We start from the raw sequence: 288,358 nt of genomic DNA, 5'->3' as shown, positions 1-288,358 counted from the left end.
CTGTTGTTCCTTTACTATTTTCTATTCATGCACTCTTAGAAATATCCAGATACTTCTTTACAAATTGATTATTAATATAATTATCAATTATTTAATCCAATTAATTTTATATGTTTTATAATAAAATAATCTATTAATATGCTTTTCCTCTTATGTTTATTCCACCACAACAAAGCAAAATTAATATTATAATAGTGCTTCAGGCATCACTTAGATCACTTAGAAATTAGAACCCTGCAGCATCATGTGCTGCAGAAAAGCAGGAACAGTGCTGATCCTGGAGTAGTTAGAGACAGCAAAGTGAAAATGAAGAGCAAAACTAAATAGTGAGAAAAATATGGCAATTTAACAGGAAATACAGCAAACACTTTCTGTGCTTACAATTTCCTGTGTCAGTCACAGGGGAAGTACCAGGGCAAGAAAAATTAACTGGTTTGACTGAGAAGTACCCAGAACCTGTTCCCAGCTGAGAGAAATGAGGCCAAGAGAGATGATCAGAGACAGAGAAATCTGCCAGAACAGTAAATGCAGTAGAATAACTACCTTAAACAAATTTTTTTGGTAATAAGATCCAATTTCATTCAATGCAAATGTCGAGGTAGAAATGATAGGAGAAGAAACTATTCCTGTTGAATGACCATCTAAAATACCTAAAACATAAGATTACCATCTTCTACCATTTCTCCTCTGAGTGAAGGATTAAGAAGTTATAATACATAATTCATCTTTATTCATAACATAAAAATCTATAACATAATAAAATATTTTGAAATTCAATGTCTGGGTATGGATGAAATATCCATAGTAGCATATTAGAAAATATGTGATAATAATAACATTATCAATTTTCTTTTCACATAATAAAGCACTGGAATTTGTTTTCCCCCTTTTTTTTTTGGCAAGATGTATTTCTTATAAAAGTTTTTGTACTATGTAACTCCATTAAGCTTTGTGAAAGGACTTTTTTTTTCTTGCACTGTTATTTTTTAGTTTTATAACTTCATTAAATTATCTTTTATATTGACCTTAATATTTCCCCAATTTCAGGCCTCACTAGGAGGGCACTCACAGCCTTTCATATCCACCACTAATTATGTTTAATTAATGACGGAAATAAATACAACAGTAACTTTATATAAATAAAATCATCACTGTTATCTGTTTTTAAAAGCCCAAAATGAAACATTGTAGAATAGACCAGAAAATTATAGTATCCCTGACTGAATAATAAATCCATTTCTATTCCTTCTTTTTTCCTATTTGGAATTTCTATGAGCTTTTAAAACTAAAGTGTCCTTCCACAGCTGGACTCCTAAAAGCTTGTACACCCCAGGAACTCTGAAGTGATGCTGCCAAACCCAAGTAAATCAAATTAAATAAGTGGCAGTCTATCATCTATTTTGCATTTTTACTGCTGTATATCAGGAGGATCAAACACCCTTTTCTCCACTTTGTCAAAGCAAATGCAGCCAGTATTTCCTGTGTCTCCAAAGCAAAGATTTCATTCTCAGGGTTTCTACATGCTCTGTGTACTGCACCTGCACAGGAGAGACTGCCTAATCTGCCTCTCCCTTCTGGAATTTATAGTTTATCTTTAAATATCTGTTACTTTTCCCTGTATGCTTAACTAGAATTTTGAAATTAGTCTGATTGGCTGAGCTAAATGATTTTTTACAAAGACACTGGAATTCATTCCCTGCACTAATTAAGCTGGAGCTGGACACTCAGGGTTCTCTTCTTGCTCTGCCTCTCTCTACAGAGAGCAGTACAAAGAGTGGAGGATGTGTCTGGGGGGTTTTACTCTTTGCACTGAGTTTAGAAAGAGGATTAAAGGCAGCAGCAGCATCACTGATGCAATTTTTTGTCCATCAAGGACAAGATCAGTCCACTCCCAGGGACCCACAACACTGCCTCAACCAGCCAGCCTGCCCCATGTGTCACAAAAAAGCTCATCAAGGCTTCTGGCAGCTGCAAGGTTAAAAAAACAAGCAAGGATCAAAATCCAGAAGTGTAGAAAGAGCAGGGAAAATCAAACAGAGTCAGGTGTTGCCTCTGCTATAATCACATTAAATTAAAGACTATATAAATAAAATAGAGATAAATTAGTATGTAGTAGGCTAAGCACTCCAAGGGAAAAAGCAGAAATACAAAGCCAGATTCTATTCCTTCCACACAGGATTAATAAGCAGTGTGGGGTACAGCACAGTGTAAATATTTCCCAAGGGGTGCACCTCTGAGAAGCACAAACTCTGCATCTCAACAAGTCACTGCAAAACAGCTTGAGCAGTTTATTTCCCACAAATATTGGCTTTGTGTTTTCTTGTCTCTATTACAGCCAAAAGACCCTCTGAAACTTTAAAAAAATTCAATTTTCTTACTAACATTTCTGGTAAAGGGAAAGATAGAAAGTGTGAAATTGCAAGAATCTTTAAGCTCAGCTCCCCACACTGAGTATGCACAATTTTAGCTTCATTTTTTTATTAAATTATAACTTTATTTAATAGTTTTTAAATACTTAAAATGTTGTGTAATATACAGAGCATAGCCATCACAAAATATGTTCTCTAATGCCTCTCGACTTTTAATTTAAATTAACTGTAGTGACACCAGACATGTTCTGTTACCTTGAACTGGTTCTACCACGTTTTTTACAGCTCAGATAAAAGCACCTTCACATCCCTGCCTAAAGAAATGAGTCTCCTTCCCAATGCCATGCTCCTCATGGTGTTTCTGCACCAGTGATAATGAAGTTATTTGATGATTCAGGCATTAAAGTTGATGTAACAACTTAGAAGTTGGAGAGCTACTGTCTGAATAACTTGGGATATATTTGGGATATTTTGATAAATCATATTTCTTGCTAAAACGACAGACACCCAGCAGAACAATTGTGTGCATCTCTGTTTAATTATAGAACTCATCATAGGTGTTTGAAGACCAGTGTGCCTTTATTATTTTACCCTGCTCTTAACAGCAGGTAGAGAGCAATAAAGGTAATATCCTAAAGTGGAAGAAAAATTTGTGAATTAGAGATCCCAAAGGTACAAGAAAATTAAAATTAAAATTAAATTTAACATTAAAATAAAATTAAATTAAAATTAAAATTAACATTAACATTAAAATTAACATTAAAATTAAATTAAAATTAAGAATTAAAATTAAAATTAAAATTATCATTAAAATTTGATATTAAAATTAAAATTAAAATTAAAATTAAAATTAAAAGTAAAATTAAAAGTAAAAATAAATTTAAAATTAAAATTAAAATTAAAATTAAAATTAAAATTAAAATTAAAATTAAAATTAAAATTAAAATTAAAATTAAAATTTATTCAGGGAATGTGCTTGAAAGTATAAGCATGTAAAATATTGATTTGTTTTGTTTTGTTCAGTGCAAATACAAAAACTAAAGACTGCTTTTTTCACAAATGGAGCTCCTGAACAGACTGTAATAAAACCCAGTTCTCACACAGAAAGTTCCAATTACTTGTCAGAAGAAACTATCAGACAAATCAAGTCAGATCCTAATTTTTCTGCAAGAAAAGGAAAGACATTCAGTAAAGGGTCTGCACTTCTGGTCTATAAAAATGCAGATCTTGTTACTGTGAATTAGAAAATGGGCACACTGTCTCTTTTTTATAAAATTTATATAATTTATATTATGTTATTTTTATTTTTTATATTTCTATTTACGTGCTGCTCATTCAGCTGGACTTCCTAATCTCAGGTGCAAAGATTGTACTCACACAGGACACACAGGAATTGATCAGTTTTCACAAAGAAATATCACCCTAATAAAAAACTAAAAACCTGCAACACTGACATCTCTGTGCTGTTCACTGGAGTTAAAACCAAACATTCCACAGTCAGCTGGAATGGAAAAAAAAACATTCTTTAGGTCAAGATCTGCAGAAGATTGGTTTTATCAGCTGAAAAATCAGATTTCCAGACAGTAATTCATGATAGGTCCAGTGAACCTTTGCAATCAGGAAATTCTGCTGCTGAATGGAAACGAGAGCTCCAGGGACACAGCTGACACCAGCATGATTTTACTGAGCAAGAACTCAAATCTCAGCTCTGACATGTGGGCCATAGGTCACCTCATACTCTGGACAGTTCCAACAATTAAAACAAAGTGCATTAATATAACAGGATTATTTAGAATGAATCAGTGAAATGCTGTTCCCCTGATTAATCTGTGTTCATGCTTGCTGGGTATTCTCCTCCCTTGTAGCTCCAAAATTCCCAGCAGGACAGCAATCAGTCTAGTTAGATCTCACAGGTGTACAGATTAATAATTATGCAGATGGTGGTAAATATTGTGTAGTTCTATTTGAAAGAAACATATAATTTTAAATAGTTAAATGGATATAATTTTCTTTGCTAAATTAAATAGCTTAAATTTTTAAAAAACTGACACAGCACTTCATGACAGGTTTTTAGAACCCATACAATGATGTGTTTTAAAAATTCTCAACCTAACTTTAGTAGTTTACTGTGCTTTAGAGCATACCCTTCAGAATTAATATTTTATTTTTTTTTAACTTGGGAGCTCTCTGACCCAGTTCTTCAAGGAGAGCTACAACAGCTCTATATCAATTTGTGCCCAATGTAGATAAAATGTGTTCTATTCTCCTTTTAATCTTCATGTTTATGTTGGGTCAGTTCCTCTTTGTCTCAATAGTCACCATCAGCCTCCCCAGTCAGTTTTTCACCTCTGAGCACCTGCATGTCCTGCAAAAGTGAAAATTTCTCCATCTCCTAAAGAAAATCTTGTCAAGGAATCTGTCAATTTACTCTGTTTCACCCTTACCACTGTTCCCTAAATCTCAAAGGCTCATTCAGTCCTTCATTCTTCCATGAAGACTGCCCCCAGCTGTAGCACCTAATATTTTATTCTAAATCCTCACACTTTCTTAACAAGACAACCAACTTCATCAGCTTCATCTTACAGAGGTCTTATTCTCACCTCTGTAAAGCTATCCCAGGCAGCTGCACAGATATTAAACACCACTGAAAAATCTCTCCACAATCTGGGGTTAAATCTGGGACTGGTTACAAGCCCTGAAAATCCACCCAGCATCTGGACCTGCACAAAGTCTACCCAGAAGAATGTCTGATTTATTATTGTTTTAATACAGTTATGCATTTACATAAGTGATTTACATTAAATCACAAAAAGGCATTTGAATTCACAGACCTGTTTTGCAATGAATTTATATCTCTTTTACCAGAGTTTTGAAATATGGTGAAGAGTGAGCTCAAATGTAGGTCAGTGTAATAAAGAAGAAAGAATTTTAATAGGTTTTGTCAAAAGTTCTAGGATTTTTCTTTATAGCAAAGCATACTAAGTAGGTTTGGTAAAGAAAAGGTATCAAATTTGCACATTTGCCTTTTATGAGAGCTGCATTTGAAATGTCTCATAGAATGATAGCTTGCCATAAAAACAAAAATTGCTTGCTCAAAGTGGTCATATTTACCAGTTACACCTCTGGACTAAACCCTCAGTCTTTTACATTTATAGAACTGTAATAAAACTAGATATAATAAAACCAGCTGCAGGCAGCAGAAAAAATTAGAATTACATACTCCATTTTAAATCCCACAAATGCTCTCAATAACCCTTAGAAAACTGAATACTCATCAAGAACCCAAAGTTTACAAATTGCAATATAACCCAGAAAGAGATTGAAAAACAATTAGGTTTTATTTTGAAGAGGCTTTAATATTAAGGAACATTTTCTGGAAAAAAATGCACAAAGAATCCATGTCCAGATGACAGTAGCAGAGCTGAAATAATAAACCCCCACCCAGGTTTCCCTGACTGAAAAAAAAACCCCAAAAAATTGTCCTAGATCTAAATATTGTGGTTGATTTTACTGTAAAGGGAGTGAGAACTCCCTCTAAACAAGTACCTGAAGGATTATTATTCTTCTAATGACAGTTAAAACTCTAAACCTAAACCCAGCTCCTAACATAAACCATGAGCCCTAGCTGTAACTCTAATCCTAATCCTAACCTCAAAATCGAACTCCAACCCAAAGCCTAACCCTCACCCTTAACCTAACCCCTACCCAAAGCCTAAACCTAACCCCAAAGCCTAACCCTAACCCCAACCCTAACCCCAAACCCAACCCAAAGCCTAGTCCTAACCCCAACCCAAAGCCTGAACCTATCCCTAACCCAAACCCAAAACCTAATCCTAACCCCAACCCAAAGCCTAACCATAATCCATACCCCAACCCAAGCCTAACCCTAACCTAAACCCAAAGCCTGAACCTAACCCTAACCCCAACCCCAAGCCTAACCCTAACCCAAACCCAAACCCAAAGCCTAAGCCTAACCCAAACCCAAAGCCTAACCTTAACCCAAACCCAAAGCCTAACTCTAACCCTAACCCTAAACCCAGCCCAATCCTAGCCTTACACTTGACCTGTAAGCCTGGCCTACCCCAGGTAGTTTAAAGTGCAGGTTATAGTCTGTCCTATGAGAAATGAAGGCCAGCAAGACTTTTCTCTCTTGGCACCTTCTCTGTGAGCATCAGGCTGTTGTAGCAATCCCTGGACATATCCATTTTGGAGGTGATACCCTCATTTCCAGCATGGCTTCCTGAAAAACTAGAAAAAGACATTTTTTTTTCCATAGGAAGGAAAGTGCTCAGGGTTAGGTGTTTGAGGCAGAGATCTTAGGCTGCCCATGGGAGGGAGGTAAAGGTGGGCAGCAGATTTATGGCTCGTAACATTTAGTGTGATAACAATCTTGGACATATTCACCACCAAGTTTTGGTGGTGGGGCTCTTAAGAGTGTTTGGAAAGTCTTTCCAGTGGGAAGGGCAGCAGCTGTGCCCAAACATTTCAGTGGCAGTGGAGAGGCTGCCCAGAGGAGGTGAATGCCAAGAAGAGCTTTCTCTCCTGGTACTTTCAGTGTTGGAGCAATCTCCAATATTTGATATTGGAGCTCAGCTGGTGGTGGCAGAACTGGGGTCCTGAATGGGGATCATCACTGTGATGGAATTAAAGTGAGAGACAAAGGCACAGCCTTTTTCTTGGTGCACAGTTTGTCTGGCATCTTCTGGAGCACCAGAGAGAAAACACAGTTAACTTGTTGCTCTAATGGTTTTAGATTACTGGTTTTAAATTACTGGTAGCAAGCAAGTAATATGTTCATTTATCTAGACATTATCTAGACATTGGAACACCTCTGTTTAATTTAATGTTCTTTCCAAGATCATACTTCCCACAGGAATTACAGTGGGGAAAAAAGTATTTGTGCTCTACTGTGTCCAGATCAATTATTGGAGGATTGGAAGAAAAATGACAATGAGAATGATCTTAAATTGAACTCAAAATTCACTAATATTTAATAAATACCCTTTTAATTCACCCTTATGATTTGGTGCATTAAAGTTTGATTGCAATACATTTTCAGTCCTGTAGCTCTCAACAGCTCTCAGAAAAAAATCTTATTAAAAAATAGAGAGTATAAAATGCTGAGATCATGTGCCATGAAATGACAGGAACAAAACATGTCCACAGCTCCACGTAATTGTAATTTAAATATGAGATTATCTCTTGTGTTTATCTGTTTAGACTGAACAAAACTGAAATGAAGGACTCCCTGGAGTAAAATAAAACTCTGACAAACAGCAGGTAGGAAGATCATCATCCTGCTGTTCAGCTCTACATTATCTCCCTAGAGAAATCAGAATTATACCAATGGGCTTGTTAAATATCTTTCTAGGCTCAAACTCAAATGGCAATTGAGCAACCACTTTCATTTATACATCTCCCCACTACTACATTCCAGGTTATATTTTTTTTTTCCCTTTAAAATTTTCTATCAGAGAAACTCTTCTACTATTCCAATATGTTTTCCTTTTTATTTTTCTACAAATCTGGATGAATATTTGGGCAGCAAAATCCACATGGTGCATGAAAATTCTGTAATCAATTCAATGTGTTCACTCACCACTTCAATGAGATTGATTTTCTGCAGTGAGTTTTTCAAATAGTTAAGTATATAAATGTATATATATATATATAAACCTGTTATTGTTAAGTACTCTGCTGGTGTTTCTAATAATAACCAGTGAAAATTTCAACTGTATATCAAAACTCTCTCTGCTGGCAGTGAAAAGATTGGCAAGGGTGAGGAGAAACTTGCAGCACTAAGAAATGTCTCCAGGGTTTGAAGAGGTGTTGGTGCCATGACCTGCCCAGAGAAAAGCATTAGGGAGAAAGCAGAGAGCAAGGCTTCAGCTTGACTTATACATCTGTGTATAAATTTGGGCAAACTCATGCACTTCTGGGTAAAAGCAATTATCATTAGACAGAAAATCACCCAGTGTTTCTGTAGCTGCTTCTGCAACTGCTCATTCTTGCTCATAAAATGTAACTGCACGAACAGCCTAGGACAGAAATCTTCAAGTTTTATTAACTAGTGGCTGCTGTTCCACATGTCCTGTTTCCATTTTAACTAGTGTTCACTCTTTTTTTGTGTGTGTTTTAGTTATTAATATTTCTGCTGTTACTATTTGTTTTCTTTCCTCATTTCTGTTTGCAGTAAAGTTTTCTTATCTCGAGATCTTTCCCTTTTGAATTCTCCTCTTTGGCCACCTGTGGGTGGAAGGGAGAGGGGAAAGGGAAAAAACTGAGCAGCTTTTGGTTCTGGAGTCTCAGGGAGGGTGCTACCAATAATTAGTAAAAGAAATAACTCTTTAACCCTAATTTAGGGTATTATTATTTTACTATACATTGGGAATCAGATCCAAAATTTGGGACATTTTTTTTGCCACTAGCATCACTTCAATTCATGGTTTCAATACTACATTTTTAGTGGAGTAGGCATGAAATCCTAGAGAGCAACGTTATTGACTGGGATTTATTTGGATTGCAGAATAATTGTTGGTGATGCAACAGTTTTAACATTTTATTTCCAGTTTCATGTGCATCCCCTACAGGAATGGAAAGGGAAAGGAAAGCACAAGAGATAAATAGGTGTTGACACTTACAGTCATGGCAAACAATTATGCTTTCATTGATAATAAATTGGATTTTGGGGAGTAAAACAAGATATCAAAGTGCACAATGTTTAAGTGTTAATCCCACACACTTTATTGTGCTCTTCTAGTACAGCTGGAAAACTTCTGTATAAAGCAAATTCAAACAACAAATAAAAGCTAAACTTTCCCAACCCCTCTAGGAATGCATGCAGAGAGGAAACACAGCTGTATTTCAGCTAAAAAAAATTAATGCCTGGTCAATTTTATATCTTTGTTGCCTGTAACTCATCTGAAAATTCAAGACTTTTCTATGCTTGTTGGAAGTAGGAATATGTTCAAATAAATACATAGGAGGTAAAGAAGTAAATGAAAATTTTAAGTGGGATATTTTTCCTGAATGTTTTAAAATCCAACTTTAATTTTACCTGAGAATACCTGGAAGTAAATCTGATTTTCAGCTGAGAAATGGAAATCTTATTAAAGGCTATTAAAATAACATTACCTACACTATCTAATCACTGTAGATGATATATATATTATACAAATAATATAATGTTCAAACTCAAAATCAACATAATTGATAATAGTTCTCTTCATCAACAGTAATATTCCACCTGACATTTCATAAAAATTAAGTTCATCTCATTGATGATCATTGATATTCTCTATTGTTTGAACATTTTACTATTTGAATTCTTTCATATGAACTACTCTGACTCTGTCTGGTTTAATTGAAAAATGACATATGATCATAAAGACAAAAAATATTTAGTGATTATTGTTACAGCACCATTTTTTCAGCTGCTGGGAAAATATATTGAATGGCAAGGCCAAGAAGGAATTGTTTGTCTGGAAACAAAGACATTTATTAAAGGATTTGGGATGCTAGCCAGGTCCTTTTCAAATGATTCATGCTTAATTCCTTCAGCAGATAATGATACACAGTATTATTAATATTGCTATTTTGCAGCCAGCTCTAGGGAAAAATTTACTTTTATTTAGCTTGAATATAAAAACAAATTCAGGTAGGGTGGGTAGGTGAGAAATACTATAGAGTAATTTCAAGTTCTAAAGAGTTACATTCTGCTGTGTTTACACATTTCAAGAAATACTCCATACATTCTTTCATTGATTCCCATGACTGCTTTTGTAGATGAAAGCAACAAAGTCAGCAGAAATAGGCCATAATCTTTCATCACATTCTGCTCCCCTTTCAATGATATAAAGCAATTCAACAGGCTTACAATAACATTACTGAGAACAGAATTATTTGGGCTGTTTGCCAACTGCATTTCAAGCTAAATACCAAAGGGTATGTGTTCATATGAAATATAAAATATGAAATATGAATTTCATTCATACCTGAAACAAACCTATTTTACTACTGGGCAAAATATCTCCAATGAAGAGCACGTGGCTGATTTTCATTCAGCATAATGACAGTGATTTTCTGTATCTGTGGATCATATTTGTGGTTAGTATACAAGCACTGCTGTCAAGTTTATTTTTAAATTTAATTAAATCAGTCGTTAATTATCAATTTTTACCCATTTTATATGACTTATAATATATTGCTATACATTTGTTTATAAATATTTATGTTTATATTTATATTTATATTTATATTTATATTTATATTTATATTTATATTTATATTTATATTTATATATATATTTATATTTATATTTGTGTTAAAATCTATATATTTATATAAAATGTATATTCATATCTATATTTATATAAATTTATATTTATATAAAGTTTATATTTATAAAAATATATTTATATAGAAATATATTTATATAGAATTTTATTTATATTTATATTTATGCTTATGTTTATATTTATATTTATATTTATATCTATATTTATATTTATATTTATATTTATATTTATATTTATATTTATATTTATAATTATAATTATAATTATATTTATATAAAATTTGTATTTATAAAAAATATTTATATAGAAATATATTTATATAGAATTTTATTTATATTTATACAAGTATTTATATTTATATTGATATAAGCATTTATATTTATAGAAAATTATATTTATTATATATTATATATTGAAATAATTATATATTATAATGCTTTTATATAAAAAATGGTACTTCTACCTCAGTTTTATTCATGGGAATTCAAGATCTCATTGAGGGATTTTAATTCCTGCAGGGTAATTCACAGATACATACATTCACTGGTAATGAAAATGTTCCATTGATCCTTCATAAATATGGAAGGAGCTATAAATAGCTCATGCTATTGTGGGCATATGTTGTGCCTCCAGGAGAATCTGATTAGATGAGATACTTGGAATAATTCCATGAAACAACAAATTGAGATAATGAGTGCACTGAATAACTAAAGCCTTGCAGACATTTATGGACATTCTAAACTTCATGCACACCACTAATCCCATTTAAATCAAAATGTGCCTTTGCAGAGACAACACGGAGATGCATGCTAAACCAGATATTTTTAGTGTGAATCAACAGTGTGTATCTCTGATCTGAGATGGAAGTGCACTCAAACAGAACACACTCTGTTCAAGTCTGTGCCTGAACCACATCATGAACTCAAATCTCACAAAACCCATTAAGCTGCTCTATATTTTAGATTATCCTTGCTAAATTAGACCTCTCAACGTATTCTAAATTCATAAACAAAGGGATGTTAATTTGTAGATTTTTCAGATTTTGCTAAAACATTCCCAGTCATGGAATTGTAGAAGACATATTCCTAATGTGCTGAATTTCATCTTTTCAATTTCACAGTATTTTTCTTTTATATTTATTTTTTCACTGTTATCTAGTTATCAAATTAAGGTTTCTGTGCTGTGTGTGGAGACAAGAGGGGCAGCCTGCTACCTGAAGCAACAACTTTTCATTTCCTTAGAAATAAAAAGCGAAACAATTGCAGTTCTAAACCTCAAGACACGTGTTTTCCATGCCTACACAGGAATTTAGTGACTGGAAGGTTTATTCTGTTTAGAGAATCAGAAGTATTGCAAGCTGTGTAGAAAACTGAAAATAAAGAGAATACTCTTTTATTCTTATCTATATATAACTGTATTGTATCATATTATATTATATTAATTATATTATATTATATTATATTATATTATATTATATTATATTATATTATATTATATTATATTATATTATATTATATTATATTATATTATATTATATTATATTACATTTTTATATAAATTATAAATTATATATAAATAAATAATTAATTATATAATATTATATATTATATTATTATAATTATATAATATATATAATTGTATTACATCATATATTATAATATATATAATTATAGTATTATATAAATTATAAATTAAATATAAATATATAATTATAATAATTATAATATTATATATAATTATAATTATAATCTAATATCATAAATCTAATATCATAAATATAATATCATAAATATAATATAGCATAGCATATCATAACATAACATATCATAACATAACATAACATAATATAACATAATATAATATAACATAATATAATATAACATATCATAATATAACATAATATAATATAACATAATATAATATAACATAATATAACATAATATAACATAATATAACATAATATAACATAATATAACATAATATAACATAATAATATAATATAATATAATATAATATAATATAATACAATACAATATAATATAATATAATATAATATAATACAATACAATATAATATAATATAATATAATATAATATAATATAATATAATATAATATAATATAATATAATATAATATAATATAATATAATATAATATAATATAATATAATATAAAAGAAAGAAAGTCTTGTCCGTTTTCCTTGTCCCCTAAGGGATAAGGGACTAAAAAGTCCTTTTCCATATCTCTCTCCCTTCAGACACTGGAAGGCCACAATTAAGTCACCCCAAAGCCTTCTCTTTTCCGCACTGAGCAATCCAAATTCCCCCAGCCTTTCCTTGTACACGAGGTGCTCCATCCCTGTAATCACCTTGGTGGATTCCTCTGGACCCTCTCCAGAAGGTCCCTGTCCTTCCCAGGGCTGGATGCAGAGCTCCAGGTGGGATCTCAGCAGAGCAGAGGGGCAGGATCCCCTCCCTCATCCTCATGGTCACTCAGCTTTGGGTGCAGCCCAAAGGAAACAACTGGCTTTGATTTAAAACACGATTTACTCTGGTTTTTGGTACCTTGAAATGATCCTAGCAATGATCCACTATAAAGCCATACCTTGAATCTTTCAGGAAGTTCTCTGCCAGCTCTTTACAAACTGCAAGAAGCTGCTCCTCATCCCCTCTCTCAGAGGGGGCCTGTCTGAAAAAGCACAAATCAATGGCACAAATGGACAGGAGAATGTTTTTACAGGCATCACTCAGTGAAAGTACAGGGTTTTTTCCCTATAAATGATTCAGATGAATGACCTTCTGCAACTAAAATTCTCTGTCAATAACATTTACATCAATTCAATGCCTTAACCTCCAAGTCAATATCTTCTATGTCAAGATATTGAAGGATTCCTGAAAGCAATTTAAAATAAAACCTCTCACTGTTAATGTAAAACATTATATTTTTGAAGACAAGAATAAATAAATAATAATATTTTTATTACATCAATGGAAACTTAGCTACTGTGATTGGAAGGAATTTTCTGACTAAAGGAATATTTTTTCATACAGGTCTAAAAGTGTAGCCATTAATTGTCTTTCATGTTTTCAGAGAATACCAATCAAAATGATCAAAAGGAGGCATAAAATAAACAGATCAAGATAAATGGTTTAGAGAAAGCAAAATTAGGGTCTGAGGGTTTTTAATAACAGAAGAAAAAGTAGAAAACATCAAAATAAACTGATTTTGTTTTAGTTGTTGCAGAGGTCAATAATTTGACAAAATTCAAGCTGAAACTGCACAGTTGTGTAAATATCCACGAATTTGATGACAACATTGCAGTAAATTGTTAAGATTCACATTTTAACATTTAGACTCAAAGTAATTTTAATCTTATTAGAGATTTAGTGTGACCTAATCACATTATCCTCTTGCCTGCAGAAGCAACCTTACAATTTCATTTGAAGCACCTAGTTCCAGATACTACCAACAAGCAGAAAACTGATAAACTATATAAAATAATTCTAAAAACACTTTCAAAATTTTTGTAGCTCCACAGGGCAGATAAAAATTTCATAGAACTATGGTTTTGCACAAGTACTAAATATTTTTTTCAAGTATTCCACTTAGTTGAAATATGTAATTGAAGCTGAAAAAAAATAACTGGAGTGTATAGCAAATGTACAAAACAGAAGAGTTTTGTTACTGTGGAAAATTACTTCTCTTGCAAGGGAATGACATCATCATACAAAGTGACATAGAAATTAGAAGTGGCCCTCTAGTTTCATGATGTGCTCCCATTTCTTCAGCAAGTTGTAAAAGACTAGACATGCATAAATTTATATTACTGGATCCTTCTCTTTAGGATTCAGAATAGGAAAATATTTGAGATATAATGGTACAGTTCAAAATACATTTCTCTCTTTTGTGATTTGGTGTTCTCTAAGTCTTTCTCAAAGCTCTAAACACATTTTAAAGATGGACTAAAAAATGAGTCAGCCTGGAAGAAAAAACTGAGAGTTTTGCCTTGAGTTAACCAGCAGAAGTGATGCACATTCAACAACAGCTCTCAAAAGAGTTACCTGAAATATTTACCTCAAAAGCTTGATGAACCTTTCCAGCATTCTTAGAAATAGAGATAAGGATGAGTTTGTTACAAACATTTCCTTGATTTCTTCCAGTGAGCAACAGAACAGGGGATCTTTGAATCTACAACCTCACTAAAGACTGATCTTTAAAATAATGTTATTTAAAGCAGTTGATGATTTTAATTAACTGCACTATTGCAAACATCTCAGGTTTGATGCTGTATACACAATGATTAAGTCTCCAATAAATCAGCATCTGCAGAGAACACCTCACTATGAAAAATGGTGCAGGACTTAGTTATGGAGGTCTATTTATTTTAATCAGTATCAGCTTTGTCAAAGTGTGACATTTTCTTCAGGCTCTGCAACAGAAATCGAATGAATTATGGGAAAACACAATTCAGTGACTGAATCAGAGCTCAGTTTCAGTGTCATTGCACAAAACTACCAAATAATTTTAGAAATATCACCTTCACCACTAAAGTACACTGAATTTAGTAGCAGGCTGCAAACTGTTGTTGACCTTGCAGGAAACCTGTTGTGCCACACCCAGATGTTTAATTCAGAGAGGAGCTGTGACTCTCCATGTCTTTCCAGAAAAAGCTGTCATCTCCAGGAAGGCACATCATTATTATGAACAGTGCTGTTACCACCACACCCAGCATTTCTGGTTCAAGTAACACAAATGTTTCACTCAAGCTCCAGAGCCACTTCTAACAGCGACTTATTTCACCTGGAGTAATTCACTAGGGGGTTCTGCTTTAGTGAACTGATACAGACTTGTGGCAATGTTAACAGCACTGCTGAGAAAGCACTGCCTGAAAATGGAATTTTTGTCACCTCCACAGGAGCTATATGAAATTGCAGTCATTTCAAAATGGCACAAATTATATATATGTATATATATATATATATATGAGTACTAAGGTAGTGGACAGGTAGTGCTACAGGGTTTACATGTGGTTTATGTCATGGCATTCATCACAGGACTTGAAATGTATCAGCCTTCATTCTTGAAATACTGATTCTTTCTTGATTTCTTCATTCTTGATTTGTGGTATCAACCACAAATCCCCAAATTTTTCAGGTGGCAGTAGGAATTTTTCTAATTTATTTTATAGATTATCTTTGTTCAATAGAACTCTTTTCTGGAAGAGATTTGTATTGAGGGTTTCAGAAGAGCCTCTGTAGCCTTCATTTATTTGGTTTTATGCTTGCTTTAACCTCTTACACATGAAAAGGTGGCAGAGTTGAAGACAGCAATTACAGCTGAACAAATATAATAAATTAAATACAAGTTGAAGCTCTTGTTCAACTAGTAAATTTCAGTCTAATATTTGGAAACTTAAACAAATTAAAGGTCAGTGACTATTCAGCTAGGCTAGAAAATCCCTAGGGAACCACACATTCTATTCCAGCAGAGACAACCACCAAACCTTTCATATCATCTGACCACTATTGTGGCTGCATAAACCACAAGATATAAAAATTAATATAAAAAAATTTAAAAAATAAATAAAAAAATAAATAAAAAAATCATAAAAAATTGCTCTTTTCTCTTACAAAAGGTATTTCTTAACTTACTGGGTATTGAAATAATCAATCATATCCACATTGCCACTGATTAAAAAGCCACTTGAATTTTGCTGGTCCTCTGTGATATTTTTGTAGATTAGGGATTTTTCATGATGATAAAGGATGTTAATTCTGAAGTGGTGGGCAACAGCTTTAATATTTGTTATAGAAAAATGTGACTCAGTATTTTATGCAAGGATGGGTCCTGTGATTTCTTGAAAGTTTTCCATTGTTTGGCATCTGGAAATTTTTATAAAACTTTGCTAAATACAGTTTGCTGTGGAGTTGTTTTTTTTGTGTGTTTTTTTGGTTTTTGGTTTGATTTTAATGCTGACTGATTCTTTTCCTTCCAAAGCAGCAGTAGTAGTAGAAGTCTGATTCTATTGTAATGACACTACTACTATAATCAAGATCAGAAGGGTTCCTCTTCAAGTTTTGCTTCTTATTTGCCTTTCACAGCGCTGCAGATATTTTCTAATAATATAAATTTTTTCCAGCTTAATATTTTCCAAAGTAATCATGCTATAAGTAACATCATTGCTCCTAGTCTGATATATTTTATGCTTGTTTTCTTTTTTTTTCAGATTGTTACAAAGCCAGAAAACACTTTATATATTATTTTTTTCTTTACTTCTCTTTATTTTATTCTTCCCCAAGAATATCTAGTCTGGATTTTTCTAAAAATATTCAGGAAGCTTGAAAAATATTCCTGAAGCTTGAAATACCCAGGAAGCTTTAAAGATGTCAAAACTGATTGAAAAAGAATATATATTATTAAATCTAAAGTGCTTTTCTAACATATTTGATTATATTTTCTGTTTAAAAAAATTGATAAACATAGGAAATATATTGAAAAGAAATTTAAAAAACCCTTTCTGTTCTGACCAGTGTTGACAAGTTATTCTCTTCAAACAAACATTCTCTGTGAGAGCTGATGAAAGAGAAAATGGAAAGACAAGGCATTTATGGTAATTTCCCTTTCAACTTTGAACCACAGATGGATAAAACTAAGTCTAAATTTCATCCCAGAATAAACCTTAAATAAAAATGCACTTGCAATTTGGATACAAATTCTGAAATACTTTCTCATCACCAATTTAATCTCACAGCTTGATAGATTGTCCTGTTTTGTACACAGATAATGAATGATCACTGCTGGAGAGAGCTGGAAATTTGCCAGCACCCAAATAAATAATAATAAATAGGTCAGGAAAAGGTAGGAGGGGACAGAGCAGTGATGGTGATGCACAATCATTGGTGTTTTAAATAGTGATAATGGGAATAGACACATCAGTGAGATGAAGGGAAAGGCCTGTGTCCTTCCTCTTGGGTACATCATAAACTGTCAGCAATCTTCTCTGTTTCCCTTTCACAACTAAATTTTCATGCTCTAATTGCTGGTTAAGTTACAAATGTATTCAGAAAAATCTTGTCATGATTTTTACTTCAAAATTGATATCATATTCAATTTACATCTATTTCACCAGTGCAAAAGGTACTTAATGTTTGTGAAATGATTAATTTATTTCAGCTTTTACATGTTTCTTTTATTAGTTGTCCTTTGCTATCTAAATCGTCATTCTTTAGGGACTGATTTCTATCTTGCCAGAGAATTTCCACTGACATCTCTGAGAGAGAGAGATCTGAGAATTTATGGCAGAATAGTCTTAGCATGAAGATTGCTCATTTGGGATGCAGTTGGCTTTATATTTCAGTATTCTTGGCCCGTGGAAGGAGATTTTCATCAATCAGTAATGCCAGCCTATTAATTTTACTATTTACCATGGCAGGAGGGTTTACAACTGAAATGATTCCATGGTTATAAGATTGTAGGTGTTTCATCCTTAAAAGCTGAATAAGTTGTCATTTTAGTGTGGTGATGAAGAAACAGAAAAAGAAAAGTCAATCTCTTCCTCAATCCACAGACCTTAAGGCCAATTTCCTCCAGGTAATGATCCCATATTTTCAGCTTGCAATACTTCTGATTCTCTAAACAGAATAAACCTTCCAGTCACTAAATTCCTGTGTAGGCATGGAAAAAGCAAGTGTCTTGAGGTTTGGAACTGCAATTGTTTTGCTTTTTATTTCTAAGGAAAATGAAAAGTACTTGCCTCAGATAACAGGCTACCCCTCTTGTCTCCACATAAAACACAGAGACCTTCATTTGCTAATTGGATAAGATTGAAAAAAGTAAATTTTTTAAAAAATATAAAACATTGTGAAATTGAAGAGATGAAATTCAGGACATTGGGATTTCATCTTGGGTAGAAACTGCATGGTTGAAGATGAAGATGCAAGCCAAGGTTAACACTCAGCTGTCACCTTTTGGGTTATTGGTATCAAATATTTCTCATTACCAGTCTCAGTAGTTCCACTGTTAAATCTCACTTCTGGTGTCATGATTTTTTTTTTTGCTTCCAGGAGGTACAATTCATAAAACAGTGAATCACATTTCAACAAAGTTTCCCTTATTAATTCTTATGTTTACTGTCTTCCTCAAAATCTACAGAAATAGCTGTTTTCTCTCTTTCTCTTAAATGGGAAAAGAGGTTTTACCAGATTAGTCCTTTTATGCAAACACACAATCCAAGAGGCACATAGTAAATGAAAAAGAAAACTCATCACTTTATCAGTGGCAGTTTGCATCCCTGATTCTCCAAAGTTCCACCTACAGATCAAAAGAGCAGGAGAAAATTTTAAATGGTAGAGAGAAGTGTTGAGAGCTCAGTTCACCATTCCCTCTCATATTCTGCTCCTCCAAGAGAGGTTAAACAGAAAGGATGAAGAAAGAACCTGTGAGCTGCTTCTGCTCTGCTTTTCTGTTTTCTCAGGAAAAAAAATATACAACAAAAATACATAAAACTTTTCTGAGAAACCATCCCAACCTTAACTCAGAAAGAAAAAAATCAGAATAGATATATTTGTGTATATATATATAAATATATATTTTATATATATATATATAAATATATATATTTATATATATATAAATATATATAAATATATATATAAATATATATAAAAATATATATTATATATTTATATATATATTTTATATATATATATAAATATATACTTATATATATATATATAGATATATATGTGTATATATATATAAAATGAATCACTTGAACATATGTGAATATAATTCTTTCTCTCTCTCCACATCTTTTTATATATATCCTTGGACATTCAGGCACACAGAAACACAGACACACTTCAGGAGAGTTAACAATCTGATTTCACTGTTGGTGTTCTCTGACCAACAATAAAGCTGTACAGTTGTTTCCCAAATCCTTCATTAAAATTAAGCACCAGTCTGGCTTATTCAAACTGTTCTTATATTTCAGGAGTTTTCAAAAACCATGACCATGTTGAACAATGAATTGTCTTGGTTTCTAATATTTCCTCTATATTCAGGTGAGGGAAAAAAGACCCAGTTGAGAATTATGTAATTCTAAATCAGTCCTGTCTTTTAATTTGTCAGCCCAGTGAAGATTTTAGAGTCATTCTCAAATAATTTGGTTCTCTGATGATTTACTGAATCCTGAGTTTCTTGGTCAAATACCAATAGATACCTGTTTAAAACCACCAATTAACACCTATTAGTATAACAATACCACATGTCCAAAATATTTAATTACAGCAGATTTGTGAAATATTCCTTGGCAAATAGTACAAAGACAATCTTATTCATTACTTTTCACTGCAGAAATTAGAAAATATGATTTAGGATATGGGTACACTATTTAACCAGATGGCTTTTTCTATTCATTTTTTAACTTGAAATGAATCCTGATCTTATTCTTGCAAGAACCTGGCTGTAAGTAGCCAGGAACCTTTCTATTGCTCATCAGTGCTTTTAAAAACCAGATGGGTTCATTGAAAATGTTCTCCCCTGTGAAAAAGCTGAGTAGCTACTCCCAACACCCAACAACATTCTCCTCATACTTCTGTGCCTCTCGTGCACACAATCTCTCCCCAGGCCAGACTACACAGACCTTTCACCACCCCTTTTATTTTGCCATGCAAATGTCACTCCCAGCTATTTTTAATCGGGAGGCACATTAAATAAACACATTAAATATTTGTGACTATTTTAGATAGTAAGTAGGGCGAGTTATTTTCTGCAGAAATAGTATTTACTGTGCATGTGGGTGGTTGTTTTCATTCCTTGATTTATTGCACAGATAAGACATGTTGGGTCTTTCAGCCTGTGAAATGTGGCACAGGAATTTCCATCCCAGAGCTGACAGCGGCTGCCAAGCACGGTGATCCTGAGCTGACAGCTGACAGAGGTCACTCAAGGGTTAAAGATGCATAAAAGGTTCTAAACCACGAATTTGGGAACAGTTTTATGGAGTGAGGCTTGTTGGAAAATGAGACATCCCATTTTGCAAAATTGCAAGCTGATGGGGTAATACTCAAAACAATTTACTAAAAGAAAAACAATTGCAGAAATTCAAGGTAGGAACAAAACAATCTGGTGTCTAAAGCTAAGGGAAAGCTGTTTCCATACAAGCTGCAATTTTAAATTAGTCAGATTTGATGGATTGTTACCAGCACAAACTGAAGGAAAAGAAAGAAAAAAAAAATAATAATAAAAAAAAAAGAATACCCAAAACCTTACCAAAACCAGATCAGTTATTTCAGATATTTTTCTCAGTATTTCTGCATATTCACCAGATTGACTGGCCAAGCAGAATCACCCAGAGGGACTCAGTTATGCTTGACAGATCAGAGATGATATGGCTTTGCTTATATACTCCTGAAGCATGAACTCACTCTCATATTTACACTCTTGTTTGCTGGGTTTCATTTTTGGATTAGCTTTTCAAATGTGGAATAATATTAATGTTCATTGAACTCAAAAATACCCCTATAATCAACACTTTCATTATCCCAAAAAAATTATAGCAGAGACTAATATAAAGGGAATTGGAACAATGAGGCTTTGGAAGAAAAACATGTTATGACTGACTAAATCAGTGTAAAAAATATCAGGGAAATTATTTCCCTTCAATGTACAGTTTTGGCCTTCTACTCTATGAGTTTAATTTTGACAAATTAGCATCACAATTGCACTTCAAGGAAAAGTCTACAAAGGTTTACATGGATAATGAAAAACCTGGCAATGAATTCTGAAACCTCCTATATACACTTCTGATTCTACTGAAATACTACCATAAGGTAAAAAAAAATACTTCTAATGAAAGAAGAAAGTAACACAGGCTTCTTATGCTGAAAATATTCTTAATATTCAACCTTTTTGCAAAGAACCTAAAGACTGCTCAAAAAATAATACATATATATATATGTATTATATAATTATTATATTATTATATATATTATATATTATATAAGGCACTGAATTTTTGTTGGTGTGGAGGTAAGAGAATTGTTGATTAAAAAGACTGAACTACTTCCTGGGATGTGCTGTAATATACCAGGCTATAAGTACCTGGCTAAGGCTGCAGCTCAAAAGTAAAATTTAAAAAAAAAATATATATACAATAAAATATTTCTGATTTCAGCAGGGAGACTTTAACGAAGCTCAACTTTCCTGTTAATCCAAAAGTCACTGAGCAAAGTTCAATCTATGATTAGGAACCATATTTTCCACAGCTCTCAGGTTTTTCACATCTCTTTCCTGTATCTTTTGTAATGCTTTGCTGTAATTTTTGATGTCTGGAACTAGAGATGGAATTCCAATAACATTCCTGTCAAAGCAGGGATAATACAGATGAAGTATTTTCCCCCCACTTCTAAAGGATATTCCTCTAATAATTTAAGGATTACAGCTGCTGGTTTTAATATAACTCTGCAAAACATATTGACAGCTCCTGACAGTTTCATTCTGTGTTTTGTTTCCACGAATGCAGGATATCCAAAACCAAATTATGCATCATAAAAAGTACATTATAATTTTTTTTTTCCAGATATTACAAATACCCAAACAAGGCTTCAGATTCCAATGCATTCACTCCCTAAATGAGTTTTTCCTAGTGCATAATAGCAAAATAAATAATTCTTTTCTGCTTTTGTGAAAAAGAAAAGGAAAATGGGACAAATTCAAGGCCATAAAACCTGCTCCCAGGAAGGACTAATGCAAGTCAGACATCCTGACTGGCCTCTCCATCTCCATAATGAATAAACCAAAGAATTCTGAAAGAACCAATTTGGCCTTGACAATTTCAAGTGACAAGTTCCAGTCTTTGTGATAAGTTCAGTCATCAGTCACACTTCACTCCTGAAAATATGTCCCAGACCAAGCCTTGATTGTCGCTGTGTCTTTCTCATCCACTGCTTAAAATCAGAAATGTCCTTCAAGTTTCCCCTCTCCATCATGGTTATTCATGCACCATAACAGATACATATGACAAATTTCTATTGTAGCAAATTTTGTCTGGAGAATGTCCTCCAGGTTTGGTCTGAATTCTGGAGATTGATGAGTTTGCACAGGATAAAGGGCAAACCAAGCATGGATTGTTTTGATGAGCATGAGGGTCCAGATCCCTTCTGAAAACCTGTTCAGCACCAATCTGTATCAAGCTGGATTTAGGAAACATCTGAGAGACAGCAAAATTATATGGAAAATTCACTTGGTGGGTTTCTACATAATTTGTTCTTGGCTTGCAGGCTTCCCAAATCAGGAAATACCTCGAGATGTTTAAAGCAGAGGCATCTTGGAGACCCATTCCCAGTTTTTCATAGTGTTTAAAAGGAGATAACAATGGCAGTGGCTTTCTACATTTTTACAATAAAACCAGGAAGCCAAAATCCTTGTATTTTCAATTAGAATCCCAGCTTTGGGATTTCAGACAGCCAACAGCAACAATAACGCTAATAGCTTCAATTTCTTTCCTCTGTTCCAGAGGCCTTGAGAGAATATTTATTTAAGAAATAACATATATTTGGTTTCCATAACAACATTTTCTGCATGGCAATAAGTATAAAAACAAATTAACCCTGCCATTCCTAGTGTTCTCCAGCAGCCAGTTCTCTCTTCAGACAGCATTTTTAATTAGCATTTAAAGAATAAGCGGATTTTTCATATGTTACACAATGGAGGTTTGGGGGCTTTTTTAATCTTCAGAGTATGGTTTTTCTGGATTTATTTATTTTTTTTCTTTTCTTTTTTCTTCTCTTTTTTTTCTTTTTTTTTTTTTTTTTCCCCATAGAGATCAGACTTATAAGTTCAATACATCTCCCTTATCTACATCCTGCTGGGTAATTCAAAATACCTTACCATACATAACAAGCAACTTGCTACATTTCCTCTGTTACTGGTGTACCTTAAGGGTCATATCATTCATCCCAGTGTTACATTTAGGAAGGTCTGGCACAGCATCCAGGATGCCAAATGGTTCCAATGAGATCCTGAGTTCATTTTCAGAATATTAAATGTATCGCATTTTCTGCAAGTACCAGACAGAATTCCTAGTTCAGATATTTCTTACTAAAATAGAACTGGGTTAACAGAAGGTACCGTGCAGTTGGTGTCAAAAGAATGATGTGTTCAGAAAAAAAAAAAAAAAGAAAGAAATAAAAAAAAGAAGAAAAAGTAATGACTTTTCCTAGTCTAGCCTTGTTTTAAAGAGAGACAAAAGTGTTTCTTTCTTCTAGGAAGTGCACAGCCATATCCTGTATATAACATCTAAGATCTGGGGTCTGTTGTTGCAAAAGTTCCACACACAGTCGTGGCAAGGACACTGATTTATACTTTTAAAAGTCTGATCCAATTTCCCAGATATTTCATAACCACAAAGGGTTATGAAACCTTGGCAGCCTCCTGCAATAGGATCCTCTCTCTTTTTACCTATTGATTTCCAAATCTTTCCCAACAGGGGAAAGATAGATGCTAAAATATATCATTACTCTTATGCTATACTGATTTTTGTAGGGGAAAGTAAGCAAAAAAGCCAGAAACCCATGCTTAGTTTCAATTTTCTAGTCAATAAAGACTCACAGAAACTGATAATAATAGAGAATCAGCTCCTCAGTTTAGTTTATTAGAAATACCACATGGTGCTGGTTTTACAGGGAGTTGTTGCAGATGTTTACCTTGTTTTGAATTAGTGCCCTGTTTAATGTCTGCCAAATGGAAGTTTATTTCTGCACTTACAAACCTGTTCATGTCCTTCCCAAGGAAGCTTTTACAGAATATGTTCAGCTACAAGGCCTCCCACGAGTGAAGCACTTTAAGATCCTGCCACCTATGGATTCTATTCTCAGTTGTGAAAGTTCTGCCACATGAGAGAGGTTTGCACATGTAAAGGAGGGATAGAAAAAAAAAAAAGAAATTCCTGTTCACAGAAATTGAAACCTTCAAAACAAAATCTATATCCACTTATAAAGGGGTCAAATGCATAAAATGTACACTAAAAACACAACTTATACTCTCAAGGAGAAATAAGGTTGAGATCCTGGTTTTAATGATTGCCCCTTCAAAAAGTAAGAATTTACCTTGTTAGTCAAGAAGGATGTTAAATTACATAAGAATTGCAATTTAACTGGTGAACAATTTTAAAGGCTGCAGAGACTGAATAGAGTAAAAACCAGAGGAGCTTCAAATCTCTTGATTATTCTGTATTAAACCAGTTAACAACCCAATTCACTGCTGAAAACACCTCAACTCAAGCTCTTTGGAAATCTGAACTGAAACTATTCCCTTTTTTCAAGTGAATATTTCCATTAACTTTCCTGGGGTCTTCCTTAGCATTTAATTTTCCTATTGGGTTAGTGTCTATTTATAGCCTATTTAATACTTATAATGGAAATTTCACTTTTCACAAGTGCTGTGGTATGCAGTTGCAGTAGCTGAGACAAGTATCAAAATATATATATATATAATTTTTTTTTAATATATATGTATATATATGTGTGTGTGTGTACAGACACATACTGCTTTTATGGAAAAATTGCTAAACTTCTGCTGCTTTAAACCAGAAGGGGCAAAAATACAAAGCAATTCCCTAAAGTGACCAGTGAATGCCATTATCCACACAGGGCAGTGTAGCAATTATAGAAAAAAGTTAAAAAAAAAAAAAAGAAAAAAGGATCAAGCAGAAAAAAATATTCATTTTGTACTTTAGAAAGCATAAAAGCATGTGTTCAGCCCCTGCTCCTCAGAGCACACCTGCCACTTTTGTATCCTATTTCTAGCAATAGTTCAGAACCACGTGCGTAGAAAAAAAAAAATTCAGGGGGTATGGTGCACATAAAGCATTTGTATTTTTGAAACTTTTACTTCAGCACCTGCCTGTGTGCAAAACAGAAGTGACCAAAGCCATTTCTTCAGGGGGCAGGTTTCTACAGGTGTTCATTTTGCACAAACCAGGTTAAAAGCTGTACCACTACACACCTCAGTCACCTCAAAGAGTGGAAATTAACTGGAGGAGGGAGAACAACCTCAGGGTAAAAGCTCTTTATTGTGGTACAACTGTTGGCATGAGGTTTTCAAGGTTTGTCTTTGTAAAATGTAATGCCATTTGTAAATAATTTAAATTATCTGTAGAAAATGTCCCCTGTATGGTATGTGCATGAGGATTATTTCCAGTCAAAATCACTGTATGGTTTCCTGGAATGCTAAAAATAAGGCAGATTTCACAGAGCACAGCTTTCCTCTTTGCTTTTTCTTATTAAAACAGCTGTTCATCATACAACCCTAGGAGCTACTAACACTTTGAAGGCAAACAAAGATAAATCCACTCTTCAATGCTTCTGCAAACGAGCTGCAATAAGCCCTTCATCTCATAATCTATTAGGCATAATTGGCTCCATGCATGCAGATGGATGAAGCATCACCTGGTAGTTGTCCTACATAGTATTCACATCAAGCATTCATTATTCCATTCAAATCAGCAACAGAAACCAGAAGAGATGATTTTGCTGCGAAGCACGTGATGTAAAATAAGTTTACCTCCATGACCCAGGTCTGGGCAAAAAAAAAAATCATGAATGAATTTCTGTGTTTTGTTGTTCTTAATTACGTGAAGGACCACAGCACTTTAGTGGGAAGCAATCCATTTTTTCCTGCTGCCTCCTTCTCTTTCAAAACAGTTTGTGCAACACCAAAAGAGCAGGGGAAAGAGAGCAGATGGTGAAAGATGCACCCTTTTGTACAGCAGCCCAAAGTCTCAATTTAAACACTCCAGAGAAGGCCAGGTGCTTCAGCAGCTGCTGGTGATCATAGGAGCCCTGTTAGAGGTTGAAATAATCCAAGGATCTCAGCACAAAAGGCTTCTGATACCTGCAGCTCAACAAGATTGACAGATGTTTAATGTCTTTTACTTCTGGGTTAAGAATTCTCCATCCTTTACACTCTGTTAAAAATACTGCTTGACTGAAGTCAAATAAAAATTCCGTACAGTACCCATAAATATAGGTACTTTGTGCAAGATGCAACAGAAAATTCTTATTTTAGAAGTATACATACACATTTAAATATCTTAAACCCATTTAAGACACTGTGCTGTCCTTCCCAGACAGAACTTTTTCAGATTTCTCTGCAATTCTTTCCAGTCTCAGTTTCAAAGACTACTGTTCATATAGGAAAATTCAGAGCATTTCTATTCAAATAAAGCTGAGCATTAGCATATGCAGTCCTCAGCCTGAAAATGAGGTTGCCAGGGGATTACAGTGTGCTATTCCAAGAGAAAAATAAAATGGTAATTCTACATAAGTTTCTAGCTAGAATCAATTGTAACTATAAAGATCTAGTCACAAAAATGTCTTTTCTTAATGAAAAAGTGAGATTTTTTTTTCTTATGTTCTAACAGCAGGTATTACTAACTCCAGAACACAGATGTTGCTTTTAAAAGGCATGAGGCACAGTATTTCTATAAAAATCCTTTGACAGGTGATTACAGATAATTATACATTTTATATAAATGTAGTTATATAAAATTTTTTATTTTTATTTTTTTTTTAATATTTATTTTGATACTGGGTGCACCAGTGCCATTCTCAGGCACCTGACCACAGCCATGGGTAGATCAGAGATTGAATCAGTTCTCCTGCCCACTCACTTCTGCTTGCTGCCTTCACCTGCTGCACTTCTGCCCATTTTATTTTCTGTTCTTGCAGCTGGATGTGCACTGGAGATCTAGAGCCACAGAGAATCCCACAGGGGTTATTTCTGTGAATAAATTCTTCCACAGTTTGTTCCAGAGCATTGCATCCATTCATCACTGAGCAGCTGAAACTTTGAATACATAAGAAAAGTATAATCTCCTCCATCCCTCCACTGGATTAACACCATTCTTAAAAAAAAAAAAAAAAAAGAGATTGAAAACAACTCTGACATCTGATGAAATGAAAGGATTATTATATTTCTAGTGATGAGAATTTTTCCCTTTTCTTAAAATTAGTCTCTTAATGGGACATGACAATTTTCCTCTGAATATGTCTGGGAGTCATCCTTAAAGCATCCTAGAAAGAAGAACATACCAAAAGAGAGGGCAAAACCTCAGCCAATTCTAAACCAGATTTTTTAGCAGCTATTCCCTTGGTTTAATTACAGAATGACTCATGTTTAACTATTCTTCTAGGTTACAAATGGAGAGTTCCTAAAATTTTATTCTATGTATGTTAATAACATATGGGGATATCTAAAACTCTTACAAATACATTTTTATTTCAATATAAAGCTGCTGATAAGGCACATGGTCACAAAATGAGAACAATGTTTGTTTGGATTCCTGAGACAAAGGAGATATGTTATTACTATGCAATGTGTTTTACCTCTCAGAATAAAAATACAAATCAGATTATTTCAGACAACACAATGTAACTGAAGAGAATTTGTATTATTGTATTAAAACCTGAAATGAAATAATCTCAAAGAATCATTTGAAACCATCTGATATGAAGAAAATGTAGTCAGTGGATTTCAGTTTGCAGCCTTTCTTTCCAGGGGTCTATGGATTATTTAAAGAAGGGATCCACAAAAAAAAAAATCTAGTCATGAAGAACAGTGTAGTGTAAGGACAAAATATTTGGGTTTATTGTCATTAAGATCTGGCAAAGGAAGAAACACTTAAATAATTCTCTTCCCTCAGATGAAACAACTTTTACACACACAGGCTTAAGAAATTACTAAAAAAAAAATAAATTAAAATGCAGTTTCCTTCCTCTCTATAGAAAACCAAGGGTTTACTTCATAACCAGGAGATTATGAATTGCATGGAGACTGATAGTGGGAGGCAGAGTCCTTCATTTCTTTAAGCTGGGTTTTAGAAAATTAAACCCAGACCTTTTTGCAATGCTTGAAGGTGATGCTTTCCTGCTCTGAAACAGGGAAGTCACTAAAATAAAATGACTGCAAAGTTCCAACCCAATGGCCCAGGCACCAGCAGCCCAGAAGGGAGCATTATGCAGAGAGCAGAGAGGAGAAAAGCTGCCTATATTTGTGAATTGAGCTATAATTTGTCTACCTCTGATATTTTAAACTTTGATACTTGTAGATATTATGTAAGTAAATGAATTTATGCCCTCGATTTACACCAATAAAATGCACACACCTTCTATTGTTTAGACATAAAAGTGAAACATATTATTTATGAGATTTAAAGTCATTCCTCTCTCACAAGAGCATTCTGTTTGCAGTGTGATAGGAAATGCAGATGGGTTAGTTCTCATCCTGCAGTAGAGTGAAAGTGAGTCCCTAATGAACATTTTTCTACCTCTTTCTCCCCAAACAGCCACAGAATATTTTCTGCACCCAACACAACTCTCTGAGTTCCAGTAATTGTTTATTTGAATGGGACCATGGGAAATACCATAAAGGCTTCTGCATGTGTACCAGACCATATATGTTTCCTGGCAGAGCCAAGATTAATGAGTTACATTTTTAGAAGCAGTATTACTCATTTGGGCTTTTCGGCTTTCATTTTTTAATGAGGTAACGTTCTATCTTTGTACCTTCATTTCCATCCTATGAATCAATCCTAAAGTGGTAGCCACACAAATTCTCTCAGTGTTTTTCTAGTTTAGATACAATTTCAATGTTCATTATTATATACAGTTATCAAGAAATCATTTCTGCATCATGGCTGTATTCTGCCTACAAAAGTGAGCAAGAACCCTATCAAAGACAACTACAGAAGTCTAGAAACAATATGAATTGTGTTGATTTCTTCATAAGCCAAAAAAGAATGAGAGGCTGAGTGTTTTAATAACCTGCTAATGCCACAAACAGATTTAATTTTGACAGGGAAACCACCTTGGTCTTGTGTTACTTGTATGAGGCTCCATTTTCCCTGCAGTAACTTCCCAGCAGTTTCTGCAGCACTCTGGTAACACAATGTTCCTACAGGTGCTGAGTAGGAAGATTACAGTGGGGGATGTGAAGGATCACTTTCTGTGGAAGCACAAAGATCTGTGTGTCTGTCTGACAGCCCTGGAGTCTTATGATCACCTCCAGAAGGAATTGTGCACTTCAGTCCTGCTGCTGCTGCTGCTTCTCCAAGGTAGCAGAGGCTGCCACGTGTCACTGTGGCTGTCCCAGGGACTGACCCCAAACCCAGTGAACTCAGGAACTCTTCCAAATGCAGCAAATGCAGTTTTTCAGCAGCTTCTGTTAAAACAGCAGCTTCAGTCACAGAAAGTTCTTTTATTCTGCAGTTAGCAAATCTCCTTCAGAAAAATGTAGGAAAATTAAAACCAGGCACTCTGGTTAAATAAAAAGAAAGCACATTCCTTTTTCACAGTTGGATGCTTAATACAAAGTGAAGGTCTGAAAACAAATTAAATGAGAATGAATTTTTAAAGATTGTAATTTTTTGCCTAGATGGTTATTCAAATCAGGTTCCTTTGCCTAATGATTACGTTTTTATTTTCATACTTCTACTCTCACATGCACTTACAATGTGCAGAAAACCTACCATGACAATTTACTGCCTGCAGTTTCAAGTTATTTGTCAGAAAAGATGACTGTCAAACTCGATGCACTGGTTTGTTCCTGCTTTATTCCCTTGTACAACCAAGATAAAACGTGCTCTGTGCACCCTTTCAAGCGCCAAGAAGTAATCACGCTATTTATCAACTCACCTACAAGTGACACATTTTAGAGGGTTTTAAGATGATAAAGGCAGTACTGCCCTAATGTGGGGATTTTTTATGAAGTGGCAGATCCATTTCTGAATGTGCCAAATTTTCCAGCAGCCAGAAAGGCCAGACAGTCTGTAACACACCTGAAAGAAGCAGTGATGCTGTGAGCACAGGTGTGCTGCCACGGGGACAGGGAGAAATACAAACCCCAAGGTGGGTGGTTTACACCACAAAATAATGAAATGGCCTGGAGCAACCGTCTAGTTATGACACCTTATGATTATGTCATTAAATCATGTTTAATGATTTACATATTAACATTAAATATATTCTTCCTGCCAGTTACATCTGTATGTTTAATGATACATCAGGCAGGAAAGGGTAGCTTCTACACAACCCAAACTTCACTCATTGAATCTACTTAACTCATCAGCCTAGAAAACCAGACAAGAAAATTTAGTTTAATAAGACAAAACTGATGTAGAATGAGAGAAATCTTTATCTGCATTTGGCACTGAACCTGCAGAAGACAGCTGAGTTTTTTTATCTTCTGGTTTGGCTCTCCCCCATAAAGCCATAGTTAATTCCCATGTTTGCAGAGAACCTTGATCAGTATAAGGCACTTGGAAGTCCTTGGATGAAAGGCTTCATATAAATGTTATTTAACAGAACTTGAATTGTTGGTAAATTAGTATTCAGGAGTCATAAAATAGAGACTTGGTTGCTGTCAGTTCCAGTTAATCTGCTAGGAAAAAGAAAAGTTCATTTAAAGAGAGGAAAAAAAAACCTCAGGAAAAACATTAAGAAAAATACTGATTTTTAAAACTGAGCATTAAATCTTTTATTACAAAACTTACAGATGAAAATATTATCTGACTTTATTAACTGATAATTGCTGAAGACAGATCATTTGTGAGACATTCCTCTTGAGTAATTTTTATTATCATGAAAAGTACTGTTATTATTCCTACTGACTTCTCTCAGATGTATCTGCAAAGAGATCAAAGAATGATCTGACAAAATGACTATAGCCAACACTTGGACTCCTCCTTGTCATTTTAGGAAAGATGGATGAGAAAACTCAATGCATTCTGTGTGAATGGAGTAAAAAGTGCTGTTTGTCTAACAGAAAAAAATAGTTAGAAACAAAAACCTAAAGATGAGGTTAACTAATTATTTGTGTGTAAGTGTCATAGTGATGAGGCATCAGAAATATCCCTTATCTTTGTACTGACTGCCTTTGTCAACATTGTCATAGAGGAGGATTTCACATTCTGATTTTTCTTTTAGCACAGAGTGAACACATATGCATAGAACTTACAGATGTGTGCAGAGAAGAATGAAAATATTTCAATCTTAGAGTAGTTTCTCTTACCACACTGTATTTTTCCTGTTGAAAGTAGCAAAGCTAAGACGTCACGAGACTCAGAGAGACTGGGGACAGGGAAGAGAGACAGACTTCTGCTTTACATTCATAAGTTCCTTGTTCTTAAAGAACTGCAAGTAGCATAAATTAATATAATTTAGTGTTCATTAACACAGGGTAATAGGATATGTTGCACACAAATTATGATCGAAAAACCAAATGAGCATTAAGAGGTTAGGCATCCACATGTCAGAAAGATTTATGCCTAGCATCTTACATTCTGAAGTTTTAGAGATAAAACCCAATACTCTGTGGGCTGTTATTGCAGAATAGAGTGGTGAAGCATTCTAAGTCAGCATCATGCTTTCCATTTGGTTTTCCTTCTTCCTCAGTAGCTCAGTCCCTGTTGTGATGTCTAAATAGTAGCAACCAGATCTTGGAAGTCAGATTCCAAGTCCATGGTAAAACAAGACAAGTTATGTATCAAAACTCCTTCTTTCCCTGATTTCTGTAGTCCATGAAAGGAAGAAATCCAAGCCCTGAAAGACTGTCATGATTGGGGAACTGTAGGCAAACCATAAAATTTGTGTGGAGCCTGAAGGCTGCAAAAGGTACAAACAGCTTTGGAAGCACCACTTTCAGTATTATCCACACACATTTGGGTCCCCTTTTCTAGAACAACTGCAAAATTCCTGCTGAGTGAACATCCCACTAAAGTAAAAGGGAGTTAGAGCAGGAGGATTGTGACCCAGGCATTTCTGGAGTGCTGGAATTATCAGGCTTCCACCTGCTCTGCCCCTGTACCTGCCACAGAAAATCCAGCTGCTGAATGCTGTAAACACAAAGAGTCTCAGGAGAGGAGACAGATGAGAATCCTCATCTGCACATCATGCTGCAGGGATGTGGGGCCTTTTTCTGGTCATGCTCTGCAGTTTTCACTACATAAGGCAATGAAGTGGTTCAGGGTATTCATTTCCATGAACTGAAAATCAACTGTTGGCTCTGACTTCTGACTCCACCTGATGAATTATCTTGTCTGCAGTGCACGAGCTATAAATAAACACAACATCTGTTGGAATGCTAGGTCTGAAAGTCTGGCTGAATAAATCACTCTCCAGAAATTCCCAAAGCTATGAACACTCTTTTCACTGCTTCTGTCCTTTTCCCTCCTCTGCCATCCATCTTCTCTCACATCCAGTGGGAGTAATTTTTGTCTTCTTGCTTTCTCTTTTTCAATTTCTCAAAGGCATACCTTCAAGAATAAATAGGAAGACCCTCACAATTTAAGAAGAAAATGGTTGGGTTTCCACAGAGGCTGAAGTTTGTGTCTTGCAAGTTCATATTCTCCTCTGTAAGATATGAGACTTAATGAGATTAAATATCTGTGTTTAAAGAGGAAAGAGTTGAAATCAGAAAGTGCTTGATCTCAGATGTTAACTTTCATCAAGGAACACAACATCATCTTTTGACAGAAATACATCTGGTTTAAGATCTTCATTCAAATCACAGGTCTACTACAAACAGCAAAACAAGTTTTATGAAATAAAATTGTTTGATAGTGAAGAGAAAAAAACCAAACTGACCACCCCTAAAGTTGGCATCAGGATCACAAATGGTTTTCATGTTAACCTGAAAATTTGATGGGGACACCATCCATGCAGATGCAAACATCAGATGGTCATTTTTATAATCTGTCATAGAGCAGAGGCTTTGATAAGAAATTGCTTCAGCTAAAGATTCAGGGTAAGAAGTTCTGCAGTTTCCTGTCTCCTGGCCTTGATGCTATGTTGAACAAGTGCAGACTTAAAGTGCAGCCCAACTACTCGGGTAGCAAAAATTCAATCCTTCTCTTTCTTTCTGAAAGAACAGAAAATACATTTCAAATATTTGGGGTAATAACTGATGCAATTTAACATCCCTTTGCACACATGAACCTTTTGCTTTCAAAAGCTCGTTTTTAAATATTTTTTCCCCAGCACATTCTTTCTCTTACTTTCAATAATAGGTTCAGAATGTAGATTAAAATATTGAAAAATGTTTTAAAATGATAATATTATCCAGGTTTCAAAGTAGAGAATTCAAGAACTCGTTGCCTCATTAGGAATTTTAAATTGCCTGTGCATTTTTCATTCTTCACTGAAGAACTTCATATGCAACTTTGAAACACATTCCATAGACACATTCCAGCTATTAAACCTTTGAAATACATTCCATAGACCCATTCCAACTATTAAACTTTAAAATAGCTAATGAGGGAAGAATTATTTATAACTTAGCCTTTGGCAGTAGGAATTCTAAACAATTTTTGAATCAAGCTCTATAACTTTAGAAGGAAAAAAAATGGAAAAAAAAAAAAAAAAAAAAAGAAAGAAATCTCTGAAGCCAAAAGGGATAAAAAAGGAAAGTGGAGATACTTTTTTCTATGGAAGTGCTGGCATTTATGTTCCTACTGGTGGCCTTTGTAATTTTAACAGCAGCTCTTGTACATTACACTGAAGGCCTTTGATGCACTTTGCCAACCATAATGAATACATCTTAATATTTCTCTAAAGCAGCAAGGTAGTGTCCTCAACCTTAGGATGAGAAAATGACACAAATACACAGAAAGGATTTCTGACCCATTTGTTGGATGTATTGAGCCACTGAATCAGGCAGTGTTCAAATTTTAGATCACCTAAAAGCAAGTTGTCAGGCCAGCTCAGTGACCACAATTAGAACAGAGAGAAAAGCCACCCCAGGAACCTGGGAAGATTTCTATTCTAGTGAGCACTGCCATAATGAAAGGAGCTACTGCCCCATTTAGGAACATTATTCCACATCTTTACCTTCTGGAAAATATCTTTTATGCAAATATGCATTTTATACATCTGTATAAAATATTATCATTCTACCTATTTATTGTAAATCAGTAAGTTCCATGGCAAACTGGAGGAAAAAAATGATGTTATTCCCACCATGCTCATATGGCAGAATATAGGACTATGAGGTAGGAAATAGAATGCAAAAAAGATAAAGAAATTTTTGCATTTATTTACCTTTATTTAAAGCATTTTAGGTTTTCACTGTGTGGTGTGACAAAGAGGTGCATAGGAAAGTACACCCAACTAAACTTTCCTTCATTTCCACCAGCTGAATGATACAAATGAGGTACTGGCCCCAGTACTTAAAGAACTTGGGGACATGCTGTTAATTAACCTGTTCCAGGCACTAAAAATTCTCTGTGCATGAAAATGAGTGAATTTTCACTTCTAATGATTTAATTGAAATATGAACAGGAATTAAATGCAGTAAAATTCAGTTTCTGACTGAATTTTCAGCCAGTTTTTCCCCTGTGTTGCAAAAAGGCAGTGTGTTTATCACTGTGAAGATTACAACAGGGTAGGTGGTAATCCCTGATGGGCAGCCTGGTTCTAAAATAGCAAAGCATCTTTTTATTTCATGCTACTTATGTTGCACTGGTTTAGCCTATTCATGGCTTAAGCACTAAGTTTAATCCTCAGAATTCTCAAAACAAACAGTCCATAATACTCACATGAAATGCTGATTTTATTTTATTTTTTTCCAAGTGCAACTGAAGAGATTATTCCAGCCCCCATCCAATCCCCACAATGCTCTGCACAAGTCAGACAATACCTTCAGATGCTAAAAAGATTAAACTCTGAAAACATCAAGGTGTGATTTCAAGAGGATCATCCTTGCACGTTCCTTCAAGGAAAGAGAAAAGGAAGGGAATACCAATTCCCTTTGGTATTGGAACAATACCAAAAGGTGACAAATCCATGTAAAACTGAAAATCTTGTGCCAGCTCTCTGAACCATTGGTATTTCCATGCAGGAGGACCCCACAGTGGAGCAGCCTGGGGCTGTGGAGAGGAAGCACCATTGAAGGACCGCCTTGTCTGGACAAAATTCACACAGGAATTGCAGAGGATGTAGGGGCTCTCTCATGCCAGTAGAAGCTGTTTATTCCACACATTCAGAAGCTGGCTCTGAAGTTATAGGCAGCAATTCATTCCACAGTTTCATCAATGGAGAGCATTTGACTGATGTAAGCGTGTGAAATTGGCTTCAGCTGGCAGCCACATCAACCACTTGGCAAACAAGAATTTAGAGACTTTACTGCCATTTTCTTCCTAGAAATCTGTCTGTGTTCCATCAAACCTTGGCTGCATGACACCCAGATATAATTAACCAGTCTTGTGAGTACCCATAACTGTTCAGCACCGTGTTCTGGGCTCCCAAACCTGTCTGGGATACTGGGAGAAATGTTTAGGGTCACATTCTTACAGCCAGCACTGCACAGAGTTGGGCATCAAACCCCATAGGTCTAGTCACATCTTTGACTCATACAACACAACTATGCCTAAAAAAGAATGTTGCTAGAAGGTGAGTAATATTTTCAGGGTTTTAGCTGTAAAGCCAAGCTCAGGGTTGGTGATGTGTGGTATCAAAACATCTGAAGAAGTTGTGCCCCTGCTCCTCAGGGCACAGCAATTTTATCCACAGAAATCAGAATTAAGAAAAAAAACCTCATCAATCACACTATCAAAATATCCAGTCCCAAATGACTTTTTTTTTTCTATTTATGACTTTCCATTGCATCTTAGCAAATTTATTTGCATTGGACAAACTTATTCTTCTTTGTTGGACAAAGGCAGTAATTAGGGTGAAAGATCTAAATAGTCCTGCTGAAAGGAAAAGTGATAAATAGCTATGGTACATATTGAAATATTTACCTCCTTTTATATGATTTATTTCTGGTCTTAATGGTACTGCAGAGTGTCCCAGGTCAGTGCTTGGGCCACAGGGCCCACCTTTAGTGAAAATATTATCTACTACTACAAATTCACTGGAAAATCTGAAAGCTGGATGGATTTTCCACCCTCACAGACAAAATTATATTAATAATAAAGCTCATTGCTTCATCATAATGTCTCAGCACTCATATACAAAATAGAGTTCATTTATACTCTTCTCAATTTTCCCTCCAAATTAATTTGCCTGCTTTAAGTTCATGTATCATCCACATTCTTTAATTTATATTACTGGAAAAAGTAGCGACCAAATTCACCATCAGAACTTATTTCCTTCCAGAACTTTCATTTGTTCCCTTGTCTGCTTATTTGAGCTCAAGCTTAGGGGAATGCATTTTTAAATAATATATGTTGAACTTACAGAAAAGTGAAAATCCTTCAAACTACAGGTAATTAAGAGACTTAATTTTTCCTTAAAGTTTAGGCTGGTTACAAGCCACACTTAATCAATTCCTAGCCACATTATTGCAGACTTTATCAACCCCTCATTTTACCTGCAGGGCCAGAGCTGGAGAATAACCCAGCCTCTCCTGCTCAGCATCTTTGTCATCGCCTGCAGACACAGCTGGGCCACTTCAATCTAAATTCAGTGTCTGCCAGCTAGGGAGCAATCAGAAACTGGGCACAAGCATTAGTTAAAACTCTCTGCCAACCAGACAATATTGAGCTCTGTAATAAATACAATTTTCTTCAAGAGACAGACACGTCTTCTGAACAAATCTCCCTCTAAATATTCACAAAAATATTTAAAATTAAAAATTCAACAAAAGTGATCTCTTTGTACTTCTGCAGTGCAGTTCTGAAATTCCTCTATTACCACTTCCTACCCCTCTAGGAAAAACAGTTTTCTCTTTCACAGAAAAGGTCACTTTGAACTTGCAAAACAAGCTGCAATCTCAGCCAGTGGTCGTCATAGTTCTACATTTAGTTACATCTGTGCATAGACCATTTTTATCCCATTCTCTGGCTCTAAACTAAATATGAGTAATGCTGGTGATAATCCATCAGGTGTTTGGGTTCTGCTTCCATTGTTACCTCTCTTGGCTTTTTCCTCCATCAATCTTTAATAGGTGATCAATCTATAATAGGTGATCAATCTATAATATGTGATCAATCTATAATAGGTGATCAACCTATAATATGTTATCTATCTATAATAGGTGATCATTGGTGACTCCTCAGGATTTCCAGGTCACACAGCATTCCTCTGCTAGAGGACTCTCAGAGTTACAACTCAGCCCCAGCATTTCCTCCCTGCATAAACCTTACATTTCCAATGTTCTGTGTCTTTGTGGTATCAAATACACGTTTTGTAACACGGCTGGTGATGCACAATTTAACAGTCTTGCATTACAAAACACCTCACATCACCTGCACTGCCTGGAAACTCAAGTTTCCAATTCCTTTTCTTACAGGATTACAAATGCAGAACAAAGGAGAGCTAGAGGTGAGTTCACACTCGAGGATGGCCTGTCTTCTGCCAGCACACAGCAATATTTTAACTTGTTTACTCATTTTGTGCTTCCAGATTTAAGGATTTTTTATGCCACATATCACCTACATGCATGGCAGGAGGAAAGTCAAATCTTGTCATCCAGTTGCTGGGATATGTACAGCTCCTTGTGGTTTAACTGGACACACACAAATATTAAAATTTAGGAAGTCAATTACTGTCCTTAATGCAAGTGCCAATAGCAAACTGTGATAAAATCTGTAAAAGTGAAAGGTGCTTTGCCCCTTTGAACAGAGTATTAATGTCAGAATTTAATCTCTAGTTCAAGAAATCAGCATTTACTTGGTGCAAGCCCAAAGAATGGTTTGTAGCTAATAGTCTGAATAAAAAACTTGTCAGTGTCCCAAATTACAAAAAACACCATTTGAATCTGTATTTCAAATATCCAAGTACAGCAACGAAAAATAATGGATATCAGGCCATTATGGAATATATTATCAGTGATAGAGGAAAAAATTCCATTTAGTTCTGTGGAATCCATCCACCAGGAAGACTTAAACCAGAATTTTCTTAGCAAAAGCTTCAGTGGATTAATTAATTAGCTTTTTCATGACTGACACATTGGAGTTCTTTCAAATCATTACAGCACACAAAGTACAGGCAACATTGTCCATAGCTCTTATCTATCCAAAAACCTTTTATGAAAACCCTTCATCAGAAGGAGTAAGGTGATGAAAGTAGTCAGAGAGGTTAAGCAAACTAAAGAGGAGGAAAGCAGTTTATAAAACAGGAGATCCCAAGAATCAATTTGGAAATTCATCCACAATACCCAGAAAAATAATTTTGCTGTCTCTGTGAAATGGGAAGCAGAGAGGAATAAATGGTGATATTCTTTCAAAGTCTGCAGATAATTTTAACATTGCACATTTGTGTCACTTTACTCGTGTCTCCAGGAAATAAATACCTTAGGGCCTGAACTGCAGCTCCCTCTTACTTGGTCAAGCACAAAAAGGCACTTCACTCATGTTTTGCTTTTCAGATTGTAGATGTCACTTAATTTCTAAATACTCTAATCCCTGAACTCTTTTAATACTGAAATGGAGGATGTTGACTGCCCCAGAGCCAGTGGGGGTCAATCTGAACTCCAGATGGGTGATTCAGAGTCAAAATGCTTCTTTAACTTCTTAATGAATACACATAAAACCTTCCCTGAGTGCTGGGTCCTCAGACAGGATCAGTGGAAAGAGAAAATGCAAATCATAGGAGAATCTAAACAAGCAATTTTGCCTAAGAAGGAAGTAAATGATTGTACATAAAAGGCTGAGACATGAATAAAGTATTTTTATTTTAAAGCAAAACCAAATGTATTTTTAATTTAACTAATGCTTGTTCTAAAAGTGCATTTTTGTAACTAATTATATCAGTGTGGAAAAAATGCATAGCCCGTACAATCTCTGTAATTGAAAGTTTGTCTCCTTAAAACTATAAAAACAGGACAAAAGTTCACCTAAAACCAAAACATGGTGACCATGAGTTCATAGCATGATTGTAAGAGGCTGTAAGAGATTGTAAGAGTCCAATGCATAAAATTTCTCAGAAAATTCAGTTTTCCTTAATTCCTTATTTTAAACAAGTAATCAAGCATATCTCATATCTTATATCAAGTCTCATACTGAGGAGAACATGAATTTTCAAGTTTAGGCCCTTATGAGACATAAATAAGTGTTCTGGTTAGTCACAGTAATAGAGGTAGAAAGAGAATATCTCACAGTAAAGTGGTACAGATTTGGTATCTTATTTTTCTTCTCCTACTTCAATGTTTAGAAAGTACTGTAGCAATATACTAAGGCCTTAGATTTTTAGAAGATTCTGCTACCAAACCATTTTCTTAAGCAGGGGCTAAATGCATTGATACATAAAAATAAATTGAACTTGTTTAAATATGATCTTAGGAAAGTGTTTCCATAGCAATGAAACTTTCAGCAATGACTAGGCAAAACCTGCTGATGTTGTCACTACTCCCTATCCTAAGATTGTAACAGAGGTGTCAACTTCATCTTAGCCATCTCAAAAATTATTTATCCAGAACAAATCTGTTTCTTTCTGCATAACACCTCCAAGCTCAACCTTTCCTCTTAATTCATATTGCTGAAGTTGAAACCCAGATCACCATATTTTCATATATGCAGCACCTTAGTCTCTCATTGTGACATGGCCTGACCATTTTCAATGTAGCTGCTTTACTTACAGCTAAATTAATCTCCTTGGCTGTGCCACCAAAAGATTGCTCTCTTTTTCAGTCTGTCACAAATGCCTGATCCAAAGAGTTTTTAGAATGTACTTTGCAGTTTATAGCACAGCATAGCCTGTGGTCTGAACATGGGCTCTTGAGTCATTTCCATCTCTGTTTAAGCCAGCTGTCATCATCTATCTGCTCAGCTTTCTTTCAGATTGTCTCTCACTTTCCACTGCCTTATAAACGTGGGATGAATTCCCTACAATTCCTTGTCAAATTCATCTTCTGATGGCACCTTTCTACTGGTGCCCATCGAGCCTGAGAGCTTCCAGCTTTAGGCCAGGCCTCTGGGAGCCAGGCTTTGTGCTTCCAGGTGAAATGGGGTTTGTTCAGGGTTGTTCTCATCACCTGTTGCCCACTGCAGCTGCCTGCTGCACAAAAGAGAATTTCTCCTCCCCTGCTCTCTCTCACTTCTCTGCTGCACCCACCTCTCACTGTGTATTTTCTCCCTGTAGGGTGAATGCACTTTGATTTTCAAACTTTAAACCTCTCATTTCCCACAGTAGGTTGAAAAGTACCAAAAGGAAGAATCTCAAGGTTTTTCTTGTGCTGTGAAGTATAATTAACAATCTAGAATGTTTTTCTAAACTATAATACGTAACCATATATAATTTTTTCTTATTTTCTTCCTATAACATGTAATCACATAACTGCTTTCAAATTTCCTTAAATACACAAATTTTGATGTGGAGGTTAGACACACATCAAATTGCAAATTGATATTGTTTGAATAAAGAGAGCAAAAATGTATATATATATATATATATATATGTGTATATATATATATATATATCCATGTATCCTAGCGCTCTCTGCACTTTACAGTCATTTCAAAACATCAGGAAAAGGTTCTGGGCTTCATGCCAGCTGAAAGTATTGGCATGAAATCTCATAAAGTGATGTGCACACCTTCAGCTTTTGAAGCATTTATTCACTGCTGACAGTGGAACTGCAAAGAAACCAAACCCCAAACAACAGATTACTCAATTTTCCCCCTGCTTCACATAATCACACTGGCAATTTTGGAAGTTTGCTTCATGATCACCTTTCAGGTGAAAATTATTCATGAGCTGGCCCACTTGACAGGTAAAATTTTATTTATCTGTCAAATATTTCACTAGACAAGGAAAACAACCATGAGCAGAGAGTAAATAACTTCAGTTAGGTGAAGAAAAAAAAAACTCGCTGTTCTAGTATGGAGAAAATATCATCAAAGAATTATTGGTGATTTTCAATAAAAGTAGATTGATATTGCAAAGCTGAGTAACATTTACATGAAGGTCATCTGCACACTTAGCAAGATTCCCCAATATATCTGCATTATTTTCTTTTTTCTGGAGGAGGCACATGTGTGATCCTGAGGTGGGGAGTGAAGGGAACTTGCAGCCTTGCTCTCAATGAAAACACAGAGAATCTCCAGGCCATTATCACTCATGCTACAGAATTTATCACTTATTCTGCTGTAACAAGACTGTATCATATGCAAAGTTTTCAGCAGATTTTGATGGTGACTGTCTGGACTGAATGCCACAAATGTTTGAGCAACATAGTAAGATGGACAAAAACAACCCTTTCCTAACAACCTTAATGAAAATAAATACTTCCAAGCCAGGTTATTTATCCAGAACAAATCTGTTTCTTTCTGCATAACACCTCCAGGCTCAGCCTTTCCTCTTAATTCATATTGCTGAAATTGAAACCCAGATCACCATATTTTTATGTATGCAGCACCTTAGTCTCTCATCATGACATGGCCTGACCATTTTCAATGAAGCTGCTTACTTTGCTTACCTGCTTTTTATCACAAAAGCTGCTATGATTTACCACAAAATTTTGTTACTTAGGTAAAATACTTGCAGTCTAAAATCCTGCTTTGGATTCCAGTAATGTAAACCTTGTAAGAGCAGACACAGCATTCCTTGGACATGGGGCTGGATTTCATTTCACAAAAGTTCAGGGATATGTGGTTTAACTCTGCCTCACTGTGACTTTGTCTAGTGCTGCTATATCTCATTTATAGACAGTTACTACGGACACAAAAACCTTTTCTTTGCTTGAAAGTAAAGAATCCTTTTTTCCACAAGAAACCTGAAATAGAGATAGCCTGGAGAGAACTAGCTGATACCTGTCTTCAACCCCCACAGCTGGCTTGGGTAGGACCAAAATCCCTCTTAAATGTGAAAGATTAACCAGTATTTGAAATACTATGCTGTGAAACATTGGGTTGAGGTTAAAAATTGTTAATCAAAAATTGCTGATCCAGACTGAAACCACTCTGAAAGGAGGAGCACAGTCTATTTGTTCTCTCCCTCCCCCTACAAAAAAGAAAAAATAGAAAATAGTTAAACTAAGTCATTAGAATAATTATACAAAAGAAATAGAATGGCTGATGAGCAGCATGTATCATCAGTCTTTTAAAATTATTTTCAATTCTCTTATACATTTTGACTCTTAAAAAATGATCCAGTTTTATTTTCAGCCACAACCAACAGTCCCTGTGCTGTCTTGTGTAATTTATTAATTCTTACTTCAATAAATAAAATGTCCATAATTCTAGAATTTCTACATGCCATCTTTCATAATTTTTTACCTTTTTTTTAGTAAAATATTCCATCTACTTTTAGTCAACAAACTTTAATCTCCAACATATTTGTTCATTTAATATTTTTCTTTTCCTATTAGCATCACTTACCCTACTTTAATATATTTTAATTAAATTCTATCCCCATCTGTAAAGTCACATATAATACAACAAAGTTCTGCCCTGAGGACATAAATTAAGTGAATAACAAGGAGTCAGAGGAAAGTTTTTTTCTCAGAGTTGTCTGAAGATCTGGACCCAGGCCTTGAGTTAATTTCAGTAAGAGATGTGTGCCTTGTTAGCTGTTTATAGGAAAAATGATGCCTGGTAACACTTCTTCTCAATGGTAGAACATCTCTAGTGACTTGAATCTTGGCTAAAATGTGAGCTGAAATCTCCTGCTACTGCCTGAGATTTGACCCAGTGGCCTCATTCAGAATTTCTGAGGTTTACCTTTTGCTTTGGAAAAGGGATGCTGATAATAAGTGCAAACTGCCTGAACCACTAAGAGTCCCCCAATGCAAACAGTGACACTCTGGAGACCTGTGGGTATTGCCAATTGGTTTCAGAGGGATTTCTAGCACACACAAGGCTGTCTGCAAGCTTAATGCCAGTGGTTTGCAGAATCGGTGACTAATTCACGCTAATTAAAATGTGACACAGATCTACGGTATCTAGGTCAAATTAAAAAATTGCTGTCTGAAGGTTACCCATCGACATGCAGCGTCATGGGATGTGATATGGGTGCCTCTGGCAGGAGCAGAAGCCACAGAACACCTGAGGGGGTCTGGTCTGAGCTTTAGACAGAGCTTTTGGTGGGCTTGGCATGATAGATAAAGCCGTGATTAAATCCTGGAGATGGAAACAAAGATCCTTCTGGGAATCACTGCCTATCACAGAGACCAAAAACTGATCAAAAGCATCTCCTGGCAGCCCTTGCTCACTGCTCCTACTGAGCTCTAAATTCAGCAAAAGCTTTCCAGATTCTCAGAAACAAAGTCCTCCCACTGTGATATAATAACAAGTCATCTAGGTACTGAGATATTTTAAGAATATCTCTGGTTTTGGCTAGCACAGCAACAAATAGGCCTGTCCTTGTTAATGATGAAATAAATTTGTAAAAGTGACTTATCTTCATTGAAAAGCCATGTACAAATATAAGTATGTATGCTCCAAGGGAAAAATGGTCATCATTCACTCACCTAAATTTCAGAACCACAAAGTGGACAAAGTTCTTGTTCACAAACAGGTGTTTCAGAGGAAAATGGGTTATAAACAAGAAGTTGAAGGAAACACCTTGGCAATACCATGATGTAGGCAGTGTAGCCTTTTCTGTAAAAAAGTAGATATAATTTACAATTAACTATCATTATTCCTTTGAAACTTTCTTCTCTAAAAGGTACAGAGAAAACTGTAGTCATTAGAGTTGTATCACTTGGTCCAGCTCTGTCCCTTCAGAAAATATTCATGCTGAGCCATTTCAGTGGACTCAAATGGCCAAGAACTCCTGGTGTGCACGATGAAAAGTTCAATTCCTACATCCTTGGCAGAGGCTTTACTTTGTTAATTAAACTGATTTAACACAAATATATATGTAAGAACACTTTCTAAGCACTTCCTGGCAATGGTCTCACAAAAGGGTTTAATTTCATTAACTGGACTGTTGGTCTTAAAAAAATACATTGTACAGTGTCCAGGCAGCATAAAGTCTGGGAATTCTGAATAATAGTTTTGAAAATAGGTTGACTGCTTGTGTGTCCTTATATCCTGGAGCTGGCCTCGGACTGGCTTAGTAAGAAATACAGTTCAGCTGTTGGAGTTTGCATCAATTCTGCAATATTTCTGTCCAATTTATAGCTAATTATGCAGTAATAAAATTCTAATGATTATGAACACTTTAGAAAAGACACATGTCATAATTTAAAAACACAAAAAAAATCGTGCTTTCATTTTTTTATCGTTCTTGGCTTAATTCCTTATACTTTGCAGTTTCGTATACACTTTTATAACTGCTATAGAGTTTATTGTGGTTTTAAATAAAAATGTAAATATTTAAATAATGAAATATTTAAATATTCAAATATTCAAATATTTATTTACATGTTTGAATATAAATATAGTGGTTTAACCTCTTGCACACAGTCACTTGCACACAGCTTCTCCCTTCAGTGGGATTGGGAGGGGAATCAGAAGAAAAAGGAAAACTCATCAGTTGAGATGACAACCATTTCACAAATTAAATAAAGCATTATAAGATCATTATTGTTATAATTATTGTTATTGTTGTAATGAAAATGTGAGAAAGGGGTAAAATGCAAGAGGAACAAATGATACAGGATTCCACTGCTCACCAGGCACTGACCAGTGCCCACCCCATCCCCAGGCAGTGACTTTCCCCCTGGCCAACTGCCCCTGATGCCTTGAGAAGGCTGACCTGGAACAGAGACTAGACAGAGCTACAGGAATAAAGTAGGCATTTATTAAAAGGCCTTAAAGGACACACCTTGGGTGGTACAAGAGCATGGGCAGGGCTGGAGCGTGGCCAAGATGGACCCAAAGTGGTCACAAAATGGGCAACCAGTCATGAGGTTTCACACTTTTATGAGTTCTGGTCCATTTGCACATTGGGGTCAATTGTCCAGCTACAGTTTCAGGTTATGAAATCCCATCCTCCTGCTTTGCATTCTTCAGTTCTCCATTGTTTATGCTTTTTGGGCCTGAAACTTGTAGCAATTGTCCTTGGTCTGAAGCTGGAAAAGGATTGTTTTGTCTTGTCTTGAAGAGAACTTACTGACACTTAATACAAAGCTCAAAACTACACACCCAGGCAGCAGAGAATCTGAAAAATACAAAAGCTAAAACTTAAGGCATCACCCCCAGTTTCTATACTGGACACAACCTTCTATGGATGGAAATCCCTTTGGCCAGTTTGGATCACCTGTCCCAGCCATGCTCCATCCCATCCTCTTGTGCAGCTGCTCACTGGCAGGGCAGGGGACACTGAAAATCCTGGATTTAGGGTAAACCTCATTTAACAACAACCAAAACATCATTGTGGAATCAATGTGGAATTCTCACACTGAATCCAAAACACAGCACTTTACCAGCTACTGGGAAGAAAATGAGCTCTGTACCAACCAAACCCAGGATAATAAGGTGGATATATACTAAAAAGCTCAAAAGGCCACCTCTGCAACATATTAAAGGAAAAAAATAAAAAAGAAATATGAATATGTTAATTTGCAGTGATCATCACTTTCTTTTACATGACTATCAGACCAAGTCCCCTTCCCCAGCTCATCTTGTATGAAACAATGATTTCTATGGAGGATGGACAAAATCTGAAACTGGACAAAATCTATCATCCTTGTCTCATTGCTTTTTTTCTACTAGGAATCCTTAAATAGTTATATGTCCCCAGGATGCTTTCAATGTTGATATTAAAGCAATGAAAAAGGCACCACTTCCTAGTGGAAAATTAAGTTTTATTTTCATCTGTCCTTGCCGAACACCATATGTCTAAAGAAAAAAATACAATGCATTGGAAGGGTTTTTGCTGTTAATATTTATGATCACTTCAGCCTTCTTTTTCCATTTATAAATGATTTGTTAGAGGATCACAATTTCTCCAGATATATACATTATTAAACATCACAAGGAATTCTCAGGCCCAGGGCAGAATTGATTTCAAGCAGCTCCCTATTTTCCTACTGTTGGGATGTCATTCATCATCAAAATTGCATGAAATTGTGCTGTTCCATGGGATGACAACAATTTAAATTAGAAGAAAATGAAAATTAATAGCAGAGTGATTTCTGATAGACATTTATGTTTGGATTAATAATTCCTAATAAAAAATGTATGAAACTTCATTATCTGCCAAGAAGCTAAAGTTAATTGCAAACTCTGTCACTGGTTCCCATTTTATGCAGACAGTTACTCCTTCTGGGCCTCATCCTTAGGGATTTTGGTTAGGATCTTCATATTGTATCACCAGTTATCTGTAAATATCAGCTTGGGAATCAGCATTCTTAATCCTTCCAATCTGGTATGATTGTAGTGCTATATTTCTCTTATATATATATATATATATATATATTTATATATTTATTTCTGTTTATATTTATATTTATATTTATATTTATATTTATATTTATATTTATATTTATATTCGTATTCATATTTATATTTATATTCATGTTCATATTCATATTCATATTCATATTCATATTTACATTCATATGTACATTCATATGAACATTTATATTTATATTTATATTTATATTTATATTTATATTTATATTCATATTCATATTCATATTCATATTCATATTCATATTTATATATATTCATTTGACTGCAAGTACTGTAGAAATGGGCATACCATTTACACAGAATACAAGTGTATGCAAGACATGAATGAAGAGACATCTACTTGAAATATTACAGCTTGATATAATTAAACAACCAAGAAATAGAATTAACATTTCTTTTACTCTCATGTGATCAAAAGGTGAATCTTTAGATACTCAGCTTTAAAATAAAATGAGAATCAGCTATTATTTTACCTAAAAGACTTGATTTTTTGTTCTGTCTTATAAAGGAGGAATGATTTTACATTGGTCTCATGTCTTCTCAGAAGGAACTCAGAAACCTGCTGTTCTCTTGAAAGTGACTTTCATTTATGATTACAATATTTATTAGGGATTAATACTATGTGTCAGGTCTAAAATATTCAACTACTTGGAAATAAAATGAATAATATTGAAAAATCTCTTGGCAGGTATGTGAACCATACATTTGTTAAAGTTGCCTTGCAGGGTTTGTTGGCCTAAAACCAGATGGCTGTTGGCACCTGGTGGAATACAAAAGGATTTTTACTTCCCAGCTATTTCTCAGAAGTTCAGTGTTCTGAACATATCACTGGCATAGGAGCCAAATCATGTGTACTCTCCCATTTTCTCATTATTTACACTTCACTAATTGACTCTGAACACTCAGGTTGGACTGTGAAAAACATCTACAAATCAAGGCATATATATATTCTCACTTGATTTTGACTTGGGATTTTGAGTAATTTTCAGCCCATATTGTAAAAACTTCCACATCTGATTTTAACTATCCAGAGGTGTCACTTTTTTTTTATATTTCAAATTATACCAAATCTACTTCTCTATCAATAATTGTTTTTCAAAAGTGATAATCTTTACACAAGTATAAGAAACTTTAATTATAAAAACCAGAAAGTTTTATGAAAAGGAGTATGTAAGATTCAGTAACAATGGTCCTCTAAACCATCTTCTGCAGGGGCATTTTTCCTCAAGTAATTTAGACATCAAACAACACTGAAAAAATTCAAGTCCCTGAAAGATCTGGGCTCTCCTGAAAATATTCACAGATTCCATTCACTAAGTCCTTCTGTAACACAGAACACACTTGCAGTTCAAAGTATAAACTATTTCAACATATTCTTTGCTAATTTTGTCAAAGCCACTTATTACAGTAGAACTCTTAAGCATATGGAAGGAAATAATATGAAGTAACCTGCAACTTGGAAAGTGTGAAAAATTTATTGCATTCATAGCATAAAAGATTATTATATTTAAAAAAATATGAATAAGGAAACCAAGTATTGAAATAGCTCTTTAAGCTGGTCACTGCATGGTCAGAGCTTTGAATGAATTAGCTGTCAAAATTCCTGCTGCAGAACCAACATTCACCTGCTCTTCACAGGAGGTTTCTGGTGTTGCCCACAACTATAAACTCACCACAGGAACCATGAAGGAGCTGATATAAAGAGACAGGCTATTTAAAATCACTACCAAGAGATTTATTTTATTTTTTTTTATAATTAACTATATGTTGAGGAAAGTCACGAAATGGGATGGGACAATGCAACTACGTGTAAAATTGTACAGCAGTGAAAGCTATTCCAGCAGTGGCAGGGTTAAAAGGATATATTGGGATGTCTAAACCCCAGCCTGGGGAAAGCAAGCCTAGTTCTGGTGGATGCAAACCTCATTTTGTGTACCTAAGTCATGATTTCTGAACACAATAATAGACTTTTACCGGCCAGCAAGACAATGCTCTTCTCTGCCATTGTGCTGACTCTGGTCTCATGGAAAACTGTTCCTGACAGGAAGAAACACCTTGTGAGGGAGACCTGCTGCCCAGTTTCTACTCCATCCAGCTGACCTTTAGGGGGTAAAATAGTCCTTTGGAGTCACTGGCACCTACTGAGGTGCACAGCACACAGACTGGAGGAATACACTGGGATATTGATGCTCTCCCCCAGCACCACATCAGGAGCACATGAGTCTGTAACCCAGCATCATTTGGAGCCCATTGTTAAACTGCAGCAAGGGCATTTTAGATGGTTATATGAGATTATGGAGGATATGAGGAATGGACCCCAATTCTGGGTGCAAGAGCCCTCCCAGCCCTCAAGCTTGGCCTCAGAACTAAGGTCACAAGAGAATGGGCAAAAGTCACATCTTCCTTCTCCCTCCAACCTCTGCACTGAACACAGGTGAGTTACCCCTGCCTGTCAGCCCATGGACTTCATCCTTTCACCACTGAACTACACTTTTGTGGGAGTACCTGTGTCCATCCAGAGAAGAAATCTGAGACATGGGTACTTCTGAATCATCAGACATGCATGTAAATAAAGAAAGAAAATCACAGACTATGCTATGGCTGGGATGGTCTGAGAAAACAAGTAGGATAAAATTTATATAAAGATACCCAAGAAATTTTTTACCCAGGAAAATCACCATTCAGTCCAGAGAACAGCTCTGCAAGTTCACTGCTATTCACTCATTCTCAAGTTATTCAATGTCATGAATTTAATTTTCACTTCTTGTGGAATTTTCACATCTTGCACAACTTCTGGAAACTACATTACAATGAACAACAGGGAAATAATAATGTAGTTTCATACACACTGAAGCTGGAAATGGAAGGGTACAACCAGCACAAGGTTCTGTGATTCCAAAGAGCATTGTTTGCTCCTCGTTATGCACTGTGATGAAAAAAAGATGCAGTTATTCTTTCCATGGACCAAAATGAGTCTCAAATCAGACTCAGAATATGCCTGCTCATGTACCATTAATGCCTCAGAGAAAAGCACACATTTAGAGGGGATCTTTCAGATTGGCTACTTTCTCTTTCACAAGACATTTTAGACATATATATACACACACACACACACACACACAAATATATATATATATACCTAGAAATTAGACTAATGGTCACACAAAAGATGAAAACAAAGCTTACATAGCTTTTTCTGTGACATGGTTTTTGTTTACTGTTTAGTAAAAATGAGAAGTATTACTGAGTTAGAATGCCAACTAACACATCACACTGCAGCTCTTTACCTGTTTAAAATAAAATATACACATTTCTCTTTTTAGGCCTTCCTGATGGAAATGTTCTCTGCATTTACTGGGATGGACAGACAGCTGTAGCCTGCAGACAACTCTGTAACCAGCAACTGGGACACCTGCAAAGCTGTCAGAACAGAAACCAGAAAAAAAAATTACTAAAAAGCAGCAAAAACATCCTAAATAGTCACCTACAGGTTCATTTCAGCAAACTTGTAGCCTCATTTTAAACAGATTATAAATGCTTTCAAAAGTATCACAAATGTTATGCAAGGGTTATCTCAAATTAAAAAGAAAAAAATACTGAAAGTAGTAACAGATAGAAGAGTCAAAGATCTTTGAGTGTGCCTTGCAGGAGTTCACAGGATAAGGAGGATACAAAATCAACAACATGTAGTTGCAATGTTGAAGGAAATCAGGTTGTGAGTCCAGTTTGCCATGAGGCTCAGGATGGAAACTAGTAGGGAATACTTGATTAATAAAATATATGAATGAAGAGAGAAGAAGGGAGAGGATATTCAAGTAACTATGGTAGAAAGCTGAGCTGTGCCACGGAGAAATGAAGACTATCTTGTTGTCCAATGCTATGTGATAACTGAAAATTATAGATTCAGAAAGAGATAAAGCTAACTCTCCTATGCAAAAAAAAAAAGTAAATAAAAATATGTATTTTGTGTGTGTGTGTGCAGTAGAGTCATTAGTCAATCATTATATTCCACCAGGTTTTCTACTGACATTCTTGTGCAGAAAGATAAATGTCAGAGATGAATACAACCTGCTTCTGAGGTACAAAAACTGCCTGATATGACAGCAGAGAAAAAAAATGTAAGAAATAACTTGCAAATTTCAGATCTTGGTATTTATCATTTTAATTCTTGTGTTCAGTGCCTGATATAAGTGGGCATCTCTGTTCGCTTTCATCACCTGGAGCTTCTGTCTTTCCCATTCTCCTGCAAAATCAGTGCTACTGTTCCACAGCACACATTATACTCTGCCATTTCTACAGGTGACCTTCCTCAGTGCAGCTCAGACATAACCTGCTTGCTATTTGAAACTCATATATTACCATCTCCTTAGCATCTTATCCCACTTCTCTTTTCCCAGTCTTAATCACTGTAATGTGATTTTGCTAGTGCTGAAGGACCAAGGAACTGGTCTCATTAACCATTTTTGGTTTCCTCTTTTTCCCAAAGACAAGCATGCTTTGATTAACTACTTGCCTTAGCTATTCCCAAAACAACAGACAGGTCCAGGCAGCCTGAGTGAAATTTAAGAGTGAGATCTGAGCAAAATGGCAACAGCAGTCATTGCCATCCTATGCCCAGACAGCATAAAAAGCTCTTCTGGTCATATTAGGTGTTTTTAGTGTCATACATTTATGCTGTTCCTTCTGCCTCTCATTTTGGCCAACAGAAAAATTCAAAAGGATCTTTATCCCAGAAAGGTTTGTGGAGTCCTGATCCCTGGGGGTGTTCAAGACAGGCTGGATGGGCACCTGAGTAACCTGGTCTCATGGAACATTCCCTGCCTGTGTCAGGAGGGTTGGAACAAAAAAGGAGAATTTGAGTCCCCTTTCAACCCAAACCCTTCTGTGATTCTGTGATTCTGACTTGAGTTGCTATGAGAAGGTTTCTGAGGGTTGGTTCTTCTCAGAGAGGGTTCCTCTCAAAGAGATTCCATCATTGGAATTCTATCTCATCCTAGGCAAACACTCTCAAGCCTTTCTGCACAGGAGTGTGGAACTGAGGACGGGGGTGTGGTTGGAGGTGTTTAGTACCAAAAAAATCCCACAGAGTCCTTTTACTTGTATTCAGGCCCAGTTGATCATTAGAACAAGAGATAAATGGATTTGCACTAAGTGAAGCCCTCTCTGAATGGAGATCCAAAATTCTCACTGAATACTGCCAGAGGTTAACAACTATCCTTGCCTGCAGCAAAGCAGGTTTGGTTAAAGAGTCAATATCAAGTGATATGAAAGAAGGGCAAATGACTGAAACCAAACTGGTTTTCCTCCTGAAATTTGTGCTGCAGCTGGTGTCAGAATACTCATGCCAGAGAGGTACAGTGTGGAAATATGGATTGGGAATTACAAGTACTCACTTTAAGACTTATTTCCTAGATCAAAAAATGAGATGCCAAATCCGACAGAGTTACATTTTTTCCATCCACAGAGAAGGGAATTACATCAGGTGAAGCCAGAATCCTAAAAGAACTCCCTAAATAAGACTATTATGGTCTCTGTAACTCTAAATTTTATGTGGCTTGGGACAAGAGCTATCTGTCAATGACACCTTTGATTTATGTTCTAGCAGTGAAAAAGCTGGTGCTATGTTTTTATTTGGTTTACACTTATTACTATTATTTTTATTGTAGTTATATTATTATTATTATTTCCTTCCTTCCTTCCTTCCTTCCTTCCTTCCTTCCTTCCTTCCTTCCTTCCTTCCTTCCTTCCTTCCTTCCTTCCTTCCTTCCTTCCTTCCTTCCTTCCTTCCTTCCTTCCTTCCTTCCTTCCTTCCTTCCTTCCTTCCTTCCTTCCTTCCTTCCTTCCTTCCTTCCTTCCTTCCTTCCTTCCTTCCTTCCTTCCTTCCTTCCTTCCTTCCTTCCTTCCTTCCTTCCTTCCTTCCTTCCTTCCTTCCTTCCTTCCTTCCTTCCTTCCTTCCTTCCTTCCTTCCTTCCTTCCTTCCTTCCTTCCTTCCTTCCTTCCTTCCTTCCTTCCTTCCTTCCTTCCTTCCTTCCTTCCTTCCTTCCTTCCTTCCTTCCTTCCTTCCTTCCTTCCTTCCCTCCCTCCCTCCCTCCCTCCCTCCCTCCCTCCCTCCCTCCCTTCCAAAGTTCAGGAAGATTTCACAAGAAGAGGAAAAAAAGAAGCAAAAGAAATGGTTTTCTTCCTTTTCATAATAAAAGTTTTAAACTTCTCTGCCAGAAGAAAGGTGTTTTAATATTTCAGCTTCAGACTTCCAAAAGGGTCATACAAATTGTTGCAGGAAGGTAAAATAATCTCATATACACCTACCACAGTTTCATTACACCTTCTGCTGAAATCCCTTTTGAATAATACAACAGAAAGTGTCTTAATCTGGTGAAGAATTGTATTCTTAGAAGCATTTTCATGGTTATAAACCAATGCTAAGATTGGCAGATGATATAGACTGGAAAGTATTAAACATTTTTTTCTCAGTTTTCTTATGAAAATGGAACCAGTAAGAAAAGAAGGGAAAACTGTCAAAACATGACAGCAATATTTATTTAGTCCATCCTAGCAGTAGTTTTTCTGTCACTCAAGAATGTTTCATGCAGAAGGTTTAGTTTAAATGTCACTGTTGCAGATCTTGCTAAGAGTCATGTTTACCACAACATTATTTCTTGTCTTTCTGTGTGGACTTGCTCATCTCCTGAGATGAGAAAAAAATTAAAATCAAAGTACTTTTCTTTTATCCTAATTTCTGCTGAGAACTCAGCACATGGGAAGTTATTTGTTCTGTAACTTTGATAATTTTATCAAATATACAGCAGACTTTTGACAACTCTAAAACAATCTCTGAAAAGTCTCTCCTAATTCCTTTTTTCTTTCTTCATTGACAGCAAAGATCTCTTGAACATCTCTAAGAAGTTCAGCAGAGAATTGTCCTACCAAAAAATTACATTTGCATTATTTCTTTCCCACAAGAATTGTCTTATTACCTGTGTTTAAGAATGTTTGTTGCTGATTTGGATGTCCTTGAGCACCTCTAAGTTCTCAGGTGTTTTTCACTCACAAGGATATTTAGTAAAATGCTACTTTTACTTACCAGTAGGCAAAGCAAGTTCTCCTGTGGCATAACAGCCATTTTGACATTTTATTATTGTCTTCTCTTATGCAAAGAAGTTAGGTGTCAGCAGGATTGATTATACCACCACATAAATGTTTTCACAAACAAAGGAGGAAGAAATTTTTGATTAAAGCTGCTATGGGATACCAGACATGCAAAGGAACTTGTGATTTTTATTTTTCTTTAAATTGCTCCTTGGGGAAAATATCAAGTTTGAATTACTTGATCTTCAATTATGCACAGTCTTTCAGTGTCAGTCTGACTGTAAATCAATAGTCCTATGCAATTTGTGACTTTCAGTGTCCAAAGTCTACCAATAGATTAATAAAATAAATCAGTGTTACAGAGTTTTATTGGGACCATTCACACTGAGTATTCTGATAACTATCCCCCTCAATCAAAAATGCCTATGGACTTCAGTAATAAGGAAAATTTTCTTGCAAGTAAACATCTGCTCATTCCTTCAAGTATATTATTGTACAATAAATGATTTAGTGTCACATGTCAGCAGCCCTTTAACTTTTTACTGTGTAATATAATTGTTCCTTAATTCATCTACTAAATACAAAAAAACCACCCCATTTTTATGTGTTTCATGTTTGAAAGCAGTTATCAAGGGGGATACTGTACAGACCTGCAATCTATTAAAGCTCATTCAAATATTTTCTTTTTATAGTTTTATCCTCAGATAACCTTGCCAGAAGAGATCAGCAATGTTTGCATGAATTGCCACGAAATTGCCATTCATTCCAGTGGATTCTTTCAGCAGTCTGGCCAGTACCATTCACTGTAAAATAACACACATAATTCAGCAGATATCTGCCTTGATGATGGGTACTTTATTTCACTGAATGGCAATTTTCACTCTTGGGGACATATTTCTATATATATGTCACAGTCAAAAGTCGTGACCACTCTCTGCACAAAAATCAGACAGCTCTAGTAACCTCCATCACTTATTTGTCTTTGTTTATTTAATATCTTAGTACATTTGTTTATTTAATATGTGCTGCTTAGGCATTTCAGGTCATTAAAAGGTCTTGAAATTAAGATGCCTCTTCTCTTTACAATCATTTCTAGAGATATTTGGGCAGAGACAGCCAGAGAACCAAAAGGATATTTTAAGAACAGACTTTTTTTCTCTCTAGCATTAGCTACAGTGTAAAACCATCAACTTTAAGGCCCTGAGGAAAGCCAGGGGAATTGAATAGCAAGACAGCTGACAAGAATATATATAGTGAGGCTGGATATCTTCAGAGGGAGGCAAAAAACACTCCTAAAGGAGGTTTGATTAGTCTTTGCTTTCATCCACTGTTTGTTTTAGAAAAATATTATACATAACTTTGTTTGGGTTTTAAAATTCCAGCTTACTCCCTGCTATTAATTGCCCCACTTGCTTATTTTATCTTCTTGGTAAGATAATTGTAGAGAATTGAAATCAGAATTGTGCCTATTTGAGTATTTTTACAGCATTTACCATAAGTGGTACTGTTGCTCTGCTAGGATTTCACACTAATGAATTAGTGTACTAATTGTATTTTAACTAAATTTACTTTAGATGCAACATGTTTTCTGAAAAATACATACGTAAGTTCAAAAAAGAAAATGCAAAATACTGCATACATACCAGGGAGGGTGGAGAGAAGAGAGAAATCTCTTTCCTTACAAGATTTGAAGAACACCTGGTTCAGCACAAATGAAATTTAAATGCAGTTCTGAAAGAGTGACAGTTCCATAAAACAATTCCAAAGGAAAATGGGTGCTGCATCTGTCAAAACTATTTCAGGACATGCATTAGATTTCACTTTCATTAGTTTTCACTATTTATTGCTTCCCTTTGCAGGGTCTTATTAATTTATAAATGTGTGGTAGACCAATGTTTGTATCTATTAATACAATTTAAAAATTCATGAGGTTAAATGCTTTCTTTTTAAACACTAAAGATGTAAAGCCGTTATAGCCAATATCTACATACTTTCTAAAGCTTGGTCTCTTGCACAAGAGGGAAAATACCAAGAAAATACCAAGAAAATACCTTCCAGAAAGAGGAAGGTCAAAGTCAGATCTGTCAGAGTCCCATGAGCAGGTTATAGACAGAGTTTATGCGCTAACATATTGATTTTACACCTTGTTTCTAACAAGGATATAAAGTTTGAGAGCACACCAACTTCTGACATTTGTATTACTTAGAACAGCTAACATTACTCTTCCTTCATGGCTCAGAGTTAACTAAATCTCAACAAGGTTGATCACCTTAGATTATATCTCATTCTCAAATTTAATTGGTAGTGTTCAGCATCTAAAAGAACCTGGCTGCAGGGACTCCTGAGTGCCCATGACAAAAATAAACTCCTATATTTGCCTGTGCTTGTGTGAAATACCTGAGGCAACCTAAGATATTACCTTTTTCCTTTGTTTCATTTATTTCTATACAGCTTTGAAACAACTCCTACATTTCCAGCTTCCCAGAATAGCTGTGACTTCATCAAACATCAACAAAATCAGGTGCTTTTGAATTACTTCTTTCTGCTTTACACTTGTACTTCTACAAATATAAGCATGTGTCTGTCTGTGTATACATACATATATTTATTTTTTTTCTTTTATAATGCACAAAAAAGACACATTTTTAAAATTCATATATTCCTAAAGAACCTCAGATCTACTTTAATAAGCCTTTTGTTCCCTGTTCTTCAGTTGCCAGTTCTTTCTGTTCAAAATATCTAACATTTGCTGAAATCTATTTAGAAGAACTGAGATTTCTAAATAACATAGAGATCACCTTCAAACAGCTTAAAATGCACTGCCTGGAGTCTGTGGAACCAGACTGTTCTTTTGCCTTTCCTAACTGTATTCCTCTTACAAATGTTAAAATCTATTTCTGTCTTGAAAACATGCACACAAATATTTGTTAGCAGAGGCTTTTTGGTTCCTAATCTGTGGTTTTATGATCTTCAGATGAGCAGGTGTGCCAATTGTGTTACACCCTGTGCCCTGTAAAAGTGTCCACTCAGCAAACAAAACTAAATTTTGGAGTCTGTGCAACCAGATGTTTACCATTTTGTAATTTAAAATGCAGTTTGCAAAGGCTGGTCAAAGATGCCTGAAGCAGCTCTTTGTATTTCAGAGAACTGTTAGTTTCTGACTTGTCAAAGAGATAGCATCTAAATGCATTTTTACCACAACCTATACTAGTTAAGATTGCATTCCTATCATGGCTGAGTTGATTTGAAAATGATATTGAAGTTAATTAATAGGTATCATATAACATAGTGATATAAAATATTTCAATAAATATTGAATTAATACATGTACTTCTGTTCACATGATATCATATCAGGGTTGGAGTGAGGGCAAAGACCTGACACTCCCCTGAGGCACTGGCAGGTTTGGAGCCATCCCCCTCCTTCAGGAAGAGCTAACACTGCACAGCTGTGGGAAATGGGAAAAATAGAAACTTCCAGAGATGCTGAAGGGTTCAATCTGCAGCCTTGGGAAGAGCTTGGGTTGATGGGGTGATAAAGGGACACAGACATTTAGTAGAAAAATTGTAAACTTATGTTCCTATAGTTATAAGTATGAATATGTCCTGAGTAAATAAGAAATTATATTAAGTAAAACAGAGTTTCAAACTGTAGTAATGAGACTTACAGGGTAGGCTGGGGATCTAGAAGCTCTATCAGGGGTGTGTGTATGAATACATGGCCAGTCAGCTCATTGGCTAAGAGACAGACACAGTGCAGCAAAATTAGGCAAAGGTTATAGGTTATTAAGTTTTGTGTCCATTGTCTATTGGACCAAAATGTTCTATATTGCTGTGTGAAGAAGAAACCTGTGACTACCTTGTGCTGTGGCTGACTTGTTGCTCCTCTCCAAACCTCACACCTTCAGACTGACATCTTACCTGGCTGGCTTGAGCCATAAATCATAAATACCACGGTGGTCCCATCCCTTGTTTTTCATCTCAACACACACCCACAGCCATGACCCACTAAAAGAGCTGCTAAAAACACCTTCAAAACATTCACTAGTCATTTGGAGTTGGCCAGGGCTAAAGATTGATTCAAAGTCTGAAGCAGAAGTGCCAACCAACCCACGTGAGAGAAGAGCCACCCAGCCCACCCTCCCCACGAGAGAAAACCTTTCTGAGCCCAGGTCCCTTCCAGCCAGAGTGGATGACTTGGGGTTAAAGTGCCTGACCACAACTGCTCTGACCCCGTGTCAGCCTTGGCAACCCCTCATGGACCTCTAAGGGGTGCTGAGGTACAGGAAAGTGGCGTTTGGAACCTCCCAAAGTAGGAGCAAAACACGTGAAAAAGGAATATTTCAATGAGAGGAGGAGTCAAGACATGAGGAAGGCAAACCTCAGCAACCAGCCCAACCTAAGCTTTACATTTGTTAAAAACATTTAAAGAAATTTAAAGAAATTAATGTTTCTGTCTTCTCTGAAGGTGTTTCATAAATGAAAATAAATCTAAGAGACATTTTTAGGTATCTTTATTCTGTTCAGATAGAATTTTGTTTTCCACTGAATCAAAACCTGAACATTTCCCTCCACAGCCACAGATATAGGGAATTATGTGGAACTTTCCTTCTGTTTTACCTTCCATCCCACCCTCTCTTGCCCTTACAGGGTTTTGCAAACCCACAGGTGGGAAAACTGCTTTCCCTCCTGGGGTTTTCATTTTAGCTCATCCCACCTTCAGTCAAAGAAATTTTTATCCAACAGGTGGGACGTGACATGTCTGTCATTGTCATTGCCACCCCAAAAAAAACCATCTTTGTCTGCTATTTTATACACCTACATCTTGATGTTTTTGTGTGGTGTGGACACACCATAAACCATGGTGTTTATGTTACTAACAGTAACAGAGTTTGGCTTTAAAGTGAGCTTAAGTGTGGCTTAGACTGGAAAAAAACAAGCAATGTCTCAGCAGAACAGCAGAGGGAAACAGAGACACAGGTCTAAGTGTAGTTCTAAACACTAATAATTGGTAGTGACAAGGAGATTTGGTGGGTCATGTGAACTGCTAAGTTCAAACTCATCATATTTACACTAAAAACGGTTGAAAGGTTGAGTAAATAGACTGACAGGCAGAAAGGGAGTTATGCACATGAGAACTGTAATTTATTAGAATGAAGAAACCATTAGGTTACAGCATGCCTTTGCATGATTCTTCTTCATGACTCAACATCAGTATTCTGAGAATATGAATGTGGGAGATTTACTTGCACTATTAGATATTGAAAGTGTGGAAGAAGTTGTCTTCTACAAAACTTGGCTTTCTGGAGCTTGTACATTTTTAAAATTTCAAAGCCATGTGATTCCATTAATCTCTGAAAGTAGACAAAACACAGAAAATATCACAGAAAATATTTCCTAAAATTTTGCCAGAGCAAATTAGCTGAAGGTTATTTTTACTCCAGTTTTCCCCTAAACATTTGTCCCAAGACAGTACTATCCATCTTAAAGCCATATATATGAGAATATACATATAATGAGAATACACAGCAGAGAAAGAGGTCTTCCATACTAAAGCTTTCTATGAGAAGAGTAATTTTAGGACTTGAAACCTGAAAGACATCTTTTCCCACTACAATTTTCTATAGACTTCAGTTTGCTTATTTAATAAAATTTAGGGAATACATAATTGCAGTAATTTCTTTTTTTCCTAAAATTTTTTTAGGAAATGCCTTGATTTTGGGGGTTTTTTGTCCCATAGAAGACAAATGCTGTTTTTATCTCTAAAGACAAATGTGTTTTCTAAGCCATGCTCATGTCCAAGTCTTTCATTAATAGAACTTGACATCTTTACAACTGACATAAAGGTCCCTTCAGGTCTGAGTATGATATAACAAGGTAATGAAAATTTCTCTTGTGAAAAATATGAAGGTCTTAAGTGTATCTGGGTATATTTGTATATATGTACATTTATATGTGTGTGCCTATGGGCATAGAAGATTATATATTTATACACTTGTAAAAGATAATGCATATTTTCCACAATAAAGAGAGGGTGCTGGCAAGCCTAAATAAAATTATAATAATACATTGGTGTGAAAGAAAATGAGAAATTATTTCTGAACTAGATATAAATATGGTAATTAGTACTGCTGGGTTTGTGAAATTATTGAATTCCTCTTGTAAATGTAAATAAACTTTATCTTCACTGAAGATTATATAGCTCTCAGACTTTTCTCAGCTAATTTATATGGTTTCACCACTTGCATATCTTCACTACTGGGCAGAATATTTCTCTCCACAGTCCTTGATCTCTGCATTTCTCACTCCACTGTCAATTCAGCATGGATTTCAACCCTGATCCCATTCTCAATTTGGGTCATGCTCCTGTAGTCTATTCTGTCATATTCCAGTCACCATGACTGAGGGCACACTGAATGATGCTTGTACAACACAGATGCCATAGAAGTGTCCTAACCAAAAATTCAGGACAGTTGTATTCCAAGCTCATTAAATCAATACTCAATTAACTAAATCCATCCTAATCACTACAGAATGCCCAGTCTTTTTGAATAGGTTAAGTGCTCTGTGTGTGCATGTATGCATGTAACACTCCAGTCAGAATCCATTATAATAAAATCTGCTAGGATGGAAAATGATGAACAATCCCCATTTCAAATGTTATCCACAAAAATTCATACATGGCATATTAATGGTACCTATTCCTTTTCTGTATTTGAAATGTTTCTCTAGACTTCATGACCTAAAACTGTCTTTCTAAATTTAGCTGAAAGAGCTACACAAGTAAATGATAATGTATGTGTCATAATATAAAATACAGGCATCCTTTTAAATGCAAATTTTTGGTTGGTGTGCATTCAAACAATAAAAAATATGAAAACAAATAACTATGCTCTGATAGACTCCATCTTTCTATCTGAACAGGGTATGAGATTTTTCTATATTGTACAAGTCCTGTCTGCAATTAGAGGAGACTAACTGGAGCAGGACAATTTCAAGCAGATCTGACAGCTTGTGCTGACCTCTAGGAATTGCTCTGCTGTTAAACAGCCGTGCAGTCACAGTTTCTAAAACACTCCTGAGAGCTGCAAATCATTTACTTTCCCTTGCAGTCTCACACTGGCTTTGTGGTAAAAGCCAAACTTCTTACACTGAAGAAGGTAAAGGTGCTTTAAATCCACCAATTAAGTGTCACTTAGATTCTAAAAAAATTGCCTTTTGAAAGGCACCTTAAATATGTAAAAGTCACTGTGTCCTCATGCCATAGCACTGGAAATAGAGCCCCAGAAAAGTTTTCTCAGAGGATGCAACCACTGCAGGATCCCTGTCCTGTGGGTGTCATTCAGATGTGTCAGACACAGGAGGCCTACAGAAAAAAAGTGAGCAGAAATGGAATATATTCTGACACTTGTGTTCGTCACCCAAGTCTCATCAGGTCAGCAAGGATCTCAGTTTCTGCTGAAGGAAAACAATCTCTTTTAAAAACATAGGCTATCTGCAGGCTCTTCTACACTTTTCCCAAAATTTGGAATAGATAACTAAATTCCATAAGAAAATTCCTGAAACTTTTTCCTGGAACTCATTCTGAGCAGATGAAACTACTTTTTGAAGTCACCCAATGCTGATGTCTCAGAATATCACCAAGAACCAAAGTTTGAATCTGAAACATGTGAGAGCTACAGATGTTTCCAGCCTCACCTCTAGAGATGCTTCTAGGATCACTTCTAGGATCATCCAGCACATGGCAGCATAATCCTGCCAGGACTGTTATGTTTTGCCAAAACATTGGTAAAAATTAATATTGTTCTCAAATCCCTGAAGGAAAAATAATCACAAGAGAAGACAGAGATACTCACTCCCATCAGACCTTAAGAAAATCAGAATCAGCAGCAGAATTTCTTTAAATTATATTTCTTTTTCTCACAGCCTTCAGCAGTGGTTCTTTGTGTGTTCAAACCTGAGAACTGGCCTGAATACTCTGGTCTTCCTAAAACCCCAGAGCACTAAGAATTCAATCAGGGTGGCTAAATTCTTGTCAGATTAAATAAATACTCTTCTGGAAAAGAAAGCATAATTTTAGATCATGATGGGAGGTAAGGACAGGCAAAACATTGTAATTGGGAATATTTGCCTGTGGTCAGGAGTTCTGCAGAACTCTAACTGTTTATTTATGTGTCAGTACATGTTTTTAAGAGCCCAGTTCACTGAAGGACAGTGTGAAATTGTAAACTGCCAGCATTATGGCTTTGGACAGTAAAGCAAAGACATTGATACAGCCAAGAAACACGTTCACTATTGCACTTTGAACTCCAGAAAAACTTGAATTTTAAGCACCTCTTGATCATGTAAAGCATTCCAGGTTCAAACTGTGAATTCTAAAGGCTCCATTCAGGTCTCCACGTCATGTTTATTATAAATGTTATTTATTTAAATTACTTGTATTTCAAGCAAGTTTTCAAATGTTTGAATATTTTATTTTGATCAAACTCTAGTTAGAAACATCAGAACTTCCTAGGCACCCATATTTTTGTTTATGGAGCATTACTTATGTACCCAGCTTGATAGGACCAAAGGATGTGGACACTTTTCCATGTGAAAATTTACTTTGGGATTAGAAAAAACAAGTTTTCATTTACCTGTCTCACCTGCAAGGCTCTTCACAACAGATGTTCTCAGAGTTTATCTATGGTATCAGGCTCCACAGAAGAAAACAAAACAAAAGCCAGCTGCACTCAGCTTTTTATGCCAAAGGGTGAGCAGCCAGAATATTCACTGGGAAAATTGCCTGAAATAAAACCTTGGATACTAACACAACTGGTCATGAAAACCCATACCTGGAATGCATTGAATTTAACCAGACAGAAGTGTGCCAAGCACTAAAATGCAATTTCACCAAAAATCCTATTGTTTATGCTCCCTGCTATACAGGCAGACAAGATACTTAATAGTATTTCACCCACATAAACAGTTGGAAAAATATCAAAATATTTTTAATTTTACTTTCCTTTTCCCTTCTCTCTCCAAGAGAAACATTTGTATTTCACTTACTTATGTTTGTAGTTGTTTCTGTGAGCAGCCTCACCTCATTTGTCTTGATTGTAGAAAAAGTGAGGTTGTCTCAAAGCACCAAAGTAAAACATTTGCCAGCACATTGAACTTGCTTTGCTTACACAAGTATATCTGTCCCTTCTCATCCCAGCACTCTCTGGTGAGCCTACTGCTAACATAGACATGCCTGCTCAATTAATTTGTAATGCATGCCTCTGCACAGAGAAATAAAGCAATATTTCAAAATGAGGGTGTCTCCATCAGGGCAAACAGCTTTTGGTGATGGTTCCTACTGGATGCCTTGGAGGAACATGCTGGATCTCCTGGCAGTGCAAAGTTACTGTGCTGCCAGGGACAGGATTTCAAACCTCTTGCTTTCATTCTCTGGAAACATATGAAGAACTCAGACCACTTAATTCAGGTACATTTCTGTTATATTTAATTTTTCTTTATTCTTGTCCCAGGAAAAATGGAATCTCTCACACACACATATACTTACAAAATAGAGAAAAATTTCAAAAAATTTTGATTTCAAAAAGGTTATGTCTGATTCATCTTCTGTTTGGAGCACAGTTAGAAGTAAATTCATGCCTTTAATCTCTCTATCCTAAATATCTTCCTTATCTAACATATTTTGTCACTGAAGCTGCATAATGAATGTGGACACTACAGTCATGAACAATCACTGAGTATGAAATGACTAGTGGTCTGGTCTGAAACACTGACAAAAACATTACAAAAACATTTTACAAATGTTTTCATTGAAAATGTTGACTGAATTCTTACGTATAATGTCATCTATTTGAAGCAGGTGGTAACAGATGTGAGCTGACATTAAATTGATGGGGTTTTTTCCACCTCAAAGCATTTAGCAGGTGACTTCTTTGAGCTGTGCCCTGTGACCCTTCCCTCAAAATGTTTTAGTAAACTTTAATTTTTTTTAGCAGAGGCCAAATCCATTCTACACCATGGCATTCAGGAAGCAAACAATGAAAAGAGAGAAATTTTAAACATTCCAAGACCACCTTGTCCTAATCAGAGTTTCATAAAGAAGAGACCAACTCAAGTAATCAAGGCTACCCTGAATAAGAAAAGTCAATGAAAAAAAAGCAGAGGGCCTTAAATTTGGCTGTAATCAATTTGAGATCTGTATCAACTGCAGACAAAACTAATTAGGACTGCACAGAAAATATCCCTTAAAATAGTGCTCCTGTGCCAGCAAGGATTGTGACTGGCTTTCAATACCTTTGTGATGTAAGTGGACTGCAACCGAGCTGAGATTCAAATGAAATGTTAAAATTAAGGGGGTGAACTGAAGAAAAAATACCAACCACTTCAAAAGCTGAATTGTCTAGTTTTAACTACACCACCCATAAAATGGCAGAATTCCATAAGCAAAAGAAGGTTTGTCTAACCATGACGACATAATGATGATGTTTAATCATGATGAATCAGACAAAATATGAGTTGATTTTTGATCATTTTGATTTTGGATGGTTTTATTTTGATAATTGCTTTGATTTCCAAATAGCCTGGCACAGTTCTCATAGCTTTCAAGAGTGAGAAGCATTAAGGTTTCACAGTTTACCCAGCTCTATTTTTCAGAAGACAAATGAGATATATTTCAATGTCTTTAAAAGTCATCCTAAGTAGGAGAAATAGTAAGTGAAGCAGCCCATGGAATATCAGAATATCTTGGTATGAAGTTAAAATCACAGAAAATTCACTTGTAGTAAGAAATGTACTTTGTGGAAAGAAGAAATAAATGTTAAAAAAAAAAAGAAATGAATAAAAGAATCATGTTAGTAGCTCAAAACTGGGCCACCTGGAGCTGAGTGCTGCCTTGTCCTCCCAACCATTTGCTCAAGGCTTATAAACATCATAATCATAAAAGCATGCTTCTAGAGGGAATAGAAACTGCCCCAGGTAACCATGCCTCTGCTAAACCAAGATGATTTAGACCTCAAAAGTAAATAGGCCACAGCTATTACAAGCTAAGGAAATTAGGATAAGATAAGGTAACACCAGAATGATAACAACTTCAACAATTTGCAAATGAAGAGCAAGGCTTGCACTCCTCTGAAGATTTTCAAGGACACAGAAAGAAATTTGCAACCTGCAACAAAATTCTTCTTCTGTTTGTGTTGTTGCTGGTACCATATTGCAGAACTGTCAGCAATATGTTATTTCTCTTTCCTTTATGAAAAATATAACCATCAGATTTTTGGGGTTTTTTTTTGTTTTTTTGGGGTTTTTTTGCCCCTGGAATTAAGCCTCCATTAAGCAGTTTCTTACTGCAAACAGTGAAAATAATCTTAGGGATTCCTAGGGATGGCAAACACACAGGAGAAATATTCCAGTTACAACAAGGCAGGTGGGTAACCTATTTCCCTACAGGCTAGTACATTTTGTCAGCTTCTCCTCTCAAAATCTCACCCCAGGTGTCATCTGCTACTCACTAATTTATCTTGCTTAGTCCCATGTGTTCCCCTTCCCAAAGTCTGAGTTTACTGCTTCTCTCTTTTTGCTATTTTAGTATAGAGTGAGGATACTTTTGTGCACTGAAAGATGGCAAGATTCAGGCAAGACACTGGAAAAAAATATCCAGCAGTAAAAATAGTGAGGAACTGATATAAAAGCAAGGAAAAAGCAGGGTCTGCTTAGGGCATGAGGGGTTTTGTTCTCCTCTTAAGGCATAATAAAATTCAAATGGAAATCAAGCATCATTTTATCAACCTCAGCCAGTTATATATATATGTATATGGATATAGAAATATAGAAATGTTCTATATCCAGAAGGATAATTCTACACTAATTTGTATAAGGTGTTGTAGAAATATGTATTCAACATACCAAGAGAGTATTTACATAGCCAAAAATACTCCAGCCATCTAGGGATGCCTAAGGGAAGAGCCACCTCTTACATTGTGCATCTGGTCCAGGTAATTGATGGAATTCAAATATCCCCAAGGAGACACTCACTTCTGATGTCAGAGCTGCCTTTTGAGGCTGCAGTCCTAGAGCAAGGAGCAGAAACATCTGACAGGCCTGGGTACCAACAGCTCTTGAAAGGAAAGAGTTTCAGATAAGGAAATAACCCAGAAAAGCCTACAGATCTTCTGTGTAATATTCTCATCTATTTTAAGCTATAAACAAGGAAGGGAAGGGGGGGGCAGTGCTCCTGGGAAGCAAGAAATATTTTCTGAATATTATTGATAGCATTACCTTTCTAAGAGAAAATATGTGTGTGCTGTAATCATAACAACTTTAGGGGACAAACCCTTCTATTTCCTTCAAAAAACAGAATAAAACCTCAATTCATATGTACATTGTTCCATATTTATGCTTGTGTATCCCCTTTGATTTATGTGCATTTTTCTATAAACAGATTACTGGTCAGCTTATTCCTGCCCAACACAGGCAAACACAGCAGATTATTTATTTCTGTTTTAACCTAGTTACAGCAGAGCCTTGTTTGGGAGCAAGTGCTTACTTCAAGGTCCATAGCAATTTAAGCTTTGTCATCACTTCTTATTGCCAGACTAAACAGGTAATTTATTTTTACTTAAACCATCAGATTGGTTTGATATTTATCAAAATGGAGCATATTTGAACTGATAACACAACCCTTTTAGGAGCAGCATGAACCTCTTCTACAAAAATAGGATGGAAAGGCAAATAGAGAAAATGAGTGTTTAATACTAAAATAAAACTGTAATGTTTCCAGATATTGGAATTGTGCCAGCAGAACTTAGTACATCATCTGAAGGCAGACAATTCCAGTGCAGTTATTGCTCTGCTGAATGGAAAGTGAGACTGTGAACATGGGTTTGTTACATCCCAAATATGCATTGATATTACTGATAGCAGGGCCCAAATTCTTTGGTTCAAAAAATTTATATGAACAAGTTTCCCAGCAGCTGAAAAGAATACTGTGTGTTCTTTCAGCCACACAGGCTTCTTCCAATTTTCTTGGGTTCTTTTTCTAATTAATTTTAATTTTTTTTTTCCAACCAAGCCACTCCAGGTGTTCTGTCTTGCTCATTTTTGGCAGATGTGTGACAGTTCCAGACCCCAACAATATTCAGAAGGCATTTGGTAACTAGACAAGTTGATTATAGGGAAATCATTCATAATAAAAGACTCAAAAAGCAGGAAGAATTAAAGTTTGCTCTTGGAAAAGAGCTTTTGCCATGTACAGCAATATGGGCAAAGCATGATTAATAACAATTTACCAAATGCATAAACTGTGTAATACTCATCATTGAGCATAATACTGCCATCACTGGAAATGAGAAACAAATTTATAATTGTAAAATGAAAAAGGAAACAGCCAAAATACGTTTTATCACACACCTGAGTATTGCAATTAAATCAGCCAACTTGCCTTTCCTTATACAACCTTTGAGAAGTAGAATGCATTTAGAAACACTGCTCAAATATGGCTTTCTAAGTTTATGGGCATGGATATTACCAGAATTATTCTTTGCATGCCCTCTCTCCCCACAAATCTTTCAGAGTGCTGAGTGCAGTTAGTGGGATGCAGGCTGGTGCAATTAAAGAACCTGTGTCCCTAATTGCCCAGGGAGAGCTCTGTCCTAAACTGCTCACTGGGGGTACACACTGGATTATTCCATGGAGCCCATATTCCATTAAAACTTGAGGTCTCTTTGTAACTTGACTTCTAAATTAATGTCTTAATATCCCTTCTTTGAGGTTTGTGTTTCATATTGCTTTTGGGCTTTGGTTGGGTTGTTTCTTTGTTTTTGTGGTGGAGGGGGGATATTTTTCTATCCTAGTAGTGGAGTGTTAATTCCTTGATCTTTTAAACACCTAAATTCTTGTGTTCAGCCTGAGTTACTGGATAATGCCAAGGAATGCAAAGGGGAATTTTAAATATCACTATAGAAAATGGCTGTGCCTTGGGTAGAGCAATGGAGACAGGAGCAAAGATGGTTTTCTCCATACAAAAGTCGAGGTGCTTTTCACTGAGCTCATGGAAATGCAGGAGATGCTTCTGACACCTGTTGCTACAGAATAAAGGTAAGCAAAGGCAGAAACTTGTAAAGCTCAGATAAACCTCTCAGCTGGTTAAATTAAACAAGGTACCTTCCACACAGTTTACTGCTTGCAGTTACTGAGATAATTCTGGTGCTGCAGATAATTCTACATTCTGCTGCATTGCAATGCAATCCTTGTTGTCATACCTGGAAAAAATCAGAATACCAGGATGACTGGCATGCCTGACTTTAGACACACTTGTTAAATCCTCATAAGTCATATAATTATCATTATCAGTAACCTGTTTACTAGCATATTTGTTATAACTAAAAATGAATAAATGCTGTTGAGTTTCTATTCTGGCTGTATTAGTGGCTACCTGAAATTTGGTGCACACAGAAGAAAAAATAGAAATGTCTGAGAACAGAATTTCTCTCTATTTGCAGAGAAGGCCTGAATTCCAAAGTGTGCTGCCTCACTTCTTGCATTCTCTTGTATGATTTCAATCTCCTCATACAGAATTTTATATCAAAAGTAAACACAAAAGGCAGTGGAATAATAGTAGAGGGAAAACAAGGCAAGTGAAAGGTGAATTCAGGCTTCTCAGTCTGACCTTTACAGAACTTCTTTTAATATCTCAGGAAAAAAAAAAATAGTGGAGGCCATTAGGGGATTCAGCTGTGTTCAACTCTAACACACAAATACAGAGAGAAAAAGGAGAGTTACAAAATAAAAATCCAAGTAATATTATTTTTCTTCTTTTTCTCCTATAAAAATATTTTAAAAAGTAAGGTTTTTATTAGGGCTATATACAAATTTTGATGTGCACACAATGGGCAACTAATAATAAAATTTTAATTCTGAATGTATTTTATTAAAATTTTACAAGAGTACGGTGGGGCCATCTTTTTTCTATTTTTTTCTCCACCATCTACTTATGACTTTCCTACCTAGCCAAAGGAAGCAACAGCTTCTGATGATGCATGGAAAGATCACAAGCAACATGGAACTGTCTGCCCAGTCAGAGTTTCTTGTTTGTGATTTTTGGCTTTTTTTCCAGCAGCAGTTCCCTGCAAAAGGCTGCCTGTGCATCAGCAGCTGCTGTTAATGTCATAGCTTACAGGCAGGCAAGGTCTAAGCCAGAGTTGGGTAGGAAAAAAAAATCTGATGATGGAGATCAAATGAATCTAAAACTCTCCTTCCTGGTTTTGATCAAACATAAATTGTTCAATATATTGACATGTAGGCAGAAATTCAGCCTTTCATATCAGGGATAAGGGTCTAAGACAGTGATCATATTTTTCTCTGTCAAATTTGTTATTGCTATGTGAGAACAAATACAATCTTCCAAAGACATGTCCAGTGTGTCATTTACCATTATGTCACTCTAGCATCAAGAACAACTATCCTGTCGTTCTATTGATCCTACTGTAATTGATTGCATGCTATTTTCTTTTAAGCTTTGTCTCTTAATCAATCTCTTCAAAATTAATTAATCTCCATTAACGTGTTTTAGTTGCATCTAACATTACCAGAGGTGTACCCTGATAATGCAGATTCTCACTTCAGGAAAACATCTCTCACTATGTCTTCACCTAACTACCAAGGATGCAGCTTAGAAATCATATAAATTCTATCCTTAGCTCCAGACTCCAGAAAAGCACTCTAAAAGTAATTAGATCTTTTATAAAACTGTGTTTTAGAAAGGTGCTATCTACTCACATTTTAAATTGATTAAATCTCCATCACTTAAATACATTTGAGGAATGCAATGCTGTAAAACATAGGTATTTTTAAGTAGTGAAAGGATGCCTTACTTTATTCAGGTAGCAGATAAGAACTATTTTTAAGAGCAGAGTACACAGAGCACATGAAACAGGGAACACATTCCTTCATCTGGAGTATGAGTTTAAGATGCCAACTTGTAGCCACACTTCAAAACCTCACAAATGTCTCTGCACTTTTTAAATGTAATATTAATATGCTTTGCATGAACCAGCTGGCACACTATGTCTCATTTAGAGGATGGTATTCCCTGCATTTGAAGAGAGTAATTTTACAGAACAATTGCTGAGGGTGGCAGTGGTGCATTCAACAGTTTTCTCTTGCCTAGAATTTTGTTGAATTTTCACATTATCATTTCCCAGGTTAACAGCTCTTCAGCTTTGGTCTCTCCTTTTTGGGGAAGTTTAAAAAGAAAGTTCAGGGAGAACTATTCCCCCTTTTATGAGAAAGATTTTAGGGAAATATAGGTAGCTGCCAACTACCAAGAATATTCTAGATATGAACTGGAAGTGGTCTCAGACTTTGGGTAGTAAAAAAAAATCCCCAAAACAACCTACCAGTACAAAACCCCAAATCAACCCCAGCACCTGCCAAGTGAAATTGCACCAAAAATTGATCCAAATGGAACTCTGCAGAAATCAGCAGCAAACCTGGCAGCATGACACACACACTGACCCATAATCTCACCCAGGCAGGTTGCACATATTATTCACTAACTCTGCTTCACAGAGCTGATAAGGAATTTGCTGACTGACTTTTATTAGAAGCTTTTGTTATAAAAGTTACTGTCAAAGTCTAAAGGTGACAGGGCTTCCAGTTTCAGTCAAGAGAATGACTCAGATGCTGGTTGGATGCAAGAAGGACCACAGCTGGGTCCTGCTGCTCTCCCATGCAGTGAGCCAGCATCAAAACAGCTGCTAAGCAAACTCACAGTGAAAAAAAACCTGCTTTCAAACCATGGCCACCCTCATGTGCTGTCCCATTGATAGTGAAAGGTTTTAAAATCATAGAAAATTCGGGGACTTAGAAAGAAAGTTAAGCTTGGCAAGCCCTGGGAAAAGTAGGCTCTGGGAAATGTTAGGCCTTGTGCTTGCTAAAGATCAGGGGAAACTGCACCTGTGTAATCAATATATGATAAATGATTCAATTGTTAGATGTGATCAGATATAATTATTGTTTAAAGAGTCATGAGGAACAATGTTAGGAGGCTGGGGGGGATCACGAGAAATCCATGCTTGGGTAAAAACAATGCATATAATAGAACAATGTAAGTTTAAAAATTAATATGTAAGTTATATAATGATAGAGTATAAAAACATGTTCAACTCAAAACCAAGTGGGGTCAGATTTGGGTCTGTGTACCCCTGACACCCAGAGCTCTTTAATAAAGCACCTTCATATGATCATTCCATGATTATGTGTGTTCCTGAACGCTAACACCATTAATACTGACAGAGGAGAAAACCTCCACGTGATTTTTGTAGGGTGTTTTGTTGGAGTCTGAGATACAGAGTGTGAGCCCTTGTTTCTGATACTTAGTTTTAAGATCCAGAAAAACACTGAATTTCATATAACATGAAATTCATGAGCATGTTTGCATGGTGATACATGAGAACAAATGTTAAAGTTAGAAAAAGCTCAAAGTGTAAGTGTGTAGATTAGAAAGTTTTCTTAAATCACTGGATGAAAAAGTTAATTTAGAGAACAGGAAACAAGATGAATGATTTAAGGTGTTGTCTCTTGTCCCTTCTTTCTTCTTCATGTTCTTCTCTTAGAGGTTTTTAGGTAGTAATGAGTGATTGGACAGAAAATGTCACAGTGCAGCACACAGGTGATGGGTCATTGGGTCATTAAGAAAAATAATTTACGTGTCTACTGTTAATTGGGTAAAAATAGGTATAAAGATAAAAGAACTGTGTATTTCAGGGCCATTTTGTGCATCAGACATGAAGTGAGCCACAAGGCCTTGTTTGTACCATCAGAAGAAAGAAATGTACCAGATTACAAAGATTAACCTTGTGTAGCCAGCCTGGAGAGACCTGTCAAGTTTTGTGATGACCTTTTAATAAACACGAGAAACAAAATTCTAATGAGCTCAAGAGTCTTCAAATCATGAGAACTGAGATAAGCAGGGCTCCCCACGAGGGAAGATCCCAAAAGAATTCAGTCCAAAGGAGGCTGAGAAATGCAGGAAGAGACAGAAAAATACAGAAGAAATGCAGCAGAAACAGAGAAACAGAAAAAGAGTTTATATATCCAGTAGCACTGGGTATTTCTTTTGTTTTGGTGGAATTCAGGATCTAGTCTGTGATACAGAGTGAGAGTGACATTATGTGATGTAGACAAAGGGAAAAGAGAATCCCTGAAAACTGAAATTTGGTGCTGGGGGGGATGAATTACTAAGACCTTCATGCTGTGACTGGTAGGGCCTGCTGCAAGAATGTGCACTTACTAAAACTAACAAAACTTGGTGCAGCTGCGTTGGCCCACTCTGCATATGTGAAAGTCATAAAAAATATCATTAAAAATTAATTACTTCAGATCCCAAGAAGCTTTTCCAATATAGTAATATTTGATTGACTGATGCAGTAGAAAAGCACACAGAGCCTGAGGAGATCAGACTGGCAATGGCATATTCATGATTACACCATCCACTTCTTCCATTTAGTTTTTCCTCTGTGTTCTCTGCAGTTGTTTCTCATTGCTAAATAAATGGAAATATATTCCACCATTTTAAATTAAATTTGGTGATTTTCAGTAGTCATGAATCTCGAAGACAAATTGCAGCAGCTGGAGCTACAGACTAAGAAAAATTATGTTAATGGTCTTAAATTATCCTGTAAAAGAGCCTCAGAGATGTCACCCTCTGAGAATAGCTCCTGTAGAAACTGTCAGAATGAGAATGGGAGGAAGAAAGAAACACTATCACAAGTGCTTTTATTTTGAAGAATCTAAATCAAGTCTTAGTGGTTCTTCCCCAGTGCAAAAGTGTGAATTTAAAGTTTTGTTACTTCTCTGAACATCCAATCCACACAGCCAAACCTCATGGCTTCGTCACTCTTGTGTGCATTTCTAATCACTTCTGTGGAAAGCACAGATATCAGTATTAACTTCAATTTCAAATAAAAAAGGAATTACTGTGAACATATGAGAACCAGTTTTAGCAAATTTAATTTTCTCATTTCTTCTACTGGTTTGGAGACCCAGTAGAACTTTTCCTTTTCACGATACGCAGAGAAAGCTAAGCAAGTTTTTTTCATTCTCAATGAGATATTAAAATATCTGATAATGTATTTTTTAAAAAAATTAGTTACAATAATGACCACATTTCTTCTGGAACTCCAGAGTAGCAGTAACCTGAGCAAGAAAATAGCACAAGCTAAAGAAATTTTGGTTTTTTTTTTTCCTAATTGATCAGTAACGTGAAATAAACATTCCAGCTAATGAAATCTAAATTTCACCTAGACCTAAACACTGTAGAGATAAAAAAACTTATCTGTAGGAAGGTGACTAAAAAAAAAAAGGTGAAAAAAAGACTTTTGCCATCTGAAACGTCTAGAATGTTTCACAGCTTTTCTATAATCTGCTTCTGGCCAAGATGTTCCAGGTGCTGCTGATTTGGCAGACAGACAAAATCCACTTTTGGAAAGCAGACGAGGAAACCAGCAGCAGAATTCCAGGGACTTGTCTGGAGAGGGCTGGGCCCCACCAGGCTCCAGGACATGGGTGGTGATGTATTCCAAAATCCAGACCCTTTTGTAGGAACCAAAGCCCTTCTTGGGACTTATTTTCCTGGCAATCTATATTTTGTGGCGTGTAAACACTCTGCACTAATTCTTTTTGTGGACAAACATTAAATTAACCTGGGTCTTAACAGCTGTTCAGCCTGAATCATCCAAAGACTTTTCCCAGTGACCTTGCTGCCTGCTGTGTCTCTCAGATCTCAGATCTCAGATCTGCCCACCACCTCATCAAGTCACGTTGTATAAATCCTCCCTGGCACTCTGAGCCTCACATCTGCCCCCAGGTTAAAGGACTCTCTGAAATGAAGATGAATTTGCATGTGCAGAAATATCTTGCTCTCAATAACAGTGAGGAAATAGTAAACAAGTGGAAGCAAGCTGTTGGTTTTATATCACTGCTCCTTACAGAAAATACACAGTGATAAAATTAAATAAAGTTCAAGTACTATAGAAACCTGAGTTAGTGTTTTAGAACCTTTCCAAAGCCTGATTTGTTTGATGAACATTATAAATTATTGAGATGTTTATAGAATAGCTTTTGTGTTTCTGGAGTATGTGGAATTGTGGTAGAACGTTTAAATGGAGCTCCATGCTCAGTGGTGAGATATAAAAATAATCAAAACATATGTATCTGTTGACAAGGAAACCATACAGGGATTTTATAAAAAAATGTAGATTATACACAAATAATGTATTAAAATTTTGAATATCAATAAACAGTTATCATCACCTTTGGCAGTTCTGAGGGATGACAGAACACTTCAGTTTTCAGTATAGACACAGCAGTTGCTGTTACTGCTGTTTTCTTTCTCCTGCTTCTGCCAAAGACATAATTCTCTGGGTGCACTTACCATTCACTTGGACTGCAGCTGTATTTATCTACTAAATTCACACCTTTCTGTTATCAAATTCACGCCTTTCTGTCCAACTTCTTCACCATTTTCTCTGAATCTGGAAACACTCATGTTTATGATAGTAAGCTTCATTTTATTTAATCTAAAGCAGCAAACCTTCCAAGCAGAGAGACATCACGAAGGCATAAGGAAACATAAAAAAAAAGTTTCTTTCTCTATGACAGAGGAAAAAGTAGAATTTAACAGAAACCTAATCAGGTTCTTTGCCTATCAAGATCATTTTAAATGCAAATTTTTCACTGGGTGCTCCATTATTTTTATTTTTTTATATACTTTAGTTTTGTGGGGGATATTATTATTATTATTATTATTATTATTATTATTATTATTATTATTATTGTTGTTGTTGTTGTTGTTGTTGTTGTTGTTGTTGTTGTTGTTTTGTTAGAACTAAGCAAAAAATTTTCTGGGATTAATTTTTTAAAACTTAAGATGTATGCATTCACATGTCTTTCCAGAGCTACTATTTAGAATCCAATAGCCCATAGTGAAGATATCCTTCCTCCTCCAAATCAACTGAGTTCATTATTTATACTTTCAAGCCACAGTCATTAATTCTCTGAGTGAATGAAGCAGGGTTTAGGGCAACAAATAGTCAGCATATGTTTTGTGCAGGTTTTTTTGGTTTTTTTTTTTCCCTAAAAAGAAGCAGACCTACATTTGTGTAATTTCTCATCTGCTCCTGGGTAGCTTCAGCACTACCATCTGGGGGGAAGCAAGCTGTTTTATCACCAAACATTGAGCTATATTATCAGGGTGGGGAAAAAAAAGAAAAAGGAACAAATTTCAATGAAGGGTTTTATGAATAGGCTGTCTGAATTAACCATTATACAAGCATCTCCTTTTTCCTGGGGAAAAAAAAGCATGGAAAGAATGTTTGTTTATAATTCTAAACAATGTTCTACTTCTCTGTCTCTCACCAGAAGTTTGATTCTGAAAGATAAGAAACAAATGTTTGTTTTCTTCATATTTAATAATGAGTGTTTGTTCTACAACATGAGTTCTAGGTTTTGATCATCATCCTGAAAAATAATTTGATAGAGGAACTAATTATTGAAAGATTGATTGCTTTTTGAAATGCTCACGGGTTTTTGTTAGCTTTTAATGAAAGTTTTTTCTTTATAAAAGTAATGATTTTAGGAATTTTTTTTCTTTTTCATTCTATGTATCTGAAAAATTTGATCCATAATATTTGTACTAAGGAAAAAAAATTCAACATACTATGGCAAAAAAAAAATTCCTGAAACATTTTCCAAACAAATGAGTACATATTTTCATTTGAAGTTGACAGTAAAAAATCCAGCTCTGAAGAAGAAAACTGAGACAGTTTTTATTGAGAGATTTGGTGAATCAAAAATCCCTTTCAAGCACTCTAAATTGGAGAGGGGGGGGAAAAAAGAGCTAGAAAGATTTTGCCAGTTGCAAAAGAAATCTGGGGAAAGTGAAGGTCAGTTTCTGGATGGAGGAGTCAATGTGGTTAAAAATGACACAGGACACAGCGAGTCAGTCGATCTTCAAAGGAAAATTGAGCCTCCAGATAGATCAGCACATTTTGCAAAGGAGGACCACTAACAGTAAAGGAGCAGCAGATTAGAAACTCCATGAAAAATCCACAGGGCAGGATGAGATTCACATGAGGATGCTGAAATTGGCTGAACTGAAAAATCACTTTAGTTTACCAAAGGTCACATTCCAATCAGACACGGCCCCAGGAAATACTAAATCCAAAGACATGGATAGAATGAAGCTGAGATGAAGATTCCCAGGCTGCCCTTGAGAAATGATCACAAAAGATGGGTTCAGAAGGTGATGAGATATATCTGTTCTTGAGTAAACAGCAAGACAGGCTGGAAATGGGATAGCTGGTGCGGAGGTAGTGATGGGCAGGTCAGACCCAATGCAGCAGATGATTCATTCCTTTGGCTTTCTCTGGTGTCTGACATGAATGGGTAATTCATTCTTGAACACCCACCTGCTAAAAATGTCAGATTTAGTGTGACTCCCCAGGAGCAGATATGATTTAGGACATTTTCCACTAATTTCTTTGGCCTGAAAGCAGAGGATGTAACTTTAATTTTGGATAGGGTGAGGAATAAAGAACATTACTGGAAGAAAAAAACTATTAAATCAATACTGAAGGTTGGTAACTCGGTGTCAGTGCTCCACTTTCCATCCAGTAACTCTAGACATCACATAAAGACCATTCATCCATCACACTGAGCCTTTTTAAAAATCATTTTAATAAAACACATGATACACCTATCAGTTTAAAAACAGTTTAACACTAATTTCTTTCACTTTCCTTTAAACATAACAGCTTGGGTTTTAACAGGTGAGGTTTTGTAGAAGCCTCCTGCCAGTGAGGCAGCCTGTGAGCAGTCACCATCACTACATGCTAGTGTGAAATACATAACATCTTAGGCTTCTGCTAAGTAAACACTTACAAACTGTGCACTTGACGTTTTTTTAAGCATTTTCTTCCTCTGAAACACGCTGCAAAGCTAAATGTAGCAACGTGAACATATGAGCTAGCGTTGACAGCCAGATTCAGCTGCCTTTAGGGAGCCTTGCATCTGGATCCTTCATGGGGTAGAGCAATTGACCAAGAGCAGTAGCTCACCAGCCTAAAAATAGAGCACCTTCTGTTTTGCTGCAGGAGCTCCCATCACGCACAGCACGCTCTGGTGATGTCTACACAGCACTGACAGGCACACACTGACCTCCCTCCTCCAGGTGGAGAAGGAACAAGAGCTGCACTTGCAGCAGATTGCCCTCTACAACCAGCAGGGATGGGAAACACTCACTCACACACAGGGGTCTCAGCTGCTCCCCTTCTTCCATGGGAAAGAAACAAAATGTGCCTGCTTGAGTGTCTGCAGTGAGTGGTGAGTCAAATTAAAGAGCTTGGTGGCTCCAAGAGAATTTGAAAAAAGAATCATCTAGGCAATCTGGGGGAGTCACTAAACAAGTATTCTTTACTTTCAGGAAAACAGTGGTTGCAGATGAGGCACCATTTCTTGGGGGCAAAAGGGGTGGTGGATTATAGCAATATTATTGCTGCCACTCCTGAGGAAATGCCTGGTGACCTTTGCCTATCCTCTCTGCTAGTCTGGGCTATCAGGTTCCTAATAGGGACAGACACCTCTAGGAGGTGTTCAGATTTGGTGGGATCATTTGCTCTTTGGAACTGCCCATTTCTCTCCGTTAAATGCAAAAATAATAGGGCAGTGAACTGAGATTATGCCTATTTCTTCAAGACAGGCAAAACTTAGAGCTATTAACATCCACCCCAAACAACAGTCCATGCCCTTGGATAAATAATAAACTAAAATCCTGAGGATTTCAAATAAAGGAAGGGATAGAGTCAAGCCTAGAAACATTCAAGAGGTCTAGTTACATGAAATGTTGTAGTCATGATGGACTGTTTTAAGACAGCACACATGAAATAAGATCAGATCCTCCTCTCTACATTCTACTCCACAGAAACTTTCAATGCATTTTAAAGATTTTTTTTTTCTAGACAGGGAGACAAAGATCTTCCCCCAAAATCCTTTCTTCCTCACCCATGAAGAACAGTGAATATATATAATTTAGGAACTAGTTCCAGTGATGCTGGTGATTTGTGAGCTCCTATAAATTTCTTAGGACACTTATAACCCTAGCTCAGCAAATTTTAAATCATTTGTTCCCAGAGGGATCAATACACCTTCAGGAAATAGGGAACCAAAAGGATCTTTTTACAGAAATGATCAACAAAGTTGGTCCTTTATCCTGTATAAGCCAAGATTGCAGAGTAGAGCCATCTGTGTGCACATTAAGGCCTCAAAAGTATTATCTCTTCCATCAAAATCCTTTGGTGGAAGCCCAGAAATACTGCTCAGATTACTCAAAACCAAGTCAAAGGCTACATGTTATCCAGGAATTATAAAAGGACAAAATATGGAAAAAAAAATAAAAAAATAAAGATCGCTATGTATTGTTACGATTTTAGCAATGAAAAACTGGAATAACAGAAGTCCTATTTATTTATTGCATTCTGAGAACAAGTTCAACGTGTAAAGGCAAAAAAGAGAGAGCAAGAAACAAGCCATAAACTTGCATGCCTTCTATAACAGAGGGGAGCTGTAATTGCTTTTCTTTTGTTCATTTAGCAGCAAGCTTTCCAAATGCAGTCAAGCTTTTTAACTTATCAGTGATGAAATCTCTGTTTCTTTGTAACTTACAATTCCAAGAGAGAACACTCAGCCATCCACCTAATTAAGAAGAGGGAATCTTAAGACAAATGACTTATGTTGAAAACAACAGAACTTAATATTATCTAGGGGTCCCAGTGTTTTAGGAGAGCTAGATATATCCTATTTTTTCTCAGAAATGTGTCTAAAAGTTACAGTTTTATTTAAAGAACACAAGTGTAAACTGGATTTCTGTTACTTATCATTGTGTTCCATTACAAAAAAAAGCAACACATCATTTAATGGACCCTTGCAGGACTCGAGGATGCACCATGAACAGCATCAATGTCCTGGCTGAGAGCAGATATAAGCTAGAGCTTACCCACACACCGTTTTTTCCAGCCCTGATTAATTAATCTTTCCTGGATAAATCATTTCACTAGATCCCACAAGCACATCCCCTCCAAAGAAAAAACTTTGAGCTCACAGTGCTGCTGACATTCTTTCAGAAAATGGCCTGGAACCTATTTCCATGATTATATAATGTCATGAAGATCACATCAAGAAGTTAATGAAATGGAGGATAAGACTTGAGATTTGCTGTTTCACATATAAGATGACAGAATTAATGTAGCACCCTGGAATATTCTGAGGCGAGCAGACATCAGAAACCCAGATGTCAACAGGCATTGAGTAATTACAGGCAAGGAAAATCCAACAAAAATCGTGTAACAGGTTAAAAAAAACACTTTTTAGTAGACCTAGGGAAAAGGAAAAGTAGTACTAAAAAAATAAGATTCTTTTTATGAAGAAATATGTGTCTCCCAAAACTGTTGTACATCTGTTTTCACACTTAAAGAATGATCTTGGAATCCCCCTTCTACTTATTCTTATCTCTTTAAAAAGAGATCAGGGGCACATTCAAGAGAGCATGATCAATATTTATTCAAGAAACACACAGAATCAAATAGTTGTGGCAGTAGATGTGCTCCAGGAGAGACATCCACAAAATATGATCAATACCAACAAGACAACAGTCTAGTTGTACACCCAGGGTATTAATCACCACTTCTTGTCCTTTCCTGACAGCTCACCCCATCTCAGATTCCTCTGGGAGAACACACAGTGACACTGCTGGGTGATGCTGTTAAAGAAGAAAATTAAAGGACAATTGAAGTAAAAATTGGAGTGAAAGGCAAGGACTTAAAGATGAAATAATCACAACACACAATAAAATACATTGTATTTTTATGGCAAGAGTCCCTTGACAATCAGCTTTCATTATTATCTCAGCTTTACTAGTCTGTCCTTGAACTTTCTTGTAACCACTCTAAAAGTGGTTACAGAAATTAGGTTATTTATGAAAGTTAGCACTCATGTTTGTATTAAATGCTCCTACACTTCCAGTATTTTGAGAGCACCGATTTAATCTGCAGCTGGTTCACAATCTATGTCATAATCTTTGATTTTTGATCTCTACCTGTTTACATCCACTCTTTTTATTTATTTGAGGCTGACCACACCAACATCTGTGGCTGAGCTCAGCATTTATAAAACACTTTGACTAGTTAACAATTCCTGTTACACCACAGAATTGCAGAACAGCTGGGGTTGGAAGGGACCTCTGGAATCACCTGGTCTAACCCTGTGCTAAAGCAGGCTCACCTGGAGCAGCTTGGATTGTGTCCAGGCTCTGAATTTCTCCAGAGAAGGAGATTCCACCACCCCTCTGAGCAGCCTGTTCCGCTACTCCATCGCCATCAAAGCAAAGACATTTTTCTTTATATTCAGACAGAACTTTCTGTGCTTCACTTTGTGGCTATTGCCCCTTGTCCTGCCATTGGGCACCACTGGAAAGAGTTTGTCTCCACCCTCTTCACACCTGCCCTTAAAATATTTGTATTTATTGATAAGATCCCTTCAATCATCTCTTCCTACCAAGAAATATGGCAGGGGGTGGGGAGAAAAGAAAGTATAAATCTTCACTTGTGCTATTAACCATGGTCTCATTCACCAAATATCACAGGATTTCACCAAAAATGCTGGACTGTTCAGCCAGTGGCTCTCCAGGTTCTGAGAGAAGCCTGTCCCTGAAGCAAACACATATCTGTCACTCCTGCTGCCTGTTTCTCAAAGCTCCCACTTATTCCAGTGTTCCTCCAGTGCTGGACCTCTGCAACATCAAAGAGTTCCCTCTTTTCTTCCTTTACAAGGTGCCAACACAGATATGTTGTTCCAAGTGTATAATTTGATCTGAAGTTTGGGTTTCATCCTACCTGACAAAAACAGATGCTTCTGGACAGCTCGAAAGAGTAAGATATCCAGGTTGAAAATTGTGGTGTTTATTGAGTGATTTAGAGTCCTTTTATAAGTGATGAGCACAAGTTGGCATGAAATTTAAGTAATAGGGAAAAAAAATAATTCCTGGCTATGCCAGCTCATCTAAAAGATAAGGCAGATCAGGGGAGTTCCTATTAAACTTGAAGACAAAAATAAAGCTGGAAGAGCCTGATAGCTCTTCTGAGGCCATGGTGAGAGCACAAAACCATCTTGATTAAATAAGTGCCCTGAGGAAATGTGACCAGAGCAAAGTGTCACACGTGGAACAAGCTGATCAACTGAATAAATGTAAGACAAAAAAAAACCAAAAAACCACTGCTGAGGCTTGTAAGGACCTCAGAAAATAATCTGGTGTTCAAGTAATTAATCTGAACTCATATCAACCAAATTAGGCTACTGGAAAAAAAGCAAACCACATAATGAAAAGAAAAAGAGAATCTCTCTGTACAAGGCTCAGAAAGGAATTTGTTTCTTCTAGTTGACCCTGGAAGTACTAATTAACTAACTAATTCTGTAACTGGCTATGGGAAACAACTTACAGACATCTTAATCAATAACAGAAAATCCAATCCAAAGGAGGATAAAAAGGATTAAAAGTATTAGAAGTGCAGGAGTCACACCTTGTGAGGAAAGACTGAAAAGATTGTGATGGCTCAATCTAGGAAGAGAAAACCAAAGTACAAGACACAATAGCAATTTTAAAAATATGAAAGATTGCCAGAAAAAGAAGGCAAAAAAAAATGTTTTCTAGGTATAATTAAGGAAAGAAGAAAAATCAAGTTTTGCAGCAAGTAATATTAGATTAAACTTACATTTTCTGTGTAAAACTTTTCACATTACAGTGATATAAAACATAATTGAACTGTTATGAGGACTTGTAACATGTATTGGAAGGCCTTAAGTATTGGAGGTCTTTAAGGAGACATTACACAGAAATCTGTAAAACCCACACATGTATGGTTGTTGTTGCCCTGGGAGAGGAAGAATCTAGACACAAACCTTTGGTCTACTCCAAATTTACACATATATAATTGAATCAGTAATTTACATTTAATCATTACTATGTTATTGGCAATTTTTCAGATTATCACTAAGAATTTTCAGAGGGAAAAAATCCCAAAATTCAAGGATGACTCATAGCTTCCCTACTTTTAATTCTGCATCTTCTGGGACAGAAGATGAGGCCATATTGTCATGTTTCATTTGTTTTAAATAGTCTTAAGGACAAGACAGAAATGTAAAACATTTTGAATTAAATAATAAAAATGCCCTTCTTCCCATTTTGAGGCATTATGTCATGCTAAAACATCTTTTGTTAGTTCATCCAAGGTGAGCAAAAGAAGGAAAAAAAAAAAAAATGGAAAGGAAAGGACACATAGGAAAAAATGTAGTCCACATATCCTACCTGACAGCAGGTCAGAGTTCACTCTCTAAAGAAAGCCTGAATTCACTGTCACTCTTTAAAAGAAATCTTAAGTTGGTTTGCCTGATTGCCAACAGATCCTCCTGCAGAAAGAGAGTAAAAGCAGGCTGACATCATATTTTCTGATCTATTTTTGAGTCTTTATTATAACTTGAGTATAAAAATGGCCTCTGGACAAAAAATTTACACGTAGACCTAGAACTATTTATACTTTTTCCTAAAATAAACCAAGGGCATGTGTCTCTAATGGTAAATTTTCTGCTTGAATGAGTTTTTCTGACAATGTGAAATGCTGCAGAATGTAATGGTCATGGTCAAGGGTGTAGCAAAAACAGACATATGGGGGAAAAAAACCTTGCCTTGTGTTTCGTTCCTTTCAGAGGCTGCTGTGAAAGAAATCTGCTATCAGCTGCTAATCAGGGACCACCTCAGAACACAGGGAAAACAGGTAATAATCTATTTTTAGTCTTGATTTAATTTTTTTACTTCCTTTCACCAAGGAATTAGGGTGTTGAATCACGGGAAATAGAAGGTCACACGTCAATTCACTGATTCCAGTGAGCCACATTCCTCATGAATTTCACAGATTGGTGGATTTTGGTGGATAAACACATTAAAGGGCATTAATGCTGAGAACACAGTGTAACAAATGAAGCATCCTCACTATTTCTAAAAGTGACTGGTAGATTTTCACACTTGATATTTTTAGTTTAATAAAGGGAAGTATTATGTCGAGAAAATAATATTCATCAGCCACATCTACTGTTGAAACTCCTGGATATACAGGAAAAGAGTAGTGATGAACAACCAGTACCTTGAACCAACAGCAAAATCTTTTTAAAGCCTAATTCTTTTTTCACTAAATACCCCATGAAAATAGGTTCAAAATGAGACATCTCTGTACCATATGATAAACAAAATTAATGTTAAAAAAAAATCTCCTGAATATATTTCCAAACTGTGAAACATATCAGTGTACATTTGCTTAGAAGCACTTGTCTTTCTTGTTACTTATTCTCACAAAATAGCAAGTTATAAATGAGAAAAAGACAGTCTTGCTTTATGTGAAGCAATAAAAAAAAAGTTTCAGCTCTGCAGTTTCTTATTCTCTGCAAGTCACTCTCAAATTTTAAAGTCACTTTTGTGCTTGGCTTAACACTTAAGAATTGAGTATTTTCTCCTAATACAAAAACAGACTCGTGATTCTGTCTGGCAGAGGTCTCATGAATGTGCTGAACAGGAACAATGTGGGGTTTGCCTTGCTGGATGGGTGCAGACAGCTCCATGTGCACTCTGCCCGAGCTGAGAGGTGCCAGAACATGAGCCTGCCCCAGCACGAAAACAACAGAGCTGGAATTAATATATCCACCTCTCAGCAGGGCTTAAAGTTGAAAGAACCTCTCTGGAGTTTTGATTTCTAAATAGGATTTGTACTTGCAGACATGGGCTAGAAAAGCAAATTGCACTGGTTTCATTTCTTGCAATGGTGAAAGCATAAAACTCTGATTTTACCACAAATCTTTAGAAAATTCAATCTGGCAACTAACACAACCTTCTGCAATCAAAACCAAAAGAATAACAGGGCTCTGCACCAGCTTGTTTTGTTAGAAAGCATTCTCTTAACTGTGATTCTATGGCATCACTCCTTGTGATGACATATAAAGTCATATGGTTATCTCCTGTTTAAGAAAATATAGATGTAGAGTGGACTAAATTTGGCTCCATTCTGTTGTCTGCTGGTTGAAGACTGTTTTCTCAGGCTGGAATTTCAATGGAACCTGTGAAAGCTGGTTTAATAGTTTTATAAGCCCAAGTGTGCAAATCCACCAGCCTCCTCTTTAAAGTGTTAAAACAACAAATGCCCATGAAGAATAGGCTGATTTTTCAGAAAGAAACAACCTCTCACTAATTTTATCAGAAGTAACAGAATCCATAGAATGTTCTTTTACTTGTGATATGACTTAAAAAGCTCTCTCAATTACCACATCAAGTTTTCTAGTTTTGTGTAAAAGACAATTAATTCCAATAACACTGCACTCTGCATTTGTTCCATAGGGAAACTTCTAAACTCCTGCAATGCCTTCAAATAACATGTGTCTGAGCCTTAATTTCCCTCAAGAGTAGAGAAAACAAGTCCTATTTCTACAATTATTCAGAAAAATCAGGAAAAAATAAGAAAAAATCATTATTCTTATGAGGAAAAAGAGCATACTTATTTCAGTAAAAAAAAAAAACTAATTTTTCAACAGTAAGCAATCAGATAGCTCTGAAAAATACTAAAAATTCAGGGAAATATCTAGAAAACTATCTAGGAAGTGTTGCAATATTCTGTCCTCATTGTGTTTTATGTCTCCAATTTACTGTTTGGCAGGTAACTAATTGAGGATTAACAGTAATTTGTCCCTAACATCTCACTCCTGATAGTTATATATTACCTACTTTTTAATGCTGTTCTTGAGCAATACAACTGGAGATTTACTGAAGTGTAGATAGCTCTGTGCAACAAAAGGCAATTAGAAGCTAGCCCTTAATCCAAAGAACAATGGCAAAAAAGTAAACTGGACATGAAAACAAAAGGGAAAAAAACAGATGAAGTAAAATTAATGCTGTAAATGAAATATCATCACATTGTGTTAATTGCTATCACCTTATTTTTCAGTAGGGAGGTTGGACACTTAACCTGGGGAGAATGAAAGAAAGCAAGGATAGAGGATGTTTGAAGAAATGGAAAGAGGATATAGACAGGAAAGGGAATAATAAAAATAAAAAAGAAAAAAAAAAGAAAAAAATAAAAGGAAAAGAAAAAGGCAATTTTGCAATGAAATAAAGGAAAATAATTTGTGACAAGATTTGGACTTATATGACTTGGCTGGACTACTCTGAGTCCAACTTCAGTTCTACATAAAGAAGAAAAATCATTCAGACACTTTCCTGTGAACCCAACTGCTGCAGTGAGAGTAGAGTGATCATTAAAAAAAACAGCAAAAGATCACACATAGCTCAGTAATATCTTTTCTTCAAGAAAAGAGTGGCTGACCAGTGTGCTTGGTGAAAGGCTTTCCCTTTATTAGTTAACAAGCCCTTCAGCCTGGAAACAATTGAAAATTTCCCACATCCTGTAAAAAATAAGTGAATACTTGAAAAATGTAGCTTGACAATGATCTGCTGAAATAAAGATGAATACAATTGATAGTGTAATCCTGTAGGAAAGACTTCACTTTCCAGTGTTCTGTACTTAGACTGTTTTTCCAGCACTCTGATTCAACTGTCTGCAAACATTCAATTATACCCTGCAGCCATTTCCAGAGAACTAAACAAGGCCAGCCTCTGTTGGCAGAAACCTGAAATCATACAAAATGCTTTTGGCATTTGTTACTTGCAATCAACTGTTTGAGTACAAATGAAAATTCAGCCCAGCATGAAGAGCAAGAATATGTGGATTGTTGTGCCCAAACCAGACAGCAAATATAGAAAACTAGTAATTTAAAGGGTTAACTGTAACAGAGACTATTTCTCTACAGCATGTACACACAGAGGATATTTCTTAAGGGATAGGAGTGGACTATAATGAATCAGATATATTCTAATGGCCTCATGCTCCAACCAGTAAATTGTCTTGAATGTAAGCCTGAAATGTGCAGCTATGACCTTCCCTGCTTATATACAACACATAATGAATACCATTACAGTATTAAACATACTGTCTCTTATAGATTGTAAATCAGCTCTCAATGAATTATAAACAACTTGATGCCTACTTTAAAAGCAGTCCCCATAAATGATCATTTTCTCCAACATGCATTTATAATTATTCATAGAATAAAGGAGGTCAATAGTTCTTAGTTCATAACTTGAGTTTTACAGTAAATTTTCACTGGCTTAAAATCAGTCTGTTTGCTACAGAAAGAGTATAAAATTTCTCTGCTGTGCTATTAGGAGATTGGCAGTACAAGTGTTTATAAATACAAATATGACCATATAAATATGATACTTCCCTGTTAACAGACCACATATTGACAATCCTGATGTGAAACATAACATCTAATATGTGGTTTACCAGAAGACATTTGACCACTGCTCTGTCAGCACACTTTTGCTTGCAAACCAGCTAATAACATAAACATCCAGTTTTTCTAAACTTATAAACCAAATTAATTCCCCTTGCTTTTTTTCCCCTCTTTTTTCCTTCCTTTTGCATATTCATCCAGCTGCTCTAAGTGATCATTAACACCATGACATTTTAATGCTCAAACTGTGATGTCTCTGCTCACCCAGAATCTCTGCTTTGAGGTCTCTCACGAGACAGACCATGATATTCACATGACTTTCATCTGGAACAATCTCATTGAAGCAATAAAGATTGTATCTCACATTTTTAACCATCAAAGCACAACAGTGTGGTGGCTGAAATTGCCTCTGCAATGCCCAACAGCAAGACTTTTTAATGTGACATTGCACAAAGGCAGTAAAAACCTGGCTCTCTGAAATTCACTGTTGATGATATCCAGTGTCCATCCCATCCATGGAGAAGGCACAAATCAACTCCATCAAATTTTGTTTGTCTGGGGGTTCTCAACTACAGAAAGCACTTGTGTTTCATTTCTTTATTATTATTTTTTTTATTTTTTAACCTGCAGTAGGCCACAGTTTCAAGTTTTCACTGAAGTCCATGAGAAGGGAACTTACCCTAAAAAAATCATGCTGGTATCCTACAAATCATGGGACTGCAAGGCATGGGACTTGAAATACTTTCAATAAGGCAAGAGTTTCAGTATGGCAAATTTAAGAACTGTCAATCCAGACTCCACACAAGAGAATAATTTATTTTCTCTTTTTTGGTTACGTAATTCAGAACAAGGTTTGAAGAAGGTATACTTACCCTCAGAAACCTTAATTCAAAACTGTCAGAGGTGGTTTCTTGTAAGGATTTACATAAAATACCGGAAATAGTGCTTAAAAAACACATCACTGAAAGCTAGTGGGTATATTCCTATGCTCTATAACTGATAAAAGACTGCTGAAATGAGATGCTTTAATTATTGCTAAATTTGATAGGCTTAAAATTCTGTATTTCTGACACCAGTAAGGACAGTTTCATATTTCTCATTGAGGACATTAAATATACATTACTCTTTGGTGCATTTAGTTTATTCTCAAACATTGTCAAATCTCATTAACCCCCACCATGATTCAGACTGAACTGAGCAGTGTTACCCCTAAATGTGGGGAACAGTAAAAGGCTTGATCAGGGAGCAACCAAAATGTGGAAAGAGTTGTCTAAATGCCTTGGGTAGACTGAAGCAGTAGCAAGGGTGAGAAGTTTTTTCCTAACACTCAGGAAAATCAGCCTGACTGACATCCTCAAAGGATTCCAGTTTCTATTAGCTGGTACATTGCTTTTTATAGTGCACATTTTATAATGTCTCAAGAACTTTCAAGAAAAGAAACAAGAATGTAGGAAAATAAAATAATGAAATATATACAGGTGCTCTCCAGAAAAAAAAATTACCTAAGGTCATGCCAAGCACAGCATATTGCAAATTTTGAACTCAGGCACAGTGGAATGATGGCTTCATGGGCTTGGATTTACATAAAAGACAAGCAGATTACATTTTAGAACAACACCAGAGAGACCTTAAATGAACCATGTCACAGCGAAATAAAGTTCAGGAATCCACAGACTCAAGGAAGCAGTTTCCACTATGCATCTTTATATTCCAGATGTAATTCTTCAGCAAGAGATTTTCTGTTTCACTTTTTAAACTATAAAAAATTGAAACAGCACAAAAAAAATCATCTCAGAAAAAAATGAGTATCATCATAACTGCTACTGAATTTACAGAATCAAAATATGTCCTATGATCCAAGAAATTCTGAACTTGCATCAGAACTACATTGCAAGAATAGTTTTAATGTTTTAGATAATACAGAGTCGTGATAAATAACTATTGAACAAGACTGCAAAGATTAATTTTGCTCATTACTCAAGAGAAGAGAGGTCAGGATTTGCTTGGGGTTATCCTGCTGTTTGGTCTTGAATATTGTAATATTCTCCTAAGGCTTCTAGCATAAAAGAACAAAAGATTTACTTTGTGAATTTAAATAGACCCAGCTACAACCTTGCAATATGACATTTTGCTTTGCACATTGTAAGAATTTTGATTTTGCTTTGCAAAAATGACAGAAGTTGTGAAAATTTGACCATCAGTCTGGCAAAATTAGTGTCAGTTTCTCTAAAGAGCTAAACTGAGCAACACTTCAGTGCTCTAAGCATCAAATGATAGAAACTTTTTTTTTTTTACCACAAGAGGCTTCAAGGAAGAATGGTCTTGAGATTTCTTACTACAGCTTATGACATAATTAACCAAGGGAGGTGGGGTGCAGAAATTGCTGTTAATTCTTCTATGAATATTGTCCTTCTGTGTTTAGTCTGGACCAAAGAGGCAATAAAGCTGATGGGACCACACTGCATGTGATCTAATGGCTGTCAAATGAAAGAAGACATTTGCATCTGTATGGCCACGAAACCACTGAAAAAAAGGAAAATAAAAAAAAATCAAAGTGGCAGTGAAGGATTTCAACTATGCATATATAGTGAGATGGAACAAATTGCACATGACACTTCAGGACAAAGAAATAAAAGCAAAAAAACCCTGTTCATCTATTTAAGCAATTTGCATCTCCAAATTCTAGTGGAACTACCTAAAAGCTGTTCAGAAGTTTATGTTCAGACAGTCAGAAATTACTTTAAAAAGTAGAAACATTTGCATTTTGGACTAATAATGATTACAGGTAGTTTGAAGCTGGCTCCCATGAATATGTATATAGGATTTCCTTCTTAGATTTTGTATTTTGAAGACCAATAGAAGGATTGTCCTAAACCATACCAAATAACCAGGAGCCCCTCACTGCATGTATCTGTGGTTTTGCAGGTCTGTCCTTCTGGTTATATCAGAATATTACCTTGAAAGAATTCCCCTTTCTTTGGTGAAATTTAAGTAGTCCTCATTGGTCTTAGTGTTTGCAAGCTAACTGTGGGAGGGCAATAAAAGATGCATAAAATAGTGATTGCAATAAAATTATTGTTCCTACCATCTTCAGTCTCAGTGCTAAAACTAATATCTAATATCATACCTCCTTTGTTTGGGTGACATACACAAACAGCACAATTCATCAAAAAATAATTTTGGCTGGTTTCAATACTTGCTGAACTTAGGCATTAGTTGCTTTTCTTAGATGAGCTTAGCAAAATTACTATATCTAAAAGTATTAAAGATTTTTTTGAAAAATAAAGAGAATGACTTATGATGAGGAAAAACAAACAAATAAAAAGGAGGCATTTCAATTGTTACAGAGAAATAATGGAATATTTCTTCATCAGCATGATATGCAGAACAACATCCTGTCAGTCTGACTGGTCCCTCAGCTAAATGTACAGATCTTGTACTCCTGTAATGTTCTACAGGCAAGAAATAAAAGTTCAAGGTGCATTTCAGGAAAGCTTTGCAGCCTCCTAGAGCACTATCCTATATCAAACAATTTTATGAATGGTAAATTGTCTTCACATTCTCTGTTGGCCTTTCTTCCAGCAGTCTCACTACAGCTTGCCAGATTTACCATAAACAGATAAATAAATATTGAATCCAAAGCACTTTTGAGTTATGGAGTGAGACAGAATTCAAGGAGCAGACATCTGACCTATTTTTTTGTGAAGCTGTGTTGCAGAGCACACACTGTGTTGCAGTATTTTTTAAAAATACTCTCTTTCCTGTCCCCATTCCTTAAAAAAAATTGAAGATGGAGTCTACATTCAAAAAAATCTTTATATTATTTGTCAATGGACCAAACTAAATGCACTGTCAGAGCATTTCCAAAGCTGTACATTAAGGCATACCATACTATCTGTATTCACAACACTGTGCTTCACATTTAATTAGCAGGAAATCTAAGATCACACAGAAACCATTAACTTTAAATTGCTTGCAGGGTTACCTAGAAAGTGTGGCAGATCCCTTTTCAATATTTTAAAATAAAATTTTAATTAATTTCTGCAAAGGAAGAACAAAAGAACCAAGGAGTGAATAAACTTTTTTGGTAACATTTACAGAACTGGGAGTGTTCTAGACAGAAAATTAAAATGCTTCAGTCCCTCTAAGGCTTCCATAGATTATTAAAAATAGAAATTACTTAACAAGTAAGTAAAAATTGCTCTATATTGTCATTTTACATTAGGTTCTGTGGACCTGCAAACTACCATCGGGCTAAATCTGCATGGTTAATTTTATATTGGCATCTCACTGACTTGCTGTACTATATCAATTTCTAACTCTCAAAACTAAAAGGAAAACACACCAAATTATTCAAGGAAAAGTAGTTTTCTAACTTAGATGCCCACCAGCCCTGGTACAAATGGACTGATTAAACCTCTACATGAAGTTAAACTGATGCTGTGACACATATTACTTAGAACCAGAGACTTTTTTTGCTATTGTTCTTAAATAATTGCAGGACTTTTATTGTCAGTCTTGTTAACTGCAAAATTTATGTCCATTTCAACTCTGATATATTCTGCATCTTACCTCAAACTGACTGTGAAGCTGCTGAGTGGCTTTGAGATGTGTGGCAATAAAAATGATGTCTCTTCCATGGCTGGGAAGAAAACACAAGTTTTCAACAAGGAGTGAGTGACTAGACAAGTGTTGCCTTGCATTTTTTTCCTATTTAAATACACACAGCCTGTGTGGAGTAAGGAGAGTGAAGACATTTCTTTTATGTCATCCCTTTTTCCCTTTTCCCTCCCATCTCACACTCAGCAGGGAGAGAAAAATCTTCAAGAAGGGGCAGTGCTTCCAGAGAGTGTAACAGGATCCATTCTGCTGCTTCTGAGTCATTTTTTCATGCTGAACTGGTTCTACTGCTGGTTCTGCTGCTCCAGGGGAGTCATTATTTGAAATGTGCTTTGGTCAGACACTTTACCTTGCACAATATATTTGTCTGATCCACACAATAATAGCTGGTCACCAGCTGTGGTCAGGATAGGGAATGGGGCAGGGTGCATGAAATAATATGCCAGATACTTTTCCTCGTATCTTCTCTTCTTCCATTTAGAGGTGTGAGCAACAGGCAAGATTTCAGGCGTTGAGTTTGAGTCTGCAGTAAAACAAAATATATTTCCTCTTACCTGCTCCTACCTCAGTACCAGCTCAGGGTCATTGGAGCTGGAAAAAGTCCCAGTGGTTAATAGATATCACGAGGTTCCACACTCATCTCCTCCTTTCTATAACTGCACCACAGAGTATCAGGTTGGCAGAATTTATTAAATTATCCCAGCATCCTACTCAGACAAGTATTTTGTGTGTGCTACTACAGAGATGAAAAACCCACATTCTTCTACCCCCGTTCTATCTTGCATAAAGGTCACTTTAAAACATTCCCACTTCGAATATATACACATCCAGAAAGGTTACAATCACCCAAGGGTTTAAGTGAGGACAATGATTGCCAGAAAAAGTGACTGTCTAAAGCATGAGCTCATTTGCTTTCAGTCTTTCAGTCACTTCATTACTCTTAGCTGATCAACCACAAGGAATTTTTATTTATTTTTGCTTACTACAAATGTATACACCCACTCAATCAGCATAAAATTCTTTCCAACAGATCACTGAGATCTATTAAGCCTGAAGCTCACATCTACCATCATCTCAGATATGTATTTCCTTGGAAAACCAATGTTTTCTGTACAGAGAAATTTAAAAATATTAACTTCAGTAATATTTAACAGACATTGATTTACCCAACAACATAGTCTTATTACTGAAAAGTAGATTAAAGAACACTGTTAATGACTCAGGTGAGCAACTATTACTACTTATCTCACTTTTAAAATTTTATCCATGTCTGTATAACTAAATTTAGGAAATTCTCAATAGTATTTCACAATGTGTAGTTATGTAGTCAATTCCTACACTCCAAAATATTATTCTGTAGTAGAGATGCCATCATAAGAATGAGACAAATTGTCACCTGATTTTCATCCTTAGAGTCCAAGGAGGAATATTGGCCATTCCATGTCATTAGCTGTGTTCCAATGCATGACAACACACATAGAAGTCATTTATCAGAAAACCAATTAACATTTAACTTTTCCTTCAGTATCACTTTTTGCTACTAAGGCAAAATGTACTGTTATTAAAGTCTAAGAAATGGGGACTGCAGAATGATTTGTGAAATGTATGTACATTGTGTATCCTAGCAGAATGCATTTTTCAGTATTCTTAGCCTAACTGAACTGCTTTTTGCACTTAGCAACTTCATTCTCCCATGAAATGGATGACATGAATAAACAACAGGTAAGATTTATCTCTCTTTAGAGTGAAAAATGAGGGGGTCCCAGTGGTGGAAGCATCTTAATTGAGTCTCCTCTTCTGTAAAACAATACCTTCTTACAGCTGCAGGGTACTACATATCCACACTTGTAAAATACCTTTGGATTACTACATGAGAGGGACAGTACAACTGCAGAACACTATCAATACCATTTTCTACTTAACATTAAAAAAAAAAAAGCCATTTTAATTACAAAGGATAGACAGAAAGTAACAAGTATTGTTCATAGAGGGAGACTTCAGCATTGCATATTCGATAATCATTCCATAAAAATAAGGATGAAAAATTGAAAAATCACAAAAGAGATTGCAGATTTTAGCAATGTGCTAAGTGCTGCAGCGACAGAAATAAACATTGAACTTACTGAATTTCCATTCTGGGAAACACAAGCTTTCTCAGTTTTTATGAGTGCTGTATTAATGGAATCACAGAATCAATAAGGTTGGAAGAGACCTCTGAGATCTATGACCAAACACCACCTTGTCAACCAGATCATGGCACGGAGTGCCACGTCCTGTAAATTCCTGCAGGCGATTCCTGGGCAGCCCATTCCATGCCCAATCACCAATTCTGTGAAGAAATTCTTCCTTGTGTCCAATCTGAACCTCCCCTGGCACATCTTAAGACTGTGTCACCTTGTCCTGTTGTTGGTTGTCTTGGAGAAAAGGCTGACACTCAGCTGGCTCCAGCCTCCCTTCAGGGAGCTGCTGAGAGCATTTAGGGCAGCCGTGAGCCTCCTCTTCTCCAGGCTAAACAGCCCCAGCTCCCTCAGTCGCTCCTCACAAGTCATGCACTCCACGCCCTTCATGAGCTTTGTTGCCCTTGTCTGGACCTGCTCCAGCAGCTCCAAATTCCTGAATTCAGGGGCCCAGAACTGCACACAGGACTCGAGGTACAGGGGAAGAATCACTGTCCTGATCCTGCTGGCCACACCATTTCTGGTAGACACCAGGATGCCACTGGCCTTCTTGGCCACCTGGGCAGGTGCTGGCTCGTGTTCAGTCGCTGCTGACCAGCACCCCTAAATCCTTTTCTGCTGGGCTGTTTCCCAGGCACTGCTCCTGGCCTGTAGCACTGCAGGGGGTTTTTGTGGCCAGAGTACAGGACCCAGCACTTGGGTCTTGCTGAACCTCCTCCATTGGCCTTGCCCCATCAATCCAGCCTGTCCAGGTCCTTCTGCAGGGCCTTCCTGCCCTCCAGCAGATCAACACTGACCCAACATGGTGTTATCTGTGAGATTGCTAATGGCAGGCTCAATTCCATCATCCAGATCATCAGTGAAGATGTTAAACAGGACAGGCCCCAACACAGACCCCTGGGGGACACCAGTGGTGACAGGCCACCAACTGGATGTGGCTTTGTTCACCACCACCCTCTGGCCCAGCTGTCCAGCCAGTTCTGAACCCAGCAAAGAATGCTCCTGTCCAAGTGTGGGGATACCAGCTTTTCCAGGAATATGCTGTGGGAGACAGTGTCAAAGGCTTTGCTGAAATCCAGGTAAACAACATCCACAGCCTTCCCTGCATCCACCAGGAAGGTCACCTGGCTGTAAAAGGAGATCAGGCTGGTCAGGTGGGACCTGCTATTCCTAAACCCATGCTGGCTGGGTCTGATCCCTTGGTTGTCCTGTAGGTGCCATGCAAACAACTCACTCCATCTGCTCTGGCTATTCAGTTACCAAACAAACTTCAATTTCAATTTTAACTTCAATTTTTAAAGTTTAAATGTGAGAGAAATGTTAGGCAATAAAGCTAATGCCAGATTTCTGGAACTAATTCAGGGGAAAGGTTATTCTGTCATCTAGCATAGCAGAAGTTGCTTGTCTGCTTTGCCTACACATGACAGCAAAATGGATTTCACAGAACTGTTGTTTAGAAGTACAGTATAGTTCCAAACAACATTTTTAGCAAAATTAATTCACACTTTTGCCTGAATGAGCCATGGGAACCATATGTATTTTTGTTACAGCCAGCCTCCACTTTAAGTGAGTCATTCACAAAAAAAAAAAAAAAAAAAAAAAAGTCACTTTCACTATAAATATGAAAGCTGACTACTTTTTTCATGTGCTGGGATGACCGCAGTTACCCCACCATCAATGAGCAATTGAAATTCTGCCTGCACCACTCAGTCAAAAATTTCAAATGGGAAGACAAAGCAAGTGAGAAAAGAACAGTGATCCAGCACTGCTGAAGATTCAGATTTTAGCTGTCCAGATGTAGAATTTGATGCAGCATGACCTTGTATCATTGCTTGTCCAGAGAATCCCTAGAGAAGATTATATTAGAGCTGTCCCCTCCCTTCTGCAATACAAGAGGGAGGGAGACAAGAACAGAAAATAGAATACAATAGAATACAATAGAAACAATTTTGTGGAGAGAATCTTCTTCCACTGCTGTGGATCCTACTGGATCAAGCCAGGGTAAATCCCTACATCCCTAAATTGGTGAAACAGGCCCTTTGCATGTAAATCATGCCATGGTTTTCCTGCAGTAAAGATGGCACAAATGGAAGGTGACTGCCTGACTGTTGCTATAGAATTAGAAAACACACAGGATTCAACCTTTGGCATTTGTGATCTCATAAAATAAACTTCTGCTGAATGCCTGATTATTTGGGGGAAAGGAAGCACCATGTGGAAAAACTTATCATCAGTACAAATCTGTGTAGGCTGCTTCTACAGTCACAGTAAATGTGTGTGAACACAGCTCCTCATTGACAGAAGGCACATTTTCTTATCATAATGACAGAAAATGGAACATCAGAACCAGGCTGTGGAGTCTGTGGTACAATGTCACCATGTCTGAATGAGCCACACTGACACTGCTTTAACAGAAATGCTTTTTGTTAAGCACTTTATGTGGTTTAGGTCCTGTCTTTCTGGGTTACCCAGCTTCTGGTCTCAGTCATTAATGGCTAGGTCTAAAACAACAAGTGAGTTTCTTGTCCTAGAGTTCTGTTTTTCAAGATGTTTCCAGCTCATCCTTCACATTCTTCTTTCCTTCATGCCAGCCTCGTTTGTTGACATTTAAACCTGGAGAACTCTGAAGTATTTTGTGGTCGTTTTGTCCATACCCTTAAAACTGGGGGCCTGGATACATTGCTCAGCTGTTCACACTTACAATTTACAAAATTATAATGCATGTTTCAGATGTAGATACTCCCTCAAAAGCACAGAGGATGTCAGATAGAAAGAATCAACACCTGGAAGAGGTTAAACTCTCAGTTTAGACTAAGCTTCCAATTTAGACCTTAAAGATAGGTGGGATTGATTTGGATTCTGATGCATAAATGGACAAGAAAGACAAGGTCTAACCAGTCCTATTTTATACAAATTTTTATACAACTAGTAACTGTGACAGATATTCCCCTTCTAAACACAGTTATACTCCCCTCTAAAGCTGTTTGCAGTACCCCAGAAGCAGAATTGGTTGTTCAGTATTTTTGCATATCAGCCTTAAAACCAAAAACAATTCAAATAAAATAGAAATTTTTAAATTATTATTGATAACTTGTGTATGTAGAGTTGAAACATTGCATTCTGTTTCTGCAGGATTGTGTCTTAAACTAAACCAAATCTCTACCATAACAGATGTGTTACATCAGAAAGCTGATTAAAATTTTTAAAAAATAACAAAAAATACACAACAACCAAATTGTCTACCTACAGTATACTCCAATAAAATTGTAAATGTATTAAATAATCCTCTTCCCTCTAGAAGAAGAAAAAAATTTATGTTTTAATAGGCCAATATTATTTCTTTTGGTTTTTTTAATCAAATAGGTTCAGATTTTCTATCACCCAGGTTCCAGAAGAGCATGGCCATATTGGAAGAATAATCACTGGGTGTCTGAATTAATTATCAGTCACTTTTTTCTCTTCAACTATAAATTAATTTAGGGGTTTTTTTTATTGAAGAATAATGACAACCTCAGATTTGTTCAGCAGGCATTGGTATAAAATCTTTGTTTTTTCCTTAAAAATTCCAGGACAAATCCTAAGTTCAAACTCCAAATGAAACCCAAAACAACACACCAATATATTTTTTTTTTACTTTTTCTCACAGAAGCAAATTTTGAAAATGTTCCATGGTACTTTAGAACACCCCACACATGGATCAGTACCTGCATATGGATTATTATTATTATTATTACTTTGTTCAGGTAAAAATGACTCTGCATCACTTGAGTCCTTGAGATGGGGGAGAATCTGAAGTCTGAGCTCTGACAGTTGCTCACATACTGCAAAATCCATAAGGGAAAAGTTTTCTACAGAACTCTTTGCCTTCCTTCAGGAAGAATTCAACAGAAATGAATTCAATGTTCCACAAAATAAACTCCCCAAACCCAGCTCTGCAGCACTATGAGACCACAAATAACCACACAGACTTTTGAAAGAACTTGGAAAAGCTTTTTCCATCAAAATGTTTGAAAACACTAAAAACAATACCAAAAGGGAAGGGGCTAGAAACCTGCTACTAATAAGAGTTCATATCCTAATATTTCTTCACAGATGCAAAAGAACAGTGAAACCATTTCTTGAAGCCTTAATTGCAAACATTGAGTTGAAAACCTAGATTTTTAATATTTTTTTTAATTTCAGTACAATCAGCAGTGAAGGAATAGTGAATTATTTCTTAATATGATACTATAGATATACTTTAAATATAATAATAATAATAATAATAATAATAATAATAATAATAATAATAATGATAATAATAATAATAATAATTTTATTATATAGTATTATAACAATATATAATAATATATTATTATCTATATGCAGTATTATATAATTATATATAATAATATATAATAATATATATTATATATAATTTTATGTACTTTATATATTATTATGTATAATACTATTCTATAAAATAATATTATATATTATATATTTTATATTATATATTTTATACTATATATTATATATTTTATATTATATATTTTATATTATATATTTTATACTTTATATTATATATTATATATTATATATTATATATTATATATTATATATTATATATTATATATTATATATTATGTATTATATTGTTTATATTATATTGTTTATATTATATATTATATTGTTTATATTATATATTATATTGTTTATTATAGAATGTATAATGTATTATATATGATAGTATATAATAATATTATTGTATAATATATATTATTATATATATTATATTTATATATTTATAAATTATACTATAAATATAATATTGCTTAACATTATTAACCATTTAGTGTAATGGCAAGTGCACTCTAATACTATTTACACTTTCTTTCATAGAAGTTCTGAAGAGTTTACAGGTATCACAATATTCCAAGCTTTCAAGCAGCTTTCAAGAAACATTATTGTGGTAAACTCCTGAAAGCAATTTAGAGAAGGGTAAGGTCAAGATTAGATCTCTACTCCTAAAGTTCTAACCTGAATTGAATAGATGCAAAGTAATCTTGCTGCACCCTTACAGCAAATTTTCCTTTTTCCTGAATTACTCATTTTTTGGTTTAGATGCCTGACAGATTTAAATCTTAAAATTAAGGAATTAACATGAATAAATTAGAATGGAGAGCATTGCATAGTACACACAACCATTATTTTTTGCACAGTGCAATCAAGATTTTTCTAGTAATTTACTGAAAATCTTTTCTAGAATGGGTAAATACATAATCTTAGATTTTTCCACACATTTTTTTGGAGTTGAAAATTTGCTTCTGGGCTTTTTGATTAATCTTTAGTCCTGTTAAATAACTGATATTTGATTCCAGCTTTGTGTTATTTTAATACTGTCTACACAGATACATATTAGATAACATAACAAAGAGAGAAAACTCTCAAAACTTCTCATGGTTTTCATTGCCTACATACCAAATTTTCAAGAGTATTGTACAATTTATACTTAATAATGCAGTAAGGATATAATGATTTGGTTTGAAATATGCTGAGAACTTGCAATTGCTTTTATAACAATTCGTCTATTGATGTCCAGCACATTTAAACTCAAACCCCAGGCCTTTACTGGTGGCACTTAATTCCTTAAACCAGCAGGGTTTTATTGAAAGTGAGTTTTCAAAAGGCAAAGTAATTCTGAAACTTAGCTCTTGCCAGTAGATATGAACCTACTTCTGAAAAATTACAATGTCTTGCATCTAAAGTCTAAAAAATTCTCTAGAAATCAATATAGTTTTTGTATTTAAGTGTTAGGTATGTACAACTGAACAAGGAGAAAATTGTAAATTTGAGGTAGAAACAAATACCTATGACAACCAGCATGTGCACTGCAGGTTGTTATGCAATCTGCCTCTCCCATAGGAGAAAATAAAAAAGAAATTGAAAACCATCAATGGGTGAAAAACAATTAAACTGCAGCTAATGAAATGCTGGAGCAACTGACGCTCACTGACAAGTCCATCCAAAGAATTTCAGTAACTCACAACCAGAGATCCTCACTGAACACAGAATTATCCAGTGCTATGATGGTTCTCTCTCACTTCTGGCTTGTTTATTCTTTTAACACTCTTGAGTATTATACTAGGACCAAGTAAGCAGCAACTCTATTAATTTCAGAAGATTATGGACCTAGATCACACAGTGTGTTAAAATAGAATAAAAGGGCCTAGAAAATAATTTTAAAAAATAAGATGATGTTTTCATAGATCCTTTAGATTTCGAATTTGATCCTCCCTCCCCTGTAGGAAATGCTTTTTCAATGGAGAGCTCCAAACTCAACATACACAACAGCAGACGTGAAAGAAGATCAGGTGTCCACAAGAACTCAACCTGCACAGCAGCCATTCGTCTCAGAAAAACAGCTATATTTGCCAAACTTTGTGTTTTCTGTTTCTCACTCAGCTGAGGATCAGATCTCAGCATCACATGGATCAACTTTTAGTCTTTTTTCCATATTTAAAGTTGTTCCTTCTGAACTGCTCCCATCTAAATGAGTAGGTAATGAGGACTAATAATAAAATATCTACACAGAGAAGCATTTGATGCTGCAGGGCCAGTTTTCACATGATACATGTTTTAAAGGGTTTTATTTCAATTAGTTTTGGTCTGGTAACCTGGATGAATTATTACCTGCAGCTGTAATTTATTCAATATATTCCTGTGTGTTTCCTTCAGTTTAGCTTCATTTGACACAATCTAGTTCCTGCATACTGAAACCACTCCATAACATGAACCAAAGCACTGGAAGTAGGAAAAATTATGAGATTTAATTCAAAAGCATGCTTTTGACCCAAACTGAAACCCCAATAGAAAGAAATTTACAGAGGAATATCCATTTTATGAGTTGTCAGGAATTGTACATAAATGGAAATAAACCCACTTGAAGGCTGTATAGGTGATGTCAAGGGGGGGATTTTGGCAGGGTGATTTTTTTAGAGAGGAGGGTTAGAGAAGAGCCTTAGAGGAGACATTATCTGATCATTTTTCAACTTGTCCTCACAAATTATGATGTCTCAAGCTCACCCTGTGCCAGTGACAACTGCTCCACGCTGGGCCTGAGCTACGTTGTGTGACGCTAATCAGACACTGCCAGCATTGAAATCACTGACACTCCACTTACTGAAAGGTTTCTGGAAAGGACAAAAAGTTGTTCACTAGTGCACTGGCAAAGACAAGATAAACATAGCATGCATCTTTTATCATGGAAAACTCTTCATAAGTTACTTGTTATTTTCCAACCACAAAAGATTTACACGCAAGCTTTAGTGGAAAAAGGAAACTCTAGGCAAGAATGACGTTGGAACAAATTAAATCCTGTTGAATTCAAAACCAAGACTGCCATAACAGAACAAGAGAATAATACATCCAGACTGTTATTCTGCTTCCAAAAAAGGCTAATTGCAGCTTTTTAAGGGTAGCTTAGGTTCCCCATAAACTGAACAGCTCTGTGCAAGTCTGAGGAATGAATTTTAGCCTGACTGCAGCCTGACCATAAAGCCTAAGTGTAGCAAATATGTGATCACAAGAAGACAGCTCTGATTTTTATTTTATTTAACACAAGTAGCATTATTAGTTTCACCCTGAAATGTAATCATATCCCACAAACCTAAAGAGATAGTTTAAGTCAATGTTTTCAACAGATACCTCTGAAGAAGCTGAGACACTGCAGAAATTTGTTTCACCACTCAAGATTTTTTGCAACTTCATGAGCCCCAAATCTGATTTCCTGCAGACTGGTGAAAATCTTTACACTTCTTTTTTTAGTTTCTTTCCATTTAGGGAGATTTCTTGATTCCTGGGGAGCAGCTCTCACTTCTTGTAGTAATAGCATTATTCTAACTGCAATCCCTCATGTAAGTGCTACGAAATGTGAAATGTAATTATTCACCCACAGAATGCATGAAAGTTTTCACTGTGCTGTAAATTATTATTAAAAATTAATATAACTTAATTCCTTGAAAATAACAATTATGTTTCTCAGCTACCATGTAAGATGCTTTCTATCATGCATAGCATCTTTGCATTTCTTTCCTATTAATGACAGAAAAGTTTTGCTTACAGTTTTTGTGTGTGTGACCTCCTGTACACATGTACATATATAGCTGCAATTGAATAAATAAACCCACTACATTCACTTAGGTTATTAAAAAAAAAAAAACAACTTGATGCAATTTATTCTTCCTCTGATGTGGAATAGCTCCATTTGCCAGCACCTTTCTGTTGCTAATATTTCCGTAATATTGGCATTTCTCCTGCTCACTGCTGTTATTCTCTAGTGCAACCTGTGATAGTGATTCTTGGGATATAAACAGAGTCCTCCTAGAAACAAATCCAAATCCATCAGCCAATTTCACAGGCTTTGTACAGCAAACAGGTGGCCATTATCTACCTCTTCTGAACAACTAAAAGCTCTTGCTTCTATTTGCAGTACCATCAATTTACCTTTACTATGCAACAGGATATTTTCCTACAATCCTACAATCCCACATTCTGTCACAATATTATGCAGAATGAATGTTTCTTCTGGGTGCACTCAATAGGTAAAATGTTTGGAATTGCTAGCTTTTAAAGAAAAGCATAATATATACTTCATCTTTAACCTCAAATCAGAATAATTCCTAGGTTTTCCTGGTAAATATCAGCACCTCTTTGTGTCCCCTTGGCCTTGAGCATATCCACCTCTCTATAGGTATGGTGTTGTTTTTTCCTAGCCCTCTTGGTTTTGCTAGGTTACTTTCTCCCCATTAACTTTATATTTTTCTACTCCTTTTTCTGTACTCTGCATCTTCTTCCTCCTTTTTCCTGTTTTGATGCATTTTGAGTTCTCTTTCTTCAATCCCAAGTTAACAGACCCTTTCTCTCTGATTTCAGAAGCTTTCGGATCTTTTCTTCTCCTCTCTGTTCTCTCTCATCTCTTTCTTGACACTGCTTTTCTTCACATATCTTTATTTTTTCACATGTCACTGACCTGGAGACTGAATAAACTTCAGCAATCTCTGCACTTTTTGTTTAAATCTAACCATGTACAGCAATGTATCCACTTATCCAAAAGAAGCAATCCTGTTTATTCACAATCTTATATTTACTTAACCTTAAACCCCACGACTTTACATATTGCATTGTTACTCTTTAAACCCCTTTTCTCCTTCATTTTTTAGCATCTTCATTCCCTTCACTCAGCTGAAAATCTGAGCAAGTGATATAAAAGGTTTAGGCAACCACCTGAATATTATGCAGAGACTGGAATGTAATTTGTACCTTTCCTACAACATGCAAGTCCCTAACCTTCAGAGAGAGCAATTTTACCTTCAGTAAAAGCAATCTTTTCTGAGTTAGAGTATACTGAAGTCTAGTAGGAAACATAAGATCTACTGTCACCCTAAACACATGGTATTTTGCCTGAATTAGAGTTCATAATAGTTGTGTGTATTAATTCTCTTGTACTCTCTTCAGGGCCCTCAGGGACTAGTCCAATACTGCCCAATTTCAACTGTGGCTAAACACACATTTGCTACTCAAACAGCTTCTATGTTTATTGCTCCAAAAAAGGTGAATAAAGTGTATGAAGTGACTCTGGTACTGCAGGACAACCTTAGGTGACCACTCTCTGTCCTGGGGCACATTCATCAAACGAGGAAGGCGCTGCAATGAGACAGAAACCAAGCCAAGTCCCTCGAGGCATGGAAGTTTCAGGGGAAAAGCAGACTTGACACAAGTTGTATTTTAATTGGCATTTAACAAACAAGACTGAATCTTTTTTTGTGTTTTCAGAATTTAAAATATGTTTCTCTTGGGATTTTTGGCTGTGTATGCATATTATATTTTCTTAGAACCTGATCCAGACAGATATGCAAAGCTTCTTCTGCCAACAGATATCTCAAACCCTAGGGAGATAAAAGGAATTTTTATACCTCTTGACCATAATAGCTTTTACTTTCATACCTTTCAACCTGATGTGGTCATACTGTGAGGTGTAGAAAATAGAGCTCAGAAAAAAAAATTAAATTACCAGTTCAGAAAGCTCCATATGAACCCAAAATAATTTTTAATAGCATTAGTAAGTGTATCTAACATATATTCTGACTGTAAAAATAAAATAAAATAAATTATAGCAGTCCAAGTTGGTGGGACATCCTCTGAAGGAGACAAAAATCACAGTAAAAACAAAAAAAGGCAATCACTGCTTATGCAGTGATCAGATCAGAGCAGATATGTTTTAGCAATAGTTCCTAGTTTATAATCACTAGATTAAGTGCCAAGCATACAAATTATCCATTCAGTACTCTATTGCAATACTTAGCATGAGAAAAATATTCTGCTAAAATTAGAATGTATTGTACTTATATATATGTGATCAACTCAGCCACCATATCCATAGTACATCTCTGTGGATGATATATATATATATATATATATATATATATATATATATATATATGTGTGATCAACTCAGCCACCATATCCATAGCACATCTCTGTACCACTCACTGGTTCAAGAGTAAACCTTCCTATTTCTTTTAAGGTTATTTTCACTCTTGTAGCAAGTTGCTGGTATCCTAAAATTCACACATATACTTCAATTAGCAGAAATGGACCCATTTTAGGGGAGATTCACCGATTTAAGTAAGATTAGTCTGATTTACACCAGGTCAGGCTTTTATTGATAGCATTGTTTGATTTTTTTTAATGTTTTGCTTATAATATGGCAGCTAAATTTGTTCATGGGCTTCAATAACTAATTCTGTTTCAGTCACAAGGAGACAAAGGACTCCAGGAAAGTCTTGTTGCACATGTAAGAGCTGGTTAAATTCTCAGTAGTTAGCTAGATGAGATGAATGCTGCCATTACAGCATCCAAGAGTATGACTGATGTAAGACTCCAGCTGAGTAAGAGGAGCAACGAGTGGGTTTCAATAGTGGCACAGCAAAGAATTGCATCTCTATGCTACAATGAAACTGGATTACTAAGTTATTTTTGCAAAATGACTAAAATATTTGAATTTTTATTGTTTTTTCAACCTTTCTGTTCATGGTTCTACAGTTCTGGAAATGGATGCAACTTAAATCAAAAGGACAAAGGCGGATGCAGCTGAATTTAACAGAATCATGCTCCTGAAGAAAATGCACTGTTGACAGGAAAGGAAAAGTTTTATTATCTATCTAAAATACATCTCTGCCTGCTGTGTTTTGTGCTATAGTTTTAAGGAGCTGTTTCTTGGGCCAATTTTTAATGCAATTGTTGTATTGCCTACTTTGTTTTATTTGGCAAAGAAATGACAGTGGTATCTAGCGTCCTTGTACTGCAGTACATAACCATAACATAACCATATCTCCACAACACAGCATTAATCCCATCAATCTTTCCTCCCCTTGCTGCAAAATCACTCTCTTGTCACAGAACCCCTGACCACTGTGCTGTGTGCTGAGGGTTTGATGAAGTGGCATGCCCCTCTATGAAAGTTTTTATGCAGAACACCCACAACCCACAGCAGTGGTTATTTATTTATGAGATCTAATCACAGTTTGAAAAATCACCATTCAGAGGCAAGTCTAGAATGCTGTGCTGTCTAGAATGGTTTCCATAGCCATTTTTATAAGAGGACTATACTTGAGGATTATCTTGAGGGAATATTTAAGAAGCAAGGGAAACTCTAACTAGATCATATTATAAATTTCTGAAATTAGACACATTTAGCCCTTTTCCAAAGGCCTTGATAGATCCAGTAACAGCTATTACTGGTACTTCAGATGCATGTGACTGGGAAGAGGAAGAAATTTATTTCCACCTCTTCACCAAAAATGCAGTTCAGAGTGCCAAATAATTTTTGTTCATAGCCTTTCTATTTCAAAGAAATCCCTTTGTTAAATCTTTGCTGGTGATGTTTTCTCTATTTCCAGTGGTTCTGAATCAAAAAAGAAAAGTGGTTCTGAATCAAAATTGGGTGACCAGAACTGTACCAGAATTTCTTGTATTGCAAACAAAAAGAACTAAAATCAGGAGGGGAAAAAAAACCAACAAAACAACAAACACTAAAACAAAAAACCCATCAGCTAAATTTCATGTTCAGGACTTTGTATTTCATAGGCATGCTAGAATGAGAGCTTTTCATCCAAAACAGTAATCAAAAAGCAAATACACAAAAGGTAAAATATCCTGAAATATATAATGATGGAACCAGCAGTTAACAAGCCCATACGAAGCTGCCTAAAGTCAGAAGTAATTACTGGTTACAAAAAGTCTTGTTGGCAGCATTTAATGCTGGTCCCTTCAATTAAGAGGAGCATTCCTTTAGGGCATAAGGCATGTAATGCTTGAAAGTCAGGAGAATGCTTCCACTTGGCAGTTTTAATAGCACACTTTCATGCTGTACTCGTTTTTATACTGTTAGTAAGCAACTTGAGGAAATCACATTGCAGTCAATGTGCTTATGCAAGAATTTGTTCTTGTCCACATCAATTGACAAACAATATACAAGATTTGGCCGTGTGGTTCAGCTAAATGCTGATGAGAAAGAGGGCTTTCCTGGTTTCTGCTAAACCTTTGGAAGGAATTCAAACACAAACCCCAAAATATTATCGATTTGCGCAGAGCAGCAACTTAGGTGCAGCCAGGATTTGGCAACATTATCTGAGAAACAGCAGTGTTAGAGCAACAAACACACAAAGGAGACAAGGAGTTTGGGTTAATCAGTTTCAAGAAAAGATTCTGTCATGTTAAACAGAGTTCCTCCATAGCTCTGCTGGATGTCATGAATACCTAGAATATTGGAAAAGAATGGCACTGCTGAATCATGTAGCTGAGAAGAAAAGTGATGTGACCCATCAGAACAGCACACTTCCTTGTTAGCCTTTTTTTTCCTCTACATTTGGTCTTGGGAAATGTGAGACAGTATTTGCAATTATTACTACCCTTTTCTCATTGCACTTCTGTTTCATGTTTTGCCAATAAAAAAATATAAAAATCTTCTCTGTGAACAGCTTGAAAAAACACTTTTCAAAATGAAATATCATTAATTGTATGTAAATTTCAGGTTAAAAAGATATTTGCACTACGCAATTGTACATCAAAGCAACCACTATTTGCAGAAAGAGTAGTCTGATAACACTTAAACAAAACATTGTCAGGCACTAAAGGTTTTGCATGTAGATATACTAAACTGGTTGAGTCAAATATTGATACAGGATCACTCTCATATTCTGATATATGCAAATGCATTAAATGTGTGCTCTCTGCTCTTCCTTCAAAGGTAGTGTCTCAGTTTAAACAGCAAGTCCATAGTACATTATACTGTATTTTCAAACAGCAGCAGCAGCAGACCAATCTTTTGTAAGCAAGGAATAGCATGAGCAGGAGATGCAGAAAGGTGTGAGACCCCTGTTCAGAAACTCGTAGGATACTTCAATCACAACTTCCTGCTGCCTCCTAAATTCACCCAGGGTATAATATTGGCATTGTGCTACTTGAAGTAGAGATTTTTCTCAGTGCATCTTTCCTCAGTGGAGGATGTTCTGGTCTCACAGACAGCAAGAAGTAGCTGTCTGACTTAAAAGTGCTGTTTAGCTGGACAGCATTTCACAGATGTTTTTATAGGTACTACATTCAGATCACACAATATCAGGTTAAAAATTCTTCCTTCTTTAGAATTCTAACAGCATTTTGTCACCTGAATGTGGATTATGTCTTCAGGGCAAAAAAACAAGGGAAATAAGTAGTTTATGTTTATTTCTGGGTCTTTCTACCAGAGATGCACTGTTCTGCACTTAGCAGGTGTGCCAACACCACTGAAATCTACATCTCCTCATGACTGACTAAGTGACACTGCCCTAGAGGCTTCTCACATTGAATTCCAGTTGACTAACAAATGCTGTCTTGTTTTTGAGGGAGCTGCCTGCAGCTCTGCAATTGTTTCTGGTTGCATTATATTCCAGGGAAAATCCCCCTCGGGAATTTTTACTAACTGTTGGAGCCACCGGGTTAAAAAGCCCAGTCTGAGAGCTTGGGGTGAAAAGAAAATAGAAAAAAAATACCCTAAAAATAGGACTCATATTTTAAAAGAACACATAAATAGTACTGGTATTAAAGGTTTCAGTCCTTTAGTTTCTTCTTGTGTTTTTTCTCTGCTGAAGATCATATGTGACCTTGTTTTGTCCAACATCTGTTGCAATCTGGAAAAAGGTTTATCCTTGACAACTTTTTAATAGACCACTATAATTTCTCAGTGGTAAAACACCTTGTTTTCTTTAACCCCTTTAATTCCTTCTTGCTTTCATCAAAATGTCCTTAGCCAAAATGTTTCTCTTGCCATAAAGAAATAAACATAGGCCCACAGAACCAGGGGAAGTAAATAATATGTATGGCACTCATTGTAATGTCTACAGCCCCAGGTGGAAAACCTTGAAGTGGAGAAATAGATGGGAAAACTCACAGAAACTCTTCTTTCCTGAACATCCTTTACCTGAAAGAATTTCCTTTCTCAAATATTTCTTCTTCCACAAAGAGTTTTGTGATTTTCCTTTGAGTGCATCCTTCAATTAGTCATAAAAATAAATGACATATGATTTATTGATAAGAAAGAAGTATAATATCAATTCTTTTGTTATAAAACATTTTTCCATTCTTCTTATTTTCAGCTGAATATCAAAAAGTGTGGGTTTTACTTTTGATTTGTGTGTCAAGTAAGGTGTAAGCATCTTGGTAAAGAAATGCTATGAAAAAGAAGCAAAGCAACTAAAAAAATGAAACTCAAAGTGACTCAGCTGAAGTGATGAGCTAGATACAAATTATTCCAGCAGAAGTATGCAGAGAGTTTGGGAAGAAAATTAGTTCAGAATTTGGAGGGTAGAGTATAAAAATATATGTGTTAAAAACTAAATTTTAATTTCCATTTTTGTTGTTACTATTAATATGATATTTTTATTGTTGTTTTAAATACTGCATTTTACATATTCCCAAAGCATTCATATTCCAATTTCTTTAAAAATCTAATTTAGGACAAGCAAAAATGTCAAGACTAATTTTACCAGCAAACAATGTAAAATGCACCTCAAATTACCTTATTTGCTTTTGAACAGCCTGAAGCTATTAAAAACCGAGAAAGTCTGTTTCATAAATACTCTAGTAAAAGGTTAAAGTACAAGTAATTTTTAATTTTAGAACATACACAACAACACAAATGTATGGATTAATGGCATATGGATTTAATGTGCTTTTGGCATCTTATTCAAAGGTATTTTTGTTTAATTCAAATTCTGATGAACAGAATCAGAATACTGTGGGGAGTAATCTACAAAAAATAAAAAATAGACTAAACAGGAGATATTCCCATCCTTCCCAATATGAATTATAACAAGGTAATCTTCTTTTCTTCAGTTTGAACTGGGTCATAGAATCATAGAGTCATTTGGGTTGGAAGGGACCTTAAAGATCATGGGGAGGGACTCCTTCCACCAGACCAGGTTGCTCAGGGCCCCATCCAATCTGGCCTTGGTCTTTTCCAGGGATGGGGAAGCCACAGCTTCTCTGGGCAACTGTGCCAGGGCCTCAGCACCTTCACAGTAAAAAACTTCTTCCCTAATATCCAATCCCATGCTGCCCTCTTGTCAGTTTAAAGACACTCCCCCTTGGAAGGAAGGTTCCATACTGGATTCACACTGGTTTTACACTGGAAGGTTCCCCCAGAGCCTTCTCTTCTCCAGGCTGAACAACCCCTGTTCTTGTCTTCACAGGAGAGGTGCTCCAGCCCTCTGAGCATCTTTGTGGCCTCCTCTGCACTCAATCCAGCAGGTATGCACCCTTTTTATGCTGGGAGCCCCAGGGCTCAAAGCAGGGCTCCAGGTGGGGTCTCACCAGAGCAGAACAGAGAAGAGAGAATCCCTTCCCTCCACCTACTGTCCACACTGCTTTTCTTGCAGCCCAGGACATGCTTGGCTGTCTGGACTGTCAGTGCACATTGCCAGGTCATGTTGAGCTTCTTGTCAACCAACAACCCCAAGTCTTTCTCCTCATGGCTGATCTTGATCTTGATATGCCCAGACTGAATTTTCCTTGGGGTTGCCCCAAGCCATCCACCTTGGGTCAGGGCAATCATCTACCTTGGTCATGTACCACTAATTTACCAGTCATCATCTCTCTTGAATCATGTCATAAGTGAATCCTTCCAAAAGGAAAACATAGGTTTTTATAAGAACTTCTCTAACATCAATACTGGCCAGGCTTTGTAGCCTACAAACTTTTGTGTCATGCTGTTCAGCTGACCTTCAGTTTGTAAGCTGTGAGCGTTAACACCTCCTTTAACAAAGTATTTATAGACTTCACTTATTGCCCCTCATATAGTCAGAGAAATAAAATAAAAAGGATTTTTAAAAGGAAATAAAAAAACCTATAAAAGGTGGGGTTTTTTTTGTATTTTGGGACTTGAATTCAATGTGGCTTGTCACAACAACCACCTGTGTGCTTGCAGATTGATGACCTCCAAGTCATTAAAATTGAAGAGGCCCATTCAGAAGGCAGCATCCCTTACCTCTGTCTGTTGTAACTGTGGACTCTTTCACAATATAGGTGTTTATTAAGGAGAAATGCATACCTGAGAGAGATGATAATGAGCTGTACTACCACAGACCCACTTTTTATCCATTAATTATTTAGCCTATCCACAAGAAGACTAAACATCTAGACCTATTAGGTACCCACTATGTGTATGAAAAGTGTAACAGTTACTTGCCAGCTGCATACCTTACTCTGGAAAATCATCCTCATTATGAAATATTTATTTCTTTGTATAGACATAAATTAACAGAAATAGCAAGGCTTGCAAAAGGATCTAGTGAAGAAAATACCAAAATACTAAACACAATGCTACAGCACAAGCAACAAAAACCTGCATGAAAGTTCCCAATATATATAGCACTGACACCACTTAAAAATATTTATGCAGTAAGAACTAAAATGATAGGCTAAAGTTAAGTGCTTGGTTTCATAGTTTCCATGCAGACATTTTACACCTGTCATCTTGCTGCTTTGGTTGGCAAACTCACAAGGTGCCCTGAACCCCTGTGGGATACTGCTGTGGGAAACACAGCCTCATCAGCAACAAAACAGTTCAGCATGGCTGAAGGGAAATGAGAGCTAAGACATTGTCTGATGGCAGTCTTGGGTTACAATCATGAGAAATAAAAACTATTCATGGAGACGACATCAGAGGTAAGCCAAGCAGGCTGATACAAATAAGTGCATTCTACAGTTACACAGCAGATAAAGACAGGCTTTGTAAACACTGTAAGTGCATTTATGATTTACTAACCCCTTTGCATTAGTTAATTGCTAGCTTTATTTTCCAAAGTAAACAGCTTTTTTCCTAATGAATCATGATTCAAGTGAACTAAAATTATGACTAAGATTAAACTGACAAGATTTCTATTTTTAGACCTTCTGCTGGTCTTGATTTAAATTACAAGTTGCATGTACCTTTTAGGCAGGCTTTTCTTCTCAAGACAAATTTTTTTCATGTAAATATGCTAAGTGTGATGAAAAATATTTATAATTTTAAAAATCTTCAAGTTTGGATATGCATAGGTCAGTTTTCCAATCACTACATAATTCAAAATGGAAGTGAGCATCCTCATAGACTTTAAGGACTCTAAAAGCAAATATGAACAGCATTTAATCAAATTGATGTGGGGCATGGAAACCTAAAAGATCTTTCCTTATCAGTCACAGTTCTTCAAAATACATTCAGAACTTGAAGAATAACACATATGTATTATAATGTATCTGCTGTCTGAAAAATAAATGGTTCTACCTAGAATATTATCTCCCAAGGAAGATGCATGCTAGCTGCCAACACCAAAGTTTCTTGGAGATTACACTTAATTTTTTTTAAATTATCATTTATCTAAAGTGTGGACTGCAAAATACTCAGGGCTTCTAATCAAGTGGAGTAGAGAAACACTTCTAAATCTGTACTTGTAAAAGCAAAGATCTCAGAGCTCCTGAACCATATAGGTATGAAAAACAAGGAGAATAATTTCTTCCGAAAAATGGGAAAAATGGGAACCACTGATGCCTTTAGAAGGCTGACCCAGAACAGAGGCTAGACAGAATTAAGAATATAGCAGATATTTACTGAAAGGCCTTAAAGTATACACCTTGCAGAGTACAAGAGCCTGGCCAGGGCTACACCCAAGACAGACCTAAAAATGGTCACAAAGTGGACAACTGATCACAAGGTCTCACATTTTTATAAGTTTTGGTCCATCTGCATATTTGGGTTCATTGTCCAATTACAGCTTCAGATTATGAAGTCCCATCCTTCTTTTCTCTCTTCAGTCCACCATTGTTTATGCTTTTGGGCCTGAAACTTGTAAGGATTGTCCTTGGTGTCAAGCTAGAAAAGGAATTGTTTTGTCTACCTTCTTCTCAGTGAAGAGAGCTCTTCATATGAAGCTCAAAACTACACACCTAGGCAGCACAGAATATGAAAAATATGAAAGCTAAAATTAAGGTATTACCACCACCAGGGTTGTCCCTCTCAAATCAAAAATGGAAGTTTATGAAATAAACAAACACATACAATAAAGTTGCTCATCAGACTTTGTATCTTGTTCTTCTTCAAAGGTCTCTCCTTGTTATGTTTTTTCTATTGCATAAGAATGTATCAATTCAGCTAGCACTTCACTATTTGTCAGATAAAATCTACAAGAAAAGAAAAAGTATGTCAATATCTCCCATGCACGTTTTTCATTTCTTTCCAAAGACATTGTAAATGTCTCAGGCAAACTCTGTGGAGTCTAACTGGCAACAGGGAAACCTTGTAAAGAATGTTTTATGGTTTATGGCCTGTAACAGGAATTTCCAGTGTAGAAAAGACATATTTGTAGGCAGGAAAAAAAGGGAAATAAAGCATGGGATATCCTTCCATTTCAAGTCAGTGTTCATATTCTGATAATATATCCCCTTTACAAGTCATGAAATAGGGTTATTGCTGCTTTTGTGTGTGTCCATAGCAATTAGAAGTGTTAATCTGTGTGCTTGATACACTCTAATTGTAAAAAAAAAGCAACAGAACAAGACAAAACTGGGCCTTCGTCCAAGGAACATACACACACAAGATAAAAGATTAAAAATACTACCAGCAGAAGAAATTCAGAAAGGAGTTTCTCAGGGACATTCTAAAAAATGGGGTTTATGTGTTGATCATTAAGGAGACAACCTATGCTGAACTTACCAAGAAAACATCCACCTGACACATTCTATTTCTGCAATACAGATAACAGAAAGAAAATACTGCTGAATTATATTATGAGTGCATATACCTGTATCATGCTAAAAAAAGAATGCTGGAGGGAAGCTATAAGCCCTACAACGACAGATTGTGTAAAGTCACATGCCATATTTCCCTTTTTAGAAGTACAGAAATAAAAAGTAAAGAAAGAGGGGGGCGAAAGCCACAAGAGCTGAAGTCACTAGGGGCTTGCACATCCTTACATCTCCTACTTTAGGGTGTGATTATGAAAACTCCTCAGAGCAAAATGAATCCATGATCCAATTAAAGCCATGGAAAGTATCTCCTCATTTGTGTGGGCCGTGGTTTAACTAAGGGTATTGAAGGACCCATGCACGTTGGATGAATACATTAAGGCAGGAAATGAGCTACAGAAAGTTCTGTCAAGCAATTATCAATAATTAAAGTTTTTTCCATTGATTTTTCAACTCTCATACTATATTACAGAGATAGAGACCAAAAAAAAATGTTGTCGAAGACCATAGCTTGACAGGAGGAAAAAGAAAATATACAGAGTGTTCAGTACTGATAGCTCTGATATTATCTCATTGCTGGGTATCATGGGCTATAAAACCCTGAGCAATAACAAAGAACCCTGAGACAGGAGCAGGTAGGAAATGCTTAGGAACAGCTCAGTCCATAAAAGCCAACATAAGGGCTTGATTAAAGAAAGAGACACCTTATGACTCACAAATCTGTTTTAAAACCCCTCACACTTTTTAATTTCTGAGAGAAGGCATTTTTCTGAGGAAGTATTAACTAAATACCAATAAAAATATCAAAATTGGCTTGTGGGTAGGTATATTTTGCCACTAGCATGATATAAGCCATGGTTTATATGCAAGTAACAATAGTTAAATGAGACAAATATTCTGGATACTTACATAGTTAGTTATACTTGTAAACTTGTGTCTATAAAGTGTTTCATAGATCTTTTAGGTATCTGGAAAGCTACCACTCAATATCCCATGTATCCACTGAGAAAATTTAGGGCTCAATGTTAAACTGGTGATGTGATTCGAAAATTAGATTATTCCTGAAAAAGAATAATTTACTGCTTAACTAAGTAACTCATATAAAATACAATAAAATTCTCACATCAAAGAAAATGTATGTGGGGAAAAAAGGCAAGAGGCTTTTGCAAGCCACCGTGCTTTGATTTGGATCAAGATTTTGACCACATTCAAGTTTGAAAGCGTTAACATAAAAGCTGTTATTCTTAGAAACTGCATGTCTGCCCACTGAAATGACAGTTACTGGCACGTGGAACCCTTCATTGTTTTGTTCTGGCGTTGGGTTGGGTTTCTTCTTCCTTTGGAAGGTGGCAGACTGTTCCACTTTTATGTGCAGCAAAAATGTGCCTTTGTAAGAGCTCCTTCTCCCCTGCCAGCCCATCACATTCGCTCACCTTTGTGAGCAATGAACCAAAACTGGCAATGGAGATGAAATGACTGTATCAGCTTTTATTTTTTTTAATCAGCTTTCCTGACCTGGTAAAAAAGCAAACTCCAGTTTATGACAATACCAATCAGAGTTTCATGACTAACACACTGAAGAGCTGATTTATCATAAAATAGAGGAACATGGAATGAATCTACTTGAGCTTTAAATCTAGATTCACTTATTGCAATTTGATTCCAAATTTCCTCCATTTTCATACCATTACACAATCATCAGGCCCTTTGAACACCAAAGCTTTTCATAAAAAGTCAATAGTGAGAGCACTTTCCAACAGCCATTGCCAGCTAAATCAGAAGGAAATAAGTTAGGCTTAAAAATGAGTTACCTAGAATGGAGCAACAGGGCATGATTTCATGCACAAATTTCAGAGATATAGAAAAAAAAATATACAAAATCTCTTCAAATTGATAAAATATGCTTTCACCACACAGAAAATATGGCATATCAACAGTCATATGCCATATTAATTTTGAATGCATATCATTTTAGAGTATTTATTAGAATGATTGGTAAATGAGGAATTTCAACACTGCTTCTTGCTTGTTTGCCTCCTGCCTTCCTCCTCTGCTGCTGGCAGAGTCAGTTAAAAGCTGTAACAAAACAACAGAATATGCCTCTATTAAAGCAACCCATGCTCACATTCCTGAACGCTTAAATGCAGCTACCCTTCATTTTAATACAAAAAAAAAGGTGTTATAAACTAGAATTCAGTCATCTCTGATTGTAAAGCACCAATACAGAGAAACCAGAACTCCAAATAATGCCTTTGGGTGATAGCATAACACAGAGTATTAGAGCTGTCACTAATTTCCTGGAGATTAATAAGGGGCAGATAGTCCTTCATATTATCATGGGGACTTAAGGAAACACAAGGTGAACAAGAGATGTTTGAAAAAACACCTCTTTAAACATGTTCAACATGTCAAACAGTTCAAATGCCAGATTTTTCAGATGTCACTAGCTCTCCATTCTATAGATGCTCTATATGTACCCTTTATCTGATATAGGCTGCATCATTAAGAGAGACTTCTGTCTATCTTCAGGAATTCACAGAAGCTTAGAGCTAAATCTGCATTAAGCCACTGAATGTACAAGCAAAACAATCTCAAAGTTTTTCTTATTGGTAAGCAGGCAGATTATGTGCTTTTATAGCACAAGGGAACTAACACTGTCTTCTGGTACTGCAGAAAAAACTCAGCTGTGAGTTCCAGGCACAGCATGACCCAAAAAAGAGAAATTAATTGTTTTAACACTTAGGTACAATGAACCAGGTGAACCAGAAACTATGGAGTTTCAACAGGAATTACAAAAAAATGCATAAGTATCAAGTAAAAATTTCACTTAAGTGTTAGTAAGGATTTCATATTCCACCTCAGAACATGGATGAATATTCCGCTCAGGTGGTATAACTCTGCAAATCTGGGTGAGCAACAGTTTAAAAAGCAACATATGTAAAAGCAATAGTTAAACTCTATTGGACATGGATCTATTTGAGTACAAAAGAACCCCTATAGTTGAAAACAATGATATAATGAGAAGCCACATGCTGACACAAGGGAGTCACAGTAGGTTAGGATTTGCAATCAGGAGGCTCTGTTCTCAATATGCAGTCTTGAACAAGTCTGTATCTTTCAGGTGTTTATGCTAATTTACACTATCCATGGTACAAGACAGACTGCTCAATGATTGTTCAGCACACACAGCCCTTGGCTTCTCTAAGGCCTCCTCGTTTTATTAACACAACACAGAGCACCATTGATAAACACCAGGCAGAAGTGATTTCAGAAGTCCTTGATCATGCAAAGTGAGGTACTGTGTTCGAGTAATCACTAATTTCAGCAGCTCTAGGCCTTGATTTCATTTATATGAGTTTTAGGTATGCTTTCTCACAAGATTTAAAAGAAAACACAAGAAAAGCACATCAGCTCTGTGAAGGAGAAATTGAGAGCCACAACCCACCCCCATTCTACAGAATTTGTTATTTTAAGGTCCTTGGAACCATTTTGTATAAAACTGTGGGAATAGAACTTATGCTGGCTATTCCATGGTGAATTACTTTATCTGGAAGCTGATTGCAAGAGTTAAAAATATAAGGAATCCAGTTAGAAATAAACAACTGCTCAGTAAAGACATATGTCAAGGGATACAGGTGACAGAAGAGGTTTGGAAAAGCTAAACCTGTCATTCACAGGAAACAAAATGGCAGTAACTTGAAGATATCAAATCAAGACTGAGTCAGTAAAAAGGTCATAGAAATTGCTGGACAGAGTTATACATTTTGTGTGATGGGCTGATACTTGAGAGCAAAAAAGAAAAAAAAAAAAAACTAAAACCCAAACAATTTTAAGTCTGATGTGCAATAAACAAAAAAAAAGCCAAAAGTATAATACCAGTGAACATGGATACGAATAAAAGTTGGCAGACAAAAGGCAGAATGCCAAGCCAAGAACTTGGAAGAGAAACAGAAGTAAGGCAAAGGTATATCAGAAGGAGTTACATGAATGTTAAGTCAGTAAGCAGTTGCTGGTCTGTAAAGACCATGAGATATGTTGATATTCTAATGACATAAATTGAAAAACATGACATATTTATTTTCTAGATAATGTTGTTTGCTTCTTTATATGTTTAAATAATTGAGAAAGCTAGAAAGAAACTGGCACCTTTTGTCACCATAGACATTTAAATAAATAACAAAACAAATCCATAATCTATAGTTAAATTTCTAGATTTAAAATATCAGTAGCAACCTCCAAGCTGTTTGGAGCTGTTTAGAGCTTCTTATACTCTTGCTTACTACTCTGCTTCCTTTCCCATGTCTGGTCCTGGATCTGTGTGACAGATGGCAAGAAGTTTTTCAGTACATCCCAGAAAGGTAGAGTTTTTAGCTAACTTGCCTTAGTGGATGGCATTTTCCTTCTCCCCAAAAGCCAGCCAAAAACATAGTAAATAATTTATATTGTGGGATAGATGGCCAGTGTCTCAGTATTGCACAGTAAAGTCGAGGCAATGAGGGTTAGAAAAAGAAAATAATGCTAAAAGTTTTCTAGAAATAGAAAATAATGGGCAAGATGAAGTAGAATTGCCTGTTCCACTGCAGCAGGAAAGCTGGAGTTTAAATATGAGAGCTAAATTAAGAGGCATGCAGGAAAGTAAGCAACTCATTATTACAGCTAGAGGTGATCTGTATTACAGAACCAGCTCTAACAATGGAAAGGGAAAGATCCAAGCCCTCATGGCTTAGCTAATACCAGCACTTGAATTCTCAAGAGTTGTCCTTCAGTGTTCAGAGGTATGCGTGCACAGAATCGTTCAAGCTCATCTATTTTTCCTGCCAAAACCATAAATGAAATATTTGTTTTTTCATGTGAGGCAACTAGATTAAATTCAATTGATTTGAAACATACATTTTTGCTTTTGGGTGTACCAGTAGAAATGTCTAGCATGGACCTGAAGTAAAACAGCATATGATGCAAGAGAGGCAAGGATGAAAAATTGGAGCTACAATGAGGAAAAATCAGGTGAGAAAACTGGTAGTTTCTGTCATCTGTATTAGTGAATTTAGAGAGAAATATGCAGAGTTGTTGTAGGCCAAAGTAAACAAAGGAAAGGCTGTGAGAGAACAACACATAGAGAATATGATCATGTGTTCTCAGGCTGACAGGCAACTATGTCAAAGCTCAACTAAAAAAGACTGAAATTTCTGGATCATCTGATTTTCCTTCTATCTGTGAGCCCACCACACTTCAAGACATAGAAACAAATGACAAAACAATCACCTGTGAGAAAGGAACAGTTTTTATTCTTGAAGTCACTTAAGGGGACATCTAAGTGCAGAAAAAGCATAAAGTGTAAAAGCTGCAGAATATCTTTGCACAGGCCTTAAATCAAAGCCTGGCACTTTTCACGTCATCGCAGTTTTTCATTTCACAGTGAAAAATGTCCTAAAAATCACTATGCCAAGGCAAAGAAAGCAAGGAAATTTATCAAATTATTTATTTTCATGGCATCAGAATGACATAAGAAAAAATAATGCATCTTCCCACTTTCTTTACATGTAAGAGAGTGTGTCCAAAAGTTTTCTGCTTTCCTCAACTTTGCTAATTATCACACTTCTATTTAAAGTTTTTATACTCTCCTGTAAATATCTGGTATTAGCCAGAGACAATCATACATCTGTGTCATCAGGGGCTTTTATAACAAAAGTAATCCAATTATTTCAAGACTGTTTATTTAGCATTCCACCAACACCTGCTTTCCCACTTTAAAACCAACCCTGCATCATCTCAAGGATGATAAAAACAGGAAAACCATAGTTCCAGAAAATATGATTGTGTGAAAAAATAATGCAAACATACAAGAAATGACCAGCTATGAATCCACATAAGCCTGGTCTGCACTACTTTACTCATGAAAGCTAAAGCACTGTAAGAGGGATTCTTAGATTATTAAACAACCAGGTAATTCTAAACTGCATTTAGAGAAAGTTCATCACCTTTTTTTCGCTGTTGATTAACCACATGCTTTCCTGTCATTTATTGGAATAGATTTTGCTCAGATTTTATTCTATAATGTTTATAACAAAATTTAAGCCTTTCTTTGATGGTTGTTTTAAGGTTATTGTTAAAGCAGCTTATGTCTCTAGAGATTCTGGGCATGAAAATTGCTCCCACGGGGCGTTATCCTTGAATTTTTGAATCAGGTGAAAATAGGCATGGAGAAGGCTCCTCAGCAATCTAATTGCAGCTTTTGCCTCCCCTTTTCCCACACAATTGTGCCTTCACTTTGTCCAACAGACCTGCTGACATCCCAGATACTGAAATGTCATGGAAGCCACTGCTGCCTGAGGAGCTGCAGAGCATCTCCCATTAAGCCTTCCCTCTCACCACTGAAATGAAAAATAAGGAAGGTGCAAAGACACAGATGAATAGGAAAAGAAAAGGAGTAATAAAAGTGCTACTGCCATAATTTGTATTTTTCAAGCAGTCTTATCACTAAGATAATTTTAATAAAGGAGAGGAGCATATTCCATCTCAAGAAAAAAAAAAAGAAGAGAAAGTACAGTTTTCCTAGGCTGCTTTACTTTTTCAAAACAAGTGAGGTTAATCCTATGTGAGGCATTCTTAGTGTGCTCTGTGAATTTCCTTTTCTCTACAACTGCAAACTCTGCAGGTAATTACAGTGTAGCTGCTGCCTCAGCCGTGGTGTTACGACTGGTGGGAGAACCACAAAGGATGACTTTTCAAGGATGGTTTAAAGGAACTGGGTTTAGGCCCAAGTGGCAAAACATTAGGATTCTGTATAATTTTTATGCTCTAGCTTTATATCATGCACATGCTGGAGAATGAGGATATCTAAAATATAGTGTCCATTTGTTTTACTGCAATACTTCTATGCTGGAAGCTGCAAAAAGCATCATTTACAGCATCTCTGTCAGTAGCATGTGCAGCTGTAGGTGCAAGGACAAAAGTTGTGGACATCAACCCAATAGGGAATAAGAATCCCATTTTAACCCAGCATTTTAGTGTGTACTTGCTGCAGAGATAAGAAAAGCCCTCTACATTTATTAAAGTAAAATTTTTATATCTAATGGGAAGTCTGTAGTCATCTTACAGCTTAGCTGGTTCTTAAATCCTTGCTTGGTTATAAAAAGTTATTTGAGATTTAAAAGGATACACACCTCCATAAATCACAGTTACTTGCATTTACATCAACAGACATTATTGTTCACTTGCTTCTCAAATAAAGCCTTTAAAAAAGAGATTTATTTTGTTCTTAGTATGACCATCACACCCATCTTTTCACAGTCCCTCTTCAATCATCAGCGTAGCCACCAAAACACACATGTAGATAATTTTATTTACATGAACTGAGTGCTACCCCAAATTCTTCTTGGAAATGTTGTGCTTCACAGCTCTGTGTCATCTGTTGCAAATGCTACTGGAAGAGCACACAGTGACCCCATCCCTCTGATATCTTCTTCTTCTTCTGTTACTTGCAACAAAAGATCATCTAAGAGCAGTGAAAATTAATATGAAAAATAACATTAACAGAAAAATCACATCAAATTGAAGTGTCTTATATAATAGCAAGTGTTCTGTGTTTCAAGCTGTGGGTTGGAGTAAGTTGAAACTCTGAACGTTATCCTGGGGGAGGAGAGAGGAGGAGACATCGCTTATAAAGGCTGTACTTTTCTATCCTGAGAAATTCAACACAAAGAGGTCAATCTATTTTATGTAGTCTGCATATTAAATGCTTAAAATATCACCTAATCTATCAGTTCAGAAGAATCAGAGTATATGACTTCAAAAAGCAGCAGATGGTAAACAGGAGTATACAGATTAAGATAAAATATTCTAATTCTGTCATCTTCTGTTCATCAAATGAGAATGTTAATTTCGCCCTTATTTCTATATTTATGGCCCAACCTGATAATTTCTGATCACGTTTTCTATTCCTAAAATGTGGTCAATTAACACACTTCTAACTAAGAAGGCTTTGCTAAATAAATAAGACAACAGTATATCCTTAGTCACTTAATTAGTGACTTAATATTTTAAACAGTCACTGGAAATAAGGGTTTTTTTCTCATTATGTCCTTTCAGAAAACTTGTTGGATTTTTCCCCTTATTGCAGTTAATGGCAGGCAGATTCCTAACACCAGAAGCATATGATGTGAACCTTTTTTTTCAGCTCCCAAATAACCCTCCCCTGCTTTCAATGAAGCTGAACACTATCAAAACAGTGGGAAAATATGTGGAAAATATCAGAAAGAGTCTGCACTGTTTAGACTGAAAATAAGAAACAATGTGTCTCCACATTATGTGAGATTTTCTGCATCTTTTTGATCTATTCTGTAGTTTTTGAATAGTTGGTTTTTTTTGCTCAGCAATTATCCAATTAGCTCATGTATATTCACAGACACTTTCAACTACTGGTGATGGAAACAGATATAAGGAATCTTTCTCTACATGATTTATCATTGGCATAATCATAGAATCCTAGAACAATTCAGGTTGGGGAGAACCTTGAGAGTCCAATGTCTTGCTGAAATCAGGATAAGCTAAAAGATCAGACCAGATTATTCAGGGCTTGATCCACTCAGCTCTAGAAAACATGTAAGGACAGAGACTACAAAGACTGAAATAATATGGCTAATGATGTGCATTACATGTTACTTTCTTTCCTTGTTGCTTGACCCCTGAATTGACAGAGAAAAATGTAAAAATCTCCAGTGGGAATATATAGGTATATATAAACTCACACGTGCACATGCAGAGCAAAATATGCTTTCATAAATGTATTCATAATGCTTTCTGCTCCCATAATATATTTTTGGTTTGTACAAGTCTTTAACTACTGTATGAGGTGAATGAATGGACAAAGGAAAATGTGATGTCTCTATTAATGATTAATTGATATCTTAACAAATATCATGAAGAAAGATTCCTGAGTGGCATTAGTATATGTGTTAGCCCTGGGTCAGTGTGAGAGGAAAAAATTATTTCTGCTCAGAGGCTGAGAAAAAATGTTTTGCATTTCCACACCTCAGAAGCTGTTTATATTTTGTCTCCTTAGACTTGTGGAATAGCTCAAGCTACACACTGGTAAGCATCAACACCTGCTGTCCAACACCCATAAATTCATCTTAGATTTCATGTAGGAAATCCAAGAAATTTGAAGTTAAATGAGTGTAATATAAAATACTAAAACTGATTCATAGTAGCTCTCAAGGGAAATATTCTAGTCAAGTGGGAATGTCTTAGGTCAAGTATGTTTGTGCCCAAAAAGGTACAGCAGTTTTAAGCTGATTTCTTAAGTAGCTTTGTTTACTGTAAACAGTCCTTGGCACAGCTTTCATCATTCATTATTTCATTTATTTCATTCACATCTTCTTACACTGCACCCCTTACTTAAATATCTCAAATCTCCACTAAAAGACACAGGTAACCATACTTGGCTTCTCCTTGCTCTGTTTCTCTTTCCAGGATCACTGACACAAATAAAAAGAGTGAGGAGAAAAAGGATAAGCAAATGTGTTGCTTGTTTTGGCTAGAGAAGAAGCATTCCTTGGGTTTTTGAGCAAAAAGGTAAGGCAAGCTCCTAAGATCTTCACTTCCTATGTCAATCTGTTTCACAGATATTGTGCCATTATAGATTTTAACAGTATTAATCCAGTATTGCTATAATCCTGAAATTATATGATCATCTCTGTTGCTTGCAAAACAACGTGCATAGGTTTCTAAACTCTGCAGACTATTACTTTTAATTGAATGAAAACTGCCTCAATACCTTTCATGGATATTGCTATTTAAGGCTACTGAACATAATATTCAGTTTATACTTTTGTGGTCTCCCATGGTTAATGTTCTAGGGGTCTTCATTTATATTACATTACTATTACTATGAGAGGGTATGATAGGTCATTAATATGATTAAAGATCAGTTATGTACTATTAAATCTTGCAATGGATTTTAAGAGTAGCCAGTAGTATTCACTAATATTCCATTGTCTCTCACAGTAAATTTATTGTGTTTGCTCTAAGAGGCCTAATTAACAAATACAATTTGTTCAACTGACAGTCCTCCCAGACACTGAGAAACAACTACATCTCTTAAAAACACTTGCAAAAGTTTGTCAAAGAGATAAAAACAGGTGAACTTATTAAGCCTTTATGGTCATTGAGCTCACCAAACTATACTATTTCAGTAGTAACAAATATGAAGGCCTCCCCAAAAGAAGAACAAAAGCTACTTGGCTCCATAAAATTATATTCTTCAAGTCTCCAAGTAGCAAAGGCAGTAAGTTTCAAGCACATATTCAAATTTACTTCACATGAACATGTTACTTACAAAAACACAGACTAGGAGAGAGTTTCTGCAAACCCTACTTCCACTTGATAGTACTTACATAGATAGTTCCTCAGATTTTATGACATTTCTAACTTAGCACAATATAACACATGCTTGAAGCGTTTCCTCTTCTTCTAAGATTCCATGATATTTCCAGCTCACTCCCCCAGAAGAGATCTCATTGTCTATTCTAAGAAGAATTTAGGGAAAATTCTTACATAAGGAGCAACAGCTTAAAAATATTTCACTTGCCTCCAAAATAAGCAATAATAGTTATGAGCAAAAGAATGTTTTTAAGGGCAACAGCTTTCAAAAATTTACATGTGACATTATGGTTTTCAAAATAAAGTAGGGTAATATTAAATGCTATCATCTTTGAAAAACAAAACTAATAATTCCTTTGTGAGAAAGAAAAAAAAGGGGAGCAACAGATTTCCAACTCATATAAACATATAGAAATAAATATAAAATTAACTCTGCCTTTTAGGAGCACAAAAATGACTTCTCAGAATTATAATTAGCAGAGCCTGAGTTAAAATAGGCTCACTGGCAATGGAAGTTTGAGCACCTGACTAAAATCATGAACCCCTACTGGCAGACATAAAGGAACAATTTCATTATTTAAAGGAAGCTTCTAGCATGTTTTAGCTAGGGTGGAAACTCTTTCTCCAGCTATCCATGTTTCCCTTGAATGCTCAAGGCATTTAGAAAATTTCTAAATACATGCTTTCTGTGACAGCTGCCTGACAAATTTAAAAGTTTTAAAACTTAGGTCCCTCGGTACTGTCATCTATCGACTCAAAATAGAATGTCATCATTAAATTATTCTCTGTTAATTTGACTAATAACTAGCTCAAAACCAAGGACCAACAGAGACGAAAACAGAAAATACGTATCCTTTGATAATTTTGAAAGAGAGATGACAGGCTCTACCAAACCTTCCAAAATACCAACTTCCTTCCACTAGTGCAGCTCCAGCTGTGCTTCTAGGAGCAGCACAGAGCTGCTGAGTAACAAGTGCAGAATAACCTGAGATCTGATGAGAAATGCAAAGTGGTGCACATGTCACAGGGTGCCTGGACTGTGCTTCCCAGACAAGGCAGATATTCAGGAAAAGAGTTGTAAAGGCAACCCTGTGACCAACAAAGACAGAATTTTTTGAGCACAGGGCTCGTTGGGCTGATACAAATGGGAAATTGTCACTTGCTTGCTTCTACCCTGTCAAGGGAAGCAGAACTTTGTGCCTTCTTCTGGGAATTAAACTAAGATTATAGCTCAATCTTTTAATTTGTGTCAACCAACAGAATGTGTATCATCAAACTTTATCTACTTGAACTAAAAGAAAAAGACAGTCTCCCAGAGAATGAAGACAAAAGGGTTACATGTTCATCCATCACATTCATTAGTCCATTACACACACTGATCCTTCAGTTACTAAAGTAAATACCATATGGTGTTGAACATCTCAATGTAAAGCTCAGTGAGGAATCCAGTTAATGACTGCTAACAGGAGTAATCAGGCAGAAGAGATAGCTAATATACACTCACATCTGGAGCCAGTGAAAGACTGTACTGCATTGCAGATGATGTGCAAGGCTCTAAGGAAAAGAAAATCAAACTGATATTTCAGTATTAAGCCAGTTACACAGATTAGAGTTGTGAATAAGCAAAATAATGAAAGAAAAAAAAAAAAAAAAAAAGAAAAGAAAAGGTGATTCAGCTCTTTGTCTGGAATAAACTAGCAATTTCTGGCCTAAGCATCCAGCCCTAGTGTTCATTGTTTAACATGGATCTGATATGAAATAAGGGATAGGTAACCATAACTGAGATCAGGAACAATTATGCTCCAATGAGTCCAATGCATAAAGCTGCAGAAAAATGTCAGGGGCCAAATGAACTGCTGACAATTTCATAATGATGGTCCCCAGCTCTACAGTAACAGAACACAATGACAACCTCTCTGGAGTTTGAGCTGTTGGAGGACTAAACTGAAGTCTGAGTTCATAAGTAAACTGCTGCCACCTGTCCTGCAGGCTTACTTCTGCCTGTAAAAGCCTACAGGGATCTTTCACTTTTGCAGTCAAAGCAAGGCTTTTTTACTAGGGACCTGTGAATAAATATTCCTATAGTTAATTGGCCAAACTGCAATGTTGAGAAGAAATTCAATGTACTCTCGAATTTATTTTTTTTTATATATGTGCTGATAAAATCAAAAAAGAGGGAATAAAATTTATTTTGAACATTCTTATGTTATTCAACATAAGCATAAAGTTATATTTAAGGGATTCTTACAATTTCCATTATCCTTTTTACCTCCTGAAAATTGTCAGTCTCAGATGTCCCTCTCCTTCTTCTCCTAGTTTATGTTCTCCACACTGAAGGGATTAACTTCTAAACTTACAAAGACAAACTCAGGTATTCTCCTCTTAAATATTTTATTATTTAGAGACTTCATCACAAGACTGACATATTTCCTACTGAAACTTTTGTAAAAAGAGAGCAGCAGAAAGTAGCTCTATTAATGTCAAAGAAACTACCCTGAGAGCACATTGTGTAAAGCTTATGGAGAATTTAGCCCATAATTATTAAAACCCTACATTTGTCACAGTTATAGAAGCAAAAAGGCTTCTATTCCAAAAGAGTGTCCCTCTGTGATGTTTTATCTACAAACATACAAACTAAACTAAGAATGAAATTAGACCATAATCACTGCAGAAACTGCAAGGGTGTCTAATGTGTAAAGCAATTCTTAAGGGGTACAGTGCTGGAGCTTGTCATGGCAACTCTTCTCACTCCTTCCCACTGGTTTTTGGCAAGCATTTTTAATTTTTTAGGCATTTTTACTCCTTCCCTCCTAGCCTTTTTTACCCCTTCACACAATATGAATATCACCAAAAAGTGAAGAGTATGCAAAAACATCACTCTGCAGCCAGGTAGAAGAGAAACAACACACCTAGCCCATAAATGCTGTAGTGTTGATGCTTTCACAAGCACAGCAATCCAGCTAGCAATAGAAGGGGCTTTTTTCCTGTAAAAGCCATTGTATGCTGTTGAGCTATTAATGTTTACTGAAAAGCTTTAGGCAAAATCCTGTTTAAAAAGCCTGAGAGGTCTGAGAGTTTATAATCTCTATTACTCCTGCAGAAAAATTTCATGCCACTAATCTCCCCTTGCTTTCTAAAGACCCAGCTTGCTACCCCTCCATCTTTCTACAGGCAAAGCACACAGGTGTTCTGATTAGTAACAGGAGGATTCCTAAGATTAGGCTCCCAGAGTATCCTTAGCTAAAAAAAGGCAGTCTTCTCCATCTGCACTGCAGACACAATTTGTTCCACTCCTCGTATTTGTTCTCTCCGTACTATGCCATGTACATATGGCATAAATATTCCAGAGTTCCTGACTGCTCACCAGTTAAAGTTTTGAGTCTACAGCCCCTTTAACTCAGTATCAGAAAGGTCTCTGTGACAAACCATGATGCATTCAATAATGATGCAATCTGCTGACAGGATTCTAAGCCAGCTAATAGGATTTCTCCCTGAAATTCTGAAACACCTGTGGGTTTGCTGCCCAAGAGCAATTGTCTGAAACGTTTGATCAAGCAGCTAAAGGGAGCACCAATGTGCCATTTCTCTGTGACCAAATACAGGGGTGAAATTGAAGATTGGCATTTCACAGGATCAGCACCTGCCTCTGGCTACTTTGTGAATCCCATGAAACACTTCTCTGAATTTTGTGGGTGTAAATGGTTGTTGATCTACCACAGCTATTCATTCCTCACAGGAGCTGGGATAGGTTGCCAGGGATGGAGCTGCTCCTTAGGTCATGGCAAAGGCACATGCCCCAGGATCTGCAATCCTGAATCAAGTACTCACAAACACTTAAGGACACAGGACATACCTGACTGCTGCAGAATCAAAAAGGGGAAATTCATCAGAATAAATATCCTACCCACATGCTTCCTCTCTACCATGTATTACCGTACTGTGCATGTTTAGTAAGAGTAACACAGATGCTGCTTTTGAACAGAGTCAGAGCTCAGACCTTTCATTTTGTTCCTCCTTTAGTTCCTGCACAGCAAACAGAAGAAAATTCTTAGATGAGCATTTCAGAATATACAGATCAAAAGTATTTCACACAGTTGTGAAAATCCATGCCCAGAGGTAAAAGTTGCTACATATGAAGCATATCTTATTAAGTCCATGGCTGCCATTCCAAACATTTCCTTATGGAGAAAATGTTACAGAAATCTAAAACCAATAAAAGGGCCAAAAACTGTACTGGAGCCTAGCTCTGAAACGTAAATTCTATTCTTTTATACACTTTTAGTAAATAAAAGACTGTGTGGTCAGGCACAATAGTTTTATATCTTAAAGAATCCTGGAACACAATCTGCAGCAATTGAAACTAGCAAATTAGATGAAGATGAAATTAGACAGAGGTGACCAGAACTGAATGAAACAAATGCCAAGTCATTACTGATGGCTGAAAAAAAACAGTGAAGACTTTACTTGTCTGTTAGTCCAGGTTTATCAGTGTATTTATCAAAGTACATAAAGTATATTTCCTAAGCTGGCTGCTCTTCACAGCCTCCTCCTGCTGTGAATTAACAGCATCGCTCTTTTCTTTAGAGGTAAGTGTGGTGTTGGGGAGGAGACAACCAGAGGGATCAGTGAGTATTTTACATGAGCAACTCAGTTATTTACAGGGAGAAATATCACTCCTACTGTTGGGAGTTTGGTTCCTAGTAGTTACAGAGCAAAATTACGACTTATGGCATATTTATTATTGTAAATTATAGCTTTGTTATTAACCACACAAAAATGGTAAGCCTGGAAAAGGTTTAAGTGCTGCACACACAAAGAAAACACAAAGACTAGGCAAATATGTTTATTTCTATATCTATAGATGAGAAAGGCAGAGCAAAACGTGGAAAGAAGGGGGTGAATGCATATAAGCAGTATTCTTTCAAGGGCCAATGCAGGACCTAAAAGCCATGTAAAAAGGATGAAAATCTTGAGTTTTATGGGCTTCAACACTAAACACACTACCTAATTAATGAATGAGGCTATGCCAATATCCTGCTCATTTTATTCAAAAGGCAGTGACTGGACTTGATCAACACTAAAATATGTCATAGACAGCATTGGATGTATAAAAGAATGGGAGCTGATAACTGCATTGCAATCAATCAGTTGCTGAAAGCAGTACTCAAAACATTGGCTGTAGCTGTCTTGTGCCAGACAGAACACACAACTAGTAACAGAAGATGAGAGGAATGCACTAGCCTAGGCACCTCGTGAGAGTCCACAAATGGAGAACCGTTGCATGTAAATAAAAAAAAAAAATTAATTCAGTTTGGGATTTTTCTCCCCTCCATTCCATTGGCAGTAATCTAGATTACTAGTAATCTAGTATTCTGTTGCATTGAATAGTTAAAAAGCTGTCATGATGTGTTGCTTCATATTTTCACGGACTATTTAACGTAGCAGAGGGCGGCACATCGTGTTCAACACGCACGTGGGGGGAAAACTCTTCTGCAGATTCAGCAGACTTGGAAAATTTGACATCTATATCATGTACAAAGGTACTGGCAGTATTTACAGCCCTGTCTGTGGTCACATCCAGGCACAAGGAAATTCAGAACAGTGCCAGCACTATGCAAAATTTGCAAGGCTTAAGTCTATTTTAGTACAGACCTAATAACCAAATTTGCTTTAAAGCTTATTCCTCCATTGTTTGTCTTTTTAACATTGGACATGATTTCACACAATCACAAAAGATGTAAAAAATTTAAAATTTAATAAAAATACAGATGGTACATGGATATGATGCCTTTAGAGAGCAGTCCTGTATAACTACTCACAGGCACTCTTGGCTAATGAAATGATGTGTCTAAAGTGTCACTGATATTGAAGAGTAAACATGGCATTTTATTGAAAAATGATATAAAAGAATAATATTGATATGATATGGCAAATTTAGTAAGTACATGATAAAAATCTGTAAAAATATATACTTCCATATTTCTGCAGTCAATAAAATTGCTGTTGATTCATCACCTGCTGTAAGATAAGTGAACTGATTTCAGTAATTCTTTATTGGAACCTACTTGTGCTTTCTCAGTCTATTTATAGGAAAGACATGAGTTTCTGCAATTATATTTTGTTATCTGAATAAGACTAGTGAATTTGATCCCTACTTTTTTTCTATGTAACTTGAGAAGCAGGCAACGATGTAAGTTCTTTTGCTGATTACACCAATCATTCAATCTTTAAGGAAAAAAAATATATAATTAATTATGATATAAAGATTGTTTTAAGAAAAATATTATACTCTTTTACTCAAATGACATCTGGTTTTATCTGAGGAGGAAAGATAATGAAAAACCTCACAACCACTTCATGTTTTTATAGTAAAAAGCACCACTGAACCAAAAAATATGTTAAAGTTTACAAGGAAATGCATGACAAGAGATAATGTGACTTAGCATAATGTGAGTTGCAGGTTACCTACCCTTGAGAAATAACAAATCCTCACCTGTTTTTCTTTAAACAATGCAAATCATTCTTTCAAGTAATCACAGAATATTCTGAGCTGGAAGGGACCCACAGGGATCACTGAGTCCAGCTCTTTAAGTGTATGCCCCACACAGGTTCTGAACCCACTAGATTGGTGACATTAGCACCATTGCTTTAATCAACTGAGCTGATCTCAGTGGCATGAAACAGCAGTGGCTGGGAGTATCTCAGTGTCTCTCCTAAAAGGAAAATGGGAAAAATTCTGCTTTTATATCAGTGGCCACATGTTACATGTTACATGTATCTGCCGAGTATTTATGCCATTATCAGTCTAACACCGCAATCATAGCCTGGTATTAATAATTCGACGTTAATGTTATACACAAATTCCTGGTACAAATGTGTCCTGATTATAACTGCTCACATTTAGATTCCCATCTGCTCCTTGGGATTTCTGTTCTGTTCGTAAAATTTTTCTTCAGGTACAGTGCTGCATTGTAGCAGCAGATCTATAATCATCTCCCTTCACAGCAGGCAGTGGGAGCACCTCATGCTTCTCCACGTCTCAGTAATCATTTAGTCATATACATTAATAGTGAATGTCTGTGCCTACTTACCATCTTGTTGTTAAAATTTAAAACAATGAACAGCAAATTGGATAAAATTGTATCTTTAGGAAAAATAAAACAACAATAACAAGAAAATATTCTAAAGGGAAGGCAAAGAGGTTTCTTGAGAGCATAAAGCTGTCACGACAGGTGACTCATGTTGGGCTGCATTAGTCATATCATGGCACATTATATAACCAGAGGCAATTGACACAACATAAACTGACACATCACAACATAGCCTGTCAGCAGCGAGATGTATAAAGCTAGGCTTTTTAAAGAAAATACAGGGAAGAAAGTTTTGTGGCTTTTCTAAACACCATTCGGGAGGACAAAAAAAATGGTGTGAAGCATTCTGTTGTGAGTTACATTTTTGCAAGAACACATTCTGCTACCCTTAGTATTTTGGAGGATTTGAATTGAGTAGACTTCTCGATCTTGATGGAACGAAGTCAGCCAAAATCCCAGACAGATCAATGCTTTTGTTCAACATCAAGATTGGTTAGGCCGAGGGAGCCGCGGGCCAGGCCGTGCGCGCGGGCCCAGCGGCCCTGAGGGGCGCCAAGGGCGGCCGGGCTGGCGGGCAGCTCCAGCCAGGACAGCTCAGGATCCTGAGGGGCACGGCCCTCCCGACGGCTCTTGGGAATCTCTCCTCGCTCTGGGAGAGAGCTGGGAGGGAACAAACCCAGAATGGGGAGCAGGGACAGCAGAGTACAGTGCCTTGGACGGCTGATGTGGCCCTGCCGAGCCCCGGGCGCTGTGAGGGGATCCTGTGACGGTGACCCGGCCGGAGCTGGTGAGCTGTGGACAGGCTGTTTCCCAGGTGAATCAAACACCACATCCTGGCCAAACCCTGGGAGCTGTGCAAGGCTTGCTGCTGATGGGAATCGCAGAATGCTTAGGGTTGGAAGGGATCTTATAAATCCTTTAGTTCTAACACCCCTGCCAGGGGCAGCAACAACACTTTCCACTAGACCAGGATGCTCAGAGCCCCATCCATCCTGGCTTTGAACACTTCCAGGGATGATGTGCCCACAACTTCTCTGGGCAACCTGGTTCAGTGTGTCACTGAACACTCACAAAGATTTCTTCCATCTAACCTAAATGTCCCCTCTTTCAGACTGAACACATTACTCCTTGTCCTGTTACTACAGCTCCTAGGAGTCATCTTTCAGCTTCCCTATAGCCCCCTTCAGATACTGAAAGGTTGCTAAGAGGTCTCCATTCTTCTCCAGGCTGAACAGCTACGATTCTCTCAGCCTGTCCTCTTAGTCCCCTTACCATCTTCACAATCCTCCTCTGGACTTGCTCCAACAGTTCCACATCTTTCTTATGCTGGGGACACCAAAAATGTACACAGTATTGCAGGTTGGGTCTCACAAGAGTAATGGAGAGGGAGAATCACCTCTCACAGCTTGACCACACTCCTTTTGAATAACCCTGCCAGCCCAGGAGCTGCTGGTTTCCCACTTCTGTGAGCCACATATCAACATTTTCATATGTGGCTGCTATTCAGGAGGTGCAGGCTTCAAATGGATGTGGAAATGAATCTGCATAGCCACACAAACATCTCTGATGGGCTCATGGAGGGAATGGCCACATTTCAGCTGTGTCAGGGAATGACAGAATCTCTCCTCAGAGCCTCTCTTACAGTTCACTGGCCTAATCTGGGTGCTTAATAAAAAATGTACTGTGACAGGTCCCAAATTCCTGCTCTTAGGATGATGAACTTGAAATAGTTTATCATTATTACTATTTCTGGCATCATCTCTGAACTTCATGGACACATAATTAGAAGGCAGACTAGTGGAGGGCAGATTGCATCATATGTTCACACTCATGAACATACAAAGGGGTTATTTTTGTCCTTCATTAAAAATCTCTCTTCTTACATAGCCTCTTCAGAGGATTATAGTTAAATTCTTGAATACAATTAAATAGGAAATAGTTTTGAAATGCAGCTGTTCAAATTGCAAACCAGAGCACACATACCCTTTAGAGATTAAACACAATTTTCCAAAACCTGGAAAACCTCAAGCCTACATATTAACGCACCAAGTCACAAGGTACATGTGACATAAAAAGGGAAAGTGCCAAGCTTAGGAAAGTCATTTACTTGATCCTAACATGCACACAGCCCCAGTGGTCAGTCACTGGCTCTGCAGAAATGTCAGGGATCAGTGGTGGGACAGGGCAGAGAAGCAATACATGATACATGATGCTGAACCTTATTGTATTTTCTCTATTTCCCATACAGCAATCCACTTACCTCTCTGTGAACACAAATGCTTAACCAAAAACCTAGTCTGGGTGGAATTTGGAGAGAACCTGAAACAAGTCTGGAAGATTGCAGATGCTGTTTCCAGTGAGTAGAACCATTTCAGAACACAGAGACCTCACTATAATCCGCCCATACAGGCAGAGGTTTATTTTACTAGTCATGGTACATCCTTCCTGGCAGAGGCGAGCATTTGGAAGCCAGGAAAGGCTTAAATGAAAGGCATAAACCATGGGGTGCTACTTGGAACACAGGATGTTGCTTTTATTATGATAAGCAGTGGCAGCCTCTAAGGTAGATAAAATGAACCTTCTCATTTACAGGTCCACCTGTGGCTGGTTTTGCATGGCCCAGCTCCTTCCTCTTTCTTGGAACTTCATAAAATTGGTAGCACTTCTATAATGAAAGTAACAAATAATGTGAAAAGATACTAATGTGTCCTTGCAAATAACATGAGATTTCTTTTATTTTTCCACTTATACTATGTTAAATGTTAATTTTTAGAATTACATATTGTTACCAAAAAAAAAAAGTAGAGTTTTTTCACTAATCACATTTGTTTTCTTGTTTTCTTTTCACAGAATCACAGAATATTCTGTACTGGAAAGGACCCACAAGGACAGTCAAGCCCAACTCCTAAGTGAATGTTTTTTTATAAAACTTCTCTCCAAATTAAGATAACACACCGTGTCTTGAAAATTCTCCAACGCCCAACATACTGTGAGTGCTGCTCTGTTCACTTTTGTCAAGCTGAAATGAACTGCATGGTTAAAAACATCCTTTGTGTAAATCATCCCCTTAGAGCCTGTTCAATTTAAAGCCCATGCTGTTCAGAGGGCTGCAGTACACTCATTTCTGTGTGTTCCTCCTCCCTTCATCAGGTACACAGCAAACACATGGACACTGTAAATATGTGCATTTGATCATCAGTACAGCACTTGTGTACTGTGAATTTCCTATCCAATCATACTTCTAAAGATGAACACTAAATTGAGCAAAAATAATCTGAAACAAATTTATGTCACCCTTGCATAAGGCATTATCATTATTTACAAGAGAAGCCCTCCAGAGAAAGAGCCGTTCTTTTATTTGTGGGTTTGAGTGGTTTTTTTCATTTTATTTTTGGTATTTGAAATGGTAATAGAGAAGAGGAAAAAAAAACTGTGGCAATGTGATCAGCCAATCGTAAGGGCAATGTCTTTTTACTCATCAGGCTATATTTAGAACTGTCACTTGCTAAAAACACTGTCACCTAAAATGAATTTACAGAAGAGGCTTTGCATTATACACGTGGCCTGAAGCATTCATACTGTAACATCACAGCAATGAAAATGAAAGTGTTATTGTACAGACTAATATCAGCTAATTCGTACCAGCTTCATACAGATTTTAGCATTTAGCATTCATTTGTTATTTTGCTAAGGAGCTCCTTCTCCATTTAGTTCTTAAATAATGTGCCTGTTCTTGCTCAAAGGAGCATCTATACTGAAACATCATCCTCTTTTGAAGTCAGAAGGATACTAATTTCAAGATATCCAAAAAATCAAGAATTTTTACAATAAAAACAGTGCTCAAACATAGGAACACTGGGTTTATTCTTTTAGTTGTCTGGGGATTTTTCCTACAGCAGAAAGTTCAAACTGAAGAAGGAAAAAAAAAAATTTCACCTTCATCTTTTCACATCACATATGAACACATATAGCAGACTTTATTTTCAAGTGCAGGGTTCTCTCTCCTGTCCCAGAATAATCTATTTTCCTGCATGAATTCTCTGGACACCTTTCTGTACATTCAAAATTCATCCAGATGTGAAGGAATGAAACTGGATTAGCCACATATATCTCTCTGATATAAATAATTTTATAAGTTGCATCCTCTAACCATAAAAGAAAATAAAACTTGAAATATTTGTTGTATCCACAGTTTTGTCCCCATGTCTCAGCATCATAAGTGCTTGGACTGCATGATGCACATTTTGATTTCTGAAGCCTTTGAAAGGCCATGAAACAAAAGTAGAAAAGTCTGTAATGTATTTTAATTGGGAACAAAAAATATTTTACATGGATAAAGATATTGTTAGAAAAAACAACTAATAGAAGCAGGAAAATTATCTCTCCAAATCATAGTTTAAATATGGTTTCCACTTCTTTCTCCAGGTAGACATCTTACTAGGATGGAGGGTCTAGGGATTTTCTTTGGGATGAAAGAGACTTGACATGTACTGTTGCTTCAGTTGATGAGGACAGGATAATTCAATGTAACCATTTTTTATTTATTTAGAACCATTTTTATTTTATTTATTGTTTGCCAGCTGATGGGTTGATAGGCTTGAGAATCTAACCCTTGTAGAAAACAAAACCTATTAACTACTGAGCTCATTGATAATTTGAAAAAAATTTCATTTATCCTGATCTTTGTGCCAAAAACCTTAAGTCCTTATATTCTGGAGGCACTGTTTATGCAATATTTCACTTCTAAACTAAAATAATTCACTTGAGATACTGCTCTTGAAGAAGCAATTATGTAATTTGTACCCAGTTCTGCATGTATTTGAAATGACATGGAACAAACTCAAGAGTTTCACTAGGCCTTAATCCTATTCCTAATAATATTAGTGGCCAGTATATGAAATCCTAGCATTTCATCATGCTCTAAAAGTTTTTTTCCTACAGTGACTGCATAAATTTACTTTAACACATATTATACTGCTTAGGCAAGAAGTAGGGCAGACAACTGAAATAGCAAAGTCTGGAGCATATTGAACTAGAAACTGAAGGATCCCCCACACTTCAAGCCCTTTGCAATTGTGAGTTTGACCATGGCAGAATTATCCTGGGGGTAGAAACTAGTCATTTATGCAAAAGACAGTAAATGCTTAATGACAAAAGTGCAATGTCCTACAGAAATATCCAAATGAGTGAACTTGACTAAGCTGAAAGGTGGGCTGAAAGGAGAGGAAGATTCCCTTCAGTTTGTATGACCCTAGGAACAAAGATCTGCCATTTCCAGTGCCCAGCTGAGCTCTTTAAAATCTAGCTTAGATAAGTCAGCATACTGAATTCATTAAATAAATTAAATTACATAAATTAAATCATAACAATGCCCCAAAATAGCACTTCTATGTCAGCCACATGAAGTATATTCCAGATTTTCTCCACATGCTACAATACTTGAGACCTCAGAATAATGACCTTTCAGCATGAGTACATGACAGAGACAGGCACTGGCAAAGATGCTTGTCACCACCTTTTATGTAACCCAAAGAACACTACTTATCTCCTGTTTACAATGAAAATGTTTAATGAAAGAGCACAGTTTACAAACACAAATGAAACAGGATAGGATCAATAAGAGATTATTTAATGTTTCATAGTGAATTCTTTATCTCCAGTATTTAGTACATCCATAGTGGTCATGAATCCCCTTCATCTTTCAAACACAATAGGACACGTAAGGGTCAGCTCATTTCTGGGTCCAGTATAGTCCATGGTATACATCAGTCATGCCTTGAGCCATGCTGCAAAAACCTGAAAAACACATTTCTTAGGGATTTCTCTGGTCTGTTACAATGAGGACTCTTCCCCTTTGTTTTAATGAAAACCCCTTACATGTGCTCACTACGCAGGGAGCTGGAAGCCTGGATTAGAACAACTATCCCATGACTTCACAGGGAATTTACAAAGCCTTCAACTTGTTCTAGAAAAATATTTTTTCTTAGAGCAAACTAAATCAAAATATGAGGCTCTCCAAACTGTCAGGGCTTTTTTTGTCCCAGACTTGTATATCTGGGTCATATAGTCATGTAACATCCTTGGCTGTGATCACAGCTATTGATTGCAGTGCTGAAAGCGACAGAATAAATGCTATATAATAACAACAGTGTATGAAGCAGCAAGAAGGGTAGACCAGGTCAGTCTTTAATTGGTAAGCACATGCTTGCTGGGAGCAACAGTGAGAGCACTGCCCTAAAAAAATGAAGACTTTTTTAATGACAAAATTAGCATCTGAAAAAAGTGATCTCCTGACTGAAAAGGATTATAATTAGCAAATATTAAGGCAATTATTAATAAATGTTAATATGTTATGTTAACATTATAATTGAAAATATTTTTCTCTTGTATGCACAAGCAAGAAAGGTAGTCTATTTTCTAAAATAGAATATTTAAATAGTATTAAATCCCTGGATATCAGATACTGCTAGTCTGCATTTGACTTGTTTTAATTTTGCTTTTCAGAAAGGAAAAAAATTCTTAATCGTTCCATCACAAAAGAGATGTTTGACCAGTGTTAGTGATGGAAGAAATTGTCCTGTTTCCAGTTCTCATGTGTTTTGTGCTGGTCTTTCCCCCAGAGGTCCCTGGATGCTGTGGTGCTTCCCAAATTGATGTTTGTCATCTTTACATTTGAGATTTGATTTATTGATTGCTCTGAAAAAGAGGACCAAGGATCAAAAATAGTTTTTTGGGCTAAATAAAATCATATCATTAAGGGTAATGGCTTTACAGGCCCATATCACAAAGGCTGTTTTGTGCCAGGCTTCCTTGACAGCTGGTGTGCAACTTCCATGTGTTGGATCATAACAGAGAAAAAAACTAATTTATAGATTACAGTCATCTATGATTTTGAGTAAAGAATCAAAGTCTGTTAGTAATCAGGAAAGATTTGAGATTACCATTTATACCAGCGCTTTCACTTCAGCTGTAATATACCACACAGGTGTCACAAACACTCAAAATAAATTTGCCAATAACAAAGTCTTTTAGTTATGCATAATATATTGATATAGAACTCATTGCTTGTAATATAATGTTGATTTCTACAGAGCCTTATTATCTAAAATATAATTTCTGACAAAATTTTAGTATCAAGGGTGATACAGAACGGACTATAGCCATAACTAATGTGGTTTAGGGGCATATTTTTAATATATAATAAAATAACCACAAATAAAAAATGAACTGTGACTTTAAAATGAATGATCAACAAATATAATTCATTAAATTCTGTAATTAAACTAGCCATCCTTATGGAAAAGTAGGAGAAAATGAAAGACAAGCAGCAGCTTGGGCACCTGTTAAAATTGGTTCGTTCAGGACAGCGCTCTCATGTTTCTATTAATTATGCTGCATAAACACAAGCAGCTCTGATTAGAGACAATCTGCTGAACACGCTGTAACAATGGCACAATGGCATCTAAATGCTTTATTTTATCTTTATTACCTCAGGGTAATGAATTGTAATGTAAAGAGCTGATGAGTAATTAAACTCATCAACTGTGGATTCAGAGATATTTTTAGTGTCATATGATGGAAAATCCTCTCAAGAGTAGCGAGGATATAGTTTCACAGCATATATTATATTCCTGAACAGGTCCCGTGAGGAAGCACTTCATGCTGTTTCTAAATGATGAAATTAGGAATGAGCACTGTATTGATCTTCATTTTTTATTTCTTCCCTGCACAGGTTCAAGAACATTAGAGAACTTCTGGGTGAGCTAAAGCCACTGCTCTCTGAGTGCCAGCTGGGATACAGCAGCTCTTTTGTCCACAAAAAACACATACATGTCATCAGATGATGTTATTAAATTAGCCAAACTCTTTTCATTGATCCAAAGTATTTCTTCTAATTTCCACTTTAAATTCATCCAAGACTGGCTTATACATCTTTGTTTCTATGCCAGCCTTTATTGAAACAGCGAGTTTCCTTCCTGGTTCTGAACTCAAAGCAATCAGACAGTGCAATCACAGGCCCTTGGGACTTCCAATCTGCTGAAATAAAAACTTCAAACTCTTTTAGATTTCATTTAAATGAAATGCTCTCTTGACCCCAGATGGACTTTTCATACATATTCCACTGCTACCTATCCAACGGCACTCCAGGTAAAATCTTTCCAGTGCTTTTTACCACAATTAAATTTTAACCACAATTAGATTTTATTAATCTCAGGTGGAAATACCTGTTCTTAGGCATTCTTGGATTTTTTTTATTTTTTTTATTTTAGCTAAAGAAGGTTAAAGAGGGCAACTCAACAAGCAATTAATACGCTTCAGTCCTTTTCCTAATGAGGAAGTTGGAGCTTTCAAAGAAAAATCCTTGTGATTAGTTCCCAAAAGCTTGTCTATACACCATCTGTTGTATTTTGTCCAAGTTCTACCAAGAGAATTTCTTAGAGCATCCAGATCTGATATTGCAGTCTTCTCTTGTACTGATACTGTTCCACATTTGGGCATTACAGATGCAGTTTGGTTAAGGGCCCTGAAACAAGTATTTATTACAAACTATAAACACAGGAAATGGAAACAGGACACTGTAAGCAGACGATAGGAAATTGTGCATGGCAAACTGACACCAGGGTCTCCAAAATGAGCTACAGCTACAGTGATTTATCATAATGACAAATAAAAATCAGCAATAACCTGCCTCTTTTGGCTGCCTCACAGAATGCAGCAATGATAATAAAAAAATAACATGGACACCTCTTCCTATTTTCTTAAGCAGGAATATCAATTTGGTTCTGTATCCTGACCCTCCTACTGAACAGGCACGAAGCCAGTTACAGCCAGCTTCACAGGTGAGCCAGGCTCATCCCTGCCAAGCAGCACTGGCTGACAGAAAGTGAGAAACAGCAGAGAGCTGCCACTCAGCCCTGCCCTCACTTCAGCACCCCTCACTTCATGCACACACCTGAGAGTCACTGGAGAGGATGTGGAGCAGGCTGAGCTCTTCTGAGTGACAAGCACAGAGCTCAGAGTGGGAGACTGAAGGGAAAAAATCATCAGTCATATGGGAGCTGGCAGTTCTTTTCACTGCTTCTTGAACCTGATCATTGTACACTTCAGCTTTTTTATCCAGCCTGATGCTGCCTTCAGATTGCTTTGGGGACTTTCCCTTCTCTCACTTTTATTCAGCCAAATGTCTTCCAGAAGAACTATCAGTGAGAGCTGATGCTCTTTGCTTTCTATACCTGAAATGAATGATTAATTATTTCAGACATTGTCTACCTCAGGCTTGGAAATCCTGCTAAAGTTCCAAATAGCCTACTAAGGATTCACTCCTTTCATGTTATGTTTGTGCTCAGATTGCGTCTCAGAGCAAAAATATGACGGCTTGGTGATTCAGCAGTTTCATTCCAATCCTTTAACTTTGCAGGAGTCTCCACTGTACTCTACAGTTTTGATCTATTCTTCACAGCTTTGTAACCATCCAGGGATAACCAACTTCTGTCTCCGTGGGGTGGGTACTCTTGAGGAGCAGGTGACATCTCCAGATTAGTGGGTAAGGCTAGCAAAATGGACATCTTCCCAATACAAAGAGCATTAGTGCTAAAAAACTTCCAAACTACAGTCATGTACATCCATCTTCTAATATAGACTGCACCTTCCTGTATTTTTGTTACACCTGTGTCATTACTTCTGTGTTAATCTCTCACAGATGTTCTAGATATTGTCCTGTTCCCAAATATTCCATTTATCTCGGGCTTTTTTGTTTTTGCTGTTGTTCATGGGCTGTTTGGGGTTTCTTGTGGGTTGAAATTGGGATGTTCTGATTTTTTTGGGTGGAAGAGGTGTCTTATTCCAGCTCATTTTGGAGCTGAATAATGAAATAAAACACAGATCATTCCACAGAAAATCACTAGAAATGTTCTATTTCTGGTTGATTCTGGCCAATACATTCAGTATGTGTTTTGAAATCACCTTACTTGGGAACAGGACCAATATTTCATAACATAGCTGAGTTCTTAACTGTGTGAGAATAAGACAAAAATCAATACATGATTATTCATTCCTGAGACAATTTTTTTGATATTCTATTTAGAAAACTCTCACCAGTGAGATGGTATTTCCATCTGTAATAGCCTCACCATGACAGAAGAATAAAACTGACTTTCTGACAGTGGGTCTTTCCTGATCAAAGCACTTTTTCCTGTCAGAAAACACATATTTTTCAGTTCTTCAAACAGACAGGACTTCACATCACATCTTTGCATGAGACAGAGATAAAAACATGCTCTGTTACACTGCAGTATCAAGACTTAAAAATGAAAGTATATTAAGTATATAAATTTATTACATGTAAGTATATTTATACTTAAAAATAAAAGTATATTTTAGTGCATTTATCAAGAACTATATTGTGATTCTTCCTCTGCTACATAGAAGAAAAATGTGCTAAAAAATGCACATGGGTCACTGCATACAGTAGATGAAGCATGAGAATGGGAGCTGTGTTCCTCTGCATTCTAATCCTAGCTTTGACAATCATCATCTTGCTTCAGGCAAATCACTTGGAACTCTTTGGTTGCAGACTTTCTATCTACAAAATAATTAAAAATATTTTACTGTGTAAAGCTTTCACCATAAATTAAAGGCTAAGGAATTATTATGTATGAATTAAAAGGAACTGAAAACAATTTTTAACTGCAGATTCTGAGCCAAACTCAATCGAGTGGTAACCAAATGTAATCCAGATGAAAAACACCAGGATTTCATTAAAAGCCTCACAAAGCCTTTTTTTTTGACTGCATAAATTGACAGAGCAACACCAGGCCCCAAATGCTCAGCTAATTAAGCAGGTTTATAGGGAAATAAGATTATAAATTGATGTGCTGGGTAATAGACTTACAGCTGAAATTAACAACAGTGTGTGTGTGTGTGTGTGTGTGTGTGTATGTGTATGTGTGTGAGGGAGAGATAAGAGCTCTGTCATTTCATCACAATAACTGCCTTCCCATTCTGCCACCAGGTTTCTCCCTTCTCTGCAATTTCCCCTCTTTCTCCCAGATTCACAGATTCTAATGCTCCTTTCAAAAGGCAACGCTCATTGCCTGAATGCCTGTGCGTTCATGACTCATGGAAAAGTAGAATATTGAGTGGTCAGCTGGTCACCCAGGACACACACTGCACCTCAGTCAGAGAAGGCAGTAAAGAGCACTCAAGCATTAAAGCACTTGCAGAACTCTGGGCTTATAAATCCACAGTGCCACTGAGTTTTGCTCCGTTTTATTTTAGAGAGCTTTCTTTGTTCCAGCTAGCGTAAGATCTATTTACCTACTTTGGTTTTTAAAAGGTCACCTTTTCCCTGGGATAGAAATCTGAAGTTACATTTTATTATAAAAGCTTTAAAATGGAAGAGTGACACTGTGCTTCTGCTTGAGTTTTACCGCTACCTATTTTTTACTTAAAAATACCTGGACAAAAAAAAAAAAATCTAGTAATTCATGTATAAATTCTATTTTTATAGAAATTACATTTAGAGTAAAGGGTAATAAAATCAAGAGGAAGAACAACATAGACTAGATTTCCCTAAAGAATTATAATACCTGAAATTTAGGCTTTATCTCTTCTTACACAGCTTAAGTTGAAAAAAAAAAAAAATCTGCGCAAGCTATTACATAAATCTAAGAGATAACTGCATGGTAAAAATTTCTAACTGCAACCCACAACTATCTAAACCGCTATGAAAAACATATGTTTGACATAAAAATAACTGGCATTATGTTACCATGCAATGAAATCTCAGTATAAGTCATAGTTAATTATATATTCAGGGAAAAAAAGTGAATAATTTAACCCACATCTCAGATAAAACTGAAAAAAACCAAGTGAAAAACATCCATCAATCCATTGTATCCCTACAGCAAATTTTTACACAACCGTAAAAGGAATAAGCAATAAAAAGTCTTATTCTCTACTAATTGAAGGATACATCAAAACCCTAATTAAAAATGTTCTGAGCCGAGATGATTACTCAAAGGTGAGATAGCATGCCCTAAGAATACTTTAAGCTGCCACAGCAAGTTTGGGTTTGGGTTTTGTGAGCAGGGTGGTGCAGAAACAGAAAACTGCTATGTAAATTGTCCAGCCATGGTTTGTAGTGCAAGCAGGAAAAGCAGACCCAGCCCTGACCCTTGTTGTCCTCTCTGTTCTCCTCGAGTTCTTAAGCATCCCATTGATCACTGAGATTCTAAGCATCTTAGGAAGTTGTTTTGTTTTTCTTTAAGAGGGAAATTCAGATATTCATTTGTACATGGATACCATAACTATCAAGCCATTCAAAGTACTCTCCTTTGAGACACAAGGCAGTAATTTTGTTCATCTATCCACCCTCTGATTAGGGACCATATGTTAATGGAGTCTACATGTCTGTGATCCTTTTGGCCAGTGGTGAAACGGGATCCAGTCAATCCAGTCAATGGCTTTCTAGCTATTCCAACAAAGAATTTAGTTTTCTATTTTATATAATTTTATTAGCAAGCTTATTATTTATGTGATTATAAATTAGAAGATGTCATGGTTCTTTTATTTACATATAGCACATAATTGATTTTCGTAGCCCTGAGGAGATGAAGAAAGTAATTTTATTATCTACATTCATGATAATTTGATCAACTCATGTATAGGAAAGAAAGGCCTTACTTTCAACTCATGTGGAAGGTCTGGGATGTTACATATGAATTTGCCCTCAACCAAATCCCAAATTAAAGTATTGTTTCCAGATTCTGGAAACCAGAAGACACCACCCAGTTCAAAGGAAAATGTAGCTCTTTGCTGCACAGGAGATCCAATTTAGCATTCCTGACGGTTTCCTCTGGCATAAAAATCTACTATTTGCTTAATGTGATTATAGGATTATGGTATTGTATTTTGTATCTGAGAATTTACTTGGGTTTACAGCTTTTAATCTATGACCTAATTGAGCAGAAGTCATTTCCTCTTCCCCAAATTTCACTCATACTGTCTGCACCACTCATTCTCATTAGTGAGATGTTCTAAAATCAGTACTTGTGCTGATCTTACCTATGTAGAAAGGTTTATTTCATGACCTTTTGTAGCCTTTTGCAGGAATGACTGGAATACAAATCACATACTACAGGGCTGAATTGTGCTAACAACAACAGAGAGTCCCAAAAACACAAGAGAGAGACAGATATTAATATATTAATAACAGATATTAATAACAGATATTAATATATTGAGATAAAATAGTGATATGGGATGATGAACAGCCAAATAGTTTGCTTGTCCCTTTAATGTAAAAAATGTTGCAAAACTCCTTTTCCTTTCCTTCTTCATCTTTTCTAACACCAGGTATCATCCCTCATTATTCTCTCATACCTTTATGCAGTCTAACTATAATTAATGAATCATCATCTGACATGATATCTAAACAAGAAAACTCCCAGTTCTTTTTGCTCATTTGAAACATTTTAGCTTAAGAAATTCAGTCTAAAAAGAAGTTTAAAAAAAATTATTATCCAATGAACAAACAGGGTGAAAAGAGAGTCACCAAAGTGGAAAAAAACCCCACGAATGCTATTAGGAAAAAACAAAAAATAATGGAGGGGTGTGGTGGAAAAGATATAATCTAGTTCAGGGGAAAAAAATGCAGAACAGTGCATGTAGGTCAGTAGCTTCCAGGGTTTGTGTGCACCTCTATTCCTTCCAGTGGGTCCTTTTTACATATTGTTTTCATAATTTTGTTCATAATCACTTTGGAAAGGGAATAAATTAAAACATGGATAAGGTTTTGCAAACCAGAACTATTTTTGCAACTCTTCCAAAGATAGAAGTAGATTTTGAGATGCCACATAGTCATAAGATCTGCTCACCCTTAATGCAAATACCAAGACCGTAGTTGCTGTTCCATCTTCTGAAAATGTAGCAATTATATTTGGTCATTCTGCAATGCCAGCCCAGACAACTTTTAACACATCTGAAGGGGTTCATAGATACACCCTGGCTTGAAAGATTTGACCAAATGTCACTGGAATTAGTTGGAGATTTCCATTTGTTTCAATAGGCTTTGAATGAGGGCAGCATCATTAGGATTTTGAATGTTGCAATGCTGGATGGATTTTACTTAGCACTTACATAAAGGCACACTACCTACTGCAGGAAGCAGATTAAGTGGAGATAAACATGTAGGTTTTAAAAGACTTGCCCTCAAAGTGTGGCTTGCTTCATCTTTACTGAGTTTGAATTATCCTACAGATAAAGATGAAACAAAGTATAAAATATTGGACAGCATATAACACACTGTAAAGAAAAATGGAACAGCAATAGAGAAAAGGGAGCATTCTAATAAAAACACACATAGTAACATGCATCATACAAATCCCTCCTTGAATAAGTTTCTTATACAGCTACTCAATTACAGATGCTGGAGTAGCCTTCTGTAGTAGTTTTGATCAATTTATGCATCCAAATGCTGACCATCATCACACAACATGGGTTCTTAAAGATTAATAGGATGCTTTGACAAGAATTTACTTAATCAATTTATGGATTAAAAGTAAACATCTTGACATTCCCATAAATCTGTATTTTAGGGGTTAAAATGCTTAGAAGTAAGGATCTCATAAAAATAGGATATATATTTAGGGAAAAATTTTTAAATGGCACCATTTAGAGATTGGGTAAATACATTTACTATTCACTTTTCCATTCCATCAAATGATGATGAGAATATGTAACTGACTGTGCTAATGCACTTTAAGATTTTTTAATGAAAGACCCCATTAGAGTTTTTTCACTTGAAATGGAGGACTTGCTCACAGAAACACCTTTCTTCATTTGTCTCTGTTACGTGCACCTCTCAAGCCAGCATCTCAGTCACCTGTTTGCATTATTGCAGTGAAAGCATTGACATCCTTCTTGCACAACCATGAAATCCTGATCATGGGCTGATCTGGGTCTAGATTTACCATGGCATTTGTAGAATGCCTGCAGAAGCCAACAGGAAGTTTGCTTATAAACTCTCACTGCCTGTAGATCTTCTTCTACATGACATCAAGCTCCTCCTGCAAACATGTAAGTGGTGCCTGTATTTGCCATCCCAAGCATGCATGACTCAGGAGAGAGAAACAGGATTGTTCAGATTTCAGTCACATTACAGAAATCAGACTTGAGGACAGTTGAAATACAGTAGGGAATTCTGTGAAGAAACAATCCGAACAGTGCAGCACAGAGAAATTTTTCTGTAAGAAAATACTAAGGAGGAAAGTATTTATAAAGCCTAAAACAGGTGAATAATTTGGGACATCAGTATGGATGAGAGAACAGTGCTGCACTTTGGAAAAACAACCCTTTTTTTCTGATTCTTCCCTACCAAGTCCTCTTGTGGCAGCCCAGTAGGAGTGCAAACACAAAACACACAATAGCCATAGAAATTATTAAATATAATGCAGAGGGTGAGGGGACACAGTTACAGCTCTAAATACTTCATGATCCCTATCTCAGGTTCCACTCTGCTTTTCTTAGGAAGTCTATGTTCTCCCAAAGGTGACTGCTGTTATAGGTGGTGCTGACATTCAAGGTCTAAAAGATTCCCCATCTCCTCTCTGCTCACTTGAAGACTCACAGGAATCTGTTCCTCTAAGTTCATCACTGAATAACTTCTTTATGAAAATAATTTTCATTTAAATGATTTCATTGTTTTCCTTCCACCTATTCATGTACAGCCCTAAAATTACAATTTAAAAAATGTCTGAGGTCGGTAGATTTTTTTTTTTTTTCTGCTACCTACTTATATTTATTCTTTTTACTTTCCCTTTGCAGAAGGAAAAGTGAATAAAGTACATGCCACGGTGCCAGGGAGACACACTGGGAATTATGACAAATCTAGGCTATCTGTAGTACAAGAGATTTTCTTGTCACTTCACTATAACTATATGCAATGAAGAAAATCAAGCTTTTCAGTGTTCTGCAAGAAAATTATAATGATAGCACCCTGCATTTCAGTTCAAACTACTGTTCTGCATTTTATTCCATTGACTTGCAGGAGAAAATAGAACCCTTTGCTGAAGACTCTTTGTACCATCTTTCTGAGTTTAAGAATGATGCTCTTTATAGAATTATAGAGAACAGTTCCAGGACTGGAAAACTATAACTGGAAAATGTTGTGCACTGCATCCTCCAAAAAAAGTCATTTTTGAAGAACTCTGCTGGTGGATACCATAAAACAGGATGATCCATGGAACAGAGAACTAGGACAGAGCTATGAAAATAAAGGCATGACTATACTGCTGTTTTTCACTTAAGCAAGTTTTATTGTCATTTAGATTCCTTGGATCAAAAAGATGTAATTAAGCTGCCTTTCCTTTCCCCCCCCTGTTAATATACATATTGTGGAGAAAATGAGTAGCACAGATAGCAACACCAGAGCAGCAGCACTTGTGAAAAAATGTTATCCTGACTGAGCAGAAGCAAAATGATTTACAGTGCTGAGAAAAGGGATGGTCCACAATATAACCTGAGACATGACATTCTGTATTTGCCACATTCCATTCAGGATGTTTCAAACATTTTATTTGCACTTTCAGTCCAGTTTGTTCTTAAATTCACTAGATATAAACGGCATCTTTTCCTAATGGAGTCAGAAGCAAAGTCATCTGTCAGCTGCCCAGCAGGATTTTCCACCCTGTTAATGATGATGGAATCTCATTTTTCCCTCCTGAAGATTTGGTTTCACCATTATATTCCGTTTTATCATGATCAGATTTCTCATTTCATCACTAAAGGATAAATAAAGTAACATGCATTTACTGTAAATTTTGCTTTCATCTTCTGTCTGGCATTTTAACACTCTTAATTTCATTATTGTGGCATTTTATTTTTAAAATCTTTCTTCAGTTTAACTTTTTTCTACCCCTTCAGTATCATTTAAAACAGGGTTGCTGAAATTTAATTGAGAAGCACATAAGAGAAAAATAGGCCTTAATAACTCTATTTTTACAGTTATAAAATCTATAAATCTATAAGTAAAGTTATATTATAATAAGTAATCTTATTTATTATAATAAATAAGATATATTATATCTTATACAATATGTCTAAATAAGATATATTTATCTTACAAATTTATTTTTACAGTTGAAAAATTCTCAAGGAAAGCAGAAGCTACAAATCCAGTTACTTAACATATTGAATGTCAGCCATAAGAGATGATTTTAAAAAATTTATCAATATATATAATCAATATATGATCAATAAAATTTTGAGGGTTTGGTTGTTTCATTTGCTGTGTGTTTGATGAGAAACATGACTAGATCAAACCACCTGCAACACAGAGCACCCAGTTTCTATCTCATGCTCTGCTTATGACCTTGAGGACATCATGCAATTTTTCCATTCCCTTCTTTCTACATTCTCTCTCTTGTTGTGATGGATTTGCAGCTGCCTTGAAATAATATATTAATACTTCATGTCAACCTGCTACAGGGAAGATGAATGATCTGAATAAATTCAGTGAGGTCCTGTCTGGAGAAGCAGACAGGAAGAAAATGCCTGTTTCAAGACAGGCATCTCCATACACAGCACTCACTGAGAACTCACATTTATAGCCAGCCTACAAAACTCCTTTTGTATGAAGAGCCTCGAGAAAGAAGATTCCCAAAGACCTGAAGCACAGCTTCAAAGTTGGCTACTCTCCAGCAAAGAGAAGCAGTAGCTCTTTCTGGGAGTAAGATTCACATATAGAATCCTAATGAGACCAATAAAAAAGCTTCACCTGCCAAAGCCATCATCTGTGCACACTGAGATTTATGGTTAGGTAGGCTGGTAGGCCTGCTAGTAAAAAGACTTTTTTGCAAGTCTTTTTTTCTCACTGAAAACTTTTTTTCCAGTGTTAAAAGAAATATTACTTTGATGAAGAAAGGCCCTTGCCACATGTTCTGCCAGCACCAGCATTTAAAATGCTCTAGCAGTCATGTCAAGAGAAGATAAAGACATGTACTTTCATGAACAAAGGATTCTCCAGATTTAAAATCTGGCCACTGAATTGTTTTGATAGGTTGTCTGAAAACATCAGAGCTTTGTGGTAAACAAATCTGAAAAAATACAATATATTCTATACTTTGAAATGAAGAGGAGGGTGTGGGTGCAGAATTTAGGGACTATTAGCCAACTACTGACACTTCAGTTGCTGTAAAAATACTGCAATTTATCAAACAAACTACTCACAAGTGGAAGAAAAGAAGAAAGAAAAGAAGAAAAGGAAACAGAGCAGCTCTGTGTGGGTGTAAAATCCCACTCAGAAAATGCCCACTTCTAGCTCCTGATAGGAAAGGTTTTGTCTGGACTCTCAGCTGAGCCTCCTGTACTGTTTGATTCTGGTTTGAGCACTATTGGTTATTTTCATTAGCACCTTTCCTGGTTTTGTGTGGCAAGCGTGTTGCAGCTCACTGAATGCAGAATACATGGAAAAGTGGGGAGGAAAAAGGAAGCATTTCTTTCCTTATTAACAGAACCTAAAAGTGACAACCACAGATGCTAAAGTCAGTTTATACTTGAAAGGAAGCTTGACAGGTGTGTTGATCCTGAGCCTTGGTCTAACAGTAGTGAAACAGTGACATTGCACCCTGTACCATTCATTGTGTACAGAAATAAGTAAAAAAAAATGTTTATTCCATGTTATCCATCTCAGCTTTAAACCATGATAATGAAATCCTGTGGAGCAAACACATCTTTACCACTTTTTAAAAGCTGCCTTTCACAAAGACCCCACCTCATTCTAAGACAATTCTCTTACAATTGTATACAATTGTATACAATTCTGTTACAATTATATAAAGGACAGATGATGCCAACATGCTTGCTTGCTAAATTCATTGTAGTTATATATCAAAATGAAAATAAAATGTGCAGTTAACAGTACCATTTTATTTCTGTACAGAATTTTAACTTTGCTTTTACTTAAATGTCTTGAGATTAACTTCTTCTGTTCTCTTTCTTCTCCACAAGCCACAATATATCTCAATCATTATTTATATTTTTTTGTGCATGGGAAAGCTTAAGGATTAAGGCAAAGATTTTTAAAATGCTGCTGCTAAAGAAAAGTCCAGAACTTTAAAATCTCATAAGCAAAGGAAGAAAATCAGTGGATAAATGGAAACTGAGACTGGTAATGTTTTTGTTTGTTTTAGTTTTTTATTTTTTAATTTTTTTAAAATTTATTTTTAGGCATCTAGCTTCCATATATTAGACAGTTTGCCTAAAGTGAAGTCCTACAGGGTGAGGAAGAGGGCCTTACCAGCACCAATATTCTCTGGTGTGGTATCCACATCATAACTCAAGAGACAGCCTTTACAGTCACTCAGACATCATCATTTTGTCAAGCATCGTGCAAGGTCACATTCATGGAGCTGTGCCTTCATTTCCTGAGCCTCTCAGTTTCCAACATGAGACCTAATTGTTGTAGAAATATTAAGGATGACCATGAAAAATGTTGTTAGTACAATTGTGCCTCTTCTGATACACAGTAGCTACCTCATCTTCATAAAATGAAAGTAAAAAACAACATTAAAAAAAAAATTAAGATATGAAAAATTAAAACTCCCATATTAAAATGACGAGTCTGCAAGTAAACCTAGAATTGAAAATAATTCACAGAAGTTTTTGCATCAGCAAACAAAACAATCAGAAGCAAAAGAAGAAGAATGAGAACTTTTAAGGGCTTTTGAGGATAGACAGACCAAAATTAACTAGCTCAATTGTAATATGAAACCAGTATGAGATGGTTAGATGGAAAAAGTATGTTACTTTTGGGACATAACTGCTGATATTTTGGGTTTTTTTCCAGTTTGCATCAACTCCACATAAAACCCAGAAGACATAAGTCTTTACTGTACTTAAACACAAATGAATGAATTATAAGTGTACAAAATACCGGTAAGTATATAAAAAAAGACATTCATAATTCTGACCTAAATTGAAGTCTACTCTCTGCCCACACATAAAAGCTTCAGAGCTGTTAAATTTTATTTCTCCAAAGAGAAGCTAAACCCCCATTTCACATGTTCATATTGCAACATTGTTATTTAATTACCAATTGAAGAATCAGCTATGCTAAAATTAAATTAAAGGAACAGTTTTATTAACTATCATGGGGTGTTTGTAGTGTGAATCAAGGGTAGAACTGTATTTTTCCCTCTACGAGGCAAATAAAACAGGATCAAGCATTTGAAAGAAACTCAATTAGCTACACTACTGTAATATCTGTGTGTGTCCACATCCAGCATCATTCACCATCTGCAGCTGGCCTGAATTTCATTTCTGCATAAATTATGTCAATTTGCACCTTAAGTACTTTTTATAGCTTTGAGTCCACAGCAGATCAAATGCAGCCTGTCTGTTCCAGCTTCTGTTCCCTTTCTCATTTCATCTCTGAACCTTGCTTTCCATCTCCAGTGTACATCTTTCTGTATCACAAAAGCTCCCTCCTTCCTTAATTTTTAACTTCTCTTGGATTTGAAACAATCTGCTTCTCTTTTCTGTACCATACAAAACCTTACCTAACTTTCACATATTGAAATACTTTATCTGGTTTTACTTAAATTTTTAAGATATTTAGAGTATGGTTTTCAATGCATGCTAAAGTCCTCTGTAAATGTATAATTGTTACTCTTAATTTATTAATACAGCTACAGTTCATGTAGAATCCACATTTCTTCCTGGTAATGTTTCATATCTTTTATCATGCCATTTATTTTCAAGATTTTCCTCTCACTGAATATAAGTGCAAAGATTTGATTACAAAATTAGAAAATGTGAAAGTTAGTTTCATTCATTCTTTTGTGCCAATCAGCCGTTGCAGTACTTGGTTATAAACACTTAATCCTTCAGACACTTGAGTTTTGAAATCCCTGATATACCAGCCATGGCAAAACTATCTTAAGAGCACTATTTATGTGTACCATGTTCTTCATACAAACCTTGTGATCAGCTTTCTGCACAAACCAAAAAAAAACCCCATCAAGCTATCACCTGTTCTATAAAATCCTGTCCCTTTTTCAGCATGCTATGTTCTTGCAAGATTGAAACAGACATCTTTTCAATGTCATTTTCTTCTATATTCTTCACAACTTCTGCAGTCCCAAATGCAAAGAAATCTCTTTCCATCCGTTCTACAAAGACCCTTCTTCTGTAAATTCTGGTGGATATAACTCTTGTCATAAATATTTTCATTCTGCTTATAGGGTAATTTAAAAATAAAACAGGAATCTAACCTGCCAGCAACACCAAAAAAAATTGCGGTAATTTAACTATATATTCAGGTCACAAGTAGAATAACTCAATCTACAGGAGGAGTCCATGCATTCCATCTGGGTACCCACCTACCTTTACACTCCTCACTTGGCAGTCTGGAAAATCCTGTGTAAATCAATATTTTGACTGTCAAAAGTTTCTTCGTCATAAATACTACAAATAGAGCCCCTGTCAAAACCCTTAAATATTATTCATTATTTCCAAAGGTTTTTCATGTATGCTGAAGTAAATTTCAGTCATTCAAGAACTGCAATTACAATCTGCAGAAGGATGCTTGAATCAACATAGTCCGAAACTGTACATTAACAATTTAGGAGAAGACAATGATGATGATAACAGTATCGTGAAAACCTAGAATAAAAGATAAATAAACAAATGAAGCTAAAGAAGCTGGATGACAAAGTATTTGAAGTTGATAAAGATGATCAGAGTTAACAAGGCTGTACTGTAACTTCTTTAGACCTGGGGAAACTTTAAAATAAATCATTCAGTAAATACAGGGTTGAAGAACTAAGTAAGCTATGAGGTGGGGATCTTGCCAGAAATAGCTTGTATTTAAGCATGAACTCAACAAATTACTTGGAAACACAACTGGAACATGCTCTCAGTGCAGAGCCTTTAGACAGTTTCCATTTATTCCTTCCAAAACAGGACAGCAGACTAAGTCTTGGAAGCTGAAAAAGTGTTTCAACGAGCACAGTTATTATTACACCTCCGCCAACACCATCACTAAAAAACTGTCTCCCAAAGAAAAATAAAGAACAAGCTGAATCAAGAAATACAGGTCTTGAGCCAAGTCTTACAAAGGTAAAGTTACCAGTCTCACTGACACCAACAATTTCTTGATCCATTAACTTCCATAAAACATTAACACAAATCACTATTTATTAATTTGTATCAGTACACATGAAGCTATGTACTTGTTTGTTACCATTTAATACATGCTTTGAGATTGCTGTGAATTTTCATTAGATATTATTGCAGAAATGAGGAAAAAATAGAATTTATCACAGTACAGAAAAGTATAATTAAGAAGCAGTAAGAACTTGGATTTTACATGTATATTATTCCATGTAGCAATACACTGCAAGTTTTAAAATTTCTATACCAATATGAGAGATGTAATAATTGTGAGCAGTTTTACAGTGGTAAGTTACTCTGAAGCAGCCAAAGAGCCAGAGGAAAGCATATATAGACATATATAGATGGTATATATTAGCCCAATGACTTTTAAATAATTCAAAGAGAATCTTCTAGGACTGAAAGCTTAATATACTGGTTTGCTTTAAAAATGATGCCAATAAGGTAGAGCTTAAAACACATCTACAAAGCACTGCATTGTGAGCCTCATAGCAGTAATATTATTACTGAGATCATCCAGAGGATAAAATGCATTTCCAGCCAAGTGGAAAAGGTCAGTATCAATACTGACCCTAGAGAAATTCAGTAAGGTGTCCATTTGTAAAAGAAAATGCAACTATCCACTACAGTTTGTCAAGAGCTCTGACAGACTCTCAATCTTTCCAGTGGATAAACTTATACAGGATTTTCCTCTAATATAATATGGTGCCTGAAAATGCAAAAAAGGTGAAATGAAATTCTCATGGTTTAATCCCCAGCCAGCAATCAAGTACCATACAGCAGCTGAATTCCCCTCTGGTGGGGTGGAGACAAGAAGCTTCATTTCCACTGAATATTTTGAGTTGGAACAGACCCATAAGAATGATCAAATCCAACTCTTGTGGGAATGGCTCATGCAGGGACTGAGCCCGTCCTGCTCTGACCAACTGAGCTATTTTCATCAATGAGTCGAGATAAGAACAGTTTCATAACTGAAATACCCAAAACCAGAATAATAATTGCTAAGAAAATGGAGGCTACAAAAAGAGAGGTAACGACAAAGCCAAAGGGGGATGGACAACAAAGAACAATGCACAATTCCATTGTTCATTACCAGCTGGCCAGTGCCCAGCCACTCCCTGAGCTGTGATCAGCCCGTCCTGGCCAACTCCCCCCAGTTTATGGACTGGACATGACCTTCCATGGATGGAAATCCCTTTGGCAAGTTTGGGTCACCTGTCCCAGCCATTTTCCATCCCATCCTCTTGTGCAGCTGCTCACTGGCAGGGCAGGGGACACTGAAAAGTCCTGCATTTAGGGTAAGCCCTACTTAACAACCAAAACATCAGCGTGGAATCAACGTGGTATTCTCACACTGAATCCAAAACACAGCTCTGTACTGCACTTTTACTGTACACAGTTTCTCCTATATTCAATATTATGGGTATTATCTACTTTTGAGATAACCTTTATTCAGTGTCTCCTAACATAATGAAGAAATTTAATGTCACATAACACATATATTTTTCATGACAGGCAGATGGTGTTATGCATAATCTGCAAAATGTCCTTGAAAAATTTGCATGATTACATATAAACTTGAAAAAAGAATAATGTATAATGGCACTAGTGTTGTAGCAACTGTGCCTTCTACAATTCTGCTTTCTGTTGAAGTAAAAAGAGAACCAAATATATCAGTACAGTCTTCCTCCTCAGTTTTTTACCACAAAATCTGTAACACTGTCTTAGCTATCACAACAGGAGGATAGGAGTTGAAAAAGTGCAAAATTTGAGACATTCATTGGTACTCTGACTTGCACATAAAAGCAAACAGGAAGCTGGTGCTGTGTTTCGATACCAGTACAAAATCCATAAAAGTTGCTGCTTATCAAATCCAGAATTTCAAAATCCTTATTGTAGCAGAAGATTTTCAGTAGGCTCACTTTGTAAGGGGAGCAAACATAAGGTTTACTTTCACATACCTCTCCATGTTGACTCCTCCTCATAATTTGAAACAGTAGGAGTATGTGTCATTATCTGCTCAAAAGAATCACCCATGATCTGTACAAGTATAATAATACATTCTCATTTCATTGTCATCACAAGGCGATTGTAGGTGTGCACAGAGGTGCGTTGTATAGCAACAGTTGTTTCTCTATGCAGTGTTGGCATTTAGTGTAGGATGCTTTGAAGGGTAATCTCAAGAGCCAAGAGGAGGTTTTTCTGCTTCAGTTGAAGTGCTGAAATTTTATATTAACTAGGATATTGGTATCAATACATGTGAGTTAAGCCATTATATTTCCATGGTGGTCCTGTGAAGCTTCACTACCTTCTTGATCTTTATGAAACTCTTGAAAATGAGTTAGAGGTTTAATGCTTTAATGATTCCAAAGATCACCTAAATGCTACATATTATTTCTTGTCACTTATTGAATGCATGCAACAGTTACAGGTTTCACTGAAATGCCAAATCTTTTCTTTCATCAGATGCTTCTCTTTCATTCTCTCATTAGCTTAACTCACCTTCTGCCCTAGCAGGAAAATATTTCTGCATTTGCTGAAGAGCAAAAGTGAAACCTGACTTTTCCTCTCATGAACAGCAAAACTAAAACCTGAACATTTCTCCTTGAAATGGCACAGTGTCAAATTAAGTTCCAAATCCTTCCTAAGAGGAAAAATAACTGCCTGATTCCCTAGGACACCTCACAAGGGAAGCAGGAGGCATGACTGACACAACATTGTCTCCTGAAAAAGACATAGACCTGAAAGAAGCACACAATTAAAACCTATCTCTGTCTCCATCACTGGAACCAGTTATGGATCTGCTGTTTCTGGCATTCAAAAACCAATGAGCAGGAAACCACAATGTGTTGTTGTGTGCTGTACCATTTTCTAAGCATCTGTATATTTGTTATGATTGATTAATGATGTTTCCGTGGCACTAAATCATTTTGTCTGACCTGTCTTTTCAGAAAAATGTTTGAAATATTTCACAAATGTGGTGTCATCACTTTTTAGTAAAATAGTTGTATTGTAAATTAATGGCCAATCCATTTATCTTTTTGCATCATCACAAATTATGCAAGAAGCTTATTTTGTTGGATTCTTATGGCAGCCTCCAGTGATGTGACAGGGAATTTTGTTAAAACCAAGCTTGAACCTATGTCCTGTATGTTTCCAGAGGCAATCTTCCACATCCAAAAAAGACTGAAAGGGACTGAGAATTAATCCTGTCAATAAAGTTCCTACAGACTGCCACACATTCATTAGCTCATCCCTAATGCAACCAAGTCTATAGAATACAACAAAGGGGGGGTGTCCCCCTCTGGTGCATTTCAGGCTCCATAAAATCTCAAAGATTTCTGCCTGCCACTTCAGGATTGGTAACATTTGACTGACTCCCCTGTTGCTGAGCTCCCTTCTGTACCTCCACAGAGCTGCTGCTTTATTTGTGCAAGATATCATCACCTTCAGCCCTGATGATGCCTAGCAAAAGGCACTAACATATCAATCTACACAGACAGACCCAGTTCTGCTTCCTTCCATCCATCCTTTTCCTTCCTCAACAGCACTCTTGCACAGCAAGAACTTTATCTACCTTCCAATTAAGCAACTTATATTTTACCACCACACTGCCACAAGCAAAGATTTTCTTTGAAAAATAAAACCTTTCATATAATAAATTGGAGCTGCTCTTTTTGTTTGGCTTGGTACATTTTCTAAAATATTCACGTGCTACAGCAAATAATCACAACATTCAAAATAACACTGTAAATATGCAGCTGCTCTCCTAAGGGTACAAAACCACTAAAAAAAAATTCACAGTTGTATAAATTATTCATCCATTCTGAAGTAAATACTGTGGAGCATATCAAGCTGGGTTGTGCTCAATAGCTGTAGGATTTACAGACACCAGTGAGAGAGCAGCTTGAAAACTTGCTCTAGGTGCCTATAGCAACCATCAATAATACAAATGTCCCCAAACTACCAACATTCCTGCAATTTTTTAAGTATATATGAAGCTTGGTTTTTAACAAAAGGAGCTGGTGTACTGGGGGGAAAGCCCTAGAGCAGAGAGAAAAAATAATAAGAAGAAAAGGAGCTGAAAACAGTCTAAGGCAAATATATTCAGTGGCAAAAGCATACATATTCCTGGAATAGGAAAGCAAGTGGCAGATTATTAACATGAAGTGGTGACAGCATGATGCTATGTGAGTCAAATTGCCTGTTATTGTTGAGAATGCAATTAATTTTGTAAAATGTTGTGCTGGGCTGACAGACAATTATCAGAAAAGTTTAAGAACTCGATCAAGTGCCAGAAAATGGCAGTAAGTGGAATAGAAAGTGTTGAACTGCCTGATTTCAGATAGAAAGATTGGCAGGACAAAAACAAAAACAAGAGAAAAATGAAAAAAAGAGATGTATGATGTGACATGCCTTTTTATGTGACATTTTCTGCAATGCATCTGCTTCTCAATTATCCTTTAGAAGAGAAACCCATTCCCAAGGTTGAGTTTCAAACAAATAAATAGCTGTCTTCTGACACATTTCACTTATTCTCTGTCTTTCTCAGAAATGGATTGTACAACACTAGTTCTTCTGAAACTTAAACCTTGACTTTGCTCAGGAGTTCTTATTCCAAAAAAGAGTTTATTTTAAAAATATTTAGTTATCCTGTCACTTTCTAAATATCAGGCAATTCATCAGTCTCTTCATCAGATAGGCCCTTTTGCTATTTAACTGAGAACTTATTCCCACATCTACCAGTCCAACCACTAAGAGTACTTTGAACTAAACCATTCTCAGTAAGAAAGTTATTTAAATACAAAACTCCTTCTGATATTAAAAAAAAAAAAAAAGTCATTGTCAAAAAATGACAGTTTGTTCCATTTTAGCAGAAGAAAAAAAATTATAGTATTCTGGTCTCTTTCAGTTCATTTTCAAAAAATTAAGTTTGCCTTTATCATAAGATGTCTTTAAAATGATGGTCTGATCTCAAGAGATTTACAGTGTACTAGCTGTGATCTGCTTCCCAATTCTCACATGATTTTGGAATACTAAAATTAATTAATAATATATTAGTTTATTAAGAATTAACTCCTTAATCTGTACCATTTTACTGTATGATTCAGAAAAGAAATTCTGCAAACATTACAGTAACAAAGAGGATATTAAACTGTCATTGACTTGACATTTTCTTATTACTGAATTGCTTAACATATTATATAAGTGTTCTTTTATTGTTGAGATCTCTTTCTTTAAAGCAGGGGTACTTTAGAAAGTTCAGTGATAACTAAATATCCTTTAATAAAAATATCCTTCTGATATTTTTGAGACATAGGAAAGTGAAAAAACACCAAACTTTTCAGAAAGGTATCTCTGAGTCCATTTTTAGAGAAAAGCTAAGTCTAATCAGAGACTAAAGGGAATCAGTAAATAACAATTAATTACCCACCAATTGTTCCTGTAACTTAAGCTTTATTACAACTATTTATCTTCATTTTTTACTTAATACCAAAGCCAAGAAATTACACTTAAATCAAATAAATTATCTGCTGAATTATAAACTGGTTTCTAAAATATTTTTTGACTAAAAGACTTGTTCTCATTAGAAATAACCTAAACAAAACTGTTGCAGGTGCTGACTTGACAAAGTCTGCTCTGTAAAGTGAATTTCCAGCACAGCAGCAGCACAGCCTCAGGAGGAACTAAAGGTTTCAGGAAGTATTTTCTTTGTAAAATACTCCATCCACACTCTGTGTAGCACTTTCAGCACTGCATTCTTTCACACATAGGCTGACAAATTTACTCAGAGTTTTAGACCTTCTGAAAGCTTTTCTCTGTTAGGGCATGCAGATCCAGAGTGATAAAGATTTCCTTCAGTTATACAGAGACAGGGTAGGAAAAGGGTAAGTACAGGAAAAACTCAGAGAAGATACATTTCACACAAACAATAAACCCCCAAGAACTCAACCTTTGTCTGCAGCTACTCAAGTTTAATCCCACAGGTAACTGTAATTTGATGGAAAGAAATAAAGGTAGAATTTTAACCTTTATTACAAAGAACCTGGAAGCTAATAGAAATCCTCAGCCTTCCAAAAGCCAGATTTCAGCCATGCTGAATGGACAAAGTTGTCTCATAAAATATAACAGACAGCCCCCAACCTGTTTGGATTGGATTTTTTCCAGAAAATAGTTACATACCCATTTTCAGCCATGGTAGCTAAAATTCAGCTAAAACATGGAAAATAAAAGAAAACTTGACTGAAATTTGAGGACAAAGGCAATCTGTTAACTTCTGATCATAATTATTTCCTGTCAGGAATGCAGAGGGGAAAAAATTGTCAGAGTTTTTGCTGGATTGACCAGATCCTTAACTCAGCCACACCTTGAAAATGCATAACCAAGAATAACACACTGGACCAAAGGCTCTGGATAATATTAAGAAGACACTTAAGCAAGGATAACAATCAGCACAAAAGATTGTGTTGTGGAATTGCCACTTGCAGCATCAAAGCAGAACTGGGGTGATTAAAATAGAAACCTAAAATAATAGAATATAGAAATATAGAAACAGAAAATAGAAACTGGAATATGGAAAACCTGTGGTTTTCAAAAAGCCAGGACCTTGAAGATACACTAAATGTTTACCCAAGGCTCTCTGGATAAGAATAGGAAGAGTGTCCTTCTGATGTCTCTGACACTGCAGAGTACTGACAATTCTTTTTCTGAAAAACACAATCATGAAGCGTGTCACAGGGAGCAGCTGAAGTTTAAATCCTGAATCTGACATAAATGCAGAGACATTCCATTGATCCAATTTCACTATTGCTGTGAAAAGAAACGATCTACTAAAATTCTAGCTAAAAATACTAACTCTAAAAAACCAGAAATGGATAACAGCAAATTGACATCACTTGAGTATGTAGAACAATGGGAGCTAAGAGCTAAATAGGTAGAACACATACTTAAGAACTAAACTATCCTATTGAATAATATGGGATTGTCTTTTTTTTAATTAAAAATGAGTTTATACTCTGAGAAAATTAAGCCTGCTGCAATAATGGGCATGTCCAGAAACTGAAATAGACCCATTGTTACATATTCATCTTTTGACAGAATTGCTGTGCAGCCACAGTAAGGCTGATCTAAGTGTTGACCCACAAGTTATGATCTGCCAGAAACAAAATTTATTCCTATATTCCTACTTTTTTTCCATACATGCATCAATCTGAGAATGCATTTTTCCTTATCTAAGACAAGAGACATTTTCCTTCTTTAAATTACACTCATCAGGAAGGTTCACATAGTACTAGCAAACGGGTTTTCATAGTTTCTGTATCTAGATTCTATTCATGCATTTTCTCTTTAATAAAAAAGTGCCAAGCCACTTTATAGACAAAGAGGCAGTGGTACAAAATGCTTACAAGTGACCATCCAGATTTTATAATGCAGCACACTTGGACAGTCACAATTAAGCAAAATTTCATGTGACAAAGCTCCTTACCTGCAACTATCTGTGGGCTAATCACTTTTTCATGACGTAAAAGATTTTTTAATATTGGAAATATTAGAAAATCCCAAAGCATAACCATGACCTAAGCACGCCTCGGTGCTGACAGGCCACAGAAAATATAAAAAATGATAATCCACTGGCAAGAAAATAATAGAGCAGCAATACTATACAAAGAATTATCCTTTACTACAGGAGAAAACTATTTAAAATGAAAAACATAACATCCATACTCTCAGACTTGCATGAAGAACATGGTGGCTTTATGGAATAACAGCAGAAGCAGCACACTCACAGCAATGGCAGCACATGAATTAATATTTCCTCAAGTATTTCCTCAAGTACAAGATAAATTGCTCAATGAAAAATGTTGCTTCCCCCAGAATTAGAAATAATTAGAAGCAGTTATTCAATTAAGAATATTACAGTCCTCACCTTATGGAACGTATGCCCACTGCAAATCATTAACTTTTTCAATTCAGAAAACAATTTTCCCCTGCAACTCTAATAATCAGTGGCAGAAAAATTAAATAAAAAAAAAATCCATTTACTGAGGCAAAACACACATACAGGAAATATGAAACAAGAAAAAACGAAAATAAATACCTTTTAACATTACATAGTGAATTAACTGTAGTGCTGTGCATGCTAAGGGTGGCACTATAGATGCATTTCTTGTTATGTTGAACTAAAATTTGGGAGGAACATGGAATTTGGGGTTCTTCATAGGGTTTAAGGAATAGTTAAAAAAACACTGTCTGCAGAGGCCTGTTACAGTGTTGGACTGGAACTCCTTTCAAACCTGAGAATGGGAAACCAAGGGAGCTCAAAGGCCTGGGCTGGGGCATCCTCACACTCCTTACTGCTCTCAGCAACACTGAAGGGCATCCCCTAAATTATCATTCAAATAAAATTAGGATCAAAGGACTGACATCACAAACAGAAATACAAAAGAAAGAACTGTCTGAATTTGAGTTTGTTTTTGCCCACTTGCCCAGCAGGAACTGAGTTTCTCTTTGATGAGGCCCCTCAGCAATGATCGAGAACTGAAAACACGAGGGATGGTCAACATTTCTCTCCACTCACATGGCAGTGCCAGTCCCAACACAGGGACAGCAGAGATTTAGCAGAGAGTCACAGGAGCTGTGTGAGCTGGCCAGAACATGAGCAGTGATGTGAAAGGACCCACATGCAGCTAATGCAGTGGGATTTGTGTGCATGTTTGTACAATGTCTGCCTGACTGTGCTGAATCCCCCCCATCACTTTCTTCCCCATCTTCCACTCTTCATGCAGGTGAGTGTGTGTGCACAACTCATCAAACTCTGCATTTTGCTCAACCCTGCTTCATTCTGTTTCAAGACCCTCAGTGCAAGCTAGAACATTTTTAATACAATATCTCTGTATGGATAATCAGCATTGTGATGCTTTGTGTAAGTTCTGCCTCAGTTATTAGGGCTGCAGTGATGAAACCAAGACAAGAGTTACAACCCAAGGAGATATTATATTTTCTAGTCATTACCCTGTAAAGCAAGGATAATGAATTTCATCACAGACTGTCTTTGAATGTATTAAAACACCCAACACAGCATTATTAAAAACCCCAAAACTGAGCATCTTTTCTCAACAGACACCTGTGTCTGCAGAGACATCCTGACCCTGTATGCAAGTTATGGCTCCATCCTTATCCCTGTCTTGTCACCTGCACTGCAGCCACTCCACTCCAGGGTTCAGCTGGAGCAAAGAGTGGTTAAACAAGGTCTGTCCAATGTTTAGGCTTAACAAGATGAGTAAAAAAAAGAATAAACACTTTTTATTCAAGGGCAGAGAAATTAATTTTACAAGAGTTTAGCAGCCTAAAGGGATGGCCTCATGCTCAGATATTGTTACCCCTCCCTTGCATTGATTTTATTTCCAAAACTCTGTTAAACCTTTGATTTTAAAATCTAACCTGAAGAAATTATAACCACTAATAAAAAATTAAAATAGACAGAAAAAATTAAGAAAAAACTAATGAAGTGTTTAGACCAGAATGAAAAAATAATCCATTCAGATCAGAGTGAGGCTCTTCGCTGCAGCTTCTTGGCATCAGTGGTTACTTTCTGCTATGCTGACATCCTTGTCTTATATCAAGTATAACAACAAAAATATTCCTCCCTTTAAAGCCATCTTTGAGGCTTGTGGTCTGATGAGGGGATGGATTCCTTCAGCCTAGATCTCCTTAGTCTCTTCAACTTTTACTGAGAGATATGTTGTTCCTCTTAAAATTAGCCTGCTGTTTACTTAAGTGGAGAACTGGATGTCTTAAATGTTCTGGGCACATCAGAAAAATATTGCCTCCCAAGGTGGCAAAAGCAGCAAACAACAATCTGCTGGCAAGCTGCTCCAAATACATTGCAGGCAGCTTGTCTCATAAGGAAGCTTTAACTTCATTGGAAAGCTAAATACCAAGGCTACAAAAATCCCTTTTATTCACAAAAGCGGGATCCAATTTAAAAAGTCATTCTAAATTGAAAAAAGAAGACCAGCTGATTGAAACTTCAAAAGTTTACCTCTAGTCTTCCAGCATGAAGTGAGTGAAATGTATAAGAATTATATTCATGAAGACAGCCAGGAACAACAGGAAAGGTGATGCTGATTTTCACTGTTAAGGTACTAGTAACACTAATGACAACTAGAATTTTACATGATAACTGTCTTAATTCTTTCATTTAGCAAATTTATTAATAAAAACAACAAAACACTGTCCAGGGAAGTGAATTAGTGTTGGTCCACTGAAATAGTAGTTACACAATTTATTTCATTCCTGCCAGCAGAGCCAGAGTTAAGATCCCTCAAGCAAACAGAATCCAGAGGCACAATTGAGTTTAAGTATGGGATTATGTTCAGTCCACTATTTCATTAACTTAATCCTGATCTCCAGAACTGGCTTCTTTCACCAAGTCATTCCAGACCACTGAGCTGCTGAGATATAGAAAGCTTCTGGAAGTGGCAGTTATAGACAGAAAAGAACATTTTTCGCTCAATGAAATTCATGAACGTCCTTAATTTATGCCTCTAACTGAATTGATTTGATTAAAGTTTTTTTTTTCCATTTTCTTTTAATTAGCCAGGGCAGCTTAAATTAATTATGTCTTATGTGTGGATTCAGTACCAGGATGTTTCATGCAGGAACAAACATGAAATTAAAAAAAAAAAATAAAAAAAAAAAGCCTAAAGGTTTTTTAATCTAAGTTGCAAAGAAAGATGCACTGAAATGTAGTATTGATTTGCCTTCATTGATAAAAATGCAATGCCCAGTTTGCCACGTGGCTGTTTGAAAGCTGTGGTGGTCAGCTCTGCATGAAAACCTCCAGATAATTGTGCCTCATGCTGCTGGGTGTTGCTCTGAAGGGAAATGTCACCAGCCTGGAGCAGTCACTGCTCTGCTCCTGGTGACAAGGACAGAGCCTGTGCAGGAACCTGGCTCAGGGACAGGGAGGCAAAAAGCCTCCAGTTACCCACCTCCAGTACCTATTTGCATAAAGCTAAATACAATCCAGCACACATTTAGATATGGCTATGTTCTGAGTTAATCAATTCCCCCAGGCTATTCTCTGGTGTAAATAAAGGCAAAATCTGGTCTGAGCTGTGAATGTATTGTCTCTGCTGCTAGAGAATACAAGCACTCCTCATGGACAACTGGACTGTTGAGAGCTCTTGGCGTAGCATTCCTCGTTAAAGCAGTTAAATCTGCTGACCTAATTTGTCTTTGTTGGTTACATCACTTTGAGACAACTGAGGACAAATCTCAATTTCCAGGGCTACTGTTCCGGAGCTGTTCAGGAGCAAGCACCAGTAGGCAACAAGCACCATGCCCCATCCTCACAGTCAGAGCTGATGGAGAAAGAGTAGAATACCTGCTTCTTATCCAGAACAAAATTTGCAAGTTGCCAAAGAGTGGTAAAAATTCAAATCTCCTATTTCTTTAAGAAAAAATAAGAAAATAGATATAAAATGAGAGTATACTCTCCCTCTTGTTGCACATAGACACAGTATTACTTTTCTACCAGCCATCACTGGTTTATTTCTTTCTAACTGGTGGGTGAAACTTTGAAGCACAGCTTTGTTATTTGTTCTCCATAGCTGTTATTCTTTTTTTTTATGGGTTCCTTGCTGGATAAGGCAATTCTGCTTTACACTGTGGCAGTCATGCCACATTATATATCACAGAGCACAGCTTGCTTATTTTGCCATGGCTATTGCAGACAGCTAGCTAATATGGTGAGAAATACTGTGCTCCAAAATAAACTGCATATGAAATTGCTAGGACAGGGGCTGTATGCTAGCACAGTCTAGAATTAAGCTTGCATACTACACTTGGAAATTAGTGGGAAGAAGAATCATAGCTGGCTATTAAAATGTATTGCTTTTAATGCAAGGGGCTCTCTTTGTTTGCTCTTGAACACCAGTTTGTTTTTTTCCTTTTAGTTTGTATTGAGAGCTTGACATTGCAGACTGTGAAGTTTAAAAAAGCTGACCTTGAAAACACAGTCACATTTATTTTTGAATGTTAGTTTAGCTTCACACCCTGAAAGTGGCTTCCTGCCTTGCATATTTTGCTGAGCATTGTATGACCAGCCATGCCTGAACTCGCTGCACAGCTCCCTTCAGGCCACACTACAACCATTCAGAACCCATCCACTAATAGCCTGAAATACAAAAAGTGTCTGTTTTAGGAACCCATGCCACGGTTCTAATCACCTCCACCCTCCTTCACCAAGCAGTGACCTCCCCAGTAGCACTCCTGATCATTTTCAGAGGTGGCAGGGCAGCAAAATTTTTCTGGGATCTTCCTCAGCAGTGGCTGAAGGGCACTTTTACTCCCTCACAGACTTCATGCAGTGCTCCCACAGATTTCACACCCAGGCAGGTACTTCCAAGGAAGGGCCTTTTCCCACTAGAAAGCTGAAGCAGCCTTGCTGAAGGTTTCACACACAGAGCAAGCACAGCACAGCTCCCTTGAACCTGCTAAGCTGTGAGAATTCTCTTCATTACAGCAACCTGACAGGCTGACATTAAGGGTGAAGGAGCTGCTCTGCTGATACCAGCTTGTAACATTTTCATAAAAATTCCCTAACAGCAGTAGTATTACTATCTACACTGTAGTTTTTGATAGGCACTGCAAGAAGCAAACCATAAGAAAATGTTCCTGGCGTTCTGCAGGGAAATGTGGGATGGTATCGATGCTGGTGACACAGCTGGACTTGAGCAGGAGGTACAGCACTCAATTCAGGCATTAGCTTTATGCTGCCAGGCTTTCCCAGGCACTAAAAATGCTGGGCTAAAGACACTCAGATATAGACAATTCCCAAAGATGGCTGTTCACACACAGAACGCTGTCCTAATTCCTGAGATTTCCAGGTAGCTGCAAGCTCTGCACAGTTAAATTGTAGATAGCTGTGAAAAGGTCTCCAGCACATTACATTTAAGTTTATATTTCTTTCACATGTGACCCATTTCAGCAAGGCTTACTTGGAAAGTATTTCTCCATCATACAAAGTCACTTACCACTTAAATGGACAATACCCTCACCTCACACCTCATGTTTCACATCTAGCATCACATTTAGCCAGATTTACAACTTCACTGTCTTTAACAGAATTGCTCCTGCAATGTATTAATGCAACAAAATCAGGATAGAGTAGTTTACCTGTTAATGACTGAGAGATGAGCTGTTATAACTTATTAAATGTATGCTCTTATCCCAATTACAAAGTAAAAGAGGCTAACCTAAGCTTGATTTGAAGAATGAGAAGACAGAAAATAGCTGAAAAATTATTAACATTGGGGGTACTAGCCATTATCTACTGGTGCTACAGAGGATGTTATTAAAATAAACAGCAAGAAATCCCCCTCACCACCAAATTCTCGGGGAACAATTATTGCATCTCCAATGAGAAGAAAGGAAATAACCATTAATGATTGTTTCTGTGCTAGACTAAAACACCTGTGGCTGCTTAAGGGATTTTTGTTTGTTTTCACTGCACATAATGCTGGAACACATATTGTGCAATAATACTGTTATGTCAGCGCTCTTGTAGAATCACAATTTCTTCTTGGACAGCTGCAGCATTTACACGGATTTATTAGATCCAAAAGTCCCCATAATCACATCACCTGAATAAAAATTAGGCATCTGAAAGTTTTACATAACCACAGCATTGGCGGTCGGGCAGGACGGTGCAGAAGCTCAAGCTGGAGTAGCCCTAAAAATCAAACTTCAGCAGTGCTGAAACTGCTGAAGATTAAACCAGAAAAACCAGAAGTTGATTCTTTGTGTAATGCTGCTTCCTTCCAAAGACACAAATGGCAGAAATTTTTGGCTCTCAGATTAATTTGTCTTTGGCTCATTATGACACACTCAGTCTTTGCTTGATCCTTACCCCAGGTAGGCCAGTATGAACTCATTTAACTCCACTCAATTAAACAGAGAATTGCAAAATTATGCCAGCTGATATTTCAGGTCCCTGATCCTTTATTAGAAGGGCTCTGCTAAATATCAATTTATTTGGCTTAATAAAATGGAATGCTGTGCTATCTAGCACATTTTTGCTTGTCAGAATAATGCTCTCAAGTACACAGGGGATGTAATTCTCCATATAAAGACAGACTGAGAACAGCAAGATTCACAGCAGGTGTGAGAGCTCAGTTCCACAGCAGTGACAGCAAAACACTGCAAAATCTCAGCGTGGCAAACTGCACCATACCCAGGCACAAAGCCAAGCCTGTGTCTTTCAGAGATCTGGGGATAACGTACAGAAATATGAGAACAGCATGTTCTCACTCATCCCAACAGCCCAACACAGACCCACCACCACTGGACATTGCCAACTACCACACCAAAAGCCAGCCAATTTTTTTTAGCCATTTTACAGCTCCCATATAAAGTATGTCAGTACTGCAGACAGCCCAGGAAAAAGAATTATTGGACTTGGGAGACAACAATAAATAACAATCAGTGGGTACCATCAGCCATGATATGATTTAATACTGAGCTGAAGGTCCTTTCAAAACCAAAAATATTTATAGATATCTGGCTAAAAACACTGACAACAGCCAGAGAACAAAAAAATGTTAGCATTTTCTGGACAGGATAGCCTTTTTCAAAAGAAAATGTATGGTGATTTACTTCAAAGCAGATAGAATAACTACTGAAGCTGATATTTATAAAATCTAAATACAGTTGACACAAATGAAAAAACTCAGCTTTCAGTTACACATGTAGAGCCTCTGTAAAGAGCAGCATTTCTCCCTAAGGGACAAATTCTGTGTGCCTAAGAAGGAAAGGGCCTTAGCCACACACAAGCTAACTGGGCCCAGTTCTGTGAGTACAGGTTATATACCCTCTTAACTGTGCTTCTGCAGCATAAAAAAACCCACCATGGCACTTCTTGAAAATAATCAAGTCAAAGGAAAAGGATATTTTAAAACTGAGTATCCACTCTGTCAGAAAAGTTAAGGGGACAAACCATCAAAGACTTATTAAAGATTCAGGTAAGTAAATATTGATATTTTTGGGTGGCATGTTGCCCCAGCTGCAGTCATGCTCTTGAGACATTCCCAAGGGAGAAATTGCAAGGTGTTTGTAAAGAATAAATGAAACATTTCATCCCATAAATTACAATCAGATTTCTGCCAGACTGTGCAGTAAACAGCATCCATCTCCAAAAAGCTACTGGAGCACGTACAGAAAGATGGAAAAGAGGAAGCAGGAGAAGCAAGAGGGGAGTTCAAATTAAGGTGACAAACGATTCACATGCATATCCTGGAAAATTGGAAAGTCAAAGACTTCACATCTTCCAGCTCCATTTATGTTTTGTGGCTCCTTCACTGCCACAGCTGGCCCTTACTTCAGTCCAAATTCACCAGTTCTCCACAAGTTTATCCTGTACTTTTATCTTATTCATTCTTCAACACTGCACACCTCTTTCTTTATTCTCAAGTCATTCTTCAGCAGTGCTCTTAGCTCTTTTCAATTACTGAAATCTTTGTTCATCAATTTTAAATGAGCTCAGGGAGCTCATATAAATAATTCTAAAATCCATCTTTCTGTTGTGAATTAGTATTGCAAGCATTCATTCATTCTTTCACTCATCTTACTACGTCACTAATCTTCTACCCGAGAATTTCCTGAATATTTTCCACTTTTGGTCTAAATTAAGAAGTTGACCTCTAGTACTCTTCAGCATCCTATTTTTACCACCTTAGACATGAACATAAGCACATAAAACTGATCTCACCTTAACTTTTACTGAGTAGGCAAGAAAAATCCTCATTCACTTTTAGAGTCATTTAGGAATAGCAATTCAACACTAACTCTACAGTGTTACAGTCTACAACTGTGAGCCTCAAAACATTCCTCTGAATTTGAAAGGTTTTTGCTGAATCACCAGAGTTCCTTTCCTTTTGATCTTCAAACCTGGAGGAAACTTTTAAAGTTTAATTTTTCCTTGACTGCCTTCACTGGCTGACATCCAGCCACCTCGAATCCCTATAAACCACCTGGGTGTAGTGCTGGAGTAGACTGGGAGAAACCATGAATCCTCACATGGATCCCAGCACTGCCAAGCAGCCCTCCAAATGGCATTTTCAAATATCAGACAGGGCAAATTTTCATTTTAAACAGCCCATAGTGCTATTGAGAGCATTGGAAGCTGCCCAGACATGAGCTCCCAGTGTCCTGAAAAGCCATAATTAGCGTGATTGCTGCAGTAAAGGATGGCAGGGATAAGCTTGCCAGTTAGTGGCCATTCAAACACAAAGACCTAAAGGAGAACCACTGCTTCACCAACTGCATGGAACAGACCAGCACTGGAATGCCAACAAGTCTGCCTTGGTCTGGGAAAAACAACTCACCAAATGGAATGAAAAGGTTCAGAAGAAGAGGGGAAGAAGACTCTGCAATTTCACAGCAGCATCCATGTCCATGTGAACAAGTCCTCAGCATTAAGTTCTCACTCAAGGAAATGACTGATAGAGCTAAACAGTGTTTGTAATAATAATACAAAGTATGTATAATTAATAAACTCCAGCTCTTACACCTTGTAAAAAAAAAACATTTCTTATTGTAAATGCGGAGAGTGCCACATTTAAACCAATTTTCAAAAGATGACACAGTTCAATTTAAGAAAGCATATTTCCTTCTGTTTAGCCTTTACTGCCTAACCCAAACTCACCAATAATTTAAGGCAGGTACTTCCACAAAACAAGCCTATTAAAGTAGTCCTTAAGCAACCAAGCAGAATCAAGAGCAGTACTTTGAATTGTTACCCTCCCTAACTTGCACGCTTTTCAGAGCAGAAGTTGCTCTGTGGCTGACCACAGTGAATTGCTCTTTTATCACTCTTGCATTTTCTTTCACCATGCTACTTAAGCAGCACTCTGCAGCAAGTTCACACCAGTTTCTGAATTCCTTGCTTCCTTATGCTGCCAGATCTTCACCCTGCAGATAGTCATTGGTATTTCCTACTCTACGAGTGTGCAAAAATAAAGCCCATTGATTCTTTTCATATCATAAAAAGATGCCACATAAAAAAGGGTTGGAAGACAAACTGCAGTCCACATTTCCAAATATCCATTAATTAATGTTAATGCATAGATAAAAAGTCTTCTAAAGTGCAGGTCATGATAGAAAATGACCAAAGTAATCTATCTCTGCAAAGCATGGAAATACACAAATATAAAACTATTTTTAAAATATTATATATTTTCCACGCAAAAACTAATTCAAAATCCAAAAAAGTAGTGCAGAACTACTTCCATTAAAAAACCAATTTTCCAGAGAAGCAAAGAAGCCACAGTTCTGACTGAGAAGATACTGACCAATTATAAACTATCCATTATTAACAACTGGTCATTATTCTAACAATTATAAAAATAACTAAATACTTCAGCTACTATGTCAGAACTGTATTAACAAACTAGTGCTTGATTATTAGAAGACACTTTTTCAGTGTGAAAAATGGAGAACAGGAATTTTCTTTAATTCATCCAGAATTTTTTTTAGTACCTATTTTTATCTAAAGTCTTTAATCACGGGTTCCATTTGCACTATTCGCGTTTTCTGTAACCAAGTTTTAATCTGAAATATATACTTTGCCTGTGAACCTGTATTAATGAGAAATTCAATATCTAGGGCAAAAAATGCAATCTCTAATTTTAACTAATGTGATGGCAAATGCTAACTCAGGGTGACCAGATGCCTCTCCTGTTGTGTCCACAGGGACACCAGGCACAAGGACACGACACTTGCAGCACATCCCCATCCATACAGATGTGCCAGTGGTTCTTTCACCCAGAACTCTGCTAAAAAAGGGATCAGCCCTTCCTGCCTGGGAGAATCAGACACTGTGTCCATGAAACTCATGAGTTCAGCCAAGTGGCATCAGCAGAAATAAGAAAAGAAATAAGAATTATCTCAACCAGAGGGCTGCACTCAGTGCTTTATTGATTACTGACTGTTTTTGTCTCTACATCTTAAAATGTTTTAAGCTATTTAATAGCAAACTGTTTTAACAGCTATTATTCTTATTGGCTTTCTGTTTAGAAACAGCAGTTCTTTTCTCTTGCAAGTTATTTTGACATGTAAATTCTTATAACTAGATAAACTCCAGTACAAAACACCATTATTGGGAATATAATTTTCTATTTTGCAGCACTGGGTGAAGCAATCCAGTACATTTAGAAACCATCCATAATAATTATGAACTAGACATTTAAGCCATCTTGCATCATCAGTTCCCAAGCAGAACACATTAGTGAGTGATCACACTAATCAGAATGTACTACAGCTTGATAATGTTTTTCATAATCAGAATTATTTTGGCAGTCATTTTGGGCCAAGTATTTAAAACACAAAGTTACAAATATTTCAACCACTAAAATCCCAAAAGTTTGTGGGAGCTTTTTCCTCACTTCCCATGAATGTAACTTTTCTTGTGCATTTGTATTTCTTTGGAGTCCTCTCAAGAATGGCACCATAGCATGGGAACCAGAAAAAAAATAACTTACTAAAACAAAAGTAGAAAGAAGCTTTCTAGCTAAAAAAAAATTAGCAAGATAGTGGATTCATTTTTATATCACAATCATTTTCCAAGTCCAATTTCAGCTATTCATTTTAGATAGCATTTCACAACTGCTTTTGAATCTATTTATATTCTTTGACTACAGGTTTTGCTCTGCAGTTAAGTAAAAGACACCTGAAAAAAAGATTAGTAATGATATTCTCACTGGTTTAAAGTGAAAGAAATTGAATATACCAAATGTAATTTGTTCTCTGCTAAAATTACCCTTCCATGGTTAGTTACTGAGTTTTCTTATTAGGTGACATATACTTAAGAACAGTGATATCCCACTAATTCATGTTACTGACAACAGAACATTGCCTCTCCCTGATCAAGGCCAGGTATCAGAATAAAACCAGAATAAACATGTCTCTCTCATCATCAGCCACAAAGGACAACTCAGTTAGAAATGCACGCTGGTACAGATGGAAATAGAAGCAACCCTCAAGAAACAGGGGTGATTGTAACCAATAATCATTTTGGATTAGGAAGAGAAAGTTCTAGCTAAAGGAAAAGGGAGGATGACACATCTGGATCATCATTTATGGAGTCTGTACTTTCCTTCTTGCTTCCCTCTGAGGAAATACCTGGCAGTTATGTACTCAAGTCCTCTTAGGAAAATCACATTGTTGCCTCCCATTCCTGAAAGAGTTGGCTGTTAAATGACAAACAAAAACTTTATTCTTTATCACACGTAAGAGGAGGTTGCTTGTTCTCACAATTTAGCCTCCTCTACAAGTCCAGAGTCTCTGCAGAAGAAAGCAGGAAGAAGATGAGTGGATTTGGAGCAACAGGCAGAGCATTTTCTGCAGCTCCTCGGGAGCTCCTGCCTTCAGGACTCCCCTGCACTCCCAGAGAAACCCTGAGAAAGCGTCCCATAAACTCAGAGAATCACAAAAGGGTTTGGAAGGGACCCTAAAGCTCATCTCATTCCAACACGTCTGCCACAGGCAGGCACACCTTTCACCAGAGCAGGCTGCCCAAAGCCTGGCCTTGGACACTTGCAGGGCTGGGGCAGCCACAGCTGCTCAGGACAGATTTGCAGTGTCTCCCCAGCTCAGGACACAGCTGCTGTGCTGCCTGCAAGGAGCACCAGACCCTTGGCAGAGATGCATGGCTTTATCACTCACGGCTGTTCTGGACCCACCACATTTAAAAGTAGCTCCATGGCCTCTTCAATGAGTGTAGGTAATATACACTGATCTTTACATAATAACAAGAGAGGAAAATTACAAATGGAGCCTCCTGGATATTCCCTAAGTCACTATTTTTTCATAATTTGACATACAGTACCATTTTTTATGTCGATGATGGCCAGTCCACCAAGAGGTTCTCAGCGAATTGCAACATACTGAAATGTTGTATTGAAATATTTAAGTCTCAAAATAAAGATCAGATCACTTGTAGGAAATAAAGCTCTGAAAAAAACCCTCTGCATTTATAAAATAAATAGAAAAATTCATCATGAATTTAACAAGAGCAAAAGGAGTTAGAAAGTTCGATAAGAAACTGTGGAACCTTAACTACAGCATTAAAAAGAAGCACTTTCTTCATTTGATACATTACCTTCTTTGTATAGGTTGAAAACATATTACTGATTATATAAATCTCAAACAGAAGTAACTGTAGGTGGCTTGGAACAAGTAAATGCTGTATTTATACAAGAACAGCATTCTGCAAGCAATATTAGTCAGCCATTGAGCAGGTTCCCTGAGCTCCAGCACACTGAATACGTGCATAATTAGGGCTTGTTTGCGTGACATCTGGTGGGGAAATAATATCACATCTGATATGAAAGATACAAAAATATTTTCATAAAACAAAAAATCGCAGTGGAACAGGACCGCGATGTTCCTTTTCATAACAAGCAGCCTCACATCAATAAAATTCAATCATCCTACAATATCAACTGTATCAGCTCTCCAAAAGAGAAAGTAAGTCAGTATGCAATTAGATGCAATTTCCCAAGATTGGCAAAACTCAATTTCCTTCAGCTCCCTGTGTCCACAGAAAAGATGGAGCTCAGGTAATGTCAAATGCACGCAGATGACTGCTGTTGAGTAAATACATTTATCATTCAAAGATCTGACAGAGCAGCCCAAAGCTTTCATTGCTTAGAGACATTTTATATATACATAGTCCCAATAAATCTGCCTGTGAGCTGTGCTGTGCACATTATTCTGCAGAATAATGTCTGTAGAGCAAACTCTGCTCCCTTCTGAGTGGCACTGGATTAGAGCTGGGGTACAAAACCTTGTTGTCTGCAACATTCTCAATAACAGCAAGAAAACAAAAAGTGAATCCAAATGAAAATGAAAATTAATCTAATGGGAGGAGGGTTTGAAGAGAGTTGCACTGGACTTTAAAAATAAATCTCCATTCTTTGCTTGTATTAAATCAAGAGGAATGTTTAGCGATCACACAAATACCCCTCCCTGTATTCTGGGCAGGGCTGTTCCAAGTCCTGAGCGAATTTTTTCAGAACTGGCTCAAATACCAGAGCCCTGTGCCATGTTCTGATCAAGCTGTGTCACATTAGCATAGCCATTATAACTTCTGCACTACTGACCACCTCTTTCTCCCAAATACAAAGGCTACATTAATATAGCCCAAAATTCAAGTCAGTGGCAGGAACAGAAATGAGGCCAAACTCGAAAACAAGAATCCTACACATCCCTGGTTCTGATTTTTCAGGATCAGGTTCTGCAAAACACTGCAGATTTTCATGTCTTCACAAACAGGGATCCTCATCCTGCAGAATGTGATGCCCTGCTTAGTGCCTATGCATACACAATATAATTTATGCAGCTGAATAATTTTTTAGATTTCTCTTTTTTTAGCATGGAAAGCGTGCACAGAGTGGGGATGACAACACCATTTTAAACATTTCTGTCCTAAGTGCTTATTTGGGCAATAATATCCAATAAAAAGAAAGATCATGATCCACCTCAAGTGGTTTCAGGCAAGACCACTATATGTAAATCCAGCAGAAAAAGAGCCATGTCTGAACTTTCAGAAAGAACAAACTACAGCTGCTCCACAACCTGAAACACTGTGGGTAAGTGCAAAGTAATTCCTGTCGAGTTCTCCTTAATCCTGGGATTTACAAGCATTTCTCCCAAGTGTGTTAAACTCATTATCAATGTGAAAAACTGTAGTTGCTGCTACTTGTTGCATCAGCTTAAGAAATCTCCCCTCACAGCATTTCTCCCTGCCCAGTGTGTGAGCAGACAGCTCACAGACCTGGAGCAAGGCAACAGCACACTGCTCTTTTGAGCTGAACACTCGCTCCTGCTGAGCTCCAAATGGCATTCCCAAACAGCTTTTCCCATTCCCTGGAAGTGGGACTTCTGCTGCAGCCCTTCCTTCTCCTAAGGACCACTGACATACAAACCACTACAGCCCTGCCTTCACAGCAGCCACTCACAGGATGTGAGCTGCCTCGTCAAAAAAACACAGCTCCAAATGGGGGAAAAAAGCTTTTAATCCTTTACAATGGAAATACCAGTCCTTAGAAAGAGGAAGTTCAAGATACAACAGTTTGAAGGCTGGAGAGGATGCTATAATGAATCTGCCTTTGGAGGCAGTGGTCAACCTCTCTAATTAACATAACATTCTTACCAGCAGTTACTGAAAATAACAACAAAAACCTCTTTGCCCACTGAATTTATGAAGTTTTCTGTCATTTGCACTCAGTTCCTGAATCTGCTTGGACTCATTAACACCAGAAAGCCACAAAAACTATGTGCCCCTCACAGAAAAAGGGTCCAGAGAATGCTCATATCACCACATCAAACACTGGGTGTTCAGAAAAAAATTAATCTGAAGGAAGGCATTGCAATATATTGATTGCATATTTTGTTTCAGGCTTTTATTCTACATAATTTGGGATGGATGTTCTACTTCACCTTCATATTTTCATTGCTTATGATTGCTCCTTTCTGGGATTGCCAGAGGACTAAATAGATCAGGGTGGCTGAGGCCTCTGTGAAGAAGCAAGCCCTAGGAAAGACATGGAGTTCTGCTCTGTGATCCTCAGTTTGGGCTGACAGGTGCTCTGGAATTTTCCATCATGTTTCAATCTGCAGGCATATTTCATTCCCATGAAAACAGCTTGGACACTGCTTCTCAAATTCGTGCAGTTTCCCATCTGTGTGCATAAATATTGGGAAAAACCACTCTGGCTTTGAAACAACGACACTCCAGGTCCAATCACCATTTTAACATATTCCACTTTCACCTTTGGCAAACAGACCAAATGGAAGGCATCACTCCAGCATTTTTTTCATTAATTTAGTTCACATCAGGCTGATTTTTAGACACCTTCTCAAATATTTCAACCATTATAAAATGATGGTACAGAGCTCAGATACTTGCAATACGTACAAGACACAAATTTAGATACGCAGTCACTTGCTGTGACTGTGTTTACTTAATACCAACATCTGCTCCAGTTCCAACAATGGCACTGCTGCAAGAACAGCAAAAAAACCCTAATCTCCTCAATGAAAAGATTAAGAAATACTACACATCGTGCTCTAGCAGCTTTATGGATGTCAGTCCAAATCAGAAGACCATTAGTTACTTCCCAGCTTCCCAGTACCTTCTTTGGAACCCATACATCCAACAGCTGAAAAACAGCCTTGCTGTTGAAAATCCATGAAAATGTTCTGGCCTATCAGCACAAGGAAGATGTCTAAAAAAAGCAAGTGGTAACACAGCTCTGGAGAAATAATCAGAATTGGCAGCAGTAAAACACTGAAGAAATAAGATCTAGGTATGATTCATGAGCAAAACACAAGAGTAGCAACAAGCTTAACAATTGGTCAGTACTTTAGGCTCTGAAAAATGTATATTTTCAGTTTTGGATGGAGCAACACAAACCTTGAGATACAAGTGCATCTTAGAAGAGCAGACCCAGACCTGCTGTCTGTGATTACCAGCAAATGCAAGGCTTTTGCCAGGGCCCAAACTGGCTGGAATGGCCCTCCCCAGACTCACCCACATCCTGTCTGTGGCTCTGGGGTCCCATTTAATCCTCCTGGTGCTGTAGGACAGGGATGGGGTCCCAGCCCCTGTGATCTGCTGTGTGATCAAGCTCAGCTCCTGCCTTTCCCAGCCCCTGGGAAAGGAGCCAGCCCTCGCTGCTCCCAAACACATTTCTTTCACCACCTTAAATTGCCATTCCTTTTATGTGCTCGTCTGGCATCAGGAGAACCTCTTAAAGCATAGAGCAGAGGTCAAAAGTACTAGGAGCATCTCTTTGGGCAATCCTATAATGTAAGATGCCTGACAAATTAGGTGAACATTTTAAATCACATATATTGTTTCATGCAGCAGTACAACTGAGACTGCTTGAAAATCTTGTGGGTTCTCTGGTTGCTTCTCTTAGGTATAATTCAAAACTACAGAAAATCACAGAAAACAAAAAATAGCTGAAATATGACTTGTTCTCTCCTCTCAAAAGAAACAAATCAGTCAAGCCATCAGAAATGTTCAGAAATAGGTAGTGGTCTGAATGTCTTTATTTCTGGGTGCCCAAAAAAGAGACAATTTAAAAAGCACTTTTCCTGCATGAATTCAAAAGTTAATCTCATTAAAGGCACTCCATTTTGCTTAGGAATTGAGTTGTCCATATCATTAATCAATTCTGGAAATATTTGCTTATAAAATAGGTCAAAGAGCAGCAAATTAGTACAATTTCTACTTACTACTCTTCTCATATTTTCTACATATTTCAAAGGCATAAAAATGCTAATCCACCATTATAATATGAGTAACAGAAAATATTTTGCTCGCCAGAGAAAACAGTTTTATCTTCTAACCTATGGAATCATCCTATCAGTTATTAGAGGAGATATTCACAAGTAAAATGGCACCAAAATAACAATTTCTTCTAGCAGATTCTCAGAAGCATTAAACTTCATTCCTCTCATTTATTCAGATCCTTATGGCATTTTTGTCATTAATTTTGGTATCTGTGAGTCCTGAACAAATAACATTGTCTAAAAGAAGCCAACAGAAGTAAAGATGTACAGAAATAAATGCTGGAGTATAAATTGCTATACAGTTCATTTACTGCACTCCCTGCAGTAGGATAGATTCTTGCTAAAATAACATTTATCTGAGCTTGTCATCTGGCACAGAATAAAATACAATGATGCCCTTTAAACATTGAATTAAAAATATTTTCTGTTTCTTCCCTGTAATGAAACCATCTTTTTCTTCAGTATGTGTATCTGCAGCTAATATTTAAAAAAGACTTTAACAGAAAAGATACTATTCCTTAGCTTCTTAAACTGAAAATATGCAAGATTTCTGCTTTAAAATAATGCCTTGCCACTTTGAATGCAAAGAGGGATCATCTTCCTTCATGCTTGAGACCTGAAAAATAGTCAATGTCTTAAATTCCTGAGGAATTCAGGGCACATTGAGGGCATCTTTAAAGTACAAACCCACTAATGACATAGAAGGTATTTAACCTGAAATACACAGTCTGTGGAATGTGTAACTTGTAATACAAATATAGTTTTGGATAAAAAACAAGAGATACCTTTCATCAGAATCAACAGTCCTCTGCAGCTTTCTGCATTCAGGCTCCCTGTGCTATTCAGGCTCCACTGTGCAAGGAGGAACTGTCACTGAATGACACCCTGAATTCATCACAAAGCTGTGCCAGCAGGGAGACAACAATAGGCAGAAATTAAAGTTCATTCATACAGTGGATGATCCACAACAAGGACAGGGCTCTCACTGGAAACCAGACCTGCACTGATCTCAGTGGAACAGCAGTGTGGTTGGATCCACAGCGCAGGGCAGGACCCCAGTGCACCCAGAAATGTCCTTGGATTGCACAAGGCAGAGCAAAAAAGGGAATGCAGTCCCCCTGTGCACATGGTTGGATTTCTTTCCAAAGCATATCATGGGGTGCTGCTCCCTGGCAATGAGGACAAACACACTCAGGGAAGCACCCTGGAGCATCCCTCCTCAACAGCAAAATTCTTTATCATATCTTATCATATCTTTATCATATCTTTATCTTTAACATCAATATCACACCAACATAAATCCAAAAAGGAAAGCTGATTTTCTCCTACATGGCAGGGCCAGGTGCTGCCAAACTCTGCAAGACTTCAGTGCAAGAGCATTTGACCCAAAGGCAACACACCTGGAACAAAAGAGAAGGACAGGAGTGATACTGAATATGTCTCAGTTGATTTTCTGAATGGAAACCATTCATGTCCAGGATGATAGTTTCAGATTCAGTGTATATTGTCCCACTGAAATGGCTTTTATAAAAAGTGTAGTAAGTAACAATAGTTACTTAGTCAATTACTTAACAATTTTTAACAATAGTTCAAAACAAAAAAAAAAAAACACAAAAAAATAAAAAACAAGCAAAAAAAAAAAAAACAAACATAAAAACACACACCCTAACTTAGTTTATTCTGACTGCTAAGGAGAGAAAAAAAAGATGTCTTTGACATGCCTCCCTGACTCTGTCCATCCTCCTCCCTTACTCTGAACACAAATGCCTCAGACACATTTGAGTAAGAAATGAAAAACAGAGAACAAAATCCCTCTTGAATATGTGCTGTCCCTTCCTACACTCCCTTGTGTTACAGCTGCAACATCTGGGAAACCTGCTCCACCACAATGACCCTTCTGACCTTAAGGCTTGTTCCTCAATTCAGGAAGCATTTTACAGCCCAGTTCCTTAAGAAATAAATTGAATTCAGGTATTGGAAAGTACATTTTGGGAATGCAGAGCTGAGACCCTTTACAGCTCAGGAAGTGGCAGACTGGAGTCTTTGAGGCCTCCCTGTCTGGGAAGGTTGTGTGGTATTACCAAGCAAATAATGAAACTTTTTGCACTCATCAGGATACTTGTGGTAGAAGCATAGATTTACCAGACAGGATAAAAACCTCCAGGACTCTGTCCCACCCCACTTGGTGCTGCCCAGCACAAGGAGCATCCTCCCAGCTGCTGCTGCTCCTGAGACCAGGGTACCTGAAAGAGAAACAATGCATGAAGCACCTCTCTGCAGCTGCAGATCAGTTTCAACCACTTTGGTTGGACTGGCAGCACCATAAATGCACAGCTGAATTAAAAGGAAATAAAAGTAGTTTTTACTTACCTACTATCTCTCAATTAGCATGTTCTATGAGATTTTTTTACATGTATTGTAAGATTTCTCTTCTTCCCTTCTTGTATATTTATGCATTTATTTTCCAAAGGGCCTATTGCAGAAAAAGGTCTCAAGGCACATTATAATTGCACAGAAAAGGATTAAAAACAAGAATTAATTCAACCATCTCAATACATAATGCTTTAATGAGTTTTCCTTCAGAATTCTGAACACACAGAAAGCATAGCAGCAATATGTAGAGTACCTGGGTGTCAGATACAGAATATTTATGCACTTTAACCTAGAATTAATCTGTCAGTCACTCTGTCCACATTAGATAGTCTCTGTGGAAATTAAAGTTGTTCATTTTTACAAGTGCCAATTTTCTATATGTATTTGTTTCAAATGGAGGTGCAAAATATGATAAATCTGTCAATTAGATCTTATTCACTGCAATATCTGAAGTACTTGATCAGTTATAGCAAGAAGAAAGTATATACCCTGCCCCATGTCTACAGAAGTCATTCTGTTATTTAGATTATTTGATGATAAGAAAAATATATAACTTATATGCTGGATAGTTGGGGAATTTTTAATTTATTTTTTTTTTATTTCTTATTTTCTCGTGTCAATTCAAATTTTTTTAATATTTACTTATGTATTTATAACTGGGTGCAATGAAAGTAAAAAGTAATAAAGAACCAGTAAAAAATAGAGGAAGCCAGTGACACAACGGATAGATAATATTTAATTTGAGGATTATTTATAAAGTTAAAGATTATGCTAAAAATGAATTGGTATTCAGAATTCATTTTATGCATCCAGGATGGCCAGAAAGACACATTTCATTTTTCAGTGCTGTGCAAGAAAGACTTTTCAGGAACTAGCTACAAAGAGAATAGACTTTCTGATATTTTGCTGGTTTTCCACAGCACATTTATCTAACACTTATGCAAGTAGGAAGTACCTCATGTTCTTGGGCAGCTCAGCACTGGATTTTCAAGTCTCAAGATTCTCAACACCTGAAAGAAAACTTGACAGGAATCATCCATGTCAGGAGTTACACTCTGAGATCCTTTATTCAAGGTTATGGCCAGATCCCAAACTCTTCCCACACCAGTATTGTCAAAAGAATTTTCACATTCCAAAGCCATTTGAAAAGCTTTACAGATGGAAAATACACTCAAATGCCAATTTTTATGACCACAAGAATGCCTAATAACATCCCCAAGCATCAAGGAACACTATTGTCATGAATTTGTCATGAACTAGATGTAATCACAGTCACAGGGGATTTTTATCCCCCGAACCACCCAAATTTATTCTGCATTACATGAACACCACAGAGGTGGACTCTCCACATGAAAACCTATGTAAGCAGAAGAATTCTTCTTCAAATACAAACAAATTATATTTTCCATCAAATGAAAATAGCCTGTTGTGGAATCATTCTAGAAAGCTTAACTGAACACTAAAAACCTTCACTCTAACTGGGTTACACAACACTTTTGGTATAAAGTTCAGCACCCAGGCTGGTGTTTTCAAGGAATCAATGTAACATCAGAAATGTAATGAAGAAAAAATTTATGGATCTCTGAAGTCAGCCATTAAATCCAACACTTCAGCTGGCAAAACTCTCTCCTTACGAGTCTGGCCTTGGCACTTAAGATTACTACAAAAATACTTAGGAAATTCTTAAAATAAATGCCAGCACACTGTTAAGTATCAGACTATATTTGAAATCAGATTTGGTGCTGCTGTGTTTCCATGAATTCTAATGGAACTCCTCCAAATTTTTTCACCACTGCAAGCGAACCTGAAATATCTCATTTTGCATTATTTTTAGCTGAAATGTATGTCAATGTGAAATCATTTGAACTACATTAGTAGAACAAAAATGATCCCAGGTGAAAATCCATTCACATCAGCTACATCAGGAATGCATTTCACCGCTGTAATTTAAAATGTAAAATGCCCAAGTCACCATAAAATTATTTTTCAAGAGTTGTCAGTATCACTGGGAAAGGTCTGACAGAGGCAGGAGTAAAAATTTGGAGCCACAACAGCTCAGTCAGAGGGTTTCTGTGGCACACAATTTCAACCAAAGTAAAACTTAACACAAATTTCTATTTCTTATAAAGCACTTGAGATCTTTGGGTTTTAGCATGTTAGTGGTAGGACTCTGGCATGTCAAAACTATGCTGTGACTGGACCAGTAGATGGTTGAATAAACCCAAGTACAGCTGTTTGCTTCCACTCTGGAATGCACAATTCTTTCTGTGATTCAGAATGCTCTGCCAAACTGATAGCATGGAGCTCTATAGTTTGTATTTATCGTGACCAAGTGCAGAGGTTTATTCACTGCAGGAGGCATTACCTGAGGGTGCCCCTCCACAGCACTGCAGTGTGGAGGGCTGACACAGCCAAAATGCTGCTGTGCCAGCTGCTATGAGGCCCTACAGCCAGACCTTTTCCTTCTGAGAGCAAGGTACTGCTCTGGAAACAGCACAGCACGGGCACTGCCAGCTTGTTTTAAATGAAAAGGGTGTGTACAGGGAGCAGAGCAGCTGAACAGGCTGCACCACTCCCCTCATGCTGAGCATCGTGTCTACTGTATGAATGTGCTTTAAAAGTGATTGAAAGAGTTTTCCTGTTTCCATCAGAGGTCTGAAATCCCACCTCTTATGAACCCCCTCCCCTTTCAACCAGTCAACACTGCAAACACGTACTACTCATTTTCTCTAAGTTCTTTATTTACCTAGTTAGTATTTCTTTCACTCCTGCCCTGCTGCCATGGTCCCAGGCACTAAATGGTCTCTGGTGTCAGACAGAACTGGTACCAAGCCATTCAGGAACAAGAACCCTCATGCTCTTTAGGCCATTAACTCCTATCTGTGAAAGAAATACTTCCAGTTACACAACTTTACTGGGTTTTACAGAACACTCATCCTCACTGCTGATATTGCCCCTGTAGAAAAAAAAAAGTATTTAGCACATTTAACTCGGGTCAGCTAGAGTGAAATGTAATATTAAATTTTGGCAAATGCCTATGTATAAAATTACTAAGTCACTTCGTTCAAAACACAGTTGGAATTAACACCACCACAATAAAAAGGAGCTCTTTTTAATGCTTCACATCAAAAATACAGTGAAGCCTTCTCAATGTTTTTAAATTAGGAATCAGACACTTAAACACACGTTTTGAAGCAGGGCTCAGCACAACGCAGTCTTTTGTGTGTGTCTTTTTGTTTTTTTATTTTTCTGCAATGCAAAAGAAGACAAGCAGAGAAACTTTTCGAAGAGACTCACAGAAAAACTATGAAGGCAAAACCCAACCATTAAAGAGAAGCCTATGTCTGCAGCTCTGTTTGGTGCCACTGGATTCAGCAAACAAGGCTTATCTGATGGATCATGTGTAATATCATGGATGCCCAATTCAGAGTGCTTTTTTTGTTGCTGTAAATCAGTCACTAACGAGTTCTGCTCCCTGCAAAAACCCTCTACTCAGCTTTAAATGAATACTGAAAATTACTGTAATTCCATAGTGTTGGTAAGTCCTTTTTTCTCCCATAATAGCCTGTCCCAGACCTTAAAGTGCATATGCCAATTTGGTTCAAGTTTTATAATCTGGAATGTTCCACAGTGCCTTTCCAAAAACAGTTACAGTTTAATTGTGCCTTCCCTTGGTAATGGTAAGTCTGGAAAAAAAAAAAAAAAAAAAAAAAAAAAAAAAAAAAAAGAAAAAAAAGAAAACTTTTTCTGAATCTATTATTTATGTTGTATGCAGCAATATCTTACCTATCTCATTCTGGACTCTGGAATATACTGCAGGTCAGGTAATCTTTACCTACCTGAACCTCCTAGGAAGGGCAGTGGGAGGTTTTGACACAAAACATAGCCAAGAATCAATGAAAAGAAACCATGGAATGTTTTCACAAGGACTCCATGGGACCCAATAAGTTCATTTTGAAGCTTAAAATGACTATTTTAGATCTTAAATGTTGCTTCAAATATACATGGGTGAAAGCTGTAATCAAGGGGAAATGCAGCACCAATAATAGCACATTACTAAAAGTCAGCAATCCTCTATTGTCAGTACTGTAACAACTGAGTATCTTATTACTTCTACCTTCTCCTCCCATACACCAAATTTCCTCAATACTGACAAAGTGCATGTACTAATCATAGACTCTGAATGCTAAATTAAGCAGAAAAAAAAAATATATATATATAAATTAGGTTCATACTTCTTGAGGGCATCAGTAGAAAACACCGATTTCAAATAATTTTGATTAGAAAATTTTACTTCACAATCCTTTTCCAGATCACAGATATTCATAATTAAAAAGAGTATGGAATTAATGTAATATCAGCTGTTTTGCCATCAGCATCACAGAGAAAGAAGAAACAATAAAATATGATGCAGAATTCACTCTTCCAATGATTGTCATTGAACTATTACATTAGTAAACATTCACAGTATGAAGTCTCTTTCAATATATCTCCAGCATATAAAGTAGTGCAAAAAAGCATTCCAGTCATTTTGCCTTTGCAGTCAGACCAGGTTTAACAATTCTCTTACCTCATTTCTTTCATTATTAGACAACAAATGCTGCAATGCCTCCAAAGAGAGTTATAAAAATAAACAATTTCTGGAGGGTCAACAGCCTTTTCAAAGTAAATTTCCAGTTAAAAACAAGCATTATAGATTTCAAGAAAAAAAAAAAATTTAGATCTATCTTCTGTAGAATATCTTTTTACAATAAATTTACCATTTGAAAAACAATGACTATGGTATCCAATGATTTATGGTAGCTGCTATTAAAGCACTGATAAATAGATAAATGACTACCAAACTTCATTGTTTCTTACATAGTAAATACCTCTGAATGCCAACTTTTACCACAGAGCTGTTATTAGTGATGTCGACAGTTCATGCACCCACTTTAAAACTGACTTGCTTTTAATAAATTCTTCAGCCTGATGTGCAAAACACTTGCATTCTAATAAAAATATAAAGGCTGAAAATGGATCAGATCTAGCAATCCTTTCCTCAAGTTGTACCACTTACTTGATATGCAATACATGTTTAGCAATGCTTTTTATTTGTATTTAACCATTAAATGGCATACTACTGTATGCTGCAGACTTTTGTTTGCATATTTCATTATTTTCACTGCACTCTTTAATGCATAAATATATTTGGAAACGCTCAAAATTACACATCAGTTTCCACAGAATTTGAATTTACACAGTTTTTCTTCTCTGACTCACTGCTATTCCCCGTGTCCTGACTTTTAGTCTCCTTTACACAAAGAGATTCTTTAACTCCTTCTTCCATCTCCAAATACTCTGATTTATCCTCTGTGGATGAAGATGATGAGCTTCTAAATTTCTTCAGTAAATTTGTTGGGAGGTAAGGGCAACTGACCGCATTTTGCATCATCTGCGTGTGTTCTTCGTTCTCAGTTTCTCTATGGTAGAAATAGTTAAAATTGGAGACAATCACTGGCACTGGTAAAGCAATGGTTAACACTCCTGCAATGGCACACAGGGACCCGACTATTTTCCCACCCACAGTTATGGGTTTCATGTCCCCATAACCGACTGTAGTCATGGTCACCACAGCCCACCAAAAGGCATCTGGGATGCTTTGAAAATGGGTGGCAGGCTCGTCAGCTTCTGCGAAGTAAACAGCACTGGAAAACAAAATTACTCCGATAAAAAGAAAAAAGATGAGGAGGCCAAGTTCCCTCATGCTGGCCCTGAGCGTGTGACCCAGGATCTGCAAACCCTTGGAGTGCCTGGAGAGCTTGAAGATGCGAAACACCCTGACCAGACGGATGATCCTTAGGATGGCAAAAGACATGGCCTGCTGACTGCCCTGCTCCTGCGCCAGGTCCGTGCCCAGGGTGATGAAGTAAGGCAAGATGGACACAATGTCTATGATGTTCATGACGTTCTTGAAGAAGTGTGCTTTGCTCGGACATGCAAAGCAGCGCACTGTAAACTCAAAGGAGAACCAAATGATGCATACAGTCTCTACAATGAAAAAAGGGTCATTGAAGATGGTGTGCTCCCCAGCATCCAGGCGAAGAGACTCATTGGAAAGCCCCTTCCCTAAGCTCAGGGACATGACGAATTCTTTGTCATCTCTGAACTCTGGTAAAGTCTCCAGACAGAAGATGACAATGGAGATCAAGATGACCAAGACAGAGACAATGGCAATGCCTCTGGCTGGACTGGAGCTTTCCGGGTACTCAAACAGCAGCCAAACCTGCCTCTTAAACTCATTCTCCGGCAAAACCTTTTCCTCTTCCTCTTTGACAAAACCTTCATCCTCCCTGAACTTGAGCATGGCCTCCTCCCCAAGTTGGTAGAACTTCACCTCCTCAGAGAAGATGTCAAAGGGCACGTTGACCGGCCTCTTCAGCCGACCGCCGCTCTGGTAGTAGTACAGGATGGCATCGAAGCTGGGTCGGTTCCTATCAAAGAAGTACTCGTTCCTGAGAGGATCAAAGTATCTCCCTCGCTTGGCTGGATCCCCCAGCAGTGTCTCCGGGAACTGAGCTAACGTCTTCAGCTGGGTCTCAAAGCGCAGTCCCGACACGTTGATCACCACGCGCTCACAGCACTCGTACTCGCTGTAGCGGACGGAGCTGTAACCCCCGGGGCCTCCACCATCATCGGGTGGCTGGTCCGAGTATGAAAACTCATCCTCCCCATAGTCATCACTGTAGTAGAGCTTTCCTTCTTCCTCATCGTCTTCATCCTCGTCTTCATCCTCCTCTTCCTCCTCACTCAAGTCCTTCAGTATCCTCTCCTCAGAACCACTGAGCGGCAGCAGCTCAGAACAGGGGAAGGAGGCCCCACACTCCCTGCTTCCCAAGTGGTGGCTCCTCTTTTTCCCCTTCTTCCTCCTCTTACCACTCTGGCGGTGGGGCAGGCTGCCGCGCGAGGCGCTCCCGCCGTGCGAGGAGGACGCCCCGCGACTCTGCTCCTGATGGTAGTGGTGGTAGGGTCCTCCTCCACCTGCTGCCCCACCTTCCACCGCCGCCGTGGCCGCCGCCACCGCCGCGGCCGCGGCAGCCCTGGACTGCGCCAGCCGCTCTCGCTCCCGGGCCCGCGCCTGGGCCGCGTATCCGTAGGGCATGTGGGTGTTGCACCCAGAGCTGTCTGCACTCACCATTGCCACCTCCATTTTGCAGCTGCTTTTGTTTGTTTGTTTGTTCTAAGCGCTTACTGTAACGAGGTTTTGTTTTATTTACAGTGTCACCTTAACTTTCACTGGGAAGTTCAAATCCATTTGCATCTGGAGGACAGTCGCCTGGGCACTAGGTAGGGCAACGTGGTTGTAACACTGAATCTGTATTTTGGGAAACCATAGAGCCTCATTTTCTTGCTCTCCGGAATGTTTGACACAAACTACTGTTCTGCTAATGAGAAAAAATGAAATTCTCAAATTGAACCAGAGAACAGCTGAGACCTTGTTCTTCCATCCAGCAAGCCCCTTTATTTTCATTTATCTCCTGCAGCAATCACAGCTGTATCTGATCAGAATCATGACTGCCTCGCAGGCTATAAAGGCTGCGTTCCTCAGGAAAAAAAATAATATATGCAAACCAAAGGGTACCTGTTCTCCACAGATGGTTTTAGCTCATCATTGAAACCAAATGCAAATAGTCTTTTTCCTCATTATTTGTTCCTGATAATGCTTTGGCCTAGCAAACTTACTGTTTAATACCATTACTTGGAGAGTTGAAGTTAATTCCAGCCATCATTTCATTTACACAGTGAGGAGGTCTTTGCAAATGCTTTCTTCAGCCTGTCTCAAACCTGGGAGCAGCACCCAGGGCATCAGCAGCAGTGGTAAGAGGAGGAGAAGGAGGAGGAGGAGGAGGAGGAGATGAAGATTGAGAAACTGGCTCTGAGGTCCCCATAGGACATAAGGGAGTGGATGGGTCACCCTTTGGTTATGGTCATGCAGAAGAAGCACTTAACCTGAGGCACATGCACAAACACACAAAAATAAACAAAACAAAAAGGGAAAAGATTGGATTGTTTTCCTAAAAGGTCACACCGATCAAATGAAACTGTGTCATCTATTACCATGGCATTCAAATCTTCTCCTGCCCACACTATTCACACTTCTACATTACACACACACCCACATCACATGCACAGAGATTTTGAACGACTCTGTGGGTAAGGATGTGGGTGGGTATGTCACATATATATAGACAGATACAAAATCCCCACCCATATAAGCACTTGCATCCATACACAAACATATGCATGCTTCTGAAACATCGACACATATAAACACTAATAAAAATACTGCAACACACAGTGCATTCAGGTCTCTGAGCACATACGTAAGAGATACACCTACATGTGTACATCCATACGAAACATCAAAGAACAAATGTATCTACACAAAGAGCTTTTGTTTTATTTGCAGGAACACATCAGATGCGGGAACGTTACATTTTAATCTTCAGCAGAATTGTGTTTCGATCACAATGAACATCTCACTGGATTTAATTTGGAAACAGGCACGTAGAATGCTCAGCCAAGTGAAAATACCGTGATATGTCAAGAAAACAACTGCAGGTGCACTGAAGCAACATCTACATGCAAGCACACACACAAAAATACACAGCCCCTCACACCCCCCTTTGAAACAGAAGCCTCATTTATAGCCACATCTATTAATACACGAGAGAAGGTGAACACGAACTATTAAATGACACTATTTTGAAAATCGTACCGTACGTGTCATGCAGAAGAAAATCCTAAAAACGCTGTTATACTTACTGATCCTAGGCAGAGAAATAGCAGCGCTGTTCCCGCTAGTGTAAGGACCGGGTGACAGCAGTCCTGAGGGGGCTGTGCCGGCTGACCCACAGTCGCAGGTGCCTGTGGCCAGCGCGCACCACAGGTTGGCGAGTTATTCCTGCCCCTCCTCGGGGTGCAGGGAGGCGGCTGGGGCTGGGGACACTCGGCACTGCCACCGCCGCTCGCCTCGGCGCTGGCGACAAGGCAACAAGCGAGGGTCTCGTCCCCAGAGGGAAAATCGAAGGCGGTGTGCGTGTGCTTGTTGTGTGTGAGGCGGAATGAAGGGGCGGGCGCGATCACCAGTCTCTCCAAGTCCGGCTCTGGCAGCAGATCTGTAAATCAGCGCTGGCTAATCCGTGCTCCAGCGGCGGCAGGACGGGGGTGGCTCCGTGAGGCGCCTGCCCCCGACACGTCCGGGGCTCAGCCGGCTCCCGCCCGCTCCATACACTTGTTGTGCGGCTCGGGGGGACGCGGCCGAGGAGCCCCGGCCGGAGCGCGGACCGCGGGCGGGCGCTGCTGGCAGCCGGGAGCTGAGAGCCGGGAGCCGGGAGCTGAGAGCCGGGAGCCGGGCCAGCCCGCGGCACCGCGCCCCCGGCGCTCCGAACCGGCCCTGTTGCTCCGGAGCCGCCGCCCGGCGCTGCCGCCGCTCCCGGCCCGCCGCCGGCCCCTGGCGGCCGCCGCCCGCACTGCGCCGCGCTCGGCCCGGCTCGGCTCGGCTCGGCTCGGCTCGGCTCGGCTCGGCTCGGCTCGGCTCGGCTCGGCTCGGCTCGGCTCGGCTCGGCTCGGCTCGGCTGCTGGACCGAACCGTCTGCCCGGAGCGATGGTGCCGACCCGGGCCTTTGCTCCCGTGGGGGTGCCCTGAAGGAAGCGAAAGGCTTTGTTGAGGTCGCTCGGAGAATTCCAAACCCAAGCCCGCATCAAATTTCCCAGAAAAAGAGAAGAGCTCCCCGCAGCTCCACGGCGCTGCCTCGCTCGGCCCCAATCCCCCCAGCAGTAAAAACAAACATTCCCTCTGCTCCTGCCCGGCAACCCCAGGCTCCTGCAGCCGTCTGGCGAGTGAAGCCAAATTAACTTCCACTCCTGATTCTGTGCCTAAACAGAAAGCAGGTCCGAGTTCGTGACCAGGGGGTACCGCCGTGTGTTTGGCAGAGTTAACGCCTCAAATCACCGCAACAAATTCCCTCTTCCTGCTGCAACACGAGCAGGGTAGGAGCTGCCTGCTCCCTTTGCACCTGGGAGAGAAAGCGTGGCACATTCCGCTCTCTGTGAGGGACTGCCGTGAAAATGCAGCTTATCTGACTCTACACCCCCAACTCCACCATCTCGGTACACGCTGCAGGCACTCCCGCTTCCCCTCATGGAGAAAGAAAAGACTGAATCGAGAAGAAATCAAAGGTAGCGCCCACAGCAGACACTTTTCCTCCAGGTGTTTGCGGCTGGAGACAAATTCAACACGAGCAGCAAGTGGGTTGGGCATTTGTTTCATTGCCCAGGTCCTCCTCCACAGAGAAACCAAGAGAGCCTGGTGATTATTTCCCTTTAGATCCCCAGCAGCACAACCCACGTTATCCGTGTAATTCCCTGTCTCTGCTGCCTACATCAGTCACTGCCCATACCCTTAATCCCACTCATGTCAGTAGATGACCTATGACTATAGAGGGGAGCGTGGAGGATCAGCCAAATAAATATACTGAATATCAGGCATCGAGTCCTGCCAGCAGTACTGTGAAACATGTAAATGGCACTTAGAGCTAACTGGTTTTTTTGATAATCACAATACTTCAAGTTCCATAGTCGATATATAAAGTGAAAAACATAGATTCATCACTAATGTCATGCCAAATGCCATTAAAATACCTGTCAGCACAAAAGCAGTCCAAAATTTGGGTGCTCTTGCATGCAGTTAAAACGTTCTATAAATTCATTTTCAGGACAAAACCCAGATTCTTCTGTAACCTGGCACAGGAGCATACCAAAGTCATGGATCAAACCCCTACCATCACTTAAGCACAAGGACATGTATGAAACCATAAAAATACCAGAGTTATCATAGGTAAACTTGTCAAATCATTAGGAGCCCCTAGACTTACTCCTGCATCAGTAAAGTTTAATTCTAGGGGCATTTTCCAGACTTCAGTCACTTCATTCTCTAACAAGTCTTATGTTGCTTTTTATCAGTAGCATTTGAACACCCTTTTATTTCTTTTTTGAGATGTTCCAAGGACTTGGGGCAAAAGATAATGGCTTATTTAGCTTTTGCTTTCAGAATTTCAGATGCACTGTCTTGTCATTATCTCATAAAAATGAAAAATTTAGTGGACATCTGAGTAAAAAAGACCTGTAGAAACAGACCAGTCACTTTGGTCTTTTTGAGCATTGTTATTCTTTTTATTTTTAATAGCTAAAGCATGTTCTTGAGCAAAGATAAGTAAACTGTGGTGTATGATGCTATGCACACATAATACACACATAACTGAATGGGAGAAGCAGAATAGCTTTTTTGTGCCTTTTTAATTCCATTCTAATGTAATAGGGATCACATAACTACATGCACTTCTATCTAGCTCAGAGGTCTTGATCCAATTTTAACTGATTTAAAAGCAAAAAACAAGCTTTAAGTATTTGCAGATGAATACAGTGACTCATTTCATTCAGCTTTGTATTTTCATAGTATTCAAAGAGCATTTTTTATTTAAGAGCTATTACATTTCTTCGGTTCCTTCATATTGATAAGGGATAATATTATTGGTAGAACAAAGAATACCTTCAAGTATTATAAAATACTTATATATATATAAAATAGAATGCCTACAAGTATATATAAAATATCTTTGACAGTAATGTTGTAACATAGTAAAGGATCTCTAATGCTGTCACACAGATTAGTCCTGTTTTACAGTGATGTAGATGAGAAATATACATTACTGCTTAGCTATGTATACAGTGCCAGAAAAAATGCACAGCAATTTAACACATTTCCATGCAAAGGGAACATGAGATTTACAGAGCTTCATTTGTTTTTTTATGCCCATTATTAATTTATTCTTTCCCCCAGTTGCTGCAATTCACACTGGCAGGGTCTGGCCTCAGTCCAACACTCACCTTCTTGCAGTAATCTGTGTAGAGAATAAGGCTGAGCTACAGCTCAGTACTCACTGCATTTCTAGACCATGAATTATTCTACTTCCCTTGGAACCTTCTCTTTTTGCTTGTCTGCTCTTTCCTTTGCCTGCTTCACTAATATTTCTATTAACCTCTCAAGGCAACACATCCAAAGTCCTGTAAAATCAGGGGCTCCTTTCAAAACAAGCAAAATGCTGTGGGAACTCAGGATAATCAAGTGAAAAGGTTGTGGTCACTACAGCATTTCAGAGGTGCTGGAACATGATCCAGAACTTGCACTTCCCCCTCCTTCTTCACAGATGTTCACTGCACCACTCTGGTTGTGCTAGAGACCCTTAGGTACCAAAGGAGCAATGAATTCTTGCCTCCACAAACAAGTTTTCTCTCCCAGCGGTTGTATCACTTCAGGAAGTTCATATTTTATTCATATTTTACTAAATAGGCTCTGTAAGACTCTCCTGTCAAAGAATCTGGCTCAAGTACTCTTCTTTTGAATATGACTGGCAGTATTTTAATGAGACACTTAGCAGACTAAAACACAGCCTATCCTCAGTCAGTTCTTCTACACAACCTGTATGAATAGCACATCTGTTCATTACTCGTGCTTCAACAGGATAATCCAAGGAAGTTGATGCTTTCCTTTCATATTTTCTCGGGAAAGTTCACAAAACCATGGCCATTTACCACTGAGTTTAGGATGAATAGCAGTTAAAAACTGATGAAATTTTTACTTGGAGCATGATTTCTGGTACCAGGGTATGGGCTCACTCAGAAAACAGGATAAAAATACCATGTGTGTTCTATTTTTGGACTTGAATATTTCTCCATTCATTCTGAGCAGACAGGGACTCATATCAAGTCTATTCTGAAAAACTACAATAGCAGGGGAAATAATAATAATAATAATAATAATAATAATAATAATAATAATAGTAGTAGTAGTCTGGAGAGAAAGCTTCTTAACAAGGAACCAGATTTCCAAGATATCCACAGCCACGTCAATCATAATGCTGATATCCTTTTTCTATCCAGTATAACAAGGGTTATTTATCACTTTTTTTTTTATTTTTCTCTCTCCTAATAATTTGGTTTTAGTTGGAATGCAAGAACCTGGATCATGCCCTGTGCCTTCTTACAGACATGCCAAGTAGTAGAAGGGTGGATCTTCAGTCTGGAAACTGTTATTTTAATTAAATCGTGAAGGAGATGAATTAGTTTCACAGAATTACTTAAATTACCATGTCATTGGATTTGCTCTATTTCTGCATTTAAGAATAAATGTATTATTCTGAATACGCAATTTTCCAGCTATGCTGACAGAAAACATAATGATTATAAAACCTGAAAATATCAGATGCCAAATCCCTGTTTGCATATATTTTTGTCCAAATCAGAAAACATTATGAGGGTGTAGTAGACTTATTTCTCCCTGGGATTTTATAAGGAATATTCTGGAGAAAAATCAGGTAGTAGGCTAGTAATTAATGTAAATTTGCACTATGAAGTTAACCATGACTTGAGGAACAGTTGGAAAAAACATCTGTAAGACAAGAGCTCAAACCCATTCATGTTAAAATACATAACAGTTGTTAGCTGGAAGTTCAGGTATCTCATGCTCCACAAACATGCAGTAGCAAGCTGTCATGTGAAGAAGCATGGAAAGAAAGGAAATTTAGATAAGTATGGCATCAAACATAGCTCACTTATATATTTGTAGGTAAAAAAAGATATTTCTATGAACTTCTAGAAGACAGATGATGAAAAAATTTCTAGTAAATATGTTTTTATGATTCCTATTGAAGAAATGAGTATAAATGGAAGGCATGGATGAGGGAACTGTAGGATCAGCCTAAAAGTAGGGATACACCATTGTAGTTGTACCACTGAAAATCATATTAGAAGGCTCTACTTACACTGATTGTCACACCTAAATTAGGTGAAAAACATAAATTTACTGGACTAGAACATTTCCTGCTAAAGATTTGGGCCTGTAACTGCAGTAGGTACACATTTCAGGGGTGTTCAGGTTCATAATTTGATGGTAATCATATGTAGCTTCCAGATGAATCTCTGGGTCAAAAGCAGCACAGTCTGCTCTGGCATCATTTTGTCACCCTGCTAATAAATCCAAAACAGCCAGGAGAGACAGCAGATGAGGCTGGTGAAGAGAAAAGCAGTCACCAGATCTCATTCCCGTTAAGTAGATCAGCAGAGGAAGGACCACAGGCATTTCCTTTTGATGTTTGAAGGTGTATGTGGGGTGATGCTTTCATGCCACTAAAGGATCATTCTTCTCCTGCTGTAATAAGGATGCAGAAAATTGCTCCATGTTTTAAGAAGAAACTCATTCTGCTAGAACTGAGTTAATGACATGGACAGAACTATGTCAGAATATTCAAATAACGAGGCAAAAATTTGATTCCACTTTTTTTCCAAAACATGCAAACACAAATTCTGGAGGAATGTGTGTGGATCTTTAACCAAACTTGCATATCTGAGAAAATATAAGAAATTTTTAATAAGGAGGATGGTGTTGACAAAAATGAGAATTTATTCAATCCTATTCCTAATGGCTTCAAAATGAGACTCACATGGGAGCTGGAAGTCTGGAAGTTTCAAGTGCTACATATATTGATCCAAACAAACTGTTCTCAAATAAATTACACTTTCATCTAGTTTCTTAAACCTCTTTATTTTGGAGATATTGTTGTATGATCTCAGGGGTGTATTAAGCACAGAGTTAACACAGAAAAAAAAATGTTCCCAGCTTGAATAAACACATAGAATTAACCAACTTTAGCAGGGTGCAACACTTACTACTATACAAAGTTTGAGAAAAAATTATTTAGATTATTAAATTAAATTAATATTCCTGTGGCCAATATTGAACTAGAAAATAGTGTAGAAAGAGCCCCATAATAGGCTTTATTTTGGTGTGAGGTAAAAATAATAGTTATGATTCTTTTCAGTGGCACATTTACTGAGGAAAACCTTTCCAGAATGGAAGTGTCCTGTCCAGAGTATTGTCATTGGTCTGGAAAATTGTCTTGGCTAGGAAACAAGAAGTTAAAATAGGTAGCACAAAGCCAATATAAAAATTGCTTTAATACTGATACACAAATGGAGTTACTAAAAATACTTTTTAAATTACCCTTTTTTGAAGAAAACCTGCACTTCAGAACATCGAGGATCATTTACAGTAATGCTTGGGAGGGCTAAGGTGCAGTTAACACAAGAAAATATTAAATTCTGTATGTTGACTGAAAACTTTTCTCCAGAGGGAACAGGAAATAGTGATCTGGAAATCACATGCTGCCTTCCCTCATGTTCACACAGAGCTGCCACATGCAGGGGAGGGGAGGATTTGCAGCCAGAAGCACTCTTAGTCTGTCTGTGCACAAGGCAGGTAAAACTGTGAGATCTTTCTTGTCATAGCCTTATTAGGCTGTGACATCAAATCACACATCCCAAAAGAGACATCCCAAAAGTCATCCAAATAAATGACTTGCATGTGCAGATCAGAAATAATCTGTAGAGAGCTGGTGTTATTTGGTACACTGGGGGCAGAGTAACTCCTGAAAAACCCCTAGTTAATATTAGCTCAGTTCTACCCTGTTCCTATCCCAGGTCAATAAAACCTCCAGATCAACTTCTAAGTTTAGAGAAACCTTGTGGTTCTCAGCTGCAGTGTACTATAGCAAATTTCCTCACATCTATTAGTGTGGGAACTCTCCCTGTATTAATATGTGCCTCTGGGCATTGCTTAACCATTGTTGAACATAAGCAGGGGCAGGAGTTTTCATATGGAGATCAAAAGCCAAACCATTTGTAGTTTATGAATACAATTATCATTTTTATGAGATTTTTGAGAACTGAATTAAACTTAGCTACTTTAAAAAATTGGGCATTATACCTATGTCAAAACCCCGTGTCAGAAATTAGAATGTGGAAATTACAGCCCAAGAGTTAATCTTGGCATAGAAGCCCAAGGTTGAAAGTCTTACTGAAGTGTGTTGCTAAACTCAGAGTTAAGTGGACCTAATGGTCCAGGTGCTTCAGATCTTTCAGTCTAACATGGATTAATTCTTTTCCTCTATTCAAGTCAAAAGATTCAATGAATTGTTCAAGATTAGTCCTGTGTAGCTAATTAGTCAGAGCTGGAACCTTCAGTAGCCAGCATATAGCTTGCCCTGTGCTTAGGAATGGCTCATCACATTCCCCATGTGGATCTCTATAAAAGGCACATAAAACAATCAGCCACCCACCTCCCACCTAAATCCAATAGGAACAGAGCTGAAATGAACTTTCATTTTTGTCAATAGGCTTCTCTATCCCCATTAAATAAAAGAGCCTAATCCAAAGAATTTGGTGAGGTTTCTGATGAGCTCGAGCACTAAATCCCACTGTGCTGGGCTCTTAGATCCCCTTACCCAGCTCCCAGCACCAAACAATGCTCTCCTTATGAATACAGAGCTTCACACAGGGGATTGTTGATGTGTCAGCTGTGAAAGCCTCCTGTGCACCGACTGTGAGGTGAACATTCACCCCTCTTCTCTGCACCACCATCTCAAGGCACCCTGAAATGCATTAATCAGTGAGCATTGCACACAGCCACCACACTGAGAACACAGCACTTCCTACCCACAAGTAGGAATAATAAAAGTGGAACCATTCCCTAAACAACAACAACACAAAACCCCACCACACTCACAGGCTGTTGTATCGTGCCGTGGTCCTTCTAATCTGTTGAACAACCACTTTTAGGTAAAATGATTTTAGGTCATTATAGTTGTAAAATAAATAAATAAATACTAGCTACAGGAATAGACCCCCTTCTGATTAAAATTATCTTTACAAGGCTAACTCATGTTCAGGAGTGTTCATTGGGAGCTTTAATAAGGCAAAAGCCAAGGGAACTAATGTATAAAAATCCAGTACGTCTTTTTAACTGGACAGGCTTTTCATCTTTTCTGTCATGCACACTTCAGGAAGTCAGCTTCAGATATCCTTGGGGAAATTTTAGAAAGTAATATCTCTCATTTTTTCCTTTCCTGAAGAAAAATATGGAATGCTAAGTTTTTCCAGACACTTACCCTAACCCAGAAAAGGAAAATTTGAGAGTGTGTGCAGTGCTGATGAGGATGCTCCAGAGACCAAGGTTCTCTCTTTAGCCATAATCAAACAATGTACAAAGCATGAAGTTATATTCCTGGGCACTTTTATGTCTCTGTAGCTATTTCCTGTATCCTTGGGTGAACAACTATATGCTTATACAACTCTGTTAGCCCTTGAGTAAGAGAACTGCTTTCACAAACGCTGCCATTGCTGATAGTACTGAAACTAAGTAAAGAAAATGAAGCTACTTTATTTATAAGCTGATTTTCTTGTGAGTCATTAACATCAGGAGCTCAAAATCTGCCCAGATTCATCCACTTCAGTAAGTTCAAGCCCCATTTTAAGCAAAATTTCTTTACCAGGTTAAGAAGGACCCAAGTGAATCTAACCAACACAAAGCTCAGCTCAGTCTTCAGGGTCTCTTCATAATTACAATTTCAACGTACAGATATTCATTATTTATCAATATAAACTATTATTAAAGCCACAAGGTTTACTTCTTTTTTTACTTCTTCAGTTACTGTAATTTGAATCTCCCAGTGGAAGGTGTTGAGGGTGACCTACAATGTCTGTTCTGACAAAATGGATGATTTATATTAAACAATTCTGGCTCATCTAAGGCATCTGAACAATGTAGATGTGTGTGCATTAAGCTGGAGCTGAATTCTACATTCACACCTTGTTGGTACAAAGTGATTTACATTAAAAAAAAAGTATATTTCAAGAAGTTTCTACCAATGTCTTTTCTGCAAAGTGGAATTTGAACATTTTGACTGCCCATGCATGTGCAGAACTATGGACACACAACTGCAGGGACACACTCCACACAATTCTCAGTTACCTGAGGGTTTTCTTTGTGCATCCACAAGGTTATTAAATGACAGAAAATGGGATCTGAATCATCTCTAGAAGAAAAAAACATAAGTCAGAAAAATAAATCCATTCTTAAATTATCGTTCCTTTCTTTAACACATACGTAAAGAAGTGAAAAAGGATTCCAACTGTGATTTAAAACCAAAACAGTACAAATTCTTTCTGTGAAACATAAATTCCTAATTTGCACATTTCTTTGTTGGCAGTGTGGCAAAGTGAAAGGCAAGATTTAACTGAAATATCAATCTAAAGGTGGCTAAAGTAGCCCAGTATATACCTAGAATTATAAAGGTAGGAATTAGCATTTTAATGATGGGAAGGTGAATGAATCCTGACAAAAGCTTTCTCTGAATACAGTCAAAACAAATTTCCTGTTTTATCCACAAAAAAGAGAAAAGAACTTTTTGCATTGCTCATTTATGTCAGAGTCCATTGCCTATCTTTAGGATCTTCTTTAGGAAGAGGATAAATGAGCAACTACCAGCTTTATGGGGTTATTTATAAAGTCTTGCTTCTGCAGAGTAGGAGTTCTAAACGTATGTTATTTTACATTTGAGAAAATGTCTGACGGATCAGAGAGTTTTGTGCAGTTCTAGAACTTTCTTTATATTAACAGTGCAGACTGTCAAAGTAGTGTAAAAAAAAATTCTGGTAAAAGAATGTCCATTATCAAGGGAACTCATAATTGGCTTTCATATCAGCTTTCCTTCTTAAAATAGCCAAATGAACAAGGCAGATAATTGCAAGGTTCACAGAGTAGTGATTATATTCTGACTATAAAAATCAAGATGTCAACAGACTAAAGAACTATTACACACATAAAAGGCTGAATTTTTGTTTACAGGTGACAAGAAAGCCAACCTTTAAGAGATATTTATACCACCCTTCAATGCCTTCTACTGAGATTTACACTTTTTGTTTGTGGCATTTCAGCACTTTTTACTCTCTGATTCAACAAGGTAAACCAAATGTATCTTGCTGAAAGGAAGCCATTAGTTATGTTGCCTTTTGAGGACCACTTTTTTTGTACTCCAACACATTCTGATGCTCCTTGCTGAGCTATAACAAACTCTTAACATATCTTAATATCTTCCTTTTGTTCTCTCCCACACAATGGGAATTTGTCTGTAACTGTTCTTATGTGATTTGATACAACCAACATCATTCCTACCGTGCTTTTCCATAGTTGTGTTGTTTGCACAAGCATAACCCAAACAGCCAATTCCACCAGGCCACACTACACAAAATGGTATTTGGTGAGGTGATTGTTTCTTCCAGGCTTGTACCCAACCCAGAGCTCTTCCCCTGATTTCACCTTGCTGGTTTTTGATGATGATGATGAGAAAAATGTTGATCTTTAAAAAAATATAATTGCTCTGAAAATTCAGAAATGTGACATGGCAACGATACCTACTTTCTGTTTTATATTTAGCATCAAAATATGTCATCAGTCAGCTACAGTCTTCTGTCTTCTGCAGCTTTTGCTAAGAAACTCACATTTATTATATTGTAATTAAGCTATGAACTTTGTCACTCCTTTTGAAAGGACCACTATCTGATTTTCAGCAGTTTCCCTCATTTTCATGGAATTTCTCTTTGGACCTATGCTTTTCTGGGACAGCATAAAGAAACAAAAATATGAAAAATGTCATATATCATACTAAATATACCACACCAAAAAAATCAGTAAAAGACACAAAAATGATTGTTAGTATTTATGTTTCAGAGAGCTCTGAACAACTCTTAGGTGTAATTCTCTGTACCTGACTATTCTGGCAGAAGTGAGAAGTGTTTCCCAGGCTGAAGTCTACTTATTAAAAAGCCTCTAGAAATAAGTTGTGTGAATTTTATGGTAAAACAATGCCAGACACAGCCCAAAGGGCAGGATTTAGAAACAATGTTTTCCAAATGAGCTACTGAATGCAAACACAAGTTCCCTGTTTTTCTATCACAGGAATCACAAAGTCCTGGGAAGAAATTCTGCCTTAATACATGTGCTGAGATTTTCACCTTGTGAGTAGGGAAAGAGGCTCCTGATTTGCATAATTATAGAGTTATTTTAGTTAGAACTTTTTTTTTCTTTTCTAAAATGACCAGCACTTAACTATTCTGCCCACTGCCTAATTTTCATAATTGAAATCTCTGTTCATCTCTCTGGGAAAATGTAATTCCCTAGGGATATGAGTCGTGTAGTGGTTGGACTCTTTCCACTCTTACCTGTCATCCTTGAATTCTTCCTCAGTTACAAGTTTTCCTCCCCTTAGGTCAGCCTCCCAGTAAAACTGTTTTTAATGGTAATTCTTCATCCCATATCACCTGTAACTAGAGTTCTACTAATGTTGTGTTTGATATGTGGGAAACACTAGAAATCTCAAGTTTGACCCCTGTGGCCTCTTTGATTGCACTATTTTGGCAATGTGTTCACAAGTCATGACAAGAACAAGGTTACACTTAACTTTTTTTTTAAAACCAAAGATCTTATTACCCTCTTAGCAGTACAATAGTCAAGTATGAGACTCAAGCAAAGAGCAAGACCAAATTGATTTTCATTTTTTTATAAACTCTTTTTGGTTAATTTATCTGGAATAAGTCATAAGGAGCTGTTTCATGTTTCTCTGACATTCCAGTGGCCCTCAATGAGCAGTAACTATAAAGAGCCATCTCCATATACAAAAGCAAATGAGCACAGAGGAAACCTTTATCTGATTAAGCTCATATTCACCCTAAGGATGCTCTTGAGATCTCTTATATTGGCAAAATACATTTACTGCACAAAACAGCAAATCATGAAGAAATAAAATACAGCTGTACAGACTAAACCAAAAGGAGTGGAGTGCCACAGTGAAAATATGGTGTGGTGAATCTTTTTTTTAAAAAAAACATTGATCAAGATGTCACAGAAATGAATTCTGACTGTGGTCATGAACACAAGGAATGAAAATACAGACTGGCTATTGAGAATGAACCAGCACAAAAAGGAGAGAGTGCAATTATTCCAAGGACGATGTATTGAGAAATTCAACTGGAGAAGGGAATTTTCTATGGACAACTCTGTATGCATTAAATGAGAAATGTCTGGGCCAAGTATGACTGGGGAAAAAAATGAAATCATCAGAAATTTTGAGTCTGAGCCAAGTACAACAGTAAATGAACAGAAATCTGTTTTTTAGTGATGCACTTAGTGCAACCTGGCAGCAATTGGCAATACAATTATAATCAACACAAGCACAATCATGAGGCACCATTATGACTTAGCTGGGGCTACAAGAAGCACATCTTGGTTCAAATGAACACATTTAAGGATAATTTGTATAATATTATAGTGCAATAGTGAATAGTGGAATCTCCAGAATTCTTGTTTATTTTAGTCTTTGCAAGATAAAAACAAAGGAAGATAATAGACAGATATAAGAAAAACAATATATATATTGTTTATATACACTATATAAACATATATAAATATATATTATAAATAAATAAATTAATAAATAATGGCAATAGATAAAAATGGGTTTAAAAGACAGATTGTAACTTCCTTATGTAGTGGCATAAGGATCAGGGATATTATTTCTATCCAGACTCTCATTCTGATTTTACAAAGGGTAGGAAAAAATCAAATTACAGTTCTGAAGTCTTTGTACCACTGTATCTCCCATTGTTGGCTGAAAGACTTTTAGTGAATCACAAATCCAAACCTCAGATTTAATCAGTTTCAGAAAAATATGTATTCTGTAAAATGATTACAGAAATCCTTCACTATTTTTCTGATTACCTAGAATACTGTGCTATAATGAAAAATAAAATCATACAAACCCACAAAAATTTAGAATACAATATCTAAAAATGAAATGCACCTTACAAGAGCTATTTTTCATTATCAATTTAGCTTTTCACAGTAAAGACTTCCTACCCATATTTCTTAAGAGTTCAGCTTTCAGAATGCAGCCACGTCTCATACTGATACTTGCTCCTTTTTAGTTGATTTGACTGAAAGTTTGCATTAGGTTATTGCTGAAACAATTCATTTTAGGCTTTCAGTTGTGTCTTAGCCCCTCAATCTTCTCTCTCCTAACTTGTTCTTCCTCAGTTTGCATTGTTTTTTGATGAAGACCCTCCTTGCAGTGGAACAGAAGCTGGGGTACACGAGATAACTTTGTGTATGGGTGGGTTTGTAGTTTGCTCATGAAGTACAAAACTAGACATTGCCCCTCACAGGATGCTCACAAGGCAAGCACATCCAATAGGAGACTGGAGACAATGAGCTGTAATCATTTTCCACTTATTAAATTTGAACACTTTGAACACAGGACCTCCTTGGCATCAAAAGACAGTGGCACAGCATTTATAGGGTGACTCTTTTATACTCACATGGCATCTGCTGCTGTCATATATTGTAACCCCAAAAAATCTGCAAATGCTTGTCTTTACAACATTCCTCTGAGGCAGAAATATCCTGTCCAACTGTTGTGAGGAAATTCACTCCACAGCGAAGCAAAGTGGATTTCTGCAGTCCTAAAAGAAGTTGTAAGAACACAAACTTTATCAGAATGCTTCTCTCTCGTTAATATGGCAGTGCCCCATTCAATTCCTGATGGCAGGGAGCCCAAAATGTGAAGTACAAGAGGAATATAGACAGCATTTGGACTTTAACCCACTCATAATTTATTACTGTGAGGAGCAAAACAGGATTAGCAGTCCTCCTCAGCCTCTAATCTTGCAAAAGTAAGCTACTGAAGTCTGAATGCACTGAAATGTTTCTGTGAAAGAAAGACCAAACTGAGCTGTGAGGGCATTTACAGCTTAAATTAAACTTACAAATTCAGCCTCTGGGTGACTTTCAAAGACTGTAGATCAAGCCATTTTTGTGTATGTGCCCCATATGGGATAATGCAATGTAGTATAAACTATTTAAAGGACAATAGCTTCTTTTTTCCTTTTTTTTTCATTCTCCAAATCAAAAAACATGAAGAAACCACCTGGGGTAAAATGAGCACACTGCATTCATTTTCTCAGACCATTGCACTACTCAAACATTTATTAAACTCTGACGAAAAGCTGACTGACTTTCAAATTTACTCTCTCTGCTCCTGTAATCAATCCCTTACAGACAAAAAAGAAAGAAGAGAATCTGCATTAAAAACATGCAAAAGGCCATATTTTCTCTCTCCTTGTGTGAAGAGAGACCTGGAGGCTGGTGGTCTGAATCCCATTCCTCCATGTCATGAATCAGATATGGCAGGCAAGCAGATGGTGTGTGATTAGCCATTTTAATGCTCTCCTAACCTTGTTTAGTAATTAATTTGCCACTAATTGCAGACTGTAGGAATGTCATCGTCTGTGGTTCAAGTAGCAAATCATTTGTCAGGTTCAAACCTCAGTTTTAGCCAAATTGTACCTTCTTCTTTGCATTGCATTAAGCAGTTGTAAAGCTTTTTATTCAAAACCCAAAACCAACAGACAGCATTCCTGTGGAAAACAAGTTTCCTGAGTTTTCAGAACACCCTGCCTGTCAACCAAGTTGTCTATTCGTGTGTATTTTCATTTTCAGAACATAAAAGAGGCTCTTGTTTTATGATACAGCTCAAAAATTGCACTGGGAAAATAAAAGTGCTTACTATGTATGTATTTTTTTGTAGTAACACTAACAGCTTTTTCAGCACAGGGCAAGAAGAAGCCCACAGTGCAATTTCACCTCCCTAAAGGCTGCATTTGATGTAGCACAGGGTGGGATTTTTTGAAAGTCTACAATATGCTGGGAATGAGCTACACTTCCTGCTCTTTTTCTGAATTTGCACTGTAAAATCACAGGCTCATGTAGCAGTCCAAGCAAAATACACAAAAAAGCAGCTTATCATGATATGAATGTGTTGCTACTGATGAGTGGCTAAGCATTTTTCTATATTCATTTGATTGTGTCTTGATCTTAATCTATCACAAAGTTACTACTCTGCTTACCATCAGTGACTAATGCTGCACAGTCCAAGAGCAAGACTATTTATAACCTGTTGTATCCAGGATTTTGCTGACATGAGTTCATCATGGTGAACGTTGTGTAACATCAAAGACAGGTTTGCATTCTTGTTCAGAGGCAAAATCTCAGGGGAACCAATGATTGTACAAATGTGTGTGTCATGGAGGAAAGCGTGCGTGCAACAACTATGCATCATCAGTCATAATTTCTGCCATGGGAGCACAGAATCAGACCTTGAGTGGAAGGAAAATGTTTTTGTCCAGGAGCAGCTGTAAAACAGCCTCAAGCCAAAATTCACATGGCACCTTGGCAGCAACATTGCTCTTCACTGCATTAAGAGAAACAGAGAAACCTTTGGGTTCAGAGGGAACTTTCTCCTCATACAAAAGGGGCAGATGCATTCAGAATATTCCAAAACACGATGTGTGTCCTAAGAGAGAAAAAATATGCCCAATTGTTCTTTGAGAAATGTTTCCATTTCTACATAAACACTTTGTGAACATTCCTGCTATGGGAAAACGTTCCCCTCTCCAATAAAGCTTTCTCTCTCTCATCACATACATATGTGCTTTTCCTGCCGTCTTGTGATAGTCCAGACACTTCTCATACAGCCCACTAGACACTATAAGTCACATGTAGGACTGGTTTTTATGATATATTTGTTCCTAGACCAATACCAGTGTCTGATAATACCAGTGGATCCCAGGCCCACTGCAATAGAGGTGAATTCAGATGACAGAACACATGCGAGCTTTAAGCAAACGAGGAGTTTTCAGAATCATTTGTGAAATAAGAACAATAAAAAAATAAAACATTTTATTACACACAGCTATCTCCCAACCTGCTTTGACTATCAGGCACTGGAAGTGAAATGAAAAATGATGGATCCCACCACAAAGGGCTCAAAAGGGCAATATAATTGCAAAAGCAATGCCAGGTGGATGGAAGAGGTCTGGAAGAGAAGAGGAACGTACCAAACAACAATAAGAAAACAATTAATTAGAAAACATCAGAGTATACAAGCTACCCAGTCATTAGCAGATTTTCCCTGTTAGCCTGAGAATTGTAAATTTTAATAAAGCATATTAAATGTCATTTCCTTTCATCTGTTTAAGATTAGGTAAAACCCTTCTAGGATGTTAAAAAAGGCAACAACAAGCCCTTCTTTTTGTCAACTCAGTTTGTAGCCACAGAAAATCCATATATTACAAATTAATTTGGGCAAATGTATAGTGGCTGCAGATATGTATAACATTTGCTAAAGCTGACCTATTGAACTGAGTTGTACAGATCTGTATTTCTAATACCAAATTCTAAGTAAAGTTAGTTTGTTAAAGTGTTGAATTCATTACATATTATTACAGTGAAGCTTAATTTATTTTCATAAATGTATCATGAAAGGAATGAGATTACCTGGTGTTCACAAGTTAATTTTATAGTGTTTTCTATCTATAGATTAATTACTCCTTCATCAAGGTTAGACAATATGTTTTGGTAGTAGAGTACACATCATCACAAGATACAAAAGGAAGTAAGTGTTCAAGATAGAGATTGCAATTCAAACTATACTTATTTTTTTTTTGTTTTTCTATGAGTGGAATACCAACTTAGGTTATTTTCAAGGTGAGATCATTTTGTAACTTCAGCAATTCAGTAAAGATAAAATCTGATTTATACATCACATTAGGTTAGCACAAAGTCAAACACTGCAGAAAACACCAATTTCTGTTTATAGCCACAGCTTACTGTTGAGCTCTGGGCCTTTCTTCAGAAGCTTTGCAACACAAACTTGAGAAGTTTTTTATAACATACTCCATGTTTTGTGAAAAAAGGAAAATGATGATGTCTATATTGCCAATAAATGAAGAAATGACCCTTTAAAGGCAAAGATAACAGCACGGTACACTCGGGAAAATGTGTGACCATTTCAATCAACCTGAAAACTATTAACAAAGTGAGGTTTTTTTTCCAAAGGATTAACTGAAACATTCCATTTGAACTCTCACATAAAGACAGAACTATTTGAGACCTATCCAGTAAAAATGATCATACAAATTGGTAAATATGTCAAGATTTCTTTTTAGCAGTGGTAACACTGATAAGGCTTAAATTCAGTAAGCAGAAGCAGGAATCTAATTGGATTACCACACAACACATCAAAAATGGGCACAGGATTCAAGCTTTTGACTCTGTCTCCTGAGATGAACTGAAGTCTGATTAGTTTCCACAGTAAAGCCAATGTAAAAAAGATTAAAAATTTCAGTGGAGAGGTAGGTAAATCCTTAATAAAACCCAGGATTTAATCTTCTTTTTAAAATAGAAATTGTTTACTTATCACTTAAAAATTGCTTGCTTACTTTGCTTATACTGTCACATTACAAAGTGATGAATAAATCAAAGATGTCTCTCTCATGCTACCTGTTTCTCTACACCTTAATCCTTTCAGTTCAGCCTGTCAGATGTCACATATTCTTTAAGCTCAGAAAACTACTTTTGGCAGAGTTATGTTTTGATAGATGCTCAGAATGTGTGTGTGTACATATATATATATATATATAAATATATCTCATGTGATTTTAGAGCTTTTTTTTTCTGTCACAGTGGCTCAGTGTTTAAAAAAACCAAAAAAATAACCAGGTTATAAGAAAATGCTACTAAGAATCAAGTATATTCACTCTGATATCCACTGAAGTTTTCTGGGGATACACAAATTCTTTTTGGCTTTTCTCTCTAAAAAGATTCATGCATTTCAGTTTTACTGGCATGAATCTTTGAGATGATTGAAATTCAAAATCATGGGGGGGTGTAATTGCAGGTATTTGCATTTATTCACACAAATAAGTTGTAAGAGAAGTGATTTCTCCCATAGTTAGGTACCTGTGAGCTAATCAGAGTTAAAAGATGACTTGTATATTATGAAATTTACCCCAAGAATAAATGTCAGCACAAGGCCTACATAGCTCTTAAACCCCACTACTGCCTATATAAGGACAATTTCTTATGTAAGGTAATACTATTTTTGTCCTATATTTTCATTTTACATGAAAGACAACCTAAGAGATGACTAAAGCAGCAACTGAAAAAATCATGTATTTTTAAAGATAAAGGATTCCATAGCTTGGTTGTATATGATCTATAATCAACTATAGATCTATAAACAACTGGTAAAATCTAAAAATTATACCTAATCTAATTTACATTACCATAAGTCTTAATCTGTCCTCAAAATACATTGAATTTTCAGGTTGTGTTTGGAGTGATGAATTTTCAAGCTATGTTCTGTCAATCAAGCCTTTTTCCACTTCACTGGTAAAACATCCCTGGATTTCAGTAATAATACCTTTAAATTAGAAATCCTGTAATAAAAATAAATATTTCACATAGGTTTTGGGGGTGTCTGTTTATATTTAATTCAGTCATTTATAATCAAGCTTCTTCCTTTTGAACTCCAACCACATAACAACACATAACCCTGTCTGAGTTTTTTTTGTCCAGCCTATCACTGCTCACCCAGGGATTTGTTTATTTTTTTTCTATAACAAAATAGACTAGCCATATTTGGCTTCTTATTATGGCCAAAATTATCTGTACAGCCCCAGACCAGCTGTGGCTGTGACATCCAAGCATTTTCAAATTCCATTTGTGCTGGATAGCAGTGATGTGGATTCAGAATTCCCTAGGACTTACAACTTTAATTATTCACTTAATTTACAATTCCTTTTCACTGATATATATGCAGTGACAGACAAAAAATTTGAATTTACAAAACTAGGAAACCTTGTAGCTCTTGGAAAGGAAAATCCTGCTTCTTCCCCCGTAACTACTACAATTTGGCTCAGCAGCTACTGAATTGGCAAAGTTTTTGATTTACTCTCCTGCTTACTTACTGGAACCATTGAAATTACATAAAATTGTAGATTTTTTTTTTTTTTTTTTTTGACATGTGCTTCTTTTCCCATTTAAGTTTTTCAGTATTCTTTTCTTATACCTGGATTATTCAACACTATGTGGAATTGTGTTTTGAAAATTGAAAAGCAATGCTCAGTAACAGCATAATAAATTCTCAGCTTACAGGTTCTTACCATTAATGAAAGCTTCCTCTGCCCTCCCTGTCTTATATTTTTTGTGGTAAACCAAAATGTGATAATAAGTATGTCTAATGTTTTTCCATTTTGGCATTGGGCACATGCCTCTAAAGAATAAGGCTTTAAATCTTCTAACATCAAGTAATGGTTTATCAATAAAAAATGACAATCAGAAGTAATGGAAAGGTTGCTTTCAGAGGAAAAGATGAAAAGGTGTCATTTTTGAAGCAAATTTTTTAATGCTATATGTTCAAGTCATTAGGTTTCTTCTTTGGAATTCTTGTCTGTTTCAGAACCACGCACATGACAGAGGTTATCATAATTTATAAAGATTAATAGTATATCCATTAAAAGAAAACCATCTAGGAAATAATCACAGAATCAAAGAATATGCTGAGATGGAAGGGTCAAATCAGGATCACCGAGTCCAGCTCCTGGCTCTGCACAGGACACCCCAAGAGTCACCATGAACCCAAAACCATTGGCCAAACACTTCCTGAGCTGGCAAGCTGTGACCACTTTATATGTCCTCGTGTTTAAATGGACTAAACACCAGTTAAAACATGCTAAAAGTTTCTATTCAAGTACTCCAATCAAAACTCTTCCTAAGCATTTTAAGGATGGTTGCCTGACCTACAGATTGGAATGGGAATGGAAGTTACACAGACCACAGCATTTTTATGTTTGCTCATTCCTTGCTGTTGCTCACCACAATATTTTCTTTTCTAGATCCCTGAACTAAATGTGGGGGGTTTTAATAGAAATAGCCAAGAAGTTTATAATAAAATGTTTTTAGTTACTCCATGCTGTCTTTCAAGACCTCTTTTGATAGAATTTTTGAGTTTTAATCAACATTAATCATGAAAGAGTGTGAATCAGAATCCTACACACACAGCCCAACCTCAAATATATTTGTTTACATTCACATTTTACTAAGTTTTAGTGCTTTTAAACACTAAATTAAATGTTTACTTCAACAGAGTAAAGCTTGCATTTCGTACCCCGGATCTGAATAAGGGCACATACCAGTTTTCAATATTTGCATACAAGCTAGGCTTGTTTATAGTGATTAATTGGGAAATCTGTTGGAAGAGACTATTTTATCACATTCTTTCATTGCCACATTTTTTAAGCAAGAAAGCCTTGGAAATCTTGGAAAATAATCTGAAACAACTGTTTCTTATCCAGCTGTAATTCTCCCTTACAAAGCAGCACATTTCCTATGGAATGACCTGCAATTGATGAAAAGTGAATCTGTTTCCTGGCATCCCACCAGGCTCCATCACAGGTATTTCTGATCCTGTGCAAATTCATTTAGCTATTTTAGCTCCAGACCAGCAACATTGAGTCAGAGAGCTCTAGAACTGTGTGACTATGGAGCCAAATTCTCAATCTGCTGAGAGCAGATGCTTCCATAAAATTCCCAATGCCTGGCAACATTAGAACTCATGGCCAAAAAAACTGGAGCAAGAGGATGCAATGCAGAAAGCAATAGCAAATAGAATGCATTTAATCTCTTCTTCCAGAGAATAAGTACCAGAAAAAATAGCCTTTGATGCTGAGAGCCCCGCAAAAATAATCCACACTGAGTGTTGGAGAGTTATATGGGTCATGTCTAATCATTTCTTCTTGCTAGTACTATAAAAAAAATAAAAAAGTGTCTCACACTGTGTGAAATCATGGTCTAAAGCTTCACAAGTGGCACAGATGATATACAATCAGCAGACTATTAAACAATGCAAAATAAGAAATCAGGTTGTGCTGTAATGGATCCCAGATCCAGCAGTCACTTTAGACACAATTTCTTTAACTGTGGGAGGCTGTGTAACCATGAGAATAGACTGCTTTTCAGATACAAAGTTTCTCATTTTATTCACAGAGGTAGAAAAACCCAGCTCTTTCCAACTGCTGGGAACAAAAATTCATCTTGATATTCTTGTTTTTAATGTTGACGAACAGTTCTCTGCATATAATTCTGAATTAATACCTCAGAATCACAAAATATTCTATGTACATGATTCTGTGAAAGAAAATGTGTCTGATTTTCCATGGCAAAATTTGGAAATGGCAGGTCCCAAAGTCAACTATGATTGCATTGTTTGAGGAAAAATTAACAGCTAACCAAGATTCTTGGAGTGATTTTTGGCTCAATAATCTAGAAATAAATGAGTTTTTCACCTTGTAGCAAGGAGTGAGCAAAGAAAATGAATTACAGTGAATTACACAGAATTACCCATAAATATGACCCTATTATGAAGAAAATATGACAACAGCCTCAAGGGCAACCATTGATTGTCTTTTCTAGATCAGTATCAGAGGCTGCACTGAGCTGTGTGCAAGGTGCCCTCTTTAATTCACAGCATAACAAGAACAAACTGAGACAAGGGATGCCATCTACCAGAATAAATTGTCTCAGAAAGTCAATCAGAAATACTCATTCTGGGTCTAAAGAGAGCACATTTCAAAACTGAAAGAAATTTCGTGCAACTCTACTGTTTTGTTACCCACAGTGAAATTTAGTCAGGTAAACCCTCACTTTTAGTGGAAAATTCACTAGAAAAAGTGGACTCACAGAAAGATAACTGATTTTATTCTTTGTCTTCTTAATGGGAAGAAATTTGTTTCATTCTTCAAAACTATTAGATCAGACAGGCAAGCTGAAAACCCTAAAAAATAAAAATTTGATTTTTTTTTTTTTTTTTTTTAAACCAAATTTTTCTATGCCCATGTTCTTTATTTTCAACCTTTGCTTTGATTTTGTATTCTGCAACTTGGAGAACTAGGTTAAATTATTACAGTGAAAATTTCACTCCTACCTTACAGTTAATTAGATCAATCCTTTTGATTCCTCAGTACATAAGGTGGTTCTTGCAGAATATCCTAACATAAAAGGTATTAGACAACACAGGAGGTTTTGTTAATCAGAGAATCATGACACTGGAAGGAGGCTGAAGAGTTGATGTAGCTGCCTGCTCCAAGCTAAGTGAAACCAAGCCAGATTGATTGGGGCTTGAAAATCTCCAGATGGGTCTTGAAAATCTCCAAAACTCCACAAGCTCCCTGGCAAACCTGTTCCAATGATTAATTATCTCATAACCAGAGTTTTTTTCACATTTATCTAATCCAAGCCACTTCCATTTCCATGCACAAGCACTCTCTCTCCTTCTCCCACCACTGTGCACCTCAGCTAAGATCCTGGCTTTATTTTCCTGGTAACTTCTTAGGTATTGGCATTTTTTATTTTTTTTTTGTCTGTTAATGGATGTAAAATTTGTATTTGCTCAGATGGCAACAGAATAACTGTCAATAACTACAAATTGGGGAAATTACACTGCATTAAACTATTTCATTTGAGCGACAGATCACAACTAAAGACTAAGAGTTGAACTGCTTTCAGTTTCCCCATCACACATTCCCCTACCTGGTGTCAGCATTCCTACTCATCCTATGACACCAGGAGCTGTGGAAAAAGAAAATAGATCTTTAAATATGGGCAGAAATCAGGACTCTGACAGAACCTTGTCTTAAATAATATCCCTGTAATGAGCAAGACAAAAAGACAGAAACTATATGAGAAAGAGCAGGGAGATGGGCTTCCAAAAGGAACTTTCACAAGCATTTTCAATCAGTTATTGGAGAGGGTTCATCCCACATTCCGGGAACATTCCTTTTTCCATTGCATTGTAGAGAACTCCTGCTCTCAGGAGAATTGTTGCTTCTGGAGCCTCCTTTGGAGGCCAATGTAAGCTTTGCCATCACTGGATACAGTGCTGATCTTTTACTGCTTACATGCTTCAAAATTCAGTGCACTCCCATTCCCTTGGCAAATTTCTTTGAGTTTATTAATTATTTCTCCATTAATATTTTCTGATTTTTTTAATGAGAGAAAATCATGCGTGAGCCTGCAGGTAAATCTGAATGAAATTTTTTAAATATCAGAACTCTAATAAACAAGTGGTCCTTTAGCAGCCATTAAATAATTAAGGGGTTACAGCAGCAGTTTCAAATGGCCCTTGTCAATGCTTGATAACTTATTTTCACATCAAAACTATAAATCATGGGCAATATGCATTTCTAGTGACATTTTAGGACAGATTGTAAAGTTCTAAGGCCGCTTTGGGGAAGAGAAAGAAAATACACTGCATCAATGAAGAAGAAAAAGGAAAATACTTTTAGTTTTAAATTAGATGCTACAGATTTAGTTCATTTCCATTTCATGCATCTTCCTTTACATTTGCCCACTATAATGAAAAACAAACTACTTTGTTTGCATCAAATGGGAATAGACTGAGGCTGAAGAAACAGCGTGTCTTGGTTTATCACCTCATATCTGCCCAACTTTTCTCTTAGGCACTGCAGCCCAAAGCAGCCAAACTCCTGTGAAACTGGTGAATTTTACCCTTGGTGAGGGAAGGACAGAGGATCATTTTGATGCATCTCTGTAGGCTCAGTAAGGAATGAGCCAGCAGAGGAGCAAGCACGGCGTTTACAAACGCCAGAACATGCGACTCTTCGGGAATAATGGGAACTGCAAAGCTCTTCGGGGGAATTGATCCTTCCCAATTCCAGCCTCTAAAAAACTTCTCAGTGTTCCAGAGTTTTCTCAGTTCACTGGCTGAGAACAGCTTCTCCCTGGGTATAAACCTTTATTTGTGCATGTTGTGGAGACATCAGCAGATCTCAGCACATTCACTCAGCCACAGAGCCGTGCTTGTGATGTTTTGTGTTATTTGTGAGGTGCCACTCCTGCAGGAAGCCAGGAAACCTCCTCCAAGGCCACAGACACCAGCAGAGGATCCTTCTCGTGTTGTATGGCAGCACCCAGTGCTCCCCTGCTTTTGTTCACCAATTCAGGTCAATACAAACAGCCTTTCCTTTTAAGAGTACATTGAATTAAACACATTGCACTGGGGCTCCCAGACTCTCAACAGCAATCCTGAAAAAAAACAGAAATCATAAACATGTCACCTAGCTTACATTCCTATTGGAAATGGGAAAGGCCTGTCAGAAGCTCCACTTAATTTATTTACAAAACAGGACCCTCCTTCATCTTTTGAGAATTTTGAATTGAAAGTGTCCACCCTTCCATCAACTTTTCACTAAACTGCAATTGGAGGAGAAGCAGTTTTGAGTGTTTTTATTCTGAAGGCATGGATGATTTTATTACATGTGAAAAACAGACTCACATTCCATCCAAATTTTAATCAGATTATTAGTTGTATTCTGAAATAAGATATGTTTGCAATGAAAACCAGCTATAACTATGAAATAACTGCATTTTCAGTCTTTTCAGATAGAGAAGCTTAAACCATTTTTGTAGTGATCTTAAATAATGCCATAAAGAGAGAATCAGAACAGAGCAAATCATTTGGGGCTTTATTTGTTTGCTTCTCCCTAAGAAGATGCTTAAATATTCCTTGGAAAATATCAGTAAAGCCTCAGTTCATGCAGAATTCAAGTAGGAACACACAAGCTCTCAAAATTCAACAACACTTGCTAAGAACCACAAAACATAAAAGATAAAAACATAAAAAACATAAAGCAACTCCCTTTCTTCTATTTACCTTTAAGCAAGCACAGAAAAATCAAGGTCAAGCTTTCAGGACTGAATGTTTGCTACTGAAAGTCAACAATTCCCAACCTCAACACTGGCTTCCATGGCTGATGATCTCACTCCAAGGCTCAGGAAATGTGGAGGATGAGAAAGCTTCAACACAATCATTAAAAAAAAACCAAGAAAATAACATTGTTGCCTTCAAGCTTGCTAAATTATTTTGTGCCCTTGTGGTCCTTTTGAATTCAAGCCTTCTCAATAGAGACAAAACCCCAGTGGGTTACTGTGAGTTATCATAAATTGTGCACTACCCACAAACCCAAGACATTCTTGTGCTACAGAAAAATACTGCTGCAATAAGATTGGAATATGCTCGATTTACAATGAAGAACTTCTAAGGAAAATCAGTTACTAATTTTTCCTCCTAGCTAAAGGAGGTTTCATGGCATTGTACATAGAGCAGGACAGCAACTTGTGCAGTTTTAGCTCTGTAATTAAAAGAGAAGCAAGTAATTGGGAACAAGGCAGGTCTGAGCTAACTTCAAATCCACGTCCTCTCTTTGCTCAAAACAAGTTTTAACAACCCAATATATCTCCTACAGGGAAAACAACTTTCTGATATCAAAGACTTCTTTTTCATTGTCTCAATTTTTCACTCATAAAAACAAGGCAACATGAACTAAATCCCTTGCTTTAGAAGGAAAGAAAAAAGCATATCTATTACATGATTTGCAGATATGTTCATCACTAAAGATGAACATCAGAATTACCAGAATTTCTTATCAGAAACAGCTTGTCAGAATTTCTTCAGAGGAAAACTGTGTCAGTGGAGGCAGATCCCACACCAAATTAAAAGAAAGTAAATCTCAGAACTAAGTTTAGGTAGCATTAATGATGAAAGGGCAAGATGAGGAGGCTGGAGGCAAAGAGAAATAAATGAAAATGACAGGAGGTCTGCAGACTTATCACAGAGGAATTCAAGAGAACAGCACAAGATATCACTGTTGGAAATCAGAAGCAATAAATGTATGCAGGAAGACCAGCAAAAGTACATTAGAAGCATAATATTCCAGAAACAACTGAAAGATTTATGTTTTTATAGTCTTATGCACACAGCCTCAGTGAAGGAAGTGTATTCACTGAAATTTCTGAAACAATAAATAAATTTCTGATCCAAAGACTGTAGTGCATAAAACCCCTAAAAACATTCCTTAAATATTAGTCTTCCCACATGATAAAGTGGTAGGTATTCACAAGCTGCTTGTTTTTTAGTCGGAGTAAATGTCTCACTATAAAAACAAATCTGTCTAAACCCTTGTTTTTAAGACAAAGAAAATTACTTCATTTCTCAGAGTTATGGTTAAAAAACCCTAAAAAATAATGAAATTTGTCTGACTGGGAGATTGCCACTCTTCTGCCAATATACAGCTGCAATTAAAGATATGAAGCTGGAGAGACTCTGAGCATGGCTATGAAAGCCTCCCAGCTACAATTATTCCTCTTGCTATGTGAAAACCACCTGTAGGAGCAGGACCCAAAGCCTGGAAACAAGCAGACACTCTGCCAAAACATAGGCCTGCCAACAAATGTATCCTGCTGCCTCCTAAGGACCAATATCATTTCCAGGCTAAGTTTACTCATTTGCAGGTTTAGAGCTGTTTTTCCCTGCCAACACTGCACCTTAATTCAAGCATTTAGCCATCCTGGTATGTGCTTCCTGCTGGATTTACAGACAAGGCTCTTTCAACATCTTGCTAAAAAGCAGTTTCCTTGGCCAGTGTGTGGAGTTCTCCATTTCATCTGAGCATTGCATGTGCTTCAGTTCCACTTCATCTGATTTAGCTGGACGACACACACAGTCCAGCTGAGGAGCTTTTATCAGTACAGCAGCTCCTTGTCACCTGAGCATCGTGGTTGCCATTTTCACTGCCATATCAATGCTGAAACACAATTATCTTGCAGCTGATTAATATACTCACATGTTGTTTTTACTCACTGATAGCAGAAATGCTTGCATGTTGTGGTCCTAACCACATGACCTTGCAATCACATCCTGTTTCTATCATTTCACTTCAAATTCACTCAGCAGATTTCGCCCCGTGAAATCCAATTGTTTTCCAGCTTCAAGGCATCAATGAATTCACCTACTATTTACAACAGGGTAAAAATTAAAATAGATGTATAAGATTGATGCTCACACTAATCTGGAGTCTCTCAGACCACTAGGTCTTATCTCATTAAAATTTTTTGTCATTGCATAACATTTTTTTATCACTTCATAATTTTTCTGCTATATTGCTGCGTGCCATCCTTTCCAGCTAAACAACACTCCACATGACACCATACCAAACACATTCCTATAGATTAATAAATCATATATGCTGTCATCTCAATGCTGATAACAGCTAAAATGAACAAAGTTACCAGGATCATCTACCCCAATAGGTCTTAATTGGCCCATTGGTTTTCCTTTATTGTATTTCTTATGGTTTTATTTACCTTTTCAGGTGATAAATTCACAATCCTTGCACAAATATTAATTCAGACTCATGGAACAGTTGTTCCACGTGCTTTTAGGCTTTGTTTTGGGTTGGTTTTTTTTTGCTTTTTTTAACATATATTTATTATATATATTTAATAATATTTAATATTAATACTTAATATTTAAATATTTAATAATTATGTACAGAATTCTCCCACTTTCATATATGACTGCAGTTTTAGTAGATTAAGTACAAGATCCTTGCTAGTAGTAATTTCACAGTTATTCCAGTTGTATTCCAGTTTTCCCACTGTTACAGAGTGAAGCATAAGCATGTTGAATACAACCACTTCTAAGATATATTACAAAGCTCTTTCACAAAGTCTTTTTCCTAAGAGAGTTATATTGCAGTTTTCATTTATGGAACTGGGAGATCTCTTCAGTTAATTGCCAAGGTATTGCTTTGTTAGCTGAGAGATCATTCTTTCAAATTTGCTGAAATGTGACATTTTACACAGAAACACAGCAAGCTTATGGGAGAAGTTTCTGAAGCACGGGAAAGATTTACATTTTCTCTCACACATAAGTATAAATACTGAAAGAAAAATGCAAAAAAGGCAAAGATTTGATTCATTGACAGTAACTCCATTTTGCAGAAGTTTACCACAGCAAATTACAGAGCTGTGGATGTAATAAATGTTTTCACCTAGAGTTTGCAGAAATTTTTTCTCCCATAATTTATTTCCTTACAATATAACTTCTGTAATTTACTTGAGAGGGAGAATCCAATTACTCTCTAATTAAGAAAATTCATGTCCTTTGTTTAACTGGAAGGGATCCAGACTCATATAGGTCTTTTTTGCCACCATTAACAAGAAGAAGAGTTCTTTATGTTTTCAGGAAATGGCATCAATTATTTCTTCTAGATTTAATTCCTGGAAGATAACTTAACAAATTTGGGTGGACAGAGTATTAGGGGAAGTTTTACAACCTTGTACTTGTCACAAACTACAGTCTCTATACATCATAAATATTACAATTTGCATATCTAAGAGTTGCACTTTATAAAATAAAGTGTTGCAGAGAGATCCTTGATCATCACATGAGGGCCAGACTTGTAGATGTCTGCAGAAATTTAACCTGATCTCAGTGTGGGCTGGGAGTTATGCCTTGATTTTAAAATTCTGACCTGCACATGCCCACTGGAAACCATGTATATTGTGTGATTTGCACATAAAAGTTCATGTATGCTTTTGAAATTCTGAAATTGAAATTTGAAATTTGAATCTTAACTGCCACTTGCTGGAAATGTACAATTTCTTCCTAAAGCTTGGTTCCATCCCCATGGACTGGGACTTGAGAATCTCTGGTAGACATTTTTATTATTTATAAGGCTTAAAATCAAGGACTCCTCCTTTCTCCAGTCTTTTAGTAGCCATGATAAATTTGACTTCATTTTTCTTATAAAGGGTTCACAGATTATATCGGGATCCATGTCTTCTAAAACTACCTAATAATCTTCCACAATTTCTGTTTTATGCTGAAAGGGGGTGGGAGGGAAGAAATTCAGCTGAAAAGGGAGGGGGGGGAAAAAATCATCATTCAAAATTCAGAACAGCTAAATAGGTCATTCAAGTCTTATAATAATCTCCAGTATCCAGGAGCAGGTGATGACACTGGTAGTCAGAAATTAAGAATACAGAACACTGACATTTTTTACAGAGCTTATAGGTCTCAAACACTGGATTGCCTCTAGCACAGCTGATGCTCTATGGGGTAACCCCTAAATGCATCACCACTTGTACAAATACAAAACTATATATAAGAATGTGAAGAATGTCTCTACAGCCTCAACATATCTGCATTTTAAGCCACTCAAATACAGTGGCTTAAATACTGCTTAGAATCCTTTAAATAGTACTGAAAGTAATGACTAGTCCTCTCACTTTGGCAACAGCCCCTTCTCTGATCTCACTTTGCATTAGCCAGTACTGGCTAATGAATTATGATCACTCCAATCTGCCAGCCCAGGAATTCATTAAAAACCTTCTTCTCCTAGGTCTGCAGAAGGTAACTGATTTCACTGCAGCTTTGTTCTGCTCATAGGAGGATGGTAACATGCTCCCTGTGACCTCATCCAAAGCCAAAAAAGGTTTTCTATAGAGGAAGAATGGTTGTGAACATATGACAGCAATTTTTTCAGCTCTTTCCAAAAGTAACTTCTGGATTTTTTTCCAACCTATTGATGATAACCACGGCCTGAGATCAAATTCCTCCTTTCCTGTACTCAGTGCTCTAGAAAGATCCTATTGTCCACAGCCACTGAGAGATCTGCCTTAAGTTTTTTTACAAGTCTACCTAAGCCACAGCTGATTAAATTGCCTATCAGGATTCCATGGGCTGCAATGATTCGTAGTATTACAGACACACAGAAATTTTATCAGAGACATGGATATATCGATAGTTTCCTTCTGAAAACATAAAAGTCATTCAGACAGAAATTAGAATTCAGGAAGAGAAAAATATGACAAGCATTTGGCAGAAAGTGCTTGCTAATCTTCTGGATGCAATGAAAAGTGGTAATGTATTATAGCAAAAGAAAATGACAAAACATGGACAACACCAAGAAAATAGGAGGCTGCAAAATGATAACCACTTCAATGAGACTGAAAGTTTCCTAGTATTTGAGGACTTGTAGCAAAAGCAAAGACTTCTAAAAATCAGATTTTCATTTAGCTGAAAACATGACATTAGAATACAAGAAAGACAAGATGGAGCAAACAGCATCTTTTCTCAAGGCTGGGAGAGCAGTAGGATGAGAGAGCCCATAGAAAAGCTGCTCAAATTTAGGAGGAATGCCCCTCTATGTACAAACTCTGTAATGAACACATGGAAATGAGATGGACAGATATTTTCTGTACGTTTTCTGTTCTTATTCCACACATTAGAAGCAAAAGGACTGCACTCTCCCAATGCACTTTCAGAGCAATTCTATGTTTAAGACACCAGCAGGAACAATTATGCCTAATGTTCCAGGGCTTAGAAAAAAGAAAGGCCTGTTTTCTTGAGAACAGTTCTCCACACCTCTATTACACAAGGACGAGCAAAATGGCCTGGCATAATTAATTATCATTGCATTTCAAGACTGCTGCATTATCACCTCTCTTGCAGTGAGAGATCTGAAACCTATTTTTGCCCAAAGGCTTTACCAGAGCGAGGAAGGGCTGAGCCTGGCAGGAATCTGGCCTGGAGCCAGGAGGTTAAAGTGCTGCTTCACTTCCAAATTTTAGTTTTGCTTGCCGCAATGCTGTAAAATCTGCTTTAGCTGTGGAGGAACTTTCAGCAACGTGGGAACTTTACTCCAGAGCCACGAGATGGCACCACAACAAGCCATAAAACCTGTTCGGTTATCTGCAGTTCTGATCTTGCTCGTTTATATAATTAATAAAGCAATTGAGTAGGGCTGTTTCTTTTTTCAGGCAGTCCTGGAGAGATTACAAACTGATCTCTGCTAAGTGACTTTTCTATTCCTCTAAGCTGAGCAGACAATGTTTAGACTGATCACTTCAAACAGCTGTTTAATGCTGTGCTGAAACAGACACAACATAAATCAATATTTAAAAAGGTGATGGGTGCCCACAAGTATCCGATTTCAAGGTCATTTTAATCACATTTAGGAAGGCACATTTCACGGGCTGGCTCATTGAGCTTGTCCTGCAGTGATGTCTGGGCATCCCACGCTCCCCCATCCTCTTGCAGAGCTGCCTCCCAAGGCAGACCCTGGGAAGAAAGGCTCCCAAGCTCCTAAAGAGAGAAAAAAAATTAATTTCTAGTGTCATTGGCAAGATAAGAGGGACTCCTTGGTTCTAAAGAGAACCATGGCCAGTAATTTCTGATGTCAATCTGGCCAAGACTCTGGCTCAGGGCTCCAGCCATCAAATATCTGTCCTTTTCTGCATAAGGACACTTTCCACCTGCTGACACTGTGGCAGACACAGGATCCACCTGGCAGGCTGAGCATCCCAAAGCTCCACCACAGTACAGTGTGTGCAGTGCATGCCCTCAGTCACACAGCATGGAATTCGGTACAAAAATACCTCCCAGGTATTTTTTTTCAAATATTTTGGAGTGTCTCTGGTCACTACCAATCACATCCCTTAGACTAAAATGCTCTTTCACCCTCCTGCTTCCTATCAGGAAAAACATTCCTAGGTTTTCTCTGTGGATTGGAAAGTCATGGAATGATATCATGGCATGGCACAAACTGCTTTGTGTACTTCTCTACTCAGCCTTCAATGATCACCAAGGGAAAAACTTCCAGTCCAGAACCCTTTAATAAAATACCTCAAAAAACAAATTTCCATATGAGCTTTCTAAATATGTATTTGTCTGAACAAATATGGTGCCAGTCCATCACTCCCCATGATTATTAATTAATTATTAATGAATAAATACATTATATTTATATTTAATATAAATATATATCGCTATATATATTAAATATATATAAATATATTTATATACATATATAAATATATAAATATATTTAGCCCTCAGACAGCAAAAAAGTTTTCAAGACTGTGATTTAAATGAAACTGATCTTCTGAATTCTATAATATTCTAGTTTATAAGAATAAGGCCTCTGGTTTAATTATTGTAATTGTTTTTTAAAATACACATTAATTGGGAATTCAGCCAAAATTTGTTTTCTTATGTCATCATTCTGCTGATATAACCTAAGTAATCAGATTTGGTTTCCATATTAAGCTATCTACTGGGCTGATGCTTTAAAAGTTGTTTTTTTTTAAGTTTCAGATCTGTTTCCTCATTAGAACTCTGCAATACTGATTCCTGCTGCTGTTTCATAAAATTTCTTTGTGAATTTGCAGTCTGCTAACAATCAAATTCCTGCAGCTCACAGGGCAATTCCATCAACCCATAATCTGCTCAAAAATGGCTCCATGCCCTAGAATAAAAGGTCCATGTGACTGCTTAGAAAAAAAGGATTTAAAAGAAATTGTTCAGAATCCCTAAAAGCAGTTAATATTTTAGCTAAATTTGGTCAGACAACATGTTAAAACTGCAGCTGAAGGTGGCTATAGCTGTATGCATTCTTTCCAACCTATTTTTCTTAAGCAGTTTGACCTAAAATTACTGCACTTGCAAAATCAATATGGGTCAGACATCTTCAGCCTCGGACTTTATTTAGTAACCCAAATAAGATGGGCTTTCAATCCATTCTCCAAGTGTGCTGAATTGTTCTGTATCAACTTTATTGTGCTATCAATGCAGACTGCCAGCATGATTCAGGCCTTATGTTGCATATCATAGCTGTAGTTTGAAAACAATTAGCAGCTGCTGTTTTTTATGTATGAATAAGGTTCAGTCCTGCCAAATTTACTGTTTTAGAAGAAGAAGGCATCATAAAATGTATCATAGACATGGGCTTGCCCAACTTCTTAACATAGTTATAGAACATAACAGAAATAGTGATGAAATATTAAAGTGCCTGAAACTTCCTTTTTTTTTTTTTTAATTTCTAGGTTTAACAAAATATGAACATGGCATAACAGTGGAACAACCTACCTAGAAAATAAATACAAACTACTATAAACTACTAATGGCAGCTTTTGCCCTTTGGACTCCAGTCATTCTATAATATTTGGGCCTTGAAATATTATTAACATAAAAATTAAATAACAATTAAAAAAAACCTCTCAAATTGGATTTGATTTTTCAAGTGAATTTTAGAAATATTTATTTGTTTACAGAGGCAAGAACTGCTCAGGTAACAAAAAGGAAACCCTAGCTGATCATGAATTGTATAATTTTATATATTGTCCATTAGGTCTTTCCTTTGCTTTCTCACTTTTCTAATATGACTAATCTATTTTAAATCCTTTTAAATCTATTATGATGCTTTCTTGTTGAAAAACACTGTAATACTCAGGAAAGCTTAAAATAAAACATTGGTACTCCAGGGCAGTCACAGAATCAAAACAACTACTTACACACAAAAAAGGAAAAAAAAAATACTTCTCATTGAAAAATTAAAATATTCAGAAACTACATGATAAGTAAAAATGAAAGAATGACAAAGAAAGAAATAGGGAAGAGCATTTTTATCAAACACATAATTTTAATACTTGGTTTACTCTTGAGCAGAATCTTAACACAAATTTCCTAACAGATACCAATGGAGTTACCAAATGATCTTACATAAGGAGCCAAGATCACACTGTGGTTCTGCAAGAGAAAACAGATAAAGGATATAAGAATGCCACCACTAAAAAGCCTTAGAAAATGCAGCTGATTTCTATACTTAGCAAAGTGGCATAAGAATCAGCCATGAATGAATTTATGTCGTGTGAGACAGAAACTACAAGAGAGATGACTGAATGACAGCATAAACATCTGTATTGTTGCTTGCTCTGCTCTGTGTTTATTAAACACTTTTCAGAATATTTAGTTTCTGCTGCTGTTGACTGCAAGCAGGATTTCCACAACACTCAGAAAGACTAACAGCTTCTGTTGGTATTTGAAAATATGGTCTATATAACCTTAGTTCCAAGTAATGGAAAATTGTATCTCCAGAGATTTCTAAAATCCTGTGCTACTAAAAACACAGTCAGTCCATTCTGGAAGTTTCTTTAGTCTCCTGAGGATCAAATATTCTGCTTTCCTACAAATGCATATACAAATTTGCCATTAATGATTAAGTCTTTAGCTGACACTAATTAGTTTAAACTATCTATGTGCTCAGCAGGCCCGACCTACTTCACAGTTCTGCTTTATTAATGCTAGCAACTTAATATCAGTAAAAATTACATTGACCAACAGTGACCAACCACTCATTGCAGGTACCACTAAAGCCTGTGAGAGCCTCCCCATTGATTTTAATAAGAATCACAGTAAACCCCAAAGGCTTGGAGAGGTAATGCAGCAACAAAAGTCATCTTCCAACAGCTGCAAGCAACAAAAACAACAGCAACAAAAGGGGGAAAACAAAATTCCAGTCAATTTACTTAGCATAGGCCTGTGCTGCTGTGCTGTGAAATACCAACCCCACAGAGGGAGCTCAGACTGAAGCACAGACTCAGAAGCAATTTGCAAGCTTTGTGCTTCAAGGATATCAATTTAATCCATCTGGGGAGCAGCAATATACCTCAGGTTAAATTTGGAACTGTGTAGAACAAGCGCAGAAAGAGGAAAGGAGGAGTGCTTGGTCAGGACTGGCAGTGTCCAAGAGACTTGGCAAAGGCTCAGCATGATGGTACTTAATCTCCAAATCTTCACTTGGTGGAACCACACAAAAAATCAATTAAGCCATAGGTTTAGGCACTTTTGACATGCCTTGAGACACTCAGTGCAAAACAGCTTTCATATGCAGAAGCTATTACTCTCAGTATCTATTCATCAAGATCTAAAACATGTAACCACAACTATGAGCATAAGAAACTTAAAACCATGTTGCTTGACAACTTGAGGAATACATAAGTATTTAAGAATACATTAGAAGTTAAAGCTAGGCTGCAGCTGGGATAGTCACAGGTATTTTATATCAGTCATGTTTTTTCCCACCAGAAGGTTCAATACATCTTCTATCAGGACAGAGTCAGATTTATTACTCGTGGTGGATGTGTTGCACACAAGTCTTCCAATAGCACTTTGACAGATGCTGAAGTTCTCTTAGATATCTAAACTACTTTCTTTTAAGCAAAACAAGAGTTAAAACTTGTAGAAACAGGATCATTAGTCTGAGCACCACCACACTTGAAGAAAACAATCCCATTTTTTTAGAACATATAAGGAACATAAAAGCTACCAGTTCTGTATTAGATGCTTTTGCAAGGAAAAAAAACCCAAGAAAAACCAAAAAAAACAGTATCACACACACACACACACACAAAACCCCCAAAACAAGCAAAAACACCAATCAGCAGAGCACAAGCAGAAGAAAAAGAGCATTTGCTGCTAGAAGGGAAATAAGAGTAAAATATGTGACAGCACTTCTATTTGAAGTGATTAAAAAAGCAAAGCAAAATCTCCCTTGTGACAGTGGTGGTGACAGTGGCTTGCCAGAGTACAACAGAAAGCAGTCCAAGGGACAGAGCCACAGAACACCAAAAAGATATCAATACAAGAAGCCTTTTATTTCCCCAAGAAACCACTAAGACATTAACACAGCCATGTAAATCTGATTTCTGATGTCCTCTGTTGGTGAGTCCTCATCTGCAGCACCACCTGTACTTTGATGCACCAACCCCTTGCTCATGTTGAAGATCCTCCTTGACAGCATTTGCCAGATTCCTGCACAAGCTCCAGTAGAAGAACAGAGGTCCTGACCATTCAGTGCTCCCTTGAAATCAGCTCAGGACAAATCTTCCCATTTTAGTGTTTGTATTGTGTTTATAATGTGGCTTCATGAGCTCTTACAGCTCTTTTAATAGAATTATTTCCCTACTTTGTGTCTCCACAAGTGAAAAGGCTGGGTGGGACAGTGCAGGGAGCTAGGGCAGTGAAGGAAGGACATGGTAGGGGCTAAACTTGCACTGGTCTGCTTGTGAACTACATTTTAGTGAATGTGTGTAATTTCTTCAAAAATGAAACAGGTCATTGTAACAGATCAAGTATTTTCTGAATTGTCCTCAGCAAATGAAATTTATTTAGTCTTTTTTAATTTACATAAATTAGTACTTAGAAAAGATCAGATCCTCAGTAGGGATATAAGAAAAGTAATCAGCTTTTGTCTGGCATCTCTGGAATTAGAGATTTACAGCAACTGAGAACCTCCTCTGAGAAGACAGACTGTGTTAACACTAAACGACACAAAACGACACATTATCAATCACAGGGTTTATATCAGTCCAGAAAGAAGATGTCTCATTTTTTGACTTCTTTATAGATTTAAGTGAACTGTCTTCTCATTCAAACAAAATTCTTAACACAGGAGATGACCAGGGAAAAAATTTCAGCTCACTTTCTAACTTTGGCGTGATGCAAAATTCATTTACAAATGAAGGTTCTGCAGACTGCAAGGAAACTGGAACAGATGGCCAGTCTGCAGGACCACAGGAAGGTATGACACACTTAAAGGGCTCATTTGTAAAAGCCTCTTTGAAAAGTATCCCGTCTGCAGGAAACTAATAGGCCAGTGAGAATTTCTTTTCATGATAAAATGCTTTTAACTCTATGTCCTTGTCTAGTTTTCTTTCAGGGATGGATTTCTGTAAAAGTCAGACTGACCATAATAGAACAGTCATAACAAAGCAAGACTGGCTGTTCTGGGCAGATAATAGTAAATACAGTGCTGCTGTGAGTCATTTTCCCCAGAACTGGTATGTGAAGCTCTACAGAGGTCCTTCTCTGTCATTATTCTGGTGAAGAGGTGCACATCCCTAACCTGTGAATGCAGGGAATATATTCAAGTTGAGTTTGCACAGTTGTCAGTTGAAAACATTAGTATTTTCCCTGAAACACTAAAATATTTCATCAGAGATCACTGGCATAAAAACACAAATCTGGAGCCTCATTATGACATCCTAATAGTCCCTTCCCACAACACAAATATCCCTCACGTAAGTTAAAAAATGTGACCATGCAACAGACAGGAACCAGGGCTGAATATACTGGGCTAGAAAAGAATGGCAAAGAAAAGAGGAGTTCTTCATGGTTTAACAAAATTCACATGACTAGCTTTATTGGATCACTGAATAAATACATATGCAGCTCACTGGGTAAGACAGAACTCAGAGAAAACCAATTAAAATTGATGCCCTGAAAAGAAAACAAGAAAATGGTCATTAGCTAAGAAAAACTACAGCAGTGAAGGGTCCTCCACTGCCCAAGGACCAGCTTGCACCCCAAGCCTATCACTTTGAGGGCTGACCAAGAAGTTAAAACACCTGAACTTTTCATTTCCAAAAATAAGCTTTTCAACCTTTTTTTTCTTTTTCAAACTGTGAAACAGCTCAGCTATTTCTAAATGCCACTGAATCAAATCCAGTGACATGTGTAGAGAGACACTGTGACAGTAACCTTCACCATCTCTTCCCCAGTGTGTTTAGCTTTTCTTTTTTCCTCTCAACAAGGCTTAATCTCACTGTCTGGCTGAACATTAATCCGCTTTCACCAAGTCCCAAACTAATGCTTGCTGCATTAATACACTGCAAATCCTCAAGGTATAAATTACACACCATCCACTATAAAAGGAAAGCACAGGGCTTTCTTCTCACTACAGCTGTTACTTCGAGGAAGGAGAGCAGAATACAGGTAAGTTTTCATCAGATCCTGATGTAGAAGCTTTTTTTTTTCATATTGCAAACACTTAAAGCAATTAATTGCCTCTGAAAAATGCTTATACTTTGCTCTTTCTCTTGCTTCTTCTTCTTTGTCTTTAAAGGCAGGTTACATTCTCTCTACAGAAACTTAGATAAAAATATTTCATTGAAAGTATGGTATTGTGCTATTATTATCATTCTGCAAAGACTGATGACATGCCATTTCAGTTGCTTAGGAAAATCAAACTCCTTTAACAGTAAACATAGGGAAGATCTGTCTAATGTCTCTGTTCTCACTGATGATTCTGTTAAAAATAACTATACGTGTTTCTCCAGTAGAGATATATTTTTTGCTTTATAGACAGGATGAAGACACTTAATTGTTACGTGCTGTTACTTTGCTGGAAAGCAATTTGCTGCAACAGCTGCCAGCTCACCAATATTACCATAGCCGTGGAAAAAGAAGAATGTGAATTCTGCATTACAGTGAATGCCACGTGGTGCTCAGGATACTGCTTCACAAGGGTGAGACTCTTCATTTCAGGCAGCAGAATTAAATATTTGAAGTGATGTATGGATAACCCATTCCTGCAGCTCGTAGCAAACACATAGACAGGGTGAGCCTTTTGAAAGAGCAGGCTGAATAACTGCTGTGCTGTCTGACACAGGAGTAGATACACAGCCAATCTGAAGCACACACAGAAGGGTGAAATATCATAGTAAAATCCAGTTAATTAACTGGCTGCATATATTATGTTTGTATTGTATAGCTAGAGTGAGAAGGATTACAATCTGGATCTCTGCTTTGTGCTCAGTTTCTGCTTGCAAGCAGATAAAATAAAGCAGCCATTACTGTGTAGACTCCTCTGCTCTTTCAAATAATTTGAAGAATCAATCAATTGACCTGAAAGATTGTCTGGTGATGGTATGACACAAATATAAGTCTCCCTGAAAGGGGAAATTTAAAGATCTAAGTGAAATTAGAAGAGTCAGACCCAAATGCTTTTGATCTCAGTGAGATTTTCCCATTTTATAAAAATACTGAAATCCCACAATAGATTTTAAAACAGTTTATTTTCTTTCTTGCAATTTCAGGATCCAGTGTACAAATATCCACCAGTATCAACTGCTCAGCAAACCTGTACCTTCAAGGAGGTTGTGTATGAAACAGTGAAGATCCCTGGCTGTGGTGACCATCCTGAATCATTTTATTCATACCCAGTGGCTACAGAGTGCCACTGTGACAGCTGTGACACTGACACCACTGACTGCACTGTCAGGGGACTGGGGCCATCCTACTGCTCCTTCAGTCAGAATGGAAGCAACCAGTGAAGGCTACTGGACACAGCAGTTTGGCTTTAAATGTTCCCTGATAAGTAAAGGTACTGTTCAGGCTTAAATGGAAGATTTAGAAACTGCCAGGATTGAAACAAAGATTTTTAAGGCCAAAATGAAGAGCTACTGACTAAACTCCTCTTCAGGCCTTCCTTACATAACCTATCAGTTGCCTTAAAATAATTTTCACAAGTCTATAAAAAATGCTGCTTCCAATTTCTTCTGCCCTTCGCCCTTCTTCCTCTTTAGTGCAACTTCATTATTTATATTCCTGTATTTCCACTGCCTGGTTCACATAGATTATTTTATGCTATTCTGTGCTTTCAAAAAGTTTCAAGTCTTTATTATCTCCTGCTTTTCATCTCTCCTAAGAACACACTTATTTTTAAAAGCCTTGCTGCTGGTTGTGGTTCTATTAGCTGGATTGTAAACCTCTCTCAGCTGAGATCCTGACTGATTTTTTCTTTGCAGAATATTTCATATAGCCATTATGCACTGCAAATAATAACAGCATGTATATTTAAGAGCCAAAATCTATGTTCAAATGTTGAATGTCACCTGAATTCTTGTACTTTCTCAGCAAGGCTTGTTAGTTCAGCCTCATTGTCACAGCAGCACGAGTAACATGAACTCTAGTTCATACCTGGCTAACTTGAAAAAATCATCAGCTCTCTATTTTCACCTGAGTGCAGAATGTAGTAAAGAGAAATGTTTAGCATCATTTAACATAGGAGTTTCAAAAATGATTTAGGCATGAATGTAGGGGCACCTGACCCCAGTAGTGCAAACATGGTGTGATAATGTGCCTTGAAAGCCATTCACAGGAGTCCCTTCAGAGAATGGGATTTCACAGAACTCTGCAGCAACCTGACTCTGCAAATACCACTATGAAGTTGGAGTGGTCTGGAAGTGAGCTGGAGGACTGACTGAGTCAGAATGGGAAATTACCTCACCTTATTGAGGAAATTATGTGAAGCCTACAGGATGAAATCCCTTGGGAAAAATGAAAATATACCATTCTTCATCAGAAAAATCACCTGCACAGACACAGAATGGAAACAATGGATTCAGCTGCGGTTTGGCACTGCAGGCATGGTGGTGTACAAGCAAAGTTAAGAGTCAACAGCATCCCAGTGCTGCAGAAAAGTGGGAATGCAAGGAGCAGAGCCTACAAGACACAACCTACCTCCACCACTCAGTTCTACATGGTAGGGCCTTGGCTGAGTGGTTATTTCTGACAGAACTTCGGCACATTTTCAAACTGGAGAAAATTGACAGAAGAATAATAAGAATGGAGAGAGGCCTAAAAAACATCTTAGGAGAAAAAGATTGAAATAAATGTGGTTGTTTTGCTTAGGGGAGGGAACACTTAGGGGGAATATTAGCAGAACATTTTACATGTTTGAAGACTGTTACGCAGAAAAGGTCAGTTCTCCACGTCCAAAGAGAACAGAACAACCCATGAAAGATTCAGAGTAGTCACAAGCAAATCTCCTGAAAGCTACAGACAGCTGGGCACTGAAATAAACTGTTGGGGGCTTGGAGGAGAGAGGGAATGAAGGAAGGGTGTGGGGTCTGTGGATTAGTGATGATTACAGGTTTTACAGAACATGTGGAACCTGTTAGGAATGACAGAAAAAGCTACTTCAGCACTAGGCAGAGGAATGAAGTAGTGGTTATCTGGCATGTCTGCTTTTGAGACCCATACAGACATGATTATTAAAGGAGAATTTGCCTGTTACTCTGAATCTGTCTTGTAATAGAAAATAGATATTTTAACTTATGTAGCTTTAGCTTTTTTTACTGAAAGGTATTGATTCTCTTGATTTTATTTATAAGATTTATGTGCATGGATGTTTTCTTTGGTCTAGTGAAGCTTTCAAAGTGGTAAAGTAATAGATAAATTACATTGGGTTTCATTTCTGTTTTAAAGATGAGTCAATTTCAGTTCAAACTAAGTATATTATTAATATCAGCAATTATTCCATTCTAAATGAGAGAATTTTGGATTACAATTGCAAGACAAAGTAGCTTGTAGTAAAAAGGTATGTAAAAAAATGTTTTCAAACACAGATCTGTATTGTCTCTTGTGCATTTTCAAATAATAAAAATAATTTTATTGCACTTCTGTTATGTGTCATAATAAGCCAATTCAAAAAGTCAAGAGTCCACCTGCCAACTTTATCATCCTTTAAATTGCATGTTTTCTTCTTCCTCTCATAATTTTTTCTCATGTATCTGGTACACCCACCAAAGCCATATATGCATTATATGGCCAAATCCCATCAAATTAGACAATATTTTAGCCTGGTCCAGTAACATGATAATGAAATAGTTGCAATAAAAGAGTACTGTGGATAAGAATAATGATTATCATTAATATTTTATTTAAATTATAGACATTGGAACCTGTCCAGACTTGTGTCCACACCTGTCACAAATTAGATTGCATGTGAAAACAAAAATCATACAGGTCTCATTTCATCCATCAGACAGATGCACCACGTATTTTCATTTTGCAAACAAAACAGTTCAGAACCTGGAATCTGAAACTGTCACTAACAGAGTCAAAAGTGTATTGAGGTGTCATGGTGTGCTGGTTTGGGCTGGGCTAGAGTTAATTTTCTTTGCAGTGGGGCTGTGTTTGGGTTTGTGCTGGACACAGGGTTGATAACTCAGAGATGTTTTTGTTGTTGCACAGAGCCAAAGCCTTCTCTGCTTTTGGTAAAGCCACTCTGGAGAGGGAGCTGGGGGTGCCTGGGAGGGTGGGAGGGGACACAGCCAGGACAGGTGACCCCAAGTGACCAAAGGGCCATTCCAGAGCAGGGGATGTCACAGAAACTGTGGGGAAGGAGGAGGAAAAGGGGGACATTTGGGGTGGTGGTGTTTGTCTTCCCAAACCTCACCTGTGATGGGGCCCTGCTCTCCTGGAGAAGGCTGAATTCCTGCTTGCCCTTAGGAAGCAGGGAATTCATTCCATTTTTTTCCTTTTCTTCTGTGTGTGTGGCTTTTATTTTCCCTATTAAACTGTTCTTATCTCAGCCTCAGGTGAATTTTCTACCTTTCACTCTTCCCATTCTCTTCCCAAGCCCACTGGATGGGGAGTGAGGAGCAGCTCTGTGGGGCTGGGTGTGGCTGGGGGAGCTTTAGGAATGGGCACTCCCCAGCTCAGAGCCCTCCTGGAGACTCCCCAAATCATCAGCCATTCCCTTCCCCACTCCAAATGGAGGCACAAAAGGCAAAGGTCACAGGCTGAGATAAGAACAATTTACTGGAAACAGCAATGGGATAAGAAAATGTAACAGTAACAATATTAATCTGAAAAGGTATAAGAAAAAAGATTATTCACACAAATATGCCTGTATGCAATAATTGAAAATACCAGATGGCTCCTGTATCCTTACTCTCAAGCAAAATCCATTCCAAATCATGTCAACAATTACTTGTTCTACAGTCTGACAGCAAATATTTCATTGTCAGTACTTTCAGCAACAGAAATGCAGAAATTCTTAAAGAAGGCTGGCCAGGCTTGAAGATATCTCAGTCTATATTTGATAGTTTGTAAGACAGACTTTATCTTTTTAAAGTTTCATTTCCATCAAATGCCCAATAATTTCATTAAACTTACTTTTACATCAGTGTTTCTTTTGCAAAGTTTTAGTGAAGGTAAATAGTATCAGTATAGTCTGACATCCAAATCTGCTTATTAGTACTTAAGGAAAATATTTAAGAGGTCATTTTTGAGCTTGTTGTCTAGATCTGTCAAGGTGAGTATATGGGAACTCTGTCAAAAGGTGAAAGTCTCGGTGTGACATGCTACTATAAAAGCTAAATTGGTGGATAAGCTTTTAGAAATGTTTCTAATATAGTCAGAAGTAGATTTTGAAGAACTCCCACTATGGACCTAACATTTTTCATTGAAATCAATAGGTAAAATATTTTCCAACTTGAACAGAACCAGTCTGCCAACAGTGACTTTTTCTGCATATTAATTCTATTTTTAATGTCAGGTTCTGCAAAAAGACCTCAGAATACGCCAGGCTTTAGCCACCAGCCAGCAGAAACTAATGTTAGGAGCAGTAAAAATTAAAATGGACTGAACTATTTACTTCTATTTAAACAAAACTATCTCTTTCTGGCATGAGCCTGAAAGAAGTGAACCTGGAAAACTTTAATTTATAACTGGTGAATTTTAATTTATGCCCTGGTGAAGGCATACAGCACAGAGGCAATACACAGTGTTGGACTGTCCCTTGCAGGCCTCTGAGAGGGCCACTTGATGCAGGAATGTCTGTGCTGCAATTAATTAAGTCTTTTGAATGGCCAGATGTATGGTTAAAGTGCAGGGAGATTATTCATCTGTGCTGCCACATCTGTGGGCAAATTAATACTCTCTGTCATTCATGCTGCAGACAGTCTGACCTTGATCTTAGGAGTGTCTGTGCCAGTCGTACTTGAAGCTCTCCAGATGTCAGGATGGGAACAGGGAGTGCAGCAGCAGCAGTCAGAGTCCTCCCAAGGAAATGACCACTTAATCCCAGTGCCTTTTTGTGTGGAAAGCACAGACTGATTTTACAGACAGACAAGGAAACACACGTTCCTCACCTTGAGGCCATTAATAAAGCATCAACGTAATTAGCATCACTGCACTCTTGTCAGTGCTCAGCTGTTATTCTCAGCTTAAATAAATCATTCCTCCTCACTTAAAGCAGGCTTGCACTTGCTTTTTAAATCTTCCATATAATTGGGCTCACCCTGTGTTTTACCATAAGTAAGAAATATAAATGTCCTCTCCTTATATTAACCCAACTGATGAATAAGAACTTAGGAGCCATTCACAAATTCTCAGACAAATCCAGCCTGAAACAGAAGTAATTACAAATGGTGGAAAACAGGAATGTCAGCACTCTGGCTTGCACATGTCACTTTGGGGCTGCATTTAACCTGGAATATTTAAATGGCAAGGGGAAAGGCAGTTCAGCATGGTGTTCACATGCTATGCTCCTCTTTCACCCTCCCAACTCAGCAAGGCCATTTTAGTTTTGTCAGTGTGCAATATTTAGCCACATACTTTATTTTCATTTAAAAAATACAACTAGCATCTTCATTGAAGCTACCAAAAAACCTGAAAAAAAACAGCTAATCTGAAAAAATTATTTGGAGAGGGGAGCCTTGAGATTAGTGGCTCCCCTCCACTCAGGCAATGGGAGCTATACAATTTTTCTAGGTCTCTCATGTTTCTCTTCAATTTATGTTATTAACATTAGCTATCAGAGCCTTGGTCTGTCAGTGTGACTTATGCTGATAGACATTACAGCAGCTCACAAGGCTACAGTCTGGGAAACAGAGCAAACGAGACAGGAGTGGGGTTAGAGAAAGGACACACTTTCAAGAAATCAAATGTCAGTGTTTCATTCTCTGTAGGCGGGGAAGGCAAAGAATTAACTACCTATGCTTCACAGCCATTAACCATTAGACCTCTTAATTGAGTGAAAAAAAAATATAGGAGGTGGGTCAGATATATTTCTTGCACTGTGTTATTCTCTGTGAAACAGACAATATATATAAACATTATTTTGTGTGGAAAAAAAGTAAAGCAAATTATGGATCTAATATGTTTGGATTATATTCAGCTGTAGTTGCATTTATTAAATAAGGCTGTAGAGTGATGTATTATTCAGTCAGGATATAAGTTTAAGCCCTAAAATATGTCCTTCTTAAAATGACAATATTCAAGACATTGCATTATCCAATGGCTGTAGACAAAACCTAACCAATCCAGTTTTCCTCTTTCTTCATGTGTTTACATTTAAAGTTTCATTCAAAAATTATCTCCTTCTTTCATTGCACAATACTGGCAGGCCTTGATGCTTTTGTGAAGACTGTGGAAAACCGCAGTAAAAAAGATATGATAAGAAAAACCTTCAGAAGTTAGAAAGAAAATTTTTGGTTCAGACACTCAAAATTTATGTCACAGTGAGGCAATGGGTTATGGACCAGGTCTATGACCCAAACAGGAGTTTAGAATCACCAGGTAGGTGCACTAGTTAACACAAATATGTACTTCATCCAACCCAGTGATCAAGAAATAACACAGACAGTTGAAATTAATTCTGCTCTCAGTTCCAAAGAGTACCCAAGACACCTCTGCCCAGCATGGATCTGGCCCAATAAATTAAATTTCTTTCCTATATGATTTCTCCTTTTGGAGAAATATCTTAATCTTGATGAGAATTCTAAAGTGAGCTAATGCTTCAGATGGAGACTGATTTGCACCGTGGGTGTGAACAGACACAGACTTTACCTCACTGGTTTTGTTTACACAATCTAACCTCAAGACAAGTAGATCCTGATCTACAAGCATCTAGATGTATCATATATTTGGATTATTATGTCTGGAACTCAAAACCACTTTACACTGTGATGCTAAGTTCAGGGACAATGTAAAAGCTTCACCAAATCACTGTCTGTGCACAGTCTGTAGCCAAACACTAGCCAGTATTTGTTATTCAACAAGCACAACACATGGGCTGCCATTTTATTAAGCATTTCTCTAAGCAGAATGTAGAAATTACCTTTTCAAATTCCAATACACAGCCAATAAATTCATAGAGATAATGAAGCTGTAGTACTTTGATAAAGATTCTGTTCACCCCAACATAAGCCACAGATACAGCCTCTAAGAATAAGCACTGTAATTAATGGAAAGTATGTTTGTCTGGATTGGTATTACAGACTCATGAGAGCTACTCAAAGAATATTTATTTTCATCTATTTAACACGATATTTATTTTAAGATTAGGATAGCCATTTCATTTTGCTTGCACTGTGTAGACCAATGTTGCTTTAATAATAAAATGAATTTTTAAAAAATAGCACAAGAGGAAGTCTGGAAATGAACATTATATCATAATTAATAACCCCTAAATAAGGATTTCAATGCTTCAGGGGCTAAATATTCAAGGGCCTGTGATGCCCTTAAATAATTCAGTCTACATCCTTCCAGTAGATATCTGAGCCATTAAATATTCACAAACACTTTGAAGACTGGAATAGTGTCAGATCTCAAATTAGAAAATTTCCCTTTAATGTCACTCCTACCTTAATTTCTGCCATCTTATTTCAGGTTATTTGCCACATCTCTAACTAGGTAACACTGATAGCACAAAAAAAGGATCTTCTCTTTATAACTCAGTATGTCATACAAAAGAAACAAGCAACTCTGCTTTTGACTTACAACCCATTGCCTTCAAAACAGGAAAAGTGACCTGCCCAAGGATATGGCAATTGATAACTGAGACTTCAGGACCCCCCAGCTTCTCACTCTAGCAAAGCAACATGAAAACACAAGTTGAAGCATTATGAAATTGGTAATTTTACTATACTGCACCAGTCAGGCAAATCCCACTGCCCTTCCACTCCCTTAACTAATGCCCAGGGTTTCAGGCTGTGTAATTGTCTTTAAGAATTCTGGTCAAAAACAACAACAACAAAAAAACCACCACCAAATTTAATGGGGTTTTAAATTTCCATTTATTATATAAATGGAAATTTTAAATTTCCATTTATAAGCTTTAATAAAACATCTGCTTTCATTTACCTTTTCCTAGCCTTATCACATTTTCTGACTATTGACTAGCAGAAAGTGAGGCATTCTTGCACTTTTTGACCATGACATTGCTAGCAAATCTCATCTTCACATAAAGTCTTCTGAAGAACAATTCTGATCAGTTTTTAATTCTGTTCTCATTCTTTTCACATGGTAAGCACCTAAAGCATGCCTGCTTTTCCAAACTGCATGCATAGCATTTTTCCAGTTTGCAGATGAAATGCAAACTTTTATACATATATATATATATGTATATATATGCATATATCCAGTAGTTTTGCACTAATATTAATTGGACACATTCTCACTTTTGGGAACTCATAATGCCACATATAAACTTGAAATTCAAGTTTTCAGTAATTGATAAATGGCAGTGACATTCAGCACCAGGAACCAACATCAGTCATCTTCTGCTTAAGATGGTAAGTGGATGTTTTTGAAAATACCTTGGACCTAATTGCACATCAGCATGTGTCATTTTCAAAAGTCCTAAACTGAAGGACATACACCAAGAGCCAGTTACTACACTATATAATTATGAAATGCTCATACTCTGCAGTGAAGAAGATGGTAAAAATATCTTCTGAACAACTCACAACTCTGTATCTCTTTGGAAAAATCTGTGTTATAGGAGTAAGTCTCTCCTGCTCAGAAAAAGGTACAGTAAAGTCTGTAAAATGCTATCACTGGTAATTTTAAATGTTGCTTTAGCTGGCTTTCCATTTCTGCTGAGCACAAAACTGAGTCTATTTTACTTCTGTTTGATCAAAAATCACAAACAAATTGAATTAAATTGATATTGTGAACTCATAATTGAACATGTGAGTAATGACACTCACAAAGTTTGCTTTCAATGTAGAACAAAAGACTATTTCCCCTTTCACCTCTTCAGCTCAGCCAGCTTTTAGCATTTATTGAGCTCAGTGTTTTGATTTCCAATAATGTTTTTCTTTGCCTGAATGAGAATGCCCTTTGTGTGGTACTTGCACTTAGGTAAAATTCATTGGGAAACCAAGGCCAGACAGATTTTCCCGGTGAACAGTTGAGTTTCCAAAACAAATTACATGTAATTCATTGTAAGCAATACTTTCAGGAACTCAGCTTTTGTTATCTAAATTAAAATCTCCACAAGTCAGGTTCCCTAAATCTCATTTAGCATTTAATACACAAACGTCTCCCCAGCAGCACAGCAGAATAAGCCACAGCCCAAGTAACAGTTGCCTGAATTCAGCTCTGAAATTCCCCCTAACTTGTAAGACTTCCTGCATTTGAACAGTCCTTCCTAAATGCATAATTCTTTTATAAAACAAACTCTAAATCACAGTCTTTTCAGCATAAGAACCCGTTCTCATTTGCCTATGTAGCACTAAGAGTGGCAATGAATTAATGCACACCGAAGGTCTTATGCTTAGGTTTTTGGTGGTGCATCCCACCCACCTTCCCTTTCTTCAGGCTGCTCAACAATCTCAGGAATTCTTGTTAGGTCTCAGCCTTGATTAATGGTTTCTGGGCAATTAAGCTCCCTTGAGCTTATCAGTCTGTTCCCAGAAAGTTCTATTGCCTAAGGAACTTCTGTTGTCTAACAGAACAAGGCCTTGAAGCCTTGAAACATTATTTACCTGAACCATAGCCACAGTGAAAGAATATTAATGTAACAGAATTTCTGAGGAAAATTCCAGTAATTGCCACCTCAGATTATGGCCAGGATGGAAATGACAGATGACTAAATCCAAACAACCTGCAAACCACAAGCAGCCACCTCTGAGCTTTTGTGGAGCACCATGGGCTGTGCTGGAATCTCCCTGTGAAGGGGAAGCCTCCCAGAATTTGCCAGCCCTCAAATTTGGGATACTCAGAGGACCACCAACACAAGGTGACAACAGGGCTTTGGCTGATACCCCCCTCCTCAAGGCTGAGCCCTTCTCCCAGTGTGGCAAAAGCAACCAAGATATTTCACTGAACTCCAGGGGAATTTAACAGGTACACCTTTGAACGTGGTCCTTGGCATCTGTGTGTACATAAAAAGTCTAGAGTAAATGTTGCCTTCTCAGATCCACAGTTAAAGCTACTCTTGAGCTTATATAAATCTTACTGAATTGTTTTGCGAATATTAAATTAGTCAATGATTAAATGCTGCTAAATCCTTTAGAAATAAATCGTTGACCAAGTGTAGGGCTGAGTTATGGCTCAGCTTCACCGAGGCTCCATCAGGCCGGAATTTGTAACTCAAACCTTGTAACTCAGTGGGAAGATCTCCCTTATCCTCTTGTACCCTTTTGTGCCTCCAGTCTGCATGAAAATCATTCTAAATTGATTCCAAGCAGATTTCCCTTTGTGCTCCTCATCTCTGTAGGAGGTAATGGAGTGAGCCTCGCACTGAACTTTGTTAAGTGTTGCTTCTGCATATTTATATTAAATCTGTTTTTGCTAATGTCTTTGAGAAAGATTCTTTCAAGTGACCTAAAACCACTTATCCACACCAAAGTTCAAAACTCACTTATGAGTGGCTTCCCACCATCATTTTAAGTATGTATTCAACTCTAACATAATTTAAGAACACCTCTGGGCTATGTCCCTTCCAGGAAACAGAAAAGAGATTAAATGGAGCCGGCTACTCTTTAATTGAGGATGGCAAGATTCACCTTTCATATGATGCAGAAGTACTCTTTGACTGTAAAATGTACCCTGGCAATGAGGAGTTCATTTCCTTTTCTTTCAGTAGATAGGGATCTTACCTTGGGAATCTACCACTGATTTTTTTTTATCCTGTCAATGATACAGAAAGACTGAAATTTCATGTGATTTTTGGAGGGAGTTTTCCTTTTAATTTTTAATTCCCATAGACCTTATCTGGAAGTATTATTACTCTCTGGATCAGTGCTTACAGCATTCAGAAAATAATCTTACAGAAGTGTCTGGAACAGTACAAAAAAACCAGGATATTAATAAATTGATATAACCTTTTTCTCAGCTCACAGAATTCTAGGGAGCAAGCTGATTTATCTGGTGATTTTTACCCCCAGACTGTTTCAGAATATTTCCAAAGTGCTAAAAACTCAATATTTGAAATCCTATCAGTCTTAGCAGTTATGATGAGTCACATACACCAAGCAGCACCATACTTTTTTCAGCTGAAGAATGTCAAGTTTTACAAAGAATTCTGGGCATACCACCAAGCATGGGTATAAATATGAAGTTTCCCAAGTACGATAATTCCCACATTCATGAAATTCAGTCTCCTTGACCTAGGGGCAGTAATAATACTTCAAACATATTTCAAGAGATGCTAAAACTAGCAGAGCATAGCTGAAGCTACACATGAAGTGTGAGGAGAAAAAATACCCCAAAAAACTAAATTAAATGCACACCCAGAAGTTGATTCTCCTATTTTCTAAGCATCAAATAATGGCTAAATAGCATACAATGACCAACACACATGCCAGGCACCCCAGGCACACCATACCACCTCTGCAAAGAGGGCATTTCAGACAAACAGAAACAATGTGAGTTCACCTACTTTCAACCACTTCACCTACTTCCACTCAAGCGAGTGATTCGGTTGTGGTTTGCTAAGAAAGCAACAGAAAGTTAATGAAAAATTAAGCATTGTTGTTTGAGATATGCTGCAGCTAACAGTTCTTCAAGCATCTATGTCTCACTGTGTATGCTTTAGCTGCAAAACAAAGAATATGCCATACCCCATGTGAAGTTGTGCTACAGTGACCCATTTGACAGAAGGAAAAAGTGAAGATAAAGAATATTTGTCAGATATTATGTTAACATCAAATAGAAAAAAGCATAGGAAAGTAAAAATCTTTTTCACTTTTTACAGATAATAGATTTATGAGGAATGCTGCTGTACAAATCATCAGCCTTGCTTGCCAATCCAAACATATTTTTGCTCTTTGCAACCTTCTGCTGACCATCCCTTCTCTATTGCATTAACCATAAGGTATTTGCCATCACATTTCAAGCTCATTATGACTGATCCTTCCTACCCATCACCTCTCATCAAGTATTTAGAGGCCTCCAATCAAGCTATAGTGACAGCTCCCATCATCTTCTTGTTAATCTTTTAGACAGGCACCTCTATACTTTCTGTCAAGAGCTTCCAGAAAGGGACTTTCTGGTTCTCATTCATATCTTCCCTTAAAATTCTCCTTTCCTATGGTGTCAGTAAGAAGAATACTGTGTTGTATGAAAAGACATACTTAACACGTTGATCAAGAATACTAAATTGTCCCCCTCACACAAACTGTCTGTAAATACCTTTGTGTTATCCTGAAGCCATGAATTATTTGCTCTTCTTAATAAAGCTTTAGAGCTCTGTAGTTTATTAAAGATAAATATGTAGGTATCTCTCTGAGGTAAAAGAAAAGCACCCAGCAAACTCACAGAATTTATTACTCATTTTCCTCTGGATAAATATAGCACAGCTCCACAAGGTGGCATTACACATTACATTCCCAGGTGAGGAATACAGGCACTGGAACACTTCCCTTTCTTGCCTGCTCATGTTTGGGAGGATTCAGCCCTCACCAAATCCTCTGTAAACACACAGAAAACTGACATCCTTATCTCTGTTCTTGGAAGCAACATGAGAAAACATATACAGGCAATAAAAAGGAAGAACATTAAAAACTACAATTTTTCCTTTTAGAAAACACAAAATACTCATTTCATAGGTGATATTTTATAGACAAGCAAAGTTCAAGTGAGTATGGGATACTCCTAACTCTAGGCTCACTGTCACTGCAGAATTAATTCCATTACATCCTGACCACTGCTGCCTATTCAGTTCCTACCAAATTCTCTAGCTGAAGAAATACTTTCTACACAAGCTGACTGGCCCAAAAAGGATATAATTTAATTACAGTGAAAATTTGCATAGGACCAGAATGGAGACTCAGACTCTCTGTGCAATTAAAAAAATTACATGGTTAGCCAAAAGAAAAAAACTAAAACAAAAAAAAAAAGCCACTTAATTTGGTGTTCTCCTGAGAGTCAGATAAATTTCTCATCAATCATTGCCAGTGCAGCTGATGCATGCTACCTCTGCAGTAAAAACATGGCACTATGAAATTCCAGAGGCCTATTTCAGGTAAGGCAGCACAACACCAAGATTAGGACAGTATCTTCTCAGAGGCTATGGCAGGAAAGCAGTCTTGAAGGATTCAGGGAGAAGATGAGACAGAATTGTACAGCAGGAGAAAGATCAATGAACTATAACATCTCAGAGGCTGAGCAAGCTAATCTAGGCAGCTAGAACTATTCCAGGTTTCTGAGTCTACAGGCACTGCTTCCAGATAAAATAGATTTGTATCAAAGCTGTCACTTGTTCAGTCATTGTCCTGTTCAGTGGTACACAGAATCATGGAATCAACACAAAACTACCAGTCTCAGGAATGTCTCTCATCTCCCAGTTAAAAAAGCACTAGAAGAACTAACTAATGTATTCTACATCTTTCCTGGAGATGAAATGATGGGAGATCCTGTTAAAACAAACACCCATGGCAGTTTCTGCCTCCGTGCTAGTTCCACTGAAGCACTGCAAGCCAAGTCTAACTCAGATCCACCTGCTGATTTCAACAGGGTAAAGGCTTACCTGAGGAAGATTTTTCAATTATCTTTTTGAAAAGAAACTCAGTTGATTAACAGCCTTCCACCTGCTACTCTAATGGGAATGCTTCTCTGGGCAGCAGATAGGCTTGTACAAGCAATGTTTTAGGAAAATCTGTGTAACTGGAGCATTCACTAGGGCATTCACACTGCTTACCTGTTACAGAAGATCCCAGTAACTTCATTGCAGGTTGATCTCATTTCAGGATCAAGCTGTCATTGTAGCAGGTGAAAAGCTGATTCTAACAGAATAGCTGATCTAGAGTGTGCCTCTGTCTGAGTATCAAAAGAGTACTGGTGGTAAAAAAAAAACAACGTAGGAGAAAATACTGTGAAAAAGCAAGAGCTGTAAAGACTTCCTGAACTGAACAGAGGTGAGGCACTCTTAACAAAGAGATTGCAGAATTTTCATGAACTGCAAGATACAATATGAACTTGCTGTTCAGAAGCTCTTTGCTGGATTAAAAAATACTGAGAAGGATATTAAGGGGCAATTGGTAAGGAAGAAGTAAAATTTTGAGACAAGGACAATCTAAGTCTAAATACAGCAGCAGTATACTCCCCAGCAGGAAGACATGATTTTTAATCTGATCCTTCCTTTTTATGTCCCCATTCAACTCCATGATTTCTCTTTTTCTTTTTACTACAGAGAGACTTGTGGTAGTTCCCATTAATTCATCTGTATATCTAAAGTGCAATGTCAGAATTGTCTGATGACACCAAATACTTCTGTCAAATTTTAAACATGCTCAGTTTAAAATTTATCATCACCTCATTTAAAATTAAACAATCAGCTTCAAATCAGAAGCTACTTTGTAACCACTCAAGCTTTGGTTTTGCAATGTGACACCACATGGAAATTTTAGAGAGCTGAATGGAAAAAGATGTGTCAAACATGCAAAGAGGAAACTGTGATGATTTGTCAACTTACTGTTAAGACTAAGCATGCTGCTCTGGGATACCAGATGCCATCTACTGATGGAACTTCAGTATGTGATTGCTGACACACCTAATTTGTTTCTTTAAGGATGAAGTCAGCCTACAAACAAAAGATCAAGTCAGTGCTTCCATCACTTTCATCCCTGGAATGGGTCTTTTATAGTGCACCTCAGGAGCATTTGAGTTGACTTCTCTTGTGTTCTTGGCCCTTTCCCTTTGTGAACCTTAGTGACATTCCTGAAGACCAAGAGAGTGAGGGATAAAGAAAAGCTTGACATACTGAATCATAATTCAGTGTTAATAAATACACCTGCAATTGAAGGTTCCCACAGAAATTCTTCTCCTGTACAACTGCTGTCAATTGCTTTTCACTGCAACAAAGAGCCACTGCTTTCTATTCAAAGGTAAACACATCCTTGAAGTGAGCCTTACCTAAAAGCATGATGTGCACATTTTGAAACCATTTGAGACTGAGGCAGTACAATGAACAGCCAGAAATTTCTCCTCTGTTTGAATTACCATGTTTTAGTAGCACACACCTTTTCCTTGAGTCCTCTCATCCTAATTTCTTCATAACCAAAACGTTATCTTTTGGGAGAAGAGTGGATAGACTCTTGAAATATAATTTCTTACCTTATGATTGTGGAAGATTTTAATATGAATAAGGTATTTCATAATTTTTTTTTTTGCAAATTCCATTAAGCTCTGTGAAAAGCTCAATAAAAGCCCCAGTCTCTGTTTTTGCTAATGCCATGGCAGTGTAATTTATTCCCTCCACTGCAGCTCTGGGCATGCATTACTATTACATATCATTTTAAACTTGTTAGCTTCAGTATGTGAGGCAAACAAAAGCTGGCAAGCTTCTTCTTAACACAGTCTCTACAAGCAAGTTACCTCCAAGTTGTTTTCCACTTGCCACTTCGTTTTTTCTCAAAATAATTGTTTGAACAAAATAACATGAGTATTTAGAGTTTGATACTACCATTGGTCTTATCTAATGTTTTAACTCTTATGGGTCCATATTCTGAGCTCTCAGTGTTCATAAAATTGAGCAAAAAACACAAGAAAAATAATACTAAGTTGCTAAAACTAGCAACCAGGAGAGTATATTCTGCATTCTTGACAAATAACTCCTACTTTATAAACTAAAGAGAAAGCAACCATTGTACAGGATTTTCTCATACTTGGTTCCTTAAGTTAAAACACATGAGCTTCCTGCTATTTTTCCTGTTTTGAGAAACAAGAGTACCTAGACTGCCAGAAGGATCAAAGCCAGATTTCTCATACATTATAATTTTATCAAGTGAAATTAACTGGAGGGGGAAAAATTGCAGTAACTTCAGAGCTTTGGACTCCTCCATTATTTCCATTTATTTTGCTTCTGCCTATTTTGTTCTTTTAATCTTTCTACTTCAATCCTTTCTTTTCCAGTCCTTGAGTCTTATTAACCTGCATTCTCAGTTCATCTCTAAGTTAAGTTCTTAGTCAATCCTCAATGGTCCTCCATATATTCTGTCCTCAGTCCAGTCTACTCTCTCACTTTGTTTTCCTCTGGTGTCTTTTCACCTTCTGTTCATCCTCCTAAGTTCTGGCATAAATTCTTTCTGCACTAACATCTGCTTTAGCTTCTCAGAGCTAAACATTTTGCAAAGCTCAAGAACTTTTCCCACCGGGTTGCACTGTACAGGCATCAGCCTGCTTGAAAAATGATAATTCAGACATCATTTGGTGCTAGGGGAGACAAGAGTCTGAAAAGGATTGGATAGTTAGACAGTTTTTCCATGCAAATGACTGTAACAGAGCACATTGCCTCTTTTCTGTTAGTCATGGTATTATCTGGAGAGTAAAGACAAGTCAAAACAATTAGTACCCATCCTCTTTGGCATCATAAATAATCCATTCCCAAACACAAAAACTTTATTCTACTTTTTTTATATGTCCACCATTATTTTCTGGTGCTTTCCATTGTTACAAAACAAGCAGACAAACAAATAAAAAGCCACCAGTGCTAAGGCACAAAACCCACACTGAACACAAACCATTGAATCCAAGTCTGACCTAAGTCCAGAGCACTCACCCTGATCCAAGCACAGTACACAGTGACCATATTTCACTTCACAAAATTAGCTTTCCCCTCCTTCAGCAGAAGAATGTACCACTGTGCAGAGTACAAGTTACCTCATGGGAACAAACCCAGAACAAAGCAGATGCTTCTGTGTACTTCACTGTGTTGTACCACTCCAGAGAGTGAAAAACAAAAAAGCATTTACAATCTGAGAAACCTGATAAATACACAAAACATTAATTTATGAGAACACTTCTCCTGAGACTGAAAATTCTGAAAGTTCTTTTTCATGTCCCTTTACTTGAGAAGCCACTAATCTTAGGATGTGCCTGCACACCAGGATCTTTCAAGTGTCTCTGGATTTTGACAAGATCCAGGTAAAAATCCAGATTTAAAACATCTCTCCAGTCAGATCAATACATAACAAAATTGTAATGATTCCAGTTGAGAATTTCTAAGAGGCTATAAAATATCAACAATATGAAGTAGCCCTTTGAGGGAGAAATTTTCTCAGCCTACATCACTCAGAATTTATTTGCTGAACCATTTTCTGGACAGGTTTCCTAACACCCATTTGCTTGCAACAATAGAAGAATTAAATTCTTTGGTTTGCTCCATTTTTTTTTGTGCAGCACTTGACACATGCAAGCTGTAGAACATAAATATGGCTCCTGGCTTCCAAAATAGGACAGTTAGACACTTATACAAAGCTAATGAATTTTGAGACACTAAGGACTTCTCCAAGGACTTCCAAATATTCCAAAATCCATAGATAGATAGTGAATTAATGTTTATCATCAAGACTAAGAGTCCTGGAGACTTTTAAAATTCTGCCACTCATTTTAGCATTGTACTGCAAAGAGGCTGGATAATATGCATAGGCTTCAAAACAAAGGAGAAAAAAAGCAATAAAAAACACCATAAACACTGAGATTACAGAATAGAAAAGGAAATTACACAAAAGGAAAACAACATTTTGGTCACAGTCTATTAAAGTGAATAATTAAGGAACTCTTCCAGTGGTATGTTTATGTATTTAAAATAACATGAATTCAACATAAAAAATGGCCCAAATGTTTGTCTCCTACAGCTGGAGTGCAATAAAGTCATAAAAACAAAGCAAAACAAAACATGTTCTGAAAGGATTATATGAATTTCAAATATCTGAAAGATAAGTGTCACTACACAATTATGAATATTTTAAAACACCAATTAAAATACTTAAATTGTAAAGAGAAAAAGGCAGTTTCTCCTTTGAAAATAAAAACTGAAAAAGTACAAGGAGATGTGTTCAAAGCAATTAGCAATTGTCTTACAGCTGGAAACCTGAAATGATGTCCAGATGATTAGACATCAACTGGACAAGCAGATAATGGGAATCTTTCTGTTCCTGATGAAGAATGAAAGCCTGTACTCTCAATAAAATGCTATCATTCCCAATAACAGAACTGTTCCTTGCACTTTAGAATCACTTGAAGAAAATTTCAGAATCAAAATTAACCCCACGGCATTGTGAAATCGTGATTTCTCTAAGATTTCAGTCACCACTGAGCACATTTTTATCAGCTATGCAAAAGCATGTGATACCTTCTAATATAACCAGATTTGGAGGAGGCTGGATTGCTCAGCAACCATAAAAACATCTCAATGAATTTTTAAAAAGTCTCGACTGTAAAATAAAAAAGAGGATAAATATGTTGCTACTGACTAAAAGAAATAAAAGTATTTTATTTATTTTAATTTTGTCTATTCTCAGTCACACAGCAACACTTATTGTCCTGCATAAACAGAGAATCAACACAGTGGCCTGACAATAAAAAACTGGTACCAACAAGGATGTACAAAGCAAATCAATTATCTGAGAATTATACTAAGCTGATCCAAAGTGAGAAATAGAAGCAAAAATCCTAACAATTTTCTAACTATAAAGTTCAGGAAAACCATGGACTTTACAAACAAAAATTTATTTAAATGGTGAATACTTTATTTTTTCACAGTAACAGTTGTTATAGATCATTGCAAATTCACATTACTGACACAAGAAATAAAACCTTTGACATACAATAGCAACAAAGATTTCTTAGAGGACACTGAATCACTGTATCAGAAATATTACTGGGGGAATGCAGAATTTTGTCAGAAGCAAACCAGCAGACTGACATGCTGCGAGAAAACCATTACAGATAAAATGACAACATGTCATTATTGTGAAGCTGGTACTCAACTTACCCAGGGAAAAACTTAAAAAGAACATTTGAAGTTGGCAGTGGAAAGCAGAGAATGTTATGACATGAATGAGTAAACCCAGCTGATGTTATGAGCTGCCTCAACAAGCTATTTGAAGATATTCTAGAAGGTGTTCACATATAGTATAAAAAAGACCCTGGGATCTCAAGCAACTCACTGCTGAGGCTACACTGCAGGCCTGGAGCTTGTTCCTGGGACTGGATACACACATGGAGCCTTCCCTCAATCCTTTGTGAGCACATGGGGACACACTCAGAGGACACACAGGACATTCTCCTTCTCCTTAGCTACCATGTTGGCACTGGAATGACACCAGAGAAAGTCTCAGTGAAGTATACGATGTCACTGCCTCCACAAAGAAATTTTAATTGGGTGTTGCATGGTATCACTTTTCCTGGTTTTTAGCTTTCAACAAAAGCATAAAATGAAAATTTTTAATTTGAAAAACCAAAGCTTATAATTACTGTCAAAACTAAGAAACTTTTTCTAGATTGCCTTTTGGATTAGTTACACTTTCTTTTGTCTGCACACCTGCTAGTATTAACTTACATTCATTTCCTCTGGGAGCTGAGGTGTCCTCTTATGTTACTTGGATTCAATAAAATCTATAAAGGAAACTGTTGCTGTAACTTCTACTATACTGTACAACACTAAATAAAGTATAGACTGACTCATACATTGCAAGCATAATAAGAACTAACCTTGCTTTGGCTTTGATATTTCAAAGTACTTCCACAAAATGTTGTTGAACACGTTTTACTGTGGTTTTTATGGGGGGATGGGAAACACTTGACTTTTCTTCCGTCATTTGTGAGTCTGTCCCAAAGACAGACAGAGGCTAAAGCATCCACAAATCTGATTGTTTGAGCACTTTTAAAAAGCCCAATGCAATATGTAATGGGTTTACATTTGTTTCTGCAAGTCAAAAACTGCTATGTTTAGACTGGGCTATTCACAGTAGTTGCTGGTACCTGCTAACAGGCCTATCAATTGGAGACAAATGGACCATTTTCTCTCCAAATACATAATGAGGCATGAAATCAGGGGCAAACAGTGTGGTTTTAGGTCAATGATTTGTCAGAAGGCCATAAAACTGATGGACAATGTAACTCTCCAATGCCTCAAGAAAAAAAAAGGAATCACTCTCGAATGTAAAAATAGAAAAGATATAAATAATCTTGATTTCAGTAGAGGTTTCATGGGATAACTGTCTTATTTCTTAAAGGATTTCAAGGAACCATGGTAATTCCCATAGCTACAGCTGACAGAAAATTTTGATGTACAGTGAGTCATGGAGCAGAGCACTGCAGAACTGAAGAATAGTTACTCAATTTCATGCAGAGCCCAACCCCTGCAGCAGAAGACAACTGAAAAAAAACGTAAGTTCACAGAAACATTTCTTTTTTGGTTTGTGCATACACCCAGCTGCAGTGACCATTTTAATACCAAGACTTTATGTTTGATAAGAATACGTACAACTCACTTCATAGTCAAATGGAAGTTCTTGACATTCCCTGACACAAACATTTCAGAACTCGCTGTTCCATGAGTGGAACTGGGGAAGCGTGGAAGGACTGATGCATTAGGAATAGAAAATTTAGCAAGCAAAGATCCTCTTGCAGCAGGGCCTCACTAAACCACAAGCTATTCTAAAACATGTGTCCCATGTGAATTACACCAGTACAACTGCAACAACAGTACCTTGCACAGGAAACCTCAAACCATAAGTCTACACTGAGGCTTGTGAGGTGCTGTTCTTACTTTGCTACCGGTGTGCTTTGGGATTTCAGCAAGCCATTGAGGATTTCAGCAAGCCAGCTTCTCTAAGTAATATTGCTTAGGACTTTCTCAATGAGGTAAAAAACTGATGATTGTTAAGAGAGATGTGATTTGCCCTGGAAAATATCCTTTTTAAATATAGTATGCATCAGTTCCCCGTACATAGTAGCAGTGTTATGCCAGTATAGCCATGTCAACAGAGTAAATGTTTTCCTTGAAAAAAAATATCACAGGAAAATTTCTCCCTTTACAGACAATATCATACACAAGGGTTTCCAGAAAATGGCTAATAATCACTGCTAGCTATTTTTCTGGATAAGTTTCCCAAAATTAGGACTTTAACTAGAGTGCTTTCCACTGGCTGGTGGCAGCTACAGAACCAACAATTTGTGACCTAAATACCAATCTCAGTTTCTTCTCCTCAGCTTTGTGTTCAAGCTTGTGCTCAGTTAAGGCAGCCTTAGAGCTTGTTCTCTGAGGCAAACAGCATCAAAGAAATGCAGAGTAACCATGAATCAAACCCTACTATTAAATAGGCAAATTTCGTGGAAGGCTTCCTGGTGTATGATCCATGAATCCACAGTTACACTCTGACACAAAGCCCCCTCACAACATTTATTCATGATCTGTTCTCTTTGCTCTGGGACATCAGGGTGTGCTGGGGAGAGAAGTAGCACCCAGACAAATGATTCAGCATGCACCAATTAAAAAAAAAAGTAGTTTTCCCTATTTGATTCTTCACCAGTTGTGAGATTAACAACCTTCATTTTCCTTCAAGCCAAGCACGGAGAGGACGTTTTTCTTAGGAAAGGACAAACCCTAAATTCCTTGAACACCCCAACGTGTTACCAGTCAGTAAGCAGTAAGCCTTAGGTCTGTGCAAGGATTAGTTGCTCTGGAAGTGACTAGAAAGAGACTGAATGAGATTTCTTTTACTAATGTCCCTGCTTTTTGAATCAGAAATAAATTCAATACCTTTAGAGATGGGTAAAGGAAATTCCCAAACATTGGGTTTGTATCCCAAATGAGATCCAGACTGGCAGAGTCGCTGCACTAATTCCAAAGGACAGATATCCAAGTTTCTGAGCACGTTCTCTTCAGCCCCAAAGCAAAGAACACAGAATAGCAACAGGGTGATGCTATATCATCTGTGAAGTTGCTCAGGCAAGAGGAGCAGACTGGAAGCAGCAGCCAAAATCCTCCTCAACACAAAGATCTCACTGAGCAGAGAGACAGAATGTTCCAGGCAATAAATTTATAAGGACTGTCACGAAATCAGCCTGGAAAGGGCAGAAGATTCCCAAAGAGGCATCCCAAGGTCAGATGCCAGTAAAGCAGAGGATTCTCTTCATGACACAACAGTCAAAGTGTTGAGGGGGATTTTAATTTTTTTTTTAGCATGACAGAATTTCTATTATTTCTAGATATCTTAAAAAATAGCTTTATATGAAGCCAAATATCTAACAGTTATGTGCCAAAATTTAAATGCAAACTCTTAAGATTGTCAGAAGTCTTCATATCATTGCCAAATTAAAATTGAAAAACAGAACAACCAGGCCAGAGAGCAATTTAAGCCAGTACATGCATGCTATTATATCCATATCTAACAAAATAAAACTTATTAGCATGCTACAAAACATGCAAAGGTAATTGTTAAGAATTTTTTAATGAATTTTATGGTGTTACCCAGGCTTACACACACCAAAGTGTAAATTCTGTTTGTGACAATAGTTCATGACTTTTAGATAAAATGCAGCACTTGGCATCATATTTTCTACAAGGAAAAGCTCATGTAGGCTACTTATTTTCCTTTTTCTATGTTATGTCTAAATGGTCCTTACAAAACTATCAGCTTTTTCCTGCCTTTTTCCCTGCAACAATTGCTCTCTATATCTCTGAGTACAAGTTTTTGAAAGAGAAGAAGACATATTTTATAAGAAAATCATAGAGGAACTGAAAGCAGACAACATCTATGCCTACTTGATGTTCCAGCACATTTTGAGCTAGACAGAGAGATGTTTGCCTTGAAGAAAAGTAATAGGATCCCTCATGGTAGCAAAAATATATAACCACAATTAGATTCCATTTTCTTCATCAAATATGTCAAATATAATAATATGGATATTTTATTTCTATTTGACACAAAAGTTTAAAAAAAACAAAAAACAATGAGATAGTTCTCCCTCATTAAGGCACCATTCCATTTTCACAGAGGAAAGCCAATGTGATCAACCAAAACCAATCTAAATCCATGGCTGGCAGATTTGTTACAAGTTAATTCCCAGCCAACCTGAAACCTATACAGTCAGCCTCACATATTGACACTAACGCTGAAAAAGTGAATACACCTCACTGCTCTTCCTATATTTATGTTATACAAATTGATGTCACAACCTGTATCTCAGATATCTCCTCTCATGAATTATTCCCCTTCATTAACTCCACATATTTCATCCTAAGCCACACAAGTCAGCAGAAGCAGCCTTACTGAAGCTTTCTTGAATGATAGCACTTCCCAGTCTCTCTGTCATCGCTGAGCCACTGCATCACTTAAGCTATATATATATGAAATTTATAATGGTTTTCTTTAATGGTCAGATGGAGAAACAACAAACAGCACAAGCTACATGCTGTTACTCCCACATATTAAAGCTTTACATTTCCATGCTTTAGAACCCTGGGTATCTCCTGAGGCAAGGATAAAATAATGTCTCCACAAGCTTTTAATTCTTTTCAGACCACAATCCCACCAATTCTTCAACACTGTTCAAAAAGTTAGGTGAAAAGATATCTTGATTTATAGTCTTGCATTCTAAAGGCAATTTCAGTGTCATATTTCTATATGAAAATATCCTCTCCCTAATTTCTTTCCTAGTACTGATGAAGGCTACTGTAAATAACAGACTTTTAAAAAAATCAAACAAAAAGCACTTTGCTGCTTTGGGTCTTTTGTGATGCTCCTGCTCCATGTGCCCCGTTGGACTCAGTATTTCATTTCCAAATACATAAAAGCATAGCAAAAATATACCAAAGTCATAAAAAACTACCACTAGATCTCAAGAGAGCACTTGGCTCTGTACCCAAATATTTATGACTAATCAAGCTGGGCTTCTATTACCCAAATTGCTGCCTCATCTCAGTCCCAAATGATTTGCTTATAACTAGGTGTCAGCAAAGCTGTGTGAAACCCCAAGGAACTCAATGTTCTGTTACTTGAACCAGTTTTTGTGGCTCACTAAAACTCTTCTTTTAGGTTCTTGCCATGCCTTTCTGTATTTACCCTAAGATTCAGTTTTCTTACTATTAACATCCACTGGAGATCTGTTGGAAAGCCAGATAGAAATTATTTATTTAAACCAAAAAAAAACTTTGTATGGACATTAAGATGTAATTTAAGGCTTTCTTTTAGATATCACAAACACCATCATAATTTGAAACTAGGATCGGTATTCTAAATTTAAGGTACTTATTAGGGCGACTGTGTTCTGTTTATTACCTTCTTTGTTCTAAAAACTCCAAGAATAATTAGGCTGTCACTGCCTAGATGTGGACCAAATAAAGGCTGGTCAAAATTTCCTATCTCCTCCCTGAGGAGGTCATGAAGTTTTCATAGAAGCATCAAGGCTGGGAGAGACCCTCAAGATCATCCCACACCACCCAGGCGCCTCTTGAAGATTTAGCAGAATTTATTTTAAAAAGCCAACCAACCAAAAAACCCAAACCCAACCAACCAGAAAGAGTAACAGACTTTTGACAGGCATTCAAAAGGCGGTGTTGGGTTTTTCCCCTAAATGAAGAGACAGATTTGGGAGGGCTTGGTTTTATTTAAAACAAGAACAGGGCCGGTGTGAGGCGCGAGTGTCTGAGGGACCTGGGGGAATCACAGGTGGCTCCCGGGACAGCACAGGGAATTCCCGGGACAGCACAGGGAATTCCCGGGATATCACAGGGCACTCCCGGGATATCACAGGGCATTCCCGGGACAGCACAGGGCACTCCCGGGATAGCACAAGGAATTCCCGGGATAGCACAGGGCATTCCCGAGCCCCCGCTGCAGCCCCAGCCCGGTCAGTGCACACCTCCCTCAGCCGCGCCGCCGCCGCACTGCGGCCCGGCGGAGGCTGCAGCGGGCCGCGGCCCTCAGCTCACCGGCCGCCGCCGGGCGCGTTCGCTCAGCTCCGGCCCCGGCCCTACGCCCGTGGCGATAAACACCGGGAAGCGCCGCTAAACCCTGCGAAGTGTCCGTAAACCCCGTGAGGCGACGGGCACCACGGGCCGGGGCCGCGGCCTCCGCGCCGCCAGGTGTCGCTGTCGCAGGCCGCCGGGCGGAAGCGGGGCCCCGCTCCCCGCGGCTCGGGTGGTGAAGGGCCGTTCATGGCCGCCGCCCGCCGGGCAGCGCGCAGGGACGGAGCTCAGGGCCGGCGCTCGGCACGGCGGGACACAGCCCACACGGCGGGACAGACACCGCGGGGAGCTACTGGCACGGCGGGACACAGCCCGCGGGGAGGTACCGGGGCGGCCCTGAGGGCCCACGTCCGGCAGCGGAGGAGCCGGGCCTTTCTTTCTCGGGGCCGTTTCAGGCCAGCGCTGCCCGTGTGAGGCGCGTTCCTCCCTGCCAGGGCTCCCCTCATCGAGGCTTTCCTCCGGGCTCTGGCGTTTGGGACGGTGAGCGCTGCTTAACCATTGCTCAGGTGCACGTACAAACCTTGGGGTTTGGGGTTTCAAGCGCTTTCCTCTTCCCACCAAGGAGAATTCACAGGAAAAGCAGCCGTGTGCTCGTCCTAAGGGGAGAAAAGAAACGCCTTGAAGTTCCACCAATAATTCCTGCGAATTAAGTGGATGAGATCCCTAAGTTGCGTCAGGAGTTGTGTCATTTGAACAAAGTGAGGTGACAGAGCTGTTGTGCTCTTCTGCAGTTTAATACAGAGAATATCACACAGCATAGTCAGCAGTCGAAACAGATGCCTGACAGGGATAGCATTGTAATAACTATTTGTTTTTGTTTTTTTCCTCACAAAAAAAAAATTTGGTTTCTCAATAAGCACATCTTCGAAGAGTCCTGACTTAAAATCCATCTGCAAATTTTGAAAATTTCGACCATCACTTGTATATTGCCCTAGTGTTTTTCAGCCATACACAAATCCCACTTTCCACAGCAGGAATCAGTCAAAAATGCATGTTGGCACCTGAAGCAGGCTTGATGCAGAGCCTGTAACAGACTTCTTTGAGTAAAGTTATTTGGTATTGCCTAAATAGCTGTTAAAATGTTAACTCAGTTGCAGTGAACTTTGATCATTAACAGTTACAGTTACCATGGCTTGAAACACAAACTTTCTGCAGCTAATAAAAAAAGATTGTCATTTAGAGCTGGTTCACTAGGATGGTGAAGTTTGATAGGTGGTCTTTTAAGAAAGATTTAAAAAATCATTCAAAGTCAGTACTGAAGTAAAAATCTGTAAATAGGCAAAGGCAGTGGAACTTTTTTGTTGTAAAACTTAGCAGAGTCAGTGCTCAGCAGACAGTGAAAATAAGAATTTTTTGAAATTTCATTGACATCTACCCTTCTTATGTTATTATTATTCAGTGCAGATCTGAAAAGCACAAAACTTTCAGGAGTTAACTTAGCCTACAGAAATTTGAGTGAAGAGTTCAGATGGCCTAGCAACTAGGTCTAGCCCTAAAAATACAGGATTTGGGTCTTGATCTGAGAAATCGGTGTTAAGTATTAGAATATTTAAGTCTTTGTATTTTCAGATCACTTGCAAAAAGACAGAACTGAGTTTGCATGGTTTTCAGAGTGAAACTTGCACATTCTTTTCTGCAGACTGAAGCTTTAAAGCATTTTATGTAGTGCCTCTACATTCAGGACTCTTTGTGCCTCTGTTTTTCTTACATTAATTTAAATGTGAAAGTTGTAGCATTCCTAACAATAGGCTGAGAAAACTTGTTTAAAAATGGTCCTTCACTTCGAATCAGTTGTGTCTGGAATCAGATACAAAATTACATTTTCAGACAAGTTTACTGGCCTTCTCAGGTTGTTTATATCTGTATCAGTTAAGTTGCTAGAAGATATCATGTCCTATGCAAGACCTTTCTGTGCATACAGTTTAATGTATGGAAATGTAGTTGCTTCAGGTATAAACATCTGCTTCAGAAAAACTGAAGTATTGCACTCCAGAGCATTTCTGTTGCAAAAATGCTCCAACCAGTGGCTTTTCAGATTAATTCTAAAAATCCTGTTGCCTTACTATTCTCTTTTAAGCTCTTGCACTGCCATGTTCATATTTCTATACATTGGCAAAGCTTACACATTTCATGTCATTAGATTGTGTATGGTGCTGTTTGGTTTGATTTTATTGAAAGTAGAATCCCAGACTCTTCAGCACTGGACAAGTGGTAGATACTTTTATTGATTAAAAGGCTGTATTACCCTGTTCAGTGGTTAGAACAAATAAATGCATGTTGTAGTTTAACCCCAGCTGGCAGCAAAGCACCACACAGTCATTCATTCATCCCCCTCACTGCAGGGAGTATCAGAAAGAGAAAGGTGAGAAAGTTGGGGCTGAAACAGCTTAATAATGAAAAAATGTTTTTTAAGATATTGTAGGGAAAATTAAAAAGAGAAAAAAAAAAAAAGAGCAGAAAGTAAAAGCCAAGAAAAAACCAAGCAGTGCAAGTGAAAACAATCACTCAGCACCAACAGATCAATGCTCAGCCATTCCCAGCAACCCCTCCCCACCAGCCTCCACTTCACTGCCCAGCATGAGGCCCTGTGCTCTAGAATATCTTTTGGGTCCCATGGGGTCAGCTGTCCTGGCTCCTTCCCTTCCCAACTTCTTGTGTACTCCAGCCCCATGCTGGCAGGATGAGAGGCAGAAAAGGCTGGGATGCTGTGTGAGCCCTGCTGAAACATCAGCATCACTGTTTTGGTCACAAACCCAAAACACAGCCCCACAACAGCTACTGTGCAGAGTTTAACTCTATCCCAGACACAACCATACACTGCTTTTCCAATTTTCTGGGGTTTGCCCTTGTAGAACAGGGTGTAGGTGAACATAAACATCCCAGTTAAGCTACAGTCATTGTAACTAAGGTTCTTGGAGGATTTGAGAGGAAGTGATTCCTTTCTTTTGGTAGAAGTTTGTTTTTTATGTTGCAGTGGAAAGTAGAACAAGATGGGCTCAGGCTCTGGTGTGTTAGGACCAGCACTGGGCTAGCAACAGACTTCAGCCAGGGTGTGAGACCAGTGTGCAGTGGCTCACTTGGCATTTGGTAATTTAATTTGGCATTAGTATATAACTTTATGATAACTGCCCAGCAGGGAGCTGCACACAAAGGCCATATGACCCCAAAACAGCACCCATCTGGAACTGCCAGTCTTCCTGCATACACCAGACTGGTTCTTGGAAAGGCTCAGGTTGATCCAGGGTGTTGACCTGCACCTGATGTACATGGGAAAAATGTGCAAAAGTGTGCTGCTGGATGGGAATTGCAGACTGACGTCAGCCAGCCTGTGCAGCCTGCCTTCTGCAGCTTTTTTTCCTCCTTAGAAACTCCTTGGAAGCAGGATAGGTGAATTGTTTAGCCATCAGCAGTCCATTGCCATGGGCAGTTGGCTCTTGACTAGCAGGGATTGTCCCAAGAGAGGTTCCCAGGAAAACCAATGACCAGAGCAGACTGCTTTGTGAACAATTCATCCACCTCCTACCTTGCTCCCAGATTGCTTTTGGGAAAGTAATGCTACTAAATATTTGTAATAGATACTTGCTTTAGGAAAAAACAAAAAAAAAAAGCCTCTGAAAGGAATCAAAGATGCATGGTTTATTCCAGATTAAATTTAGTATCTTTTTTGTTTTACCTGGACTAGAAGGCTATAATTTATTTACTTAAATCCAGTATGTCTTATGGATAAAAGTTTGCACTGCAAATCTGATTGATTTTAATGCTTTCTCTAGAGTGATCTTTACAGAAACTCCTAAACACTTCAAAGAATTCATACTAGGCAAAATAAATGAAATAAATTGTTCTGATAAAGTGAAATGGATCCTTGTTCAGTTGGAGTCCAGCTTCAAGCTACCAATGAATGCCACAAGACCTATTATACCCGGCACACTGGCTTCAAGACTAAACAAGATGTATCTTCATCTGACCTCCTGCTGCTTCAGCTTAGGACTGGAATAACCCTCTCAGAGAACAACACAATCTGCTTCCACCATGCAAAAATTTACATTGAAAGATTTGAAGACTTACAAAAATCCTGTTGTGATCCCTTTAACATACACAGGAAACTATCAAAGAAAAACTTGCGAGCAATTGACTTAGATGATGCAGCTTTTCTGAGTGCCAAGTTTGGAAGACAGTTTGTTCCTGGTTGGAAGCTTTGTCCCAAATGTATGCAGATAATAAATGGAAGTGTGGATGTGGAACCTGAGGAGCGACAAAGAAGAAAACTGGATCCAGATGTATGTATATAGATCAGTTTTCCCATCCCCACTGTACTCTGCAAGCTATTGGAGTTCCTATAACTACTACATAAATAAATGAAATTTTTCTCTCATAGAAATAAGAAAGGATGTAGTCTTTTAGATGTGCAAGAGTTTACTGTATTTAAACCTTTATTTGGAGAACCTTAAAAATATTCTTCTCAAGTTATATGACCTCTAAGTTTTGAAAGTTGTGTCTACTAGGGTGACTGACTCACAAATTCATGTAAATACCAGACTGCTGTTGGTATTTTAAGATGTTATTCAAGCCTTGAAAACAGTGAACTCCTGTGCTTGAAACTTAACACTGCAAAAGTTGCTTCTAAAGATGTCTCTTCAGTTAAAAACAAAAAGAAAAAAAAAGAGTTCTTGCAGTTCATTATGAAATGAGCCTTCGCTGAGGTGAATTAAGTGTACTCTTGTTGTGGTGTCTGGGCTGTGAAGGCCATGGCATTTGGTCAGGGGCAGTGATGAACCGGTGTGGGAGGACAGTTTTCCACGTGCTGAGCTTGGAATGTGGCTGGTGCCTTGCTGGGTGCATTTTTCAGGCTGTGAACAAGAGAATCTGTGCAAGAGCTTGTCTGTATGCACCCTGTGCAAAGAGGAGCTGTGTTCTAGGGGCTGCTCCCCAGCTGCATTTTTCAGTTCTATGTCAGTATGATTAGCAGGCTGATAGCAGGATGATTTGAAAGCATTGATTAAAACTGGTACCACAAAGCTTGTGTTGCTGGGGTCAGAGACAGGTATAGTTCTCCAGCATAAAGATTTTAAGACTTGTTTCTCCTGGGAAATTAAAGAATTAAGAGTTGTATTTATAATTGACATTTTCTCTTTCTTCAGGGGCGTACGGCTAAGGCTTTAAAGTCTCTCCAGTTTGCTAACCCAGGACGACAGACAGAATTCACTCCAGAGACCAGTAAAAGAGAAAAAAGAAGGCTGCAAACAAAAATCTCACTGTTTAATTCAGACAGGTAATTTGTTAGTTGTATTTACATTAACTTTAATTTGAAAACAAAATAGCCTTGATGGTCAGCCTATAACATTTATCTGTGTGGACGTTTATGTGTGTATGGATTGGGTTCCTGGTTTTTAGGAATGTTGAAGATCACTCTTATAACTGAGATAAATAAAAGATAATACATTAGCTTACAGTTCATATTTCAGGCAAACAGAAAAAGGTATTTGTGAGGCACAATGCTACACAGACCATAGATGTAGCTATGAATACATGCATAAACTAAGATTCTGATAATAAGACAGATTTTAATATAGTAAGATCTAGTAGGCTACACTTCAAATATTGGTTATCATCTTTCTGTAAACTCAGTAGTTTTACACTTGGTAAACAAAGGTGTGCAAGTTAGAACCTTCCCTTCCTTTTGATAAAGTTAATATCTAAACTGGATATTACTGGATAACAAGTTACAACCTTCTAATGTGGCTGATGTCACATTAATGCATTGCCTCCGCTCTCCACCTAAGTGTAACTGTATCAGACAGAGACAGAAACTAAATGTGCTGCTCACCAGCTACACATCCTTCCCTCTCTCTCTGTTTCTTCTGCTTAGTTTGGGCACAGAGTGGAGATACAATTAGGACTGAAACATGTTATCAAATACAGTAAGATATGTATATCTTGGAAATTAACAGTGTTAAAGTGAACACCCGAAGAAAGCAAACCCCCCCCCCCCCCAAATATCAGCAACTTGACAGCAAAATACCAAATAGATTTTAACACAGAAAGTAACTTAATTGTTTTTCATTGCACAGGCAAGTTATACCAGCCAAGAGTAAAGTGTATGACAGCCAGGGCCTGCTGCTGTACAGCGGGATGGACCTGTGTGACTGCCTGGATGAGGATTGCCTGGGCTGCTTCTACGCCTGCCCCAAGTGCGGCTCCAACAAGTGCGGCACGGAGTGTCGCTGTGACCGCAAGTGGCTCTACGAGCAGATCGAGATCGAGGGAGGAGAGATCATTAGAAACAAGCACGTTGGGTAGTGTGTGAATTGTTCAATCCTGACTGCCCCTGTGTTGGTTAAACACAGCACATTCAGCATTTAGCTGTTTAATGGAAGCTGTTGGGATTTGTCACGATCCATGTGATGAATGCGCTCACTTTCACAATGATTTTCAGTGTGATTATGATTACTTGAGTCTGCATTGTACTCAGGCTTCTTAGTCATCCAGGTAAGATCTCACTTGTATTCAGGTGTGTTGAATTCAACACAATATTCAATATTCAATAACACAAGGTGCTAAATTCTAATGTGATCTATCCTGAGCCACTCACTATTTCATACATTGTTTCATAGAATTTACCATAGAATGTACCATAGAATGGTACATTTATAGAATGTACCATTTCACACCATTTGTGTGAAATGCTGTGAAAGTTCTCAAGGAACTTACATGCAGTATTAATGAAGTTCTCTTTTTAATATTTATAGTGAATACTGCATCTTCTGTAGAGTATTGAAGCTACATCTGACAAATCAAATCCTATTCACTTTAAAAGGAGTCAAAAGCATTTAGGTATTCAGATCTCATCCCAGTTGCTGGGATTTGAGATCAAGTTATCCTTATAACTTCGTAAGGATATGAATTTATATTAATTCATATGAATTAATTTAATATTAATTCATATTAAAATACTGAAATTAACCTGTCAAGGCATTGACAGGTTAAAGTATTGTTCATTACTTTGTTGGTTTCTGTAGAACAAAATTAAAATAATTTTGCTGTGTTACCAGTCTGTAATTGGACTGAACCAGTACTTCAACAGCCCTTTCCCTGCTTTTTCCTCTTTTTACTGATTTTAAAGGTTTATATGCAGCTAAAATGAACTTGAGTGTCTGTTTCCAAACCAAGGTTGTCTAGACTGTTACCAAAAACCCCAGATGAGTGGGAAATATCTTTGGTTGGTACATTATCTTTCCTCATAATACTAAACTTCTACACTAAAACAAAGCTTATTGAAAGTATTTTATAAACAAAGTCTTAGTAACATTTTTAGTCTTTGTGTTTTTGTTGTGTTTTGTGTAAATTTCCTATTTGATGACCCGTAAGATCTACATGTTTGTTGGATCACACTTTTTCAATAATTCTGTTAACTTCTTGCAGACTTACTTGGTAAAGTTGTATAATCTTTCTTTGTGCTTTTTTTCTGTTCTGGTGTCATGAATGTTGCATTGCCAAAATCCAAAGTTATGCTTTGAGTTTATGCTGACATCTGCTGGACCCACTGGAGTATAAGCACTGAGATGCTACATTTTTATTAAATCTGTTATAAAAAATAATGAGACTCTTGTGTTTTTTGGTCAGAGCATTGGCAGTTGCAGTGGATGTGTCTCACTGTTTCATCTCTTAAGCAATCTTTTGAGTTAGGTGAAAATACAAACAGGTAACTTCCAGGAGAGTGAGAGGGGAAAATCTGGTTGAGTATATGTGTGTTTATTATTTGTTTTAATTAGACCAGAGTTGGTAGTACCCACTGTTAATAAACTCAACAGACTTCCATGTGTGTGATGAGTGTAACCACTTCAGGTCCACAGCCAGATTTTGGATTCAGTAACTACCAGTAACTTAAGTTGCCTATAGCATCTCATTATTAGAACTGTATTTGTCTATCTCCATAAAGTCTTTACAAATTTAGTACATTCAGCCTCTCATTTTACACATGCACTAGCAGGTGATTACTTTCCCAAATAAAACATTTGTTTCCTAACAATGCACAGGATTGCTGTTTGACTAAAATCCTGCATCAAGTAGTGAGTACTGTCCCTAAGGACTCTTAGGGTGTAGGTTTTTCTCTGGTAAAAAAATTATGTTTTTGTGTTGGCTGTTCACATGTCCTCCTAACATATTTAGGACATTTCCATTTAGCTGCATTTCCTAGGCTGTAGTGTGTTATTAAGTTCAGTAGCATGTTTTTATACAGTTCCATGTGCTCCACAATAATTTTTCTGTTATAAGACATTGCTACAAGTCAAACTTTACCCTTACAGCATGAATTTCTCTGTTTTTATAAACACCACACTATTTTGTCATCATCTAAACTGAGTGCATGTGACTCCCAGCCACACTCATACTTCCAGCTAAGACTGTTAAACAGGACATTATTTTAATAGAGCCAAAGGAAACAACTACTTCCCATTAAATCCAAAATTCATAATTAAATTCATAACCACTTTAATCTCTGCATGCATTGAAGCCAACTGCAGTGTACCTCAGTGGCTGTATTAAAACTTCCCTTTTGGCATTAATTGCAAAAATTTATGCCTTGGCAAAGTTTACATATTCAAGAGACAAAAATCAATGACAGTAAAAGACTCCGGTTTATGAAGAATACATATCCCATGAATCATGTTGAGTTTATTGAACAGAAGCTCCTTGGTCCTGTAAGAAACCAAGCCAGTCCTTTACACTCCACTTTCTGACACAGAGCAGACTTCAAGTTTAGAACATGGTCAAATTTAACATTTTCAAAAGTCAGTGAGGGTTCTTCTGTTTACCCTGTGAATACTACCACACAACCCTGTGGTCAGACCAGAGACAGGATATGCCCCTTTTTGAAGCTGAAAGTTTAAAACTCTTTAAGTATCCCTTGGGATTATTTGTGTTAAATACTCAAATAACAGGATAGTGCAGTCAGGTAATTAACTCAGAGAAGGTTTGCATTATTTTTTTCAGCATTATGTTACAAAAAGACATTTATCTTTGGGAATATGTTATAACCTTATCTTTAGACACAGCATGAATTTGGGATTTTTTGATAAATTGCATTCATTACTTCAGTAACTATCATAAGACAACTTCTAACTTTTGAATCTCTTACCATTCAAGACATCAGAAAGAGCTGGAAGTGGGCAGACCTACACAAAAATTGTAGTTTTGTAAACCCAGAAGTCATAATTAAAACTTCTAAGGGAAAAGAAAAAAAACAGTTAAGGTGACAAATTTGTATCTATTTTAGTTCTGTTTTAATGTTCCTTTTAGCCTTTTTCTCGTAGGCATTACTCATATTAGCCAGAATGGAGCAACAGACACTGCACAAATGCTCTCACGGAGTGACAGAGCTCCAGAGAGGTTAAGTGGACATTTGTCACTTGGTGTGTGACAGAAACAGCTACAGTGAGCTGCAGTCTGCATCAAGGCCTCCACAAAAAACAAACACACAATTTCCAGTTTTCCCCTAAAATTAGAATTACTTTTGTCATATTTGTGTCTCAATAAATGCAGCATTTCTCGACTGATCTCCCAGTGAAATTTAGGATGTGCTGACATAAGGTAGATTGTTCCTCATGATCCAGGTCTTTTTTCCCAGTAACTCCAGCAAAAATTCTGAAAGATTTGTTCCTCTTTTTACTGCTTTTTAACCACACTAATCCGACTTTAAATAAAGGCCCCTTCAGACACTTCTCTCCAGCTTCTAATTATACATTGTTTTAAATCCAGCTCATAGTACAGGAACAGTTTATTGAATTTAACATGTTCAAAGATCATTAATTACAAATTAATAAAACCCAATATAAATAATATAAATAATATTATTTAAATAGAAATATTATTTTAATATATCATTATTCTAAATATGTATTTATTTATTATATACAATATATTATTAATATATAATGAAAAAATAAACTTACAAATTTATATAAATATATATTTAAATATATAAAAATATATAATATAAGTATCTATTTATACAATATATATATTTTTATATTTATATAGAAATATATATAATATAATGTAATATTTATATATAGTATAAATATACAAATATATAAATATAAATGTATATTTAAATATATAAATATAAATATCTAAATATATATAAGTATATATAATATAGATATAATATAGATACAGTTAATATATTTATTATTAATAATAATGATAATAATACATAATGATAATGATAATAATAATAATAATAATAATAATAATAATCTAATATTCACCAATGTGGAAGCCAGAACCAGAACCACTGTTTTTCATTCACTGCAATTAGATTTCAAATCATCAGCTGTCCTCCAACATGCATTAAAAAATATTGTAGGGAAGTGTGTGTGAACCCTTGTCATTAAACTGTCCAGTTCTCTCTCTGGAGGAGTTTTGTGCCATTATCCTGCTCTGAAACAGGGAATTTACGTGTCTCGAGTCCCTCATACCCAGCAGAGGGCATCATCTTACTGCAAACCTGTCCACGAGTTCCATGCTGCAGCTGCAAGAGATGCATCCCCAGACCTGGGGGATTCCTCGATGAGGGATTCATTGACACATGCAGAAATGGAGCACAGGACAAGAGAAGTGTTACCCACAGCCATGAGGTTGCAATACAGCTGACTCAGGTACAAGAGTTAAGAGAAATCAATTTTCTTTTTGGCTTTATAAGAGCTTTGCACCCAATCCCCAACACCTCGATGATTGCTAGTTGTTTAAGAGGAGAGCAACACATTTTTATAGATACATTTGCATTTTACATTTCACTGTGGTTTAGGTCTCCTGCCTGAACATTGCCTTAGAAATGCAGTTTTGGGGAGCCAAGAAGGTGCTCAGCAGGGCCTTGCACTCATTGCCAAATGGAAAACTTTCAGACATTCACAGTGGAGCTTCTGCCAGTGGCACAGAGCCACACGTTTGCAGACAAACTGGGAAATATTCAAACAGCATTTGACCAGAGTAGCTACAGCAGGAGCCAGAAGCAGCCTAGCCTAAGGTGCTGGGCTGGGGAAAAGTCAAGAGAGACAGGCAGTTTCCCTGGTTCTCCTACCATAACATAAATTGTGAAAAAATTGGCCTAATTATCTCCTTCCATCAGCTTCCTTCGGTAGCCCTTTGCATGTACTCGGCAGCAGATTAAATCCGGATCACACACTGACTTGCCTTCCTAAACTCTAGTTAGGACAGTATTAACTTGTGTCATAAACTCAGTTCTCCATCTCACCCACAGATGTCAGCATTACCTACTACAACCTACTACATGCCGAGCTCCAGCTTGCAACCAGAAGTAAAAGCAATTCTCTTCTATCATCCTCTGTATTTTCTTTTTGTTGTTCTTCCATTTTTTTCTGCATTTTAACTGATAGCCCTACCTGCTTTTAAATTGATTGTTTTAGCTGCTGAATTAGTACCATGAAGTAGACAAGGTTAACATATTAAAAAGAATTTATATATATATAAACATGTGTACACCAGCATGCACCAGCTGTGCAACCTGGGTGAGCTGGTTACCAGGACACTCAGAACTTAAATTCTCAAAGAGAAATCACTGGGAATTCAAAGATCCTACTTCATTCACAGCTTTTAAGGCCTCACAGGTCATCTGAGAAACCTTTTAACATAACTGCTTAAAGGCAAGAAAATTAGATTTTACCAAATTTCAGTAATGTAAGTTTTCTTAATTGACTATTTCTTTTTCTAGTTAATCCTGCATTAGAGTACCTTATAATCCAGGCAAGAATGAGTTTTCTTCTCACTTCATGTATTTTCTATTGTAAATTTGTAGCACACAAAAAAACCCCACAAACAACCAAAAACTCCACCATCAAACCTCCAAGCTGCTCCTTTCCTTCTGTTTTATAACATGGTAATGCTCTCTCAGCTGGCTTGATTGTCAGTTTTCAATCAGATGGGCTGGATCTTGACAGTTGACTTCAATGCTCCTGGAACTTCTCTCTTGACAACCATCTCTTTTTAGTAGTCATTATAATTAGAGTGATTATATTTTGGCTTGGTTTTCATTTGTTATCTTTATGCTGCTTCCTGGGAGTTTCAGTTCAATCTCGAAGAAAAGAGGAAAATCAGAGCTATTTCTCTGTTATATACACTTGTGCAGGATGCCTAACCTCCAGCAGGCTCCTTAAATTGTGCAGGCTCCTCATATCTGCACGGAGGGAGCCCCAAATCTCAGCTGCACTGTTCCATGTCTCAGCAGTGAGCTCCTACTAACAGTCCTGGCCACTTGAGTGAAATTGCTTAGAGCACTGAGGAGGCCAAGCAAAGAGGTGAGTTCTGCCCAGGTGAAATGTGTCAGGATAAAATGCTGAGACTGACAGAACTGTTTGGACAAAGACACCATTCACCCTCGCTGGTTATGTGTGAAACAGGAGGAGAGGTTGTGCCCAAGATCTTATGATCCTAAGAAGCCACTGTTGAAAGCAGCTACAAAGTGTACAGTGTACACCTAAAATAAAATCGCCTTCTGTTGTGGGATTCCCAAAATAAAATGCTGGGTAACCTTTACAGGATTGTTCCAGAGAAGCCTGAAGTGCCTATGATGTGTTGTGTGCCACATGCCTGCATCTGATCTTCAATACTTTCCCTTTGGAGTTCAGAATGAGGCTTGGAGATGGGGACAGGGCAGAGCAGAACAGATGACTTTTCTCGTGCTTTCTGTTGGATGTGGTCAGTGTAAACTGGGTAGAAACCACAGTAACTTATACTAATGGAAGTTGGTTATATCTCCAGACAAAACCAGAATTTTATTTTTAAAAGGGGTTTTCTTCCTTTTGGGTTGAGGGTGTGGTTTTGCTTTTATCAAAAACCCCAGAAAGACCAAATTTATCCAGCCTAGCGTGTGCCAACTGCCCCTGCTTTTTGACTCCCCTGTGTTAATTTCTTTTCTCTGAACTGCTGACTTTTTGAAGTGAAGATTGGGCTGTCTGAGGTTTGGAGCAGATGAGGATGCAGGGCTGCTGTCAGAGGACATCTGTCACAGGAGATGCTGCAGAAAATGTCTGCAATTTCTTCTGTGGTGGGAATGGGCTGCAACTCCCAGCTCTATGTGCACACTCCATCCCAACCAGGCACCTCCAACCCAAGCTAGGCTAACATGGTTTTCCTTTTCTACCCTCTGGCACATCCTGACTCCTTAGTTTGAAGGTATTTTTGCTCCAGAGTGCCAGAACCTAACTCACTAACATTGTATCTGTAACATATTTAATTTTTACCTGCATAGTGTTCCAAATGGTCCAAGGCTGATTCGGGTCTCAGTAACATGTGTGTGTGTGTGTGTGCAGAAATACCAGCTGCAATTGGCATGGGTATAAATTGCCACTGATCTGGATTTTTTTGAATCTGCCCAAGAAGGAAGGAGTAAAATCACTTTTCTGCCTAAGTGTGTGTTCTGTCCAGTAGGGTATGAGGAAATAGGACCTGCACTCCATTGACTTGTATTGGCCTTAGTAATTATTCAATAGTTAGCTGGAAGGCTGGAAACTCTGCTTCTGCATCTTCTGCTTCAATGTAATTTTAAAGGCCCATCCATCACTCAGGTACAGCTGACACCCAGCTCAGAATTTAGATTTAGATGTGCAACAGAGATAGTTTTTGGAGGGGCAGAGCTGGAGCCCTTTCCCCTTTTCATATTTCTTTCCACTGACACCACTAATTTCACAATATTATTTTTCCCACACAGCACTAGTTACTGATGCTTCTCACATGTCCAAAATTGCTACTGACGTTTCAATTTTGTTTTATTTTTCTCTTTTCTTTGATAGAATTACAGAGAATATTTATATTTAAATAAAAAGCAAATAATGCATGTCAAAGGATGCATCAGGGAACATCAAGTTGTTTTTTTCCAATTACAACTCTATTTCAAATAGGGTAATGCAATTAAAGGATAATTACTAGAAGTGCAAAGCCAAGGTTATGATCAGAAATGGTTACCCTTTCACTTCAAAGGGCTGTCTGACTAAATAAAATGTTCCTGTGGGGCAAGTTACTCTGCATTTCCGCAGGTATCCAGAAGCAACATGTCTGGCACTGTAAGTCCAGTATAAACTACCATTTTAAGAAAGAGGACAAATATAAGTGTCTTTATCACTGATTGATAGTGGTATAAATTCACTTCTAGATAGGATATTAATTAATAATATATTAGTAGTTTTTAATAAGCAGCAACTTCCTTAGCAGTGAGCTTAATTTGATTTCTCATTGCTTTGATAAAGAACAAGATAAAGAAGCAAGAAGGTGATTCCAGCGTTCTCCAGGCTTTGCTCACCGAGCAGTTTATCCCAGCACCGTGGGGGAGCCGTGCCCAGGGCCCAGGGATGCTGTTCCCCACTGAAGGGATCAGGTGTGATGGATGAGCTGCAGAGAGAAGCCCTCAGTCCCTGGGTGGAGGCTCAGCCCACAGCACGTGTGGTGACCTCCTGTTGCCACAGGCAGGTCCCAACCAACCTGGCACTGCTGGTGTGGCTCTGGGTTTCCATCCCCGTGTCCCAGGCCAAAGCTGAGTGAAACAAATTCATGTGTACTTCATCCAGCTGCCTGCAGGAACACATTCCCTGGCCATCCAAATGGTGAAGGACCTCGGCCTGAAACCTTTCCAGAGGGATCTTCCCCCTTCCTGCATCCTCCTGGACCCAACCATGGCAGCGATAGCACCATTGGGACCAGCCTAGGAAGGGAATTGGGGGTATCCCATGGAGGGGCTCTCCCTCTGCAGTTTGTCTCCTAATACGAGTGTTGAGGTGAGCCAGAAGTTTTCAAGAGCACAGGGTTCCTTTTCCAGAGCTGATTTCACCTCCAGGGGAGCAGCACAGCCCTGCTGTACCTCGGGGGCCGTTCATTGGGAACCCAGGCACGGGAGAAGTCGAGTTGTGCGACCCACACGGAACACAGAACTAAAAATTATTTTCCTGTAGTAAATGTTACTAACCAGCACAAAGTATTGCCCTTCATCAGCCCCTGTGTCACAGCCTGTACCCTGGGGAACGGGGCTTTTTCTTACAGCTGGCTCAGAGAGGCCTAAAGAGGATCTAAAATACCTGATAACCAAGGGAGGTGTGGTTATAAAGGTGAGGGTGCTTCAAACTTTATTCAGATAAAGTCATGGACTCCCACCCTTCAAAAGTCCAAAACTGCTGAGAAATCCTGCCTTTCTTCAGAAGCCCTGTCTGCTGCTATAATGCTTCAGTGTCAGAAATGATTAGTAAGGTTTTGCCAACCTGTTTTATTTAAGTGCAGGAAATAAAGCAGCAATCCTTTATTATTAGCTGCTTTATTGGACTGGTAATAGCGCCTAAAAAAGGGTTGGGACTCCAATTTGCTCCACTTGGAACCACTATTTGCTGTGAGAGCACATGGTCTCATTTCCTACAAGGGTTTCAGTGGGACAGGGATTGAGTCTTGATCTTATTTCGTTTGTCTTCATCTTTTTTCTGGAGGTGGCTGGCAGGCAACTCAAAGTACCTGTTAACTGCACCATGGGAACAAGCCTTATTTCAGTAAATGTTCCAAGCCACTTGGGTGAAAATGCAGTGTTTTTTCACTGTGCCCACTGGTTTTCCCCTGCCAGGCCCCAGAAAAGGGGTTTTCATGATGTTGCCTTGGGAGGCAGCTGAGCCCCACGGAGCTACACACCCGAGATAATATGGAAGGGGTTTAGCCCCTGGTGTTGTTAATCCCCTTGTGCTCTTCTAATGAGAAGCCAGATGGTGAAACTAAACATATAGAGAATTTGTTTAATAACATTAACATTTTAAGCAAATATAACAATATTAATAACAATAATAACACAAATAAGAATAGTAATGATAATAATTATAGTGATCATAACACATTTATGTTGTTTAAGTGATAAATTGATTTATTTCTCATGTCATACTTACTTCCAAACATATTTTTTTGCCTGTATCCCACAGTGCCTGAGGCAGACAAAAATGCTCCTCTGTTTACAAACTAGGCAAATGGGGCAGAATAGCAGACCAGGAAATACTGAGCCCTTTGGAGCAAACAGAAAGTAGAAAAGCAGCTGAGGTAAAGCATTTCCCTCATTCCCTGGAGGTATTTCCCTATCTCAATAACTGGAGGAATAATAAGTAAATAAATACAATATCTTATTTAGCTGTGTTGTTGTTGGAGCCCTTTGTCTGCAGCGCACTCAAAAAAAACTTTTAGATTGATCTGGAGTGCACAAGCCTATTTTCTATTAAAGTGTATTAATGCCAGGTTCTGTGCAATTAGTGAAAAGTCAATTCCCATTACTAGTTAACACTATTGAGTATCTGCTTTCTTTAATAAAAACCTATGTCCAGCATAAAGACAATAAATCGATAAGCAGCCACTTTCTAAATCTATTCTGTCTCCAAAAACGCAGAGAGAGTGCTGCCATTTGGAAGTCAGAATGGATTTAGAGGAAGAGACCCTGAAACTGCGTTTTTCTTTGGAAAAGCCTTTGCTCCTTTCTCAGAGCTGTGTTAAAATACAAGCTGGTGTTAAAATTTTCCATCCATTCAGCAGGGTCTCAGCGTGGGTTGGCAGGAATCCTCCATGGAATTAAGGCCTCTCCCGTGTTTGAGTCCTGCACAACCATCATGATTTCTTTTACTGTGGGGCTGGAAGTGCTCTGGGCAGCCTGGGGTGGGGACTCAGGGTCGGTGGGATGCTGCCTTTCCAGTGGTCATGGAAAGCAAATGCATCCTGCCATGATAGCAGAGATTTCTGACTGCAGAGAGCACCTGAATGCTGAGCTAAAAATCAGATGGGGAGAAATGGCAAAGGCCTGCTTGGTGCATGTTTAAGCCTCTATGTGCAGGTTTCATGTCTCAAATAAATGAGGGATGTGATTTGATATTAACAAAAAATAACAAAAAAAAAAACAGGAGGAAAAGACTTATTTTTCTTGGGTCAGAAAAATGACCCAAGCTAAACAAGAATTGAGAGGAAGTGTGAAAGATTTATTGTTCTGCTCCTGATGTTTCTTTAGTTTACTATTGGTTTTCACTTTCACCATGGATCTGCAAAACCCCAAAGACTGTGCTCAAAAGTGAATAAAAGGCAACTAAAAGGCAGCTGCTGTCAGTGGCCTTTTTTGTTGTGGTTAATGGCACCTGCAGGACCAAGGGGAAAGGAGTGACTGGGTGGCAGAAGAAGCTGAAGATGGCTAAAGGAAAGCAAATGAATTTTCCTTCGTTCTTTGCAGAGAAGGGAGGAAATAAAACAGCTCAGTCTGTTTTAATGATTATTTGCTAAACATCCAAGTGGCTGAGAATGAATGTAGATGAAATTCAGACATAGACAAAGCTATTTGTAGAAATCTGATTTTTATAGACACATTGGCAGTACTTTTTCCCCAGAAGTATTACATTTTGATTTAGCTGAGGAAAAGGAATTATATTATGTGATTTAATTACATGATTGTGACTCACACTTTGTTACAAATACTGAGCAGTGAAAATGGAAGCAAAATGCAAGCTATCTGTTAGGTAAACATGTTCTTTTAAACTGTTGACTGAATTTGAATAATGAATAAATTGGAGGAAATGGCAATCTGCTTGTGGAAGTTTCAGAAAAATAAAGAAGGGCTAAGCTCAAAAGGTAAATTATTAATGTTGGTATATTCTCTTTGCTCCTGCTATTTGTAACATAGGAAATGTGATTTGTGTGTATATGTCATTTTAATATTAACTCAGTTGCCAGATCAGATCTAAAATAATGAGACAGATGCAAGCCTTTCATTTCCAGAGAAGCATTTTTAATGCAAATGAAATCAATATAGTAAAACATTCTGCCCAAAGAAGAGCTGAAGACTGAGGTTTGGAAGGTTTTATAATCTCCATTTTCTCCACCTGAGGTGGGACAGGCACATGCACACATGGAAGAGGGTGATGACACAAGTTTTATGTCAGCAGGAATGCAGCACAAACCCTCTTCTTTCCATTTCCAACCCTTCCTTACTACCCTTAAATACTTATTCCTTTTTTTTTTTTTCCCATTATATATAAATATCTTCAATTACAAGTGCAGGAATAAAATTTAATTTAATAGAATTATAAATTCTGTACATTTATATATTTGAGTGGCTTGTTAATTTTAGATTTGAGTGTTTCATTAGCTTGGTTTCAATGTGATTTTAGTATTTACAGATGGCAACTGGGGGACAATGCTGGGCCATGAAGCTTTATGTTTTCCCCCAGCAAACAGAGATCCACTGCCACTTTTCAGGCTTGGCTTTGCCAGCAAGCCTCTGCTGCCTGAGAAGGACCATGTCTGGAACTGAGAAGGTTCTCTGAGGCTTCACAAAGTCAAGCTAAACCCAGCCAAATTTGCTCTGTGCGTTGTTGAAAAATCATTGACACATAAAAAGGGTCCTTTTATCCCTTTCCCAGCCAGTTTCAGTATCAGTGTGTGTGTGAGCAGGTGTGCTGGAGATGTCCATGAGCTCAGCCACAACAGAGGAGCAGGTGACCTCCTTACACACCTCTGCCTATGGATTTAAGAGTGCTCAGAGCCAGGCCCTGCATCACACCAAAAACCTGACACCAGTGTGCAAGCCAAGGTGGGTTTGAGTTCCCTAATGCTGAGTCAGGAAATGCCAAAGGTCTGGTAAGTCTGAAAGGCCACAGGAGTAGAGAAACACTTAGGTCCTCTCCTCCTGTTTAGCTCCTCTCCTTCTGTTTAGGTTCTCTCCTCCTGTTTAGGTCCTCTTCTCCTGTTTAGGTCCTCCCCTCTTGTTTAGGTTCCTTCCTGCTGTTTAGGACCTAAATGTGTCCATGTAAATTTTCATGGATTTTTTTCTTGGACATCAAAGTGAAATGGCAGACTGGGTCTCACCTGGCTTCAAAGCTTCTTAAAACAAGGATTAAAATTAAAAATTAGGGAACCCCCTAATTTTTGAAGGAAATCCTCTAGAAGACTGGGGAGATCCCTCAAGAGAGCTGAGCTCCTCTCAGGGCTCCCCCTGCATCCTTGTACATCCCAGTCCCCTCTCCCTTCTCTGCTCAGTCCTGCCTGGTGCATTTGCATCACAAAGGGAAGGCCCAGCCACCCATGCCCCTGTGGAGCAGTGTCCATGTGAACAGGAAAAGGTTGTTCCATCATTCTTCCAGCTGTTCTGTGTTCAGCCCACTCCAGGAGGAACTTGAGCCCCACTGAGCTCAGATTCACTTATGGCCTTTTCAGAGACCTGTGCAGCATGGCTTTGCTCCAGGTGTAAATGAGTGTAGTGCACAGGGGAGACAAATTTGATGGTAAGAAAGGCTTGGACCTATCTCTATCTACTGCAGGTTTAAGCTAGGATTTTGGCTTTCAAGACATGGGAAATCCAGAGCATGGAGTATAACCATACACCCTGCCCTGGATGGTTATTTTAGACCAGCACCTTTTAGAGCAGCCCTGTGGTGACAGGTATGAGAACAAAATAACCCTCACCAGCTTCAAGATCAGCTCTCTCAGGACATACATAGAAGAAATAATAGCAGGAGTTGGCTTTTTGTTTTCAACTTGGGCAAAGCTTGTGCCAAGTTCACTGGAAGGATCACCCACAATGTAGGAAAATAGCATTGTCAGGCAAATTTCAGGTCTTATTTTTGTAGCACAAGGGGACAGCTACTCAGGTGCAGTTACAGCTGGATAAAAATGCCTCTTGATTTAACTGAAAGGGTGGTGGACCAGAGGTGAGAACAGTGGAGTTTGGTGCAGCACCTCTCTTCTTTATGAACATGTCCTCAGATGTGCAGCTCATGTTGTCTCAGGGTGGATCCAGCTTTCACACCAAGCTGATGCTGTTGAGTTGCTCTGCACAGAGGCCAGAAGGATGCTGGGTTCCCAAAGGCTTAGAAGTTTCCTCTCCTCTTATTTTCCACAGTGCTGGTTCTGTATTCCCCAGAGGCTGCTTGTTAACAGCATTGCCAAAAATTAAAAACAAAACCAGAGGAAGGGGGTGGGGAGGAGGGAGGAAGGATGAGGAAACAAGACATACCTGCAGCAGTCCTTGCTGTGTATTCCCTCTGTGTCCCACTGGCAGTGTCATGCAGAAGGAAAATTGTTCTATCAGTGACTGTGTTAGATTCATGACCCCACCACAACCTTGAATTGGCCTTTAGTTGTCGCTGATGGGAACTGAAGAACAGCTCCTGTCGACATGATTGCTGCTCTCCAATGAATCAGAACACACAGGGCACAGAGCAGCACATTAAACTAGCAACAGAAATATATCACTGTACTTTTATATAGATGTATTGCTTTTGCCCAGGCATATAAATGATTGGGCTATCCACTTATTTTTTTTCCAAGAACTATAAATTAAAAATAAGCTAAGGGTTTGGAAATTATGTTCTCTCTCTTTTTCCCCTCCCCTTCTCTCTCTCTCTCCTATTTTTTCTATTTTTTTAACAAAGCTGGGTAGCTATTTTAGGTCTACACTAAAACATTTTAAAGGTAATCTTACTGCCTATATCTACTTGACCATCCTTTTTTTTTTTTTTTTCCTAAGAGAAATCTACCAGTGCAGTTCTTGCTTAGGTAATTTAACACTTCAGTTTGATCACACTAACTGTATGTATGGATCCCCATGCTACTTCTGCTGCTAATGAACACCTACAAGGCTGTATTTTTTCATTTGGTATGACAGGTTTCTAAAATGGCAAAATTTATGTGTGCCAGGTGCTGGGGGGTTTTCCCCTAACCAATATTTTATAAAGTTAGATTATTTCAATAGACTTTGACCAAAGGTCACTTTGACTTGAAAGTTAGCTTGATGCACTGCTGCATAATTCTAGGTAGTGCCTCAAAAATGGAAATGTTTCACCATTAAACTGAATTTAATTTTTGCAACTTTTTCTGCTTGCTGATAGAATAATCTGTTTAAAATACCCCTTTAAATTGGAGGTGATGTCACCAGATCTGCAAAAAACTGGGATACATTTTGTCCATTGCACATTTCCAGCTTTTTGCAATTTATCACTTACCAGCTTTGCAGCCAGATGCAAAAGCAATAAGAAAGCTGCTCCCCTTGCATTCTTCCCCCAGCTTAGGGAATTTTATTTTGGATGAACAAGAGTCCAGGGATCCATTTTTTTGTGGTCTGAGGCAGGCAGGCATCATAGTGTTTTTTCCAGCCCTGGAAACCCTTGTCCAGGTGAGCAGCCCCTGGTTGTGAAAGGAGAAAAACTGACTACCACAGGGCAAATTTTTCCTACAAGAATTGGTGGGACTGAGCTTTCCAAATTTTCTGGTAATTTTCTGAGCTTACCAGATTGTTCTCTGATAGTTTTTTGCATGTGTTGTAAAAGACCTTTTTTTTACACCTTTCTTGGACTACCTGCTGGAGGAGTTTGGTGGTAACCACATGTCCATGTACTGGATAAAATGGTTTTGCTGGCCACAAGCATATGGCCTGGTCAAGGAAAATAAATGAGCTGGTCACAGCTATTTCCCCTCAACAGTCATAAGCACCATAATAGTGTTTCCTCTGTGTCTTTTCACCACTTCCTAGCAAAACCAGTAAGGTATAAATGAAAACCTGGCTGCATTATTATGTCTTTAAAAGACCACTAATATCCAGAACTAATGATAGTATGGTCTCAAGGCCCACAGTTAAGCCAGGGTTGATGGGTGAAGGCAGCAGTTCCTCTTTGCTGTGTTTTCTCAGGGATCCACAGCTGTAGGATAAAGGACTTACAGCAGTCACCTACATGGAGACCAAAGCTTTGCTTGTCCAGAGGAGCCAGATGTCAGGCTTGGACTCTGATTTCACACAGCCACCAGTCAGCCAGACCCATCTCCCTGTGGATTCAATCCCTTTCAGAGCCCACCTGATGGTTTGTCCACGGATACTGACAACCATTCCTCCAGATTTTAAAAAATAATCTCATTTTATTAAGATAACAGATTTTTTTGTTTGTTTGTTTTTGTGGCTAAAGGTCTGCCCCAAAGCATATCTCTCCCCAGAACATGTGCAATTTACTTTGTGCTCTTTTACAAGCTGGTGCTTGTTTACTGAGCTGGGGAATTAGGAAGTTTGGGAAGTCTTTCTGTTTTCCCTTTTACAGAATTGCAAATCTTTACTTTCTAACAGCTTTAGCATATCCTAATTGTTTAAAAATTAACTTTTTAGCATTACTGGTGCTAATTTCTAGACCTGATGGAGTTTTGTGTCTCAGGATTTGCTTCTGAGCCACTTCAGGCTGTGAGGATGAGTCTGTTTTCCTTGCCCTCCTGTCAGGCTCGGAGGGGATCTCCTGGCTGCGAGGGCATTTCTCCCTCTCTGTGCCCAGCAGAGAGTGATGCCTCAGAGTGGTGACCTGTAACAGAGGCTAGGCAAGAGTAAGAGAATAAAGTGAGTATTTATTAAACAAACAGGTACTCCTTGGGCAGTAAGAAGCCTCTGAGGCTACCCCCATAACCACAAGTTTTTCAGGATATAAATTTGGTCTGTTTGCATATCGAGGGTTAATCCTCCAATTACAGCTTCAGCTAATGAAGTCATATTCCCCTAGTTTCCCCCCACAATTCACTTTTGTTTATACTTTTCCAGGCCTGAGGCTGTAGGATATCCTTGGATCACAAGCCCAGAGAGATTTTGTCTGACCAAAATGTGAAGACAGTTAACTAACACTCTATATGGAGTTTAGAGCTATGCACTAATGCAGTACAGGATTTGAAAAGTAGAAAAGCTAAAATCCTAAGGCATCAAGGGGAGAAGAGGGGGCAGAGCCACAGCTTGGCTTTTACTCTTCATGGAGAAAGGGACAATCTCTCACTGGAAGGGGACTGTAAGACTATAAAGCCAGTGAATCCCTGCCAGCTCTGGGGAGAAGCGTGCCTACATGTTGCTTTCTATAAAACACTACATCACTTTCTAATCTGGTGTTAAAAGGCCAGAAAAAGCTCTTGAGAGCAGCCATGGAAAATAAAGAACAAGACTAGAAACTGTCTCAAAAAGGGATGGTGGTAGCCAGAGAGCAGCACAGGTTCCCAGCACAGTGTTCCACACCCAGAACTATTCACATGCTGTAAACTGTAACTCAAACTTGCTCCTGATCTTAAGTGAGGTGAAGTTTAAGTGATCAACACTTTTGTAAACACCAGTCCCCAAACTCAGGCAAACTTGAAATATTCCCACCCAATAAGTATCATTGGCACTTGAAGGACACATAGAAAGTCACTACTAAAAGGTGCTAACTTTTCTGATGATAATGAATTAGTTTTCTGACTCCTTGAATGCTTTGTCAGCCCAGTCAGGAGATTGTTTATAGCACAGGTCTGGCATTGCTGCTTGCTTATTGATGTTATGAATGTCCATAATTTTATTTAGGGTTTAGGTTATCACCAGATGTTGAGATTGTATGGGGAGGGGGAGAGAAATCTTGCAATGTCCTCACCTGATCTATTCAACTGTTCCTCCAGCAGCTCACGTGAAGGGGAAGGTTGACAAATTCCTGATATCAAACCCAGCTGTCAGAACAACATGGGGTAATAGCTGTCCTTGTCAAACTCGCCAATTAATTCACCAGCACGTCAATGTAGGTGTAATTGATAGACTCCACGTTCTGGCTGAGTAATGAAAGTCTAAAGCCTTGCTAAGACCATTTCATCTCCTAAGAGATCCTGTAATCTCACCTGAGCTGTCAGTGTCGTGGTGAGGGGCACTTAAAAAAAAAATCCAACAAACAAAACAACAGTTTGCTGCATGAGCAAGTAGAGGTTTCATATGAATCTTTGTTTTAAAGGTAGAAACTGATGTGAAAAGAAAGACTATGGAACAATGCCATAATATTTCGGAGTGACAGTTTTATTCAGATACTGCCTGAAGTCAAATAGAAAATACAATTAGAGGAATTATTTCTCTGTGAGAACCCATGTGTTCTGGAGCCTCCCTGTTAATGAGAGACTTGCTTTTAGAAGAAAATGTGGCCATTGTCTTAAAAAGTAGTGGAAAGGCAGTGTCAGCTCAGCAGGCTCATTAGCATAATTCTTTGTCTGACTTAGAAATATTTGTTAAGAACTTCTAAAACAACAACAAGAAATTGATATTAAAGTTCCCTGACTACTGTGCTGACTCATCTACTTGCAATGCAGATTTTTGGTTTAATAAATGGCTTGAGGTCTTCTGGCTTTAGAGTGCAGGTTTTGTATTAGGCACTCATTTTACCTGAAAAAAAACCCTCAAAATCAAAAACCAAAAATCCACCAAAACAAAACTTTTTTTCTTTATCACCACAGCACAGAGATAAGGTTGCTGGACTTACAACCAGGCATGTGTAAGACTGTGGCATGTGCAAGCCAGAACAGGTCTGCCAGGGGATGAGTATTCAACATCATCATAATATATAGAATATAAAACATAAAATATACAATATTTAATAGAAAATATTGAAAACATAGAAAGACTCTTTGCAGAAAAGGCTAAAATCCATACAAAACAGCAGAAAAAATAATAACAGCCTAAAAAAAGGACTGACATTCTCCAAAATCCTGAGTTAAGTGGGTGCTGCCGTGCCACATGTTTGAAGCAGTCCTGTGCCCCTGCCTGTGGGTTCAGGGGGGATGATGGCAGCCTCCCACCCCACAGCACAGAGCCAGATGTTCTGTGCAGGAATGTATAACACCCCTGAGCTCCCCAGGGAATATATACATTCCTTTACGACCCACAAAATGTGTCTCACCCTCTCCCAGCACACTGCGCTGCCTCTGCTGGGCTGTCAAACCTGGGGTGCTGCAAATGCATCGAGGCTCTTTGCTTTGAGAAATACTTGCTTGCTAGAAAGAGCAGGGGGCAGGGCCAAGCCTGCTCCTCTGGGGTAGCACAAATCATGAACTGGAGCCCCAGGGAGGGAACAAAGCCACCTGGGATTTTAATGGATGCTCTGGGAGTCTGAAATAAAAGAACAGATCTTCTAAGATAATTTAGGAGAGCTTTTTATGGGAAGGGACTGCTGTATTAGTTCTTTGTGCAGTTCAGGAGATGGCTGAGGGACATTACAACCACTGGCAATGATGAGAAAAGCAGATGAAAAAGGACCAGCAATGCTGGTAGCTCTGCTTTCCTGCTTCCTAGGATTTATGTACTTACGGATGAATTTAATACTTGGTGATCAAAAGAGTTCAAATAGTGGTTGTATTAATGATTTCAGCATAACCTCTAAATCCCAGGATGGCAGTAGAAATCTTCAGCTTGGTCTTAATCTCCTGACATTTTTTATTAAGAGCAAAATTAAATGCTGTTGCCTTACAATAAAGCCGCTTACAGAGGTGTGAACTGTGGCACTGCCACCACAACGAGCGTACACTCTGTGCCCTGCTCTCAAGCCCTAGTCCCAGCAGTCAGACCTTTCCCAAAAAATGAATTACTGGAGGATAATATCCTCTTTGGTATTTTTTTTTTCCCTGATATTTGATTAATTTTTACCTGGTCTTTACAGTCTATGGCTCTGACTGTGCAGAGTGATGCACACGTTATTGCCCACATTTGTTACAGTGCGTTGCTGTGTTTTATACCGAGCCTCTGCCAACTGCTTTGGTCCTAAATTGCCACTTTTCCTGTTCTCTCAATAAATGTTTGATGCCCATTAAAGATACCTGCAGGGCTCCTAGCTTATACAAGTATTATGCATCTTGCAGCAAAACCAACCTTATTTTGGTGTTTAGCTCACCTGTGATCTGCGTTTTGTGACCAAAGAAATATTAATGGGCCTCAAAGTAATATGGGAATCATCTCACCATTACTCTTCTTCCCTTCCTCCCACACATTCCCTGAAGTATATTGATCTTTGATGTGCTTGCTTTCTTGAGCCAATTTGAAGACAAAGTGTCTGAAACAGGGATGGAAATAAATGATATTTGAAGCTGTTCTCAAACCTTAACAGAGTTTATTCTGGCTTTGCTATGTGAGTCACAAAGACTACTCGGTTTCTCAGTTAGGGGTAGTGTTATCTGCTAATTAAAGGTAATGACATGCCCAAAGATGAAAACTGCTGGCTCTAGTCTTCATTTTGAAGCTATAAAATATGGCAAGGTCTGATCCCAAGGGCCTCACATGAAGGACAGGGATTTTGGGGTTGACATGCTGTTGTACTCCTCCCATTAAGGACACTCCTATTGCAGAATTGGGTGGTAAAAAAATGCAGAAGTCAGATAAAATTGTTTCTGCAGTTTATAGTTTCTTCTCCCTCCCTACATGAGGGACCCTAGATCTCACAGTATCGGTTGTGATGTGCCTGACAAACGCTGAGGACAGAGGTGTAACAACCTCCTCTAGGAACTGTGCTCACTCCAACACAGTCCCTCCCTGTGTTTGTTCTTGCTGAATTTTGTCAGGTTCCCCTTGGCCTGTTCCTCCAGTCTGCCCCTGTCCCTCGAAACACTCTGAGATCTTTGGATCAGAAGGGAAATGCTAATGTTATTTTAATGTTCCCACATATGATGTGAGGAAGGCAAGACGTTACACTGACAGCTCCTTCTTATTAAAATGCATCTAGGATACATCCAGAGGGAAAAAAAAAATGGGAGAAGGACATGGTGACAGTGTCTCCATGCTCCCCCACTCCCCTGACCTCAGGTTAGTTGAGTCCCTGTTTGTACAAGATATGTGGCAATAATATCTGAATGTTGTGGCCTTGAGAATGCAAGGTTTAAGATGTGAGGGGAAGACATTCATAAATTCTCTGTGATGAATGCTTGGCAGTTTCATTTGAGTACTTTCTCCTACAGATGTTTAACATTTTTTCCAAGGTGTTGAGGTTTAACCCCAGACGGCAACTGAGCCCCATGCAGCCACTCACTTATTATCCCTGGAGGGATGGGGGAGAGAATGGGAAGGGTGAAAGCGAGGAAAATCCTGGGTTGGGGTAAAGACAGTTTAATAGGGAAAGCAAAAGCCACACATGTGGCTCAGCCATCCCCAGGAAAACCGGGCTCCAGCTCCCATACTGGTATCTTGGGAAGACAAATGCCATCGCTGAATCTCCCCTCTCCTTCTTCTTCCTCAGCTTTATATGCTGAGCATGAAATATCCCCTGGGTAAGCTGGGGTCAGATGTTCTGGCTCTGTCCCCTCCCAGCATCTTGTGCCCCCCAAGCCCCTTGCTGGTGGGGTGAGAAGAGAAAAGGCCTTGGTTCCATGTAAGCCCTGCTCAGCACGAGTTAAACTTCCCTGGGTTATTGACACCACTTCCAGCACCAGTCCCCATCAGCAAAGGGAGAAAGTCAACCCCAGCCAAAACCAGCACACCAGGGCCAGTGAGCAGGAGGAGGAGGTGGTTTCAGCTGAACACTTGCATCCCATGGACACCAGGGCCAGCAAAGGCGGAGCAGCTGCACGTGGAGCACCCAAGTCAGGAGGAGGTGGAGTGGGAACACAACTGGGCTCTGGGCACGGCAGAATCCTGGCAGGAATGCCATGTGCTTTGCTGGGCAAGGTGGAGGATGTGGCGTTCCCAGCTGGCAACTGCTGGTAACTCGATGCTCCCAGCTGGGGCTGGAGGGCCAGGAGATGATATTCCCAGCTGGTGGCCACGGCCTGCCTCGGTGCCTTCCCCACACAATGGGAAGGGGTGGGCGAGGCGTAATAAAGCAGCTGGTCTATTAGAAGATAAGCTTTGTGGAGAATAGCACAAACATGCAGAATCCCCTAATCTTAAACTTTATTACCCTAGATAATAGGCTTTGGTAGTGGCAACAATCGGTTGAAATGCAGAATTGTCTTGGCTCCTGCAGCACCTGCCACGTCAGTCAGTCACGAGCCACCTCCTGCCGCACAAAAAGGTGGCTGTGTGGGACCAGCAAGTGGAAAGTGTTGTTGGTTTATTTTGAAAAGGCCAGGGAAAGCTGGGCACGCTCTCTTTGCAGATTTAAGCGTGCACTCTGAACCTGCCGGGGGGGAAAGGCTAACAGGATATGAAAGCCTGCTTTCTTTACCTCCAAGGATTGGAGCAAGGCTTCTTTGTCCACTGAAGCCCACTTGAAAGAATAGGGCATGTTATTCCTACTCTGAATTAGGTCGAGTTTCCCAATATTCAACCAGCAATCAGAAAGGGAAAACCCATGAAATCTGTTTGTAAAACCTTTATCTGTGTCCTTTGCAGCATTTCTGACATAAAGCACATCTAGTTTTCTAAGACAGAACTCAGAAGTAGTACCTCATATTCTCCTTTTGGTGAAACAATTGGATCCACAAAGCTCAATGCATGTGTGCAAGGCCCACACTTGTAAATGGGGAGGAACAGAAAGATTTCGAATGAAAAGGCATTTTACTTTATAAACGGCCTTGTCCTTATTTATTTTTCAGGGCACTTTTAAAGTTTTTTCCATGGTTCTCTGATCAAAATATCAAAAATTACCTGCTCACCACAAACCTTTTTTATTTAGAAATATTTCAATATGAATACATTGATTAATAGGATAAGTGCTTAGTGACAGGGCGATTTTTAAATCATGAGACACAAAAGTAGTTCTAACAAAAATTTGTGCCAATTGTTTCAACTTTCCTGGGCTCTCTGTTGCTACAAGAAGTGCAACAAAAGCTCAGGGTGAAAGGGGCTGGTTTAGGGAGGGGGTGTTTATACATGTGGTGGTGTATAGAGTTAATTTTCTCCACAGTACCTGGTACGGGGCTGTGTTTTGGAAACAATGTTGGTAATACTGGGATGTTTTCCTTCCTGCTGAGTGTCAAGGCCCTTTCTGTCTCTCAGATTAGATTGGGGTACACAAGGAGCTGAGAGAAGACACAGCCAGGACAGCTGACCCCAGCTGACCCCAGGGATATTCCAGACCTTGTGACATCATACATTGAGAGCTGGGGGAAGAAAGAGGGAGGGGGGGAGATGGTTTTTGTTTTCCCAAGTAACCCTTGCATATGATGGAGGTGTCCTGGGGATGGCTGAGCACTGGCCTGTCCCCAGAGATGAACACATTATTTTGCTTCACTTGCATGCATACATGGCTTTTGCTTTCCCTATTCAACTGTCTTTACCTCAGCCCAGGAGTTTCCTCACCTTCACCCTCCTCATTCTCTCCCCCATTCTGATGTGGAGGCTGTGTGGGCTCAGCTGCTGGCTGGGGTTAAACCATGACACCACAGGTCCAGGCAGTGTAGTTAACCAAGTCTAAATGCTATGAAAATTAAAGATCAGGCTGTAGGGTTAGACTTCTGTCCTTAGCTTTGCCCACAAATCCAGGATCTTTCCCGTTTGATGCCCAGTGTTTCATTCTCTCCTCTGAAGAAAACTTGAGTGGAGACATAAAAACCAGTAAATTGAAACCAGCGGTGTATTTTGACTTGAACAACTATAAATGGGGGGTGCAGTGAAACCTGCATCTCTTTCTGTGTTTCTGAAGACAGAAGAAGTCAGGGCTGAGGCAGCAGTGAGCACCCCAGCAGCCTGCCAGCTGCACTGAGAGCTGGAAAAGCATCCTCACGGCACAGCAGATGCCATCATCAGCCCGGTTGGGAAACAAGGAAACCTAGGAGAGGAGCTGAGCAGCAGCTCAGCCATGTTGCAGTGTGCTTCTTGTTACTGGTGTGTTCTGTTATTGCCTAAGACCATGGTTTGGCCCAAATGAGACCCTCCCACCCCACGTTGTACCCTGAGTCTCCTGTCAATCTGTTTTAGGCCCACCGCGTGCTTGCAATTCCACTTCAGAAATCCCCTAAATTTGCTTGATTAGTCCATGTGACCCAAGTTTCCCCCCCCTACCTCCCTCACTGGATGATGATTTTGTGAACCCTGCCTTTTACCCTCCCCAGGATATCTCTGCTTAGCTGATGCTTTGTACCCTCCCTTTGAACCACCTCCCTATTTCAGCTGTTGCACATTCGCATTTTCTGTATTTTGCCCCCAAGATCCCCCAGAGCAATACATCCTCTATAACCCCATGCAAAACACCTCCCTCTCATCCTTCCCTCCTCAGAGTGCAGCCAAAAAGCCGTGAAGAAGTTCTCTAGTGGGGCCATCCTGCTCTGGGGTGTGACCCTCTCCTGGAGCAGGCCCAAGAGGTCGAGCCAGATCAGCTCCGGCCTGGTGCGACACAGCCAAGCTTTAGAAGAAACAGTTTGGAGCCTGATTTCCCTCAGCCCAGTTGTCCTTGTCTGCTTCAAGGGATTTGAGGGCTCCTGAGCCTTTCACCAACTCGGTGGCCCTGGTGTCCCAGCAGGGTGAGACAAGCTCCCTCCTCAGGGGCTCCACTTCCCCTGGCAGACATGACCCAGACACCCCAGCTTCCTCAGCCCTGCCACATTGATTTCTGCAGTCTCTCCTTCCCTCAGGAATTGACTGCACTAGATCAAATTAAGAACAATCTGAGCATTTAATGGGGCTCCCTCAATATGATGAAGTTTGATTGCTTGAAGTTGAAGTTCATGATAATTATTTATGCTGACGGCACCCTCACAGACAATGAAGCCTGAAGGCCTCTGTCTCTTCATCAGGGAATTATTTTAATCCTGCTGTGCTCACCTGATACACTTACTTCTCACTATTAAATATGAGAATAATGATCAGAGAGCAAAATTTATTATATTCCCACCAAAAGTGGTATCAAAACTCTTATTTTGGTTCTGTTCTCACCTACCAAATAAAACCCATGTTCCTGAACAGTACCAGTGGCTCTCCTGCAGTTTGGAGGTTAACAGCAGAACTTTTGGCTCTCATGGGCAGAGGATCAGGGCTCTCCCCACTCATTTGCAGTTGCACAGGACTTATAAAATCCATTTGCGATGAAAATTGCAGCATTTTTATAATGTCTAAGAGCTCTGTCCTGCCTATAATCCCCACTCTGAGTTAATGAACAGGTTTATCTGTGAACAAGAATTTTCACAAGTGACAGAGAGGCTGAAAACAAATCTCTTGCAACATCTTGAGTTCTGTTATTAAAAACTCTCATGGCTGGGTATGACGAAAACTGTCCTCAAAGTCTGTGTGTGTTTTTATGGATATCCCACAAAACTAGCTGTCCTAACACCTGAGAATGTTTGTCCATGCACAAAACATCAGCAGGTTTTCATTTGTGCTGTTTATACACACACATAAAAATGAAAACAAGATGTGTTGTATTTATACACACATACAGAAATACATAGGGGTGAAGCAGCCCTCCACTTGCAGCTGCTATAAATGGAACAGTTTAACTCCGCAGCCCTCAAAAAAAGGGAACAGGCAAAAAAAGAGAAGGCAATTTTCTGATTTTTTTTTTTTAACTTTCCTCTCCCCCTCCCTCAAACAACATCTACATCCATCCTACTTTTCTCTGGAACATAACAGTCAAAACAGAAAACATTTTGGGACAGCCCCATGTGAATGCTGGTTTTCCATGGCAGGGAAAAAAGCAATGAATGTGCATTTCCCACCAGGAATGTAGCACTTACCCAGGTTGGGGAGTCCTCCTGTGGTGGAAAGGACGTGGATAGGGCTCTGACACAGACTCATAAAATGATCCTTGTGGTTCTTTTGAGCATCCAGCCCAGCATCCCTGCTGTGTCCATCCCACTCCTCCCCAGTGCAGGTTTCTCTCTCCATGCAACTTCTTGCTATTAGAGCTTTCAGATGTAGGAACAGCTGCCTTGCATTTCATGGTGATTCTCCAGCCAAGGGACTGAGTAGAAAAATCAGTCTCTTAAGTCATCTAAATGCCAAAGTTAAGTTACTGAAGGAAAGTTAGAAAGCATGAAAATGGAAATGAAGCTGCAGGGAGGCAGCAGAGGGTCCCCATGGCAGCGCTTGCTCACGCAGCAGCAGCAGCAGAATTCCCTGCCCATCCCTTCAGCTGGACAGGGAAGGAGCAGCTGATCAAGGGGGAAAAGCACATTTGAGGAGTTCCCCTAGATGGCCGTGTTTATTTCTTGCTTTGGCTTTCATTTGCTCTTTGTCACATCTCGGTTCATCCCTTTTAGACTGTGTGTCAAAACAGATCTCGTCTCGGTGGATTGCTCTGAAACCTAATGATGCCTTGGCTTGTTCAATACCCCTGAGGGGCCAGGCAAAAGGAGGCTGGAGCTGCCCCCAATACATGTCAGGGTTTGCATTTTGGGGGGGAGTTGGCTACTTGGAGCAAGGGAGGGGTTTTTCAGCAGCGTGGCTTCACGAGATGAAAGAAAAGGGCTTGAACCTGCTTCTCATTTGGGAAAAAAATAAAGCAAGGAGGAAGAGAGGCAAGAAGGAAGCTGCTCCATTTCTTTAAGGGACAGAGCCTGTGTCAGCCCCTCTGCTGAGCACTTCATGCCATTCACTGCCCTGCTCCAAGTTTCTCAGTGATACTGAACTCCAGGTGACCCTTGCAGACAGTAATTGCTTTAGCATAGGTTTGACAACAACAGCAAGAACCTCTCTAAAAATAAGCAAAGCTTAAAATAAATTTCAACTCTGGGAACCTGCTCATGTGAGGAATCCAGTACATCACATGTATTTTTCTTGATGAGTGCCACAGTTTTTGGCAGCTGGAAAAAATGAGAGTTTTCAAGGGATTTCCAGCGCCTCCTGCTCCAGTGTCTAACCTGGCAGGGAGTCAGCCAGGAAAGACAACAGGTGGCCTTTAAGGGAACCTCATGGGATAGCTCCAGGCCAGCATCCCTGCTCATTTACCCCAACAGCTACCTTATTTAAAGGTAGGATTCAGAGAAAACCAAATAAATCTGGGATAAATGTCTTTCCTTGCTTTGCAGCTGTAACATAGTTAATTTAAAAAGAGTTCATCATACCTGGCAATAAATAGTACCTAAAAGCATTCATCAAAAATACATTTAGTCACCTTTGAGGTGGGAGAATGAAACAATTCTCTGCCCCTCAGTAGGAAAAGGGGAAATTTCAGCTGCAAGTGCTGTAGGAATTGTTTGTTTTTGAAGAAGTGACCCCAGGACATCCACAGAGCAGAGGCATGTCTGCAGTTCCAGAGCACTTTTAGAGCATTTCCTATTACAACAAACCACCTGCAAATTAGCCCTGCTCCTGCAGAATTTTAAGGAGATGTATGTATGTACCTTGCTGCTACTGAATCTGGGATGCAAGTTTTCAGTAAATTCAGTAGAGAGTAACCCTTCCTTCAATAGGAAAGAATAAAAATGTTTTATTTGAAGGGAATGCAATTTCCTTTTCCTAGCCCACACAGTGGTGGCATAAACAGGATGATTTTGGTTTGATGAGTAATGAAGAAGAGAACCAAATTATTTTTCCCTGTCTCTTTTTAAAGACATTTTTCTCAGTTTCCCAGGCCTTCTGCAGGCAGCTGTCTCACAATATGAACTTCTGAAAGTTAGAATGTGCCTGTCCACCTGGCATAGCTTCCCCTTGCTCATGTTTTAGTGGATGGTGTGTTAGGAACAGGCTGTCAGGACATTGGAGAAGAACCACAAACATGGGAATTGCACACAGCAGTCAGTGAGTGACCCAGGCTCCTGTGTTTTATCCTCTTATGAAAACTTCAAGTATTTCTAGAAAAGAATTTGCATCAAGTTTCAATCCCCTATAGCAAACATATAGAAAATAAGTGTTTCAAGCTTTAAATACCAGTGGGTTCCAGGATGTGTTGTGTGAGGTAACAGGGGGCATAATTTCCTTGCATGCATGTCTGGAAACTGCCTTTTCTTTTCCCTCACCAATAAAAACCAGTCAGATCCCAAATGTAAACTGAAATACTCACTTGACAGCAAACATTCAAATATTCCAGGTAATTTTAAAGCAGCACTTTCTCCCGTGACAAATGAAAGATCTGAATTCTGAAAAACATATATTTCTACATCCTTTGCTTGTTTTCTGATTAAATACACTTCTGCTCTATCATCACTGATGAGGTCAGTTTGGTCCAACAATTTTTGATGAGACACAGCAGCGGACTTGCTGTTGGCTTTTTATTAAATGCCTACATTTTAGAAAAAAATTGTCTATATCAGCTTGCTAAAAAACAAAACTCGTGAAATTGCTTCTTTTAGTCATCATTTGGATTAGTAGTAATTATGCCTGTAATAGTAAAACGAGATTTTAATGCTGATTAATGAAACTGCTAAATTGTCAGGACTGCTAGTCACACTTTTCAGTCTCTGGAGTCTGTGCCCTAAAACTGTTGTCATCATATGTGTAATATGGCTTCTTTTGTAGGACCAGATGTGAAGCATATGGTGACCTATTATAATAGGGATGAGCTGTAAGTCCATGAGGGGCTGAATTATATTGGACAAACTATGCAAATGAAAAAAAAAATAACATCCAGTGATCATTATAGGATCATAGCAACTTTCTAGAGGGTGAGGGATGGTGAAGGACTTGGGCAGCTGCCTAGCTCAGGTAATCATTCCTGCAATTCTGATATTCTTCTGTGTTTATTTGTATCCTAGAGGAGAGCTGTGCTGCTGTGCATGGGAACACACTGTAAAACAGATTTCTACTGCTTGTTCTCTTTCCTGCCCATTTCAGAGACCCATTCCCACTGCTGGAGGGAAATCCCTTGGGGTGATGGGTGCTGAAAGGGGGAACCTGTGGAGTTCTCCAGCAGCAGCAATCCTGCAGGGGAGGAAATGTGCTGGGTGGTAGGAGGGATACTGGGCTAGCCAGAGCACAAAGCAGCAGGCAGGAAAATGAAAACTGACATAATGAAACTCACTGCCCTCATATGCAGAGATAATTCTCGTGTGTTGGGCACATTTTATCTCCTTTTGGCCGCTGTCACTGGGGCAGGGTCCTTGCAGGAAAGCGGTGAATGGCTGCACTGAGCTCAGGAGAGCCAACATGAGAGCACTTGTGTCCCCTGGAAGGAGGAAAAAGAGTAAACTTCTCTGAACAACCAGATTTCCCCTTAGCCATTAACTTGATTGTTATCAAAAACTCTGCTCAGTCTTCAGTACATCGGCAGCTACAACCCACAGCAAAATATAATGGACTGCTTTTCAGTTTTGCTGCTGCCACTTTGTATTAGTCCTCATATGATTCTATCATTTTATGAACAGTTTAACCTATTTACTCATGTGTAAATGGGCAATGGTTGAAGATTAGAGAGGCTTCATTTGCCATGAACAGCTACTGTCTTTTCTCAAAGGGAAAAGAGCCAGCTGACCTGGATGGCAGGTTGGGTACTGCAGATGTGGATCAAATTACCGAGTAACAAATACTCCAGAGCATAGATACAAACTGGTTTTTAGAGGCCAGGGAAGCTTACCCAGCTATTTCAGTGACTAAACACACAAGTCAATGTGCAGGATGATTCAGATGATTCATAGGCACATGCATTGTGTCTCACAGTAATTTCTAAAATCAGTGCTGAGGGTCAAACTTACTTCAGGCAAGACGTTCGTGTTTGAATGTATGCTTGGAGGAGGGAGTAAACTTTGTGTTATCTAGACACACTACCAGTATTCCTTCCATTGCCCTATTCTTGGGCTTTAGGATTGTTCTGTCCAATAGAAGTGCTCTTGCTACAGCTTCTCAGGTCTCACTGTTTCATGTGTGGTTTCACAGCAGCCAGCCCTGCCTCCCTAACACACATGAGCAGCATCACCAACTTCACAAAATCAGATCCCCAGAAATGCTGAAACTTCATCCTACATTTCTGTAACCATGCAAGGCTGATTTACTGCAGCAGCAGCCCTCTTCAAATTGTCTGGCAACAGAAACTGAGGTATTTTTATTATATGGCCAAGCTTTCTGTGACAAAAGAGTGCTACCACAGCTTAATTGGCATTTATACAAATATTCAGGTCTGTAAATGATACTAGTGGATGCCAGGGCTACAGCTGGGGTTGTCTGCATATGGTTACTGCACTCTGGATGGATAATTTGTTCCTTGGAAAAGTCTGTTTTCATAGTAACGTGGTTACAAAGCAGCCTCTCAAGTGCCACTGTGTCGGGAAAGCACATCACAGACTGAAGGTAATGACTGCTGACACCAGACCAGCTTTCCTCTTGTTCCATATAAAAGCCAGCAAACTCTAAATCATCAGTGCAACCATGCCACGTACCTGCCCCCATTGTTCAGGCTTGGCTTTAAGCTGGGAACAAAATCTATCAAAATGCAGTTTCAGAAAAAAAAATTTACTGTGTGACATGTACGAGTCCAAATGGCTGCTCTGAACAAAAGTAAACTGGGATTAAGATTTCAACAAAGAGCACTTCCTACTAAGGAACAGTGCCTTGGGAGCTACTTCACACACACACAGAAAAACCCCTCCAACACTCCACCTCCCCTCTCCAAACAAAAGAAAAATCTGGGGTGGGATGGCCTTGGAATTGTTCTTGCCCTGGCATTTTGGCACACACCCTTAAGAAGGAAGATTACAGTAAACAAGTCATGAAATACTGCTTGTCTAACATTTGCCAAAACTATAGCCTGTTAGCCTATTTATATATATTTATATACTTACATATAAATATATACTATAAATAATATATACTATAAATATATACACTTATATATATTTATATACTATATATACTATATAATATATACTATAGCCTATTTTAGCCTCAAAATCTAATATATAATATATATACTATATATAATATATACTATAAATAATATATACTATAAATATATACACTTATATATATTTATATACTATATATATACTATATACTATAGCTTATTTTAGCCTCAAAATCCAGTTTGTCACTCATAAACCCTTTCTGTTATCTATTGGTTATCACTGGTTCAAATGATAGTTTCAATGTGAAATCTTTTGGGGGCTTTTAAATTATTTTGTTTCTCCAAATTAGGATTAGAAAGCTGGTTCATTCTCATTGTATGATCTTTCTAAATAAAAAGTTGTGAGGAACTGAACAGCAGCAAAAAGGCAGATGAGAAAATAAGGATTCCATCCGTAGTTTGGCTACAGGCCACTGGTGTAACTGTGGCTGATCAGCTTGGTTTTCCTCCCACAGCTGCTCTAAGAGTAAAAACAGCACAGTTATTGGCTTTTTGCTTTCCCTGATTCTTGTTTGACTTCACAGCAAAGGGACTCTGACTGTGACTGACAAGGAACACCAAGTCAGGAAAATCTTTGTGCTCCTGGAGTGCAGCTGAGAGCTCCAGCTTATATTCACATAGCCAACAGTTTGCTGCAGGGCATTACACTAAGAAGAATAAATTTTATCTCTGACTATCCACTGTTCTAAAGTCTGACTGATACCTACAGTCGCTCCAGAAAAACCTAGAACAACAGGTAAGATTTTTTTTAAGACATGCCAAAAAACCAGGAATTTTTTAACCTGCTTCCAGATATAACAAGTGATGGGGGTGTTCAAGAGTAACATGTTACTGGCAACCTAAACATATCTGGAAATCTGGCCTCAATTTGATAACAGAAACA

General features: G+C 37.6%; 3 protein-coding genes and 3 long non-coding RNA genes across 11 annotated transcripts; 3 read left to right on the top strand and 3 right to left on the bottom strand.

The window, feature by feature from the left end:
• Positions 1–130,561: 130,561 nt before the first annotated feature.
• On the top strand, positions 130,562–137,921 carry LOC111930473 (uncharacterized). Its single transcript, XR_002865197.2, has 4 exons — positions 130,562–130,859; positions 132,294–132,401; positions 132,896–133,034; positions 137,778–137,921. It is a non-coding gene; the product is annotated as an uncharacterized LOC111930473 (long non-coding RNA).
• An 8,417-nt stretch (positions 137,922–146,338) lies between these two features.
• LOC111930474 (uncharacterized) lies at positions 146,339–181,062 on the bottom strand. The gene is made up of 4 exons (XR_015287641.1): positions 177,367–181,062; positions 151,430–151,708; positions 149,343–149,497; positions 146,339–146,826 (listed from the first exon to the last, which is right to left on the bottom strand). It is a non-coding gene; the product is annotated as an uncharacterized LOC111930474 (long non-coding RNA).
• A 1,583-nt stretch (positions 181,063–182,645) lies between these two features.
• On the bottom strand, positions 182,646–188,431 carry KCNA4 (potassium voltage-gated channel subfamily A member 4). Its single transcript, XM_023928490.2, has 2 exons — positions 187,760–188,431; positions 182,646–186,943 (listed from the first exon to the last, which is right to left on the bottom strand). Exon 2 carries the CDS (start codon positions 186,141–186,143, stop codon positions 184,161–184,163), a length of 1,983 nt encoding a protein of 660 aa, XP_023784258.1. The 5' UTR covers positions 186,144–186,943; positions 187,760–188,431; the 3' UTR covers positions 182,646–184,160.
• Positions 188,432–193,576: 5,145 nt separating this feature from the next.
• Positions 193,577–251,204, bottom strand: LOC111930439 (uncharacterized). Of its 5 annotated transcripts, XR_015287637.1 has the most exons (12): positions 251,006–251,204; positions 245,235–245,378; positions 240,758–240,865; positions 239,984–240,120; positions 211,271–211,883; positions 210,369–210,407; positions 209,764–209,827; positions 209,520–209,613; positions 206,066–206,218; positions 201,260–201,403; positions 196,860–196,923; positions 193,577–195,480 (listed from the first exon to the last, which is right to left on the bottom strand). It is a non-coding gene; the product is annotated as an uncharacterized LOC111930439 (long non-coding RNA). The 5 variants fall into 5 exon arrangements; XR_015287638.1 differs by lacking the exon at positions 209,520–209,613 and having other exon boundaries at positions 251,006–251,197; XR_002865166.2 differs by lacking the exons at positions 193,577–195,480; positions 196,860–196,923; positions 201,260–201,403; ... (4 more) ...; positions 211,271–211,883; positions 251,006–251,204 and adding exons at positions 225,373–227,635; positions 227,785–227,859; positions 229,505–231,142 and having other exon boundaries at positions 245,060–245,263.
• Positions 225,630–228,722, top strand: FSHB (follicle stimulating hormone subunit beta). Its single transcript, XM_023928489.2, has 2 exons — positions 225,630–225,788; positions 226,359–228,722. The coding sequence occupies exons 1-2, from the start codon at positions 225,630–225,632 to the stop codon at positions 226,593–226,595; spliced, it is 396 nt and encodes a 131-aa protein (XP_023784257.1). The 3' UTR covers positions 226,596–228,722.
• On the top strand, positions 251,154–258,854 carry ARL14EP (ARF like GTPase 14 effector protein). 2 transcript variants are annotated; one of them, XM_023928453.2, is made up of 4 exons: positions 251,154–251,521; positions 254,812–255,318; positions 256,180–256,310; positions 257,110–258,854. In XM_023928453.2, exons 2-4 carry the CDS (start codon positions 254,896–254,898, stop codon positions 257,336–257,338), a joined length of 783 nt encoding a protein of 260 aa, XP_023784221.1. In that variant the 5' UTR covers positions 251,154–251,521; positions 254,812–254,895; the 3' UTR covers positions 257,339–258,854. The 2 variants fall into 2 exon arrangements, with proteins under 2 accessions (XP_023784221.1, XP_023784223.1); XM_023928455.2 differs by having other exon boundaries at positions 251,167–251,739; positions 257,110–258,489.
• The last annotated feature ends 29,504 nt before the right edge of the window (positions 258,855–288,358 follow it).

Source organism: Cyanistes caeruleus, chromosome 6, assembly GCF_971803275.1.
Source record: "Cyanistes caeruleus chromosome 6, bCyaCae1.hap1.1, whole genome shotgun sequence".
NCBI lineage: Eukaryota > Metazoa > Chordata > Aves > Passeriformes > Paridae > Cyanistes > Cyanistes caeruleus.
Note: the sequence above shows the minus strand (reverse complement) of the source record. Positions and strands in the feature narration are given on the sequence as shown.

Excerpts from the sequence above, each read along its gene's own strand:
- ARL14EP (XM_023928453.2), top strand. The coding sequence starts at position 254,896 with ATGGATCCTTGTTCAGTTGGAGTCCAGCTTCAAGCTACCAATGAATGC. Across the intron at positions 255,319-256,179 it reads GAAGAAAACTGGATCCAGAT|GGGCGTACGGCTAAGGCTTT; the intron begins GTATGTATATAG and ends CTCTTTCTTCAG. Across the intron at positions 256,311-257,109 it reads TCACTGTTTAATTCAGACAG|GCAAGTTATACCAGCCAAGA; the intron begins GTAATTTGTTAG and ends TTCATTGCACAG.
- FSHB (XM_023928489.2), top strand. The coding sequence starts at position 225,630 with ATGAAGACACTTAATTGTTACGTGCTGTTACTTTGCTGGAAAGCAATT. Across the intron at positions 225,789-226,358 it reads CAGGATACTGCTTCACAAGG|GATCCAGTGTACAAATATCC; the intron begins GTGAGACTCTTC and ends TTGCAATTTCAG.
- KCNA4 (XM_023928490.2), bottom strand. The coding sequence starts at position 186,143 with ATGGAGGTGGCAATGGTGAGTGCAGACAGCTCTGGGTGCAACACCCAC.